This window comes from Leiobunum rupestre, chromosome 5 (assembly GCF_980474605.1).
Source record: "Leiobunum rupestre chromosome 5, qqLeiRupe1.1.hap1, whole genome shotgun sequence".
In the NCBI taxonomy this organism is placed as follows: Eukaryota; Metazoa; Arthropoda; class Arachnida; order Opiliones; family Sclerosomatidae; genus Leiobunum; species Leiobunum rupestre.
Window position 1 is genome coordinate 14,296,623 of NC_143388.1, and position 243,793 is coordinate 14,540,415.

Below are 243,793 nucleotides of genomic sequence, written 5' to 3' on the forward strand. Positions count from 1 at the left end.
TCGCCTTCACCGCGAATTTTCCCTCGTGAAAACCACCCTTTATGTACGATACATAGGCGACGAACGGATCTACACAAATCCCTCGACAAATCCCCATTTCGATTGTGTAGTGTGTATAAAAAAGGCAAATGAGGTAAATGAACTTTTATTTGAGCCAAGGCTTAAAATTGAACCGGCGCCGAGCTTGGAGTAACACGGCGGGAGAGCAAATCTTGATTGTAAACCACGCCCTTTACTATGAAATCGTCAGTGCCAAAACAGTTTTCTTTAGACTTTAATACATATACAAGCTTATACACTTTCCTCGTATAATATGTGTCTTTCGAGAGATACGCCCTAAAAGTGAAGCATCGCGTACCTGCTAGGGCTAGTTACAATTTCTAAAAAGCGACAATTTCCTTCGAAATTGCGGAAGCATATACCGTTTCTCAGCTCAAAATTTTACGCATTTGTTACTCCGCCCAAATATGTAAAAATTATTTATAATTTATATATACATTATAAAGCATTATTATAATACGAGTGGTTGACCAAAAAGCGAAAAATCATAATAAATATTTCTGGAAATCTATAAAACCGCAAGAAATATCGGAAATATAAGATATCAGTAGAAATATTAGAAATCTCGGGAAAAACGAAGAAATATTTTCAATATTAATAGTATTAAATTAATTATAATGCAATTATGAAAAATATTAATGAGACTGTATACCATAAGCATATCAACCCTAAGTTTGAATCGAAAGGCAGTGTTGGTTCAAGCAAACGACTGGCGAAAGTACAGCGCTAAATCCACCCGGTGGCGGAAAAGAGAAACGTAACGCGTCCCGCAATGCATGATGCCAGCTGCTTTGGTAGGTGTGTAGAGAGAGAAAGGGGGAAGGAAGAAGCTTCAATTTATCTCTACCAGGTGCCGATACTATCGCCTGATTTCTTCTTTTTCGCCCGTCCAGTGGTGGTACAAAGGGCGCTATGGGCGTTTCAAACTTAGAGGTTATATTCTTATGACCATAAGTAATTAAAACAAAGATTCACGATTTCGAAAATTCTCTTCAATTCTAAAGCCTGGTTCACACGATGCGATTTTGTCGTACGCGACCGGTCGCGCGCGACAAAATTTCAAAGATCGCGTCGTATGAAGGGGTTTTATGAAGTCGCATGCGACGGCGACCGAAAATAGGTTGGAACCTATTTTATCGCGCGCGACGGGCAGCTTTGGTAGTATTAAAAGTGGGAGTAAACGGGAGACATTCCTTTGGAAAATTACTAAGTTTCTTCCACGCGACGAAATTCTATTTTAGAATACGGACCGGCGCTTTTCCCTCTTATTTCGACGGGTTTATGCTACCATAAACATAAAATGTACAAAATAAATGGTCAAAATGGGAATTTCTATTTCATTTGGGAGCATGTTTCTGGTATAAGCAAATGGTTGAATCATAGAAACTACCACAGGAATAGAAGGCCCTGCCTTTGTACGTGCTTTACTAAGATGACACGGGGAAAAAGGTTCTCCCTTCATTTCCGGTTATCTCTGATCCAATCAAAAAAAGCTTTGGAAATGACGGCCAATTAGATTCAAGCGGAAATGAAGGGAGAACCTTTTGCCCGTACCGAGCCCGTAACACTTTTCGTCGACTCTTTCTATTCCTCTTGTAGTTTCTATGGTTGAATGATGCGATGGATTTTCTATTTGGAGGCTACGACTTGTTTCATTTATGGTCACTGCTTTCTTCTTTGTTATCGACGCGTTGTGTGAACGAAATTCTAGTGCGACCGCGTTCTGAATCGCGTACGACAAGGAGTCGCGTACGATAAAATCGCATCGTGTGAGCCAAGCTTAAGAATACTTGATTTTAAAAAATCCCTTTCTGATATCAAAAAAGAATTTGGCATCGTCTTGTTAAAAAATAAAGAATTATATAAAAAGTTCAGTTTTTGGAAGGTAAAGTAGCTGATTTGTAATTTAATCAAAATAAAGACTGTCTGGAAATATCAGAAGTTCAAGAAACTCAAAACGACGATTTATTATTAATTGCCCAAACTAACGAAATTGTAAAATGTTACCGCAGATAATTACCCCCTAGTCCCTACAGCTACAAATGCTAAAAGACTGCCAAGTCCTCTAGTTATAAAATTTCAAGATAATACCCAGCGGGATAATATTTTTGAAATCGCTAATACAAATAGAGATCAACTCTACTGTAATAATATTAATCCACGTCTTAAACATTTTATATCAATGAAATACTTCCGTCCACATTTAAAACACTTTTGTATGAAACTTTATATCCATATTTAAAATCAATGAGATATGTATGTTATAAAATGATAATTTTTAGTAAGTTTTTACAATCGAATTTATTGCGGATGGTATACTTTGCCTTAATTCAGTCTCAGCTCTAGTATGGCATTATTGCTTGGGGAAATACGCATTACTCTGTTTTGCGACCATTATTTGTCCTTGTTAATAAAATTCTACGTACATGTCAGCGCAAACCCTATGATTACCCCAGAAAATTACTCTATAAAGAATTCAAAATTATGTCGATCCCTCAACTATTATTGGATGGTTACTGTAAACGATTTCATAAGCCTAATGTAAATTGTAGTAGATTAACCCGTTTTTTAGATCTGGGTAATTTGTCTCTCCCTAGAATGTATACGTCCTTTGGTATTAAGTATTATAACAAGCTAATTGATGACATCGATATGAAAAAAATTAATAGTAATTATCAATTTAAAAATAAAACAAAAAAATTGGTTTTTGAAACTAACATAGAAGAACTTATGACTGACTAAATACATAACCTTGTTCGTATGTGAAAATCTATCTAATTGTATAATTTATTAGGTGTATCGTCGCGTGCGCACAAGTTTTGCTTATGCAGGCGATGTGGCTACAAGATAACCTATAATCAAATGTAAACTGTTGATTTCGGAGTATCAAAAAAGTAAAAAAAATATATTGATACAGAAATCTGCAATAAATATTTATCCAGGTCGAAAATTTTAAGAATATCAGAAATATTTGAGAAAATCGGAAATTTTAAGAAAATCGGATTTTTTAGGAAATCGGAAATTTTAAGAAAATCGGAAATTTTTAAGAATATTGGAAATTCTAAGAACATCTAAAATTTTAAGAATATTAGAAATTTTAAGAATATCGGAAATTTTAAGAATAGCGAAAATTTTAAGAATAGCGAAAATTTTAAGAATATCTAAAATTTTAAGAATATCGGAAATTTTCAAAATTTTTGAAATATTTGAGAAATTGCGGAAATATTTGAGAAATGTCAGGAAATCCAGAAGTACTGCGGAATTTGGAAATATTATAAATATTTGAATATCATAAAGTTGTTGTACATTTTTTACGAAGTAATAAAAAGTCTTGAAATTTACTTTAATGATGTACAATTTGTTTTTACGAACAAAGTTATTGGGAGCCTGCGAAGTTACTTATCTCCAGGCCCGTACATGGGGGGGCGCCAGGGGATGCTCAACGCCCCCAAACGAGTACTTGAGCATCCCCACTCCAACCGACCCAAAAAAATCGATTGCTCAGTTACCGAAAGATATGATCTAAAATATTTGTATATTAATCAAAAAGGAAAATTACTTTTACTAGCGAGCTAGTATCAGTAGATATTTGAAACCATTTTACTATAGTTTTTGAAAATTGCTTTCGCGCCTCTCACTTCACCAGAATAACACAATAAACCAAATGTTGGTATATTTACTAATTTCATAGGTGGGGAGATAAAAATTACACAAGGCATTGGCAGCCCCCAAAATAATTTGGGCGCCCCCGAGTTTTGGCGGCTGTGTACGGGCCTGCTTATCTCTAATAGATAGATTATATACTTATGCTTGAGTTTTATTCAAAGAACTGTATGATTGAATGCAAGAACAAAATATGTCTTCGCGAGTGCAAATGCATTCAGAAGTTCGAAAGCATTGTTAAGTGAAGTTACACTTTCCGTACATCAGTATTAAAGGGGAACGGTCAAGCTTTAACCAGTTAGATAGCCGTATAGCCCATTAAAAACTAAAATTTATGGCGAAAAATGCATCAAAAAATATTAAGAAATTTCAGGAAATCGAAAAGCGCGCGTCCTCCGCGACACCTGGTGAGAAGTCGGTGAGACAGAAAAACAACGTAAAAGCGCGCGCTGCTGAAGACGCAAAAAATATGTTTTGCACGCGCGGCGCGTTCCAGTTAGTTATAAGAGACCTAAGCCTAAATTGCGCGATTTTAAAAGTTAGGATAGTTCGCAAATCGCTCATACGGGGTTAGGGGCGCTGGCGGCGAAAATTCAAACCCAAGCACCTGGCGTTATTTTTCGTTTCACCTTTTTAGGCCAAAAGCTATTTTTTCAAGATAAGACAAAAAAAGGTACGTGTTAGTATATTGAACGTCTTGTTAATCTTTTGATTCGGAAATAAGGTCATATTTGGAAAAGCTTGGCCGTTCCCCTTTAAGTAGAAATTCTGATTTACTTCAGATTACTGCCCAGAGCATTATAAACTGTAGTACAAGCAGATGTTCATAATTAACGTCTTTTCGAGAAGCATCCAGCTAAACCATAAAATTGAAACATGTTTCGGGCTCAACGCAGTTTTCAATGAGAGATAATTTCCCTCCGAGCAGCGAAAGCATATACTTCATCACGGCTCAAAATTTGGCCGAATGTAATAAATTGGTTCAATATTTTAAATATAGGTACTGTAATATATATAAAAAATATTAGTTGGTGGAATAACACGGTGGAAATGAATTAAAAATAAAATAAAATTTAGTATTGTAAGGCTTACTGGTAGGGAAAAGATAGAGGTGGATCACGTGGTCACTAACGAGGAGACTACCCGAGGTGATAATCACCGATTTTGTTGAAACTAGGTGGGTATGTAGACCTTATGGTAACATGAAATTTAACCAAGGGAAAAGTTGCAATGGGCATTAGTTTCGCCATGGCAACCGAAAATGTTTTTGACAACACAGTACATATATTTTCTCATTGAAAATAACATGGGAACCTGAGCGCTTCTTAGGGTCCCCCCCCCCCGCTCTGAAAATTTTCAAACGAAAAAAAATTAATTTTATGATATTTTGATGAATTTGGGTCAATTTGTTCAAATATGATCAGAATCGGTAAAAATGGAGAAAAGCGAAATATAAAAAAGGTGTATTTACCAACTAATCGCCACATCGATGGTAATAAATTAATTTTTTCAAAATTAATAAAATAGAATTTAGTTGTTTGAATTTGATCAAAATTAATAATTTTAATTAAAATTATTATTATTAGTTTTTAGAAGTGCTCAGATTCCCATGTCATTTTCAATGAGAAAATATACATACTGTGTTGTCAAAAACATTTTCGGTTGCCATGGCAAAATTAATGCCCATCTAGTTTCAACAAAATCGGTAATTATCACCTCGGGTAGTCTCCTCGTTATTGACCACGTGATCCACCTCTACTAAGAAAAAATAGAAGAAGAAGGAAATATTCAGTGGCGCGATCGATTCTTATTATTATTATTTTATTAAATTAAATTATTGATGCAATTAATTTATAATATACATTATAAACAGTGTATGAGTTACATCGTCCATTTTCGTTCTTTTTAAAGTTATGAACACAGAAGCATTACAAGAAATAAATTGGAAATTAGTAGTTACAGGTTTATCGATTTCCTACTATTAAAACTTAAAAGTCAGTTATCAAGCATGTTGTACAGTTAATCTATAGTTCTATACCAACATTAATTAACCAATTAATAATATTGGATTTAAAACTATTTAGGGAGTTACTGTATTTTAAATTATTGTCTAATTTATTAAATAGTGTAGGCCCCAAATATGATATACATTTTTGGCCAATACTTTTGTTAGTTCTCTCACTATTTACATTACCGATTACAACGTTTCTGGTGTTATAAGGGTTGTGATACAATATTTGACTTTTAATTTTGTATATGTAGATAAGTATTTCTTTATATATCCTCCATGATTAACTGGAAAAGATTCCATCTGCACTAGTGTTTGATTCCCCAGGTGATTCCACAATTCTGGTATGATTCCAGATTCCTGAGATGATTCAATGATTCAAATTTGATACCCTGTAAGATTCCATGATTCCGTTATGATTCCGGAAAAATTTAAGATTCTGTGATTCGGAATAGGGGAATCAGGACCTGTACATGATTCCTTGAAGTGTCGGACCCCTCGTTATTGTTATAATCGCATGATTTTCTATTAATAAGCCTTTGTCACCTAACATCTTTACAATGCCTAAAGCCATCACAGTCTAAATTACAAAAAAAAAAAATTATATTAAGGCAGTTAGGAAGAGCGAAATACAGAAATGTTAATAAAATTCAACAATAAACATTTAATCAATAAATTCATCGTTAACGTTTGGATTCACTGTTTATTCGTGGATGTAACGAGTTCATTAATACATCCATGGTTTATTCAAGTTAATTTGCCAAGCCTTAGTTAGCTTAAACGTGTGGGATCTCCACGACCCACGTGAGTCGACAACGGAAATTGATGAGAGAGGAGAGAGGAGGAGGGTGGAGCGCGAACGCATCAGCAAACAAACTAGCAGCGCCTCTCGCGGCCCTAACAATTTTTCGCGGACAGAGCAGTGATGGGCACCGCTCCTCTCATTGTGAGCACTTTTGTTATTATGAGCGAAATTGAGCTGCAAAATGTTTTTTTTTTAAAAGCGCGAAACGAAAATGAGAGGAGTGCCAATTTCACCGCTCAATAAAGAGCGGAAAGAGAGGAGCGCTTATTTCACCGCTCAAAAAAGAGCGGAAAGAGAGGAGCGCTTATTTCACCGCTCAAAAAAGAGCGGGAAGAGAGGAGCGCTTATTTCACCGCTCAAAAAAGAGCGGAAAGAGAGGAGCGCTTATTTCACCGCTCAAAAAAGAGCGGAAAGAGAGGAGCGCTTATTTCACCGCTCAAAAAAGAGTGGAAAGAGAGGAGTGCTTATTTTACCGCTCAAAAATGCGTGAGCGTGAGCGAATATTATGCTAGTGAGTGCGAGGGGTGAGTCAGCTGAGCGGCTCTTTGACGAAAATTCCCAACACTGGGAGAGAGGTGTACGTCGCGTGTCCAGGGCTAACCCGTTCTTCATCTATGATCGTAACTAGTGACATCTGGAATCGTACCTAGTACATCGTACTTACGAGGAGACTACTACGTAGTTTACAAATCCATAACGAGGTCGGTGTGGGGATGGGGCGTTAGCCTTCCTAGGCCGGTGGGGCTGGTGGGGGGCGCGTATGTCTTCCGAGAGAGACGTGAAGTTTGACCCCACGTTTTATTTTAGGTAGTGTCATTTTACAGGGATGTGCAAGCTAATTTGCAGAAAATGGTAAAAGTTGGGTGTAGTGGGAATACGAAGTGAACGCTGATGCTGGTGGAGGAATACAAAACATCATTATCAGACTGATCATTTCAAATGCTGCAACGTAAGTTACGGATCCCTTGAAATGCCAAATATTGCATATCCTGTTCCCTTTAAATATAAACAAAGAAATAACCTTAATCAGAATCAACTAAGAGTATGAGAGATCAATTAGGAAATACAGAATTTTCGTAAAATTGCGATTATTTGGAATCTTAGCGAATCTTGAAAACGAACGTTTTTTGAAGGAATCCACGGAATCGAAGGTGAAATCAGAAAAACTAATTTGGATTACGAAAGAATCAAAATGGAATCAAGGCGGAATCACGAAATCAAATGATTCCGAATCTTGTATGCTTTTTTCTTAAGTGGCGGACCTCTCGAACAAGAAGCACTTTCTACAATCTACATAAAAACATACTTGAAATTATAAATTCACGATATTTTATTGCTTTAGGGAAAACACACCGGAAATTGTCGATTATTTCTAATAATATATTTACAAATAACACACTAAATGCAAGACTGATTCAAAGTCTATATAAGCTATTTCTGGCCCCTACCTGATCAAAGTCGGAGGTGGAGATAAGACCATTTTATCACGGCTAACATATCCGAGTGTGCCAACACCCTTATGGGTTACAAGAGCCGGACCTTGACTCCCCGGTAAAGCTACCAGTTATTGCACACCTTGACCGTTTAAGGGCCGGTTTCAAACGAATAACATTAGTAATATAGGACTATTTTTCTCGTAAGAAATAGATTATATATACTATCTGCTCTATCTATTTGGTCCGAGTTTCGAGTCTTTTGGTTTGCTCGAAGACCTATCGGTACGAGCTATTAGTAAGTTTTTAAATTTCTTCAAATTTGTTTAGGGTTTAGCTTTATTATCCCTTTTCATAATGGACTTATCTACTTATTCGCTAATCTTTTCATCCTTGCAGTCCATAGGTAGTTCCTTTTAACGTTACAAGTGAGCTTTCACCTTTTGAGCTGACAATGACAGTTTCGGTAAAGTTACTTTACTTCTAGTGCATGATTTAAATCATGATTACATGGATTGAATCATAATTAAATTGATTAAGTCGTCATTAAATGGATAAAAGCTCTATACAAATGATTAGATCACTATTCAAATAATTTAATCACGATGGAAATGATTAAGTCGAGATTCAATTTACTAAATTGTGATTAAAATTGTTAAATCGTGATTGAAATGATTAGATCCTGATTGAAATGGTTAGATCCTGATTGAAATGGTTAAGTCCAGATTAAAATGATTGAATCGTAACTGAAATGATTAAATCGTGATTGAAATGATTGAATCGTGATCGAAATGATTGAATCGTTATTGAAATGATTGAATCGTGATTGAAATGATTGAATCGTGATTGAAATGATTGAATCGTGATTGAAATGATTGAATCGTGATTGAAATGATTGAATCGTGATTGAAATGATTGAATCGTGATTGAAATGATTGAATCGTGATTGAAATGATTGAATCGTGATTGAAATGATTGAATCGTGATTGAAATGATTGAATCGTGATTGAAATGATTGAATCGTGATTGAAATGATTGAATCGTGATTGAAATGATTGAATCGTGATTGAAATGATTGAATCGTGATTGAAATGATTGAATCGTGATTGAAATGATTGAATCGTGATTGAAATGATTGAATCGTAACTGAAATGATTAAATCGTGATTGAAATGATTGAATCGTAACTGAAATGATTGAATCGTGATTGAAATGATTGAATCGTGATTGAAATGATTGAATCGTGATTGAAATGATTGAATCGTGATTGAAATGATTGAATCGTGATTGAAATGATTGAATCGTGATTGAAATGATTGAATCGTGATTGAAATGATTGAATCGTGATTGAAATGATTGAATCGTGATTGAAATGATTGAATCGTGATTGAAATGATTGAATCGTGATTGAAATGATTGAATCGTGATTGAAATGATTGAATCGTGATTGAAATGATTTAATCGTGATTGAAATGATTTAATCGTGATTGAAATGATTGAATCGTGATTGAAATGATTGAATCGTAACTGAAATGATTAAATCGTGATTGAAATGATTGAATCGTAACTGAAATGATTGAATCGTGATTGAAATGATTGAATCGTGATTGAAATGATTGAATCGTGATTGAAATGATTAAATCGTGATTGAAATGATTGAATCGTGATTGAAATGATTAAATCATGATTGAAATGATTAAATCATGATTGAAATGATTGAATCGTGATTGAAATGATTGAATCGTGATTGAATTGATTAAATCGTGATTGAAATGACTAAATCGGGATTGAATTGATTAAATCGTGATTGAAATGATTGAATCGTGATTGAATTGATTAAATCGTGATTGAAATGATTAAATCGCGATTATAATTAAATAATATGAAATTCAAATACAGTTTTTTCGAGCTTCTGCCAATAGGACAAAATGTCTGTTGTTGCGCAGGAGTGTGGAGAAGTTCCATCACCCGAAATTGCATTGGAACTTTGGAAGTTCATATAAGGCAAGCTAACTTGCGCTAGTGTTTAATGTACGCGACAACAATCCATAGAGGTCGGGGACGGTTAATCATTATCCTTGTTTAAATTGATTTTTTTCGGGAAAAAAATGTAAACAAAGAAATTTACCGGTTAATATTTCGGAAAATGATTAAAAAACATGTATTATTCGTAAAATTGTAGCTTTTTATCGAAAAAACGTCGTTTTTCCGATTAATTTTACAAATTTATCAAAAAATTAATCGGAAAATACAGAAATATAAATTATTTGATCAAAACGTTTTACGAATAATTTTGAGAGCTTTATCTATTGAATAAAAGTTAACCATCCCCGACCTCTAACAATCCAATATCCAGAATTTCTGAGCAGTACCAATGAACTCCCAAATAAACGAATTCTCGTTGGAATTTCCGACTACATTGATTGAATTCCGAAGTGAGAACCGCGATCACAATTGCAAAACAATATCAGTAGCTATAGTTTTGGACAATTCTCCGAAATTAAATAGAATATGTAAATGAGAGACTCTTCCGGGAAAAGATAAAGATGTGGAATTCGGAGCTATTCTCCGGAGAGAGTTAGAAGCGCATGCGTCAATGTGTCCTCTTCGTAAGCGGCTATCCGATGGATTTAACCTCGACAGTGTCAGTGCTTCCTGGAAGCCCGTATTGTGTAGTTGGCGGTTTAGCGCGAAAAGATCCCCGAGATCAGCAGAGAAGAGACGGTTCGCTCTTTTACGGGGCTTCTTCTCGAGAAGCATGGGCAACAAAGTTGTCACCTTCACCGAAGAACAAATTGAGGATTATCAGGTACGACTGCTTTTAGCTGATTTTTATTTTCTTGACTTCCAACCCGTTTGTCTATTATTTCATATTTTAATTAGTACTTCTAATTGTCTAATAACAGCTATATTTTTTCAATATATCAAAATAGAGTTGTTAATTTTCCGGAAACAATTCCAAAACATTTTCCGCAAATCGGAAAAATAAATTTTAAAACATAACTTTTTACGGGTTTTTAATGTTTTTATCTTTTTATCGATATAAAATGTCTAAAAACAGTAAAATTACTAAAAAACATTAATACTGTTACATTGTTAATCAGTTTAAAGCTAGTCTAGAGGTTTAGTTTTACTTTCAGATTCGAAAAAATGAGGCGAAAATGACGCTTTATATAAATTTGCAAACAATATATTAGACTAATCATGGAATGAAAACTTTTTTATTTTTTTCCGAAAAATACGGAAATTTTTCCAGAAAAAAGGCCTCGATCATTTTCCGCGAAACGTTTTCCGACTTACAACACTATTTCAAAATAATATTAACCCATTTTTTTAAGTCAGCTGCTGGTTTAAATGTAATCTGAATAAATAAATTTATAATCGGTTTGTTTTCCGAGATTTCAGATCAGAAAGTAAACTTACACAAATCGCTTTGGCCTAATTTCCAAAAATCTTTATCTAAATGTTCTTATTAGACAACATAATATTGTCTTCAAATCTGTAGTTGATAGCTGTTTGATTAATTGATTTTTTAACTTAAAAACCAGATAAGTTAAGAAATTCAGATCTGATCAGATAACATAAAAGGGATGCAGGTGTATTCTATGCTATGGTATCTGTATCAAACAAGAGTATGAGTTTCAAACATAGATATTTCTTAACATAAATGGGAATCACTAACAAGGAGAGTAGCCGAGGTGTTTATTGCCGATTTTGTTCAAAGTCGGCCGTGATGTAGACCTATATGAGATTTGAAATTTCCCAAAAGGAGACGTTGCACTACCCATTCGATTTGCCATGGCAACCGAAAATGTTTTTGAACACTTATAACCAAAAAATCTCCATTTAAAAAAGCATGGGATTTTCTCGGTTTCACAGGGTCCTAGCTACGAAAATTAAAAAAAAAATTAAAATCACGAAATGGGTAATTTGTACCACATTTAGGTAAATTTCATCATTTTTGGGTTAATTGGAACAATTTTGAGGTAAATTTGTAACAATTTTTGGGTAAAATAAGGAAAAAATCTTATTTTTGTTTGAAGTGATCAAAGACATTTTCGGCTGCCATGGCAAATCGAATGGGTAGTGCAACGTCTCCTTTTGAAAAATTTCATATCTCATATACGTCTACATTACGCCCGACTTTGAACAAAATCGGCAATAAACACCTCGGGTACTCTCCTTGTAAGTTAAATTATAACCATCAATATATGAATGATTATAATATTCTTATGGAAAACTGTTCTGGGGTCCCGTTTTAATATAAACAAAAATTTGGTATTGCCAGAAGTATATAATATCGTTCTCAACAGATAAGTATTCATCTATTTATTTCTTTGAAACAGGTAAATTGTTTTCACAATGATTTTCTAAAACTATTTTATAAAAAAATATATTTAATAAATAAGTAAGTTAAGTAATAAACCTAAGCAGTATAATATTTACATTTTATATCGGTAGGCGGAGTTATATACCTTGTACCCATTCAGTCGCGATGCTACACTAGGTTTTACAGGAAATTAACTCTTATTTAAAACTGGGTTGAGTCACACGTTTCATTTCTATTGCATAGAATTATACTTTTCTTAAAGGAAATATTATTAACTTTTGGTATTGATAATAACGTTCCATTTTGGTATTTGTTTTTATGCAAAGTAACTTAATATTATCATAGGTAACATAATAACAATAAGTATGACAATTAACGATATTTACAACCAAATTGATCTTCATAGTTATTGCGTAATCAAAATGTTTTCTCAGCACAGAGCCCTCTAGTGTCTAAAATACGCGAGACTTCCGCTAAGCCGAAATATCTGGTTTCCGATAGATAGGCGGAATATTAGGCTAAAATGATAAAAATTAAAAAGTTTTTCTCGGCGCCACGAGCTCATGTTATTTTTATCACGCGTGATACGTACGCGGGCTTCAAAACAAAGCCAAAGCCCCTCGCGACTCCAGAACGTGCTCTCCGATTTTAGACTTAAATTTTTATCAAAACGTAGTCATCCAAAACGGTAAGTCGCGAGTTCAAGTAGAGGTCGGGGACGGTTAATCATTATCCATGTTTAAATTGATTTTTTTCGGGGGAAAAATGTAAACAAAGAAATTTACCGGTTAATATTTCGGAAAATGATTAAAAAACATGTATTATTCGTAGAATTTGAGCTATTTATCGAAAAAAACGTCGTTTTTCCGGTAAATTTTACAGATTTATCAAAAAATTAATCGGAAAATACAGAAATATAAATTACTTGATCAAAACGTTTTACGAATAATTTTGTGAGCTTTATCTACTGAATAAAAGTTAACCATCCCCGACCTCTAAGTCCAAGTCACAGCTTGCAGAGAGTATCAGTGCCGAAAAAAGGTTCGGTTAGAAAATTAGCATTAAAGCAATAGGAAGTGTCATACTATTGTTATTATGTTACTTATGATATTATGTAATATTGTTTTTGTTTTTGTGTTCCAGGATTGCACGTTTTTCACAAAAAAAGAAATTCTCAGGTAAGAATTTGAAGTGATAAATATTAATACATCCTGTTAGAAATTATTCAAAAGTCTTTATTTTATTAACCATAAAACGCGTTTCCGGTTCTCGAACGAACTCAAAAGAGGCATTACAATAAAACCACTCATTTGCACACGCCTCGTAGCTTTCATCTCTGAATTTTTAATATATCTCTTACGAGAGAAAGGTCCTTCTAGGTCATAATAATGAACCACGTACCTTCGCAGTCTGGAGGTAGTTATCATTTACCACTTTGGGATGTAAAATGTATTAATATCACTGCGTTGGGATATTTATTAAATTTATAAACCAAATTTTATCAATGTAAGAGTTTTAAAAAATCATTATTTGATATATTTCGCCCTCGCACTATTTTTATTAAATAAGGGAAACTTGCGGATAATTTTAGCAATATAGAGAAATGCACACTTATCTTCAAAAGGTATATAATATACTTGTGTTCATGTTAAAAAAGCTCCATTAATAATATCGTAAAAACTGTTTTCCATCGTAGTAAAAATAGACAGGCTAATCCACCCTCTTGAAAACTTATAGGGGAAACTTGTAAGAGGTTTGATCTTAGACCAAGGACAAGTTTTCTCTACACGTTTTCGAGGAGTGCGGCTAAGCCTGTCTATTATATTTAAAATACCGCTATAGCGCAATAAAAACAGTTTATTTAAAACCACTACGACCGTTACGATGCTCTAAAAAAATGACCAAAAACTAGATCGCGACAAAACATCTTTTTGTTAAGTTAAAAGGAACCACCTATGGACTGCATTGTAAAGGATGTTAATAGTAGCGAATAAGTAGATAAGTCCATTATGAAAAGGGATACTAAAGCTAAACCCTAAACAAATTTGAAGAAATTTAAAAACTTACTAACGTTACTAATAGCTCGTACCAATAGGTCTTTGAGCAAACAAAAAGACGCGAAACTCGGACCAAATAGATCTTCGAGTGAATAATTAAATTAAATTAAATAAAATAGCCAGAAATTCCAACGGTAGACCGGTTTCGTCCTATTTGGGACTCGTCAGTACCGTGCGGGAAATCTGGCTCGCGACTATAACACCGAATAGAGAAACTAAGCCTAAATATTAAAAATTTCAAAACGAGTTGCGTAGCAACGGAAAGCCGAATAGGGGGAGAGTGGTGGAGATAAGTAAATACGCAATGTTAAGTTAAAAGGAACCACCTATGGACGAGCTATTAGTAAGTTTTTAATTTCTTCAAATTTGTTTAGGGTTTAGCTTTAGTATCCCTTTTCATAATGGACTAATCTACTTATTAGCTACTTTTAACGTCTTTTTATTTTACCATTTAGTAAAAATAGTGGTATTTTAAATTTATTTGTACTAATTTTACGATCAAGACTGTCCCTATACAATTTGTTTTCAACCGTACGAACAGTACTAAACTCATTAATGGCTCAAAATATGGCAAAATCATAAAATCTAAGAGTCAGTTCGTGAAAGTGAAAACGTGAAATCCCTTTAAGTCAATATATGCGGGTGCTCGTGGGGTCGCGTGGTAGGAAAGGATTATACTGGGATTCCTAACTCGTTCCATTTACAGAGTGACCGCGCTGGCAAAGTATCGAAGGTTTATTGAGGGGGAATCGGGTAGATGTTTCCTCGCGATCCGCGGAAATAGGCCGGCCTGAGAACAGGGAGGCAGCGGAGAAGTCGGATCTAACGTGGCACGCGATGCTCCCCGGAGAATTCCGCTCTCTCAAATACAACCACACCCTTACAAAACGACCCCCAACGCCTTTACACGATGCTAGCTCTGCTCGCGATGGAATTAGGTTTTTCAATTAGATTCCAAGGTTTTTACTTCATTTATTTAAACTTCGATTATTTTCAATTAAAACGAGTTCTAGCGATAGTACGCGATATTTAAAAAAAAACCCCTTTGAATATTTGAAAACTCAGAATATTTAAAAAAAAAACCCTTTGAATATTTGAAAACTCTGAATATTTAAAAAAAAAACCCTTTGAATATTTGAAAACTCTGAATATTTAAAAAAAACCTTTTGAATATTTGAAAAAAACCTTTTGAATATTTGAAAACTCTGAATATTTAAAAAAAAAACCCTTTGAATATTTGAAAACTCTGAATATTTAAAAAAAACTATTTGAATATTAAAAAAAACTATTTGAATATTAAAAAGAACTATTTGAATATTAAAAAAACTATTTGAATATTTAAAAAAAACTATTTGAATATTAAAAAAAAACTATTTGAATATTAAAAAAAACTATTTGAATATTAAAAAAACTGATCGAATATTAAAAACACTTTTTGTATATTAAAAACACTATTTGAATATTAAAAACAATGAAAAAAACTCTTTCAATATTTAAAAACTCTTTAAATGTTTAGAAAAACTCTTTGAATATTTAGAAAAACTCTTTGAATAATTAACACTATGAAAATTGTTTAGAATATTAAAAACATCATTAAAAATTCTTCGAATATTTAAAAGACCTTTCTAAAATTCTTCGATTATATAAAAGGCCACTCTAAAAACTCTTTGAATATTTAAAAGACCACTCTAAAAAACTCTTTGAATATTTAAAAGATCTCTCTAAGACTCTTCGATTATTCAAAAACCTTACTGAAAGCCTCTTTGAATATTTAATAGACCTCTCTAAAAAACTATAAATATTTCTTAAATTGCGTAATCAGCTAGACACCACCTTAGGCCCTATAGTCATCGAGCGACTTTTAATACCTTAAATGGGTGGCCGGGTTACAATGCGTAAGAGGATGGTGGAAAGCCCTTCATGCCACGCGAGCCAACAGCTCCCTAAATTAAAAACGCGAATTGGCGACATAACTAAAAGAGTTGTGAAGTTCTGAAATTTACTACATAAATGGAAAATATTCTATAATGAAATTTTTTAATTAATTAAATTCGGAAAGATATTCTATAATTAAATGGAAAATATTTCATAATTAATTTCCTTAATGAAAATTCCTGTTGTTAGGGTTCAAAAACGATTCCGGGAATTGGATCCCAAAACAGTGCCTCAGGTGATGACGGGAGACGAAGCTCACACGGTTGTTGTTCCTCTGGAGAGGGTGGAGAAGATGCCTGAATTGAGGGTATGTTGACATTTATTTCAACGCATTGTAAATCTAGCTCGCATTTCATTTATTCAAATTCCCGAACTGCAACTTTTACTTCCGAATCTATCATTAATCATTCATTTGAAGCGTAGGATGAATGAGATTTAGATTATATAGCTAGGAAACTCATTTAAATTGCTTTTACGAATTAACTTTCAGTGTTATATTCCTTTGAGATCGAACGTCAACAAGCTTATTTCAGTTTTATCAGACAAATTAAGCCCGCACTAGGGAACGCGTTGGACAAACAATCTATGCTTAGTAAAGCGACTCATATTGCTACGCGTTTTCTAGTCCTAATTTAATTACATCACGAGTAAGGAGAAAGTGTAGAAGTGTAGACGATGTAGCTTTCTTGCACTTCCCTTAAATACTAGTAAGTTTATTATAAACTTTTAGTGTTAGTAATAATTTTTCCTAATGCGGTAAGCCGGTAACGATCGCTAGAAATATTAACCATTGATATTAATTTATTCATTCAGCCATATGAATAATGTTTAGTATATTTCCTTTGATATTGTTGTCGAAATGAAATAAGACCTGTGATCTGCGCTTTTTGGGAAGAATAACAGGATAGGGAGATGAGATACTTATCTCCTAAGAGTATATTATATACTTTTGCTTATATGAACCCAGAAGCACTATATTATTAAAACCTTTTTAGTTATGAGGTCGAAATTTAAGGTGTAAAATAAATGACACAGCTTAGTTAGAGAAGTCACCGCTTATACATACTCTTTGGTTAGTAGATTCAAATAAATCCTGCTATATTTACATAATAATATAATTATTAAATTTAAAATTTAAAACAGAGTTGGAAAATATAAATATTTTGTTTATACTCAAGTAGCAAATTCCTAGTTCTTTAGAAATTCCAGAGCACGAAAACGTTTTAAAAAATAACTAAAATTTTCTAAAAAAAATTGCTCTGAAAATAAAATAAGAATACATATCATAGTTTCATGTCCAAAAATAGTAATTATTTTAACAAAAACCAAAAGCCAGGGAAACTGATCCAAAAATGTCATAAATCGTGACATTCTGAGGGTTTTTAATTAAAAGTAGTATGAAAAGTGTTTTTCTTATACAATTTCTAAAATCTGAATTGTTAAACAGGAGAATCCGTTCAGGAAACGCATCTGCAAAGTGTTTTCTCACGACGGCAGCGGAAACATGACGTTCGACGACTTTCTAGACATGTTTTCCGTTTTCAGCGAACAGGCACCGAGGGACATCAAAGTGGTCTACGCTTTTAGAATATACGGTAAGGATACAAGTACACGATGCAATCAGAAGAAACGTAATAAACATAAGTAGGACCTCTCACGGTCTCACCGCGAATTGTTTTAATAATAGTCTGTTTCGCCAATGACCTTAAATCATGACGTAGCTAGGGACTGACCACTATCCGAGAGTCGTTACTAGTCTTCCGAACTGCTGGGATAAGATGTCCGAGCAATTTCCACCCCAAACGCTTACTGAAAATTGGCAAGGTTTCAAAAGTAAAAATAACGCTTGCAATTTAAGAAAAATCTGATGAATTATTGAACGGGAATTTGCTCCGTGGGAATGGATAAACAAGTTTCACAACGTGTTGGCCACACAAACCCAGTTGTTGACCGCACAAGCCCAATTGTTGGCCACATAAGCCCAGTTGTTGGCCACACAAGCCCAGTTGTTGGCCACACAAGCCCAGTTGTTGGCCACACAAGAACAGTTGTTGGCCACACAAGAACAGTTGTTGGCCACACAAGAACAGTCGTTGGCCACAAGAACCGTTGTTGGCCACACAAGAACAGTCGTTGGCCACACAAGAAAAGTTGTTGGCCACACAAGAACAGTTGTTGGCCACACAAGCCCAGTTGTTGGTCACATAAGCCCAGTTGTTGGCCACACAAGAACAGTCGTTGGCCACAAGAACCGTTGTTGGCCACACAAGAACAGTCGTTGGCCACACAAGAACAGTTGTTGGCCACACAAGAACAGTTGTTGGCCACACAAGCCCAGTTGTTGGTCACACAAGCCCAGTTGTTGGTCACATAAGCCCAGTTGTTGGTCACATAAGCCCAGTTGTTGGCCACACAAGAACAGTTGTTGGCCACACAAGAACAGTTGTTGGCCACACAAGCCCAGTTGTTGGTCACATAAGCCCACTTGTTGGCCACACAAGCCCAGTTGTTGGCCACACAAGAACAGTTGTTGGCCACACAAGAACAGTTGTTGGCCACACAAGAACAGTCGTTGGCCACAAGAACCGTTGTTGGCCACACAAGAACAGTCGTTGGCCACACAAGAAAAGTTGTTGGCCACACAAGAACAGTTGTTGGCCACACAAGCCCAGTTGTTGGTCACACAAGCCCAGTTGTTGGTCACATAAGCCCAGTTGTTGGCCACACAAGAACAGTCGTTGGCCACAAGAACCGTTGTTGGCCACACAAGAACAGTCGTTGGCCACACAAGAACAGTCGTTGGCCACACAAGAACAGTTGTTGGCCACACAAGAACAGTTGTTGGCCACACAAGCCCAGTTGTTGGTCACACAAGCCCAGTTGTTGGTCACATAAGCCCAGTTGTTGGCCACACAAGAACAGTTGTTGGCCACACAAGAACAGTTGTTGGCCACACAAGAACAGTCGTTGGCCACAAGAACCGTTGTTGGACACACAAGAACAGTTGTTGGCCACATAAGAACAGTTGTTGGCCACACAAGCCCAGTTGTTGGCCACATAAGCCCAGTTGTTGGCCACACAAGAACAGTTGTTGGCCACACAAGAACATTTGTTGGCCACACAAGCCCAGTTGTTGGTCACATAAGCCCACTTGTTGGCCACACAAGCCCAGTTGTTGGCCACACAAGAACAGTTGTTGGCCACACAAGAACAGTTGTTGGCCACACAAGAACAGTTGTTGGCCACACAAGCCCAGTTGTTGGTCACACAAGCCCAGTTGTTGGCCACACAAGCCCAGTTGTTGGCCACACAAGCCCAGTTGTTGGCCACACAAGCCCAGTTGTTGGCCACACAAGCCCAGTTGTTGGCCACACAAGAACAGTTGTTGACCACACAAGAACAGTTGTTGGCCAAGTTTTAAAGAATGGACGGGTTTTTGTAACCAAGGCTTAGCTACAAATATTTTTATTATTATTTATGATTTTCGTACACATTTTTTCAATTGAACAAAATTAAATGGTAATATTAATATATAATACCTTAATTAATGCAAATTGATATATTTTGTAGTAGCAGGGGTATTGTTTTAAGATTTACGAGTCGGTTAACGCGCGAAATCTCGACAACTTTTCGTGGAGTGTGTGAACAACGCGTTTCGGGAAAACTGTGTGTTCAGGGCAAACACGGGGGTAGAAAGTAACGAATTTATTGTACCGAAACTTCCGATTACGCAATCGCTCTGAGACAGACTGTTATGAACGTAAATCATTCAGTGTCATACTTATTCGTATTATGTTACTTATAGTATAAGGTATATGGCTATAATGTTCAATATTGTTGGTTCGTGAACGGGAGCTTCTCTAAGTAATTTCTGAGTCTTATTCCATGTTCCCAATCAGATTATGACGGTGATCAATTTATCGGAACGCACGACATAGAGCAGGCTGTCATCGGTTTAACCGGTTCCGAACTAAGCCCCGAGGAAATTAAGCTGGTGGCCGAGAAAGTTCTGGAAGAGGCGGACGTTGACGACGATGGCAAATTGTCCTTCATGGAATTCGAACACGCTATTTCCAGAGCACCTGATTTCTTGGGGTAATCCATTCGGTGACCATTTCAAAGTGGACTAACTCGATCATTTTTTTCTCTTCCATTCGCAGATCTTTCCATATAAGAATATGAAGAGTACTTTACCATTCCTGAATTATCGTCCAATGAAATGTCCTTTATCAAATCATAACGCGTCCTTCGATCAATGGAAAGATTTACTACGTTCCTTGTTGTCGGTAAGCCAAACCGCGTGGTATGGAGACAATATTTTATCCCAGTGCGATGGTATAATTACGTTACAACTTCTAAATTACAACGTATTCTGATAAGGAAATTCCAATTATAAGATACAATAAAACATAGGAAAGTAGCGAAGTAACCTATTTGGAAGGGAAGGAATTTTTGTCCATTAGTTTTCAAAAAAATTGCCTAGTCAACGAAAACATTTTTATTTTTTTAAATAAATTCTTAAGGAAAAAAGGTCATCGAAATGTTCACTTTGCCAACTGTGGAATAATGTTTGTTTCCCCCTAAGACTCCGTATCATATTCCCATCATGTAGAAATAGAAGTAAATCTAAAAAATAATTGGAGCAAAATTAATTTTTTTTTGATAAACGAGTTAAAGGGAATATAACCTGCAAAGCAATCTTTACGGAAGACCCCTTCAATTTTTCAAATTTTCCTGTACAGGGGCGCCAAACATTTCTAAAGCCAAAGGCAAGAGCGGCCAGAGCCGCAAATGTTGGTGTTCCACACCAAATACCTGAGGTTATATTCCCTTTAATTGTTGAAAAATAAAATTTTTTTGGGAAGGGGTCTTGTAATTCACGTTATAGTGATTTTCGGGGAAATGCAAAGATGTTTTTCTAAATTAGATTAATTCAATTTTTATTTGGTTGTAAAGCTCTGCGTAACGGATAAATTAACTGACCGAATTTCGATTAATCGTAAATATTTTGGTTAACCGTTTATTTATGTATATTATCCATGGATAAGCAACGATTTAACATGCAAGAAATAATTTATATTTTCGGATAATTGTAGGTTGTGGATAAAAATAAAATAAGTGGTTAATTTTTATCCAAACGCCGAGCTCTATTTGGTTGTTCAATTATTATATCAGGGTAAAACAGATCCTCTTAGCATATTAAAGGACGATAAATATATGATTAAGACGTAATTGAAAGTACTTCAAATTCTTAACTGAGGAATCAGCAAATGCTAGACTGTCCAGCGTTTTTAGAAAAACCATAATCGCGTATACGTTAAAAAGACAAGTGTCCGACGTTTCGGTTTTGGCATTAAAGGGAGTATAAAGTAAGACTTTCGATATGGGGAAGGCATAGGGGTCACAAAAAAACTGGTTTTGAAGCACACTGCCAGTCTGGATTTTATGTTACCCCTTTGCCTCCCCCTGTTGTGAGTGATGGATCCCTTTAAGACCAGGGTTGGACATAAGGATATTTCATATCTTAATTTATTTTATAATTCACTGACTAGTGGGACTAAAAAGGGGTATAAAACTTATAAAAGTAAGAAGGGCAGCCAACATTTAGCTTTACCCGTCAGAATTAAAGTAGGAGTTTATTATCACTTGAGTTACGTGACTTTGGCGGATCTCAATTTTTTCACAACTTGTCTTTGACTAGTTTAAAATATTTTCATTGATAATATCATTAAATGACCTATTAATTTGAGATAGAGAATCTGAATCAGAACTTGTATGAGTTGCAGTCAGGGTTGGAAAGAACCACCCTGGTTTAAACCGGTTTTAACAGCCGAATTAAATCCATGGTTAAAACCACTTTTTTTTTATAAACAATTTGAGAAATGAATTAGAAATATTGAAAAAACTAAAACTTTACCTTCACTTTTTGTCGTAAGTAATGAGAGCTAGATATAAGCAATTCGGGGATTTGCCATGTTAGGGTATAAAAGCAGGTAAATAAGCCTGCTATACCTCACAAGGTAAAGGTACTGTCACTCGCAAAAACGTCATTTTGAAATCGGTCAATTTGAGCATTTTCGAAGTAATGAGGGCTAGATATAAGCAATCGGAGCATTTTTTATTAATGGTTTTAACCGGATTATGCCACCAGTTACATCAGGTTATAACCATACTGGATTTTTAAATTTTGAAAAAAGCCGGTTTTTGGCCAACCCTGGTTGCAGTTCTGCCGTGCAAAGCACAAAAGCATTAACGACCAAAACTAAAATATGGAGAAAACCCGCGAAATTCGAACTTTCTTTGCCTTAAGATACCCCAACTTACTTCTTTAAGTTTATATAGTAGACTTGGATTTTTCAACTCAAATTATATTCTGGTACTAAACAATTTTCAGGCCAAATGATATTTCCGAAATATCATTAAAACCATGTCTTAAAACGCGAAAAAAAAAATGCGTTTTGATTTGACTTTTAAAGAAAATAAACACATTAATGCGTTTTTGGTTTGAAAATAATGCAAAAATTTAAAATAATGCGTTTTGCAACAAGTCATTTCTCTAAGATCAAAATTTTAAATTCGAAAATTAGTTCAAAATTGAATTTAACGTATAAAATAAGGAGAAATAAAACCAAAATCTGTAAATCGAAAATTTGGTCGTTAATGCTTTTGTGCTTTGCACGGCAGAGTAGACTCTCTGGGCTCTTGATTTTCTACAAGATCTACAACGAGGGGTCGGACATTTGCCTGTTTGATGTACGGGATTTTGGATTTTTTAAAAATCCAAGATTTTTTATTTTGGATTTGTCATACAAAGTCTATGGGAGTAAAATTCTTGGATTTTGGATTTGTGGATTTTTTTCCAAATTTTGTACGGGATTTGGCCAAATGTCCGACCCCTCGATCTACAAGCATGTTGTGATTTGTTTTTAAATAAAATGGGATTGATGAACGATGAATATTTATGTAAATTTTTCACTAGTCAAATTGACTAGTGACCCCCAGATTTCGATTAATTTTAGTAGTCAGAGCATTTATTTTAGTAGTCAAATGCCGTGACTAGTGCCTTATGTCCAACCCTGATTAAGAGGCTTGCGCCTTTCTCGCGGGCGTTCCTTCAAGCCTAGTGGCCAAAATGATTCATTCGAAGAAGATTCTAATAATAATAATAATCGAAGATAGCTATACATTTTAGGGGAGTCGTATACCTCGTTTGTTCCAAATCGAGTCCCCGAAACTGCAGTTGCTGCCATTGAGTTGGGAATATTAATCTAGAGGTCCAATCAAAACGTCGGATTTCAGTATTTCGCGAAACAAGTTTTTAAAAATAAGAATACTGTCGTCTGCTCCCATCGGCGTCCCAAATGACGAGAAAACGTTATCATTCTACCCGTGGCGCCGTCTATCTCTCAATGGTTCGTTCAAATAAGACGCGTTTTCAAGCAAAAAGATTTTTTTTCTTCAAAATAATGGATGGCGCCACGGGTCATATGATAACGTTTGCTCGTCATTTTAGAGCAGACGGCACATTCGTATTTTTCAAAAACTTGTTTCGCGGGGAGCAGATTTGATTGGATCTCTAGATTAATATTCCCAACTCAATGGTTGCTGCACGGGCTCCTGTAATTTGTACCGGCTTCCCCCCTCTTTTATCGGGCCTGATCATAGTATACAGCAGTCCAGAATTGGCTAAGTATAAAATGAATTTTACTGCCTCCCCCATCCATATCACCCCAATTTTTAAAACACTTTATACTCCCTTTACAATACGAATTTCTCTTGGCGAAATTTTCATGTAAAGCCCATGGCTTATTCATAAGTACATATCTACAATCGTGCGTTAACAAATGTAATGGGTCATATTTGTAAAAAAAAATACAGCTATTATAATATCTCTGTGAATATGATAATAAAATATTATACACTGAACCGGATTTATTTTTGGCATAAACAGTGCATGTTGTTCCGTATTACATCAAATGGTCCCCGTTCGTAGTTGCAACGTAAAATATATACATTTTATCACCCGTCGAGAAGTTCAGACGATTTCTTAGAAATTTTTAACTTAAAAATACGCTTAATCCAAGGTGAAACCGGCGTATAAAACTACTTGTAACTCTTTAAATATACTTATTCAACTACAATCTCTGTGGATAAACATCATACCTTTTCATACTTTAATTTACTATGTCCCCTAGGACTGGTTTTACAATCACCGTGTCTGTCTGTCTGGGCTACGAACGCGTACGCATTTTCGGGACAAAGTGTAATCACTGCGTTCGCAGTTTCTTGGAATTAGGGAAAAGCTTTTTCCAAAAGAGGTGGAGTGGCGGAGTGGTTAGCACTTTCGCCTCGCAGCAAGAGGAGCCGGGTTCGATCCCAACTTGTGGCACTGGATGAAAACTCGGAACAACTCCTTCTGCGTTGAGTTTGCAAGTTCTCGCCCCACTGGTTTAAGGGGTTTTCCCCCGAGATCTTCGGTTTCCCGTTCCTTAAAAACTTGCAGGGCTTGCCACCACCCTCCTACCAAGGACAGTAGATACAGGGACGAGAAAGTATATTGGCGGCCTCTGTTGGAATATATCACCTAAAACGACCTAAACGCACCTAATTTTAGCGGTTCTTGACGAGGCTTAAGTGTTCAAAACTAATGGGCATTTTTTATTTACGCTCGTAGTTTTATAGTGGAACTTTTGCGCCTCTCGTTTTTCAAGAGAGACCGGGTTGCGTTAACCGTTTCCGGTTACTCAGATTTGCTTTGCCGGAAGTTTCTAACGCATCCAACACACGCGGCCAATAATATCAATCCTTCCATTCCTGGGGCTTCATATTCTTTGCTGGGTGTAGTACAATTTTTCTTCAATTTGCGTTAATATCGAGCGGGATTCGAACCCGAGCCCTCCTGCATGACAGGTGAGCGTTCTACTATAGAACCACGGATACATATAAAGCTTCATTGAAAATTAGAAACTCTTCCAAGGAGTGGAATATTTTGGCTTGCCAACTTGTTTTTTTTTTACAATTTGCGACTAAAATTTTACGCTAAGCCTCGGTCATACGACGGTGAACGTGTTCAGTTAGACTGACTAGGATTTGTATAGTTATGCCACATCTCTCCTTGCTCTTTAATCTCAAATAATCGGACCTTATACACCAAGTTGGAGAAGCTGCCGAAAACGACATCTATCCTACGATCCAGGTACTACACTAGAGCCCGCACTTCCTTTAAATCTAGTGTATATTCCTGGTAAGAGGACAAGAGTTTGAAGCAACATGTACAGAGATATTACACTCTTGAAAGGTTATCACCGAGGAGCAGGTCACTTCCATTTTGGGTGCGTCTTAATCATAGTAAAATTTTTAAATCAGGGTAATCGTGATTAAATCAGGGTAATCATGATTAAAAAATCTAATCAAGATTATAAAATCTAATCACGATTTAAACGATATTTAATCATTCTAATAATGATCTAATCTTTTTAATTAAATTTAATTATTTTAATTAAATTTAATCATTTTAATTAAATTTATTCATTTTAATTAAATGTAATAATTTTAATTAAATTTAATAATTTTAATTAAATTTAATCATTTTATTCACGATTTAATCAATATAATCGGTCGAATCGAGAATTTATCATTAAAATCAAAACTAAAGTACGATTTAATCATACTAATCACGATATAATTTTTTAATTAGGATTTAATCATTTTAAACAGATACAATCATTTAATCCTGATTAAATCAGATTTAAACATTCTAATCATGATTAAACGTGATTTAATCAACTTAATCGTGATTAAATTGAATTTAATCAAGATAATCACGATTAAATCGGATTTAGTCTTTTGAGGGGTGCGTCGTTAATCAAGGAAGTGACCTGCCCCTCGGTTATCACTAATTATATCAGTCATCAGCTTTCAAACGGCCAAGAGAAGATATCAAGGTGAGTAAGAAGCTATGGCCGCTATATAATTTTAAATTGTTAATTGCTTAGTTTCCAGACGTTTAGTCACTGTTGATAACCTATTTTGTGTAAAATCAATTTAATTTTAGTTTGGAAAATGGTTTTACATGTGTGGCCCATATTTTCCGCTAGCGCTGGTCGCTTGGGCACAGTAATTGGACCGTTATGTATTTTTGTATTTTCACCTTCCCCGCAAGACGTTGTAAAAGTGACAGTTCTAGGAAGGGGTGACTCCGTAGGCCTAGGGGCTGTTCTCCGTATAGAGTAGTTTCGCTCTGTAGCTTTGGGCTATGGCCGCCATTTTGAGGGCAGTTTTTTTTGTCTATAGGAATAACATGGGTGACGTCGACATACGTCACGCCGATATTACTCTATTGTGTCCTTCTCTTAGGTTTCACTTTTGTTTTGGTGGTAGCTGCTTTCATTTTCTTTATCCTTAAAAACATCTATTGTTAAAAAGTCTTACCCTTTCGTTAAAATTAACGGTATATTCTTTTTACCGCGTCCCTTTGTTATTTTAAATGAGTCTTTACAGCGCGCTCTAAGGATGTCTTTACCGCACGCATTGTATTTTAGAAAAGATGCCTTATGCGCTCGCGTTGTTTAAACTTTGGTTTATACCACGCAATTATAAAAATGTCTTTCCCGCGTAGAGCTCTGCGTAACAAATAAATTAACCGACAAAATTTCGATTAATCGTAAATATTTTGGTTAACTGTTTATTTGTGGATATTATCCATGGATAAACAACGATTTAACATGCAAAAAATTATTTATATTTTCGGATAATTGTAGGTTATGGATAAAAATAAAATAAGTGGTTAATTTTTATCCAAATGCCGAACGCTATTCCCGCGCGTATCGATTTTATTTCGTTTACCTAGGTATAGGTAACGGAATTATACTATAGGGCCATTCCGACGTCGCAGCTTATGATCAAGATCTTACGTTTCCTAAATTAAGTTTAAGAACGGGTCTACGCTGCCAGTTATTAAAAATAGACCAAGAGGTAAACGAAATAATATTATCGCCTTGGTGAACTTGTTAGTTTTACACGAGAATAACATAAACATTACTTGAAAAATACCAGGTCTCTGGGTGTTGAGATCCCAGAGAAATTATTTTTAATATATTTTCAATTATTAATTGCAACTGCGACAGTAGTGGCGCCAGCAAAAGGCCGGGGTAGGCCTGGGCCTACTTGAAATTTTGGTAGGGGCCTCCAAAAGTCGTCTCAAGGGGCCTCCAAAATTTAATATATGGGCCTCCAAATTATTTAATATCAGAAAATTCTGTAATTTGTTTGCGAAATAATTTATTTATTTATTAATTTTTCAATATTCAATGCGAGTGATTACTTTACTTAGTGTACCTATGTACATTCATTTTCGTAAAGTTGTAAGTTCTGATGTAAGGGATGTACATGTGAAGTACCGAAGGAATGAATGTAAATTGATAGACTTGAATTCAGTCGTAGAAATAAGTAAATAAAAACTCATTTGTTAAAGGAAAAGTCCAGGTTGGGTAAAACTTGGGTTTATTTGAAAGATCATGTTTAAATATACTAAAAAATATCAGTCGCAAAATTGTATCTTTTTTTAATGACGAGAAATTAATTTTTAAACGAGCGAAATTTACCGCCAAGCGAGCTGCCATTTTCTTTCACTTTCCCTCCGCAGACCGCACGCGGAGCAAGCGCGCGCGGGGAACAGAGCGCTGTTAAAGCCTGTTATAGCGCGAACAGCGCGTGATTAAAGTCCTAAAACCTCACCCCGAAACAAAAAATGGCAGATCGCTTGGCGGTAAATTTCGCTCGTTTAAAAATTAATTTCTCGTCATTAAAAAAAGATACAATTTTACGACTGATATCTTTGAGTTTATTTAAACATGATCTTTCAAATAGACCCAAGTTTTACCCAACCTGGACTTTTCCTTTAAGTGTTATATATAGTTCTAATTTTTTCGTCGCGTACCCATGTTACCCAAACATTGCACCACTTGCTTAAAAAAAATTAAATAATCCACGTGGACGGATTTGAAAAAATTGTGGTGGGGGGGGGGGCTCCAAATGGTTGGCCTACCTCCCCAAATATCCTGGCGCCGCTACTGAACTGCGACATTTTCTGTGAGCATTGTGAGGTCAATAACCTCCCTTCTGTTCGTAGTAGCAAAAGATGCTCGCCAATATATAAACTTCAATGTTATCTGGTTTAGTGTTCGGAATTGTTTATTCATTATCCACAAATTTTCCGATTTATTTAAAAAACGTTGGTAAAAAGAATATAATTTTAACTTATTTAATTATGTTTTCTACGCAACCAAGCATTTATTTGAATAAAAGTGGTATTTATTTAAATAATTGTTTGTTTTATTCAAATAATAGGCTTATTCACTTTCGATTATTTAAACATTTTACAATTTTTAATCAACTATAACCAATATATTGGTTATTTAAATAAATATTATTTAAATATAGCCGAGCTTATTTTATTCATGGATAAAAATTAATTGACTGCCGAGCACTAATTCTGGGTGTGTTCTACAAAGAGAAAGTTTAGAAAACTGGGAAGTATCTCGAAAACTGTTAAATTAAAAAAGACAACGTTTTATAGAATCTCTAGTTTGTGGGAGAGGTAAGAGGTTGGGAACCCCCAACCATAACCAGACGCCTTATAAGGAATTGCTATAAGTAAAGTCCCGAAATACAAGATTTTATACTTTCGCGAAACCATTTTCACATTTATTCTGGATGATAAGTGATTTAAATTTATTGCAACCTTTATCCAGCCTTATCCTTTGAGTCTAAATAATACCCCCCGAAATTTCCAGGTCGCGTAGAATGTGTAGGGGGAACAGAAAATGTCGATGACCTTGAACCACGTCTTCAAGGTCATCCAAAAATTATCTCGAGAACCGTAAGTGTTAGAAAGTTGGTTCCAATTAGAAAAGTATTCCCTTTCACGTTTTAGGTCTAAATAGCTTGGACCCCGATTGGATTTGACCAATAGGAAATCGAGAAAATGTTTTCTAAAATCACAAAGTTCGTAAAAGGGAAAATTGCAAGAAAGCGCTAATAACTCGAAAACAAGTCTTGTTACATTATTGAAATTTGCTAGACAAACTCATCATGAAAGGAAATCTTAAAGGTTTGTAAAATTGGATGACCTTGAAAATGCGGTTCAAGGTCGTGAAAAAAATATCTCGCGATCCATTGGGTTTAGAAACCCAGTTACAAATTTTGAGATATTCACCCTGGTTCATTTTTTAGTGGACAACCTGTATATGAAATAGCTACTTTCGAAATTTAATTTCTACATTTACATTGTGGAGTAATATTGGCGGTATATGTTAAGCCATGATGGGTGATATGTTTCAGTGGTTTGGTGCTTATTAGAAATATTTGAGCGTAGCTCTCTTAGCAGCGAGTTCAATGGGAAAGTTTTGTCCGTCCGTTAGTAAGTTTCAAAGGAGGGGGGACGCAAAAAAGCGAGAGGGCAGGGGGGTGCTCGGCGGGGATAGGAGCGAGTTGTACCATAGACAGTATATATCCCTAAGGGGACGAGAAATCGCCTACCTTCCACTGCATTAACGTCGCTGTTTCTCTCACTGACGCTCTGTTATTGAAAGAGGGGGGAACACACGTAAGCTTCTAAGCGCTTCAAATGACCTTGAAAGTTCCCGTTTTTAAAGTACGTCCGTCTTTATTCATTGGGGCCCTAGCATCGACACGAACTCTAGCAGCTGGCCGCAAAGCGACTGTGATGGGGTCTAAAAATCAGAGCGTATTCTCGTCCCCTTAGGGATATATACTGTCTATGGTTGTACGGGAACGTTTTGTAGAGAAGTGAAGGGGGATGGGGGCTCTGATAATTCGCAGAAATTTCGCAATATCTCGAAAACAGTAATTGATGAGGGGAATCCCTTCTAGGGTTTTTTATTGAGAGACAGGGAAACTGGCAATGGTACTATAGGCAAAGTCATTGACATTGTCTATATTTCCACCGATACTCGCGAGTATTTAAACGAGTTGCCACTTTGTGTGCTTGTTAATTTTCCAACATACTCAGGTCCGTCGTTATACAACAATCTGATACCGATCCCACCAGTCTCCGTTTCGTTTAGAAAGGGGGCGGCCACTTGTACTCGTAAGCAATTCCCACTGCAAATTGCTTACGCAATCAGCATTCATCGTTCCCAGGGCTTAACACTTGAGCAAGCAGTTGTTGATCTCGGACCCAACGAATTCGCTCTCGGCATGGCATACGTTGCCGTTTCGCGCGTAAAAACATTGGACGGCATAATTTTCGATCCCAGATTTAACGTAGAATGACTTTTGAAAGTCAATGGTAAGACCGGGCTTACTTTAAAAAAAAGAACTGGAGAAGCTGAAAGTACTATGATATGTATGTCATAAAAATAAAAGTTATTACCTTAATTTCTTTAAATGTGTGTTCAATATTTGAATTATTTATATTGTCGCTAGCTCGTTCTGCTCAGGTTTTTGTCAAAAATACCCGTTGGGGTTTTGTGACGCCCTAGTTATATACTTCTAGCCTAAGTAACGTAATTGAGCGTAGCAAGCGAAGCTCTCTTAGCAGCGAGTTCTATGGGAAAGTTTTGTCCGTCCGTCCGTTAGTAAGTTTCAAAGGAGGGGGGGGGGCGCAAGATAAAGAGGAATGGTATGAGCCACGGGTTGCGAGAGAGAGAGCGAGAGGGTAGGGGGCGCTAGACGGGGATAGGAGCGAGTTGAACGGAAACGTTTTGTAGAGAATTGGAGGGGGATGGTAGGGGCGCTAGAGGGGGTGTCAGAGGCGTTAGCAAGAGACATAGTGAGAGCTGGTGGAAATTTTGTCCGTTCGCGCTCCGAGGGGATGCTAGAGAAAAGGGGTAGATAGGTAAAGACTACATAAAACCATTTCGAATTTTTATATTTTTATTCTACGATTGGATTACACATTTATTTACACTCTTATTTCAACTTATAAAACTTCAATGGGTATACCACCACTGCCAGTTTCCTCCACCTCAACTACTCCTCTCCATAATTTCATCACAGTTTCCCCAGACATTAAAGTGAACGGTATCAAACTGGCCAATTTGTAGAATTCGTCGTCACTGTCGACGTTAAACTCCAGATCGTCCGAAAGGTTTCTCCTTTTAGAATAACGTTATTTAATAAAAAAATAGTTACTTTGCTGGAGGGGCGGCTGCCTTTTTATGGGCGTTTTGTGGGCCGGAGAAGTATTGAAATCAACGGCTGCCTTTTTGACGGGTGTTTTGCAAGCCGTCGACTAGAGATCAGTCGGGCCGGCTATTTCTAAAACCCGACCCGACCCCACAAAATTCTTTAAAACTGAAACCCGACCCGACCCGGCCCGCCAAAATTGAAACCCGCCCCGGCCCGGCCCGATAAAATTTGTAAAAATTTTAAACCCGACACGCCAAGGCCCGATAAAATTGAAACCCGACCCGACCTTATAAATTTGCACTTTTTATGGTTATAGTATAAGCTTGTACTATATGCTAGAGCGAGCTCCCGAATTCAAAATTTCAATTGCTATGACTAGTTGACTACCTAAAGGCTTTCAAAACTCATTAATTTCAGTTTTAACGAAAAATATAACGAAAATATATCGATTCTACGTACAGGTTATTTAACCAAATAGTTCTTGTGTACAAGTGTGAACCTCTCAGTCAGCGTTGCCAGAAGCCTTAAACAGAATTATCGTACGAACTTTGTAAAAAATATCGTACATAATTAAAAATTATCGTACACTAGGTATATCGTGTAGCTCGCAACCGAAACGGTTATAGGCGGCGCTGAAGGTTTCATATAACTTCTTGGGTGTGTAGCGTCTGCTAGAGTGGAAAATTCATACATCGGATAGTCAATGCTTTTCTTTATTGTATTGTAATAATAAAGTAAGTAATTTCAACGGATAAAAATATATTTTCATATATTTCCGCGAAAGTTTAAAACTTTGATTGTCAGTAACGTCTGCTTATACGCTACCTCTTACTGTAGCTAAAAGAGGGCGTATGCGTAGTAAAATCTTGCAGGCCAGGGTGAGAAATAAGGATTTTTTTTTAAAACTGGACCTGTGGCCAGTTACCCTAGGTAGTTTAATTAAAAAACTGTCCACTGGCCACTTACCACTTCTAACCCTCAAAATCAGGCTTTCATAATTTATGGTCAAATTTCCTATTCTTGACAATATGTGCTATAGACCCGAACCGAACAAGCCTACTGAGAGAGAGACTGTTTATATTTCTTTTTTCTAACTGCTAAATTCGCTTCTTCTATAATGTAGAGTAGACAGACTGCCCTAGTCACCCACCCATACACACAATTGACACAAGGCCAAGCACATAGCATAGAAGCAAAGACCAAACAATTTTAGGGATTAATTTAGAATTTTTTTAATGAACTAAAATCTTGAAGGGAAATTTTTTTGAATTAATTAAATTGTCACCAGGGCCATTAACACCCCAAGCATTTATTTTTTTAAATGGCCCAGGTATTTTTTAAACTGGCCCAGGTAATTTTTAAACTGGTGATTGGCCTGTGATAGTGCCTTATTTCTCACACTGGTGCAGGCACCCACCAGTGTTTGAAAAATTCATCCAGAAAATCAGGTAGCAGACGACGTGTTGAAGCTTTCCTTATGTCCGTAATTCGCGGGAAACTGACGAAATTCAAACGCCGGTGGAGCCCTTTAAGCTTGGCCTATTCGAAAGGTTATTTCTTTCGTCTATGGTTGTCAGTGATAATATTAGTCTAAAATAGAACTAGGCTGTTAGCAATTTTATTGTACACATTTAGATAACAAAACGACATATAATGAAAACTTGTAAACACTTAGAACATACTAATATCACTTAAGTCCAAGTCGCAACGTTCGTCAAAATCATCGTCACCGTGTTGCACTGTAATATCGGATTTACCTGGATATAATACGGCGGACGTCATGCGGTTTATCATTTGAGTGGTAGGTTTAAATGCAAAACAGCAATCTTTGGACTGTGTTTTGACACACTGAGCTGATAGGAGGGCTCCTTTTACGGTCTTTGTCGAGAGTTTGTTCCTTATTTTGGTTTTTGTTAAGTTATTTTTACTAAAAAGCCTCTCAGTGTCAGCATTGGAATGTGGGAGAGTTAGGACGGACAGCGCAAATTGTGGCAAAATATTATATATGCGATCGCCATGAGCAGTGACAGTTTGGGAAAGCTTGTGCCAAAATACATCAATTTCCTCTTCATTGGTGATATCTTGAGGTAGTTGGTCAAATGGAAGACGTCGCCATTCGTCATCAAGTTGCTGCAGTTTTTTGGGGTCTGACGGCTTTGCTCTAGGACACAAGTCACATAAAAACAAAACAGATGAAGTATCATTTCGGTATCTCGCCGACAAAGCATTCTTAGGATTTAAAACTGGCAATGCCACCAATAATTTATTTCCAAAGGGAAAACGTGCTTTAATTCCTATGCATAGTTTATAAAGATACTCGCGGCACTTTTCTCGGAAGTAAATAATAAGATCAGGTCTTGCCAACACTTCAGGATTTTTAAGGCCTTCAATGACGCCGACTCCCAAGTATATGTTTTCTAGGCGTATGAATTTGCTACTATCATCTGGTCGGATTTCGGATAGGTTAGTCTTTCCAACATATTCCTGATACATAAACGCGGAGAGAAGCTCTCGGTATGCTGTTTCCATTTTATCGTGTAATGCTGTGACAACAACTGATGTCGACTGAAAGAATGCATTCATATAGGTTAGTTTCGGAAGTACCCAAGCTAGGAAGGCGTAGTACAATTTCATAAATGGGTCTTGGAGGGCATTAAATATTTGTTCAGCAGCAAGCGTTCGCTCATTCATCCATATATCTGTGAAATAGAGCCGGAGGGCTTGCCATTGCTCCAGAACACGTTCAATTGCGGGCAGAAAGGAAAGCCATCGAGTGATAGCCAAGCCAAGCATCTGGTGCTCCTTCACGTTGACAAACTCTTGAAATTGTTGTAGCTGAGCCTTCCTCTTGGCACTTTGTCTGAAGTATAAGAAGACGTTTCTGGCTAAATCTTCACATCCTCGTGGCAAAACTTTGCACGCCTCACTCGAAGCTCGATGCAAAGAATGACACACGCATTTCATTAATATTATGCCTGGGCATTCTTGGCGCAGACGACTGATAATGGAGTTGTAGTCTCCAACATTGTTACTTGCAGAGTCACAACCGAAGCCCAGCACGTTTTCCATTGGTATGCCTTTAACTTTAAACGAGTTCATCATCAACTTGTAAAGACGTGCACCGGTGGCACCTTCTTCTGCAGCAGCTGCATCCCCCTTTGAGAATACATCATGAAGGTCAAACAGTCTACTGACTATTCTCCCTGCTGTGTAATCGTAATATCGAACCATAATGCACGACGTCTTGCTTGACATATCAGTTGACTCATCGGTCAAAATAGAGAACTTTACCTTTTTCAACATTTCACAAATTTCGTCTTCATGAGCTGCACCTATAACATTTGTTACAATTTTAGTGCATTTTGTTCTTTTCATATGCATTCCTTTGCATATATCAGAATCAGGAAAACATGATTTTAGTGTTGGTAGAAGGTGATCCATTATGTTAAACGCAAGATTGTATGTTGGAAAAAATGCGGATAACTTCAGCTCCGCTTCTGCGATTTGTTTATTTAACTGTGAAGAACCAGAACCAGTAGCGCCTTTTTCAAGAAATGTTTTCATCGTCGAAAAACTGGTCACTTCAAGACCCTTCTCAATTTTTTGGTGCCTCTTTGACTTATGGTGTAATTTTATAGTGGTTATATTTGCAGAAAAGGCCAAATCGCACCAAGAGCATTTAGATTTTACATTACTTGTAGGATGAGGCTTAAGCCACGATGATACGTGAGGTCCAAAATCTCCTGTGTTTTGCTCCGATTCGATTCTATATTTTTGACTACGATGCTTTGAACTACCCGTTTTCTTCTGGGGGGGCGTTTCATATCCCGTGACTTCAATGTCACTAGACATCATTGATTAAAATTCTTTGAATCTAAAATATTAATTGTTATACAGTATGTAAATAACCAAGAATAACATTGAAATATACACTTTGGGGTGCCTAGGTAAGATCAAAGCCTCCAGTGTCGGCCTTATATACGATTGCTTTGCGTACAATTAAGTGTCCCAATTAATTTTATAGTGTAAACTGGGCTTTAAATTAACCTATAATATTTGGTCGACGTTCAACATTTTTAAATGGAAAGGCACCACCAGGAGTTTCGATTGGTGCTCAAAGTGCTCAAAGAGGCTGGCCACGTTGACGTCACTCCGTAGGTTTGCCCATGCAGGACCATCATGACTGTATTCTTTTTCATTGAGAAAAAGTAATCACTACTTTCTCTGACGACCTCATGCCAAGTAAAAATTACGAAAAATATTTCTTAGAGGTTCCCTCTCGAAAATTAGATTTAATAGAACTGGAGTTTCGATTCCCTCTAGACCAGGTTTGTATGAAAGTTTCAAACTCGCGACCAGTGAAATTATACGAAAAAAAATTGTAAATAAGTAGGTGCTAAATTTTTGGTGTGACATTTGGGGTGAAATTTTTATATTTTTAATTCGCCCAACTAATCGGATCGTGTAAAAACGGTACAATTGTACATAGCTCAAAATGTCTATAGAAACAGATAAAGGGAAGTTACACGCTTTTAGACATTTCAAATGTATAATTAATTTCACGGTTAAAAACATTACACCAAAAATTCTATATGACTGTGACTTTGAAGGGGCGGTTTGGAAAGCTATTTTTTACAAGTTCTATTGAGTAAAAACAAGTACAACATAAATTTTAAAAACTTTGTATAAAATGTTTTATTTTTGATGTGATAAAATACACTGTATTTTATCACACAAAAATAAAACTTTCTACCTCTCAAGGTAGATTTGCACGTGGCCTCGTTAACACTAAAGCCAGCACTAAAAGCCTCATAAGTCCTAACGTTCTAGGCGTCGCCTCATCGAAATTTGCATTGCTAGTGTATTGTTGAAATAACTAATAATATACCATTTATCTTATTGGTATAATTATCTAAATAAATGTTTTACATCTTAAACGGCTTCTATGAAGTTTTATACGATTAATGTAAAATTGGTGCTTACCGTTGCTGAAATAAAATAGTCCGGGTAAAGATCCAAGCACGGAAGTGGGGAAATTTGGCGGGGCGATGTGTAAGCCAAAACATTACCCATAAGCCTTTGGTAGCCGGTAGGCGCGTGTAAGTGGCGCCACGTTTCGGAAATATCCGTACATTACCGTTTCATAGGGGTCAGCGAAAGCGCTAGATATTCTGAGAGTTCTTCGGCAGTCAGCTTCTAGATGGGGGAAAGAGCCCAGGAAAGAGTTCACGATAGAGGTATGGAATTTTCCCCTCCAGGCTCCATCCTTCACTGCGCGCGTAGAAAATAACGGCAACGGCAGAAGAAACACGATTAACTGCGCAAGCCTTTTCTAGTCCTATTTTTATCATATGTGGTGTTGTAACAGAGTAAAAATAATTTGGGAAATATAGACAAAATTATCGTACTTTCGCGTACGATAATACATTTTACATCGTACATCGTACCTGAAACGAAATTCGCGTACGTGTACGATAATTATCGTACGTCTGGCATCGCTGCTCTCAGTTTTCCACAACAACGCTTGTCACGAAGTGAAAAATAGAGTCACGTGGGAGATTCGGGAGAGGGGGGAATCATAGGTAAACCAAATTAAAATTTTGGTCCACTTCAGCACCGCCAAGTGAGGCGTTTTAGAACGAATGTCTCTCTACGGGCGAGTAAATCCAAGGAGGATAGGAAGGGAGGCGAAGTAGGAGGGATGAACGCGCCAGCATCCTTGTAAGAAGCTTAGCGCGCGCTCGGTGGGAAAATTTCGGAAAAATGGCGGCAACACGTTGCGTAGCGGTACTAGCGGCCACAATCTTGCCGCCATTTTTCCGAAATTTTCCCGCCGAGTTCGCGCTAAACTTCTTACAAGGATGCTGGCGCGTTCATCCCTCCTATTTCGCCTCCCTTCGTATCCTCCTTGGTAAATCTAAGAGTGAAAAGGCGCTAGGGTATATAGACCAAATATTAAGTATTTTTTTTCCAATTAGTAGGCTATGTAGTCTGTACTCTGTTGTGAAACTAGCTCTCAGTAAAAAAAATTGTGATGGCAAAGCTAGCGTTTAAACGTTTTTGAGTCTTATCATGTCGCTTTTATTAACAAGCAATAAAGAAATAATTCGCTTTCTGCATGAAGAGATTAGCGGTTGCGAATAGAATAGAAACTCGGAAGGCCCGATCATTAATATATAAAAGCCCGACCCGACCTACTCAGTTTCATGTAAAAATCCCGACCCGACCAGACCCGTTAAAAAAAGAGACCGACCCAGCCCGGCCCGGAAAAAAAAATATAAAATGAAACCCGACCCGACCCGCCAAAAACTTCAATATCCAAAACCCGGCCCGCCCCAAGGCGGGCTCGGGTCGGGTCGGGTCGGGTCGGGTCGGGTCGGGTAAGCCCACCTTTAGCGGGCCCAAGACTCATCTCTACCGTCGACTGAGTAGGAAAGCGGGTTTATTTGGTGGTTGTAAGCGGTCGCGCACCAGAATTGCAAAGGGAACGTCTAAGAATATATTACAAACGGAAGGGGAAGGCAGACGTAATTTTATGATGGAAATTTTATAATGGCAAACGGAAATTTTATAATGAAAATATTAAAATATATTGTCGCCCTCCAAATTTAGAACGACTTTTGAAAGTCAATAGTAAGTGAAATTTGCCAAGTAAAAAACAAAGTTTGTCAAGTCGTCTAAGTTTGGATTGTTACGGTAGATTTCAATTTAAATGTTTTATTAAAATTATTATATATTATATTTCGCGAAACCACGACTACCGAACGCACCTATGGCATTTTTTTTTAAATAATCAGCAGCCCTGCATGCCACGAAAATGAGCCAACAGCTCCCTACACTAACTATTACCGTTAGCCTCGACAAGTTTTTATGGAAGGGGAAACCGAAGAACTCGGGGGAAAAATTCCAAACTCAACGCAGAAGGAATTGTTCTGAGTTTTCACCCAGTGCCACAAACTGGGATCGAACCCGGCTCCTCTTGCTGCGAGGCGGAAGTGCTAACCACTCCGCCACCCCACATAGCGGTACTGTTACCTATTCAATGGCAAAAACGGTTCGGCGTCTAGTTATACATAGTTTGCATTCCTACGTCATCAATGACGCAGTTCCAAGTATAGATATAAGATTTCTTAGTAAAACGGGAGGGTTAACAGTTTCAATCGTCTGTTTGCGGATTTTAATTATTTTCAAATGATTAAGAAATTATTTTCACGTTAAAAATGGCTATCTGCCTGGTTAAAAATTGTTCGAGTAGTTCAATTACCAAGGAAGAGCGAAAATTGTTTATTTTATTCGATAGCGAAGGCAATTGTAAAAAGGATGACCGCAAAGGCCTAACTTTGATAAGCTTTGTTAACTTCTTTTCGTAGATATTTTTGTCGTAATTTGATATTTTATTTAAATAACCCGGCCTTAGAATCTTATCTGGCTTTGTTTAGGGCCGATTTAAAATTTTAAAGCATAAATCTAATACGTTTTGTAGCTTTGACGAGATTACCAACAAAATGGCTACCTATTTAGTAGCTACGCGCGAAATGGTTTGAATTTTTGATCACCCTCCCAGTTTCCTTGGAGACCATAGGCCCCCTCCCTTCAGGTGCAAACTATGTATAGTGAGTGTAGCATTTGCGTACTCTCTTTATATATATATAAAACGAGATACACGAAGAAGAAAAAAGAGATTGAACGATGCTACAGCAATTTAAAAATCCCATCAAACCCGCTTACTATTTTCTCGTCGTGTATCCCGCTGTAGTAAAATTTAAATACATTTCATTCTGACGAATACTAGTTGTTGTTTAACTGAACTGCTTTGAATAACTGGAATTATTCATACCCAAATATAACATAAACAATTCAAACACTTATTACTGAAATATTAAAGTAAGAACAACCAACACTGTATCACACGTTATCTTTACCCAACGCAACTTTAGGAATATTGGCTTGTAAAATTTTCACTTTCCTAAATAATATCACTATAATATTCACGACTTACCAAATTTACCCTAAGTAAAAAAAACTGTAACATCTCCTATAGAAATTAAAACTAGGTATTTTTATAAATTTTATAAAGATTGCCAAATTTAACGTAAAAAATGAACACTGAAATAGTAACGAACAACCGATATTCTCTATCACGCGTCTATCTGCCTTTGAATTTTATAAGGTGCTGTAGGAAAAATTACTATTTAAAAAGCTTTTACCACGAGGCTGAACTAAAGTTCCGACACACTAGCTGCCTAGCATAGAAATCAGGTCTACATAGAAATCTCAAACACAGTTAATGACTTTAGGGAAGTAAATTGCTGGGAAATTCTAAATGATTTGTTGCAACATCGTTTACAATCGATTTAGTAGTTTTTTAATTATCAAACTTGTTTCATAATTTTCATTTTGCCAAGTCCACCTTGATTTTCCAACTCTTCCCCCGGTCCCCCCCCCCCCCCCAAGGTACGTCCCTGCTTCTAGTAATATCGTGATATTAATATTGTGTTGCTATAGCGTTTGCAAACCAAATATTACGTAACAAAACAAAACAAGAAAACGTGACAGAAGCTTCGGTTCTATTGAGTCTAACCCAAATTGGTTAGGCTAATTACGCATATGATGAGAGCCAAGATAGTTTAAATCCTAGATTTGAAAACAGAGAGCTTTCCGATTGTTGGTTTTGTAAAGAAGCAGTTAGCCACTTCCGGCACGAGATCCCCGAGAAATCGAGCTCGATCGGTTGCAGTATTGCGTTACCTTTTGTTGATAACCAATGGTAACTGTGGAGGTCAATTTTCCACAGTTCCAATAGGAAATGTGTAAGCGCAATTGACTACGCGCGAGGCCATGGTTTCAAATCTAGGGTACTATTTCTGTATTATCTTTGATGAGAGGAAGAAGAGAATGAAGCAGATTGGTTTAGTTTTTGAAAACAGATTTAATATTTATTAGTACAAAATGATAAATAACATGTCCTTCAGACATGCTAAAGCAAAAAAGGTACGTTTGTATGCACATATTTTTTCAATTGTGTGTGCTTCTGCCCCTCCGCCCCGAACAAATATCTTACCTACGCCACTAAACTCGATTCCCATTAAAGTTCTCCCTCTTTAGACCAATGGTGGCTCTGGTTAGCATTAGAAATTCGATTTTTCGGTTTGTATACCCCAGTTTAGCAGTTCAAAACATTTCGTTTTAAAGAACATATCAGTAGAGTTAAGCATTATGATAATTTCAATTTCTAAAAACCCCGCACAGTTTTAGCATTCCGTTTTATTAGCAAGATCAAAAATATAAAACAGAATATACTTTTTTAATTAAGTAATTTTAGATGAACTTAAATAACGTACTAATATGATAAGTTTGGTAAAATTACAGAATAATTTGATGTACTAAATGTTTCAGTTTTCTTGTATAAGGATGTAAACAGTAAACTTAGCTTCATGTGCACCTACTATTGACCCTACACGTTGCCTAGAGCACGTTTAACCAGTGCCGGATTTAGACTACTGGAGGCCCTGTGCTTAACATACTTATAGAGGCCCCCATGGAGGTACTTGAACACAGGTTCCCAGCAAACAGGCTCTCTTTCGTGCTTCGAGCGTGGCGCCTAGCGCAGCTGCACAATCTGTACTGGCTCTTCCACTCCTCCAGGAGTCACCTACCCATTACATACTCCCCGCCATGGATGCCACCTGAGGCCACGATCATTCCGCGCTGGCTATCTACTCCCAAGGAGGAATTGAATTCTGTACAGTTACGTCAACTATTCTTTGAAGCCTTAGATCCTCACCTCACAGACGCAATGATGATATATACGGACGGTTCAACGGCTCCTGATTCAGATGTCGCTGGTGTGGCATTCTCGATTCCCTCTCTCAAGGTGGGTGCGACTTAGCTGGTTCATCCTATTAATAGGATAGAACTCTTCGCGATCCAAATGGTCCTCTCATACGCGTTCACGCATTTTAAAGGAGCTGTAGTGATTTTTTCAGACTCACAAAGTGCTCTCACGCAACTATATATGTCAGCGATCTCTTGACCCGGTGGTTACGCTTATTCATAATTTATGCGATCGGTACACTAGCCCAATTACCTTCTTGCGGTGTCCGGCTCACGTTCTAGTTCCTGGTAATGAGTCCGCCGATCGGCTCGCGTCTGTTACTCGGTTGATTCGTCCTTCGAAGGTAGACTTTCTTCTACCTTCTACTCTTGCGGAATTAAAGGGTTCCTGTGCGTAGTCGGTCCTCTTCGCGTGGACACAGCACTGGCAGTCTATTCCGGGCTACTGGCCCCTACGCGAAGCGAAGCCATTCCCCAGTTCTAGGGATGTCTTCACCGTTAAACTCTCGCGGCGTGACGACACTCTACTGGCGCGGCTTGAGTGTGGACGGCTACCCACCTATTCTACCCTCAGTCGATTTCGTTTAAGCCCCACCGACTCTTGCCCTCACTGTGGGGCACGGGAAGATACTCAGCATGTTTTATTTGACTGCCCCAAGCACCGTATGTGCCGACGTTCTCTTCTACAGACATTAAACCACTGTACATTTCCAGAAACTGTCGTTGGGGTTCTCACGGCGGTGCATAGGGGTTCTCCAGCAGTCATCACAGCTGCGTGTGCCTTATTGCGACAAGCTATTTAAACTTAATTTTCTGTTAAATTGTTTATTTTTCTGTGTCCTCTTCTGTATTTTTGTACGCCCAGGCTGAATATTGTGTACCGCGGCTCCATTTCCGGGTAAAAGTTTGCAAATTGCGCACCTGGTGTGAAGGCTTCTTGCTATATATACCAATCGCACTCTCCTACGTTATTCTGTCTGACAATATATGAAGGAAGGAAAGATTTTATTTATAATTTAGAAGGAAAAGTTTCATAGGAAATTAACTACCATTCTATATTCTCTGAAATTAATTTTCGTCCACAAAAATATCATAATGTTTATTTTCTTCAGCATCAAGTAAACTTATTAGAATATTATAGCGTTTTCCATTGGGAACCTCCGAGCACTCCCGGAGTGCTCCAAAATCAAAATCATATTCCATTGGGAAAAAAGGGGCAACTCCGAGAGGGAGTTTCCCCATCTCAAGAGTCGGAGGGAACCAAAAAAGTGCTCCGAAAACGTTTCGTATTTCATTGGGAGTTACCAGGGCGAATCCTCTGAGCGCCTCCTACAGAGAGCAGTGACGTCATTCAACAAATCCGGATCACACTCGAAGGCTCCCAATGGAAAACTCAATTAGCTGCCATTTTTATTTGTAATTTGACCGAGTGAGAATGCCTCCGAGAACTCGTGAGAAGAGATTACGTCACCTCCTGTGAGAAGAGATTACGTCACCTCCTGTGAGAAGAGATTACGTCACCTCCTGTGAGAAGAGATTACGTCACCTCCTGTGAGAAGGACCGTCAAAATTTTGAGAAGTGAGAATTCTCACTATCAAGGGAAGAATTCTTAGAATTTTGACGTGCCCCTGGCAGTGGCGTAGCTAGGGGGGCGGTGGGGGTGGCCCGCCCCGGATGCAACCCGTTTGGGGTGACACCCGACCACGAAAAAAATAAAAACTTACACAAACTAGAGGCAAGTAAATAGCACACCATGATATACACCCCGGGTGTCACCCCATGCTATGATATCCGCCCCGGGTGTCACCCATGCTAGCTACGCCACTGGACCCTGGCTGTCAGCCTGCCGGTTTCGTCACTTTCATTTGACTTTTGAATTGTGTCGCGGCTCGCGCCCGTAATGTTAGGTAGGCCTAACCGAACTTACCTAAGTAAACTAGTCTATATCAATCAAATCCTATTTGGGAAATTGGATTGAAACTTTGAAACGAAAAGAAAAGATCTGATTTAAAAAGGTTGGGGGGGACTCGAGGGAACCATGCGCTAACTGAACCTTGGTAGCGCAATAACTCAGAAAATCAGTTACCTTTCGGAGGAGAGTGGAAGCCTATTAGCAGCGAGGCCCTTCAAATCGCGAGGCCCTGTGCTGTAGCACACTTAGCACATAGGTAAATCCGGCACTGCGTTTAACATATTTATTTTGGCTTATGCCCTGGCTAGAAAACGTGGAGGATTGAGAAAAATCCACAAATCCACAAAATCCAAGAGAAAAATCCACAAATCCACAAAATCCAAGAGAAAAATTCACAAATCCAGCAAAAAAATACAAATACCGTTGGATTTTTCAAAAATCCACAAATCCAATACAAAATCCACAAATCCCGTGAAAAATACAAAAAATCCACTGGATTTGCAAATCCCGTACGTTTTTTAATGAATGTCCGACCCCTCGGTGGACATAGCTTTGTTACTTACAATATCTACACTCCTTTACGTGTTTTATGGCGTTTTCCATTGGAGTCCTCTGAGCGCTCCTGGAGCGCTCCTAAATATAAAACGTGTTCCATTGGGACAAAAAGGGCAACTCCAAAAAGGAGGCACGTCTTCCATTGGCACTCTTGCTCCCTCGCGGATTGATCCGAGCTGCCCCAACTCGAGGGACGGGGCAACCAAAAAAGAGCAATTTTTAAGCAAAGTGACTCCGAGAAAAATTCGTATTCCTTTGGGAGGGCTGGAAGTCTAGTCCTCCGAGCACCTAGCGGAGTTCTCCGTGGTAGAGCGATGACGTAGAAGGCAAATCCGGATCACGCTCGGAGCAGTCCCAATGGAAAACGCCATTAGAAGAACTTCGGTGTAAGTAAAGCTTTCCCGGATTATCTACCATTTTATTTTTTCGAAAGCAACGGAATTTGAAAAGAATATTTTACGTCTTAAATTTAACGTAGTTTAAGCTTTCTAAGGCCATGGAGTCTTAGACAATTCAAGGGTAGACAAATATAATTTACTGATATAATATAATTTTGGTAGAACTTCGACTCAGAATGTTAAATGATAATTTAAATAAAAAAAAACCATTGGGTTTAACAGCTTTTATTTTCAAATCAACCGTATAAAATTGTTACGAAAATGTATAATTATATAAACTTATAGCGCGGGTTTCAGTTAAGCTCTTTGAAACAAATACTGAGTCACCGAGGCGGTAACTGGAGAACCAACAGCGGCTGCAATGTCAATATGCGAATAGCGATAGGCTCTTTGCTGTTAATTCCATGCTAAGAAGTAAAAAAAAAATCAAATTACGAAGAAAATTAAAGGAATATCAAACCTTAAGTGATGGGTCAAAAACAAGAGGTCATTCCCTCAAACATTCTAAACTCCGGGTTATCACGGCTAGCCATTTAAATTATTTTCGCATAGCGTCATAAATGACTGGAGCTCTCTCCCTCATTCTGTAATTTCCCAGCCTTATTATTCTAAATTTAAAAGTATACGTGTGGTACTTCTTAATTATCAGGTTTCGTAATTTTGTTTATATTTTAATTGTATTTGTGGATTCCTTTGCCCCGTGCTTTACTTTTTTTAATTCTATTTTGCATTTTTGGTTGCAATCTTCTTGTATTAACAGTGGCGTAGACAAGGGGAGGGTTTTCGTGTTCAAACCTTGGGCGTAACTTTGGCTATACTAAATGTTCAACACCTTCTCGACCCCGTCTCAGGTATTTACATAACCCCTCCATTGAAGGATTTCTGGCTACGCCACTATGTATCAACATTATTTTTTCCTTCATTTTAATATAATTTATTTATGTTGTATCTTTTTGGTGTGTACTCAAGACGGAAATGGCTTAACAGCCGATTAACTATTCATTAAATAAATAAATAAAACCAAAGAAAATAGAAAAATGAATAGAAATTTCATTTCAAGACATGTTAGGGCTTTTCACTTCCAGCTAGGAGCAACAAACAAAAGGAGAACGCAGCTATAGCCTTTAAACACGCTAACGCAGTGTTGTGTACAAATTTCATTGGACGGGCCTTTACGCTGAACGTTTTACGGAAAGGGGGAAAAGACAATTTCGGAATATTTCCCTTCCGACGACAGCAGGCGATAATGCGTCTAACCAATGAAAATAGTACGCAAGATAATCTACGACTTTTGACGGGTTGCGTTCTCCTTGTGTGGGGTGCTGTGTTTGTTGCTCCTAGCTTCCAGTAACAATATGGTGTACGCCACGTCTATTGAAATATTTTTAATCGGAAGTTTATCAAGAAAAAGAAATAGCTTTCGAAGTCAACAATTTAAATACCTAATGGAACTTACAATTTCTATTTATCTTCAATAGTTTCTTTGTTCAAAATAAGCAGCAACTGACCAAATGTGTATACCTTTTTATGCAAGAGCTGACCGGCATTTTTACATAATTAACTAATAAACATAAGCAATCACGTGAAAGTATTTTGACCAAACTGAGTTATATAAATTAATTACAATTTTTGAACGTCTGAATCTCCTGGAGCCAAATGCGTTACGAATGTGTTCTACAGATATTTTTGGCCTAAAATAGGCGATACGGTACGTTATATTTAGTCAAATATAGCAAGCTGCTTTTCAAGATAATAATAATAATAATCAGCTAGGCTAATACCCAAGGCACCACTTTAGGACCCTAAAAGTCTGCGATTTCTCCATGCTAATTTCCATAGGGAAAGGTAGATTTTAAGTAATCAAAAACATTTTTGGTTGCCATAGCCAAACTAAAGCCCATCGAAACTTTTCCTTTTGGGAAATTTCCAGTTACATAAATTACATAAAGATCTACTTATCCCCCGAATTGAAACAAAATCGGTGAAAAACACCTCGGGTTGTCTCCTTGTTAGGGAAGTCGATTTTAAAAACACGCGCGTTTTTAAATTTAACAATCTTTAGTTTAGCTCGTGCTTCGCGATCACGTGATTTCGTTTCCATGGTTATATTTTCAATCGCTCAAGGATGATAAGAATTTGAACATTTTTGGGTCCGCTTACTGTAAGTTCCGTTAGAAACAATTAAGGTCTCATTGAATTTTTTTATTGAAATGTTATACAGTGGCATACTTAATATTAATAATGATAAACAAATTGTGTCTAAGTGTATACAGGTGAAAATCGCAATAGTTTATATCGGTTGCTAAAATTTTTTGTTTTGGTGTAACTATTTGTCAATAAATTTTCCCTTTGTTAGTATGTTATAACTCCAGAGGTAGAACACCATATTTTGATTCTGTCAAACCAGTGCCCCATTGGAGCATATTAATATTAACTCTAACGTTTTTGAAACTAATGAAACGAAACGAATATAATCAGTAAAAGACTTGTTAAAAACAAGAGCATATTGGTTTTTACATTAGTAACTTGCTAATTTTGAATAGTACGCGTGGTTTTATCTCTCCATGGGGGTTTTACGCGTTCGCAATACCGGGGCGAAGTGTAATGAAAACCCGAGGGGTCGGACACTTGCCATTATTTTGTACGGGATTTCGGGATTTCGTAGAGATTTTGGCGATTTTATCATTACTTTTTGAAGTGATTTTGGGATTTCAATGTTAATTTACCATAGAGAGAGTTAAAAGATTTTGCGATTTTAGACAAAGTGTACGGGATTTTGGTAAATGTCCTACCCCTCGTGAAAACCGTATTCGCAGTTTCTCGAATTTTGGAAAAGGGTTTATTGTTTATAAAACGCCTGAATTCAAATTCGTGTTGCGATGTGTATGGGTGTTGTGTTTGTGTTTGTACGATATTTCTACTCTCCATCTTCTATTTACTGACTTTTGGGACGGACCGAGCGCTTAAACGTCTTAACATCCAAATGGCAGGGTGTCCACCAATTGTTCACGGTATTTGCTATAGCGTTGGGTGGGTTTTGAACCCGGGACCACCTGCTTGGCAGGCGAGTGTTCTACCACAGAGCCACCGACGCATATTAATCGAAATTGAAAGTTAGAAATTGAGCTTAAGCGGACGCGTATATTAATAGTTAAAAGAGTTTTACATTTTGGTTCTTATTATATAACAGGATTTCGTGTTCAATTTAAATTATTTCGTAGAGGATTTCAAATGTTTCCACTTGTCTATTGAACAAAAAAATACGGCGACCGAAATTTGAACTCGTGCCTTTCTGCTTGTCAAGCTTTACCACCGAACCACCAACAGATATCATACAATAACGATATTTAGAGGAACAACTTTGGGGAAAGTCCGTATTTCTTTACGTTTTTATGAACTTATTACTTATTAATAAATTTACGTTAATAAGTTAATAAAAGTCAATTTATTCTATAAGATTTTTATTATCCATAGATTAAATTAAAATTAATTGATTTCATTCAAAATAAGTTTGTGGCCAGGATTCGCACCCAACTCTTATTTTACCGCTAAGCCTTTACGTCAGATGGTTGAAACAGGGAGTACAAAGAAATAAATAAAGAAATACGAAGAAACGCAGATACGTCAAACCCCATCTTGAATATTGCTCGAGTATTTGGAGCCCACGCTTTGTAAAATATGTAGAAGCGTTAGAACGGGTACAACGAAATGCCACTAATGTAATTCCGTGCTTTCGGGGGTTAAAGTATTCACGAGGAAAGTTTGAGGTGCCTTCGTACGCATTCTCTAGCATCCCCCCGTGTACGCTCTGACCTGGTTGACACGTTTGTATCTTGGTGTGGGCGAAATGCCCCCAAAGTTTTCCAAATCAAGTGCACGACTTGTAAGCAGCACAAAGTCTTCACTCAACGAGTAGTGAATCATTGGAATTCACTTCCTTCCTCAGTCAAGGCCAGGCTTTATTAATTGCTCGGACCAGTTTTTTAATTCAAAAACTAGAAAAAAAACATCTAATTATGAAAATTCAGCTTGTTTCCTACTAATTTCGATTCCTTCAAAGTTGCCCAAATTGCCCGACTCTCTTTCTCTCTTGTTCTAGTTACCGAAGTAAATTTACCGGTAATGGGTTACCGAGTGGTTTTAATGGTAAATTTACCAATTACTTTCATAAAGAAAAAAACATCCAAAATATTTTGTTAAACTTCAAATAAAAGAAGAAACAATTACATTTTACATTGGACCAGAAAACCAAATCATTTTCCTGTTAAAGACTCCGAATTCCCGGCACTGTGATTTTACGTTCCATACATTTAAATGTATTTCTAAGGGGCTATCCAGGAGGTTTCTCTAAGTTTAATTTAACCTAAGGCTATGGTTAAATTAAAATACTATTTTAATAATTATTGTGACATCAAACCATTATTTTGATTAAATAAAAAAGTTAATGGTAATTTTACCAGTAATTTTACCGGTAAAACACTTTTATCCTCCAAGGTTATAGTGTTAGGTGGAGCCTCTCAAGATCAAGATGCCTAAAGAGGGTGGGCATCATTTTTGTGGTAGAAAGATCGATCCAGTATGGATGGAAGTAGATAAAGTTTGTTGCCTGTTTTCTACTTATAGCTTCATTTGGACTAACCTTAGAAACCGTTTAGGTTACGAAAAAGCTGAGAAACTAGTTAAGATAAATAGGTATCTTAAGAAATAAAAATACTAAGAAGAAGTTGAAGAACTTAGAAGTAGCTATCAACTTAAATTGATTATAGATATTTTAATGATTAGAATAATAAATAATATGAAGATAAACCTCTGAACTTAAAAGTCTAACGATTAAAAGGTTATGTAGAGTAAATATTTTGCTGATTAAAGGAAGGTTCCCTGTTTTTGTCTTAGTAAAATCAAATAGGATAAATCAATTATTGACCCTACGAGCGTGCTCAATTACTTTAAAGGTCAAAAAACAGCGAAAGACTTCTTTTGGTAATGTAATTGTACCAACCAATTATTTCTTGAAATTTATAACATAAATAAATCAGATTTTCGACACAAGTTTTAATTTACTCTCTTATTTGACAAACGTTAAAGGGAATTGCAACGATTAATCAAGCGGCTAATTGATAAGGACTCTGTTTACATGATTATGAAACTGTCTTTGAAAACATGTTATATTTCTTTATTGGGTTTTGCATACCAAGTGCCCTCAAAAAACAAGATATAAACGACGATTCTACATTTAATCACAGAAAAGATTAAAAATACCAGGAAAAACCATAGATTAAAAGTAAAAAAATTGAATATGTTGCTCTTACGTCACAAAACACGGCTTTATTAGTATATTCTTCGCATAGAGATAGAAAATAAGTAGAGGCCCAATGAAATCTGAGGGTTTGTTCCGCGTTGCTATCCCCCTTCGTGAGCTATTAGTTATAGGGAAGAAAATACGTGGCGCCATCTAAGAAACTAAACTACCTTTATGGCAAACAGCTGGGCTCTACGACTTCATAGCATAATGTAAACGACGCCGATATTTCAAGAGAAAAAAGGTAAATTTACATCTAATTTTCAAGATTAAATACAACTATCAATCGTAATAATATATTTCTGATAGACTGGCATTGCATACAAAATTTTCATTGGAAAAGGATTATTGTGGTAAGTTTTCTTCGAACTGCTTCTTTCTTTTGACTATCATTGATGTATCTGCTGATTTTTCTTAATCTTATATATATATTTTTTTATACTTCAATTTTACTTTCAAAATGTTTATACAAATAACTAAATTTAATATTTTCAGCCCAATTGTTGTTTTTATTAAAAGTCTCGTTTAATGAATAGTGAGTAGACAGTCCACTATATTTACAAGTATCCTATGGGGACTTTCCAATGGCCGTTGATAGCCAAAACCCTAAGGGCTAATGTTGCAATTTCATCAGTGGCTTGAGTTTACGAATCCGGAAAATTCATTTCCTGTCCATTCGGTATCTTACTTGATTGTAGTTCATCAATAGATAATGCTATTAAAACTTGATGATCTGATTTGTCACTCTCATTTCTAATATAGTTAAAACTTTCAGCTGTGAAGCTAGGCTGGACCGATTTTGTTTATCCATTCTCAAGAGTATAAAAATGAACTGTCACGGCAAAGCTTCGTAGTAACTGAGGGTATTGCTGTTTTTTTAATTTTCCAATCCAGTTTGGTGTACAAATTTAAACAGTTCTATTGAAGTTGGACCAAAGCGTTCGTCAATATTCAATAAAAGCTTTCGTTTTCTCATTTCGCGAAGAGAGTTTTTTTAGAGATGAAAGCTTTAAATTATTGCTATTGATTCTGCGCTTGCTTAGTTACATGAAGTTGTTTTCACATAAATCTAACTTTGTTTCTGTCAGTTTCCAGAGCCTTTTGGAGTGCAACCCAGTGCATTGATGTTTGAGACGATTTATAATGAATAAATTTGAAATTCAAAATCCATCCATACTGACGACAAATTTTAAATAACATTAATCACGGAATATTAATTATTGGGCCAACTATTTTCTTCTGTATATTCTTTATCTGAGGATGACACTTCTAAACGTTTAATCTTGGACATCCGAAGACGTTTCCGTGCAACAGTAGGTGCTAGATGTATATTATTAACTAGCCAAGAAGCCCACCCTACGGACGGGCCCTCAGCTAGTTGTCTGTTTCGAGGCACTCCGCCCCAGCTGCCCCTTTTCCCCATGCCAGAATTACCGGGGTATCCTCTTTCCCCCCCCGCAAAAATTACATATAAACTCGTCTTGCTCTCTCGACCCCCCCAATAAGGCACCCCTCCTCCTTTTCCCCATGCCAGAATTACCGGGTATCCTCTTCCCCCCCGCAAAAATTACATAAAAACGCGTCTTGCTCTCTCGACCCCCCCCAGTAAGGCACCCCTCCCCCTTTTCCCCATGACAATATTACCGGGTATCCTCTCCCCCCCCCCCCGCAAAAATTACATAAAAACTCGTCTTGCTCTCTCGACCCCCCCCCAGTAAGGCACCTCTCCCCCTTTTCCCCATGCCAGAATTACCGGGTATCCTCTTCCCCCACCCGCAAAAATTACATAAAAACTCGTCTTGCTCTCTCGACCCCCCCCAGTAAGGCACCCCTCCCCCTTTTCCCCATGCCAGAATTACCGGGTATCCTCTTCCCCCCCCCCCCGCAAAAATTACATAAAAACTCGTCTTGCTCTCTCGACCCCGCCCAGTAAGGCACCGCTCCCCCTTTTCCCCATGACAGAATTACCGGGTATCCTCTTCCCCCCCCCCAAATTACATAAAAACTCGTCTTGCTCTCTCGACCCCCCCAGTAAGGCACCCCTCCCCTTTTCCCCATGTCAGAATTACCGGGTATCCTCTTCCCCCCCCGCAAAAATTACATAAAAACTCGTCTTGCTCTCTCGACCCCCCCAGTAAGGCACCCCTCCCCCTTTTCCCCATGACAGAATTACCGGGTATCCTCTTCCCCCCCTCCCCCGCAAAAATTACATAAAAACTCGTCTTGCTCTCTCGACCCCCCCCAGTAAGGCACCCCTCCCCCTTTTCCCCATGCCAGAATTACCGGGTATCCTCTTCCCCCCCCCGCAAAAATTACATAAAAACTCGTCTTGCTCTCTCGACTCCCCCAGTAAGGCACCCCTCCCCCTTTTCCCCATGACAGAATTACCGGGTATCCTCTTCCCCCCCCCCCGCAAAAATTACATAAAAACTCGTCTTGCTCTCTCGACCCCCCCCAGTAAGGCACCCCTCCCCCTTTTCCCCATGACAGAATTACCGGGGTATCCTCTTTCCCTCGCAAAAATAAATTAAAAACTCGCCTTTCTCTCTCGTCCCAAACCCCCCGGTAAGGCACCCTTCCCCCTTTTCCCCAGGCGATAATTACCGTGGTACCCTTTTCCCCACAAAAATTAAGCAAAAACTCGCCATTCTCTCTCTTCCAAAACCCCCTGTACCCCTGCAAACTCCCTATATCCAATGGCAGATTTGCTCCCCCCTCATGACGAACAGAAACAAATACGCTCGTCCCTGAGCCCCGATTCCCCTCGGCCCCGCGCTGTTAATAGTCGAACCACCTCAGTGACGAAGCGAAAGGCAGTCACGGTTTCCCTCTATTCCGCGAAAGCGTTTGGGGGGGAGACGTCGATGGTGCCTCGCTATCTCTGCCTAACAGGCTAGTTGAACCACCACTAGTAACAAAGCGAAAGGTAGTCCCGGTTTCTCTCTGTCCCGTGCCACCTGTGTCTTCGCCCGATTCGCCGCTCCCTTACTGACTAAGCAAAAACCGAAAAAAGTCTATAGTTGAGCCACTAACGAAGCGGAAGGCTGCAGCTTCTCTCGCCGTCCCACGCTGTCTTTCTCTTCGCCGCCCCCGCCTTTGGCTTCATGACAGACTAAGGGAAAACCCAAAAAAGGCTATAGTTGAGCCCCATACGAAGCAAAAAGCTGCAGCTTCTCTCGTCGTCCCACACTGTCTTTCTCTTCGCCGCCCCGCCTTTGGCTTCATGACAGACTAAGAAAAACCCAAAAAAGGCTATAGTTGAGCCACATACGAAGCGAAAAGCTGCAGCTTCTCTCGCCGTCCCGCGCTGTCTTTCTCTTCGCCGCCCCGCCTTTGGCTTCATGACAGACTAAGGGAAAACCCAAAAAAGGCTATAGTTGAGCCACATACGAAACGAAAAGCTGCAGCTTCTCTCGCCGTCCCGCGCTGTCTTTCTCTTCGCCGCCCCGCCTTTGGCTTCATGACAGACTAAGAAAAACCCAAAAAAGGCTATAGTTGAGCCACATACGAAGCGAAAAGCTGCAGCTTCTCTCACCGTCCCGCGCTGTCTTTCTCTTCGCCGCCCCGCCTTTGGCTTCATGACAGACTAAGAAAAACCCAAAAAAGGCTATAGTTGAGCCACATACGAAGCGAAAACCTGCAGCTTCTATCGCCGTCCCGCGCTGTCTTTCTCTTCGCCGCCCCGCCTTTGGCTTCATGACAGACTAAGAAAAACCCAAAAAAGGCTATAGTTGAGCCACATACGAAGCGAAAAGCTGCAGCTTCTCTCGCCGTCCCGCGCTGTCTTTCTCTTCGCCGCCCCGCCTTTGGCTTCATGACAGACTAAGAGAAACCCAAAAAAGGCTATAGTTGAGCCACATACGAAGCGAAAAGCTGCAGCTTCTCTCGCCGTCCCGCGCTGTCTTTCTCTTCGCCGCCCCGCCTTTGGCTTCATGACAGACTAAGAAAAACCCAAAAAAGGCTATAGTTGAGCCACATACGAAGCGAAAAGCTGCAGCTTCTCTCGCCGTCCCGCGCTGTCTTTCTCTTCGCCGCCCCGCCTTTGGCTTCATGACAGACTAAAAAAACCCCAAAAAAGGCTATAGTTGAGCCACATACGAAGCGAAAAGCTGCAGCTTCTCTCGCCGTCCCGCGCTGTCTTTCTCTTCGCCGCCCCGCCTTTGGCTTCATGACAGACTAAAAAAAACCCAAAAAAAGGCTATAGTTGAGCCACATACGAAGCGAAAAGCTGCAGCTTCTCTCGCCGTCCCGCGCTGTCTTTCTCTTCGCCGCACCGCCTTTGGCTTCATGACAGACTAAGAAAAACCCAAAAAAGGCTATAGTTGAGCCACATACGAAGCGAAAAGCTGCAGCTTCTCTCGCCGTCCCGCGCTGTCTTTCTCTTCGCCGCCCCGCCTTTGGCTTCATGACAGACTAAAAAAAACCCAAAAAAAGGCTATAGTTGAGCCACATACGAAGCGAAAAGCTGCAGCTTCTCTCGCCGTCCCGCGCTGTCTTTCTCTTCGCCGCCCCGCCTTTGGCTTCATGACAGACTAAGAAAAACCCAAAAAAGGCTATAGTTGAGCCACATACGAAGCGAAAAGCTGCAGCTTCTCTCGCCGTCCCGCGCTGTCTTTCTCTTCGCCGCCCCGCCTTTGGCTTCATGACAGACTAAGAAAAACCCAAAAAAGGCTATAGTTGAGCCACATACGAAGCGAAAAGCTGCAGCTTCTCTCGCCGTCCCGCGCTGTCTTTCTCTTCGCCGCCCCGCCTTTGGCTTCATGACAGACTAAAAAAACCCCAAAAAAGGCTATAGTTGAGCCACATACGAAGCGAAAAGCTGCAGCTTCTCTCGCCGTCCCGCGCTGTCTTTCTCTTCGCCGCCCCGCCTTTGGCTTCATGACAGACTAAGAAAAACCCAAAAAAGGCTATAGTTGAGCCACATACGAAGCGAAAAGCTGCAGCTTCTCTCGCCGTCCCGCGCTGTCTTTCTCTTCGCCGCCCCGCCTTTGGCTTCATGACAGACTAAGAAAAACCCAAAAAAGGCTATAGTTGAGCCACATACGAAGCGAAAAGCTGCAGCTTCTCTCGCCGTCCCGCGCTGTCTTTCTCTTCGCCGCCCCGCCTTTGGCTTCATGACAGACTAAGAAAAACCCAAAAAAGGCTATAGTTGAGCCACATACGAAGCGAAAAGCTGCAGCTTCTCTCGCCGTCCCGCGCTGTCTTTCTCTTCGCCGCCCCGCCTTTGGCTTCATGACAGACTAAAAAAAACCCAAAAAAAGGCTATAGTTGAGCCACATACGAAGCGAAAAGCTGCAGCTTCTCTCGCCGTCCCGCGCTGTCTTTCTCTTCGCCGCACCGCCTTTGGCTTCATGACAGACTAAGAAAAACCCAAAAAAGGCTATAGTTGAGCCACATACGAAGCGAAAAGCTGCAGCTTCTCTCGCCGTCCCGCGCTGTCTTTCTCTTCGCCGCCCCGCCTTTGGCTTCATGACAGACTAAAAAAAACCCAAAAAAAGGCTATAGTTGAGCCACATACGAAGCGAAAAGCTGCAGCTTCTCTCGCCGTCCCGCGCTGTCTTTCTCTTCGCCGCCCCGCCTTTGGCTTCATGACAGACTAAGAAAAACCCAAAAAAGGCTATAGTTGAGCCACATACGAAGCGAAAAGCTGCAGCTTCTCTCGCCGTCCCGCGCTGTCTTTCTCTTCGCCGCCCCGCCTTTGGCTTCATGACAGACTAAGAAAAACCCAAAAAAGGCTATAGTTGAGCCACATACGAAGCGAAAAGCTGCAGCTTCTCTCGCCGTCCCGCGCTGTCTTTCTCTTCGCCGCCCCGCCTTTGGCTTCATGACAGACTAAAAAAACCCCAAAAAAGGCTATAGTTGAGCCACATACGAAGCGAAAAGCTGCAGCTTCTCTCGCCGTCCCGCGCTGTCTTTCTCTTCGCCGCCCCGCCTTTGGCTTCATGACAGACTAAGAAAAACCCAAAAAAGGCTATAGTTGAGCCACATACGAAGCGAAAAGCTGCAGCTTCTCTCGCCGTCCCGCGCTGTCTTTCTCTTCGCCGCCCCGCCTTTGGCTTCATGACAGACTAAGAAAAACCCAAAAAAGGCTATAGTTGAGCCACATACGAAGCGAAAAGCTGCAGCTTCTCTCGCCGTCCCGCGCTGTCTTTCTCTTCGCCGCCCCGCCTTTGGCTTCATGACAGACTAAGAAAAACCCAAAAAAGGCTATAGTTGAGCCACATACGAAGCGAAAAGCTGCAGCTTCTCTCGCCGTCCCGCGCTGTCTTTCTCTTCGCCGCCCCGCCTTTGGCTTCATGACAGACTAAGAAAAACCCAAAAAAGGCTATAGTTGAGCCACATACGAAGCGAAAAGCTGCAGCTTCTCTCACCGTCCTGCGCTGTCTTTCTCTTCGCCGCCCCGCCTTTGGCTTCATGACAGACTAAGAAAATCCCAAAAAAGGCTATAGTTGAGCCACATACGAAGCGAAAAGCTGCAGCTTCTCTCGCCGTCCCGCGCTGTCTTTCTCTTCGCCGCCCCGCCTTTGGCTTCATGACAGACTAAGAAAAACCCAAAAAAGGCTATAGTTGAGCCACATACGAAGCGAAAAGCTGCAGCTTCTCTCGCCGTCCCGCGCTGTCTTTCTCTTCGCCGCCCCGCCTTTGGCTTCATGACAGACTAAGAAAAACCCAAAAAAAGGCTATAGTTGAGCCACATACGAAGCGAAAAGCTGCAGCTTCTCTCGCCGTCCCGCGCTGTCTTTCTCTTCGCCGCCCCGCCTTTGGCTTCATGACAGACTAAGAAAAACCCAAAAAAGGCTATAGTTGAGCCACATACGAAGCGAAAAGCTGCAGCTTCTCTCGCCGTCCCGCGCTGTCTTTCTCTTCGCCGCCCCGCCTTTGGCTTCATGACAGACTAAGAAAAACCCAAAAAAGGCTATAGTTGAGCCACATACGAAGCGAAAAGCTGCAGCTTCTCTCGCCGTCCCGCGCTGTCTTTCTCTTCGCCGCCCCGCCTTTGGCTTCATGACAGACTAAAAAAACCCCAAAAAAGGCTATAGTTGAGCCACATACGAAGCGAAAAGCTGCAGCTTCTCTCGCCGTCCCGCGCTGTCTTTCTCTTCGCCGCCCCGCCTTTGGCTTCATGACAGACTAAGAAAAACCCAAAAAAGGCTATAGTTGAGCCACATACGAAGCGAAAAGCTGCAGCTTCTCTCGCCGTCCCGCGCTGTCTTTCTCTTCGCCGCCCCGCCTTTGGCTTCATGACAGACTAAGAAAAACCCAAAAAAGGCTATAGTTGAGCCACATACGAAGCGAAAAGCTGCAGCTTCTCTCGCCGTCCCGCGCTGTCTTTCTCTTCGCCGCCCCGCCTTTGGCTTCATGACAGACTAAGAAAAACCCAAAAAAGGCTATAGTTGAGCCACATACGAAGCGAAAAGCTGCAGCTTCTCTCACCGTCCCGCGCTGTCTTTCTCTTCGCCGCCCCGCCTTTGGCTTCATGACAGACTAAGAAAAACCCAAAAAGGCTATAGTTTAACCACTAACGAAGGTAAAAGTTGCAGCTTCTCTCGCCGTCCCGCGCTGTCTTTCTCTTCGCCGCCCCGCCTTTGGCTTCATTACAGACTAAGCAAACATTCCAGAAAGTTCGGACGTACGACGACGACGACCGACGTACCAAGCGCACCTTATAATATAGATATCGAGTGTCTCCGAACTGACCAAATCCTTATGTTAGCTGTAAGTCCGCTATAAAGTTGTTTTTGTATATACCATTATCACAAATATTAATAAACAATTAAAATTATATACTTTTATCCCGGTTTTTTTTAATCTCAATTGAAAATCCAATTTGGAACTTCACAAGCTTCAACCATTTTCAGATTTATTTAAATTTACATAATTACTATAATTAAATTATTATAATTCATTCAAAATTGTATGTAAAAAAGTAATATTTCAAACTTTATTTATGATAATAAAGCCTATTACAAATCGTAGAAACTTTCTTAAAGCCTAAAACGATTGGTTTTCAAAAACTGTAGTTTGATGCTTACGTCTATTTCTAGTTCCTTCAGAACGAAGTGGCGCTACGAACTTCTTCCCTATAACGCATACCAATTTTAATTTATAGAAACATCTATTGTTATGCATTTGATATTTATATTGCATAATTTATTCCCCTCCAAATTGAATTTTTGTTTTACCTTCTCTACATCTGGTCTTAAGGCCTTGGTCTTTTAGGCTGTTTTCAATAAATTTCTTGAATGAATGAAATATAATTATTTTCAATATTGAAATATTAAAAACTAGTAAAATTTGTTGTACTTACTTCTTATATTTCCAATGAAATTTTACATTTAATAATTTATTAACAAAATTTAACATCCCAAAATCTTGGATTAAGAATATGTGTAACCTCAATGCGACACCGTTACTTTCGGAAGTTTCAGTAGAGGAAAATTTGAAAAGCAAAGAAATGACTTTGGGCAGAATCATTAAAGGGGGACCGTCAAGCTTTAACCAGTCTAAGAGCGGCAGCGCCGCAGCGGGTCGGTTCCGCGGTAGCCCCCATGGTGGGATGCTCGTTGCTCGGCGAAAACTAAGGCCGTACAAGTGACTCAGCGCTCTGGCCTTTCACTCGACCAGACCCACTGCAAGATGGAACGAGCTCTCTTCAAGAAGCGGATCAGGGAGACAAAAATAAACCGCTGGCGGACTTATGGCGATAAGCTTAATACGCACACGCCACTGACTCAGGTTCAGTAGGCGAAACGGTTACTCTCCCGCGCAAGCTAATAAGCTTTTTCCGCTAGCGGACCTGGGGCGCCACGGGATCTATGTCGGACAACATTTCCTGGCGAAACCACAGACTCGCTACAATGCTCCCTTCGCGGATGACGAGCCCCAGGTGTGGACAAAGTTTCGAACCTGATCATCAATAACACTACTCCGGCTTTCAAGAAGGCACTTCTGAGGCGAGAGTTATGCCCAAACGGTGGAAGCAAGCCATCCTGCATCCTATTTTAAAACCCGGAAAGCTTCTAACGTAGGCGGAATCGTACAGGGATATCTCTTTTCTTCCAAACATCGGAAAACTATATGACAAGATGGTCCTCAATCACCTAGTCTGCTTTTTGAAGACAAGCCACGTCCTACCCGACGAGCAGTCTAGCTTCAGGAGTGGTCGTTGGGAAACGGACAACAACCTTCGATTGGCTACGGTGACTTAATATGCTCTGGCCACCAACCAGCACTGCCTGGTAGTTTTCTTAGATCTCATAGACGCTTTTGGAAGCGTGAACCACCTGGCGCTTTTGTACAAGCTTCAACGCTAGTAGGGCTCGGTGTCGGTAAACTTTTAACCGTAACTAAGACACAAACGAATTTTTTCGAAAAATATTTCTTTGAATAAAAATGTTGTTAATATTTTTCGATCAATTTTATTCGTATAATTTGATTAATACGTATATTTTTTTAAATAAAGTTATCTTTTGATGTAATTATTAGCAAATATGTTCAATAGTTTTTTTCTTAGTTCAACTATTATCCAATAATCTAAAATTCACCTAAGGTTTTTTTTCAACCAAAAAATTAAATTATTCTATCACTCTTTGGCCAAAACTTTATTTGATTATCTTCCGTGAGTTTTTCTTTATTTATAGTTGGTAATATTTAAAAAATTCATATTTATCAATTACCGGAAAAAAAATCTTTAGACTTTTGGTTTCTTATCGTACTAAAAAAAACCGATTTTTAAAACTTATGCGCAAGGTAGTTGAAATAAATATGTCACGTTTAATTGTTGCGATTAACCATGGCTGAAACGTATGGGGCGCCAAACCGGAAAAAACTAAATAACATTTCTAGAAATATTTTAACACTTCTAGGAATATTTTAACACTTCTAGTATAGGAATATTTTCAAACTCTAGGAATATTTTCAAACTCTATCAATTTTAAGAATCCTATATATTTTAATAGACTTTCTATAGATATTTTAAAGCGTTTCCTAGTTATTTTAAGAGAGACGTTTCCTATATATTTTACGGACATAGAATATTTTTCGGCAAAACGCGGGACAGAAAGCAGCGCTTGTAGTTTCCAATCGGAGAGTTGAGTGTGAACACTGTAAAGGCGAACTATGATGGTACTTGTACCGTTGATGGGATGGTTCTTGTACCGTTAATGGGGTGGTTCTTGTACCATTGATGGGATGGTACTTGTACCATTGATGGGATGGTTCTTGTACCGTTAATGGGGTGGTTCTTGTACCATTGATGGGATGGTTCTTGTACCGTTGATGGGATGGTTCTTGTACCGTTAATGGATTGGTTCTTGTACCATTGATGGAATGGTACTTGTACCATTGATGGGATGGTTCTTGTACCGTTGATGGGATGGTTCTTGTACCGTTAATGGGGTGGTTCTTGTACCATTGATGGGATGGTACTTGTACCATTGATGGGATGGTTCATGTACCGTTGATGGGATGGTTCTTGTACCGTTAATGGGGTGGTTCTTGTACCATTGATGGGATGGTACTTGTACCATTGATGGGATGGTACTTGTACCATTGATGGGATGGTTCTTGTACCACTGATGGGATGGTTCTTGTACCGTTAATGGGGTGGTTCTTGTACCATTGATGGGATGGTACTTGTACCATTGATGGGATGGTACTTGTACCATTGATGGGATGGTTCTTGTACCACTGATGGGATGGTTCTTGTACCGTTAATGGGATGGTTCTTGTACCGTTAATGGGGTGGTTCTTGTACCATTGATGAGATGGTACTTGTACCATTGATGGGATGGTTCTTGTACCACTGATGGGATGGTTCTTGTACCGTTAATGGGGTGGTTCTTGTACCATTGATGGGATGGTACTTGTACCATTGATGGGATGGTTCTTGTACCACTGATGGGATGGTTCTTGTACCGTTAATGGGATGGTTCTTGTACCGTTAATGGGATGGTTCTTGTACCATTGATGGGATGGTTCTTGTACCACTGATGGGATGGTTCTTGTACCGTTAATGGGGTGGTTCTTGTACCATTGATGGGATGGTACTTGTACCATTGATGGGATGGTACTTGTACCATTGATGGGATGGTTCTTGTACCACTGATGGGATGGTTCTTGTACCGTTAATGGGATGGTTCTTGTACCGTTAATGGGGTGGTTCTTGTACCATTGATGAGATGGTACTTGTACCATTGATGGGATGGTTCTTGTACCACTGATGGGATGGTTCTTGTACCGTTAATGGGGTGGTTCTTGTACCATTGATGGGATGGTACTTGTACCATTGATGGGATGGTTCTTGTACCACTGATGGGATGGTTCTTGTACCGTTAATGGGATGGTTCTTGTACCGTTAATGGGATGGTTCTTGTACCATTGATGGGATGGTTCTTGTACCACTGATGGGATGGTTCTTGTACCGTTAATGGGGTGGTTCTTGTACCATTGATGGGATGGTACTTGTACCATTGATGGGATGGTACTTGTACCATTGATGGGATGGTTCTTGTACCACTGATGGGATGGTTCTTGTACCGTTAATGGGGTGGTTCTTGTACCATTGATGGGATGGTACTTGTACCATTGATGGGATGGTTCTTGTACCGTTGATGGGATGGTTCTTGTACCGTTAATGGGGTGGTTCTTGTACCATTGATGGGATGGTACTTGTACCATTGATGGGATGGTTCTTGTACCACTGATGGGATGGTTCTTGTACCGTTAATGGGGTGGTTCTGATACCATTGATGGGATGGTACTTGTACCAGTGATGGGATGGTTCTTGTACCACTGATGGGATGGTTCTTGTACCGTTGATGGGATGGTTCTTGTACCGTTAATGGGATAGTTCTTGTACCGTTAATGGGGTGGTTCTTGTACCATTGATGAGATGGTACTTGTACCATTGATGGGATGGTTCTTGTACCACTGATGGGATGGTTCTTGTACCGTTAATGGGGTGGTTCTTGTACCATTGATGGGATGGTACTTGTACCATTGATGGGATGGTTCTTGTACCACTGATGGGATGGTTCTTGTACCGTTGATGGGATGGTTCTTGTACCGTTAATGGGATAGTTCTTGTACCGTTAATGGGGTGGTTCTTGTACCATTGATGGGATGGTACTTGTACCATTGATGGGATGGTTCTTGTACCACTGATGGGATGGTTCTTGTACCGTTGATGGGATGGTTCTTGTACCGTTAATGGGATAGTTCTTGTACCGTTAATGGGGTGGTTCTTGTACCATTGATGAGATGGTACTTGTACCATTGATGGGATGGTTCTTGTACCACTGATGGGATGGTTCTTGTACCGTTAATGGGGTGGTTCTTGTACCATTGATGGGATGGTACTTGTACCATTGATGGGATGGTTCTTGTACCACTGATGGGATGGTTCTTGTACCGTTAATGGGATGGTTCTTGTACCGTTGATGGGATGGTTCTTGTACCGTTAATGGGATGGTTCTTGTACCGTTAATGGGGTGGTTCTTGTACCGTTAATGGGATTGTTCTTGTACCGTTAATGGGGTGGTTCTTGTACCGTTAATTGGGTGGTTCTTGTACCATTGATGGGATGGTACTTGTACCACTGATGGGATGGTTCTTGCACCGTTAATGGGGTGGTTCTTGTACCGTTAATGGGGTGGTTCTTGTACCATTGATGAGATGGTACTTGTACCATTGATGGGATGGTTCTTGTACCGTTAATGGGGTGGTTCTTGTACCATTGATGTGATGGTACTTGTACCATTGATGGGATGGTTCTTGTACCACTGATGGGATGGTTCTTGTACCGTTGATGGGATGGTTCTTGTACCGTTAATGGGATGGTTCTTGTACCGTTAATGGGGTGGTTATTGTACCGTTAATGGGGTGGTTCTTGTACCATTGATGGGATGGTACTTGTACCGTTGATGGGATGGTTCTTGTACCGTTAATGGGGTGGTTCTTGTACCGTTAATGGGGTGGTTCTTGTACCATTGATGAGATGGTACTTGTACCATTGATGGGATGGTACTTGTACCATTGATGGGATGGTTCTTGTACCACTGATGGGATGGTTCTTGTACCGTTAATGGGGTGGTTCTTGTACCGTTAATGGGGTGGTTCTTGTACCATTGATGGGATGGTTCTTGTACCACTGATGGGATGGTTCTTGTACCGTTGATGGGATGGTTCTTGTACCGTTAATGGGATGGTTCTTGTACCGTTAATGGGGTGGTTATTGTACCGTTAATGGGGTGGTTCTTGTACCATTGATGGGATGATACTTGTACCACTGATGGTGGGAACCTACTCCACTGGGTGGAAAACTTCTGACGGGACCACACGTTCCCGATCAGAGTAATTTAAGGTGGCTGCACACATGAGACGCGATATTAAATTAAAAAACTCCTAGTTTCGCACACGCTTCGCTTGCTCGTGCTCGAGCTTGCTGTTTGAACCACGCATGCGTGCGCGCTCAAAATTCGCTTGCCAGCTTTATGTGTGCATCCGCCTTTAATGGAGAACTCTCAGCTCCTTACACAGTCAAGAGGGGCGTTCCCCTGGGCAGCTCTATCAGCCCAATCATTTTCAGCGTAATGCTGGATGGAAATCCTCGGTTGTGTCCCCGAACGGTTGCCTAAGGTGAACACGCGGTAAGGATCTTAGATCGCTGTACCGTAATATGCAAGTCACTTTGGATAATATATCGGATTACGGCGTCACCTGGAGACTCGCGTCGCATGAAGGGCTTGCCACCACCCTCCTACGCATTGTAAACCGGCCACCTGTTTAAAGGCATTAAAAAGGTCGCTCGATGACTTGGGCCTAAAGGCGGATGCACACATAGCCTTCGCACGCGGAATTTTGCTAGCAAATCGCGTCGCGTCACGTGACTTAAATAGAATGGAAGTCATGGCGCATGGGCGCGTGCCCGAAAATTCGCAGGCGAAATCGCTTGCGAACCGTATGTGTGTTTGGGCCTTTAGGCTGTGTCTTAGGTATTAGCCTAGCTGATTATCCTATTATCCTGAATTGACGATAGACTAACATGGAAGGAACCACTGATGGGATGGTTCTTGTACCGTTAATGGGGTGGTTCTTGTACCATTGATGGGATGGTTCTTGTACCACTGATGGGATGGTTCTTGTACCGTTGATGGGATGGTTCTTGTACCGTTAATGGGGTGGTTCTTGTACCATTGATGGGATGGTTCTTGTACCGTTAATGGGGTGGTTCTTGTACCGTTAATGGGGTGGTTCTTGTACCGTTAATGGGGTGGTTCTTGTACCACTGATGGTGGGAACCTACTCCACTGGGTGGAAAACTTCTGACGAGACCACACGTTCCCGATCAGAGTAATTTAAGGTGGCTGCACACATGAGACGCGATATTAAATTAAAAAACTCCTAGTTTCGCACACGCTTCGCTTGCTCGTGCTCGAGCTTGCTGTTTGAACCACGCATGCGTGCGCGCTCAAAATTCGCTTGCCAGCTTTATGTGTGCATCCGCCTTTAATGGAGAACTCTCAGCTCCTTACACAGTCAAGAGGGGCGTTCCCCTGGGCAGCTCTATCAGCCCAATCATTTTCAGCGTAATGCTGGATGGAAATCCTCGGTTGTGTCCCCGAACGGTTGCCTAAGGTGAACACGCGGTAAGGATCTTAGATCGCTGTACCGTAATATGCAAGTCACTTTGGATAATATATCGGATTACGGCGTCACCTGGAGACTCGCGTCGCATGAAGGGCTTGCCACCACCCTCCTACGCATTGTAAACCGGCCACCTGTTTAAAGGCATTAAAAAGGTCGCTCGATGACTTGGGCCTAAAGGCGGATGCACACATAGCCTTCGCATGCGGAATTTTGCTAGCAAATCACGTCGCGTCACGTGACTTAAATAGAATGGAAGTCATGGCGCATGGGCGCGTGCCCGAAAATTCGCAGGCGAAATCGCTTGCGAACCGTATGTGTGTTTGGGCCTTTAGGCTGTGTCTTAGGTATTAGCCTAGCTGATTATCCTATTATCCTGAATTGACGATAGACTAACATGGAAGGAACACATCGATCTCCTCGTGTCCTCCTCAATGAAACGGATTAATCTGCTGAGGGCTGTCTCTGCGACTTCTTGGGGTGTGGGCCGTGTAGTCCTTAGGCTACTGTACACTCACCCGACTCGATTACTCATGTTCACTATATGCAACTCTCGCCCTCTACGCTCAGATGGCAACGGTAATCTACACGTACCACTCGCGGGCTCCGGATTCGGCTGTGGCTGGCGCCACTTTCACGATGCGGTTGATGCAAGAACGCTTGTAGATTCAGGGCATCTTATCAACAGAGTTGAGCTTTTTACGATCCAAATGGCTCTCTCCTACGCGGCGGCTCATCTCACTGGAGTTATCTGCTCGGACTCGAAAGGGCTCTTACCCAGCCCTGCTTGCGCACTTTCGATCCGGTGGTAGCCCTAATTCACGTACTCTGCGATGGGTATCCACATCACATAACTTTACTGTGGTGCCCCGCCCATGTGGGTGTCCCGGGAAATAAAAATGCGGATAAACTCGCAGCCGTCACCCTCGTACCGCGTCCACAAAAAGTCGACTTCTTTCTACCCTCCACTCTAGCGGAGATTAAAAGTGCGTGCCGCCAAGCAGTGTCCCAGACGTGGGCCCACCGCTGGCTCTCTCTCTTGATCCCTCCCCTCTTCGGGAGGTGAATCCTTTTCCAGGCTCTCGCGCGTCAGTAGTGGGGCCAGGATTTTTGGGGAGGTAGGCCAACCCCCTCACCACAATTTTTTCAAATCCGTCCACGTGGATTATTTAATTTTTTTTTTAAGCAAGTGGTGCAATTTTTGGGTAAAATGGGTACGCGACGAAAAAATTAGAACTAATAATACTTAGCATTTTCGGAACATCTACTTCTGCGTTGAGTTTAAGGGGTTTTCCCCCGAGATTTTCGGTTTCCCCTTCCATAAAAACTTGTGGAGGTTAACGGTAATAGTGAGTGTAGGGAGCTGTTGGCTCGAACGCGTGCCATGCAGGGCTTGCCACCACCCTCCTACGCATTGTAACCCAGCCACCTGAATTAATGGCTTCAAAAGTCGCTTTTAGACTTAGGCCTAAGGTGGTGCCTTGGGTATTAGCCTAGCCTAGCCTAGCTGACTTAACAAATGAGTTTTTATTTACTTATTTCTACGACTGAATTCAAGTCTATAAATTTACATTCATTCCTTCGGTACTTCGCATGTGCATCCCTTACATCAGAACTTACAACTTTACGAAAATGAATGTACATAGGTACACTAACAAGGAGACATCCCGAAGTGTAACCCACCGATTTTGTTCAAACTCGGGGGATTGGTAGACCTTCATGTATCATGAAAAATCCTAAAGGGAATTTATTCAATGGGCAACCGTTTTGCCATGGCAACGAAAAATGTTTTTGACAACACAAAATATTAAATTTTCCCATTGAAAATAACATGGGATTTTGACCTCAAATTGATCAAAAGTTGATCAATTTATGTTTTTTTGTCAATTTTTATCTATTTTTTCTATTTTTGGCATTTTCGAAATTTTGAAATTTGTTCAAATTTTTCACAGGGGGGTCCTAGGAATCGGTTAGAATCCCATGTTATTTTCAATTGGAAAATTTCCATTTGTTGTTGTCAAAAACATTTTTCGTTGCCATGGCAAAACGGTTCTATATTTGAATAAATTCCCTTTAAGATTTTTCAAGTTACATGAAGGTCTACCAATCCCCCGAGTTTGAACAAAATCGGTGGGTTACACTTCGGAATGTCTCCTTGTAAGTAAAGTAAGTTTAAAGTGTTGGTTGCACGAAAAATCGATAGTAATAAAAACGAATGAATGCGGGCTTGTTTTGAAGCCCAGGACGTTCTCTTTCCAAAAATGCCATTGTCGAAACAAATTTCCAAGCCTAAGTGTATTAACTTTGAGTCCGAAACTGACCTTTTTCGCTCCCCAAAATCCTGAAATTTTCGGGGAATTTTTCTCCTCCGTAGTACGAGCAATTTGGGGCAAATCAAAGCTGTAGTTTTATTCCTAAAATAGAAGGAAATGGAGTGGAGGGATTCTGTTTACTTGTAGAAGTTTTCAAACCAGAGGTTTTTAATCATAATATTAGGCTTATTATCGAAATAAAAAATATTTGTTTTTACGCGCGCTACGCGGCGCGCGCAACCCGACGTTTTAAGATGAATTTACAAGGAGCCTTCAGTTTCATATCTTTTTTCTACTACGTAGGCTTGTGTATGCCTATTTCAATTACTACTGCGTAGCACTTTTTCCTGGGTGTTAAATCAACCCACTTTTAATCCCAGATGTAAAGAAATGTATTACAGACAATTAGCCAATGATACGCTTCGCATTTTCTGACGTCATGGGGGCCGAGAAGTCTGGAAATTCGCCGAAAAACTCGATTTCCAACATTTCGACTTCTTTTTATAATAATTCAAAGACCACTTAACCGATTTTGATGAAATTTTCTGTACTTGCTATAAAATGTTTGCTCTTTCTAATGAATCCTTAATTAGCAATAGCTAAAATTTCGTGCAACCAACACTTTAAGAACCATTTATTTGTAAAGATAAATTAAAGATACAATTTGAATCTTTACTCGTACCTTTGAAAGGAATAAAAACAGGAATGTCGTAAGCGAATCACTCGCATTGAATATTGAAAAATTAATAAATAAATAAATAAATTATTTCGCAAACAAATTACAGAATTTTCTGATATTAAATTGGTGGCCCCTACCAAAATTTCAAGTAGGCCCAGGCCTATCCTGGCCTGTTGCTGGCGCCGCTACTGGCGATCATGGATATCACTCTCACGCGTTGGGATGACACGCTCCTTGCCCGGCTCGGTTGTGGCAGGCTTCCAACGAAAGCTATACTCTTAATCGGTTTCGACTGAGTCCTACCAAAAGTAAATCGAAGAGAGAAAATCGCGCCAGACTATAAACTAAATATAATGTTGCTAGTACTATTCCAACTAGTAGGTTATGTAGTCTATAGTGTGACTAGGTCTCACTAGAAATTTTAATAGGCACGAAGGTACAGCTGACACACTTTTGGATCTTATGCTACTTTTGGTCCTACGGCGTAGATTTGACTGCCCGGGTTATGCAGCTTCTCGGTGCTCTCTGCAAACGTCGCGTCCGCGGAGGGCGCTCCCGGAAACAACGGCGAGATTGATTACAGCGATTCATTCCGATGGCTCGATGTCATCACGGATATGTGTGCTATACTGGGACAGGCCTGGCCGAACTAGCTAACAATTTAATGAACTCATTGGATATCTCCTATTTGTATTGATTTTATTGCTGACATTTTGGGTTCTGCCATTCTTTGATGGTGTAGTGTGTGTGTGTGTGTTTGTGTGTTTATTTTTTTCTTACAACGCCACCGTCGCCTAAATTTTCTCGGTGTGCCGCTATTATTTTTGATCAAAGTTGGCCATCAACATTTTTCAGACATTAAATTACTTATAGCTAGTGGCATACTTATGAGTAATTGAGTAATTATGTTACATATGCTTATAGTTACACACCCCCATCCTCTCTCCGTTGCCCATGGAAAACCAAATAATTTTGTTTTATTGAATAAAAGTGTACTTTTCAAGTTACAAGTAAAATGAGTTTAATATAAATGCAACAAATCCCTTTTACATGTAATTCTTTGGGCTCCCCTTTGGCGCGCCCCTTCCCCACCTCGCTATGCCTCTGAATTTTACTTATATTTATCCAAATTTTCTGTAATATTTATAAATTTAAAGTTTATATTTTTTCCAAAAAAAATATAAATTTTCGAATATTTTTAAATCTGTGAAATTTCCATGCTATTTTAAATTGGAAAATTCTTAGTAGTTAAAACCATTTTTTATTGCCATGGCAAAATGAAAGCCCATTGTAACTTTTCCCTTTAGCGAATTTCAAGTTACATATGAACGACTACCAAACCCCGATATTGAACCAAATCGGAAATAAACACCTCGGATAGTTTCTTTGTTAGTAGTAACAAGGCTTCTAGCCTTGGTATTAGTGGCGTAGTCAGAAAATCGTCAAATGGGGGAGGTCAGACTATGTAAAAGTTCTGACGGGGTTCGCGGAGAGTTGAAAATTTAGTACAGTGAAAGCTTCAGCTAAGTGGGGTTCGGCTACATAACCACCTTGACAGCGCTTAGGCTTGGGATGCTGTAGAGTAGAGGGACCCAAAAGTAAAAGTTTCGTGGTAAGGAACTTTATTAAAGCTCAGCTTAGGTGCCCCGTTAGTAGTTAAAATGGTTCTGCCTATATCGCCAAAATGAGGAATAGCAGCTCGGTTGCGTCCTAGTTGCTATTCCTATTATATGTTTTCTATAGCTGGTTTCACCTTGGATTAATAATAGTAGTTCCTACCTGGATATATCAATTTGAAAAAACTGAAAATCAAATGACTTTTACGACAACAGCGTCGCTTGGGCGAAGTTAACGGAAAATTTCCGAAACTCCCGTAGCACGTAGCCTTCTACAAGCCAGAACCCGTAACAAACACTTAGGAAATGCACGTGGAACGCTAGAGCGATATATCCAGGTAGGAACTACTATTATTTATCCAAGGTTTCACCACGTCATGATCGTCATCCCTGGAACTCTGCCCCGGTGATTGAATTTAAGCACATTAAACCCTTTTAGGCCCATGGTAATGATGGTACAAGTAATATTAACTTAGTGGTGGTAATTTCAGGATTAATGGTGATATTTAATTGTCTAAATTAACATTACAAAAGTTAATTATTGAACACCGTTAAATAATTGTGTTTCAAAAAATTGCCTCTTAACGATAAGCCTTGGCTTGTTTCGAAATGTCTCAACAAAATCAACCAGATCCACTTTTTGACATCAAAAATGCATTTTACATTGGAAATTTTCAACATTGTATAAAGGAAGCTCAAAAGATTAAGGTATTTTTCATTCTATTTGAGGAGGTAATTATCTTTCTGCAGGTATTAGTATATAGTTTTTAACTTAATTTTTATAGAATGCAGCGCCAGAGAAACTGCAAGGGGATATTTTTATGTATAGAGCTTACATTGCTCAACGCAAATATGGAGTAGTTTTAGATGAAATCAGACCATCAGATTCCTCAGAGTTAAAAGACCTAAGAATACTAGCTGATTTTATGTCTGGTGACCGAAACAGAAAGTAATAGCACTAAGATGTTTTGAAATTATTGTTCTTACATTTTGGTTGTTACAGGGACAAAATCCTCGTAGAGGTTGATAAGCAAGTTGCCAAGAATGTTGACATTTCTAATATAACAAACCTAATCAGTGTAGGAAGTATTTATTTCCATGAGCAAAATTATGAAGCGGTTTTGAGAATTTTACAGCAAGCTGAAAGCTTAGAATGCTCGGCCTTAATGCTTCAAGCCTATCTTAAGCTTGACAGAGTTGATTTGGCCAAGAAAGAATTGAAAAGGATGCAAGAGAAGGATGAAGATGCGACATTGACCCAACTCTCGCAGGCTTGGGTTAATTTGGCAGTGGTAAAATTTCAATGATTACCTAATTTTTGGTATAATTATGGTTATTGATTAGCATATTGTTCTTGTTCAGGGTGGTGAGAAATACCAAGAAGGTTATTATATATTCCAAGAAATATCTGATAAATGTGCATCCACACCTCTACTTCTAAATGGCCAAGCTAACGCTCTCATGGCCCAAGGAAAATTTTTGGATGCCGAACCTCTTTTGCAAGAAGCTTTGGAGAAGGTATATCCTTTTCGTTAATAAATATTTACATTTTAAAGTGTCATTCAACTTCAGAAGTTTATTTTTAGGATTCAAATAGTGCCGAAACTTTGATAAACATGATTGTTTTATCGCAACATATGGGCAAAGCTCCAGAAGTATGAATTTTGTTATAATTGTTTTCTAGAAATACGATAGTTTAATTAATAATTTTTTTAATTAGGTAAGCAATCGATATCTCAGCCAGTTGCGGGATTCCAACAATAGTCATACGTTTATTAAAGATTATCAAAATAAGGTGATTTTTGTGCTGGATTCAAAATTTTTAATGATTATATTTCATTAAATAATCTTTGCTTTTTTTCTGTAGGAACAAGAATTTGAGAGGTTGACCAGGCAATATGCTCCCAGTGGTTGATATTATTTGTTTACTTCAAGAATTTATCCAATAATTTTGTCAGAAATAAAATATATTATTTGAAAACGATTTCTTGATTGCGCTAGGTATATACGTCTTTATTCGACTATTTTCGCTACCTTAATTTTTGTTTTTTGAGAACAAACTTATGGTGTCAGCCAAAGCCCTCGGACACCAAACGCTACCTTAATGACGTCTTGTCGCTCATTTAGTCTGAAAATTTCTTCCCCTTGTCGCCTTCTTCACCGTCAGACAAATTCCGCTTTCTCTTCTTTAGTCAGGAATTATGTATAGTTTACGTAAGCTATTTACGTGGTACAATAGCTCGTTTCTTAAATTGAAAAGGAAGCAACTTAATTTGTAAATTGAAAATGTATAAAAAAAGGCAAACATCTTTGAAGGTAACGTTATATTGTGCAGTAAAATAGAAGCCAAGGCTTTTATCTTGTGCCAAAAGCCCCTATATTTAGGCTTAGCCTCAGTACACTGTTTTCAAGGTTAATGTAGTGGCTATACTTCAAATCATAACAGCAATTTTAATTTTTTTTTTCTTCCCGTAGATTTCTTTTCTTTTTAACGTTTCTCGAATCTCAAAACTATGAGCCATCCTGTAGACTCCAAAGACAGTCTTCCATCGACGCCAACAGCCACAGCTGATGAAACCTTTACGAAACAAGCTACTTCCAAATCTGGTTTGCCCTACGTATTACTTTCACCATCAAATGTTTGCCGGGACTCTCCCGTTTCATCCACAACTGCTAATGGGTGTCCTCAACAACCCACCACAGCTTTAAAAGTACCTTGAGTCAATGTCTTTTACGTAATAAATTTAATTTTTTTAACCTGTACTTTTTTACACATAGCTAATTAACAAATTAAACCAAACAATATGCGAATATCGGCATTTAGTTCAGTCAGTGGGAAGTAGCGCAGATGGAATTGCTGCCAGGGAGGAGATGGCTGAACTTAGACAAAAAGCCCTTCAAGACATTGCTAGCTGTCAAAAACACCTATCCCAAGCTTTTAAAAGTGCAGAGTCTCTGTCCAAAAAAGAGTTGCAGAAGTTGGAACAAATGTGTCGTATTCTTATTGCCAGCATCCATACGCTGGATCGAGAACTCAGGCTAACGAGACACTTATTTCATACGTTTCCTCTCTTCTCAGATCTAGGTAGTCTATTTTACTTTCTATTCATTCTGATTTTGTAACTTTTACTAATTAGATATAATATTAGAGTACAACAAAGAAGATGACTTTGGTTTCGTTAAAACGGGTTTGTCCGAGCAGTGTTTGTTATCTCGGAAAGCTTCTCAAAAATCCTGGCAGTCTTCACCCATTTCCTTAACAGCCCTCTATTGGCAGGAAAGAGATAGTTGGCAGCTGTTAGAAAAGTTAGTTCACATTGAATTTCGTATCTCTTTTTCGCGCCAACTGTAAAGTCTTTTCTTTTTACAGTGAAATACTGACAGTACACGATTTGGATTTAGCCCTCCATCGTGACCCTGTTTTGGGCCCCGTTGTTGATTACTTGACTCTCTGTCCAACAGGTATTTTTCAATAATTGGAATGTTTTAGTAAGAGACATAGAAGAAAAAGAGTCTGCCTCGAGAGCCCTCCCCTAGCTTCTACCATAGGTTTCCGGAAAACTTTGAACTTCTCCAACCTCCCTCTTACCGCCTAAATGAGCGAGGCAATCATATTGTTCAAATTCAAATAGTGTTTTTTTTAAATAGTACCCGCGACACTAGCGACCGTAGTAGGAATTCCGGCGAATTCACGAATAATGCATTTTCGAAGTGCTACGGCTGTCAAATGTAATCATGCGCTAGGGGGAAAGAACATGACGGAGAAGTTGGAAATTTTCATGGCACACGGAGGCAGCGTCGAGGCAGACTCTTTTTCTTCTATGTCTCTTAGTTTTAGTAAGATATAAATGCTAAATAAATTTTTGATCCATCAAGGTGCTGTAACCGTGTCTGGTAGTTGTGATGATCTTCATCCTGTTTTAGAAACCACTTCATTAACTACTGGATTGCAGGTTTCATATATTTATATTTATTTTTCTTACCTTATTGTGTAGTTTTTATATGTGACTAAGATATTAACAAGAATGAAAATGAATTTTTATGGTTTGAATTCTTGAGTTGGGAATAGTACCGCTAGAATTACAAAGGCGCGTTCGGGAGTCGTGGTTACGCGAAAGTAATTCTGAAATTTTGAGTCGGGGCTCTCAGCTGTCAACTTTATCATTATACGGTGGTGCAATCTATCACTTTCAAGGTGGAATATCGGAAAAAGTCATTTTCATAGGATATAGTTCCCGCCGCTAACAGCAGATGGCGCCACTGACTGATGATAGTTCTCAATGTTGAAAAATTTGTTTAGTGGACGGCAGATTGAAACTGTTATACTAGCGGTACTATTCCCAATTTAATGTGTTTGAATAGTGTAGCGTTTGTGTCTATTCCAAAATTGTAATGGCAAATGTAGAAATTATCTTTTTTCTCCCTTGGCTACCATTGCTTTCCTATCACTATCTTGCCACAACTAGAGTCCAAACTATCCCAAGAGTTTTACACATGACTGTAAAATTAGCTGATCTCTTTAAATTTGATTATTTATAATGAAAATTAATCTGGAATAACTTAAAATGGTTAGAAAATCAAAATTTTTAAATGTCTGGAATCCTTTGGTTGGTTTAGTTTTCGGTAGAGTATATCTTAGAGGCAGTTACCAAATTAAGACTTAATATATTCTGTTGAAGTACTGCGACTTTTCATAGTAAAATTAATGGTCTTGTTACCATTGTTTTACTTTATTTTGAATTTATCTACAATGAGAAGTCTTTCTGCTCGGTCACTCTCTATGATCTAATGTAAAATGTGTCGCAAAATACTGAAGATACTTGAAAATCACCAGACCATAATAAATATTTACTTTTACGTTACACAATTCCTAAGAAGTGATTACAATCAGGGCTGTGCGAGTACTCGGACTCGAAAATCGTTTTTCTAGGACTTATTCGCGTACCCGGGTCTTATGTCAAAGCTTAAAAATTACTCGAAGTGGACTCAAGTTTATAAATATAATTAAAAATACCCGGCTTCCAAATATTTAGCAAATAATTTTAATTTAGTAGTCAATAGGCTTAGAGCTTAGGAAATATAGCGCCATCTGTCGTAATACCCAGAAACTACATATGTTCAGAAATAGCAGACGAACTTTCAGCTGTTGTGCAGACTGCAGAGATAATTTTGAACATGCAGACAGCTTTCAAATATTCAATTTTAAACTCAGTCGGTAGGCGGCGATACCCATGACCAAAATTTAAACTACGCACGAAGCCTATATTTATCACAAAAGTGATAAAATCCCTGATAAAAGGGGTATTGAAATTTAGTTTTTGAGAATTTTTGAAATGTTTTAATACCAATTTTAAATCTCTAATTAGTCATATAAATTTATTAATTAATTATATACATAATGAATAATTAGTAAAATATTTTTTTCTGATTTTAAATGGTTAGAATAAAATTTAGGGCTTGAATAAGACCCTATTAGAAAATTAGGACTCTAATTGGCCTCGAAAGAGTTAAAATCCATTTCTTATGGACTCAAAGACTCGAATGAGTATTACAAAATTGGACTTGTAGACTCGCAAGTCCAATTTTCCAAGACTCGGGATTCTACTCGAAGCCTTAAAAACAGGACTCAAACACCCCAAATTACAGTAGTGGTTTCTTTTTGCGTTTTTGGGCTAGTGGTACGTTCAATACCATTCTACCCTGGTAAAGTAATGTTGTGACTTAATGGGAAAAACTTATCCTCTCCTGATCTTTTGTCTAATCCGTACATTTTCTCATTTTAATATGAAAGATTTTTAAACGCATGGGCTTAAACCTAATTTTTGTGGAGCAGATGACAAAGTATTGTGAATGTTTTTACGTTTCTTGCAGGTGCTAGAAAGTGGTGAAAGTGGTCCACCCAGCACGACACACCATGCGTGCATTGTAATTTCTATTCTAATAATGCTCTTCATTGGCGGGGGTGTTTTAATTGGTGTTATTTTCATTATCGTGGGTTGAGAAGATTTTACAAACTGAAAAAATGAGAGGATATTGAAAGGCATGCAAAATATATAATCGCTGCCTAGTTATACGAATCTTCCTTAGTTTTATCATAAACAAAAGTTATAAGCAAACTAAATATCTAAAAACTACATTGCGAATATTTAAAAGTTATATAGAGGTACGAATAATTAATTTAAGCCCAGTGCAAATCTTCGAGCTCAAAATTTTTTTTCAAAAGATTTCCCGTGTTTTGAAGAATCTCAAGCGAATACATAAGAATTTCAACGATGAAACAATTGTATTATTTTTGTCAGGGTGAGGGGTATTTTCCAAATTTGGCGTGCGCTTTGGTTTTTTTTGAAGGTTAATATATATCTAACTTCAGTGACTGTCGCGGCCACTGACCAAGTGAAAAAAAAAACAACAAAACTGAATACTGGTACATAAAAATTAGAGAACTTTTTAAAACTACCCTTTTCACCACAGTCTACCCTACGTCTCACCTCCTGATATAAATATATAAATAATATCTATTAGTTAAATAGCGTGGCATTCTTGGTAGGTTTAGTTTTAAATTTTTTAAAAAGAGAATGGAGTTTTTTAAAAAAATGTATTAGGCTTTGCAAATTGTTTCTTGTGATATACGAAAACAATTCTGGGACCAGATTTTACTTCTTTGTTGAAAATTATGAAATTATTGTAGGTTTAGTTACTAGTAAGTTTCATATGGCATTATTTAAATTATAAAAGAAGTAAGTTTCAGCTTTTTAAAAAAAAAAAGGAAAGGAGAAATATTTAGGGGATAAAGTAATGTAAATTGTTATATATAATCTTGTACATAGGTTCCCATTTATCTTGTTAAAAATAATTCTTTTGTGAGATTAGAAAGTGCAATTTGAATCGGAACTTTTGAGTCTGCCATATATTTAATTTTCTTCCTGCTATTTATTTGATAAGGGAATTATATCCTAGCACCAAATAGAAAATTCAGGAGCATTCTCCATTGTTCTCTTGAATTATATACTGTCCCATATTCAATGTTATTTTTTCCTATTTAGTTTGAAAGACCAAAATAATGGTATTAAATTTAAAATAATTAAATATTAATTATTTAATGTTTTCATTATATAATACAGCATTACTTACCAATTATAGCAATATATTGTTTAAGTTACTTTTTGAGATGCCGTACTGGACAAAATTTTAAACTAATAGCATTTTGTCAAAAATATTAATAACGCCAAAAGTCTATAAAAGATTACAGACTTTTGGTAAAATATGATGTAAGAAAAAAATGTTTTTTTTTAAAAAATTAACGTGGAAAAATTCACATTTAATGCGAACAAATAAACCCACAACAAAAATTTGTTTATTTATACTTAAGGAGTAGGACTATGTTGAGACCATTTTTACCGTTTCTCTCAAACCATCTCTATCAAGGAGAGTACCCGAGCTGTTTATTGCCGATTTGGTTCAAAGTCGGGCGTAATGTAGACCTATATGAGGTATGAAATTTGACAAAAGGAGACGTTGCACTACCCATTCGATTTGCCACGGCAACCGTAAATGTTTTTGACCACTTAAAACAAAGAAATCTGCATTTAAAAAAGCATGGGATTTCCTTGGTTTACAATTTACCCAAATTTGATGAAATTTACCTAAATGTGGTCCAAATTACCCATTTTGTGATTTTCAAAAAAAAAAATATGAAATTTTTATTTTTTTTTGTGAGAAAATCCCATGCTTTTTTAAATGCAGATTTTTTTTCTTTTAAGTGGTCAAAAACATTTTCGGTTGCCATGGCAAATCGGATGGGTAGTGCAACATCTCCCTTTAGGAAATTTCATATCTCATTTAGGTCTACATTACGCCCGACTTTGAACCAAATTGGAAATAAACACCTCGGGTACTCCCTTGTAATTCTAAGTCTGCCAGTATGTCAAATTGCCCCAGAATCTCATTGGTTTGCAAAACTGACGTAGTAGATGATGGTGATAGTCATTCCTCCCATGTATAAATAAACACATTCTTGCTAGAAATAAACACTTATTTCCTTTAAAAAAACATTTTTTTCCTAAAAGAAAGCTTGAAATATTTTCCACTAATTTTATCCAGCACCATTTCGGTGAAGTCACTTGACATTTTTTTTTAATAGTTATTATTATTTGGGTAGTTTATGTAATGTAATTATTATTATTATTTGGGTAGTTTATGTAATGTAATTATTATTATTTTTAAGAACCTTAAGTATTATAGTTAAAACTCTAATGTTAGTCATTTTTGTTAAGGGTGTCTGCATTTATTACTGTATCAGAACATTTTTTTAACCCAACAAAATGAAGCAATTAAAATTTTGAGGATGTTTTTTAAATTAAGACGGAAAAATAATTTTTTTTGAATTTTTACTGAGTTTGAAACTTAAAATTCTAAATTTTATTACCCCCGGAATTTTTAAGATACCTTGAAACCTTCTGTGGTTTTTGGAAAAATGTTCTCATCAATGAAATATGGTCATCCTAAATTAGTATTTCATAGTTTGGAGTCAAATATCTCAAATTTTATTTTTATTTCTCATTTGAGGAAAGTTATTATTTTAATGGAGAATATGAAATGCGTAAAAAAGTTTCAATAAATGATAAATATTTGTTTATCTTTTAAAATTAACATACGCAACTGTTATACTTTTCCCTGATTTTATACATAGATAAAGATATATTACTGATACTATTAAGTTTTGTTCTATAGTTTTGTTATTACCAAAGTAATGGTATTAGATGAATACCCTTGTTATTTGCTCATTTATTGATACCTGATTTTTTTTGTAAAGGATTTGTGCAATAGAGAAAAAAAATGTTTTTGAATTATAGAAAAATTATACGGATAAGTCATTTGGTGCTTCCAAGCTTTTGCCTACTAATTGTCTTTTTAGACAATTATATAAAATTTTGTTAAAATGGGGCGCCAACTAGGCAATAACGCAGGATTTCCGCTATTCTTAATAAAACAATTTTACGTTAAAGAAATATTTAATATTTTATCGAACAAACCACGATATAAGTTATTAAATAATTGCTTCCATGAACCACTCCAATATGGATGTGGCTAAATTATTGACACCCAGGTTAATAGTGGCCAAATTGTCACTTGGCGCTCCGCCCCTTTTGAAATTTTTGTCTGCATATTTTAGTTGACAAGAACTGAAATTCCAGCATTTCAGTTCACTTCAAGTTGTGAAGAAATAAAACACAGCTCAAAAAAAACTTATAAATTTTATTCCAAAGAAAATTATTAACGAGAAAAAGTTGAAAATGACAATTATAATTGGCTTAGACTCGTGATTGAAAATAGTTTTTCAAAATTTAAGTCATATTTGGTGTTTGTACATGGTTTATAAGAACAAAATATAAATTTGTATAATTTTAGGACATAAACTCCCCCTTTGAAGTACTATAACATAGGCTTCCATGATTGTACATTTAACCAAAATTGAAAGAATACACCTAATATTTTCGATTTATCAAAAAAAAAAAACAACAAAATACACCCTACTTAAATAAAAACACTTCAAACTGAACAAACATAAATACTAATATCTGGAAGCCCTAAACAAAAATCTGTAAACAATGATGAAAAATAAAATTAAATTTGTTTTTAACACTTTGAACTAAAATTATTATAATTCTGAGTTATATCATTGCCAACCGATTTTGTTCTTTGGTATTTTCAGATAATATAGAACCCAGCCTTACGAATAAAAATAATAATAAAAAAAAAACGGATTTTGGCATAGAATTATTGGACTAGTTTGAATTTTCGCCTTTTCTATACATTCAGTTTCCCCTTATCGTGTGTAGGAGGGGTTTTTTCACAAAATTGATTGAAGCATTTGAAGCTTGAAATTAAGCTCTCGATTTCTTTGAAATTGAGAGATTTCGATCATACTTCGAAAAAACCCTTTTTAAAAATAAAAAATTTATACAACTTTTAAATTAGTTTGAAAAGCGACCAGATTCCTATTATATTTTTTCGTAGATTTCCAAAATCGTAGCTTCAACCACTGCCTTCTCTAATATTAGAGAAAGCAGTGCTTCACTCGTATTCGAATCCAGGCGCTTTCCTCCAAAAACACGGAAAAAAGGTTCAAATAAATCATTTTGCCTACGTACGAAAAAATAAATACGTATAGTTAGTTGGAAGTTTATACGACATGTATAACGGAATGTGTGTATGTGCTAACGAAAATAAACTACAGGGTGTTTCAAATTCATCGACCCAGGCATTTTCCTGAAAAGCTATTTATTTAATAATATAATTCAGAAATATTCAGTGTAATGTCAATTTATTAGTAATTAAACTTTTAAAAATCGTAATAAATTTCATGATTTTAATTGTGTTTTACACCGGTAGGCGGAAGACAAACAAGTTTCAATGATAAAGTGGTAGAGCATACTCTGAAATAGTCCTATTTTTCACTGAGATATTAGCATAAGTAACATAAGAACAATAAGTATGACACTTACTATTGCTTTAATGCTAATTTTCTAACCGGACCTTTTTTTGGCACTGATACTCTCTTCAAGCTGTGACTTACCTTTTTGGATGACTACGTTTTGATAAAAATTTAAGGAGAGCACGTTCTGGCGCACGTCAAAATTCTAAGAATTCTTCCCTTGATAGTGAGAATTCTCACTTCTCAAAATTTTGACGGTCCTTCTCACAGGAAGTGACGTCATCTCTTCTCACGAGTTCTCCTGAGAAGAGTGAGAATGCCTCCGAGCATTCTTACTCGGTCAAATTACAAATAAAAATGGCAGCTAATTTTCTAATAAGTTTACTTGAAAATAAACATTATGATATTTTTGTGGACGAAAATTAATTTCAGAGAATATAGAATGGTTAGTTAATTTCCTATGAAACCTTTCCTTTCAAATTATAAATAAAATCTTTCCTTACTTCATATATTGTCGTGAAATCGTCTAAAAATAATATTTATTGTCAAAGGCTTAGTTTACTAAGTTCGTGGGATTATCGTAACTTCGTAAGCCGCCATCTTTAGAAGAGTCTTTTTACATTTGACGCAATTTTAGCGAGTTCTTAAGGCGGCTGCACACATAAAGCTCGCAAGCGAATTTTGAGTGCGCGCGCATGCGAAGCGTGTGCGAAAGTAGGATTTTTTTCTAATTTCGCGTTGCGTCGCTCGCTTCGCGCCTCATGTGTGCAGCCGCCTTTAAGCTTGTTTTCCACTAGCGCGCGTCATAATGTTATTTTCTTTACGCGCGTAAAAACGTTTGAACGTGTCAAAGCTGAGAAACGCGTCGTTGCGCGCGCTAGTGGAAAACAAGCATTACGGGGAGAAAAATTCTCACGAAGAACTCTTCTCAAGAGAAGAACTCCTTCTCAGAATTTTGACGCGGCCCTGGAGTCGCGAGGGGCTTTGGCTTTGTTTAGAAGCGCGCGTGCGAATCATGCGTGATAAAAAAACATGAGCTCGTGGTGCCGAGAAAAACCTTTATAATTTTTATCATTTTAGCCTAATATTCCGCCTATCTATCGGAAACCAGATATTTCGGCTTAGCCAGGGTTGCCACGGTACCTGAAAAACCGGGAATTTCTGGAAAAGTCAGGGAATTTGAATATGGGTATAAAAATCAGGGAAAAGTCAGGGAATTTTAAAAATTAGTCTCAAAATCAGGGAAATGTCAGGGAATTTAATTTCGGTTGCAAATAGGAAACGTTTACTAAAATATAAGTTAAAAAATACAAAATCTTGGCACAAAATAAGTCAGGGAAAATATCCAGAGATGGTCAGGGAAAATATCCAGAGATGGTCAGGGAAAACCTGGAAAAGTCAGGGAATTTGATTGTGAAAAAACTGTGGCAACCCTGTTAGCGGAAGTCTCGCGTATTTTAGACACTAGAGGGCTCTGTGCTGAGAAAATATCTTGATTACGCAATAACTATGAAAATCAGTTTGGTTGTAAATCTCGTGAATTGTCATACTTATTGTTATTATGTTACTTATAATATTAGTCATGAAAAACCAAGTTGGTAAGCACGGCCAACTTCGATCGCGCTTTAGCGGCCCCGTCAATCGCGTGAATTTAACGTATATATATATTTTACCAGCAGGGTTCCGTTACGACCAAAATTTAACGTTAGTAATTAAAAAAAACATTTAATTGAACCGAATGTAGGTTAATATTTAAATAATAGTATAATATTTTTTCAAGATTCTAATTTTTTAACGGTGTTTATAAATTATAAAAGAGTTTAACAGAAACCAAGAACTTCCTCTATTATTGCGTAATACTTGAAACGCATGTAAATAAATAAATAAATAAAATAAAAATTTAAAATAAGCTTCACTGTAACTTCAGGGTAAATATATTATTTTAACATTTCAAATTAAATAATATTAAGTTAAAATATATTATAAGCGCAATAAATTATAATTTTAGGTTCAACAAGTTTTAAGCTTTCGTCTTTTTAAACCTAGAATAAAAATATTGTCTATTTAGTAAGGGCTCTGGTAAGGGTTTTTAATTTTATCTGACTGAAAATGTTTTCCATAGTAAAGGTACCTGAACAGAAATCATCCTCTTTGAAATGCAGGCTGCAGACCTGTGTATATTTTGGTACAAAATCATCCCGACTAATGTTTGTTAACCATAAACCCTTTAAGGCATTCTTCGCTAGGAAACTCGTGAAAAAATAGGTCTTTCCTATTGACATGGTTTGATGTATAATATGGTACGCAACACGAAGGCGTTGAGATGGATATTTCTATCTTTTGCCTATTTAGTATCTTTTATCTTCAATAAGATATCTAATTAGTTTTAAGATTCCTACTCTTAAAACTAATTATATATTCGGAAAATACTACCTAAGAACTGTTATATATATATATATATATATATATATATATATATATATATATACATATATATATATACATACAACAAAACGCTCTAAACACCTCTACAGCCTTCAAAACTTTGTGTTCGAATATGGCGGCTTCGCGTAAAAAAACGCGTCTCTTTTTATTCATTTAATTTTTATAAGGTAATATGTTTTTTAGACTATGAATTAGACATAAATATATTGAAAAAAGATAGATTAACTTACTGAACCTTGTTTTTTCTAAAGAGGAAAGTGGAAAACCGAAGAAAAAAACATTTTTCCGCGATTTCGCTTGTATTCCCCGCCTTTGGTGATAGTAGGTTTTTGGTCATACGTAGCGCCCCTGTCGGGATTATTCAGACACGAAAATTAACCTTAGATTCCCAGTGGTGTAGTCCTGAAATAAAAAAAAACCGGGGCGCTACCTGGGTACAGCCAACTTCGATTACGCGCGAAATTGAAGTTGGTGTACCGGTCGCTATAAATGTACGTCCAACTTCAATTTTTAGCGTGGTCGAAGCTGGCTGTAACTAGGTAACGATTTGAAATTGTTATGGTATTTTTCTGCGGGCAAAATTTATCATAAATTCACACACCCTTTATTCCAGAAAAATGATATATGAAATAGAAGCATGGCGCGCGCTGGCAAGTTGAAAAAAAGAGGCAGGGCCCGTCCTGGCAAAATGGAAAAACCAAGGCGGGGCGGGGCCCTGCCTTTGAAAAAAGCACCGGGGCGACGCCCTGCCCCGACTACACCACTGTAGATGCCAGGTGATTGACGGGGCCGCTAAAGCGCGGTAAGCGCGATCGAAGTTGGCCGTGCCTTAAGTACCGGTTTTTGGAGCAGTCTTGGAAATAAGGAATTTTTTAAAACTAGTCCTTAGGATTGGTGACCCCTATTGTCTACAAAAATAAACTGGTCTTTAGGACCAGTGACCCTTACCAAAAATTTATATAAAAACCATAAAGTGGACCTCTAAGGCCCTTACCGACAACATGAAAAATGAGGAACCCCCTCAATCACCCCAGAGCTGCGTCCCCCATTCGGGGAGAAGAGGAGGGGATGGTAGTTCGCCGCGGCGGAGGGTTAAATTCGCGCATTTTTACACAAGGTAAATGCGTTAGTTGGCAGAATTTAAATAGTTAATTTGAGTGCTCTTATTTTTAAGTTTTAGAGTCAAAAGAGCCAACTGCTCTTCTGTTCTTTTCCGTGGCATTTCAAGTGCAAAAGAAAAATATCCCTAAATTGAAATAAAGTGGATGATTGCATTGATGAAATTTGATTTATAACCTAATTCAAAATTAAATAAATAAATAAAATTCAAAACCAACCTAGAAAACGAAGTAGCTTATCGGGCCTTTGCATCAGAGGAAAATAAAATATTTCCAAAGCAAACGCTGCAGACGATTTTTTGAGATTTGTTCCCAACAGAGCTGCTAGTATCGCGATTCTCGTTTCATTAGTTTTGCCATGGCAACCGAAAATGTTTTTGACTACACAAAATGAAAATTCCTTACCGAAAAAAACATGGGATTTTTAAAATTCTAAGGGTGGCCACTTGGAAAATTTTCCAAAAAATTTAAATTTTTTAAAATGCAAAAACTAGAAAAATTTATCGAAATCAATTTTATGAAAATGGGTAAAAATGCAAATGATTTGATAGAAAATTAATAAAAAATGATTTTATCATAAGGAGTAATACCACTTATGATCAATTTATTTTTGTTATGATTTTATTGATAAAAAAACTTAAATGTGATAAAAATCAATTGCGTTTATCAAATCGATAGAATTATGAGATATATTTTATCAAATCATTTGCATTTTTACTTATTTTCATCAAATTGAATTTTTTTTATCAATTTTATTTTATTTCGTCAATTTTGATCAATTTTTTCTAGTTTTTGCATTTTAAAAAATTTAAATTTTTTGGAAAATATTCCAAGGGAATTTTTCAAAATCCCATGTTTTTTCGGGAAGGAATTTTCCATTTGGTGTTGTCAAAAACATTTTCGGTGGCCATGGCCCATTGAAACGTTTTCTTTTGGGAATTTTCATGATTCATTAAGGCATACTTAACCCCCGAGTTTGAACAAATCGGTGTGTTACACCCAATGAGGTAGAATAAATAGAGATCCAAACAAATCTGGGATTCGCGGGACATGTTTTATTTAAGTAGTAGAATTAGGTTTAAGTTTCAACTTTATCCAATCGTGTTGGCGCCATCGATTTCTATAAACAGACACTTTTGCAAAATATGTTAAGGTTTAGTTTTCCAATAACACTATAGATGGCGCCAACACGATTTGATTAAGTTCATTTACTAGGTCTAACTCTCCAACTCAACAAATACTGTGCCGCGAAACGGTAGGTCCTGGAAGGTGGATTTGGATCACTATTTATTCTACCTCATTGGTGCAACTAGGAGAACCTCCTTCAACTTTTGCAGACAACGGGGGAGACAAACGAGACTGCGAGCATGGCGCTATATAGCGTCCAAGCTCCGAGGCGAGCGCACGAAACACACAGACGGGTTAGAGAAAGGACAAGATTTTCGTTGAAAACTGCAAAAAGCGCGTGGCAGCATTTTAGACAGATTTAATCGGCGTCGCGCTGGAACAAAATCGGCGGCGGCGTTGAAAAACAATCGGCGTCGGCGTCGGCGGCGCACCGGCGCGCCGGCGCGTACTTCGGCGGCGTCGGGGTCTAAAACAAGTTCGGCAAGCGTAATGACGTTATAGAAAGGCTTAATTAAGAATTGATCCGTCGAGTGTCTTTTTTTTGGGGTGGCTATAACCCATCCAAATTCAAATTAGCTGTCCCAAAAATTCTCTAAGGATTCCGTCCTATGCTATGAAAATGTTTCCCATCCAAATGAATTTGCTACCAACGTCATCAGGTTTGGAGGTGCAAAACTAGAGAATTTCGATCCTATATGCTTTGATTTTATTTGTATAGCAGGTAAGGCCAAGCGCTCACTGCTCTTCGTAACGTCTCCGTCCTAGCCTCCACAAGCCTTTGCTTCGTAACGGAGACAATGCCTTGTGGAAGGCAGGACGGATCAGAAACGGAGAGCCAGTGGGGGGCGCCTAGCCTAAGTCAATATTTACGGAATGGGCCGTCAGGTTGGACGTATTACTTCACATAAATGTCACGAAGACAATTTCAATTTGTTTAAGAAGGATCTCGCAAGTTACGTACTTCAAAAATCAGTATGTTAATTGACGAAGGAAAAAAGCTGTTGGGAAAATAACGCCGCGCGGAGCTATCTCGGTGTCACGTATCAATAGGCACCTCCATAGCGTAGAAATAGAAATGAGACTAGAACCACTGCGCTTTCCGCTAATCCCAAAGGAAACTGGCAAGCTAGAAGGCTGCCAATTAGGGTGGAATCGGGCTACCCGCGCCATCTGACAAGCGCATTAAATTTAAACATTGCAGCCACGGTTACGGCGGAAATTTTTAAGGCGGCGAGCGACTGTGCATCGCGTCGTGCGCAGTGACGATACTTTGGCTTTCGCGTCTATAAGCCTAAAGCTTGTTTTCCACTTGCGCGCGCAACGACGCGTTTCTCAGCTTTGAAACGTTCAAACATTTTTACGCGCGTAAAGAAAATAACATTATGACGCGCGCTAGTGGAAAACAAGCTTAACCGCGGAAAATTAAAATTGGTAAAAAATTGCATTTTTTTTGCTCTGTAAAAACCGATTTCCGCTATAAATAAAATTATCATTTCATAAGTATGTAATATTATAGGAATTATTTTATAGTAATCTCGGAATAAAAGTGTTTTTATTTTTCAGCGAGCTTCAAGACTCGACTTTGAGTTGGGGATGGGACATCATCGCGATAGTTTAATTCGAGGGGCTAACCACTCTTAGAAAGTCTGTACACCGGACTACGCTTAGATTACCACTGCCAAAGGCAGGGACTTCAAAGATTACGCGTAGTCCCATTAGTACAGTCAAAGGTACGGCTCTGTACACCGATTACGCGGAGTGATCAGCCCCTCGGTTTAATTAGAAAACTAATTACGTTATATGCCAAAGTTCGCCCGAACAAAATTGCCAGAGACAAAAACCTGGAAATGGAAGGGAAAGCAATTAGACATAAGTTTTCTAAGCTTTTTTTATTTCAAGGCCAGAACATTTCAAACGTTTATAAAAGTGGCTTACCTATAATTTACGGTAATGTAGATTCTTGTGAACGTAATGATTTTCATATTTGTTTATATAATTTATATAATGTCGTTGAATACTTTTTTACAACTCTACAATGTCGAAAACCGATCGAAGAACATAAACAAACTAGACGACGTTGCATACGACGTTTTGCCACGTAATCATATTTAGTTTAAAAATTTTTAATTAGATGGCGCGGATATGCACGATTCCAGTCTAATGGCGCCCTTCTAGCTGGTACATCTCCCCCTAATCCGATCGTAATTCTAGTCTCATTTCTATTTCTATGTTCCATAGACATAGGAACTATATTTATACCTAGACGGAGTATCGCAGGCTAAACGGCACTCGTTTTTTGTGCCCGGTTTTCAATTCCCCGCGCGTCTCATTCGTGATATGGACCAAATTCCGTGGCGCCACCAAATCCTTTGGTGGAGAACGGAGAAACTATAAAAAGCAGAAAATTCGAACACTGGACCACGGCCAACTTCGATCGCGCTTACCGCGATTGAAGTTGGCCGTGACTGGACGCAAAAACGTATTAGGTTTACTGCGACTTTTAAAGATGGTTTAATTTACGAAAATAAAGAAAAAAGATTGCATTTTTGGGAAAATACAACGCGAAATTAAAAATTTTACTGAAATTTGAGCTTCAAAAACCTGAAAATGGTACAAACTTGTGTGGTTCCCAATAAACGCTTCAATACATCTTCGTTGTTATTTGTAAATTTCAGCAAAATCGTGACATTTTCTCTGTTTTGGAATTTTAATTTTTTAACGCTATCTGGTAGACGAAAACCTTCAATGAACAAGTTGTAGAGTATATACTCGAAAGCCTTAAAATGAATTGGTTTGGTCTGAATAGCTCAATTGGTCACTGAGATATTAGGTCATGAAAAATAACAAGTTGGTAGTAGGTGGCCAAAGCCTATTCACAACTAATTTAAAAAGAATGTTTGTATGACTGCTAAAAATACACGTTTTTAAACTTATATTTTCATTATTAATTAATTTTGAAAAAAAAAACAAGTTCCGAAAGTGTTACAAAATTTAAAAAAGGAGGTTGTAAGAAGTCTACAAAAATGTCTAATTTATTACAACTGATTTTCCCAAAGCTCTTTTTGCATGTGCACTTCGTTTAATTTTGGGTTTGCTTTTAAGTATTTAAAGTACCTCAACGTACTTCAGTAATTAATTATGCCTCATAATAGCCGTGAACAGCGGTCCAAGATGGTAGAGTTATACTACGGTGATGATCATCAAAACGCACGTCTAGTAAGTCAGTTATTTCAAATGTTCTATCCTGACAGTCGACCAGATCTCCACACTATTCTCCGTGCTGTTCGGGACCTTGAAGATGATGGCAACGTGAATCCCCGATTCCGTGGACGGGGACATCACAACATTAATATGGAAGACACAGTCATCGCCTACTTTGTCGCCTACCCTCGAGCAAGTATAAGAATGGCATGCTCCGATTTGGACTGGAGTGTCCTTGACTACCATTACTTTCATTCATACCATGCCACGCTCCACCAAGCACTTCACGATTGTGATAGGCGACTTAGATTGAACTTCTGCAACTGGTTCAGTATCATGGCCGATGCAAATGAAAATTTCCTCCTTTTGCTCCTCATGTCCGATGAGTGCTCATTCTCTAGAGACGGATAGCTTAACAGATAGAACAACCACATGTGGAGCGATGAAAATCCGCACTGGGGATTTTCTCACCACAATCAGCCCAGGTAGCAAAATGTGGTTAAAAAACCGTTTTAAAACCGTTGATAAATAGTAGGAAATCAAACGTTATAATAACGTAGATCATGTCCGGTGATTTATACTATAAAAAAACCGTTAGAAATACGTTTAGTTTACGTTAGAATTTTTCTAATAGAAACGTTACTTGTGCAACGTATATAAAACGTTATACAAAAAACTGTTTATTAAACGTTCAATAAACTACCATAAAACGTTTTTCTAACGTTAGTGCTCTAATTGAAACCAACTGTAAATCAACGTATTTTAGGCGTTAAAATAACGTCGTTCTTATATTAGAATGTATGCCTTTTACATACTAATTAAAGCAGGCGTGATCCCTGAAATAGCTCAATTTTTATTTAATGTATCTCTCACATAAAAATTTATTGATAGCCATAAAAATATAAACAGACACTGGAAAAAATTTAAGTTAAGAAAAGAAAGAACTGTCCTTTTTATAAAATTTTTGGTTTACAATGCAATAATAAAACATATCAGTTAATTAGATCAACACAAATCACTTTTTTGGACAATAAAAAATTGGATCTACTTAAAACTTGAATATACGTTATTTAAAAATACTTGAATCGTATTTCCAATAATCGAGAATATTTGAAACTAAACATTTAATTAACGAATTTTAAATATTAATTTCGATGTATACAGCGAATATAATATCTCACTTGTTTCTAAAATATCACAAATTGCTTTTGGCGGAAAATATACACGCTATTTATTGCAATACTTAATCTAAAATCTCCATCAGTTTGGTCAAACATCTTAAAAAAGTTTATTCTTACTTGTCGTTACTTCCTAAATATTTAAGTCTTTTTCAAATTAATCCCTATTTTGAAAAGCATAAACATATGGTACTACAAAATCTATTTCATTATTGAAGGTACACAAATCACCTTAACTCAATGACAACAGAAAACAAAATTCTAAATATAACAATAATGACATTCCTCAAAATTATTTAGTACTAACTAAGCAATATAAATTTGTCTATCAATATAAACAGAAACTGCAGATGAAGATTGATTTTTATTTATCACAGCTGACTATTACAAAACTTTTTCATTGTGAATTTGTGACGGCCTATAGTATTTAAGATTAGCAGTAAATATAGCCCTAATGAAAATAATCCCATATTTTAGGGTTAAGAAAAATGTAGAATGTTTCCAAATTTCAACTCTCAACATTGAATTAAAAAGCATTATTTCTAATTTTTTTACCTAAAATAACTGAATGCAAACATGGTGAACTAATGTAGAGACATCAATTTGAGAATGGAATTATATTTTCCCCCAGATTTTGAAATTTTTACTTTAAATACAGACCCAGCAAACCCAAGTTAGTCCCACGGATATCCACTAGATATCCAGTTTGGACATTTTGGATATCCGTATTATATCCAAAAACCTGCAGATTACGCCCAAGGGACGTACTAAAACCATCCAAATGTCCCAGGTTTCTACGTCCGTGAGACGTCCACCTACCCTGGTAAAAGACGTCCAGTGGATACCAAATGGATGAAATCTGTACATATTAAGGTATGCTTAAGGACGTCCAATGGATATGCCTGAGATGTCCACTGGACCTGGAAAAGGACGTCCAATGGATATCAAATGGATGAAAACTGTACCTAAATATGTACTTAAGGACGTCCAATAGATATGCCTGAGACGTCCACTGGACCTGGAAAAGGACGTCCAATGGATATCAAATGGATGAAAACTGTATACCTAAATATGTAGGAAAAAACATAGGTGACGTGTTGCAACGTCACAGTGTCATGTCCCTATTGGGTAATGGGTTTTTACAGACAAATGCCCAAGCCCGACATAGTTAAAACCGGTCCAAACCCAAGCCCACCCAATATGCAACTTTAAAAACCCGCCTATTTCCGGCCCGAAAACATTTGTCCCCAACCAGCCTAATCCAGTTTAACCGGATGCTCGACTCACCTCTAATTACATGTATTGATCAGCCCCTCGTCTCTAACTAGCAATTCATGGGATATATTGAAATCTGAAGCGCCCCTCATAACGAGGTGCACATAGGCGCGCTCGTTCTTCGCCTAATAACTAAAGAAGCCTCTGGGCATATCTGTTATAGAATCTAATTGTTTAATACAAAAATTATAACACTAAATTCTAGAATTTAAAACCCCTTTAAGGCAAATATTGAAGCAATATTAAATGTGTAGATAAAAATAATATTTAAAGTATTAAATTGTTATTATAAGGGTTTTTGTGTTGATCTTTCTATATAATCGCATTATTTTAAGACAGGGATAGCCAACCCGCGGAAAAAACGCATCTGTCGTCTGTGGAATTTCGGGAGACTCGTTTGCGCGGATTTTCAAGTTATGATGATATTTCATGAGAAAAATATAACTGTCAAGTTCTTGAGGTATTTAAAAAAGTAATTTAAACCTTCAAAGTAAGAAAAAAGCCATTAAATAATCGACATTTTTCTACCCCCCCTTGAAATTGTGAAGGGGCGCCAAATTGTTTTGAAAGGGGTGCTAAAAACCTGTCGATGAATGGGGTGCCTAATTCAACATTCAATTTTGTACCCCCCTTAATCCAAAACGTTCCTACGTGCCTGATAATTACTTCAAAATATCTATTGAGCAGTTAGATATGGTTTCAAATTTTTTTTATAGGTTTCAATTATCTTTTTAAATATATCTCAAGCATTTGACAATTATTTTTCTCTGAAAAATAGCACAATGACTTAAAAATACGCAACAACAAACCAGTTTCTCGACTTTCCTGAGTTATAGCAGACAACAGATGCGTTTTTTCCCCGTTTCTCCATCGGCCCATGATTAAGCCTAATTTCCGCCGATAGGGAATAAAATGGAATAACAGCGCGAAATCTACAATGCGGTTGGAAGTAGCAAAATAATAATTAATTTAAATTACATTATTTGGATTTACGTAATATGTCGTGAAGAACACCTTCTACCTTAGATCCACACTTAATAAATGTTTAATTATTAACAATATGCTTTCAAATAATAGAAATTCCCGCAAAAAGAAATGATGTAGAACCACGAGGCACGATGTCACTTAACCGTTGACTCCTTCTAGCAGACAACGTATCGACTTTGTTACTATTACAAGAGGGCTGTACAAAGGGGATCATTTTCTTCTTTAATTTTCGGTAGAAGACGTAAGGGCTAGTAGCAATAATCTGTCCCAGCTGCTTGAATTATTGTAACATAATATTTTTAATAAATATTTATTTTAAAAGTCATCTAAACCAAAATTAAATTGGCGTTGCACATTAATTTAGAATTAATTATTAATTTGCATACGCGTGCAAATGTAAATCCTGATATTTAAAAACTTACATCTCCTGGACATCCTACATACGTCATTCACATTTCTATGTAATCCGGCATTTTGGACATAAAAGGATGTTGTCCTAACGTCCATCAAATTCACCGATATTTAGATCTAAAATGGACATCCAGGAGATGTCTTAATTTGTTAGCGATATTTTGTATGTAATATGAATATAACTTTAAATGTATTTTTTTTGTCACATCCCAACGACATTTTAAGGATATTAATTTGGGCTTGGACATATAATGGTGACTTTGAGACATTCACAGGACGTGAAGTATACGTTCTACGGTAGAATTTATCCTTTTAAACACTACATGCATTCAAATAAAAGAAATTGCCGCGAAAAGAAAATATATACGTCGAACCATGCAATATAACTCATACCTCTGAGCTCCTTCTAGCACGCGCGCGCGGTGTTAACTGCTAGTAATAAAAAGAATTAGGCAGACCAAATGTGATCGTTTTCTTCTTAACTTTCCGGAAGACGATCGACGTAAGCGCTACCAGTAATCGGGCTTAAATAATTTAAAAAGTAATCTAAACCAAAATTAAAGTTGTGGCGCACATTAATTTAAAGTGTTAATTAATAATTTGTAAATGTCAGTCCTGACATTTACAAATGTACAGCTCTTGGACATAGACGTCATTCACAGTTCCATGAAATCCGGCATTCTGGACATCTAGTGGATGTTCTCCGAACATCCATCAAATTAATCGATATTTTAGATCTAAGAATGTACATCCAGGATATGTCCGAAATGTTTAGGAATATCTTTGATTTATAATGGACATCCGGGAGATGTCCCAAATGTTTAGCGATATTTTGAATCTAAAAATGTACATCCAGGATATTTCCCAAATGTTTAGCGATATTTTGGATCTGTAAAGGGCATCCAGGAGATGTCCCAAATGTTTAGCGATATTTTGAATCTAAAAATGTACATCCAGGATATTTCCCAAATTTTTAGCGATATTTGGGATCTGTAAAGGGCATCCAGGAGATGTCCCAAATGTTTAGCGATATTTTGGATCTATAATGGACATCCAGGAGATGTCCCAAATGTTTAGCGATATTTTAGATCTAAAAATGTATATCCAGGATGCCCATTATAGATCCAAAATATCGCTTACCAATTTCGACATCTCCTGGATGTCCAAATTGGTAAGCGATATTTTGGATGTACTTTAGATATTAATTCTAAAATATATTATTTTTGTCACGTCCCAACGACATTGTCTGGATATCCGTTTGGACTTGGACGTATAATGCACTTTGAGACATTCGTAGGACGTCCCAGGGACCACTTGTGTTTGCTGGGGACTGCGGTATTTTGCTCACCCGCTGTATCGCATACTAAGAATCATGTAATCAGAGCTAAATATTTGAATTTTTTATCAACTCTCTACTTCTAAACTTTTAAATTAATAATATGAATTTCTGGTGACCTATAGTATTAAAGATAAGCAGTAAATATAGCTCTAATGAAAATAATCCCATATTTTAAGGTTAAGAAAAATTTAGAATTTTTAAAAATTTCAACTCTCAACATTGAATTAAAAAGCATTATTTCTAATTTTTTTTCCTAAAATCACTTAATACAAACATTGTGAACTCATGTAGAGACATCAATTTGGGAATTGAATTATATTTTCTCCCAGTATTTAAAATTTTCACATTAAATACACTGAGACGAAATTTATTAAAAACAACGTTATTTTAACGTTAAGAAGTTTATTGTAAAATTTGGTTCGAAACAGTTAAATTTATAAACTACAATTCAACGTTAGTAGAACGTTGAAAAAATAACTCATAACGATATTTCAACCAGATAACCAAAATTTAACCAAATTGCAACGTTGCTTTGCTACCTGGGAGGTCCAATTTCGCTTCAACGTCTGGGCTGGTCTATTAGAAGATCACGCTATTGGACCATTTTTTCTACCGAATCGGCTTAATGGGGAGAACTACTTGGCCTTCCTACAGAATGAAGTTGTAGAAGCGTCGGAACATGTACCTTTGATCGACATCCCACACCTTTGGTTCCAGCATGACGGTGCGCCTCCTCACCAGCAAAGAGGTGTGGTACAATTCCTTAACAGCGAGTTCCCTGGGCGTTGGATTGGAAGGAACGGTCCAGTGCGATGGCCTCCTAGGTTGACACCGCCGGACTTTTTCTTGTGGGGATTCGTGAAGAAGGAATTTTTCGAGACGCCAGTCACTAGCGAAGAAGACTCGCTAGAAAATTATTGCAGCGTTTCGACTCGTAACTCCAGCTTCATTTAGTGTAAGACTGGTACATTGGTAAATTTTAGGGTGGGGTGTCCATCCTCTGTTTGAAAGAGTGTCACAAAAATAGAAACCTAACAATATTTATCTTCAAAGTATGCTAGGGTGGGGTGTCCATCCTCTGTATGAAAGAGTGCCACAAAAATAAAAAGCTAACCAACTTTCTCTGCAAAGTATGCTAGGGTGGGGTGTCCATCCTCTGTATGAAAGAGTGCCACAAAAATAAAAAGCTAACCAACTTTCTCTGCAAAGTATGCTAGGGTGGGGTGTCCATCCTCTGTATGAAAGAGTGCCACAAAAATAAAAAGCTAACCAACTTTCTCTGCAAAGTATGCTAGGGTGGGGTGTCCATCCTCTGTATGAAAGAGTGCCACAAAAATAAAAAGCTAACCAACTTTCTCTGCAAAGTATGCTAGGGTGGGGTGTCCATCCTCTGTATGAAAGAGTGCCACAAAAATAAAAAGCTAACCAACTTTCTCTGCAAAGTATGCTAGGGTGGGGTGTCCATCCTCTGTATGAAAGAGTGCCACAAAAATAAAAAGCTAACCAACTTTCTCTGCAAAGTATGCTAGGGTGGGGTGTCCATCCTCTGTATGAAAGAGTGCCACAAAAATAAAAAGCTAACCAACTTTCTCTGCAAAGTATGCTAGGGTGGGGTGTCCATCCTCTGTATGAAAGAGTGCCACAAAAATAAAAAGCTAACCAACTTTCTCTGCAAAGTATGCTAGGGTGGGGTGTCCATCCTCTGTATGAAAGAGTGCCACAAAAATAAAAAGCTAACCAACTTTATCTGCAAAGTATGCTAGGGTGGGGTGTCCATCCTCTGTATGAAAGAGTGCCACAAAAATAAAAAGCTAACCAACTTTCTCTGCAAAGTATGCTAGGGTGGGGTGTCCATCCTCTGTATGAAAGAGTGCCACAAAAATAAAAAGCTAACCAACTTTCTCTGCAAATTATGCTAGGGTGGGGTGTCCATCCTCTGTATGAAAGAGTGCCACAAAAATAAAAAGCTAACCAACTTTCTCTGCAAAGTATGCTAGGGTGGGGATCCATCCTCTGTATGAAAGAGTGCCACAAAAATAAAAAGCTAACCAACTTTCTCTGCAAAGTATGCCAGGGTGGGGTGTCCATCCTCTGTATGAAAGAGTGCCACAAAAATAAAAAGCTAACCAACTTTCTCTGCAAAGTATGCTAGGGTGGGGATCCATACTCTGTATGAAAGAGTGCCACAAAAATAAAAAGCTAACCAACTTTCTCTGCAAAGTATGCCAGGGTGGGGTGTCCATCCTCTGTATGAAAGAGTGCCACAAAAATAAAAAGCTAACCAACTTTCTCTGCAAAGTATGCTAGGGAGGGGTGTCCATCCTCTGTATGAAAGATTGCCACAAAAATAAAAAGCTAACCAACTTTCTCTGCAAAGTATGCTAGGGAGGGGTGTTCATCCTCTGTATGAAAGAGTGCCACAAAAATAAAAAGCTAACCAACTTTCTCTGCAAAGTATGCTAGGGTGGGGTGTCCATCCTCTGTATGAAAGAGTGCCACAAAAATAAAAAGCTAACCAACTTTCTCTGCAAAGTATGCCAGGGTGGGGTGTCCATTCTCTGTATGAAAGAGTGCCACAAAAATAAAAAGCTAACCAACTTTCTCTGCAAAGTATGCTAGGGTGGGGATCCATCCTCTGTATGAAAGAGTGCCACAAAAATAAAAAGCTAACCAACTTTCTCTGCAAAGTATGCCAGGGTGGGGTGTCCATCCTCTGTATGAAAGAGTGCCACAAAAATAAAAAGCTAACCAACTTTCTCTGCAAAGTATGCTAGGGTGGGGTGTCCATCCTCTGTATGAAAGAGTGCCACAAAAATAAAAAGCTAACCAACTTTCTCTGCAAAGTATGCCAGGGTGGGGTGTCCATCCTCTGTATGAAAGAGTGCCACAAAAATAAAAAGCTAACCAACTTTCTCTGCAAAGTATGCTAGGGTGGGGATCCATCCTCTGTATGAAAGAGTGCCACAAAAATAAAAAGCTAACCAACTTTCTCTGCAAAGTATGCCAGGGTGGGGTGTCCATCCTCTGTATGAAAGAGTGCCACAAAAATAAAAAGCTAACCAACTTTCTCTGCAAAGTATGCTAGGGTGGGGATCCATCCTCTGTATGAAAGAGTGCCACAAAAATAAAAAGCTAACCAACTTTCTCTGCAAAGTATGCTAGGGTGGGGTGTCCATCCTCTGTATGAAAGAGTGCCACAAAAATAAAAAGCTAACCAACTTTCTCTGCAAAGTATGCCAGGGTGGGGATCCATCCTCTGTATGAAAGAGTGCCACAAAAATAAAAAGCTAACCAACTTTCTCTGCAAAGTATGCTAGGGTGGGGATCCATCCTCTGTATGAAAGAGTGCCACAAAAATAAAAAGCTAACCAACTTTCTCTGCAAAGTATGCTAGGGAGGGGTGTCCATCCTCTGTATGAAAGAGTGCCACAAAAATAAAAAGCTAACCAACTTTCTCTGCAAAGTATGCTAGGGTGGGGTGTCCATCCTCTGTATGAAAGAGTGCCACAAAATAAAAAGCTAACCAACTTTCTCTGCAAAGTATGCCAGGGTGGGGTGTCCATCCTCTGTATGAAAGAGTGCCACAAAAATAAAAAGCTAACCAACTTTCTCTGCAAAGTATGCTAGGGAGGGGTGTCCATCCTCTGTATGAAAGAGTGCCACAAAAATAAAAAGCTAACCAACTTTCTCTGCAAAGTATGCTAGGGAGGGGTGTTCATCCTCTGTATGAAAGAGTGCCACAAAAATAAAAAGCTAACCAACTTTCTCTGCAAAGTATGCTAGGGTGGGGTGTCCATCCTCTGTATGAAAGAGTGCCACAAAAATAAAAAGCTAACCAACTTTCTCTGCAAAGTATGCTAGGGAGGGGTGTCCATCCTCTGTATGAAAGAGTGCCACAAAAATAAAAAGCTAACCAACTTTCTCTGCAAAGTATGCTAGGGTGGGGTGTCCATCCTCTGTATGAAAGAGTGCCACAAAAATAAAAAGCTAACCAACTTTCTCTGCAAAGTATGCTAGGGTGGGGTGTCCATCCTCTGTATGAAAGAGTGCCACAAAAATAAAAAGCTAACCAACTTTCTCTGCAAAGTATGCCAGGGTGGGGTGTCCATCCTCTGTATGAAAGAGTGCCACAAAAATAAAAAGCTAACCAACTTTCTCTGCAAAGTATGCTAGGGTGGGGATCCATCCTCTGTATGAAAGAGTGCCACAAAAATAAAAAGCTAACCAACTTTCTCTGCAAAGTATGCCAGGGTGGGGTGTCCATCCTCTGTATGAAAGAGTGCCACAAAAATAAAAAGCTAACCAACTTTCTCTGCAAAGTATGCCAGGGTGGGGTGTCCATCCTCTGTATGAAAGAGTGCCACAAAAATAAAAAGCTAACCAACTTTCTCTGCAAAGTATGCTAGGGTGGGGTGTCCATCCTCTGTATGAAAGAGTGCCACAAAAATAAAAAGCTAACCAACTTTCTCTGCAAAGTATGCTAGGGTGGGGTGTCCATCCTCTGTATGAAAGAGTGCCACAAAAATAAAAAGCTAACCAACTTTCTCTGCAAAGTATGCCAGGGTGGGGTGTCCATCCTCTGTATGAAAGAGTGCCACAAAAATAAAAAGCTAACCAACTTTCTCTGCAAAGTATGCCAGGGTGGGGTGTCCATCCTCTGTATGAAAGAGTGCCACAAAAATAAAAAGCTAACCAACTTTCTCTGCAAAGTATGCTAGGGTGGGGTGTCCATCCTCTGTATGAAAGAGTGCCACAAAAATAAAAAGCTAACCAACTTTCTCTGCAAAGTATGCCAGGGTGGGGTGTCCATCCTCTGTATGAAAGAGTGCCACAAAAATAAAAAGCTAACCAACTTTCTCTGCAAAGTATGCTAGGGAGGGGTGTCCATCCTCTGTATGAAAGAGTGCCACAAAAATAAAAAGCTAACCAACTTTCTCTGCAAAGTATGCTAGGGAGGGGTGTTCATCCTCTGTATGAAAGAGTGCCACAAAAATAAAAAGCTAACCAACTTTCTCTGCAAAGTATGCTAGGGTGGGGTGTCCATCCTCTGTATGAAAGAGTGCCACAAAAATAAAAAGCTAACCAACTTTCTCTGCAAAGTATGCTAGGGAGGGGTGTCCATCCTCTGTATGAAAGAGTGCCACAAAAATAAAAAGCTAACCAACTTTCTCTGCAAAGTATGCCAGGGTGGGGTGTCCATCCTCTGTATGAAAGAGTGCCACAAAAATAAAAAGCTAACCAACTTTCTCTGCAAAGTATGCCAGGGTGGGGTGTCCATCCTCTGTATGAAAGAGTGCCACAAAAATAAAAAGCTAACCAACTTTCTCTGCAAAGTATGCTAGGGTGGGGTGTCCATCCTCTGTATGAAAGAGTGCCACAAAAATAAAAAGCTAACCAACTTTCTCTGCAAAGTATGCCAGGGTGGGGTGTCCATCCTCTGTATGAAAGAGTGCCACAAAAATAAAAAGCTAACCAACTTTCTCTGCAAAGTATGCCAGGGTGGGGTGTCCATCCTCTGTATGAAAGAGTGCCACAAAAATAAAAAGCTAACCAACTTTCTCTGCAAAGTATGCTAGGGTGGGGTGTCCATCCTCTGTATGAAAGAGTGCCACAAAAATAAAAAGCTAACCAACTTTCTCTGCAAAGTATGCCAGGGTGGGGTGTCCATCCTCTGTATGAAAGAGTGCCACAAAAATAAAAAGCTAACCAACTTTCTCTGCAAAGTATGCTAGGGAGGGGTGTCCATCCTCTGTATGAAAGAGTGCCACAAAAATAAAAAGCTAACCAACTTTCTCTGCAAAGTATGCTAGGGAGGGGTGTTCATCCTCTGTATGAAAGAGTGCCACAAAAATAAAAAGCTAACCAACTTTCTCTGCAAAGTATGCTAGGGTGGGGTGTCCATCCTCTGTATGAAAGAGTGCCACAAAAATAAAAAGCTAACCAACTTTCTCTGCAAAGTATGCTAGGGAGGGGTGTCCATCCTCTGTATGAAAGAGTGCCACAAAAATAAAAAGCTAACCAACTTTCTCTGCAAAGTATGCTAGGGTGGGGTGTCCATCCTCTGTATGAAAGAGTGCCACAAAAATAAAAAGCTAACCAACTTTCTCTGCAAAGTATGCTAGGGAGGGGTGTCCATCCTCTGTATGAAAGAGTGCCACAAAAATAAAAAGCTAACCAACTTTCTCTGCAAAGTATGCTAGGGAGGGGTGTCCATCCTCTGTATGAAAGAGTGCCACAAAAATAAAAAGCTAACCAACTTTCTCTGCAAAGTATGCTAGGGAGGGGTGTTCATCCTCTGTATGAAAGAGTGCCACAAAAATAAAAAGCTAACCAACTTTCTCTGCAAAGTATGCTAGGGTGGGGTGTCCATCCTCTGTATGAAAGAGTGCCACAAAAATAAAAAGCTAACCAACTTTCTCTGCAAAGTATGCTAGGGAGGGGTGTCCATCCTCTGTATGAAAGAGTGCCACAAAAATAAAAAGCTAACCAACTTTCTCTGCAAAGTATGCCAGGGTGGGGTGTCCATCCTCTGTATGAAAGAGTGCCACAAAAATAAAAAGCTAACCAACTTTCTCTGCAAAGTATGCTAGGGTGGGGATCCATCCTCTGTATGAAAGAGTGCCACAAAAATAAAAAGCTAACCAACTTTTTCTGCAAAGTATGCCAGGGTGGGGTGTCCATCCTCTGTATGAAAGAGTGCCACAAAAATAAAAAGCTAACCAACTTTCTCTGCAAAGTATGCTAGGGAGGGGTGTCCATCCTCTGTATGAAAGAGTGCCACAAAAATAAAAAGCTAACCAACTTTCTCTGCAAAGTATGCTAGGGTGGGGTGTCCATCCTCTGTATGAAAGAGTGCCACAAAAATAAAAAGCTAACCAACTTTCTCTGCAAAGTATGCTAGGGTGGGTGTCCATCCTCTGTATGAAAGAGTGCCACAAAAATAAAAAGCTAACCAACTTTCTCTGCAAAGTATGCTAGGGTGGGGTATCCATACTCTGTATGAAAGAGTGCCACAAAAATAAAAAACTGACGAATTTTCTCTCCACAAAATGTGAGGGTGGGGTTTAAAAACTCTGTGTACCATATTTTTCGGTATCTGTATTTATGCTATGTATGGTCTAACAACTAGGTGGGCTGCTCTATCACGAAGTAAAAGGTTTATTTTTTCGACATACCACAAACACAAACACTTTTAAAGAAGTGGTGGGCTAATGGCCATTTGGTTACATCGCATGCTATGGAACAATACAGGGGTGACGTCGTGTAATGTCAGCCGTAAGTACTCCATTAGCTTTCAGTATAAAATATTGTTGAAATATTCCGCATTACAGATTCAATTTTTACCCTACTTTCGGAGAAGCGAGTGTGCAACCATTCTGGGTATAGTACCGGTCCTGCCGCCATCATTAATCATTAGGATTCGTATCCCCCTTTCTTTCTACTCTTGCTTAGTGCCGTCGCTAGATGGCGGGTTTTAGACGAAGCAGCGGGATAAGGCCCAAGAAAAAGAGTCTTCGAAAGAGCATCGAAAAAAAAAAGCGAATGGAAAAAAACGAGGGGTCATATTCTGAAAGGCTGAGACTCGGCGGAACGTTCCGGGCCATTTAGCAAGAATCTGCGAAATTACACCCCGAGAGTTGTCCTTCTTCTTTCATTTTATGCGTAAAAACCGTGGACCAGAAATCACTATAGAAAGGAGGGCGAAAATACGGTTATTGATCGTTTTATACTTTTCTTATATTCTTATAAAATGTTAGAGACAACGCAGGGTAAATGAACTAAATACATTTTAGAGATAATGTAGACTAGTGCTTCCAAAGACCAACTGATCAGGTTATTCGGGTCATAATTTTCATATAGCTGAAGATAATGACAATGTAGGTTAAATAAAATAAATATATTTTAGAGAGTATGAAGACTAGTGTTTCCAAAGACCAACTGATCAGATTTTTCAGGTCATAAGTTTCAGATAGCTGAAGATAATGACAACGTAGGTTAAATACAATAAATACATTTTAGATAATATGTTGACTAGTGTTTCAAAAGACCAAGTGATCAGATTATCCAGGTCATAATTTTCATATAGCTGAAGATAATGACAACGTAGGTTAAATAAAATAAATATATTTAGAGATAATGTAGACTAGTGCTTCCAAAGACCAACTGATCAGGTTATTAAAGTCAAATATTTTTCAGACACCTGAAGTTAATCTGTCAGATCAAGATCCATCAATCTAATTTCAAACTGTATCTCTGATACATTATCCCAATGAACCAATCGGAACTAATCTGCTTTTATTCATCACAACATATCCAGTTTTCCGAACAATTATCTGACTTATACGTTTTTACACACAACCCGTATGGATTTGTGTGTAAAAACGTATAAGTCAGTTTCACCTCTCGAACCGTATGTAGGAAAATGATATATGATACGTTAACCGATAGCCAGTATCAAACCCTCAATAGTTCAATTATGTATTTTAAATCGGAACGCAAGAAGTTGGTCATTTGCGTATTTTAGTGCTTTTGGTTCAGAAATTTGAATTTCGTACCGATTCAAGATCCAAAATTCAAGAGCCATCTGTTTCCCAATATTTGTTCTTCGACCTTGGAAATATCTACGATACTTTTGGCGTTCGCTTTGAACTTGGGCTCTACCGCCGGCCACCGCACGTTTGCTATACAGGGTGTTGGCTGTTCTACGTTCCTAATAAACAGGCTTATTGAAATATTGTTCCTAATAAATAGGGTGATTGAAATGTTGTTGCTAATAAACAGGGTGATGTTATAGAATAAAATTATATATTACGCAACGGATACTTCATGGTTTTACAATTTTTATTGTATGGTTAAAATATACTTTAACACGCTAGCTTTCGGGTCGGAACCCCTCTTCAGGCGTACAGTCTACAAAAATGTTGTTCTTAATTGATGGAAAGGGTGATTAATAAAGCATGGTCATAGGTCTATGAGTTAAAATTACTCTTTGGTTGTCAATGCTTAGTGGGTTAGTTATTTTAAGCAACAGGGTGATTGAGATAATGTTTTTAATATACAGGATGGTTAAGAAAACGACCAAATTCCGCTTGGGTTATTACAGTACGTTAATTAAGCTAATTTACAAGATGATTGAAAATTTGTTCAAGTTTAAATTTAATAATCAAAATATATTTAATACATCTGGGGGATTGGATGTACTTATATGTCCGTGACATCTAGGAGCAACAAACCTAAGGAGAACGTAGCTAGCCTTTAAACACGCTAACGTAGGGTTGTGTACGAATTTCATTGGACGAGCGTCACGAGCCTTTACGCTGAACGTTTTACGGGCGGGGGGGGGGGGGGGGAAGACAATTTCCGAATTTTCACCTTCCGACGGCAGCAGGCTCTAAAGCGTCTAGCCAATGAAAAATGTACACAAGAAAATCCACGACTTTTGACGGGTTGCGTTCTCCTTGTGTGGGGTGTTGTGTTTGTTGCTCCTAGGTGACATCTTGTTTAAACATAAAATTGTTGGAAACCAATTGAAATAAACAACAATTAAAATTCAGATAAGTAGTTAAGGGCTTAAACAATCTTGTTTGAATTTTGATACATACCAACGGATGTGATAATATCTGAAGCTAAATATAATAAAGATCTTAACTATCGTAATATTTTCTTCGGTTCAGAAAACGCAACTGGTATCTGAGAATCGGTTAGAAGCACTAATGTAGATTTAGAAGCGAAAAGAGTTCTAGTCGTTACTACGACGCAAAAAATTCATTCTGATCTCCACATTCGATGGTAAAATGAAAATTACCTTTTTTGGTCGGCTGAGAAACCTTTTGCCTGGCAGCGCGGTATCTCCACAGAGAAAATGGTGAACCGCAAATTTATCCTAAGCAAGATTATTATTTTGAATTATTGATTAAGAGCTAGTTTTAACTATGGCCAAAACACCGGTCTGGGTCCGATGGCCCGAAGACCAACCGATGGAATGGGGGTCCAACGGACCGAAGTCCATCCAATCGAAGGAAAGCACTAACCGACCGAAAATTAAAAAATTCCTTTTTTATGAGTTAATTGCAGAAAGTTTCAACGGACCGAAATATATTTTTTTAAAAAGCTGAAAAATAAAATACCCCAATTGTGCGGTTTACAGCCCAATTTTGCACCTTTATATATTTTTTAGTACATCGAATTAAGGTTTTTTTTATAGATATACCTAACCTAACCTAACCTAACCTAACCTAATCTAACCTAACCTAACCTAACCTAACCCAACCTAACCTAACCTAACCTAACCTAACTCAACCTATCCTAACCTAACCTAACCTAACCTAACCTAAAGTAACCTAACCTAACCTAACCTATCCTATTCTAACCTAACCTAACCTTTTTCGAATAAATGGGATTCGACGCAATGGGGTTGCAAAATTAGAATTCGATCAATTGGGAAAGTATATTTTTTGACGCGATGCATTGGGAATTCGACCCAATAGGATTCTATCCAACGGGAATATATCTTCAAGAACTATCCTTTCTTCGAAGTTGAGCACTTTATATAAGTACAAAGCTACCTGAAAAAGATTACAAAATCCTTGCTCTTCAAACATTCTGTGGACTAACAGTAGATGTAAAACCAACAAGAAACTCAAAAGCTCCTGAAAACGGTGGCGTAATATATAATTTGTATTTGGAAATGTCGATGGAAGATATCAGTATTCAACTCTCCAATCAACATGTTCTAAGTACCAATATACGCCGTCTTAATAGAACTTCCAAATACCATTCCTATTATACTTCTAAAAATTGTATTCATTAATTTAAAATGCTTCAAACTTGGACATCTTCTAAGGCGATGCCAGGGACGTCCAGTATGCTCTCATTGCGCTAAATCACATCTAGAAAAGTCACTATGTACAAATACTCCAATATGCATACATTTTAAAGGGACCGTGCAAAATTGTAAAGCAAAATGAGTTAAACTGCACGTACTACGTCTGCAAACAAAACATTAAACCATCTTCACAATCTACCTCGAGTTCAAACTCTTCTGTATTTTGTGATGTCCTATGCAAACTTGGGGGCTTTTCTCAACCAACGATACACAATGAAATGACCACCAGTGTCAAAGGCTGCATACAACTACAGCAAAGGCTTCCACCTTCTCGAGCACAGATCGTGACATTCTACAGGGAATTGTTGCTGATCTTGGTCTTATGATAAATGCCTAAGAACTCTAGCTCTAATTTTTACATTCTGCAATGCAATATCAGAAGCCTACCTGCCCATCTTTCCAAACTGGCCCTATTAATAAAAAGTACTTATCCAATGACCATAGCCCTACAAGAAACAAAGCTATATGAAAAAAATAGTGATACCTTAAATTTCAATTGCTATGACATTTTTCGCCAAGATCGCCCTCATTCTAAAGGGGGTGGAGTCACAATTCTACAGTGACACAAACCTCATCTTACCCCCCTCTGATGAACTGGAATGCATTGGAGTACAATTTTAGTGGGCCAATACAAAACAAAAATTACTTTTCAAATACGACTCCCAAGGAAATTCCACCCTACAAGAACTCGAAGCAATCACTCAGTTTCTTATATCTCCCTACATTATTTTAGGATACTTTAATGGCCATCATGTGCAATGGGGTAATACTACTTGCAATAGTCATGGTCAAAGCTTATCAAGATGGATCCTTGAAAGTGATAATTTAGTTTTATTAAATGACAACTCACCGACGAAAATCGACTGTAATGGGAAAACTTCTGCCATAGACCTATTTCTGGCAAGCAGCGATATTGCGGTTGACATATCTTGGAAAACTTCAATACAGGGAACAAGCAGTGGCGTAGCCAGGGGGGCACAAGGATCGCGTGGGCCCCCCGAAACGTAGGGTACAATTTTGTTTTATTTACTTTTTTTCTTTGTGTGCCCCCCCCCGAAAAACAATCCTGGCTACGCTACTGGGAACAAGTGACTATGCATCTGCCTATCCATCTCACCATTCAATCTCCGATTACAAGTTACCCTACTACTTCTAGTCGTCGAATCTGGTAGTGCCAAAATGCAGATTGGAATAAGTTAACAGAACTCAACCATAGGTTAGCTAACGCTCATCTTGAAGTTTTTCAGTCATTTCAAACAATACACTCAGAGCTTCTAAGAATAGCGGAAATATGTATTCTTAGCTCTATTAACCATTACCAAAAAAAAACCACCTTGCCCCAAGTCGTAAGATAAAAAACAGAAAGAAGTTAAAAGGCAACGTCGAGATTGTCAAAAACAACCCTCAATGTATAACAACATCATATTCAAGCGCCCAAGAACCCAAGTTCGCCACCTTATTCACGTAACCGAAAAGGAAAGGTGGAGACACTACTGCGATAATATAGGACCTTATACTAAAGCTAAGTTAAAAGGAACCACCTATGGACTGCATTGTAAAGGATGATAAAATTAGCGAATAAGTAGATTATTCCATTAAGAAAAGGGATAATAAAGCTTAACCCTAAACAAATTTGAAGAAATTGAGCGATTTCAAAATTAAGTTTTTGCGCGTGACAGTACCTTTACATCATGAGGTATAGCAGGCTTATTTACCTGCTTTTATACCCTAACATTTCACGTGCAAAATGAATTTTAAGATTCACCAATTTAAAAACTTACTAATATTCGGATTTCCGTTGCTATGCAACTCGTTTTGAAATTTTTAATGTTTAGGCTTAGTTTCTCTTTTCGGTGTTATAGTCGCGAGCCAGATTTCCCGCACGGTACTGGCGAGTTCCAAATAGGACGAAACCGGTCTACCGCTGGAATTGCTGGCTATTTAATTTAATTTAATTTAGTTTTTCACTCTATTTGATCCGAGTTTCGCGCCTATTGTTTGCTCGAAGACCTATCGATACGAGCAAATTTCTTCATTTTTTGTGTAGGGTTTAGCTTTATTGTCCCTTTTCTTAATGGACTAATCTACTTATTCGCTAATTTTATCATCCTATTATTATTATTATTATTAATGAAGGGGTGAAGGGCTAAGGAAATGCCCGTTCGCGCACGTCGACCAGAGGTCCATTGTGCAAACCCGAACCTTAAGACTTGAAATGTCCAATAGCCGACACAAAACGGAGAATCCTCTTGGCCACCATATTATAGAAATCAGAAGTTTCCAGTTGATGCATACCAAGATGCTCGAATCTTTTTGCCGCGTAGTAATCGTACCTACAAAGCACATGAGAGGCGGTTTCCTCCTCAGCCTGACATGCCCTACAGATTGGATCATCACTGATTCCAATCAGGTAAAGATGTCTGTTAAGGAGACAATGACCTGTAAGTAGGCCAACGACCAGCCTGATATTAGATTTGGAAAGCCAGAGCAACTCCTTAGCTCTCTGCCTAGAGGGGCCCGAGATAAACTCTTTAGCCTGCCTTTGGCCATCCATCTCAAGCCAAAGCTTGAGTTGACGGTCAGTCATGGAGTTAGAGATAAGGCCGCGAACTATGCTAGAGGGGATAGGAACGGCAGGTTCAGGACCAAAGAACCCAGCCTCTGCCCCCTTCTTGGCTAAGCCATCGGCCCTCTCATTACCATAGTACCCCCGATGGCCAGGAACCCAAATGAGCTGAACTTTATTGTTGGTGCCTAGTTCCGAGAGGAGGTTCAAACAGCTATAAACCAGTTTTGAAGAGACCTGAAACTGGTTAAGAGCCTTGAGGGCTGCTTGACTATCCGCATAAATTTGGATAACCTTGCCATGAAGCTTCTTTTTAAGGCAAAAGTCAACACAGAAGCAGATAGCGGCAATTTCCGCCTGAAAAACACTAGCATAGACACCAAGGCTTTCAAAGAAGCCGAGATTGCTAGTAAGACAATACATCCCCGAACCTCTGGAGCCAGAGCGGGTCTTAGACCCATCGGTAAACCAGACGATTTTTCCTCTGGCCCCGAGGGTACTATGATTGGCCCACTCTGTACGGCTTGGAAAATAAGTATTGAAAGACTTACTAAAATGTAGCTTCGTAGTCATCATATCAGAACCCGTTAGATAGACAGGTAATTGACATGAAATTCCCGAAAGATCTTGGTGTGGCTATTATCCCAAGTATTCGCCTCCCACCAACCATTCTGGTTGAGCCTATAGGCTCCCATAGCAGCAGCTTCCTCTATGAAAAGATGAAGAGGAAGAATGTTCAGGATAATTTCTAGAGAAGCACTTGGGGCGGTTCTCATAGCTCCTGTGACCATAAGGGATTCACCGAGCAGGGAGGATACCACCACACGATTCATCAGCATAGCTTTGATCCAGAGTGTCATTGATGCCAAAGCGTTTTGCAGCCTTCATGATGACTGCGCTGGACACCTTATCAAAAGTGCCCTCAATATCAAGGAACACTGCTAAAGCTATTTCCTTAAAGTTAATAGCCCTTTCAATGCAATTAGTTATGCCATGAAGGGCAGTCTCAGTAGATTTGCCTTTTTGGTAGGCATACTGAGCCGTCGAGAGAGGTATATGAGAAATAACCTCTGCCCTAATATAGTTGTCTACCAATTTCCCCAAAATCTTTAGAAAAAATGAAGTCAAACTGATTGGCCTAAAGGCCTTAGCCTCGAGATAGTTAGATTTCCCTGGCTTCGGAATAAATATCACCCTAGAAAGTTTCCAGGTGCTAGGAATATATCCAAGGGCAATACAGGCCCTATAGATTCTACTCAACATTGGGCAGATAATATCAATGCTCTCCTGCCACAAAATGGGAATTATCCCATCCGGCCCCGGAGACTTATAGGGCTTAAAAGACGTTATTGCCCAAATAAGTCTCGAGTGCGTGACAATTTTATTCGCCACCGCCCAGTCCTCCCTTTTGGTACGTGCAATCCTAATAGGAAGGGGGTCAGAATCAGTACTGTTCGTAATTCTGGAGTCAGGAAAGTGTACATCTAACATATGAGTTAGAGTCTCCTTACCCAACGAAGAATGACTGCCATCTTTCAACTTAATGGTATCAAGATGTTTAGTCTTGTCGTTGGCCATAATTTTCATTAACTTTGCCGTACTGGGAATATCAGAGATATTCTCACAGAAATTCCTCCACGAGTCCCTCTTGGCCTCGCGGATGGCCTTATGGTACGCAGTGAGGGTTTGCTTGTAGGCAACCCAGTCACCCGACCTCTTAGCTTTGTTAAAAAGCCTCCTAGACTCTTTGCGAAGCCTGCCAATCTCATGGCTCCACCAAGGAACTAGCCTTGGCTGGTTGGCAGACTTCACCGGACAGTTAGGGTGGTAGGAGTCGATAATGGCATGTTGCATGCGATCAACAGCCAATACAAAATCCAGCACCGATGACAGCCTGGGCTTATCATCCTTCAGATGAAAATTTAAATCATCCCTAAAACCAGGCCAATTAGTTCGCCTGGGATTACGAAGTTCGGTATAAACCTGAACCACTTTCATCCTGACTTTATAGCAAATGTGTCTGTGATCCGACAGTGATGGTTCACTGGACACATGCCAGTCATTAATTAGAGCTACGACATTTTCTGTGTACAGCGTGAGATCAATGACCTCACTTCTGTTACGAGTAACAAAAGTTGGTTCATTGTTTTTATTAAGAATATGAAGTTTCGTACTGACCACGTATTCCATTAGCTTATCACCACGATCGTTGCAGTTGCTGCTGCCCCAGATAATATGGTGAGCGTTCGCATCACAACCTATGATGAGTTTCTTTCCCGACCGCTCACAGTGGTTGACCAGATTGGTCACCTCCTGTGATGGTGGGGGCAGAGCATCATCGTAAGGAAAGTAAGCCGATGCCAGCGTGAGTTCATCGTTCCCATCAGCGGAAGGGGAAAGGATTTTAACCACGGCAGTGTCCCTAGAGTGATAGATTGAGAGTGGAAGGGCATGAATGTCCTTGCGTACCAATATACAAGCTCTAGGTGAAACGGAATTATGGTCATAATAGACATTACCTGCACTATTAAGACCAAGGATTTTACCCCTGGCAATCCAAGGCTCCTGAATAAGAGCAACATCAATTTGCTCCTTAGGAAGCCTTCGACAGAGTATACAGCGGAGGCTGCCTTGCAGTGATGAAGATTTATCTGCACCACCTTAATGCTCATGGCAACGGGCCTAGATTGGAGGTTGACCGGTGACACCGCCCCCCCCCCCCAGTGGGGGTTGTGGAGACCACACCACTCCCGCTGGTTAGGTTAGTACCACCAGTCTCCCCCACTACTGCTCCATCTGGCTGAGCCACCATGCCTTGGACCGACTCACCATCCATTAGAAAAATCCAACGGATGGCAGCCGGTTCCTCGTATTTGCCCAGCACCTTCCAGCAGCTGGTGTTCAGCGCACCGTTGAAGGTTTGAAGTCGTCTGAGGAGCACTTTAGGGTCCTACGTCCAGACGTCCCTTGTACGGAGAGGGACCTTAAAAGGTTTCGGCAGGTCACTGGCTTTTGTTACCAAAAGCTTCGTTCCCTGGAGAACCTGTTCGTTGCGGTCGAACTCCTGGCTTAACCATTTACCTGTGAAGTCATCCTTGCACAGGTAAACCAGGGCACCTCCTTTCAGCTGGAATTGAGGAAGAGGGTTACCCGAAGGTATCCCATCTATCCTCTCAAGAACTCCACGCTGGATGGTGCCCATTTCTGCCGTTCGAGGGAAAGCCTTCTTTGATGATGGCCAGTGGTTTGGACTTCTTGGCAGCCTGTTGTTGAGAGCTTGGAGAGTCTTGATCTGACTCCCTTGTTCTCTTGTTAGAAGAGGAGTTACCCTTTGGAGAGTCGTCTGCCACCTTCTTGTTTGTCTTACGACGCTTGTTCCTCTTGCGAGTACGAGCATTGGAAGCACTTACAACTTTGCCAACTCCGGCTACGAAGCTGCAGATGAGTTGGCCCAATTCTATGCAACCCAATACTATTCTTCGCCAGAGCTTACTATGCGTACTCTGGATAGGAACCTTACTCTTTCCAATGACTTCTCGACCCCGTCAACAGCTAAATGTAATAAACCTTTCACCAAACAAGAATTCCATATTGCCCGAAGTCTTTACAAAATACTTACAGAAAGGACGACATCTTTAACTATATTCAGCTACATTTCACCGAAGAGGTGCTACAGTTACTTCTCCAGTACATGAACAAATGTTGGATAACCAATAATTTTCTCTCAAACTGGGAGATCGGGCAAAAACCAACTGGATCGTATAGGCAGGGCCGTGCTTAGAGGTATCGCGGCCCCGGGCGAAATGCATGGGCGAAACTGACATTGTGAGTTTAGCGACCCTCCGGTATATACATCCCTATGGGAAAATTTTAGCGGCCCTGGGCGACCGCCCGGCTCGCCTCCCCCTAAGCACGGCCCTGCGTATAGGCCCATTGTTTTGCAATAATCTCTGAAGCAACTATTCGACAAGCTTGTATAAATAAGAGGTCGATACTTATTTGAATCAGTGAGGGAGCTAGCTTACACTCAAACCGGCTTTCGAAAAGGCCTTTCGGCTATCGAACACCCCTTACGAATTAAATAAACTGCGGAACGAACTATTGAATACCGGTAGTACTTGGGTGTCGTGTTCATAGATCTTCGTGATGCGTTTGGGAGAATTAAAACAGATAAATTACTTTTGAAACAAAGACAAAAAGGATTCAGAACCTGCTATCACAGCGTAACATACAGGTTACGTCAATGGATCATATTCGAAGAAAACCCTTTTCAATAGTGGTCTTCCCCAAGGCAGCCAGCTAAGCCCGGTTCCCTTAATGGTGAACGAAATTGGCAATGATACTCCGGTGGGAGCGCAGAAGGGGCTACATGTTAACGGTATATCAGTTTGGGCTTTGAGTGATACATTAGAGGAACTTAAAAAAATTCTTCAAGTAGCATTGAATACTATAACGCTTTTGTAGAGACGTGGAAGCTCAGTCTTCAGCATACCAAATGCAATTATCTTATAATCACACAGAAACGGCAAAGAAATCAGAATTGTATCTTACATTTTGATGGCACTGTAATCCAAGAGGTTCAAGAATACAAATATTTGGGAGTTTGGATTGACTACAAGATGTCGTGGTCTGCTCATATATTACAGATTTCTACGGAATGTAAACGTCGTCTTAACCTAATAAAAGCCATAGATGGTACCCAAAAAAAGTTCTATTGTCAGTACATAAAAGTGAAAATGATGATTCAAGCTTTGCAACGAATTCAAAACCACCACGTATAATTTTCGGCGTATCCAAATCTACGTCCATAATGTCCCTGCATAGCTCCCTCGGTATTTTGCCTCTGTGAGATTGCTTTCTGGAAAAGGAAGTTATTTACATGGCTAAGAAGAAGACATGTTCTATAACGTCACACACATCGATACTAAACGACCGACATTTACCAGAAATTCACCGACAATCACTTGGGAACAGACTACAATCTCACTCGTATCTTTTCTTAATAGTGGAACATGGCAAAGGCTCGTACTTATAACAAACGTATGGTGAGTCAACCACCATGGGAAACACTAATCAAAAGGCCATCTATAATTGATACGTGGCTTCAAGCTCCAAAAGCCATCACTTCTGATGTCGAAATGCGTCAAGCCTTCCATCTGACTCTTGAATTACACTCTTCACTGAAATACTCTCTCGAAGTTTACACGGATACTTCGCTCTACACGGAGATCCTAAAAGCAGAAATAGGCATTTACATTCCCTCTGTCAAGAAACAATATTACCTCAGAACCAATTTCTGACATAAAATCTCACAATTGGAATTGCTCGCCATACTTATCTCACTACATCTAATTTCTAACCATTTGACTAAGAACGTAGTCATATGCTCCGACTATAGAAGTGCACTTTTCAAGCTCAAAAATCATAAATACTCCGACCGACTAATCCCAGTTATTTGGCATCAAGCACAGGCATTCAGCATACGCGAGTGGTTACGTCCAGAAATTGTGCCACCTGCAACATAAAAGAGGACATTGCACATTTCTTCCTACATTGTCGCGACTACGCAAGGTTCCGGCACAAGGTCAAAGCTATTACAAGAAGTAAAGATGAATTGTCTATGACACTTAATTTTCATCGTACACTGTTAACAATAAAGGTTTATAAAACGACCAAAATTGGACTTTTAATTTATTTCAAACCATTTGGTTACTGAAAACGGTCTAATCAATTATTTTAGACCCATTTTACTCTTTTATGTTTAATACAATACCTTTTGGGGTATTGAAAGGGAACGAGCCCTAAGAATAAACCTTTTCGAGTCCTGGTGGTAAAGGTATTTAATTCCCTTAAACGAAGAAAAAAATGATATGGACCAATTTCGGGACTAGTATTTGAATACTACGTTATTTCTTTTTTAATATTTTCTTTAAAATAATATATTGCGAAGAAATTCCAATCACCAGGATTATTTAACTAAGGCTAAGTCTTTAAAAATTTGATAACAGATTTTAAATATAGGGGATATTGATTAAGGTGTCAAACTATGATAACCCAAATATCGGCACCCAAGATTCGTGCAATGTGTATAGCAGGTACTTTACGTGAGCAACTTCCTTCGTTCAACGACTTCAGGGACGCTCTTTCGGCTAATTCCCCCAAGCGAAAACCAGCCTAATCTGGCTATGTAAATGGTTAATATATTGAATAATAAAAAAAATAATCAAATAACGGCCTATGAAGGACTGAAAATAAAGTTAAAAAGGATTAACTTCTTACTGTTTATGAAGTAAAATGGATAAAAGAGTGTAAAATAAGTACTTAAACACTCCAAAAATGGACTTAATTTGGGGAGCAGAAGGTTTAAATGTGTTCTATGATAAAACCCTGAATGGTCTTAAATATTGGAAAAAGTTTTAAGCACTTAAAAGGTCTAAAATAAAACCTTTATTTTTAACAGTGTATAATACAAAATGACACACGATTTACAAATTGTGGATTTGCTATAAAACTATTGATGATCTTATGATCGTTACCCGTATTATAAATGACTATATATTTTCTAGAAGATCTACCCACGCTGGGGGCCATGATATTTACACTACACAAGAAGTAATACTACCTCCACACTCCAAGCAACTGCTCAATCTCTACCTAACACTTCAGTTTCCTCTAGGCACATCTGGGAGGATTTCTGCTAAACAAAGTTTTCTAGAGAAAGGCATTCTATAATAGGCACCGGAGTTATTGACGCTGACTACAGAGGCAATGTTGGGGTAGTCATGTTTAATGTAACATCCGCTACTTATGTTATTGATGCTAAAAGACCCATAGCCCAGTTAATATGCACGCCTATCGAGACTAATCAATACAAACTTGGAAGAAGTTCTATCATTACCCGAAACTGCCCGAAGAGCTGGCGGCTAAGATCCATCCGATGGGCTGATCACTCCGCGTAATCGGTGACTGTACTAATGGGATTACGCGTAATCTTTGAAGTCCCTGCCTTTGGCAGTGCTAATCTAAGCGTAATCTGGTGTACAGATTTTCTAAGAGTGGTTCCATCGTATGCAGTGCTACAGACACCGTAGAATACAAATAAACATTCGTAATCCATGTTACATAAACTGTGATACATCTTTTCTATAAAATTATTTGAATAAAAATATATATTTATGTATACTAATTTTGTAAGCAAATGATTAACAAATCAACTATTTATTTTTGTATGTATATTTATTTCCTATGAAATTACAGAAATTCAATGTCGATCGGTAAAGTTTTCAGTTGGCCGGTTAGTGGACTAATCTACTGAGTTTGTTAAACAAAAAAAATATCAATTTGAATTTTTAAACTGTTTTAAGAATAATTTGATGCTTAAATTCACACACATTTGATATAAATTGAAATCAGCGCTCCTTTTATTCTTTTAAGAAAAAAAAACGAATTCCCAGAGAACCCAGACTTTCCATTGTTTTTCTTCTAGTTCGGATTACTTTCCTCGCCTGGAGAACAATGCTTGGGGTGACTGATTTCTTACACTATAGATGGCGCCACAGTCTCCATTCGAATGCAAATTAAGAGTAAACTCTATTTTAACATGCTAATTATTAGCCGTGTTATTTACTTGGGCATGCAGCTTATAGACCCAGTGGCTCCAGGATTTTAGGATGTGTAGGCTAATATATCTTCTCAAAAGTGGGCACCGTTTTAAATTTACTTTTACTTTATAACAAAAATAAAATGGCCCTAAAATTTTACAAAAAGTAAAATGGCCTTAAAATTCTAAAAAAAAGTAAAATGGTTTTGAAATTCTCCAAAAAGTAAAATGGCCTTAAAATTCTACAAAAAAAGTAGAATGGCCTTATAATTCTACAAAAAAAGTAAAATGGTTTTGAAATTCTCCAAAAAGGAAAATGGCCTTGAAATTCTACAAAAAAGTAAAATGGCCTTGAAATTCTACAAAAAAGATCTATTTGATCCGAGTTTCGCGTTTTTTGCTCGAAGACCTATTGGTACGAGTTATTAGTAAGTTTTTTAATTTCTTCAAATTTGTTTAGGATTTAGCTATATTATCCCTTTTAATTATGGACTAATCTACTTTTTCGCGTATTTTATCATCCTTCTCACAGTCCATAGGTGGTTTCTTCTAACTTAACTTATCCTACAAAAAAAGTAAAATGGTTTTGAAATTCTTCAGAGAAAAAATGGCCATAAAATTTTATAGAAAGTAAAATGGCTCTGAAATTTTACTTTCTATAAAATGGCCTTGAAACTCAACAAAAAACTTTAGATGGCCATAAAATTTACAAAAAGGAAAATGACCATAAAATTTTACAAAGAGTAAATTACCTTAAGGAGGCTCTTCCGGAGACGCTTAAATTATTTTTGTAGGCCCGCAAATAAAACGAAAAGTAGAACTTTATTTTTCCAATAGGGGAAAAAACTTACATTTAAAGGTTTCCACACATTTTATTTAGCCTCGGATCACCAAATATATCAATCCAAGTCAATAGGCCGATCCCGAAAGTCGGTGAAAAAAAGGATTAGAAACTATACCTTATATTGCTTGTGAAAAAATTTATACCCCGCAAATTGCCCATCCAAAAATTTCATAAATACCAATATAATAATATAATATAATATAATATAATATATAATTTTCCAAAACCCCCAGAAATAATATTTCTAGCATACATAATATAATAATATATTCATATAATTATATAACTTAAAAAGGTGATTTCATTTAATACTGAATTAGACTCGCTATTTGCTAAACATCGCTCTATTGTCGTGAAAATCCATAGCAAATATCTCATACAAATACATAATTTTCTCCAACTTTTGTACCCCAACAAATATTTTCGTTCCGCCGCCATAGCACTTAAAAGTCGCTCGATGACTTAGGCCTAGGGTGGTGCCTTGGGTATTAGCCTAGCTGATTATTATATTATATTATAAATTCCAGAAACTCTAAAGAGTAATTTCCTTTCCATACACTCAATATATTAGTCGAATTTGAATCCCAAGAGTATACCCCCTGTCCAAAACGCTTAAGTATATTTTCGGAGGTTTATTTAGAACCACATACGTTTGAAAAAATATTGATTAGGAGAATCCCGTGTCTCTCTAAGAAGGGTGGGGTTTTTCTTGGGGGGGGGGGGGTGATTGGGCAGGGGGTAAGGGGGGAGCCACTCTGTCAATAGAGAACTAGATAGAAACCGAAAAGGTGAGGGGAGGAGGGAGGCAAGGGGGCTTTATCCCCCGTCTTTAACGGTTGAACCCCACGTCCTCTTTTCTTTCAAGTATGGCCGAACGTGACAGATTCGCCGACTTAGAGTTGACTCTCTCTCTCGTCTGCTTATATTCCGTCTCTCTCCCCTAAAAAGGTTTTAAGCTTAATACACTGAGCGAAAGCTTTTCCCTCGCTGCACATGGCCTTCCATTTAAGTATATTTTAGGCGGGCTTGCCTGTTAGGCTAGGAAAATTTAACAATCGATTTGTTCGGAGGATGATTGAAGAGTGAACAAATATTTGTAACCTTTTTGGTAGCCACCGTTCTCCCCACCCAAGCTAGCTCTTAACGTTTCGGTTTTACCCTAAGTAACTTAGTAAAAATAAGTATGGGACTTGTTACGGTGGAGCGGATAGCACTTTCTCCTCGCAGCGAAATTAGCCGGGTTCGATCCCAACGTGAGGCACTGAGTTACTCCTTCCGCGTTGATTTTGCAAGTTATCTCCCCACTGGTTAAAAGGGGTTTTACCCAGAGTTTTCGGTTTCTCCTTTCTATAAAAATTTGTTAAGGTTAATGGTAATATAGTAAGTGTAGTTTTCCACAACATTGTAACCCGCCCGGCCACCTGAGTTAAAGGCATTAAATGTTGCTGGTTGACTTGGGCCTAAGGTGGTGCCTTGGCTATTAGAATAGCTATAGTTGGTTATAATTATAGTATATTTCCCCTTGCGAATATTACGAACTAGGCGCTTTGTGCTAATACTTGATTGCACAATAACTCTAAAACTAACAATTGTAAGTTTGGTGATAATTTTTACTTATTGTCATACTTATTGTTATTATGTTTTTCTTATTGTCATTCTTATTGTTATTATTTTTTTCTTTTTGTCATACTTATTGTTATTGTGGTTTTTTATTGTCATTCTTATTGTTATTATGTTTTTCTTATTGCCATTCTTATCGTTATTATGTTTTTCTTATTGCCATACTTATTGATATTATGTTTTCTTATTATCATTCTTATTGTTATTATGTTTTTCGTATTGTCATACTTATTGTTATTATGGTTTTCGTATTGTCATTCTTATTGTTATTATGTTTTTTTATTGCCATACTTATTGTTATTATGTTTTTCTTATTGTCATTATTATTGTTATTATGTTTTTATTATTGTCATACTTATTTTTATTACGTTTTTCTTATTGTCATACTTAAGTATGACAAAAAGAAAAACATGTTATTGTTATTATGATTTTTCTTATTGTCATACTTTTTGTTATTATGGTTTTCTTATTGTTATACTTATTGTCATTATGATACTTTTGGTTTCATAAATAGGGTCTAATTGTAATACTTATTGTTATTATGTTTTCATATGGTCATACTTATTGTTATTATGTTTTCATATGGTCATACTTATTGTTATTATGTTTTCATATGGTCATACTTATTGTTATTATGTTTTCATATGGTCATACTTATTGTTATTATGTTTTCATATGGTCATACTTATTGTTATTATGTTTTCATATGGTCATACTTATTGTTATTATGTTTTCATATGGTCATACTTATTGTTATTATGTTTTCATATGGTCATACTTATTGTTATTATGTTTTCATATGGTCATACTTATTGTTATTATGTTTTCATATGGTCATACTTATTGTTATTATGTTTTCATATGGTCATACTTATTGTTATTATGTTTTCATATGGTCATACTTATTGTTATTATGTTTTCATATGGTCATACTTATTGTTATTATGTTTTCATATGGTCATACTTATTGTTATTATGTTTTCATATGGTCATACTTATTGTTATTATGTTTTCATATGGTCATACTTATTGTTATTATGTTTTCATATGGTCATACTTATTGTTATTATGTTTTCATATGGTCATACTTATTGTTATTATGTTTTCATATGGTCATACTTATTGTTATTATGTTTTCATATGGTCATACTTATTGTTATTATGTTTTCATATGGTCATACTTATTGTTATTATGTTTTCATATGGTCATACTTATTGTTATTATGTTTTCATATGGTCATACTTATTGTTATTATGTTTTCATATGGTCATACTTATTGTTATTATGTTTTCATATGGTCATACTTATTGTTATTATGTTTTCATATGGTCATACTTATTGTTATTATGTTTTCATATGGTCATACTTATTGTTATTATGTTTTCATATGGTCATACTTATTGTTATTATGTTTTCATATGGTCATACTTATTGTTATTATGTTTTCATATGGTCATACTTATTGTTATTATGTTTTCATATGGTCATACTTATTGTTATTATGTTTTCATATGGTCATACTTATTGTTATTATGTTTTCATATGGTCATACTTATTGTTATTATGTTTTCATATGGTCATACTTATTGTTATTATGTTTTCATATGGTCATACTTATTGTTATTATGTTTTCATATGGTCATACTTATTGTTATTATGTTTTCATATGGTCATACTTATTGTTATTATGTTTTCATATGGTCATACTTATTGTTATTATGTTTTCATATGGTCATACTTATTGTTATTATGTTTTCATATGGTCATACTTATTGTTATTATGTTTTCATATGGTCATACTTATTGTTATTATGTTTTCATATGGTCATACTTATTGTTATTATGTTTTCATATGGTCATACTTATTGTTATTATGTTTTCATATGGTCATACTTATTGTTATTATGTTTTCATATGGTCATACTTATTGTTATTATGTTTTCATATGGTCATACTTATTGTTATTATGTTTTCATATGGTCATACTTATTGTTATTATGTTTTCATATGGTCATACTTATTGTTATTATGTTTTCATATGGTCATACTTATTGTTATTATGTTTTCATATGGTCATACTTATTGTTATTATGTTTTCATATGGTCATACTTATGGTTATTATGTTTTCATATGGTCATACTTATGGTTATTATGTTTTCATATGGTCATACTTATGGTTATTATGTTTTCATATGGTCATACTTATGGTTATTATGTTTTCATATGGTCATACTTATGGTTATTATGTTTTCATATGGTCATACTTATGGTTATTATGTTTTCATATGGTCATACTTATGGTTATTATGTTTTCATATGGTCATACTTATGGTTATTATGTTTTCATATGGTCATACTTATGGTTATTATGTTTTCATATGGTCATACTTATGGTTATTATGTTTTCATATGGTCATACTTATGGTTATTATGTTTTCATATGGTCATACTTATGGTTATTATGTTTTCATATGGTCATACTTATGGTTATTATGTTTTCATATGGTCATACTTATGGTTATTATGTTTTCATATGGTCATACTTATGGTTATTATGTTTTCATATGGTCATACTTATGGTTATTATGTTTTCATATGGTCATACTTATGGTTATTATGTTTTCATATGGTCATACTTATGGTTATTATGTTTTCATATGGTCATACTTATGGTTATTATGTTTTCATATGGTCATACTTATGGTTATTATGTTTTCATATGGTCATACTTATGGTTATTATGTTTTCATATGGTCATACTTATGGTTATTATGTTTTCATATGGTCATACTTATGGTTATTATGTTTTCATATGGTCATACTTATGGTTATTATGTTTTCATATGGTCATACTTATGGTTATTATGTTTTCATATGGTCATACTTATGGTTATTATGTTTTCATATGGTCATACTTATGGTTATTATGTTTTCATATGGTCATACTTATGGTTATTATGTTTTCATATGGTCATACTTATGGTTATTATGTTTTCATATGGTCATACTTATGGTTATTATGTTTTCATATGGTCATACTTATGGTTATTATGTTTTCATATGGTCATACTTATGGTTATTATGTTTTCATATGGTCATACTTATGGTTATTATGTTTTCATATGGTCATACTTATGGTTATTATGTTTTCATATGGTCATACTTATGGTTATTATGTTTTCATATGGTCATACTTATGGTTATTATGTTTTCATATGGTCATACTTATGGTTATTATGTTTTCATATGGTCATACTTATGGTTATTATGTTTTCATATGGTCATACTTATGGTTATTATGTTTTCATATGGTCATACTTATGGTTATTATGTTTTCATATGGTCATACTTATGGTTATTATGTTTTCATATGGTCATACTTATGGTTATTATGTTTTCATATGGTCATACTTATGGTTATTATGTTTTCATATGGTCATACTTATGGTTATTATGTTTTCATATGGTCATACTTATGGTTATTATGTTTTCATATGGTCATACTTATGGTTATTATGTTTTCATATGGTCATACTTATGGTTATTATGTTTTCATATGGTCATACTTATGGTTATTATGTTTTCATATGGTCATACTTATGGTTATTATGTTTTCATATGGTCATACTTATGGTTATTATGTTTTCATATGGTCATACTTATGGTTATTATGTTTTCATATGGTCATACTTATGGTTATTATGTTTTCATATGGTCATACTTATGGTTATTATGTTTTCATATGGTCATACTTATGGTTATTATGTTTTCATATGGTCATACTTATGGTTATTATGTTTTCATATGGTCATACTTATGGTTATTATGTTTTCATATGGTCATACTTATGGTTATTATGTTTTCATATGGTCATACTTATGGTTATTATGTTTTCATATGGTCATACTTATGGTTATTATGTTTTCATATGGTCATACTTATGGTTATTATGTTTTCATATGGTCATACTTATGGTTATTATGTTTTCATATGGTCATACTTATGGTTATTATGTTTTCATATGGTCATACTTATGGTTATTATGTTTTCATATGGTCATACTTATGGTTATTATGTTTTCATATGGTCATACTTATGGTTATTATGTTTTCATATGGTCATACTTATTGTTATTATGTTTTCATATGGTCATACTTATTATGTTTTTCTTTTTGTCATACTTATTGTCATATAATTGTTATGTTTTCTTATTGTCATATAATTGTTATGTTTTCTTATTGTCATATAATTGTTATGTTTTCTTATTGTCATATAATTGTTATGTTTTCTTATTGTCATATAATTGTTATGTTTTCTTATTGTCATATAATTGTTATGTTTTCTTATTGTCATATAATTGTTATGTTTTCTTATTGTCATATAATTGTTATGTTTTCTTATTGTCATATAATTGTTATGTTTTCTTATTGTCATATAATTGTTATGTTTTCTTATTGTCATATAATTGTTATGTTTTCTTATTGTCATATAATTGTTATGTTTTCTTATTGTCATATAATTGTTATGTTTTCTTATTGTCATATAATTGTTATGTTTTCTTATTGTCATACTTATTGTTATGTTTTTCTTATAATTATTGTCATTATGATACTTTTGGTTTTAATAAGGAGGGTCATACGTGTATATGCTCTACCTGCAAAGGTATACAAATAAAACAAGTTGGCAAGCCAAAATATACCTCTCCTCGGAAGAATTGTCCCTAGTGGTATTAATTTCTCGAGATAACCCTTCAAGATATATCTCCGCAATTTAGAGTTATTTGTTAAAAATATTAACCCATTTCTATCCCGCCCGGTATAAAATTTTAATTATAATTAAAATAATTGAGACGAAACGACCAATTTTAATTTATTCAGAATATCATAAGTTAAGTAGTTACAACAATAAGTTAGACGTACTATAACAATGCACAATTGAATTAAACCCTTTTACAGAACAAGTTTATCAGTTAAATATAATACGAAGCAAATTTTAATGAAATATCTACAGAGGCTTTTTGGAATTACTCGCTTACGAAATACTTGCCGCATCTTTAACGCTCATTTTATTTCAACACTCGCCCTTGATGAAGATACCGTAGATATCTGGTAGTGGACGACTCGTTCACTTCCTGTTGACGTTGTGACGCATACCACATGAAAAAGACCAATGCCGTCCAATTTCCAATATCATATAATGACTCGCACACAGTGCCGTCTTTACCATTGGGCAAATAGGGCACTGCCCTAGGGCCCCAAGATTCTGGAGGGCCCCATTTTCAACTTTTGTAAGGTGAAAAAGATGAATCTTACAAATATTGTTTTTCACATTTTTTAAATTGTAGTATTGTCTATTTACATTTTACAAATTTTTAAACTATCTAAAACATGTCTTTTCGTGATATAGACGGTGTAGACCGTCGCATTTTTTATTTGAACCAATATTTGAAGATTAGGGCGACGATGGACTTTGCATTGGAGGTTAAAAGCCTAGTTTTTCTTCTGCCTTTAAATTAGGCCACCGGGGTATTTGTGCTCCAATAAGTTAATTTAAAGGGGGACAGGCAGAAAAAAACCTAGGCCTTTAAGAAATTGTCTGGAATTATTAGGGGCCCCGCGTATCGCTTTGCCCAGGGGCCCCCAATCACGTAAAGACGGCCCTGCTCGCACACCCAAGAAATCATTGACTGCGTTAGAAATCGTAGATATCCAAATATCCACACCAAATGTATTTACAAGAAGCAAAAACCTTACCATCAACAAAGCACAGAGAGCCACTTGACTAACCGCCAGCTTTTAAAGCAATTAACGTTAAATTATCTCCTTTGAATTAACAGAACTATATATAGGTCGTTAAGAAAGTGGACCACCCACAGGGTCTACCCTTTAACCCTCTAATCTCGGCTGACTGCGCTAAAACAAGATTTAACCTTTAAAAAATACCAGATTAGGCCTTCATAAATTCATTAATAAAAAAAGACTTTATTACCTATTATGCTTACGATGCCTGTCTTAATTTCAGTGAATCTAAGCAGCTATCGGTGGTTCTGTGGTAGAGCGCTCGACTGCCAAGCCGAATGGTCTGGGTTCGAAACCTGGGTGGCGCATTTGTTTTTAATCAATAGAGAAACGCTAAATTAGAATTTCTTCGATGCAATAATTTCAATTTCAATTCTATTTCAATTAAACCAAAATTTCGTACTCTATTAAATACGCTTCCGATAAAGCTGAAGGTCTAATTTTCAATAAGGCGTAACAAGTGTCGGTGGTTCTGTGGTAGAACGTCCGCCTGTCAATCAGGAGGTCTCGGGTTCAAATCCCGCCCGATGCGATCGCAAATTGATACTAAGACGAATACCGTGTACAACTGGTGGAAACCCTGCCATTGGACGTTGAGAGGTAGCATTACACTCAGCACTCGGTCCGTCCCAAAGTCATTAAGAAGAAGTTGGAGAGAAAACGCCCATATAAACACAACAGACTCAACATGCACATCCATCAGAACACAAACACAACAAATTCAACACTCACAACCTACGCATAAACATTACAAAAACCGTAATACATCAAACCGTCACGACGGTGAGCGAAAAAACACCATCCAAACCAAACCGCAAATGCATCCGTTAACGCTCACCGTCACACGGTGGTTTTGCCAACCCTTTGAGAAACTGCGTACGCAGTGATTACACTTTGCACCGAAAATGCGAACGCGTTCGCAGTCCTGACAGACAGACACACCCACAGACCCACCCACAGACAGACACGGTCGTTGTATAACCCCTCCTAGGGGACTTTGTCCCCTCGGAGAGGTAAAAATTAATGAACCTAAATATGGATAGGTTTGGTGAGGGGAAAACTACTTAGGAAAAACAAATGTACTCTAGATGTTCGATTGCCAAATATTTCTAACATTTTCTTCGTATTGTTCGCGTTAATCCCTAGATCCATTTCATAGTTTCTCAATATTACCGAAGTTTCCAATATTTTTCAAATATTTCCGATGTATATCTGAAGATATTTTTTTATTTATTTAGATTTCCGAGAAATTTCAAAGATCCATCCGGATTTACGGATATTTATTAAATTTTCATTTTCCGAGATTTTCAATATTATCCGTATTTTCTGATATTTCCTTTATTTGTTGTGTATTTCTTGATTCTAGAAATAATTATTTCAAATTCTGGTATAATGATTTAGATTTGTGGTTAGTTGTACATAAACCTTTTCTTAAGTGCTTTTTATCAAATATTTAGATTTTGTCGAACCATGGTGAATATTCCTTAGTAGATTGATAAATAAATTAGGGAGTCAACTACCCTGTACTAATACATAAATAAAAAAGATAGTCAACAAAGTACCTGATCATTAAATTGTACCTTTCCTAAAAGTTGAGTGGTGGTCGATGTCCAGTATATTGACTTTTGAGCAGAGGCTGCACTGTCAAGGGGTAGGTCAGCCCCCCCCCCCCCAAAATCTACAAAAAAGCGTCCCAAAAAATTGAAATTGAAAACCTTTTGAATTTTGAAAACCAACGCCATATTTTTGTTACTTTAGGAAATCAAAAAGGGCGCCCAAATTCCTCTATGGGGTCCCATAAAAATAATTACCCCACCTACTTCGTCTACCATAGCAAAATAAAATCACCACCAACACAGTAATAGGTGTAAAATAAAGTCTTGGATTACCGACATATTTTATTTCGACAGCGTTTGACATGTTTCAAAACACGCGACTCAAAGAGCCAACAGAATCGTTGCAAAATTCTTGCCCTTTAATTTAAGAAAGGTGCTTTTCTAGAGGCTTCTAGGTAAGAATTTCAGGACAAATAATGAAATATTGCACTTTAATTAACCCTAATTAAAATCTGATATTTCAACAATATAATTTACTATTTTATTTTGGCCTTATTATTAATTTATTATCTAAAAGAAGTTATCATAGCACGACGAAATACATGTTGTTGTAATATATCGGTTGATAGTTTTGCGGCATTCAACATAAATATTGAAAAATAGTTTGTCCTTCAAATATCTCACCACACTTGCTGAGCCAAGTCCCTCTATTTACTTTTGCGTAAATCAAAAATGTATTTATTTATATTTAAGGATAATTTAACTGAACCAATGGGATAACACATCGATTTTATCGAATAGGTGTTTCTATAAAATAGGGGAGGTCACGTGTAAAGGTTTTCTTCTACGTCAATAGCTAGAGCTATTGTCAGGAATCCATATCTCTACTTGGAATGCTTATCCTGTCGTATCGCGTATGGTAAGATCACTCTGACGGCTTTGGCCCCGCCTACGAGAGAAAAAATCCCTTCTGCGCACGCTCCCCTCTCACGTTGTTGTTTGTTAAGTTAAAGAGATAGTGCCAACTCAGATAAATTTAAAATTTTGTTCTTTGGCTTACACGTTATGATAGATTTTTAAGTCCTGAATCAGAATATATATATATTAGCACTTTCAATTAGTATTTAGTTTTATATTTTAATGTAAAATAATGGTATTTCAATAGCCGCGCAAAACTTCACAGATTGTTGACGTCATGAGTTGGGTCGATTTCGGCGCGCTCGAGCAGCGGGGAATTTCCAGTAGTCTTTTTCTACTATCGCGTAGAGGATTAATTTTAGCGCGTTTTTACACACAATCCTAATGATTTGTGTGTATTAGTCTCACGTACAGTGTAACCGATGCCGATGCCGATGCCGCCGTGTCGCGCATACCTTTTCAACGGTTAGGGCTAGAAGAGTCAATGATATTTCCTTCGAATGTACATGCATCGCCATTGATAGCCTTTCATAAAGTTTTCAAATCGGAGCCCTAAAAGTTGGGCATTTGCCCAATTTACTATTTTCGGTGGTTTCGCTTTATGTGGTAGATATTTTATTTAAAATTAAGTCCGATAACGTTAAAAAAATATTATTGGATAGGTTAGGATTCAGTTGAACTACAACTTCGGTTATATCAGTAAATATTAAATTTAAGTACAGTTTTCAGGGTAATTTACGGGACCCCAATTTTCGTGGTTTTATATTTCCGCCCGAAAGTCGACATAACTTTCCTTAAAATAAGTCCGATTTTAATGAAAGTTATATTTTTAAATAGCTGCGGTTTACATATAACCTAGAATTGCAAATACGTTCCTTAAATTTATTTCCAAGTAAGGTTTTTTGGGCAGGGTATACGGACCCCCGCAATTTCCAACATTGTAAATCCGCGTGTTTATAGAGGTCTACGCGCCCATTTCCCTCTGGCGTTTTTCAAGGCCGTTCAGAGTGTTCCGCACTTTCAACGCAAGGTTCCTACAAGCGCTCGAACGCACTATTCAACGTATGACCAGAAGTAACAATTAAGTACGACCAGAAGTAACAATTAAGTATGACACTGATCAACCTAGTCTTGGGCGTATGACCAGAAGTAATAAGTGTGATCAGAAGTAACAAATAAGTGTGATCAAAGTAACTAATAAGTGTGACAATCAACGTAACAAATAAGTGTGATCAGAAGTAACAAATAAGTTGGAACAGAAGTTACTAATAAGTGTGACCAGAAGTAACAAATAAGTGTGATCAGAAGGAACAAATAAGTGTGATCGGAAGTAACAAATAAGTGTGATCAGAAGTAACAAATAAGTTTGATCAGAAGTAACAAATAAGTATGAAACTGATCGAACTAGACTTTGTCGTATAACCAGAAGAAATAAGTGAGACACTCAACGGCTGACTAGTAGTAACAAATAAGTGTGATCAGAAGTAAAAAATAAGAATGACACTGATCGAAGGAATCTTCGATGCTTTCAAAGTATGACGAGAAATAACAAATAAGTGTAAATTTGTATATATGTGTGACCGTGGATATATTTTGGATGTGATACCGGCGTTGCAGGTTGCTGTGATTAGCTCAAACAAACTTAACACATTAGAAGGATTGTGTGTATTCTGACCGTCGTACCTCTTGTTTGACTTTCTTCTCGCGGACCACGCGGTTCGAGATTCTCGAATCACGAGCCGGCTACGTGTAAAAATATTATTTTCAAAGTAGAAATTGAAGAATATATCGATAACAACTTACAAGGTATTTTTTATAAATTATATCATTATTTCTTATACGTAGTCATTATAACAATATTTATATTCTACGGAAAAATGCCACCGAAAGCACCGAAGACCGTGGGCGCCACAGTGTATTGTGCAGTTCCTTCCTGCAGTAATAATAACAACAAAAGTGGCTTATCTTTCCACTACTTTCCATCGAATGAGGGTCTTAAAGCGTGCGGAAGCGGGAAACTCGGATGGGAGTAAAATTTCCTCCTGTAATCCCCTAAAAATTATATTTCCAGCTCGCTCTAGTAGCAACCAATAAACATCAACCTATCTATGACGTAGACAGTATGTGATAAAAAAAAGTTACACTATCTTGCTATTTTAAAATTTGAAATTAATCGTGAATATTTATATTTATACCAAATGTTTTATACCTATATTTTTCTTTACTATATTTTTAAATAATTGATGAAAATCTCTTTAACATAGTGACGTCAAAAAAACCGTCAGCCACATCGAGACAAAAATCTGCCGCGATAAGCATTCCAAGTAGAGGTATGGATTCCTGCTATTTTAGATAGAGAGCACGTTCTGCAGTCGATAAAGATTTTGGAATTTGAAGTCCACGTGCGAAACGCGCGTGCCAATTAAGTAATAAAAAGCTTAAGTTCGTGACGAGGAGAAATACATTTCCTACTTTTAATTTTGTATTGTTTTATTGTAGGGAAACACCTTTTGTAAAAGGGGATGAGCATACTGTTAGTGCATGAAGGAGATTGGGAGAAAATCTAGACCTAAACACTTTTTTCGTGGTTTTATAGGGTTAGGTTACGCTAAATTGTCACTAGCTAAAAAGCGACTTAACCAGAGCAAAGGCGACTTCGGAAATGTCTCGGCTAAGAGCTGTCAAAGATCGAAACAACTTAAACATTTGATGACATTCCTGGGATAAAACTTTTAAAAGTGTCCTTGAGAAAAACAAACATTCGTGGATCGTTTAATATCGCAGCTCGTGGAAGAGCTGTCACGCAATTTCGTTAATAAATTAATCATCTTCGTCCCTCAGAGACAGTTTTGTTTAATATTTCATTCTTCCATTATTTTTTACTCGTCTCCTAGGCTGTCAACCACTAAAGCGGGTTTTAGGGAGCTCTCGCTCCGGTTATTTGAGGCTGAGAGGGTTTTTGGGGTCGTTTAAACCCCCGCAAAAAACTCGTGTCTGGAAAGCTCCCCACCGGCCCCGTAAAAGAAGCCTTTAGAGACAAGAAATGACATAAACCTAAAAAAAAAGAACTCATTTAAAAAAAAAAAGAATCGATATAAGTGTATTTCTTACATACATATTTCTATAGGTCTGTCCAGTTGAAAGAGGTTTTTCTAAATTGCGAATGGGTTATTCTGGGATGTAAATAGATCTTATATCTTACTCGGTATCGAGTTAGATTTATTCGAAGCTTACTAATTAAGGGGAATGACCAGCGTAACCTCGTATTGGAGCGAGATAGGGGTCCAGCCTTAGGACGTACTGCCAACGCTGGTTTGACGAGGTCACAATGGTTTCCGCGTGAACAAGTCGAAGCGTACCGAGAAAGGGACGTCAAAAGTGTCAGGGACTTCGTCGAATATAGAAGGGACTTTCTTTGTCATTAAAAAAAGGAGAAGACCGCCTAGGAGGGGTGCTAGTAGTCTCTGCTATGGCGAAAGAGATAGCGTCAAAAAATAGGCAGGGAGGGGTGGCCATATACTTGGGTGGTCGGCCAGCGGCTCTCGACTCCTAGTCAGTGTCTTGAGTGTACGTACACACGAATGACTGCCTATTTTATAAGGCGAAAAGAAATTGCTCTCAACATCCCTTCAGGGGTTCCGTAGCTTTTTCCCTTCGCACATATAATAGGGTGTAATTTTTGAACCCGTTTATTTCGCCATCTTCCCATACTTTATCAACTTTAATTTAAAAATATACAGAGTGTCCACTAAAAAATGATCCAGAGCTAATAATCCTAGGAATTTGATACTTTCATATCGCATAGGACGCGCAGGCGGTCATTAGATGATATAAAACTCAATGACCTTGAACCTTGTCCTCAAGGTCATTCAAAAACTATATTGAGAACCGTTGGGTTTAGAGACTTCGTTTCAATAAGAAAGGTGTGCGCCATCGCAGTTAATGCACAAGTGGCTCTGAACCGATGAATACTGGCCAATAGGAAGCCAAGAAAATAACTAAAAAAACCAAAAGGTCATAAATCAAAATGTTCAAGAGATCATGCTTAGGTGTTAATAATTTAGAAAGTACTTGTGCTACGGCATCGAAATTTCAGGTAAAATTCCCTCTGGTAAGATATCTTACGATATTAAAATTCGGTGGACCTTGAACCATGTTTTCAAGGTCATTCAAAATGTTTTGGAAGGTCGGTTCCAATTTGAAGAGTGTGCGCCATCACCTTTTAGGTCCAAATTGATTGCAACCGACATAATTTGAGCTTAATTGAAATACATTTTTATGTTGATAATAAGTTATTGAAACTTCTTATTTATGACCTTGTTTTTCGTATTTATTTTATTGGCGTTCTATTGGCCACTTGGACATAAAATGCGATGGCGCACATCTTTCTAATTGAAACGGAGTCTCTAGACCCAACGGTTCTCGAAAAAGGTTTTGAATGACCTTCAGGACATGGTTCAAGGTCATTGAGTTTGTTATCATCTAATGACCCCCTGCGCATGCTATGCGATCTGAAAATATCAAATTCCCAGGGAAAATGGTTTTAAATATTATTAGCTCTGGATCGTTTTTCGTGGATTTTATTTAATATCGAAATAAAATAAAATATTTTGCTTTTTTTGACTTACCGGCAACAGTACATCAATAGCTGGTTCTCGCACTAAAAGTGTACTATTTTTACCCTAAAACATTTTATTCGCCTGATCCGGAAATGAGATTTACTCTGGCCATGAATCTATATTTAACTCATGAATATTCAACTGGAATGCCGTAGGACGGGTCACCTTCGGCGACGCGTGGGGCGGAGCCAATTTATAGTGACGTAGACGAAGTAGAACTCAGCTGAGCGTTAGTTCCTAAAATGACTCTTTATGGTTATAGTTATGTTTCCTTTTTACAATATTTATAATTTAATTAAATAGATTCACGTATTTATTTAATATTATTATTAGAATAGTTATTATTATAACAAAATTTTAGCAGAGCATTTATTATTTAATAAAAATATGGCAAACACTGACTCAAGTTTTCTTCCAAAGTATCACCTCGGCTTAGCTTTTCAGAGATAGTTTGTATATATAAATTGTTAAAACCCTCACAGGCACTCGATAAGATCAAAAGATCGGAGTGAAATTCCTTCATTTTGTATTTTTATTCTAGAAGTATTTATAACTGTAAACCTTATTTTTAACAAAATAACGCGAACCGTCCGTGAGAAGTCATTTCGCGGCTATTCTGCTCTCGTAAACTATCTTGCGCTAAAATGACATCATTTCCAAATTCGTAATTCTTATTGGCTTAAAAAAGTCAATCACTCGAATGGTGTACGTTCTCTCGGAGTATACAGTGGCTAATGATAGAGTTGAATACTCATGGGTTAAATAGACTCATGGTATGGGTGAGGTGCTATGACATACTAGTGCAAGTGTCAGCTCGACGTGAAGTAGCTCTTTTTTCAACAGATGTCGCTAGTGTCGAAATCAAAACAAGATGCTAATGCTACATTTTGACCCCATAAAAAGTACCCCTCGTTTGTTAACTAAAATTATAGTAATTTTTTACAATATATTTTATATGGGATGTATAATTTGGGTTAAACTCCACTATAAGAAGAGTATAAATTGCCTAATTGTAATACTCTACAATGGTTCTCTGTGGAAGTTATCGTTTCGCTTTTTTGAATCTTAGCTTCCTTTACCATTAATAGATGGCACCACGATCTCCAGTCAAGTCCAGATTAAAGTCCACTAAGTAGAGTATAAGTTGTCTAATTATAATACTCTACAATGGTTCTCTGACGACGTTATCGTTTCGCTATTTTGAATCTTATTTGCCATTAATATATGGCACCACGATCTCCAGTAAAGTCGTTTTTGCGAAGAATTGGATAGATTCGTTGCCATCTCTGATAACAAGGGCCTTATCATAATACAGGTGGCAATGATAGATCCGACTGTTGCTTTAAATCCCCAAATGAACCTTTAGAAAAAGGCGCACTCGACCATAAAAATATATATATCTAAAATATACTAAAATCTATAATAAAAAGTTACTAGTATAAACAAGTCGATCTCGATCCTGACCTTCAAAATGGCGAACTTTTAATTTAGCCAGAACGGCCTTAAATGGATTGTTGAAACGGTAGAGAATGGAAGCCGGATTATCCAGACGGTCAATAGTGGGAACAACATTGTCCATACGGTCAGTAAAGGGAAGAGCATTGTCCAGACGGTCTATGGTAAGAAATATAAATTTTATTTTGAGGTGGCTGTTGAAAACACCCTACGGGTAGGTACAAGATTTGTCGTATACTATTTAATTAGTTTCTGCTCAAGCCTTGTTCACACGGAGAGTATTTTATCTCTTCTCTAACAGTGCAGTCGGAAATGAGGAAAATACTCTTTCGCGAACAGGGCTACAGACTTGATATTATTGCGCGCAATAGAGTTTGAACTCCAGACAGAAAATTGATTATTTTCTTTTGCGGATATATCAAGTCACTCTCTTGCTATAAAAAAACTTCCCTCGTAAAAGTAACAATACAGCGATATTAAGCTTTGGTCCTAAATGTTTATTACATTTTGTATTAGCCCGTTTGTATATTACGTAAACCCTCGTGTCACTAGCCTTGTGAATTCCCTTCTTCAATAAATATAAATAGCATACGGGAGAGCTATCCATTTAGGCTATAAAATGTAGGCTCTACGCTGATGCACATCACGGTTGAATAATTAAACTGCATAGAGATATTCACTTATTTATAAACCAGGGGTACCGAAATGAACGATCTTTAGGAAATGTCGACCTCGACCTTGAAAATGACGATCTTGACCTTCAAAATTTTTATTTCGATAAAAAAACCCTAAAAATATTACAATGACAATTGACTACTATAAGCAAGACAATCTTGGCCTTCAAAAGGACGATCTTGGCCTTGAAAATGGTAATTTATATTTTAAAAATTCTGAGCTAGATTTTCAAAACGGTGATCTCGACCTTCAAAATGTCTTTCTGAAAATATATTAAAACTCTACAATGAAAAATAACTACTACAAACAGGTTTACAATGAAAAATAACTACTACAAACAGGTTTACAATGAAAAATAACTACTACAAACAGGTTTAAAATGAAAAATATATACTACAAACAGGTTTACAATTAAAAATGACTACTACAAACAGGTTTACAATGAAAAATAACTACTACAAACAGGTTTACAATGAAAAATTACTACTACAAACAGGTTTACAATGAAAAATAACTACTACAAACAGGTTTACAATGAAAAATAACTACTACAAACAGGTTTACAATGAAAAATAACTACTACAAACAGGTTTACAATGAAAAATAACTACTACAAACAGGTTTACAATGAAAAATAACTACTACAAACAGGTTTACAATGAAAAATAACTACTACAAACAGGACAATCTTGACCTTGAAAATGGTAATGCAAATTTTTAAAATGGTGACCTTTTAAATAGGAAATTTGATGACCCCTATTACAAACAATATTTATTTCAGATGTACTAGTATTATTAGTAAGTTTTTATGCAACGTATTTCGTCTACTAACGAACAGGTTTCAAGATAATCCCGTTAGTAGTATAGTAAGATGGGACACTTATTTAACAAAGATATATAAAATACTTCTGGTCCAAGCGTACATTCCGAAAATTCTTTAGGCGCCATAGATCTACTTTATGTTTCCCTACGCCATATTACGTTTCTTTACGCTACATTAAAATCTGAGGGACGAGAGGAAAAAAATGGATATTTTACAAGGGGGGAATTGAACGTGGGTTATCTGGCTCTAGTTGCACCTCCTTCCAGCTTCTCTTTTATTGATTTTGAGGGAGGGGATTTGACTTATTGGATATTGTCGCGAATCGCGATCTCGCGTATCTAATAACTCCTTCGGGGGATATCAAAATGAAACCAAATTTCGAATAATTTTTTTTACTTAATTGAAGACTTCTAACCGGCACGGTGGGAAAAGAAAAGAAATAATGCACGGATATGGCTATTAACCAAAGTTTAGTTTATAATTAAAATGTTTTACTAACCAATTAGTATCTGCCTAGGGCAGTACTCAATAAGTGTGATTTTCTTGACCAAATCACGGATGTGAATACCAAGATGTAGGCTACTATCATGATTATTAGGTCACATTTAAATGGTTAAATCATATCATAAGGTGAATAAATCGATTAAGTCATGATTGAAATGTGATTGATATGATTAAATCGTTAAATTGAAATGAGTAAATCGTTATTGAAATGTGATTGATATGATTAAATCGTTAAATTGAAATGAGTAAATCGTTATTGAAATGTGATTGATATGATTAAATCGTTAAATTGAAATGAGTAAATCGTTATTGAAATGTGATTGATATGATTAAATCGTTAAATTGAAATGAGTAAATCGTTATTGAAATGTGATTGATATGATTAAATCGTTAAATTGAAATGAGTAAATCGTTATTGAAATGTGATTGATATTATTAAATCGTTAAATTGAAATGAGTAAATCGTTATTGAAATGTGATTGATATGATTAAATCGTTAAATTGAAATGAGTAAATCGTTATTGAAATGTGATTGATATGATTAAATCGTTAAATTGAAATGAGTAAATCGTTATTAAAATGAGTAAATTGTGCTAAATGATTAAATTGAGATTGAAATAATAAAATCGTGATTGAAATTATTCAATCATGATTGAAATAATAAAATCGTATTGAAATGATTAAATCATGATTGAAATAATAAAATCGTGATTGAAATGATTAAATCATGATTGAAATGATTAAGTCATGTTTGAAATGATTAAATCATGATTGAAATGATTAAATCATGAATGAAATGATTTAAATCATGATTGAAATGATTAAATCATGATTGAAATGATTAAATCATTTCAATCATGATTTAATCATTTCAATCATGACTTAATCATTTCAATCATGATTTAATCGTGAATCAAATGAGTAAATCGTTATTGAAATGAGTAAATTGTGCTAAATGATTAAATTGAGATTGAAATAATAAAATCATGAATGAAATGATTAAGTCATGATTGAAATGATTAAATCATGAATGAAATGATTAAGTCATGATTGCAATGATCAAATCATGATTGAAATGATTAAATCATGAATGAAATGATTAAGTCATGATTGAAATGATTAAATCATGAATGAAATGATTAAGTCATGATTGAAATGATTAAATCGTGATTGAAATGATCAAATCATGATTGAAATGATTAAATCGTGAATCAAATGATCAAATCATGATTGAAATGATTAAATCGTGAATCAAATGACTAAATCGTGATTGAAATGAAAATCATGATTGAAATAATAAAATCGTGATTGAAATGATTAAATCATGATTGAAATAATAAAATCGTGATTGAAATGATTAAATCATGATTGAAATAATAAAATCGTGATTGAAATGATTAAATCACGATTGAAATGATTAAATCACGATTGAAATGATTAAATCATGATTGAAATGATCAAATCATGAATGAAATGATTAAATCATGAATGAAATGATTAAATCATGAATGAAATGATTAAGTCATGATTGAAATGATTAAATCATGAATGAAATGATTAAATCATTATTGAAATGATTAAATCATGAATGAAATGATTAAATCATGATTGAAATGATTAAATCACGATTGAAATGATTAAATCATGAATGAAATGATTAAATCATGAATGAAATGATCAAATCATGATTGAAATCATCAAATCATGATTGAAATGATTAAATCATGATTAAAATAATAAAATCGTGATTGAAATGATTAAATCACGATTGAAATGATTAAATCACGATTGAAATGATTAAATCACGATTGAAATGATTAAATCATGATTGAAATGATTAAATCATGAATGAAATGATTAAATCATGAATGAAATGATCAAATCATGAAATCATGATTGAAATGATTAAATCATGATTGAAATGATCAAATCATGATTGAAATGATTAAATCATGAATGAAATGATTAAGTCATGATTGAAATGATTAAATCATGAATGAAATGATTAAGTCATGATTGAAATGATTAAATCATGAATGAAATGATTAAGTCATGATTGCAATGATCAAATCATGATTGAAATGATTAAATCATGAATGAAATGATTAAGTCATGATTGAAATGATTAAATCATGAATGAAATGATTAAGTCATGATTGAAATGATTAAATCGTGATTGAAATGATCAAATCATGATTGAAATGATTAAATCGTGAATCAAATGATCAAATCATGATTGAAATGATTAAATCGTGAATCAAATGACTAAATCGTGATTGAAATGAAAATCATGATTGAAATGATTAAATCGTGATTCAAATGACTAAATCGTGATTTAAATGATTAAATCGTGATTCAAATGACTAAATCGTGATTTAAATGATTAAATGGTGATTGAAATGATGAAATAATGATTGAAATGATTAAATGGTGATTTAAAAGACTAAATCGTGATTGAAATTATTAAATGGTGATTAAATTGAGTAAATGGTGATTAATTTTAATTTTTTATTCTAATAATTTTTACACCGATTAAAGGCATATTAAATTGAGTACAGTTAAATGTGTAATCAGTTACTTTACGTAATTACAGTGATCAGCCCCACTTGTAAAATGTAAAATTTACAATTCATAGGGATCTTGCCTTATTTATAAAACACATTTGCTCAGTAATAGTTTTAGATAATCACTGTATCATGTCATTTCTTAATAATATTTGAATTATATGTTATTAACATTGCCTGACTTAGGTTTTGTCTCATTCTTTTACCGAACAACCTGAAATAAAAGAATATTATACACCATTTCGGAAAAACTAAAATACGTCAAAACAGCCGCTTAATTGTTCAGTGTTTCGCAGAAAAATATGAAACTATTTCGTAGCCTGAAAACAAAATCCAAGTAACATTTTTGGAACGCGTTTTAAAAAAAGAGTAGGGCATAATGGAAGCACTTCTTTGATGTACATATTTGTGATTTCTCCGTATTCTACAAAAGCCTTCGACTGATAGGGTTGGAAGAGTAACTAATACATCAATCGATAGGAAATTCCCCCACCTTTGCTGCCTTTATATCAATTTTGGTGCTCGAATAGTTGGGGTGTCTTGTCCTCTACAGCGGCAAGAAGAGCCGCTTTCGATCTCATCTTGTAGCACTGGGTAAAAACTAGGAGTTACTCCTTCTGTGTTGAGTTTGCAAGTTAATTTTCTCACCACTGGTTCCAACTGAGTTCTTTCCTTAAATACTTCTTGGCGTTAATGGTAATAGTAAGTGTAGGGAGCTGTTAGCTCGCTTGGCCACCAACTAGCTCCTACGCATTGTAAACCGGCCTCCTGCTAAAAGGCATTAAAAGTCGGTAGATGACTTGGGCCTAGGGTGGTGCCTAGCTGATTATTATTAATATTTGATTTCGCACCGATGTCGCCATAATCAGTCGATTGATAAAGACGGTATGCCTATTATCTACCAAACTAATTTTCTGAGCTATAACGCAATCAAGGTTTAGTTCTCAGCCCAGAGCCCCTTAGTGTCTCAATATGCTCAAGGATGATAGCATGCTACTACCATATGTAACATAATTACTCATAAATATGCCACTAGCTCTATTTCTTCACTAACGGTTTGTTTCACAGATATTGCATCATCCATATCCTACGTAATATTTGACGTCATATTTGATGTAATATTTGACGTCATCGAATCTCAAATACCGATAATGCCGTCGCTCACTTACCTCTTCTTGTGAAAAACCGACGGCCATTATTTTAGTAAACAAACCGGTTTGAACAACCAAGGCTTAGGAACTTAAATGAACTACAATATACTGTCAAGTGCTGTTAATGCAATTAATAAAGTTTTTGGAGACTCAGGTTCTAAAATAAATTTGCATTGTCAAATAAAAGAATAAGGTTTATTGAAAAAATATTTCAATAAACCGGTTTGAACAACCAAGGCTTAGGAACTTAAATGAACTACAATATACTGTCAAGTGCTGTTAATGCAATTAATAAAGTTTTTGGAGACTCAGGTTCTAAAATAAATTTGCATTTCAAATTCAGGTTGAGCTTTTCTGGGGCATCTACAAAGTCTTTGCAGATTCTTTTGACCCTAGGCCTAACTCTTCTAGGCTTGGTATGGGTTTTAAAAACGCTGGTGGAATATCCCACTTCGACGACTTGTTCCATTTTCAGAAAGTTATCTCTGAACCGAACCGTATTAGTCATTTTCCCCAAGTTTTCTTTTTCTAAACTACTCATTATTTAACTTCATCCGTACAAACCGAGCGAGTTTATATTTCAATAAAGCTACATTGGGCTGACTAAAATTCCGACGCCAAAAATTCCTTCTCAATTTAGAGGTTTTCCAATGGCTTAAATTAATATGTAAGTAGCCAATAGTGTGACTCCCAATATTACTAGGATGAATAAAAAGGTTAAAATCTAACGTAGTCCACCTTTTTACTGGTTCGTGGTGAAACAAACCGTTAGTGAAGATTTTTGTATGGAGTAAAGGTACAGTGGCATACTTATGAGTAATTATGTTACATATGCTACTACCAAAAACGATAATACGCTACCCAGTTCAAGTCGAAAAAAGGCTCAATTAGGAAATTAAAATTAAGGCAAAAGGAAATGTTATACTTATTGTTAATTATGTTAATATTTATTTTCATTTTCTGAGATTTCCTATATTTCTTGTGTTTTTACCTCTCCGAGGGGACAAAGTCCCCTAGGAGGGGTTATCCGTGCAAAGGTTAATCAATGTACGCAATGTCTCGAAATCTCTGCGTTCGCAGTTTTTCGTAGTGTTGGCAAAACCACCGTGTGACGGTGAGCGTTAACGGATTATTTTGCGGATGGGTTTGGTTTAGATGGTGTTTTTTCGTTAACGCTCACCGTCGTGACGTTTTTAAGTCAGTTTGATTGGGTCTGTTGGGTTGATATGGGCGTTTTCTCTCCAACTTCTTCTTAATGACTTTGGGACGGACCCCTCAACGTCCAATGGCAGGGTTTCCACCAATTGTACACGGTATTCGTCTTAGTATCAATTTGCGATTTATTAGCGCCGGCCGGGAATCGAACCCGGGTCTGCCTTGTGCAAGGGATTTACTCTAACCACTCAGCCACCAACGCTAGTTAATTTTAGGTGTTTTTCTAAAAAACAGCTTTGGCGAATGTTAGGTACTATAATTTATTCTACATCATTTTAAATATTAATAAATTATATTAATCTTATATTTAATGAAATATTTATAAATTATATTAATCTTATATTTAATGAAATATTTATAAATTATATTAATCTTATATTTAATGAAATATTTATAAATTATATTTATCTTGTATTTAATGAAATATTTATAAATTATATTAATCTTATATTTAATGAAATATTTATAAATTATATTAATCTTATATTTAATTAAATATTTATAAATTATATTTATCTTGTATTAAATGAAATATTTATAGATTATATTAATCTTATATTTAATTAAATATTTTAGTATTTTAATGTAAAATTTGATCGTGATCAGGAATTGAACTTGGGTCACATTGTAACAATGCGGATAGTTTCATCGCCGAGCCATTGACTTCCTTAGGGAAAATATTAAAACCATTATAATAAGGCAGGTTTTTTTACTAAACGGATTAATACAATATCTGTATATATTGTTTATTGAACTTTGTTTGTTTATTCTTTGGTACGGTTTTTTGTTTTGTTAAATTCTTAAAAAAAATTCGTTAAAACACAAAAAGTAGTTCATTATTACCTTTTAATAACGCTTAGAAAAATGATAATTATTCAAAACTCCCGCGGGCATTAAATCAAAGTAATAATATAGCGCCACCATGTGGAGAACTATCAATCAAACCGGGTAAAAAATATAATATCTTCAATTTTTTTAACTTTAGTCAAATCTCGACGGGTAAAAAACAAACGCAAAATAAAGGTATATAACGCCGTTGCCGTCAATATAGAAGATCTATTCTTTCTTAGTTCTTGGCTGTCAGACGAACTAATACAGGACGGGGTCCTGGTGTTGGTCAAAAGTTATGACGAACTTTGCGGTTGTAATTAGTATGTTCGGTCTTCGGTCAAGAGAAGAGTTAAATTGTGTTTCGCGTTTGGAACGTGAGTGAATGGACTTAAGTGTATGAACAGTGCGTGTTTAAGACTGAAAGTGTTAAAGTAATTGTGAACTAACTTAAGTCAGATGTAAGATAAAATTGATTGTTATTATTTTTTGAATTGGAATAACCTAATTATACCCTTGAAATTATCAACTCAACCTGTGAGGCTCATTAAGTAGATTCGAAGTAATTAGTAGCGAACATATGTCAGCTGTTAATTAAGACAGAGTTTAAAATTACTCAGTATAATTTATGATAATTACTTTTAGTAAGTGTGTTTTGGTTTATGTTTCAATCACGATGAACTAAGACAAATCTAATATAGTCTTAGACACTTGAGTACCAGTTCTGTATAATTACGTAGAAGGGATATATATTGTTGGATTATTGATGAAAGTTAAATCTAGAACGTTCCAGAGACTGTTCTGAATAAAAATAAACATTTATAATTTTACATAATTCAGGTTGCAATTTTATTTTCTAATTACTCGCCCACGACATTACAGTTCTGGCAATCCCGAACCAAATAAATTTTCGATATAACAGCGACGGAAAATTAATCTCGTAAATTTATCGCGCTGCCCTAGGGAATATTATTTTAACAACATTTCGATAAGCTATCGTTTAATTAAAATCGGCCCGATTCCGTTAAAATTATAAACCAAAAAGCGAACGGTCGTTATAATACCCTCTGTAGATATTTCTTTCATTAAAATTTGCTTCGTATTATATTCAACTGATAAACTTGTACTGTAAAAAGGGTGTAATTCAATTGTGCATTGTTATGGTACGTCTAACTCACTGCTGTAACTATTTAACTTATGATATTCTGAATAAATTAAAATTGGTCGTTTCGTCTCAATTATTTTAATTATAATTAAAATTTTATACCGGGCGGGATAGAACTGGGATAGCATTTTTAACAAATAACTCTAAATTGCGGAAATATATCTTTAAGGGTTATCTCGAGAAATTAATACCACTAGGGACAATTCTTCCAAGGAGAGGTATATTTTGGCTTGCCAACTTGTTCTTGATTACAGAAATAATTATTTGTATTTCTGGTATAATAATTTCGATTTATTCAAAATTATAACCGAATTGATTTTCAGAGCTATTACGCAAATAAGGTTTAGTTCTTACCGCAGAACCCCCTAGTGTCTAAATAGGCCCAAGGCGAAATATACTACTACCCAGGATGATAACACGCTCTACTCACAAGGAGAGTACCCGAGGTGTTTATTGCCGATTTTGTTCAAAGTCGGACGTAATGTAGACCTATATGATATATTAAATTTCCCAAAGGGAGACGTTAATTGCACTACCCATTAGATTTGCCATGGCAACCGAAAATGTTTTTTACCACTTCAAACAAATAAATCTCAATTTAAAAAAGCATGGGATTTCTCGGTTTCACAGCTACGAAAAGTTTTGAAAAAAATTTAAAATCACGAAATGGGTAATTTGGACCACATTTAAGTAAATTTCATCAAGTTTGGGTATATTGGAACATTTTTGGGGTAAAATTGTAACAATTTTTGGTAAAATAAGAAAAAAATCTTATTATTGTTTTAAGTGGTCAAAAACATTTTCGGTTACCATGACAAATCGAATGGGTAGTGCAACGTCTCATTTTGGGAAATTTCATATCTCATATACATTACGTCCGACTTTGAACAAAATCGGCTATAAACACCTCGGGTACTCTCCTTTGTCATTTCTAGTGCGAGTCCAAGTCAGAGCGTGGTGAGAGTGACATGGTCGAAAACGTTTCGGTCAGGAAATTAGCCTTAGCACAATAGGAGGTGTCATACCTATTGGTATCAGCTAGGCTAATACCCAAGACACCACCCTAGGCCCTAGTCTACTAGCGACTTTTATTGCCTTTAATACGGGTGGCTGGGTTAAATTGAGTAGGAGGGTGGGGGCAAGGCAAGCCCTTCATGCCACGCGTGCCAACAGCTCCCTATACACTTACTATTACCGTTATTACGTTACTTATGGTATAGCTATGAGTACGCGAAAGACTACAATTTTTTTCAAAGAGAAGCAAAGGGTGTAGAGCAAAGGCTAAAAGCCCCGTCTAAAATCCTCAATAATTGTCACTGATCAAAAATGAATGAAGATCTGTTAATGAGCTAAAATATAAAAAAAAAGACTCTTATGAAAATTGAGATTTCCTTTGAGCCGCGAACTTCAATAGAACGCTTTTGACTTTACGAACATGTTATTTCTCTTATATCAAAAAAGGAAAAAAGCTCTCGAACGTTTTCTGATTAATTATAATCATTCTGATTCTCGGTAGCCGGCGCGATTTGATTCTACGCCGAGCTAATAATCTTAAAAGAGCAAGAGGTCGACGAAGCCCCCTTTGCCCACCCCTCCCTCTTTCATTCATTTAGAAAAGCTCGCGAGAAGAAAAATAAAACATATTCAAAACTTTGTCTAATTAATCTTTTCTGGAGGGAAAAAACGGCTAAAAATCGATGGACTTATTAAGTTGCGTTTGAAGATTGGGGCCATATGAATGATAGACGCCTTGAAAGCGCCCAAAACTATTTTTGGAGAAGGGAAATAAGGAAGCCGACGTCCACTAGGTATTCGATCAAGTTTTAATTATGAAATTAGCCGAAGAAAAATGGTGGCATTAATTTCTGATCACCCTCCCGCTCGCTACTATTCACGGAATGAGCCTGCTTTTTTTTCAACTCTAGAATTTTTTTTAAGATGGTGAAAATTAATTTTATTCCGTTGATTAATGTTTTCCTTAATATAATATTTATAATAATATATTTCGCAGTTTTAAGTTTTATTTATTTCCACTCTCTCTCTTGATAGAAGATGAAAACCAAAGAATTAAATCAGCAATAATTTAATTACTTTTCTCAATTAGCACTTTCTTTTTGACACCCTTAAACGACACAGTATTGGGTTTTTCTTTAGTGCTATGAGTGACGTAACTTAAAGAATCACACTTTTTAAACGGAAACATAATTAAGTTTAAAAAAGGGATGAAGTAATACAATGAAAATATTCATTTAAGGCTTATATTCTGCTTGTACACTGTAGCGTGGCGCCATCAAGTGGCTAACCACTCAACTAAATTAGGAAAATACGCACATCTCCCGATGTCTTTAAGCTAATTTCATAATCTTTGAGAATTTGAACTAATTTTATATTCCAGATCACGTATTTTGAATTATTATTTCACTCCAATTAAGATTTGAGTTATTTTTTTTTCCAGCACAAGATTTTGAATTAATTTATTATTTCAACAAAGAATTGTGAATTATTTTTACTCCACACCAAGTTTTTGAACTAAATTTATTTTCCACCCCCAGATTTTGAACTACCTTTTACTCCATTCCACTATTTTGGGCTAATTATATTCCACATCACAATTTTGAACCAGTTTTTATTTCTTTCCAAGATTCCGAGCTTTGTTTTATTAAATTATAAGATTTTAAACTAACAATTTGTAAGTTTATACTCTACACCAAGATTTTGAACTAATTTTATATTCCAGCCCATTATTATTTTGATCTAAATTTATTTTCCACTCCAAGATTCGGAGCTTTTTTATTACATTCCAAGATTTTGAACTAATTTTATATTCCAATCCAAGATTCGGAGCTTTTTTATACATTCCAAGATTTTGATCTAATTTCATATTCTATTCCAAGATTTGGAAATAATTTCATATTCTATTCCATGATTTTGAATTAATTTCATATTCTATTCCAAGATTTTCAACTAATTTCATATTTCATTCCCAGAATTTGAACTTATTTCATATTCCGTTCCAAGATTTTGAAATAATCTCATATTCCATTCCAAGATTTTGAAATAATTTCATATTCCATTGAAAGATTTTGAACTAATTCCAGCCTATGATTTGATATTCCACTCCAAGTGTGTTCACTATTTTTATTGAATCCCAAAATGTCGAACGGCTTTCATAATTCACTCGCAGTTTTTGACCTATTTCACACTTCGAACGGATATTTGGTACTACTTCTATTCTCCGCTGAGAAATTGTGAACTATTTTTCCATTCTGTTGTTTCTTTCCGGTGGCGAAATGGAGCCAAAGGATGGCCTTACATAGTTACCGTATCCTTTTTCCTATCTGCTAAAAAATGACCCGCACCGGGTCCACCCATTATTCCCAACAGCGGCCGAAGGAAAAGAGGCTCGCAATCACCACGTAAGCACCCAAAAATCTCTCGCCGTGGAAAAAGTAACGGAAAATAAAAAAAGGAGAAATTTGGGGTTTTTTCCGGGAAACGGCACTAGTATTTTTCCATATTTCCCTGGCTCGATTTTCCCCCGCCTTGTTATTATTTTTTCGTGTGTGCCTGTGGTAGTGATGCCTTCCGCGTGCCATTAGGGGAAGCTATTTGGCACCCCCTCACGGAAAAAAGGGTCCAGGCTAGCTTCCGTTATCGTCGGCCAACCCGCGCGGCGAGATTGAAACGTATCGTCCCTATTTTCCTATATCCTTATTTAGGATTTTTTTCTCCTTTTCTCGGTTACGGCAGCGATAGAATGAATGGATAGATGACGTTGCAATGTGGGATGGGTTTTTTTGTTCGTTGCTCTGATGAGCGCAGAGACCGAACTATCTACAAAAACTTAAGCTTCTCACCATTGCAATCGTTAAATTGAAATAACTCTGTATTACTTAATTGTTGGATTAATATATTTATGCGCTTCGAATAAATCTAAATAAAATATTATTTCAATTACAAATTAATTACTTAGGCCAACAAGTCAGTGATTCCAGATCGCGGAGATTAAATTCATCTTTCAGCGCGTTGAAATTTCCCTTTTAGACGATAAATAGCAATCAAATTTTCAATTAATATTCGTGACCGAAAACTATCGCTACGCCCCCTTTGGTTCGCCATTGTAACCTAGATAGGTAGCGGCTAAAGCCAACGCTATTAGTTTTTCCGTATCGTTATTCGTTAATTTGACTTTATAAATAATTATACTTGCATTTTAGTATAATTTTTGAATCGTTTTCTTATATTTTGGTAAGTTTATTCAAGAAAAAACGCGCTTATGACTTTTTATTTTGTCTGTAGCAGACGCTAGATCATAGGCGCTACCCCGGAGAAGCTAGCGCCGTTGCGCCCCCTAAACTCGTAAATGTAACATTACCCCTTGTATCAATTTTGGCTACATTTTAAGTAATCATTTAAGACAATCAGAAAACATACTTTTATCGTTTAATCAATCAACAAAACGAATTGGGGATTTTAACCGTCGAAGAAATTGCTTGTAATTCCTAGAAAATTACCTCTACTGCTACAAAATCCGTTGATAATCATAAATAAAGCTAATTTCTGATAATAGTTTTACCTATTGTGGTTCAATCCAAAAGATGAGTTAAGCCTAGGCCCATTAAAACAATTTTGAGCTGGGGTGCGTGACCAACGTCATAATAACGAAACCCCCCCCATCCCTGCGACTGAGGTCAAACTAACTAAATGCAATAGGCCTTTCCATAAAATATTTCTACGGGCTTTAACTGTTTTTTCTACGTCACCCACGACCAATTTCGATAAAACTAAACAAAAAGTTGGCTGTACTTTTTGCTTTTTCCGGTAAGATTTCCCCAAACATTTTACACGGAGTTCGGGTTAGGCTTAGTGACTTCGGAGTTCAAACTGATTTTAATTTATTTTCAATTCTAATTAAATGAATTATTATTGCAATTCTCATATCAACTCTGTCAAAGTATTGTTAATACTTAGATATTTATGATACACAACAATCTTCACCTGATACCCTATACTGTATAAAGTATAAAGGCTATAAACAATAACTGTTAAACATCATCGAAACCATACAAAATCTTTCGTTATTTTAAATATTTAAATCCTCTTCTTTTATGACTAGTTAAGTAAACGAAATACTTTTATAGTTTAAACATTTGATATAACAAATTTATTGTATTTATTTTAATCCACCGTGTTTTTTAAATACTTACACTCGGTAGCAGACGACATACCGAGCTCAAGAGTCGAGCAAGGAGTAACATTTATAACGTTGATCTAAATAATCCTTGCAAAAACAGTTTTCCTTCCCCCTCTTACCGTAACGAACATTTTATGGAAAGGTCTATTCAATATTCATGGTAGAATTTTATACATTCATGTATTCACATAATCATTTACTACTATAAAAAATATATCTACATTCTCAATTTCAAACTAAACACTATTAATTCATCTCAAATATTCTTGGTTTTCAGTTATTTTAACTTTTAACGGTAGTAGGAACTGCCATATTGCTGGTGGATCAGCTAATGTTCACATTGGCTTTCTCTTTTTTCAGAGGTTTGAATATATCAACTCTTGTGCCATTTGATGGGCTCGGAAAATTTATCACGTACTTTTGTTTGAGTTGACAGGTTGCCGAATATCGCCACCACAGCGCTGGCGTCAACCGTGATTTTCTAAGCTAACATAGCTCCCTCATGAGTGTACCGTCCCTTTTAAATTGTCTAAATTTTAATATAATCTTTATAAATAGAGTTATTTCACTTTAATATTTAAATTCAAAACATATCTTTGCTACATTGAAAATGGTATTATTTTTAAGAAAGATAAGTAATTTAAATTTGCCAAAATATAAGCACTGGTATTAGGTTTTTATTATTGATTAATAACAAGAACGTTTTTATGTACGGAGAACGCGAGTGTCCACCCGTTAAAATTAGTTGTAATTGGTAATGCAAATTCAAAACGGTTTTAAAAAGCTTTTCTTGACACAATCTAGATCATGCTTGGAAGGCAGTACCAAAATACGTTTTTGAGAATACATAATTCTCTTGACACAATCTAGATCATGCTTCGAAGTGTAACGACCATATTTTAGGCTTACGTTAGCCTGTTAATTTTAGCATTCTTGATCGGCTTTCTAGTTTCAGTTTAATTGTATCGTTCTTTAAGTTTTTGTAACTTCCCATCGGGCGTTCTCTCTCTACCCCTTGGCGCGGGTCGTCTTGGGTTGTGTGGGATCGCGTGAACCAGCTGTTCTTAGCCGAGCTTCCCTCTCTTCCATGGGGTCCATAGTGGCTTTAGTGGCCACGGGCCGCTGTGCCCCCAGTAGCTTTTCTCGTTCCATATAACGATGCGTTTGGAGTAAAGGAATGCCCTCTTGTCTTTGTAATGCCGCACTATCTTTTCACCCCCATCTCCCCATTTGGCATTTCTCCGAAATAAGAAACAAGGACTGCCAATATGTCATGTTATTTTATATTTTTGTTATTTCTGTGTGACGTTTTTATGACTTAAGTTCTGAGAGTTTGTATTGATACAATTTTAAGGAAATGAATAGAAAGCGAGCTTTCCTCGCTTTGGGGTCATAAAGTGACTCAGATGGAAACGTTTAACGCCTAAGTGCGAAAAGTAAAAGTTTCAACGTGATTGTGTTTGGCTCGGCAGAACCCCCTTCATGTTAAACGAGCGTCCCTTCAACTAATAACTATTTTCGGGGGTTTGAATTTAAAGACTTTCGCTCCCACGCTCGACGATTGGATGTCCCCAGTGATGACCGTTCAGGAACTGAACTAGTGATTGGGCAGATCCCAAGACCATCAAAACCAAAGATTTTGGCGGATTTTAACAGGACGAACTGGAGAACCGCTCTGGGGACTCGAACCAGAACAAGGGTCACCCTCTCCGCTACTCCTGGAGCAGACCCGACCTTTGGGTAACTTTGGCCACTGACGCGAAGTCGGAAGCATCCCTAAGCTAACGGCGACTATAAGTCGTGATGAATCAAGCTAACCTGGCGGTTTAAGTTAGAAAGGCGTAAGTGCCGTTAGGGCAGTAGAAACCAGGGTGTGCGCGTGTGTGTATCTGTGCAGCATAAAACTAGCGGTCACCGTTCCGAAACCGCAAACTGGGTGCCGAGCCGAAACAGCAATGGTATGACGCGTGTTTATTTTCGTAACTAAGACTTTAAAACTGTTGTCAATTCCCTCGGAATTGTTTCTGTGTTGTGTTTGTTATAAGATGTATGTCATGCATCAGTTAGTCTCTGCAGAGTATTTGGTAGAGTGAAATCTAATTTGTGTTAATAATTAAAAGTAACTATTCTAATGACAATTTGGCAGTCCGTCCTTTTATCCCTATGAGTAGTTTAAAGGGAATATAACCTACAAAGCAATCTTTATGGAAGACCCCTTCAATTTTTCAAATTTCCCTGTACAGTGGCGCCAAACATTTTTAGAGCGAAAGGCAAGAGCGGCCAGAGCTGCAAGCTTTGGTGTTCCACACCAAATACCTGAGGTTATATTCCCTTTAAGCATACCCCTAGACTTCAACTCGTTAACTCCAATCGTGTACGTTATACGAGTTTCCCAGTAACAATCCTTCCCTGTAGGCTATTGTCTCTTGCGCTGTCGTCCTTTTGGCTAGGAGCAGTTGTTAAAGGTAAGGAAATAGGCTTACAGAAGGCAGTACCAAAATACGTTCTTGAGAATACATAATTTATCTTTAGTTAGCTAGCCAATTTACTTCCGTGTGAAAATGATAGATTTTATTCCTAAACACACAGCAAACCTGTCATTTGGGATAGTAAGTTTATTTTCGGATTAGTCGCTTTCACCCCGAAATAAGACACTTAATCCTGTAAACGCAAACTGTATTTCCAAATGAAAATGTACATCAATGGGAACCACCTTAATAAATCTTCGAATCACTGTAAATAGGCGGATATTTTAAAACCAACTCATCTGTAGTAATTAACAATACGAAGCGCGCTGGGTGCGGAATTTGACTTTATTAGGTGAGTCACGGCCGCTTCCCTTCATTTCGCGTACACGGAACTGGCAGGCTTAAATTGTCGCGGCGGAATAATACCGTATAGAGCACCACCTATCAGAGGCGCTCTCAATCTTAATCAAAGTGGAAAGAATTAAATTGGCTAGGCCTTCTTCCCTTTGCGGAAATCGACGAAATACCAGATAAAAGAGAGATAGAGAGAGAAAAGAGCGGAAGCCGATCCTAGAGGAGAAATAAACGAACTCAGTCGGTGCCAGTTCCGACTGGAACCTCGAATAAAGGCGGGAGAAAACACGGCTTTTCCACTTGGATACGAGACATAAAAGGGGTCGAAATTACACTCCTTCTTTTAAATTAACAAAATGTTTCCTATTTTACTGGGATAATAGCGAGCCAAAGACTAATTAATCCAATTCAGAGTCGTATTTTATCTGGCAATTAAGAAGACTTATAGAACCTTCGTTCAGGTCAACAGCCGCACTGACATTGCGCTAATAGTATTTGTTTTTAATATATTCCAACATTTATTTGTAATTACATTGTAAGTGACGTTTAAAATGTTGGGTGGCCACCATAGATAAGATATAGGAAACGCATATAAAGGTCTAGATAAAATATTTCAAAGGGAGTGAATACGGAGGTGACAGCTAGCAGAAACGCGTAAATTTCTGCAGGCTATCCGTATAAGGCGCTATCTTTCGGTAAGAAAGCTTATGCTATCGTCGCGAGAGCCAATGTCTCCTGCTTAAAAATTATACTAAAAGTCACCAACAGATGGTGTCTAAAGACTACGGCCTACGGAAAGGTCAAGCACTTTGTACTAAAATGCTAAGAGAGCTCGCGCTCTTGGTCACGTGCCTTCCTCGGTGTCTGCTAGGTGTCAATTCCGTATTTTATGTTAGGCTTAGATGCCCCAAAATTTATCTAGACCTTTATATACATTTCTTATATCTATGGTGGCCACTGCTAAAGAGGCAGGTTTAATTACTTTATATTACTCTCCCTTGAGTTATATTTCACTAGACATTATATTTAAGTTGATTCTACCAAACATCTTTTGGGTCGAGTAGTGTTGTTAATTTTCCGGAAAAATAAAATGCGGAAAAAATTTCCAGAAAATTTTCCGCAAATCGGAAAAATAAAAGATTGAAACATAAATGACTTCTTAAGGGTTTTTAATGTTTTTAACTTTTTATCGATATAAAATGTCTAATATCAGTAAACATACTACAAATCAGTTTAAACTAGTCTAGAGGTTTAGTTTTATTTTCAGATTCGAAAAAATGAGGCGAAAATGCCGCTTTATTTAAATTTGCAAACCATGTATTAGACTAATCATGGAATTTAAACCTTTTTTTCGGAAAAATACGGAAAATATTCCGACTTACAAAACTAGTGTCGAGTGGGTACAGATAAATACAATTTAAATGGTACTACACTTTGATCTTATCCAAACGATTAAGAGGCTTAGTATTAAATTATAAAAATATTTTTTATGAAAAGGGACCGAAATCGCACTCGTTTCAAACTAACACGCGAAAAGGTTTCCTGCTTTACAAACAAAGACTCTAATTAACAAAATTCCCCTTTTGCAATTAGAAGACTTACAAAGATACGACTCTTTGATCTTAGCCAAGCTAACCATTATTAAGTTTCCAAAATAATGTTTATACGAAGTAATTTATTTTGTACAATAGAAAATATTTTAAAGGTGTTTTCTCTATACTCAGTTGCAGGTTCAGAAAGGCAAAATATTTTACTCATTTGCAGGTTAAGAAAGGCAAATATCTGGTTCATTTAGCGAAAAGATACTGGTACCTAGGAGCACAGCACCCCACACAAGGAGAACGCAACCCGCAAAAGTCGTGGATTTTATTGTGTACAGTTTTCATTGGTTAGACGCTTCAGCGCCTGCTGCCGTCGGAAGGGGAAAATTCAGAAATTGTCTCCCCCCCCATCAAATGTTCAGCGTAAAGGCTCGTCCAATGAAATTTGTACACAACACTGCGTTAGCGTGTTTAAAGGCTAGCTGCGTTCTCCTTGCGTTTGTTGCTCCTAGTTGGCACAAATTACCGGTATATCGGAGGCGACAATTTCGCGCGTTATATTGAAAAATACCGTCTATCGCTTTATATTTTAAAGTGATAATTAATTAATGGATAAGATTTAAAAACAGTTGTAATAATTTATTTTTAGTATTACAAGTGAGGCATACCTCAGGATAAGTACAGAACGGGTAATGCCGAGTTTACCACGTTGACGTACATAAACGTGCGATTTGATGATTGTTTAGAATCATAATACTTTAATGAAGTTTAAAAATAATAATATATATTATATATTTATAAATCACTTTGAAATTAACGATATAGATATTTCTAAAATGGATTAATATAACACGCGTAGCATCTAATCGCCCGAAGGAACTCTTTATCCTCACCAGCATCTTAAAATTAAGTGTCGTACTGCGAATTCGGTAAATCTCGAGGCCGTTTATCATTTCTCGATGACAACTGAAACTCGTAACACTGCTGCAATTTGTTTACAGAGGCTTGTTTATTCTCCAAAGGGACATTCGTGGGCTTTGGGAACTTTCCGTACTCGGTTATATGTCGTAAGTAGAAAATGCTGTAATCCTTTTGAAAGACACGCGCATGCGTTGTTTTTGAAAAATGTCTCCCTTTCCTCGCTTTTGACTATAAAAGGAAAATTAATATTCAAGCTGGTGTTGTCGTAACAAGCCGCGGGGGTCTACTGCTAAAAGCCCGACATGTCACAGAGGCCCAGCCACACACACACACTACGCTCGCCCCCGAAAGGCCCATAATAGAAGAATATGGTAATGACAAACTTCGATAAAAATGCGGTTAAAGGATGTCACTGCCTTCGCGTCATGAATTTTACATGTTGTCACCGCTGGGGTCTCGTATTCCCCGGGAGCGCAGGTGCGGGAGCCCACCCATTACTCCCACCACCTCAGCGCCCCCTTTTACAATTCAGACGAAATAGACTCGGTAGCGCGTTCAGCTACCGTACCTTTACCATACCATACACGTAGCCTTTGGGCGTTCATCGTGTTACCAGCGTCAACCACTATATCCCAGAGGGGAGAAAAACAAGAATAATTCATGGCGAATTTTGGGGAGCGTCGACTTCCTTTATATCTATTGTATTATTATTTTCCCATTCTTGCGAGCGTCGCGTTCGTGTATTCTAAAAATATACGCGGGTCATAGAAGGCGATGTTGCTCCATACTATAATTACCTTTGAAATATTTTTAATAGGCCTTACTGACGCCACCTGATACTCGCTTTACGTGTCTAAGAAGTTTCTACTTGGTTCTGATGGGAATACATTTGAATTATTCACATTCACGAGCTCTTGAATGTAAAATTGAAATCTACTTAAAATGGAAAATAAAGATTGCGTAGTGTGAGCTCGAGGTTTCAACTTAATCAGTGATTACATCAGGATCTTTTTATGAGGAGGTCAGAGCACTGCTGCGTTGTCTGGAACCTCGTTCGTCAGATTTAGACCGCGAAGTTATCTCACTTCATTGTTTTGCACCATATATACTGCTATCAAAAATTACTAATTATTTTAAGGTACTAATATAAATATTTTGACAATTTGTCGCGCGAACTATCTTGATCACGCAAAACCTCTCTTCAAATCCATGGAAATTTTAACCATATATCAATTATATGATTTCTGTCACTTAATGTTTATTTATAAATCGTTGACTATTTATAAAAACAATAACTTTATATTAAATAAACCTAAAACTACATTCACAAGGCAAAATAATGTCCTAAGCTTACCAAAGGTAAAAACCACCAAAAAATTAAAATCTATTTTCTATAAAGGTGTTAATTTATATAATAAATGCATAACGAATGATGTAAAAAATCTAACGCAGTTTAAAAATAAGACGAAAAAATTCATAATAGATAACCCCGTCTACTTAAATATCTAACTAATGTAACTAATATTATATCATTATTCTTTTGTGATTAATTTTTAATTATTTTTGGTATTTTGTATTCTTTACACCTATATCTGCCTGTGGTTACAGGGTCTTAAAGTCATATCTGACTTGGCCTATAACATCAATTGAATATATATTTCTTCTAAACGAAGTCAAATAAAAACCAATTGTTATTATTATTATTATTATTATTATTATTACTTGTAATAAATTTCTAATAATATCCTGAAATATAAAAAATTTATATTATATAATAAAATATTAAGATTCAATCGCAGTGTAAAGCTTTTATTAGGTCTACTAAAGCATTTTCGCAAAAAGTCATATTAGTTTCACTAGCTGTCGTTAGATGGCATGTAGCCACACAGTGATGTTTCCCCTCTTATGTACTGTTTACCATCACTCGGGAACAGATTACGCTTGTGTCGAACTGGTTGCAATAGGCGTTTCCATAAATTAAAAAAATTTATAATTATCAAAGTAGAAAAGTTTTTTTTCTCGGCGTCAAGAGCCCAAGTTTATAACTTTATTTCAGACGACAGAGGTGCATCTAGGGACGTAGAAAAACAATTATAAGGAAGAACTGATATTTTATGGAAATACAAATTCTTTACACTGCAGAAATAGATGTGTGCGTTGACCTCTCCGTAAAAAGATCCTGATGACATAACCCTTTAACCACGATAAAATTTGGTACCATTTTTTTTTCGCGGGCTATCTAGCAAAACATTAAATTTCTCGAAAATGGAATTATTTACAACAACGAAATTAACCTAGCAAATTTAGGCTATAAATTTCTGGACGAAAGTGCGTATGATATTACGATTATTCTTTCGTTAAAAAAGAAACGAAACGGTTTGGAAGAGTCGCTTAACCCTTCCTCTAATGGCCGCGAGGACACTTCGTTTTCTTTTTATTAGAGCGAAATCAAGATATTTAAGTGCAATAAACGATATAGCACAACCCAATAAATTTATCAGAAAGTGGCGGTCGTAGTATAGTGCCGCCGGCACCCGCCTCCTTTACGAAAAGTAATCAGTACTTAGAAGAAGAGAGCGTGGCGGCGTTAGGGCAACCGTTACTTCGTCATAACGAGTCTTACCGCGCCATCTAGTTGTTTGTCTCACTTTGCGCGCGACCTCCCATTCCCCGCTAGTGGCGCGGCCCATCATACCCTTTCGTTGGCAGCGCCTCACTTCGCAACTAGGACCTCCACGGAAGAGCGCAGACTGGGACGTATCTCTAAGTTTAGTGACGAATGTTCGGTAGCTCTTTATTGGGACGGTATATATATGGGCATGATAGCCAGCGAAAATAGTTATTTCTCGAGATGGCCGTTATGACGGGTGCTCGGTCGTACATCAAACTAACCCATCGCTTTCCCGGGACTCCCCTTTTCCCACATTTGGCCCCATCTCTCCTCATACTTTGGGGCAATTTTTTTACCCCCGGAAAACGATAACCTGGAAGAAATATTCCAGGAATATTATACCATCCAAAGTATTTTTTGAATTATTTCTCGATTTCAAAAAATTATTTTATTTATTGCGAATTAATGTTATTGCGAATGGAAGTTCTTGACGTAAAAACAGTTGAAGTATAAGTAACATAATTATTTTATTTATTGAGAATTAACGTTATTGCGAATGGAAGTTCTTGACGTAAAAACAGTTGAAGTATAAGTAACATAATTATTTTATTTATTGAGAATTAACGTTATTGCGAATGGAATTTCTTGACGTAAAAACAGTTGAAGTATAAGTAACACAATTATTTTATTTATTGAGAATTAACGTTATTGCGAATGGAAGTTCTTGTCGTAAAAACAGTTGAAGTATAAGTAACATAATTATTTTATTTATTGAGAATTAACGTTATTGCGAATGGAAGTTCTTGTCGTAAAAACAGTTGAAGTATAAGTAACACAATTATTTTATTTATTGAGAATTAACGTTATTGCGAATGGAATTTCTTGACGTAAAAACAGTTGAAGTATAAGTAACATAATTATTTTATTTATTGAGAATTAACGTTATTGCGAATGGAATTTCTTGACGTAAAAACAGTTGAAGTATTAGTAACATTAGCAACGTACAAGACTAACTAAATATGGTTTTATTGTTAACAGTGGCGTAGCTAGGGCGCGGCCCACGTGATTTGGGGGTGACACCCGACCGTGAAAAAAATTAAAACTTACACCAACTGGAGACTAGTAAGTAGCACACCATGATATCCGCCCAGGGTGTCACCCATGCTAGCTACGCCACTGGTTGTTAATATTCTCACCGAATCTTTTTCAGCTACAACCTGGACGCGCAATAGAACTGATAATTGTGAGTAGTATATTATCCTCCTTGGTAGACACTAGGGGGCTCTGTACTGAACTAAACCTAGATAGCTCAATGCCTCTAAGAATCATTTCGGTGTTAAATTTTGTTAATGGGCGTTATTCCTATTTCGCTCAAGCGGCGGTTTTCGGAAGCTTGCGTGTGGAACACGATGAAGCAGACGCTATTTTAACAGGGTTGCCATGCAATTTTCCGTTCTAAATTAATAATAAGATAATATTTATTTCACATCGAAAATGTATGTTAACCCTGTTATACAGCAACTGTTTATCAGGATTGCCATACATTTTCAATGGGAAATAAATATTTTGGAACGAAAAAATGCATGGCAGCCCTGTTAAAATAGCGTCTGCTTAACTATGGTCCACATAAAAGCTTCCGAAACCCGCCGCTTGAGGGAATAGGAATAACGCCCATTGTCATAATAAATTGTTATAATGTTATTTATGGTTGAAAGAATGGTGATATATTCAAAAAGACTGTACTCTAAATAGAAATCTCGTCTGCTAAGTGCTAACATGTGGTACAATTATTTTTAACGTAACTAGTGCCACCAGGAATCCATATCTCTACTAGGAATGCTTATCGCGGCAGATTTTCGTCTCGATGTGGCTGACGGTTTTTTGATGTCACTATGTTAACTTAACAAACAACAACGTGAGAGAGGAGCGCGCGCAGAGGGGATTTTTTATCTCGTAGGCGGGGCCAAAGCCGTCAGAGTGATCTTACCATAGGCGATACAGCAGGATAAGCATTCCAAGTACAAGTATGGATTTCTGGTGCCAGTTACCCTTGGGTTCTGTTTAACCTGATGGCTAAATTGATAAATTAGGATATTCACCATAAATATGGAACTTTATACTCCAGTTTTCTTGGGAACAGACTGTAATCCCTACACGTTCCTCCTACGCTTTCTACAAATCGGGCTTAATAAATAATATCCTAATATTTAAACATAAATAGTTCTTTCTATAAAATATTTACGCTTGCCCAACTTGTTTGAGATGGGTCCCACTACGTCATGAAAACGTCATTTTCTAGGGGAGTGGGGGGATATTTTTTGGCCTAGGGAAACACGTGTTAGCAGTCTCTAGTGGCTCGAGTAAGAGAGCTACACGTCGTATCTGATTGCCATAATATTAATTAAAAATAAGTCAGTCGGTTATTTAATTAGAATTTTACCACTTAAAATAATGTGTTAATCTTAAAGATTTAACTTGATTATTTACATAAAAAAATGTCATACAGCATACAAAGAACGTCTACAGCGAAATAAAAATAAAATACCCCGCTAACCCCCTCAGAAAATTCTTAAGAATTTCATTCTAAACTTTGTAGTAAAAGCCCCAATGACGTCGTTCGTGACGCGGCGGGTACATGCTTTCACTCACCCCATTTTCTTGCCCCCCGATTTTATAGAAAGAACTATTATATATAGGATAAAATCTTAAAATTCAGTAAATGGTCCATCGTAGTGTATAGCCTTTGTTCAGTCTAGTAGTCTACTATGATAAAATAAAACTAGTTCCCTTAGCGGTCGTTAGATGGGGTTTATACTGTCTAATAAATGTTTGATGCACTGAGGGAGATTATAATTCAGACCGAAGATGGCGCTACGAAACACTAGGAAGGCTTTCCAGATTCTATTTAATCACGGCGCGCCGCGTATTATCAGTGCCTCGTTCTAATTAACATGTGAGCGTGCGTCGCGCTCCGTGATTAAATAGAAGCGATAAAGCCTTCTTACTGTTGCGTAGCGCCATCTTCCGCATTGACAGAATTTCAAGTGAAAAACCAATTTTAAAAAAACGTAAATTTCATAAAAAAATATATTAGTGGAGATTTATAATCTCGGGGTTTTTTAGACCATATAACTTCGGGTTATGTTATAACTTAAGCGTGATCTATTGACATATATATGAACCCGGGATTAGTCCATGCCAACCTGTAGAGCTGCTCTTCAATATTTTCTAAGACTTAAGATTATGCTTTTTATAAGTACTATGTTTTGGAATAATAAATTGTAATAATCGATAAAAAAATTAATATATTGCATATTTAATTCATCTTGTCGAAATTGATTTTAGAAAGCATTCATTTATTTCACTTACAGACTTTAAAGTTACAATAAAAATGAAATAAACGAATGCTTTCTAAAATCAATTTCGACGCTCCCCGCCATGAACTATGAATTAATTCAAAGTTCATAAACCTTTAAACGTTTAGTTTATTTCAAGAGGGTAGAGCAGGTTTATAGAGCGTCTCACAACGGTGCCATTTGGCAATCTTACTGCGGATGACCGTATTTTACTATCTCTACCCATAAAAACATCTTCAATACGAGCTAATTTCCAAAGTTGCGTAGGTAACTGACTATCGCTCAAAATTACTACAGTACCCTCTTTAAAGTCGACATTTGATTTTGTAGGGCAATTTTGTGATCCGTTTTTAATTCAACCAAGTATTCTCTACGACATCGGTTCCAAAATTGATTTTGAACTGCTTGGTAGTGCTTATACCTTATGACGGCCTGTTTTCTATTTTTAATTTCGGCGACTTTTGTCTTAGAATTAGACGTCGGGGGGAGTGCTGTTATTCGGTCACCGATCAAGAAATGAGAGGGGGTCAGTGATGTGGGCTCTCCTACTTCGCTATTTTGATAAGTCAATGGCCTTGAATTAATTACGGCTTCTATTTCCGTTAACATAGTCGATAATTCTTCAAAATTTAAAAGGGCACTACCTAAAGTTTTCTTCAATGCCATTTTTGGAACTGATGGCGTAGAGAATACTTGGTTGAATTAAGAACGGCTCACAAAATTGACCCTACAAAATCAAATGTCGACTTTAAAGAGAGTATACAGTAGTAATTTTGAGCGATAGTCAGTTACCTAGATAACTTTGGAAATTAGCTCGTATTGAAGATGTTTTTATGGGTAGAGATAGTAAAATACGGTCATGCGCAGTAAGATTGCCAAATGGCACCGTTGTGAGACGCTCTATAAACCTGCTCTACCCTCTTGAAATAAACTAAACGTTTAAAGGTGTATGAACTTTGAATTAATTCATAGTTCATGGCGGGGAGTGTCGAAATTGATTTTAGAAAGCATTCATTTATTTTATTGTAACTTTAAAGTCTGTAAGTGAAAAATATTCCCGTTAAAGAAAAAATATGTTCCTATCCCTTTAAAGCCCCCAATTTTACGTTTGTTTTTCGCTCGGACCACTCCCAGGGAGTCCCAGCTCGGGTCCACAGTTCAGAATATCGGGTTGTTAAAATCGTTAGCGTTGTGAAAGGCAGGAAGCCCCGATCTACTGGGTCTGAGAGGTTCCTTTTTTGTTAGAGAGAGAGGAAAGTTTTTACGCAGTAGAAATTGTAGAACGAGAGAAGCAAGCGAGAGTGTAATATTTGTATCGTCTTTTTCCTTAAAATAAAGTGTAATGTTTATGTGTTTTAACTAATATCGACTAACTCACTTTAGTCTATAAGCCCAGAGAAAACAGCGTTAAGAACAAAAACTCGCAGATAAAATAACAATTAATGTTCAAAACATTAAACATCTGATGATTGATCCAAAAGTCTGTCAGATTATTTTAAATATTAATTATATCCCATTAAATATTCTATAACGAGGTCTATTATATTTTATATTTTTGAATATTCATTAAATCAAAACATTACCAAAACAAGACAACGATTTCCCCCGATTTGGCCATTAAATATCGTCGAAAAAACGCCCAAGCGATTCCTTTGCGTGTTTTAAAAATGTTAACAATATTTTTCACGTATAAATCGATTGAAAGCATGTGCTTTATAATAATCCCGTCATCCCTTTAATCAAAGACGTTTTTTTTATAGAATATGAATTTTGATGGAATATGCAAATGAATTTACTATAGCTGCCGTCGGTTTTTTACTACAAATTATTTAAAGTTTCAGTATATCCGTATAACCAGAAGTAAATAATAGATATCTATCGACAGAAGTTTTCAAAACAATGAACTGTGTATTTTTGCATGTTCGAAACAGTTTTCAACCGGTGCTAATTTCTTATGAAACCATGGATGTATATACCGCATCACGGCTTAATATTTATTGCCAGTATTACTCCGCCCAAAGCGTGGAACACACATACATAAAATTGTTATGGAAAAGTAAACATAATTTTTTTCTCGTAAAGTACAACGGAATCACAACGGAAAAGCGAACTGAAAAGTTTTTAACTTTTTCCGCCGTAAAATATTTTACGCTCTCAATCAGCCAATAGGTGTCGCGCGCGTCTTTGAAAATCGCTAGTGACACGCATTTTTGGACGCCATTTTTTAAAGGGAATATAACCTCAGGTATTTGGTGTGGAACACCAACGCTTGCAGCTTTGGCCGCTCTTGCCTTTGGCATTAGAAATGTTTGGCGCCACTGTGCAGGGAAATTTGAAATATTGAAGGGGTCTTCCATAAAGATGGCTTTGCAGGTTATATTCCCTTTAAGATTTGACTCCAGGATATTTACGTTTCGAACTTTCGATGTATGGGTCGAAACAGAAACGTATACGTCCCATAATATTATTTTTAGTTTAAGTTTCCGTGTTATTTTTAGGTATGTGTGTTCCACGTTTAACAAAGAAATTTGTCACAATTAAATTGCGTAACAATAATAACTTATTAAACCCAGTAGCGGCGCCAGGATTTTTGGGGAGGTAGGCCAACCATTTGGAGGCCCTACCAAAATTTTGGAGGCCCCCCCACCACAATTTTTTCAAATCCGTCCACGTAGATTATTTAATTTTTTTTGAGCAAGTGGTGACATTTTTGGGTAAAATTGGTACGTGACGAAACAATTAGAATTTATTATGAATTTAAACATTACTAAAAACCGAGTGTTTGTTGATCCTTTTTTGTGTAGCGATAACACTTAACAAATGAGTGGTTATTTACTTATTTCTACGACTGAATTCCAGTCTATCAATTTACATTCATTCCTTCGGTACCTAGCGTGTACATCCCTTACATCAGAACTTACAACTTTACGAAAATGAATGTACGTAGGTACACTAAGTATAGTAAGTTTAAGAACCATTTATTTGTAAAGATAAGGTTTACCCCCATTTCGCCCAAAATAGTTCTCCCAATTCCAATTTCTCCCAATCCCATTTCTCCCAATTCCCATTTCTCCCAATCCCATTTCCCCCAATCCTATTTGTCCCAAAATAGTTATCCCAAATCCCATTTGTCCCAAAATAGTTATCCCAAATCCCATTTGTCCCAAAATAGTTATCCCAAATCCCATTTGTCCCAAAATAGTTATCTCAAATCCCATTTGTCCCAAAATTACACTTGGTATAAACATGAATCTAACGTAATCTAACCTAACCTAACCTACCCTAACCTAACCTAACCTAACGCCAAGTCAATTGAGTAGAAAACGGGTAATAATTAAATGCGGTGAGAATATAAAAAGTCTTGAGTAAACACACCCGTAAATTTCTCGTTTTGGGCCCCTTCCTATTTTATTAGACAATGTCGTCAAAAAATATAATGCCGTCAAAATGTTACGCTGTATTTTTTTCGAAATATCGACTCGTACCGATGAGATCTAAAACCGCGCAATTACCATATATTTGGAAAATAATGATTGGGAGATAGGGGAATCCATATTTTTTGGAATATTGATCGTTGGGAGAAATGGGAATCATTTTTTTTTGGGAAACTTGATCGTTGGGAGAAATGGGAATACATATTTTTGGGTTAAATGAACTCCGGAGAAATGGAATTGGGACAAATGGGACACCATGTTTTTGGGAGAACTGATAACTTTGGGAGAAGGTAAAATTGGGACAAATGGGAACATACCAAAGATAAAATTAGAGATACAATTAGGATATAGTAGCGCTCGCGAAAAATTAAAAAAAAAAACTACTGTCAAAAAGTGACTCGTACCTTTGAAAGGAATAAAAACAGCAGTATCGTTAAGCCAATCACCCGCGTTGAATATTGGAAAATTAATAAATAAATAAATAAATTAGTTCGCAAACAAATTACAGAATTTTCTGATATTAAATAATTGGGAGGCCCATATACGAGGGGCTAACCACTCTTAGAAAGTCTGTACACCGGATTACGCTTAGATTAGCACTGCCAAAGGCAGGGACTTCAAAGATTACGCGTAATCCCATTAGTACAGTCAAAGGTACGGCTCTGTACACCGATTACGCGGAGTGATCAGCCCCTCGCCCATATATTAAATTTTGGAGGCCCCTTATGACGACTTTTGGAGGCCCCTACCAAAATTTCAAGTAGGCCCTGGCCTACCCCGGCCTGTTGCTGGCACCGCTACTGAATTAAACCATATAAACCATGTAATAGTTTTAGAAAATTACTGTATGACAAGCTTGTTTTTCCTAAACGTATTTTTAAAAATCAGAGGTCAAGCGATTAACTGTAGCAGTATACATGTAGGAATATTATATTTCTTTCTGGTATAATTAATGAAATATTATCCATGATTAAGAAAGTAATTTCTGGCAAGATATACAAGAGATAAGGTATTTTTTCTGGAGAATTGCTCCATAAAGTAGACCTAGATATGGGAGGGGAGGAAAAGTTACGGGAGAGGGCGCGCAAGAGGTTCGATGGTACGAGGCTTGGCGGCGAACGGTGGGACATTACCCGTGACTCCATATAATTCGGGGAAAAAAGCTCGCCGCTTCTCCAAAGTGCCGGTGTAAATTTCTTCTTGATGTCTTCTTTTCGTCCTGTCTCGTTGCCATGGAAATGAAATTTACGATCCCCCGCATAGAGCATCTTCTATCGGGAGCATTTTCCCTTTTGGGAATTCTGTACGTCGGAGACACCATTTTACAAGTCTCGCCACCTTCGCGGTTTAGCACTTTCTCTTATCGGCCGAAAAGTCCCAGATTTAAGGGCTCATAATGTTGTATTCGCCACGGTTCTGGTATAAACCTGGCCAGATATCTAGACGAAAAGAAAAATCTTTACTAACCAAAACCACCTACCGTTGCTGTACTATGTCTTTACGTTTCTTACACTTATCAGCTTTTTTTTATTTCGCTATAAATTCGCGGTATCGGTAGACAGTTTGAAACAAGTTTTAAAACCAAAGTAGGGACTATTTCGAAAGTGGAACGGAACAGAAACTCTACCTTAATATGTAAATTTTGGGTTTAAATTTACAAAATATTAGATTATTTTTCCATTTCAAATTACAGTGGTGTATTGAGGGTACGTTTTGAGCGCTGACTTGAATGGTACTTGTTTTGGTCTAAAATATAAATTTACCATCATTTGTACGTTGATAATGGCGCAATAGTTAATTTTATAGGGTAGGAGCTTAGCTTCAAAATTTTGCTATCTACGTCACTGTCTAGATTTAAAACTTAGAGGTTAACGGTAATAGTAAATTAAGTGTATGAAGGTGTTGGCTCGCGTGGCATGATGGACTTGCCATCACCCTCCTACGCATTGTAACCAGGGTTGGAAATAAGGCACTAGTGCAGGCATTTGACTACTAAAATAAATGCTCTGACTATTAAAATTAATCGAAATTTGGGGGCTCACTAGTCAATTTGTCCAGTGAAAAGTTTACCTAAATATTCATAAATAATGGCGAATATGGCGTATCGTAAATTCACCATTCATCAATTCCATTTTATTTAAAAAAAATTGTGATCAAACAAACTCAAATTATAATAAATTCCTATTTTAATTCTGACGTGTAAAGCAAAATGTTGGCTGTCCTTCTGCTTTTATACCCCCCTTTTTAACCCCACTAGTCAGTGATTATTAAAATAAATTAAGAGAGGAGGCTCACTACTAAAAAAAATATCCAACAATGATTATAATCGGGCCACCGGTTTAAGAAAGGCATTATAAGTCTCTAGATGACTCTGGCCTAAGGTGGTGCCTTGGGTATTAGCCTAGCTGATTATTATTTAAAAAAGTCTACGAGCGCGAGCTTGAATCGCGAGAGACTTCGAACTTTACAGTGCTTATGCAAATCGCCAAGAATATTCTAAGAACGCTCTGTCTTTTGACGTAAGAGTAACATTTGAACAAGTTGGCTAAGACCACAAGTTATTTATAAAATGAAATACTGAAGCACACACCGGTGACGTTTTTCCTTTCCCATTTCGTGCACGAGTACGTCTCAACATGCTCATTATCCCGACGGGGTAGTCACTTAAGAAATCCGGTATACAAATATAGTGAGAAATCGAAATAATTATTTCTGGAAATCTAGAAACACAGGAGAAATATTAGAAATCTAAAGAAATCCAAAGAAATACTAGAAATCTAGAGAAATCCAAAGAAATATTAGAAATCTAAAGAAATCCAAAGAAATATTAGATATCTAGAGAAATCGAAAGAAATATTAGAAATCTAAAGAAATCCAAAGAAATATTAGATATCTAGAGAAACCCAAAGAAATACTAGAAATGTCGAGAAATTCAAAGAAATATTGTTTAGAAATCTAGAGAAATAAACGGAAATATTTTCTATATTTCTGGAAATCTAGAAATGCATTAAAAATATTAGAAATCTAGAGAAATCCAAAGAAATATTAGATATCTAGAGAAACCCGAAGAAATATTAGATATCTAGAGAAACCCAAAGAAATATTAGATATCTAGAGAAATCCAAAGAAATATTAGATATCTAGAGAAACCCGAAGAAATATTAGAAATCTAGAGAAACCCAAAGAAATACTATAAATCTAGAGAAATCCAAAGAAATATTAGAAATCTAAAGAAATCAAAAGAAATATTAGATTTATAGAGAAATCCAAAGAAATATTAGAAATCTAGAGAAATCCAAAGAAATATTAGAAATCTAAAGAAATCAAAAGAAATATTAGATTTCTAGAGAAATCCAAAGAAATATTAGAAATCTAGAGAAATCCAAAGAAATATTAGATATCTAGAGAAACCCAAAGAAATACTAGAAATGTCGAGAAATTCAAAGAAATATTGTCCATTAATCTAGAGAAATAAACGTTAATATTTCCTATATTTCTGGAAATCTAGAAATACCTTAAAAATATTAGAAATCTCGAAAAATCCAAAGAAATATAAAAAATCTCGAGAAATCTAGAGAAATAAACGGAAATATTTTCGATATTTCTGGAAATCGGGAAATCCAAAGAAATTTAAGGAAATCTCGAGATATCGAAAGAAATATTGGAAATCTAGAGAAAAAAACGGAAATATTTTTGATATTTCTGGAAATCTGGAAATAATTTTGTTATTTCTGGAAATCTGGAAATATTTAAGAAATATCAGAAATATTTGGAAATAAGAAATCTGGTGTACAATTTTTTTCTAAGTGGCATTATCCTTATAGTACAAATAATTATATTCCTGGTTTGACTATAAAATATCAGTAGTGTGAAGAAGGTTTTGGCCTTCGCGAGAAGAAATTAAAAAACCTCTGTTTATCGATATCGTGTGGCAAACCAAATATGTATCTTTCACATCCTCTTAACCACAGGCACTATTTTTATTTTGAAATTGTTTAAAGCATTTCGAGCCTGCAATAAGGGACGATTCTGGGCGGTTCGGAACAATTGTCCTTCGCGTAGCTAAGCGGGGCATTTGACGCCATTAAAACGCGGGCTCCACCATCTCCGAGAGCGATAAGCGAAAGTAAAAAGAGACTCTTTTTCACAAATGATTTGGGAGCTCTCATTAGAGAAAGAACGGAGCCTGCATTTTCTCAGATCTCACTGAACACGCGATTCTTAATGCTGTCCAAACGTCCACCGATTCCGCGTTGCTCACAGGCAAGAAATACTTTAGCGAACCTTCTTTACAAATGCTTTAGACCTTTTTCTTTACATTTATTACGTCTATTATTCTAGAGAAAAAATTAATTTCAATTAAAAAATATTGGCTTTGATTCTAGGCTGGTTTTCACTACAGCAAAAACGCCTCGACGGTGAACGTTGACGCAAAATAAAATTGTATTATGCCTAAAACCGCATTTCCACGCTCACTAATAGCATATGTCACATAATTAGTCATAAGTGTGCCTCTGTTTAACATCTCTGAATTAAAAATTTAAATGAGACCTTGTTTCACAGCCACCAAAGAAAATACGGATTAACGTCGCGTAAAACTGGTTTTAACTTCCTTCCCTCCCCGCCAGAACAGCTTTTGATGACGATAAAACCGGCATCGACTGGGAAGTGACGTCAATTACGTCATATCCTCGCAACAAGGTCTCATTGAGAAAAAGTTCTTTCTGGCACACTTATGAGTAATTATGTTACATATGCTAATAGCGGGTAAACAAACTTAAAATACACTTAAGGTACTAGCTAATGTGAAATTTTAAAGCAAGGCTTAGTAGCGGACAATTTCAAATTTAACGGGAAAATATCTGTTTGAAACAGATCGAAGTGGAAAATGAAAATTGTTTCAGCGGAAGCGGATTTTAACTATTTTAACCCGCTACTAGCGAGCGTGAAAATTCGTCTTAAAGCTTGTCGGAAGGGAAAAATTCGGAAATTGTCTTCCCCCTTTCCGTCCAACGTTGAATGAAATTTGTATACAACACTGCATTAGCGTGTATAAAGGCTAGCTGCGTTCTCCTTGTGTTTGTTGCTCCTGGCTGTCAGTAAAAATCTTATTTTCAGTAGGCCTATACTTTTGAAATTAAAAGTTTTGGTTTGATTATTGTGTAGTTGAATTTAGACAACGGACATACAAAGGCTGACCGTTGGGGATCACAAAGGTCTTAAGAAATAATTTAGCTCAGGGCCCCAAAAGGTCTTAAGACGGGCCTGAGTTGAATGACGTGCTCTTACCTGCCTAACGGCGATTTTAACTGTTGACGCTCACCGTTGCGGCGCTTTGCTTTGGTGAAAATCGGTCCTAAAGAGAGTATAATAGATATACGGCCCATTTTCAAGAGCCAAAATTTTAGCAAAACAGTGTTGGTCAACAGTAGTCGCATGTCGAGTTGCTCCGTATGAATGGATAAAATATTTCCACAACCTATTAGCCACACAATCGCTTCTGTTGGCCACGTTTTGAAGACCGGCCGGTTTTTACGACAGAGGCTAAACTGCAATATTTTTATCTGAAAACTTTGGTTCACACAGTTAGAAAAAAGGGTTTGATTATAAACCCCCAAGGTTCTTAAAAACAATTCCACAAATTCAAACCCTCCAAAACCCTTTAACGGAAATTTTCAAACCCACAAGGCTTCAAAATGAGCACTTTTATGATTATAAATTGAACCATTAGAAACCCTTTAAAAACTTCCTAGGGTTTGCAACAAAACCCCGTAAATATAGACTATCGACACAACACGGTTTATATTTAAACTCTTTTCAAACCCTTTAAACACTTCCTAGGGTTTGTGTTTATAGATTAAATTAAAATTAATTAATTTAATTTACGACTTTATAACAAACTTTGGCGATTGCAACGGGTGCGTTTCGAACCCAAGCCCTCTAGCAGGACAGGCGGGCGTTTTACCACAGAACCACCGAAAGATGTATGTTTGTAACGATGTTTAGAGAAACCATTTTGGGGAAAGTCCGTCTTCCTTTACGTTTTATGAAATTATTATACGGCTTGATATCAAATTTTAGCGTAGATGGCGTGAGATAGTTTAAAACGTGCAGGGTTTGAAAAGGGTTTTAAAAAGTGATAAATTATAATTTTTTTCTATAGGTTCTTAAATTGGAATCCTAATGGTTTTTCCATTGACCTATAGGGGTTTCCTTTAAACATTTAAACCCTTTTCAAACCATGCAAGTTGCCAAAACAAACCTTAAGCGTTTATAATTTTTTCCTAAACCTTTTTTAAACCCAAAGCAAACCCTAATAAAACACATGGAAACCCTTTATTCTAACTGTGCACATTCTATTGATTTAATATTAATGTTAAATACCTTTATTAACATAAATTGACATATTTTGTAGTAGAATAGGTATTTATTTTGAGAATAAAGAGTAGTTTACATCACCAGTTAACACGCAAAGTCTTGGAAATTTTACGTGGAGCGAGTGAACGAAAACTTAATCACTCTATTGTATATGGTCATGAATCCATACCTCTACTTGGAATGCTTATCGCGGGAGATTTTCGTCTCGATGTGGCTGACGGTTTTTTTGACGTCACAATGTGAACTTAACAAACAACAACGTGAGAGGGGAGCGCACGCAGAGGGGATTTTTTTCTCTCGTAGGCGGGGCCAAAGCCGTCAGAGTGATCTTACCATACGCGATACGGCAGGATAAGCATTCCAAGTAGAGGTATGGATACATGATATGGTTTAATGGTTAAACACTGTTTGTTTATGGTTTTCTTCCTTCCTGGCGATAGTGTGCAGCCTATTAATTAAAAAAATCGGGCTCACAATTTGGTCCTTGGGACCAGATTATTCGTTAAAAAAATAGGATAACTCATGGATTCTTGGTATTAAAAAATACGGCTCCCTAGTTGGTCTCTGGGATCCATTTATTAATTCAGATTTTCCAAAAAATGTAATGTAAAAAATAGTTCCAAGAACCATTTGGATAACTGGAGACGTCTGTGGTCACTCGACCTTATGAGCAGTTAAAAAAAATGCATTTCGACGTTTCTTTCATATATTTTCTTAAAAGCCGCTTTGGATTCTAGGAATCAAAACAATATCCCGAGCTCTGCTACCATAATATTTTATTTTCTCGAAAAAACGCTAGGTTTCATACATTGGTTTTTCTTACCCCACCGGGCAATTGACAAAAAACCTTAAAGTAAGCCTTAGTTTTGCTTAGAATAGAAATACTCTCCGGGTTCCCACCCACCCGAAAGTAGCAGTTACGTTTATGCATTATGAATGGAGATGGATTCTCCGTTCTACGCTATATACTTGGCCAGACGAATCAAGCTCATTTATTATTGATACGGAGGCCGATATGTATTTTGAGGGGCTCCTTTCTCGTACATTGAGCGTCCAGGAAGTTGCATTCAAAAGAGAACAGCCGGAAAAAATCCATAAAAGTGTAATTCATAATGGAAATAGTATTTTTCTCTTTCTGTGAGCGGTCTACTCGCAACGCGCTTCTCGGAGACATAATGTGGCTTTTCCGCGTAATTATTTTCCATTTCTTGATCGGGGAATTCGTCTTTTGACATTTGCGTGACAAGCTTCGAAGTTAAAGACACGATTACCAGACCGCTCTGCCGTTCTCGATGCTGCTTTATTGAATTTTATTATTTTTTGCCGTCGATTTTTTGTTGGTAAGTTTGTTTTTCCCCTAATTTCACGTAAGGTTTGCTTCTTACGGTATATAAACTTTAGTGCACAAACACTTAAAACTGTGCCTTAATTTTTATTCGTAATGAGTTCGTTTCTGGCGATGAATGAAGGGCTTCCCACCACCCTCCTACGCATTGTAACCCGGCCACCTGAATTAATGGCTTTAAAAGTCGCATGATGACTTAGGCCTAAGGTGGTACCTTGGGTATTAGCCTAGCTGATTATTATTATATACCTACTTCAAATATTAACAAAATGTGTTTAATATATGTGATTTTGTACAGACCAGGAACACTGTTATAATGGTTGTTTTTAAGAATAAATGGTGCAGTAACAAAAGCACAATTTATCGCAAATTGTCGAATTTTTGTATATAGCTAAGGTAATCTATGTAAATAGAATACTTTACAAAATATAGAAAATTTACAAATGGAACAATAACATATCAAGTGACATAATTGAGATATCGTTATATCACTCATACAATGGTTTGTATTCGAAAAGACAACAGATAAATGAGTAGGGTTTGTATATTTAAAATCTGGAAAGAATCTTCGCCTCTTCAGACTCAAAAGCGAAAGACCTGTAGAATGATTGTGGGAACATGGGTGAAACTTCTCCAAATTACCGCATACAAGGACGACGAATGGTGGATAAGGTGAGCACGGTGATGTCCATATTTCGGAGTGTTATTAAAGGCCATAAATGCGAAATTTCTAATGAGTGCCATTTTTCCAAATGCAACGCATCACTTTTCAAAATTTACCACGTGTATTTTTGCGATTGTTAAGGGGGAAGACTACTGTGGCCATTGTCTACTTTCGCGCTATTTCAAGCTAAACTCTTTTAATTTTGTATTTTAACTTATAAAATTAATATTTAAGTGTAGAACAGCCTCTTGTTTAGTGCTTAAAATAATTTTTACAATTTTAAATTTAAAAGTAATTAAGTTATTACGTTTTAATTCGGACCCCCGGAGCTAAACATGTTGGGCAAGCACCCAAACTACCCTTTAGTTAGAACCTTATATCTCGTTAACTATTAATATTATAATTATCAAAATTATTTTAAGCACTAGAGGAAGGTTCAGCCTAATAAGAAAAATATAATTCAATTATGTAATTGTTAAAACAGAAACGCTCTGCTTGAACGAAAAAGAGGCTTTTACTATATTCTTCCCCCTTAAATGTAAAAGTTACACTGCATAAGAAAATTACTTATTTAAAAAACATATGTTACCGACCTAGTATTTTTAACAAGAATGTAATTATTTATGGTTAGGGATAATGCGCGTTGCTAACAATTAATTCCGAGCATGAGAACTTGAGAAATTCCGAAAATTTCTGGGAAACTATTCGACTACTGAGAGTATGATAAAATTTAGTTTTCTATTTATCGCAAGCTAAATCGAAAAAATTAACATGCTTAACCAAAATTTCGTCTAACCTTATCTAACCTCATCTTAAACTTCACTCAACCGAACCTAACTTCACATAAGCTCACCTTTTCACAAATCATTTCAGTTCATTTGCCTCACTAAATTAAATCTAGTATAACCAAACTTGACTTAACTAAAATTATTCCACAAGCGACCATTACCAAAGTTAGGTATTTTTTACTTTATATAGTTCGTTAGATCATATAAAATTTGATTAGAGTTTATAGTCGTTCTCAAGTGCTGATAAATGGTAGACTATGGCTTAGTGTCGTTCTCAAGTGCTGATAAATGGTAGACTATGGTTTAGTGTCGTTCTCAAGTGCTGATAAATGGTAGACTATTCTTACTAGTTTAAATATTTTCAGAATTATAAGGAGAAAGTGTTAGTTTCGTGGGCCCTGGCAACTTCAGGTGGGCGTTAGTTCACGTTATATATTTTCAAGGGCTTTAACGTATAATTAATTAATCGTTTAAGACTATCGTTAAATGTTTAACACCCTTCCTATTCGCAATTTTATAACAATTGTTTACATCGTGGTGGGTATCAACGTAAAGTTTTTTGTACAGACTAAACTATTTTTAATGTCAATTTTGAAATAATGAGCCGCTAAATAAAATTAAGACGACTCATATGACCAGTTAACGAAGCTCGGTCAATTTTTATTAAAGAGATACATGTAGTGACAGCTTGGAGCACTGTTAAATTGACTTACTTAGATAGAGTTTAATACCGTGAATCCGAAGATATATATGTTATACCACTTTAAATTAGTATTTAATTATGGAAATTTACTTCAATTTATTTGTGAAATGTTCTCTACTCCGCAAACTCACCCATATTCTACGTCGTATTTGGTTGGGAAGTAGCTATTTTATCTCTGTTTTCACTCTAAATATTATCTCTCGGCCAAGGCAGCGGCCGATAATACCCGCGAATGACGTCAGCAATATGAGACCCGGAGCTTGAGGGGAAGTTGACCCTTCCATTTAAAATCTAAAATTTAATAGTGAATAATTATTTTTTAACTAAAATCGTTATTACCACTATACTTATCATGGTCTTTTTATATGTTTAATATAAAAATATTATATATGAAAAAACATCTGTCACTATCTCTTTAATGACTAATGCGTAAATAGGTGCTTGCAAATCGTTGATTTTCGTTGTTTTGGCAAAGTGGTTAGCCCCTCGCCTCGCAGCATGGGAAACCTGGTTCGATCCCAGCATGTGGCAATAGTTGAAAACTCTGAACCACTAATTCCGGTTGAGTTTGTAAGTTTTCTCCTTGCTGATTAGAGAGATATTCCCTGAACTCTTCGGTTTCCCCTTTCCATAAAAACGTGCTGAGTGTTAACGGTAATAGTGAGTGTAGGGAGCTGTTGACTCGAGTGGCATGAAGGGCTTGCCACCACCATCCTACGCGTTGTAACCCGGCTTGACAAGTTACTAGTTGACTTAGGCCTGTGTGGTTTTTTGATGGGTATTAGCTTAGCTGATTATTATTATTATTATCATTACCACTCGTGTATGATAAACAGTTTTATTTTCGACATAATCTTAGCATTATTTTAATTCTTCCTTAAAGGGAGTATAAACTGATAACACGCGCTGCGACTTGTTTATTAACGTTAATAGCGCCAATCAATCCTAGCAGCTGTTAAACCTAGAGGCAAAAAATGGAATTTCATAATCCTTTAAAGGCATACTACTAAATATTATAAAATCGGTCGAATAAACCATAAATTCATAACTTTACGTACTTTAAGGATCATTCATAACTGACAATTTCCCGTTAAACGAAGTATCCAATAATTTAAAATTCAAAGTTTAGTCATTTATGATGAGCTTTCGGACCAGAAAGGTCGTAAACCCAACGAAAAAAAAAGCTATCTTATAATTTATTCCGGTAACAACGTGAGTAATACTTGCATTACGGAAGGGGCGAATTTCTTCGGGTCAGCGACGGAGAACACGGTCGCTCGCGTCCGCTTAAAGCCGCTTTCAATTCTTATCCCCGATAATGTATCAAACTATCCGATTAGATCCAATTGATCAGGTCGGCCGCGGACGGCGAAGAGAATATTGGTCACGCCGAACGAGGCAGAGAGCGTTACCTTCACCCGGCTCGGATAAAGCCCGAATTTGGCGAAACGAATTTTGAAAGATAGGCTAATACGAGCGGGGGACCTTCATATTTCCATATTCACCGGGCGCGTTTTAACTAAGCCTTAAGAGCAATGGTCCCCTCATGACTCCTCGAAATTTGCCTATGAATAGGTCGGAGAGGAAAGGACGTACCCTTTCCGACCGCTGCCGTATTAGAATGACACTACTCCCCACCTGCGCCTTTACCAGAAACCCACGGCCAAGGTACAGTCTGCGACCGCGGCGTGTCGGCTCCGAGTTGAAAAGACGGACATGATGGGATATGGGAACCATTCCTAACCGAGACTAATACCAGTTGATCCGTAATAAGATGGATAATGGGGGTTGATTCATATCAAGAGGGGCTGTTATAAGGGGGGTCACTTTATGGGCGTTTTGGGGGTCCTTTCCGCGTAATTCTTAATACGAATATGGCGAATTTCTGGGATATTTGGACCCCTTCTTTGGCGAATGTGGTGGACTGCGCGGAGGAGGCGAGCGCGATGTTGGGAATTGCTGTTCTCCATCATGTTTTACAAGGCCGGGTGAATACTTAGGAGCTCTGGTTAACGGATAACCTTTGCGAGACCTCTCTTATTGGGACTCGTATCTAATTCTCGAAGGTTGAAGTGCTGAATCATGTCTGCATAAACGTTGCGGGGAATTTGGCCAATGATATATCATACCTAGCTGTTTGAGATGCGCGAATTATTACGATGCTATAGATAAAACTTGACTGTTGATATATCTTAAAGGGGAACGGTCAAGCCTTAACCAGTTAGATAGCCCTATAGCCCGTTAAAAACTAAAATGTATGGCGAAAACCGCGTAAAAAATATTAAGCGGTTAATTTTTAAGAAAATAACGAAATTTCGAAAAATTGAAAACGGCGCGTCCGCCGCGAAACCTGGTCAGAAATCGGTGAGACAGAAAAACAACGTAAAAGCGCGCGCTGCTGAAGACGCGAAAGACTTGTTTTGCACGTGCGGCGCTTTCCAGTTATACGAGACCTAAGCCTAAACTGCGCGATTTTAAAAGTTAGGCTAGTTCGCAAATCGCTCACTAAGGTGCTGCGGGCGCTGGCGATACACCTTAAGATGGCGGCGAAAATTCAAACCCAAATACTGGGCGTCATTTTGCATTTCAACTTTTTAGGTCAAAAACAATTTTTTCAAGACAAAATAAGGTACGCGTTAGGATATTGAACGTCTTGTTGGTCTTGGTTATTTGCAAATAAGGCGATATTTAGAAAAGCTTGGCCGTTCCCCTTTAAGCTTTCTAGTCGCGGTAAAAATGGATAATTAAATCATTTCTCTAAGGAAAATGGCATCTTTCCATGCCAATAGACTTTGTTGTGTGACGACAACATTTAGATCGAATAAAGCAATGGCCGGAAACACCGCTACAATGGTTGGCTGTTGGCTAGTAGACAGTAGGTGGATTCTTTTTGCTTGTTCCGGGACTTCGGAGTAGCGTAAGAAGAGTAAGGCTATGACGTCATTTTACTCCGATTCTGTGGTGGTGATTAGTTTGAGTCGGAGTAAAAACATTTTTCCAAAATGGCTGCCTGTGTCCTTTTTAGCAGAATGTTAAATTCTGGCTACGACAAAATCCGATTTACACCTTTACACCTCCATTTCAGAAGGAGTTAAAAGTGTAGCCCTAATACTCTGGAACAAGCGAATAGTTTATGGGGCGGAGTAATTATCATTCCCGGATGAGGCGAATAAAACGTTTTAGGGTAAAAAGAGTACACTTTTACTCCAAGAACAGGCGAAAAGAAACCACCTACTTAGTTGGAATTGGGTGGTTATTTTACATTATGCAATAGTTTGTTTAAAAATTTTACAGATAAATGAGTATGGATTTATTAGGGAATTCATATTTTTATTTAATTTCTTTTTATCGACTTTTTATCATCTAGATAAAAAAGAAGATTAGTTATTTTGAAAACGTGGTCAGAATCGACCATTTCTAAATGAATAAATTAAGCCTTACATGGAAAACCAATAAGTGAAAGTCAATATTTAAATAGTTTCAGTAACTTGTAAAAGGTTTGTTCGGTCAAACTTTAATGGGAAAGTTTTAAAGTGGATGTAATAGACGTTATAAATATCGCTATTTTCCAAAGGAATATATTAAGCTAAAAGTTGCGCCTTTAGAATTTCGGCTAGTTCAATGTATTTTTAAAAGCATTGTATTATTTAGAAGCAATATCATTTTTCTTAATAAAGGTATAATCATCGCCTGAAATGGTCACGACAGTAAGGGATGGACCCACGATTTTTGGGTTAAAGGGGAACGTTAAAGCTTTTCCAAATACGGCCTTATTTCCGTATTAAAATATTAACAAGACGTTCAATATACTAACACGTACCCTTTTTTGTCTTGAAAAAATAGCTTTTGTCCCAAAACGTTGAAACGAAAAATAACGCCAGGTGTTTGGGTTTGAATTTTCACCGCCATCTTAGGGGCTGCCGTCAGCGCCCCTAACCCCGTATGAGCGATTTGCGAACTATCCTAACTTTTAAAATAGCGCAATTTAGGCTTAGGTCTCTTATAACCGGAACGCGCCGCGCGTGCAAAACAAATTTTTCGCGTCTTCAGCAGCGCGCGCTCTTACGTTGTTTTTCTGTCTCACCGACTTCTCACCAGGTGTCGCGGCGGACGCGCGCTTTTCGATTTCCCGAAATTTCTTTATTTTATTAAAAATTAACCACTCAATATTTTTTGATGCGGTTTTCGCCATAAATTTTAGTTTTTAATAGGCTATAGGGCTATCTAACTGGTTAAAGCTTGACGCGTTTCCCTTTAAGTATAAGAACCTTTTATTTTTTGGACTATTTTGCTCAAAAAAATTATCTCAAATTCCGCTCAAAATTGTCCCTCTTTTGCAACATCGATTTTTAAAATATGTTCTTTATTGTATTCTTTTTATTTTATCTATATTATTTGGTTATATTGATTATTTGTCTTTCTGCATATAAGCCAGCCTTAGGCTTCGCAGTTGTTGTTCAATAAATAAATAAATATATAAATAATTTCAATATAGGCCGTAACATAACTTGCCTATCTGGCACCGCCGCTAACGACAATTGTTTTACTGCGGTTAAAAGTTCTGAAACATTTTCTCCAAGCTTTTATCTAAACTTGTAGCGAAATATTTATATTATTAATTAGTATTGAAAAGCAACGCAATTTAAAATCTTTTTAATACGGTGACCGCGCGCCGTACCTGTTCGAGCTATTGGACTAAGAATCTCGCGTACCCTTTTATTTTTATATTCCGAAAGAATCTTTTATAAATTGGTATAGCCGTTTATTTCGTAAATTGAAAATCGTGGTTACGGGTTCGCGAATACTTTGAACCTCAGGCTTCTCGTACTATTATGTATTTTTCTGCCGGTCCCTTCGCTTTCCGAAGCACTTTATATCTTTTAGAAAAGTGGTAAAGCCAAGAGCCGAGGGTCGAAGATATATAGCTCCAGCGCAGCGCGAAGTATTTCAATTATTTGGGGCGGAATAAATAAGGCGGCCAGCCAAGTTAATCACAGTCAAAGTCTCAAGCTGGAAAATCATTCTCTCTTTCCAAATAACCTCGCTTTCGAAAATAAGAAAACGTTCGGCCGAAAAGCACGATGGGAAGGGAAATTTAGTATTTTCTTGAAAATCCGCGTTGCCACCTCTTTGTTTAAAACAGTAAAGTGTTGGAAAATGGGGTGGGTGGGAGTTCAGAGACGCCTAAGAGAGAAAACACTCCGCCGCTGTAACCAGGTGAATGTGATTATAGAAAACTTTAGCGGGTAATTCCGCTTTATCCCTAATTACGGCAAGGCGGACTGCGGAGAGAGAACGAGCGAACGCGGACTGAAGAGAAACGCAGCGCGAACCGAAGAGAGAGGCACAGCGCGAACCGAAGAGAGAGAGAGAGAAAGGTGCAGTGCGAACCGAATAGAGAGAGATAGCGCGCGAGAGGAATTGGAGGCTTCAGACACGTGCGTCTGATTGCGAGTATAGAAGACAGCTGGCTATGCCATTAATGAGGAGGGCGTGAGAGGAAGCGAAGGTACGGAGAATGGAGTGAGAGGAGCTAGAGAGAGAGAGAGAGAGAGAGAGAAAGGGAGAAAATATGGGCCGGCTCTAGAGGATCTGCATGAATTAACCGGTGAAATATTAATGTGACAACAGCATCGCGTTCAATGGCGAGACAGGGACATTGCTAAGTAGAACGAAACGGTCCGTCTCTCTCACTCTTTATACCCGGTAGCGGAATCCCGTTTCGAAATTGGTGAATAGAAACGGATTAGTTTAACGATTTACTTCTATCTCGTAGGCTCCCGTTTTTGGACATCCCCGGGACACGCTGTTTCGAAAAGGGTTGTACGGAAGGACAAGGATATTGGGAAAGGATCAGGGGGAGAGCGGCCCGCTGTTTTTAAAGGCCAGGGTGTCTTTCTAATTTATCACGAAGGAACGAACCGTGAAACAGAATCGAAAACGAATACTTTTAACTCTCAGTTGTCGATCATAAATTTCCATAATTAACTATGGCGTGGCGTAAAAGCTGTCTTAAATGGTAAAGCGACAGCTCAGTCGGAGGTACGCGCCGAAAGCAAAAGCGAGCCACGATGAAGCGTTGTTTAAAGGCATTATCTCCGCTAGATGGCGGTTTCTCTGTTTGGTTTAGGGCACGTGCCGTTTGATTGACACTCTAGCGTTCTCGGTTAAGACTGTTGTAATTCGTTTTATAGTTGGAAAGTATATAGGGAACTCCGGCTGTCATGGTATGTCGCCGTGAGTCAACCGGCGTCACCGAATTATAATTAAAGGAATTTCTGTACCAGTTCCCGCGTGAAAAGCGATGTGTTGCGACATAAGTTAGGGTTCCTGTCGCGCTGGAGCTAGTGGGGAAATAAAAATGTAACTTTTCGGAAATTTTATGGGCTACATTTATTAAACTAATTATTTGATCCAATTGAATTATTGCGCGTTAATTTGCGAGCCGAACTGTGAATTCATTTCTCAAAGAATTTGAACGCGTCATTTGCCTAATTAGTTTTATCGTACCGTTAATTAACTATTGATGTTAATTAGAAAATAAGTTCCTGGAGTACATTGATTTTAGCGACCTCTTAAGTAATTGTAATTTAGATTCGAATGATGAAATGGTTTACCCCCATTTCGCCCAAAATAGTTCTCCCAATTCCAATTTATCCCAATCCCATTTCTCCGAATCCTATTTGTCCCAATCCCATTTGTCCCAAAATAGTTATCCCAAATCCCATTTGTCCCAAAATAGTTATCCCAAATCCCATTTGTCCCAAAATAGTTATTTCTTTATATTACTACAATTAGGATATGCCTCCAAACCTAATCTAACCTAACCTAACGCCAAGTCAATTCACATATTCACAAAACGGTAATTTTTTTCGACATATCGACTCGTACCGATGAGATCTAAAACCGCGCAATTACCATATATTTGGAAAATAATGATTGGGAGAAAGGGGAATCCATATTTTTGGGAATATTGATCGTTGGGAGAAATGGGAATCAATTTTTTTGAGAAACTTGATCGTTGGGAAAAATGGGAATACATATTTTTGGGTTAAATGAACTCCGGTTCGGAGAAATGGAATTGGGACAAATGGGACACCATGTTTTTGGGAGAACTGATAACTTTGGGAGAAGGTAAAATTGGAATAAATGGGAACATACCGATGAAATTAGTCAAGTTTAAACCGGTCCTGGCTCTAGCTTCTTAGTAAATTAATAACTAACGTTTTAGTTATTGCTTTGATATTTGCTGGAAACGGTTGGGACTGACCTAGACTCAGTCGGGGAACGTATTGGCGGTGGTGACTCGTCCAGTGCGGTAGTTTCAAGATAATAAATAGCTTGGTCTTAGGCACGCTTGAGGTCACTAGAGTTCATTCCAGCGTGTCGTAGTTTAAGGTCTTACGACGCGAAAATTGAAAATCCAAATGGCTGTTGTCTGACTAAATTTGTTATGACAGATCAAGGATTAAATATTATAGGTTGACTTACTTATATATTTTGAAATAAAATACTTTCTAAAAACCAAAACTATTATCTTTAATAGTTACAATAATAACGAATTGTTTCTAGAGGAAACGTTTGTAAATATCTAACACTTGTAATACTGTATGAATATAATAATAACCAGCTAGGCTAATACCCAGGGGCGTACCGAATAGAGTACGTTGGGTTCTCGCGTTAGTTTTTGGATGACCTTGAAGACATGGTTCTAGGTCATTGAAATTTTTAAACTAAAGACCCTCAATCCTGATGAGGATGTGTAGCAAATTTCAGTACTCTAACACGAGTATCTTTAGAGTTATCAGCTCCCAAACTTCGCTTTCGACACGTTATCAACTTAACGAACCTCTTATTTTTCATCTAGCATTTCTCGACTTCCTATTGGTCAAATCCGATCAATTCAAAGCTATTTGTACTTAGAAAGTCACGTGAAACACTTTTCTAATTGGAACCAACTTTGCAACACTTACGGTTCTCGAGTTAGTTTTTGGATGACCTTGAAGACATGGTTCAAGGTCATCGACATTTTCGCGGTACGTTTCCCCCTACGACTTGGAAAATTTCAAAATCGTACCTAAAACAGATTTTGAGATATTCGCCTGGGTTCATTTTTTAGTAGACACCCTGTATATAAAGAAGAAGAAAAAAGAGATTGAACGATGCTACAGCAATTTAAAAATCCCATCAAACCCGCTTACTATTTTCTCGTCGTGTATCCCGCTGTAGTAAAAAATAGATACATTTCATCCTGACGAATACTAGTTGTTGTTTAACTGAACTGCTTTGAATAACTGGAATTATTCATACCCAAATATAACATTGAAATATAACAATTCAAAAACTTATTACTGAAATATTAACGTAAGAACAACCGACACTGTATCACACGTTATCTTTACCCAACGAAACTTTAGGAATATTGGCTTGTAAAATTTTCACTTTCCTAAAGAATATCACTTACCCTACGTCACCCAAAACTAGTATTGGGGTAGATGTAAACTACTTCCAAAAAAAACTGTAACATCTATAGAAATTAAAACTAGGTATTTTTATAAATTTTATACAGATTGCCAAATTTAACGTAGAAAATGAACACTGAAATAATAACGAACAACCGATATTCTCTATCACGCGTCTATCTGCCTTTAAATTTTATAAGATGCTGTAGGAAAAATGACTATTTAAAAAGCTTTTACCACAAGGCTGAACTAAAGTTCCGACACACTAGCTGCCTAGCATAGAAATCAGGTCTAATGCTAACCACTCCGCCCCCCCCCCCCAAATAAAAACGCGAACCTTTTTAGGCCTTGGAATTTACGAGTGATCTGTAATACATTATTCCGTTAAAAATCGCGATGTTGCCAGGTCAGGAAATGATAAATTTCCTCAACTGGGACTTATTTCAATGAGGCGAGGGGCCAATTTTGGAATCGAATTTTTATTAAAAGACGTAGCGTTCCCGTTTTCCCTTAACCTTCAACAGATGTCGCTTCTCTTCCATCCTACGTAAAAAAAGCGAGAGCCTATCAGCTTTGGTAATAAGAAAGTTCGAAAGGTTGGCGACCTTCTTCGGCACGTCGGGGCATTATAAATATCGATAGGTTGAACGTTATAGATTGGTCGGATACGCGAAGAGTCCACTTCGAGTGGCAGAAGAAAAAAAAACGAAGCCATTTATCATCGATAGTACCTTTTCTCTGGTCCCGCCAGGACTGCGGTGTTGAATTGTTTCTACCGCCCTCTAGCTCCGGGTTTTAGAACGACAGTGAATATGAAACAACTTTCCGTTTTCTTCGAAAGATATAGGTCCGTCTAAATCCTAAATCAAGACTAGGTATCGTTACGAAAGCTCCAAATAAATAAAAAGAACTACTCGAAAAGGGACGAGGCCGAGAAACGCTGTAAATCAGGCTAGCTCCGAAGAAAATTGCCAACCTTTATCGATCACAACCGTTCTGCATTGATAAAATGGAACCCCCGCTTCTTTACTCGCTAACGGGGTAGTCTGATATTTACGACGCTGGGAAACGGTTTGTCACTATTTTACTCGTCAGTGTGTTGTACGCCGTCACGTGCCTTTCTTTCCGTGGTGCAAAGTGACGCGGTAACCTCGCGTGCGACGGAAGCTTCGAACCAAATATTTACATTCGTTGCCGAAATAGCCATTTAAATGTAAAACTGTCAACGTGGATCGTTGGGTGGACTGAGTTTTGTTCTCTGAGCTTTCTAGTTTCTACACATAATGTAATGTTCTCCGAATTTATTATACTCCAATTTTATTTTAGAGGAAGAAATGGTTTTGGCTAATATTGTTTTATTTCATGCTTAGAATTTGGTTAGATCAGTGGCGTAGGAACGGGTGGTACAGGGGTACAATGAACCCCTCTTATAATTGGGCGCCTAATTGGTCCGTAAGGGGCGCTAAAAGCCCGTTGAAATTCAATATCAAACCAGTTAGATTGCGGTGAGGTAATTAAAGAAGAAATCGAATTATTCTCAAAAAATAATTGATAATGTGAGGAGGAGTGGGTAAATGGGTTTTGCCTCGAGTTCTTTGGTTTCTCCTTTCCGTAAAAACAGGTTAAGGTTTTGGGTTGTGCCTCGTGTGGCATTATGAATTGCAATCAATCTTTTTCGCAATATAAGCCGCGGGCACCAGTAATAACGGCATTACAAGTTGGCAGGAATCCATACCTCTACTTGGAATGCTTATCGCGACAGATTTTCGTCTCGATGTGGCTGACGGGTTTTTTGGCATCACAATGTTAACTTAACAAACAATAACGTGAGAGGGGAGCGTGCGCTGAGGGGATTTTTTATCTCGTAGGCGGTGCCAAAGCCGTCAGATTGATCTTACCATACGAGATACGCCAGGATAAGCATTCCAAGTAGGTCGATGACTTAGGCCTTAGGTGGTACCTTGTAAGGGAAATATTACTCCCTTGATTATTAGGACACACTCCTACGATTTAATCATCATTAATAATATTAAACAAACCTGTAGCTTTGGCTGTATTAAAAAATTATGTTTAAATTTTTAATATCGATTTTTAGGACACCATGCCCCTCGGTACCTTGGATATTAATAATAAATTTTACTATTAACAATTAAGTTAATTATTGGTTCTCGAGTTTTGAACGCAGCTAGAAAAAATAATTAAAATTATTATAGTGATACTTAAATTTTATGAACAGTTGCTTCAATATTTGTACTTCACCATTTCTTACGAAATTTCCATTCCACCATTTCTTTCGATTTAGGGTCACTATCTCTCAATTATCTTTTTTCGATCACAAATTCTTAGTTGCAAATACATTTAGTTGAATTAAAAATCACACTTCTTTATAGAATTATTTTATTTTGATAATGATCAGCTAGGTTAATACCCAAAGCAGCTTAGGCCAGAGTTATCTAGCGACTTATAATGCCTTAAATTCGGTTGGCCGGGTTACAATGCATAAGAAGGTGGTGGAATGTCCTCAAGTTTTTATGTTGAGGAGAAACCGAAGTAAAACCCCCTTAAAGTCAGTAAGGAGAGAACTTGCAAACTCAACGCAGCAGAAGTGGTTCCAAGCTACGATCGAACCCGGCTCCTCTTGCTACGAGCCAAGTGATAACCACTCCGCCACCCCACTCAAACGTATTTATTATTGTGTAATGAGAAACATTTCAAATTTTATTAAATCATATATTAAATGAGCTCGTTCGATATTTTAATTTTGAAAATGATACTTTAGCCTACTAATGCGATATTTCAGTTTTGCTAATTCGATATTTTAATTTCGCAGCTTCTTTCGATATGTTAGTTTCACAGTTTCTTTCGATATGTTTGTTTCGCAGTTTCTTTCGATATGTTTGTTTTGCAGTTTCTTTCAATATCTTAGTTACTGTTTCACAGTTTCTTTCAATGTCTTAGTTTCACAGTTTCTTTCGATATGTTTGTTTTGCAGTTTCTTTCCAATGTTAGTTTCGGAGATTCTTTGGATATGTTAGTTTCGCAGTTTCTTTCGATATTTTTGTTTCGCAGTTTCTTTCGATATATGTTTGTTTCGAAGTTTCTTTCGATATGTTAGTTTCGCAGTTTCTTTCGATATGTTTGTTTCGCAGTTTCTTTCGATATATGTTTGTTTCGATATGTTTGTTTCGCAGTTTCTTTCGATATATGTTTGTTTCGAAGTTTCTTTCGATATGTTAGTTTCGCAGTTTCTTTGGATATGTTTGTTTCGCAGTTTCGATATATTAGTTTCGCAGTTTCGATATATTAGTTTCGCAGTTTCTTTCGATATGTTTCTTTCACAGTTTCTTTCGATATGTTTGTTTCACAGTTTCTTTCAATATGTTTGTTTTGCTGCAGTTTCTTTCGATATGTTTGTTTCGCAGTTTCTTTCGATATATGTTTGTTTCGAAGTTTCTTTCGATATGTTAGTTTCGCAGTTTCTTTCGATATGTTTGTTTCGCAGTTTCTTTCGATATATGTTTGTTTCGAAGTTTCTTTCGATATGTTAGTTTCGCAGTTTCTTTCGATATGTTTTGTTTCGCAGTTTCTTTCGATATATGTTTGTTTCGAAGTTTCTTTCGATATGTTAGTTTCGCAGTTTCTTTCAATATCTTAGTTACTGTTTCACAGTTTCTTTCAATGTCTTAGTTTCACAGTTTCTTTCGATATGTTAGTTTCACAGTTTCTTTTAATATTTTTGTTTCGCAGTTTCTTTCGATATGTTTGTTTTGCAGTTTCTTTCCAATGTTAGTTTCGGAGATTCTTTGGATATGTTAGTTTCGCAGTTTCTTTCGATATTTTTGTTTAACAGTTTCTTTCGATATGTTTGTTTCGCAGTTTCTTTCGATATGTTTGTTTTGCAGTTTCTTTCAATATCTTAGTTACTGTTTCACAGTTTCTTTCAATGTCTTAATTTCACAGTTTCTTTCGATATGTTAGTTTCACAGTTTCTTTCAATATATGTTTGTTTCGAAGTTTCTTTCGATATGTTTGTTTCGCAGTTTCTTTCGATATATGTTTGTTTCGAAGTTTCTTTCGATATGTTTGTTTCGCAGTTTCTTTCGATATATGTTTGTTTCGAAGTTTCTTTCGATATGTTAGTTTCGCAGTTTCTTTCGATATGTTTGTTTCGCAGTTTCGATATATTAGTTTCGCAGTTTCTTTCGATATGTTTCTTTCACAGTTTCTTTCGATATGTTTGTTTCACAGTTTCTTTCAATATGTTTGTTTTGCTGCAGTTTCTTTCGATATGTTTGTTTCGCAGTTTCTTTCGATATGTTAGTTTCGCAGTTTTATTCGATATGTTAGTTTCGCAGTTTCTTTCGATATGTTTGTTTCGCAGTTTCATTCGATATGTTAGTTTCGCAGTTTCTTTCGATATGTTAGTTTCGCCAATTATCGAAGAACTTCAATTTCACCATTTTTCGCGATAATTTCACAAAATTTTATCATATTTAATTTTTTCTAGTGATATATTAGTTTTGGCCAGTTTTGTAATAAGAGAATGATTTTGATTCGTAAAGCGGCGAACAAGTATTTTTGTAAAACGTTTTATTTTTGTCTTACAGTAATTTTTGCTTTGACTGCTAAAATATACTAAGGTAAATTGAGGCATTTAAAGTTTTTTGCAAATAGGGCGCGTACGTTGACCAACCTTTTTCTGATGTATTTACCCGAATTGTATCGCCGATCATTATGAGCAAATATATTTGGCTTAAATATCGGCTTTTTCTCGGAAATTTAGACCAAATATTTTTGTGTTACTCGAACGAATAGCTTTCGCAATTGTTTCTAATGGTTTCGCGGCTTATTTAAAAAAGGAATCAATGAAATCGGTTTGAAAAATATGTGGGGCGCGTCTGAAACAGCTGATTACTAATGGCTGGTGCCTTTTTTTCCTGCCAACGCTGAACGGTATTGACCGAAATGACCGCTCCACCGTTTCGTAGTCGATATCATTCGACCGTATAAATCGGATAAAATTGTAGTTCAAACAAAATGTTATATAGGAATAACACGCGAATGCCCGTAAAAATAACGTTTCAAAACGCGCGATCCTAAATATCGAATTTATATTTATCTTTGTCGATAGGGTTTCCATGACGACTAATCTAAAAAAACTTAAAATTTTCGAGGATCGTATATTTATAAATCTACTTCAATCTCGAGTTGTTTTCTTATGACAAATAAATTAGTTTTCTTTTTTGCAACGCTCTGGCAACGCGATATCGATGTTTCCAAGGCTTCTTCTTAGAAAGAATAAAAGCGACCCTTTTCCCGTTGGTCTGGGTGGCGGCCAGATCCCGCGCTGCCGGAAGCTCCTTAGATGACTGAATTTCCGATCGGGACCAGCTTTTTTTGTGTCGAAAAGGAACCGCTATTTCTCGACGAGCTCAAAACACCGTATCGAATATTCTCAGAAAGAGGTCAATATCAAAAAAGAGCTTTCCCTTCGTACGGAACAATGTATATGATCAAATATAATTTCTTTCACTTCGATATTTCTTTAAAAAGGTTGAAATTTTAGATACGCGACAATTGATTTAACTTTTTTTATTCGAGTAGATTTTTGGTATAAAAATTATCTAAAATATTTTTTGAAAAACATAAATAATTAGCCATGGCACCACCCAGTCAGCTTGTGACTTTAATTTCTTTATTTCAGGTGGCCTGGTTACAATGCGTAGGAAGTTAGTGGCCAGCTCTTCGTGGCACGTGAGCCAATAACTTGAAAATATTATTAAATTTACCCTCTGCAAGATTTTTTGGAAAGGAGAAACCGACGAATTCGTGGGAAAACCTTGAGACTTAGATAGGAACAGTGAGCTTCTACCTAGTTTTTCTAAGATAAAAGTGTAGCTCAAAATATATACCTTCGTATAAAATCCTTTTTTTAAATGTAACAGTGAGCTTCTAACTAGTAAATAGTAAGTAATGTACTATAGAGACAGATACTTGATGGTTTAAGATAAACTTTTATAATAAACCATGACGTATCTGTCTCTATAGTACATTACTTACTATTTACTAGTTTAAATTAACCATGGTTAAATTTTGCGTTTATGAGCTTCTACCTAGTTTTGCTAAGATCAAAGTGTAGCACAAAATATATACCTTCGTATAAAATAATTTTTTTAAACATAACAGTGAGCTTCTACGTAGTTTTGCTAAGATCAAAGTGTAGCACAAACTATTTATCTTCATATATTATTATATTTTTTAAAGTAACAGTAAGCTGTTACGTAGTTTTGCTAAGATCAAAGTGTAGCAAAAAATACATACCTTCGTATAAAATCCTTTTTTTAAATGTAACAGTGAGCTAGTTTGTACCTAGTTTTGCTAAGATCAAAGTGTAGCAAAAAATATATACCTTCGTATAAAATCCTTTTTTTAAATGTAACAGTGAGCTAGTTTGTACCTAGTTTTGCTAAGATCAAAGTGTAGCACAAAATATATACCTTCGTATAAAATCCTTTTTTTAAATGTAACAGTGAGCTAGTTTGTACCTAGTTTTGCTAAGATCAAAGTGTAGCAAAAAATATATACCTTCGTATAAAATCCTTTTTTTAAATGTAACAGTGAGCTAGTTTGTACCTAGTTTTGCTAAGATCAAAGTGTAGCACAAAATATATACCTTCGTATAAAATAATTTTTTTTTAAACATAACAGTGAGCTTCTACGTAGTTTTGCTAAGATCAAAGTGTAGCACAAACTATTTATCTTCATATATTATTATATTTTTTAAAGTAACAGTAAGCTTTTACGTAGTTTTGCTAAGATCAAAGTGTAGCAAAAAATATATACCTTCGTATAAAATCCTTTTTTTAAATGTAACAGTGAGCTAGTTTGTACCTAGTTTTGCTAAGATCAAAGTGTAGCAAAAAATATATACCTTCGTATAAAATCTTTTTTTTAAATGTAACAGTGAACTAGTTTGTACCTAGTTTTGCTAAGATCAAAGTGTAGCAAAAAATATATACCTTCGTATAAAATCCTTTTTTTAAATGTAACAGTGAGCTAGTTTGTACCTAGTTTTGCTAAGATCAAAGTTTAGCACAAAATATAAGCCTTCGTATAAAATAATTTTTTTAAACGTAACAGTGAGCTTCTACGTAGTTTTGCTAAGATAAAAGTGTAGAGTTTTCGATCTACCTCAACAAAATAACTGAACTCGTAACATAGAAATATAATTTTTTAAGTTTAATAAGCTTATTTAGCTTTAAGTTAACATAAAAATATATATATTTTTAAGTTTAATAAGCTTATTTCGCTTTAAGTTAACATAAAAATACATATATTTTTAAGTTTAATAAGCTTATTTCGCTTTAAGTTTACATAAAAATTTATATTTTTTAAGTTTAATAAGCTTATTTCGTTTTAAGTTAACATAAAAATTTATATTTTTAAAGTTTAATAAGCTTATTTCGCTTTAAGTTAACATAAAAATTTATATTTTTTAAGTTTAATAAGCTTATTTCGCTTTAAGTTAACATAAAAATTTAAATTTTTAAGTTTAATAAGCTTATTTCGCTTTAAGTTAACATAATATATATATATATATTTAAGTTTAATAAGCTTATTTCGCTTTAAGTTAACATAAAAATTTATATTTTTTAAGTTTAATAAGCTTATTTCGCTTTAAGTTAACATAATATATATATATATATATATTTAAGTTTAATAAGCTTATTTCGCTTTAAGTTAACATAAAAATTTATATTTTTAAGTTTAATAAGCTTATTTCGCTTTAAGTTAACATAAAAATTTATATTTTTTAAGTTTAATAAGCTTATTTCGCTTTAAGTTAACAGAATATATATATATATATTTAAGTTTAATAAGCTTATTTCGCTTTAAGTTAACATAAAAATTTATATTTTTAAGTTTAATAAGCTTATTTCGCTTTAAGTTAACATTAAAATTTATATATTTTAAGTTTAATAAGCTTATTTCGCTTTAAGTTAACATAAAAATATATATTTTTTTAAGTTTAATAAGCTTATTTCGCTTTAAGTTTACATCAAGGGGTAATATCTATTGACATCAGCTGTTAAACATATCTTAGTAATTCCATCAATAAAATTGGTTCGCGTTATTTATGACACAAAATGGCATTGCCAATCTGTATTTTAAAATTTTGTTTCGATGGTATCCTTATCAATAGCGCGATAAATGTAAGATTTGATATTTTAAGGTATATTAATTGTATGCTCAGTGCGAAACAATTTAACACTATATGGAAATATTATACTTATGAGTAAATTTGTAAATTAAAGATTGAAATTAATAAATCAACGAAATTTTCTTGTGAATATTTTAATTTCTTTTAATGTCCGTTTTCCTATAAATTCTTTGGGTCAGTGAGTCGGGTGGAGCGTTAATATCCCTGTCGTTTGTCTCTGTCTTGTTTATATGCGTTAATATTAGAAAAGAGCCTGAAGATATGAATCAACTCTTTTCGGCCGTCCAATTTGCATTATCCGCAATTTTCACTTTAAAAGTAAACTTTTAAGCGAACTCGAAACGAGCTTATATTAATAGCCGTACACACTCCGAATTTTAGAAACAGTCTCTTCTTATATTTTGGACCGTTCTCACTTTCGGGCTAAAAGTCATTTTTGAAATACGGCCACTTTATTAAGCTTAATTTTTTTTCAGCCTCTGCTCGAAATAGGGCGCCTGCTTGTTAATGATTAAAACTCTGTAATAACTGTGTTTCTAAAGTACCCTCATTAATTAATAAAACTTTTCTTAGTTTTGATTTTCAACAGTCTTAAGCAGGCTACTACGTCTTTTAACTTCAGTCTTTAAGAGACTTTCCATTTTTAGGATCTACCCTTATATTTCAATTATAATTTTAAATTTATGTCGCTATTGCAAAGTTTTGCGTAAGATATACACCGTTTTGTAAGTTTTGTTTTAATAAGAAGCTATTTAGTTACTAAATGGTTTTTTATTTAATATCCAAATTCTTAGAATTTAAAATTGAAATACTGTTTCAATTTGAAATTATTTAGTTAGGATAGTTTTATTTTATTTTATTTTAATTTAATATCCAACAGTGTTTCTTTTTCATTTAAAATTAATATTTTATTCAAGTTTTACCATAATGAGCGGCAGATTTTACAAAAATGAATAAAGAAATTAGCATTTTCATTTACATAACACTTTGTGTTCGTAGCATGAGAATCATATAAGCTTAAGCTGGAGCGTGATAATTTCAACAGCTTAGAGGTTAAATCAAATCACTAACGTCTGGGTTACAATCCTAACTACCATAAGACTACCAAAACCATGAATTAGCCAATCTTGTAGGACTCGATTTGTGTGGTATTTTTTAAACTAATGTGTTAAAAGCCTAGGATTTCTTCTGCTTGTTTTCCCTTAAGTTTACTTCCCGCCACGCAAATATCCTGGTGGTAGGCCAACCGCAGAACATAACATTGAAGCGTATCACCCAGATTTTTCAAACGTCAACGTGGTCTTTAAAATGAGAAGGTCAAAACATTAAAACTAAGATTAATTTTAAATAATAAAGGAGATATAATTTACATCACAAATTGAAAACTTGAAAAGTGTTAGCCATCAAACTGCCAAGACTAAGAAATTCTTACAATTAAACTGTTTCTGAGATTTTTGACAAAGAATGCGACTTAATACAAATGAAAGAATTGGAAAGACTGTTTAAACTCACTACATTAAAAACTAAGTTGTTAAAACCAATCTAATTTCTAAATTAAAGTGACCGTCATTGTAATTAGAATTTTCCAAGTTCCAATGTTTGTACGAAGATTCTAATAAATAAAATAAACATTTCTATATATTTTAACGGTATCTATGGTAACGATAGTCTGTCGTAACCATATATACTTTAACGGTATCTATGCTAACGATAGTCTGTCGTAACCGTATATACTTTAACGGTATCTATGGTAACGATAGTCTGTCGTAACCGTATATACTTTAACGGTATCTATGGTAACGATAATCTGTCGTATACAAATGGACGAATTGAAAATACTGTTGAAACTATACATTAAAATACAAAGTTGTTAAAACCAATCTAATTTCTAAATTAAAGTGACCGTCATTGTAATTAGAATTTTCCAAGTTCCAATGTTTGTACGAAGATTCTAATAAATAAAATAAACATTTCTATATATTTTAACGGTATCTATGGTAACGATAGTCTGTCGTAACCGTATATACTTTAACGGTATCTATGGTAACGATAGTCTGTCGTAACCGTATATACTTTAACGGTATCTATGGTAACGATAGTCTGTCGTAACCGTATATACTTTAACGGTATCTATGGTAACGATAATCTGTCGTATACAAATGGACGAATTGAAAATACTGTTGAAACTATACATTAAAATACAAAGTTGTTAAAACCAATCTAATTTCTAAATTAAAGTGACCGTCATTGTAATTAGAATTTTCCAAGTTCCAATGTTTGTACGAAGATTCTAATAAATAAAATAAACATTTCTATATATTTTAACGGTATCTATGGTAACGATAGTCTGTCGTAACCGTATATACTTTAACGGTATCTATGGTAACGATAGTCTGTCGTAACCGTATATACTTTAACGGTATCTATGGTAACGATAGTCTGTCGTAACCGTATATACTTTAACGGTATCTATGGTAACGATAATCTGTCGTATACAAATGGACGAATTGAAAATACTGTTGAAACTATACATTAAAATACAAAGTTGTTAAAACCAATCTAATTTCTAAATTAAAGTGACCGTCATTGTAATTAGAATTTTCCAAGTTCCAATGTTTGTACGAAGATTCTAATAAATAAAATAAACATTTCTATATATTTTAACGGTATCTATGGTAACGATAGTCTGTCGTAACCGTATATACTTTAACGGTATCTATGGTAACGATAGTCTGTCGTAACCGTATATACTTTAACGGTATCTATGGTAACGATAGTCTGTCGTAACCGTATATACTTTAACGGTATCTATGGTAACGATAATCTGTCGTATACAAATGGACGAATTGAAAATACTGTTGAAACTATACATTAAAATACAAAGTTGTTAAAACCAATCTAATTTCTAAATTAAAGTGACCGTCATTGTAATTAGAATTTTCCAAGTTCCAATGTTTGTACGAAGATTCTAATAAATAAAATAAACATTTCTATATATTTTAACGGTATCTATGGTAACGATAGTCTGTCGTAACCGTATATACTTTAACGGTATCTATGGTAACGATAGTCTGTCGTAACCGTATATACTTTAACGGTATCTATGGTAACGATAGTCTGTCGTAACCGTATATACTTTAACGGTATCTATGGTAACGATAGTCTGTCGTAACCGTATATACTTTAACGGTATCTATGGTAACGATAATCTGTCGTATACAAATGGACGAATTGAAAATACTGTTGAAACTATACATTAAAATACAAAGTTGTTAAAACCAATCTAATTTCTAAATTAAAGTGACCGTCATTGTAATTAGAATTTTCCAAGTTCCAATGTTTGTACGAAGATTCTAATAAATAAAATAAACATTTCTATATATTTTAACGGTATCTATGGTAACGATAGTCTGTCGTAACCGTATATACTTTAACGGTATCTATGGTAACGATAGTCTGTCGTAACCGTATATACTTTAACGGTATCTATGGTAACGATAGTCTGTCGTAACCGTATATACTTTAACGGTATCTATGGTAACGATAATCTGTCGTATACAAATGGACGAATTGAAAATACTGTTGAAACTATACATTAAAATACAAAGTTGTTAAAACCAATCTAATTTCTAAATTAAAGTGACCGTCATTGTAATTAGAATTTTCCAAGTTCCAATGTTTGTACGAAGATTCTAATAAATAAAATAAACATTTCTATATATTTTAACGGTATCTATGGTAACGATAGTCTGTCGTAACCGTATATACTTTAACGGTATCTATGGTAACGATAGTCTGTCGTAACCGTATATACTTTAACGGTATCTATGGTAACGATAGTCTGTCGTAACCGTATATACTTTAACGGTATCTATGGTAACGATAATCTGTCGTATACAAATGGACGAATTGAAAATACTGTTGAAACTATACATTAAAATACAAAGTTGTTAAAACCAATCTAATTTCTAAATTAAAGTGACCGTCATTGTAATTAGAATTTTCCAAGTTCCAATGTTTGTACGAAGATTCTAATAAATAAAATAAACATTTCTATATATTTTAACGGTATCTATGGTAACGATAGTCTGTCGTAACCGTATATACTTTAACGGTATCTATGGTAACGATAGTCTGTCGTAACCGTATATACTTTAACGGTATCTATGGTAACGATAGTCTGTCGTAACCGTATATACTTTAACGGTATCTATGGTAACGATAATCTGTCGTATACAAATGGACGAATTGAAAATACTGTTGAAACTATACATTAAAATACAAAGTTGTTAAAACCAATCTAATTTCTAAATTAAAGTGACCGTCATTGTAATTAGAATTTTCCAAGTTCCAATGTTTGTACGAAGATTCTAATAAATAAAATAAACATTTCTATATATTTTAACGGTATCTATGGTAACGATAGTCTGTCGTAACCGTATATACTTTAACGGTATCTATGGTAACGATAATCTGTCGTATACAAATGGACGAATTGAAAATACTGTTGAAACTATACATTAAAATACAAAGTTGTTAAAACCAATCTAATTTCTAAATTAAAGTGACCGTCATTGTAATTAGAATTTTCCAAGTTCCAATGTTTGTACGAAGATTCTAATAAATAAAATAAACATTTCTATATATTTTAACGGTATCTATGGTAACGATAGTCTGTCGTAACCGTATATACTTTAACGGTATCTATGGTAACGATAGTCTGTCGTAACCGTATATACTTTAACGGTATCTATGGTAACGATAGTCTGTCGTAACCGTATATACTTTAACGGTATCTATGGTAACGATAATCTGTCGTATACAAATGGACGAATTGAAAATACTGTTGAAACTATACATTAAAATACAAAGTTGTTAAAACCAATCTAATTTCTAAATTAAAGTGACCGTCATTGTAATTAGAATTTTCCAAGTTCCAATGTTTGTACGAAGATTCTAATAAATAAAATAAACATTTCTATATATTTTAACGGTATCTATGGTAACGATAGTCTGTCGTAACCGTATATACTTTAACGGTATCTATGGTAACGATAGTCTGTCGTAACCGTATATACTTTAACGGTATCTATGGTAACGATAGTCTGTCGTAACCGTATATACTTTAACGGTATCTATGGTAACGATAATCTGTCGTATACAAATGGACGAATTGAAAATACTGTTGAAACTATACATTAAAATACAAAGTTGTTAAAACCAATCTAATTTCTAAATTAAAGTGACCGTCATTGTAATTAGAATTTTCCAAGTTCCAATGTTTGTACGAAGATTCTAATAAATAAAATAAACATTTCTATATATTTTAACGGTATCTATGGTAACGATAGTCTGTCGTAACCGTATATACTTTAACGGTATCTATGGTAACGATAGTCTGTCGTAACCGTATATACTTTAACGGTATCTATGGTAACGATAGTCTGTCGTAACCGTATATACTTTAACGGTATCTATGGTAACGATAATCTGTCGTATACAAATGGACGAATTGAAAATACTGTTGAAACTATACATTAAAATACAAAGTTGTTAAAACCAATCTAATTTCTAAATTAAAGTGACCGTCATTGTAATTAGAATTTTCCAAGTTCCAATGTTTGTACGAAGATTCTAATAAATAAAATAAACATTTCTATATATTTTAACGGTATCTATGGTAACGATAGTCTGTCGTAACCGTATATACTTTAACGGTATCTATGGTAACGATAGTCTGTCGTAACCGTATATACTTTAACGGTATCTATGGTAACGATAGTCTGTCGTAACCGTATATACTTTAACGGTATCTATGGTAACGATAATCTGTCGTATACAAATGGACGAATTGAAAATACTGTTGAAACTATACATTAAAATACAAAGTTGTTAAAACCAATCTAATTTCTAAATTAAAGTGACCGTCATTGTAATTAGAATTTTCCAAGTTCCAATGTTTGTACGAAGATTCTAATAAATAAAATAAACATTTCTATATATTTTAACGGTATCTATGGTAACGATAGTCTGTCGTAACCGTATATACTTTAACGGTATCTATGGTAACGATAGTCTGTCGTAACCGTATATACTTTAACGGTATCTATGGTAACGATAGTCTGTCGTAACCGTATATACTTTAACGGTATCTATGGTAACGATAATCTGTCGTATACAAATGGACGAATTGAAAATACTGTTGAAACTATACATTAAAATACAAAGTTGTTAAAACCAATCTAATTTCTAAATTAAAGTGACCGTCATTGTAATTAGAATTTTCCAAGTTCCAATGTTTGTACGAAGATTCTAATAAATAAAATAAACATTTCTATATATTTTAACGGTATCTATGGTAACGATAGTCTGTCGTAACCGTATATACTTTAACGGTATCTATGGTAACGATAGTCTGTCGTAACCGTATATACTTTAACGGTATCTATGGTAACGATAGTCTGTCGTAACCGTATATACTTTAACGGTATCTATGGTAACGATAATCTGTCGTATACAAATGGACGAATTGAAAATACTGTTGAAACTATACATTAAAATACAAAGTTGTTAAAACCAATCTAATTTCTAAATTAAAGTGACCGTCATTGTAATTAGAATTTTCCAAGTTCCAATGTTTGTACGAAGATTCTAATAAATAAAATAAACATTTCTATATATTTTAACGGTATCTATGGTAACGATAGTCTGTCGTAACCGTATATACTTTAACGGTATCTATGGTAACGATAGTCTGTCGTAACCGTATATACTTTAACGGTATCTATGGTAACGATAGTCTGTCGTAACCGTATATACTTTAACGGTATCTATGGTAACGATAATCTGTCGTATACAAATGGACGAATTGAAAATACTGTTGAAACTATACATTAAAATACAAAGTTGTTAAAACCAATCTAATTTCTAAATTAAAGTGACCGTCATTGTAATTAGAATTTTCCAAGTTCCAATGTTTGTACGAAGATTCTAATAAATAAAATAAACATTTCTATATATTTTAACGGTATCTATGGTAACGATAGTCTGTCGTAACCGTATATACTTTAACGGTATCTATGGTAACGATAGTCTGTCGTAACCGTATATACTTTAACGGTATCTATGGTAACGATAGTCTGTCGTAACCGTATATACTTTAACGGTATCTATGGTAACGATAATCTGTCGTATACAAATGGACGAATTGAAAATACTGTTGAAACTATACATTAAAATACAAAGTTGTTAAAACCAATCTAATTTCTAAATTAAAGTGACCGTCATTGTAATTAGAATTTTCCAAGTTCCAATGTTTGTACGAAGATTCTAATAAATAAAATAAACATTTCTATATATTTTAACGGTATCTATGGTAACGATAGTCTGTCGTAACCGTATATACTTTAACGGTATCTATGGTAACGATAGTCTGTCGTAACCGTATATACTTTAACGGTATCTATGGTAACGATAGTCTGTCGTAACCGTATATACTTTAACGGTATCTATGGTAACGATAATCTGTCGTATACAAATGGACGAATTGAAAATACTGTTGAAACTATACATTAAAATACAAAGTTGTTAAAACCAATCTAATTTCTAAATTAAAGTGACCGTCATTGTAATTAGAATTTTCCAAGTTCCAATGTTTGTACGAAGATTCTAATAAATAAAATAAACATTTCTATATATTTTAACGGTATCTATGGTAACGATAGTCTGTCGTAACCGTATATACTTTAACGGTATCTATGGTAACGATAGTCTGTCGTAACCGTATATACTTTAACGGTATCTATGGTAACGATAGTCTGTCGTAACCGTATATACTTTAACGGTATCTATGGTAACGATAATCTGTCGTATACAAATGGACGAATTGAAAATACTGTTGAAACTATACATTAAAATACAAAGTTGTTAAAACCAATCTAATTTCTAAATTAAAGTGACCGTCATTGTAATTAGAATTTTCCAAGTTCCAATGTTTGTACGAAGATTCTAATAAATAAAATAAACATTTCTATATATTTTAACGGTATCTATGGTAACGATAGTCTGTCGTAACCGTATATACTTTAACGGTATCTATGGTAACGATAGTCTGTCGTAACCGTATATACTTTAACGGTATCTATGGTAACGATAGTCTGTCGTAACCGTATATACTTTAACGGTATCTATGGTAACGATAATCTGTCGTATACAAATGGACGAATTGAAAATACTGTTGAAACTATACATTAAAATACAAAGTTGTTAAAACCAATCTAATTTCTAAATTAAAGTGACCGTCATTGTAATTAGAATTTTCCAAGTTCCAATGTTTGTACGAAGATTCTAATAAATAAAATAAACATTTCTATATATTTTAACGGTATCTATGGTAACGATAGTCTGTCGTAACCGTATATACTTTAACGGTATCTATGGTAACGATAGTCTGTCGTAACCGTATATACTTTAACGGTATCTATGGTAACGATAGTCTGTCGTAACCGTATATACTTTAACGGTATCTATGGTAACGATAATCTGTCGTATACAAATGGACGAATTGAAAATACTGTTGAAACTATACATTAAAATACAAAGTTGTTAAAACCAATCTAATTTCTAAATTAAAGTGACCGTCATTGTAATTAGAATTTTCCAAGTTCCAATGTTTGTACGAAGATTCTAATAAATAAAATAAACATTTCTATATATTTTAACGGTATCTATGGTAACGATAGTCTGTCGTAACCGTATATACTTTAACGGTATCTATGGTAACGATAGTCTGTCGTAACCGTATATACTTTAACGGTATCTATGGTAACGATAGTCTGTCGTAACCGTATATACTTTAACGGTATCTATGGTAACGATAATCTGTCGTATACAAATGGACGAATTGAAAATACTGTTGAAACTATACATTAAAATACAAAGTTGTTAAAACCAATCTAATTTCTAAATTAAAGTGACCGTCATTGTAATTAGAATTTTCCAAGTTCCAATGTTTGTACGAAGATTCTAATAAATAAAATAAACATTTCTATATATTTTAACGGTATCTATGGTAACGATAGTCTGTCGTAACCGTATATACTTTAACGGTATCTATGGTAACGATAGTCTGTCGTAACCGTATATACTTTAACGGTATCTATGGTAACGATAGTCTGTCGTAACCGTATATACTTTAACGGTATCTATGGTAACGATAATCTGTCGTATACAAATGGACGAATTGAAAATACTGTTGAAACTATACATTAAAATACAAAGTTGTTAAAACCAATCTAATTTCTAAATTAAATTGACCGTCATTGTAATTAGAATTTTCCAAGTTCCAATGTTTGTACGAAGATTCTAATAAATAAAATAAACATTTCTATATATTTTAACGGTATCTATGGTAACGATAGTCTGTCGTAACCGTATATACTTTAACGGTATCTATGGTAACGATAGTCTGTCGTAACCGTATATACTTTAACGGTATCTATGGTAACGATAATCTGTCGTATACAAATGGACGAATTGAAAATACTGTTGAAACTATACATTAAAATACAAAGTTGTTAAAACCAATCTAATTTCTAAATTAAAGTGACCGTCATTGTAATTAGAATTTTCCAAGTTCCAATGTTTGTACGAAGATTCTAATAAATAAAATAAACATTTCTATATATTTTAACGGTATCTATGGTAACGATAGTCTGTCGTAACCATATATGCTTTAACGGTATCTATGCTAACGATAGTCTGTCGTAACCATATATACTTTAACGGTATCTATGCTAACGATACTCTCTCGTAACCATATATACTTTAACGGTATCTATGCTAACGATAGTTTGTCGTAACCATATATACTTTAACGGTATCTATGCTAACGATAGTTTGTCGTAACCATATATACTTTAACGGTATCTATGCTAACGATAGTTTGTCATAACTATATATACTTTAACGGTATCTATGCTAACGATAGTTTGTCGTAACCATATATACTTTAACGGTATCTATGCTAACGATAGTTTGTCGTAACCATATATACTTTAACGGTATCTATGCTAACGATAGTTTGTCGTAACCATATATACTTTAACGGTATCTATGCTAACGATAGTCTGTCGTAAACATATATACTTTAACGGTATCTATGCTAACGATAGTTTGTCGTAACCATATATACTTTAACGGTATCTATGCTAACGATAGTCTGTCGTGACTATATATACTTTAACGGTATCTATGCTAACGATAGTTTGTCGTAACAAAGATAATTTAAACTCGTACCATAGATTCGAAATCACTCTCTCGCGCGTTGCCGATGGCGTTTACCCACTTCCCGCTGGAACTCAGAAAAAATTCGCTCCATGGTTTGCGCCTTACCGCAACCGATGGAGCCCGATTTTTCTGAGGTCACGTGCCGGAAAAGGGTAAACGCTTCGTAACAAAACCGTCAATGGGAAAGCTCTCAGTATTCGAATCTAGGGTACGAGTTTAAATTATCTTTGGTCGTAACCCTATATACTTTAACGGTATCATGGTAACGATAATCTGTCGTATACCAATGGACGATTCTGAAAAGACTGTTGAAACTCACTACCTTAAAAACAAAGTTGTTAAAACCAATATAATTTCTAAATTAAAGTGACGGTCATTGAAATTAGAAATTTCCGAGTTCCAAAGTTTGTACGAAGATTCTAATAAATAAAATAAACATTTCTTTATATTTTAACTGTATCTATGGTAACGATAGTCTGTCGTAACCGTATATACTTTAACGGTATCTATGGTAACGATAGTCTGTCGTAACCGTATATACTTTAACGGTATCTATGGTAACGATAGTCTGTCGTAACCGTATATACTTTAACGGTATCTATGGTAACGATAGTCTGTCGTAACCGTATATACTTTAACGGTATCTATGGTAACGATAATCTGTCGTATAGAAATGGACGAATTGAAAATACTGTTGAAACTATACATTAAAATACAAAGTTGTTAAAACCAATCTAATTTCTAAATTAAAGTGACGGTCATTGAAATTAGAATTTTCCAAGTTCTAATAAATAAAATAAACATTTCTATATCTTATAAGACGTTAACGGTATCTATGGTAACGATAGTCTGTCGTATACAAATGGACGAATTGAAAATACTGTTGAAACTATACATTAAAATACAAAGTTGTTAAAACCAATCTAATTTCTAAATTAAAGTGACGGTCATTGAAATTAGAATTTTCCAAGTTCTAATAAATATAATAAACATTTATATATCTTGTAAGACGTTAACGGTATCTATGGTAACGATAGTCTGTCGTATACAAATGGACGAATTGAAAATACTGTTGAAACTATACATTAAAATACAAAGTTGTTAAAACCAATCTAATTTCTAAATTAAAGTGACGGTCATTGAAATTAGAATTTTCCAAGTTCTAATAAATAAAATAAACATTTATATATCTTGTAAGACGTTAACGGTATCTATGGTAACGATAGTCTGTCGTATACAAATGGACGAATTGAAAATACTGTTGAAACTATACATTAAAATACAAAGTTGTTAAAACCAATCTAATTTCTAAATTAAAGTGACGGTCATTGAAATTAGAATTTTCCAAGTTCTAATAAATAAAATAAACATTTCTATATCTTGTAAGACGTTAACGGTATCTATGGTAACGATAGTCTGTCGTATACAAATGGACGAATTGAAAATACTGTTGAAACTATACATTAAAATACAAAGTTGTTAAAACCAATCTAATTTCTAAATTAAAGTGACGGTCATTGAAATTAGAATTTTCCAAGTTCTAATAAATAAAATAAACATTTCTATATCTTGTAAGACGTTAACGGTATCTATGGTAACGATAGTCTGTCGTATACAAATGGACGAATTGAAAATACTGTTGAAACTATACATTAAAATACAAAGTTGTTAAAACCAATCTAATTTCTAAATTAAAGTGACGGTCATTGAAATTAGAATTTTCCAAGTTCTAATAAATAAAATAAACATTTCTATATCTTGTAAGACGTTAACGGTATCTATGGTAACGATAGTCTGTCGTATACAAATGGACGAATTGAAAATACTGTTGAAACTATACATTAAAATACAAAGTTGTTAAAACCAATCTAATTTCTAAATTAAAGTGACGGTCATTGAAATTAGAATTTTCCAAGTTCTAATAAATAAAATAAACATTTCTATATCTTGTAAGACGTTAACGGTATCTATGGTAACGATAGTCTGTCGTAACCACAGCGTCATCTCGATGGAATGTTTTTTGTTCTATAACCACGTCTAGGAATTTCGTGTGATGACACGCTAAGAAAGTGAGGGACTGGAATTTTGGGGACATCCTCATTCCCTTCAGCCATCCTTTCCGCTTTCTCCATCTTCGAAGAGGCGCCAGCATCTCTCGGGACACTTTCTCCTCGTCAAAAGACTCTAAGCGTTTCTCCTCAAAACACTCAGCGTATAGTAAATCTGAGGGCCCACCCCTCTTGGCGTATTCGGGAGTCCCAGACTTGATCTATTTGCCCCCTCCCGCGTGGCGAGGAAGCGGCGGTCTTGTTTGCCCGGGGACGCTCCCCGGAGGATATCCAACCAGGAGATAGAAAGGAGAGCGTCAGTTGCGGTCGAATTCTGTGGCTAAATCCTTCGACGCCACTGATTCCGGGGGATAAGGCAACAGGATTATTGAGACATTTTTTTACCCACTTTTTATCTCTCACGTTCTCTACCGTATCTGGCATGTTGTACTCTTGGGGCTTTGCTTTAAATTATGGTTGCATTTTGAATAGGACGGAAAATATGATTTAAATTGGGTTTTTTGGCGTTGTTGGAGAAAATGTTTTAATACACATGTGGCTTTTTCACGGATATTTTACTTAGACGTTATACGAAGTAGTATATATTTTACTATTTTAGGTTGGTCTTTCAACTCAGGGAATTTAATTTAAAATATCGTGTTATATATTATTTCTTATTTAGAATACCGTGTTATATATTCTTTCTTATTTAGAATACCGTGTTATATAACCTTTCTTATTTATAATACCATATTGTATAATCTTGCTTATTTAGAATACCGTGTTATATAATCTTTCTTATTTAGAATACCATATTGTATAATCTTGCTTATTTAGAATACCGTGTTATATAATCTTTCTTATTTATAATACCATATTGTATAATCTTGCTTATTTAGAATACCGTGTTATATATTCTTTCTTATTTAGAATACCGTGTTATATAATCTTTCTTATGTAGAATACCGTGTTATATAATCTTTCTTATTTAGAATAACGTGTTATATAATCTTGTTTATTTAGAATACCGTGTTCTATAATCTTGCTTATTTAGAATACCGTGTTATATAATCTTGCTTATTTCGAATACCATGTTGTATAATCTTGCTTATTTAGAATACCGTGTTATATAATCTTTCTTATTTAGAAAACCGTGTTATATATTCTTTCTTATTTAGAATACCGTGTTATCAAAAACCCATAGACGTACCAAGAACAGAGGAAAGGAAATTTTGCTGGATCGCCTCCTAATCGATTTAAAAAAAAAAGGCGGAGCTATTGAGTCGTCTTCGACTATTGTTACTTCTAAGAAGAAGGCGCGAACCCTTACATATACAGAAAATTACATGTTGTTTTTAAGTTGCTTTCAAGTTGGCTTTAAGTTGTCGTTATTAAGTTTCAAGTTGGCTGTAAGTGTCCTCCATTAAGCGAAATTAGAGTTGATTTTAAGTGGTTTTTAAGTAGGTTTTTAGTTAGTTTAAGTAGTTCTTATTTTTTTGGTTTCGTAAGTTACTACAGGTGGAAAATATAAAAAGGCGGGTCTTATTTTGAAAATATAGATTAGGAGGCTCCACGATGGGCTAAAGCTATGATTACGTGTTCTTAGTACGTCTATGGGTTCTTGGTGTTATATATTCTTTCTTATTTAGAATACCGTGTTATATAATCTTGCTTATTTAGAATACCGTGTTATATATTCTTGCTTATTTAGCATACCATATTTCAGCTCATTTGTAATTTAGCATACCTTATAATTTATATAATAATAATAATAATAATACAAATTTACTAGTAATTCATAATGTACTATTATATTACTGCTAATTTGTAACATTTATTATGTTTATAATTTTATGCTTTTTTCTATTAAAACTTGAGAAATCAATTTGAATATATGAAACGATTATCTACTAATTATAATGATAATGATAAACCAAATTATTTTCATTTTATATATGGAAGATTTATAATAGTAATTTGTTACTCATTTATAATATCGTATATTAATTTTTTTAATTATTATAATATTATTAATATAAAACCATGAATTTAGGAGTTATCCTTTTGTTTATCGAGATATCAAGAAATAAAGATTTTAAAAATTAAAATTTAATTTTAGTGATTTTATATAAGTGTCCAAGATTTTGATTTCGAATATCGTAATTCAAAATTCACCTGTTTGTAATAAAATAATTACTTTTTTATATTTAGCAAAGTAGATTTTGAAATTAATTCCAAATCAATTCGTAAACACTTGTGAAATATCTTTTCAATTTGTGAAAGTGCCTACTTAGAGGTTACCGAACTTTTATTTTTCCGCGAAAATAATAAAGGTCGAAAAGTAACCCTCAAATCCCTGGTCATTTCGGACGGATCATTGGCATGGTAAGGCATATTGTACACGTAGTACTAACAAGGGGGTCAGGCCGTGTCCCAAATAATAGTTTCACACGAGCGTACCCGAAGAGTAGAGACACATTTGGCCATTGTGTATATCCACAAAGGTGTATAGAATTATAGGTCTAAATGTTTTAAAATTTTTAAAAGCTTTTTTTCAAGTATTGACGTCGATCGCGTCGGTGTTTACAATTTACCTGCCGGATGAGTTAAAATTATACAACTGTATTTTGAATCAACAATTCTACTGGTTTGGTCAAAGGCCTATCATTTAATTGGAATGCCTCAGCTACTGCAATGGCCGTTTTCACTTTTTTTACTAAAAAACTGATCGCTGCAACAGTAAAAAATATTGTCGTCATTAATTATTGAAAATAATATTTTTAGCTTCCTCTGATTTTTGGACCACGTAACATTTATCGACGCCATCTTTAAAAACAGTGCTCACTAGAAATAACACCGTTCAGTAACTTCCTACTTATAGGTCCAGCAAACCTCATGTAAAAACCGATTTTCCCCAGATTTGCGTTACTGCAGCTAATCACCCGGTGATAGGGGATTTCCTACCACCACACGGCGCTACTAGGATTTTTACCTCTCCAAGGGTACTATTTACCCTTGGAAGGGTTATACAATCACCGTGTCTGTGGGTGGGGTGTGTGTGTGTGTCTGTCTGGGCTGCGAACGCGTACTCATTTTCGGGACAAAATGAAATAACTGCGTACGCAGTTTCTTGGAATTAGGGAAAAGGTTTTTCCAAAAGAGCCCTCTTTAAGTCATTGGGTGTTGTATAATTACTTTTAAATTTGCGTTAGTAACGGGCGGGATACGAACCCGAGCCTTCCTGCATGACAGGTGAGCGTTCTACCCCAGAACCGCGGATACATGTTACGCTTGACTGAAAATTAGAAACTCATCCGAGGAGAGGAATATTTTGGCTTTCCAACTTGTATTTAGTGTCTCTCTGCGAACGGCGGCGACGGCGGCGGGGAAAATAGCAAATACAGGAGTTTCATACTAGGCTGGTGTTAAATTAAAACCACCGCAGCTATATGACAGAGGGTCTAATGCCGTCTTTAGTGTAAGGAAATGGAGCATCAGGGTTCCCGCTTGTGTGGAATGGTCCCTCTGAGAAGTCAACTAAATGATGTAGCGTTTGCTGAACGATAATGCCAAGGCATATTTAGTCACTATTTCCTCCCTTTAGAGTGAGTGTAAGGTTCCGTTCGTCTCAGACTGTCTGATTGAACGTTGCTATTATCAGGGCAGCTGGACTGTCTCCGTCACGATTAAGGAGACAGATCAGAAAAGGATAACACTATATATCAGAAGCAAATTTATATTTTATACGAAATAAATTGCTACTTGAAAGCAAGTCGAGGTACGTGACTTTTGTAAGAAATTAGATATAAAGGTTTTACTTAAAACCTTTTATTAGCTTATTTCCATTATTAGATCATTATTTTTATTATTCTAGATATGAAATAAAAATTTAGCTTTTTCTTAAATCGCAATTTTTAGAATTACTTGACTTTTGCTCTCAGGTAGCGAAATAACACAGTAATAAAGAATATATACAATTTTTTTTCCCATTGGTCAAAATATAACTTTACGGAAACGAGCAAGGTGGAAATTGTAAAATTAAGTTTTCAATCAAATTTTCGAAGAGTATTTAAAAAAAAATTATTTGTTTATTTATTATTTATACATCAAAGAGCTCTTAAACCTTATTGAATGTTACTTTTATACTTTAAAATTACTCATTTTGTCAATTTTATTTAAATTTATATTTATATTAAAAATTTATATTTCAATTAAATGTTTCGAAGTCAATAAGGCTTGATCGATTTTATTATTACCTTTTTCATTTTTTAATCTAAAAAAATGCAATAAAATTTTTCGAAGGTAATAAATTTCAAAAATCTTTCAACGCTTTTATTTTATCAAAGAGGTAATAAACCTTACTTTTAACGTTTATTTTGGAGTTTTATTGGTTTATATTACCTTGGGTAAAAAGTAATTGGACTTAAAAAACCTTGGCGGGAATTTTTCTAATTGGAACCATTCTCCTAATCCTAATTGTTCTCAAGATAAATTTTTATTGACTTTGATCTAATGTTCCAAGGTCATCATAAGTTACAAATTTCGAACCCCCCCACTCAGTTTAGAGTGTCACGACAATTTTGATCCATTAGATCTGGTTGTTTTCGATTTATAAGCCCTTAAATGTAGTGTCTTGATTAGAATACCACACACAACCTTATGGTTTTTGGTCTAACATTTCTCGGCTTTGCATTGGTCAAATTAGATTGGGTCAAAGCTGCTTAGACTTAAAATTAAACGTAGAACACTTTTCTAATTGGAACCATTCTTCTAATCCTAATGGTTCTCGAGATAAAATTTTAATGACCTTGAAGACCTGGTTCAAGGTCATTGAAATTTTCATAATCATTTGTCCCCCTGCACCCTCTATGTAATTTGCAAATTTCAAATTCTTACATAAAACACATTTTGAGTAATTGGCTCGGTATCGTTTTTTAGTTAACACCCAGTAGAGTATTTTCCGTTAAATAATTAATCGAAATTTTCAAAAGTTTGTGGTCAAATAAAATTATATAAATATACCTGTGCTTGAATAAAATTTTAGAAATATACCTGTGCTTGAATAAAATTTTAGAAATATACCTGTGCTTGAATAAAAATTTTGAAATATACTTGTGCTCGAATAAAACTATATAAATATACCTGTGGTCGAATAATTTTTTTTTAAATATACCTGTGGTTGAATAAAATTTTAGAAATATACCTGTGCTCGAATAAAATTTTATAAATATACCTGTGGTCGAATAAAATTTGACAAATATACCTGTGCTCGAATAAAACTATATAAATATACCTGTGCTCGAATAAAATTTTATAAATATACCTGTGGTCGAATATAATTTTTGAAATATACTTGTGCTCGAATAAAACTATATAAATATACCTGTGCTCGAATAAAATTTTATAAATATACCTGTCGTCGAATGAAATTTGACAAATATACCTGTGGTCGAATAATTTTTTTTTAAATATACCTGTGGTCGAATAAAATTTTAGAAATATACCTGTGCTCGAATAATATTTTATAAATATACCTGTCGTCGAATGAAATTTGACAAATATACCTGTGCTCGAATAAAACTATATAAATATACCTGTGCTCGAATAAAATTTTATAAATATACCTGTGGTCGAATATAATTTTTGAAATATACTTGTGCTCGAATAAAACTATATAAATATACCTGTGTTCGAATAAAATTTTATAAATATACCTGTGGTCGAATGAAATTTGACAAATATACCTGTGCTCGAATAAAATTTTATGAATATACCTGTGCTCGAATAAAGTTTTATAAATATACCTGTGCACGAATAAAATTTTAGAAATATACCTGTGCTCGAATAAAACTATATAAATATACCTGTGCTCGAATAAAATTTTAGAAATATACCTGTGCTCGAATAAAATTTTTTAAATATACCTGTGCTCGAATAAAATTTTAGAAATATACCTGTGCTCGAATAAAACTATATAAATATACCTGTGCTCAAATAAAATTTTATAAATATACATGTGCTCGAATAAAGTTTTATAAATATACCTGCGCTCGAATAAATTTTAGAAATATACCTGTGCGCGAATAAAACTTTATAAATATACCTGTGCGCGAATAAAGTTTGATAAATATACCTGTGCTCGAATAAAATTTTATGAATATACCTGTGCTCGAATAAAACTATATAAATATACCTGTGATCGAATAAAGTTTTATAAATATACCTGTGCTCGAATAAAATTTTATAAATATACCTGTGCTCGAATAAAATTTTATAAATATACCTGAGCTCGAATAATTTTTTTTAAATATACCTGTGGTCGAATAAAGTTTTATAAATATACCTGGTCTCGAATAAAGTTTTATAAATATACCTGCGCTCGAATAAAACTTTATAAATATACCTATGCGCGAATAAAGTTTGATAAATATACGAACCACAAAAAGTAACTTCAAGCTGAAAATAAAGAGACGAAACTCGAGACCTCAATTTCTTTTCATTTGTTGATCTCCGATAAATGGATCAAGAGCCTCGGCAAGGTCGCTTTTTACTCGGAACTCGAGAATAAAAATGTTAAGAAAACTTCCTCAGAAACTTCTCAGGAAGCGAGAAACATTCCGTCGTTGGAACACAAACTTCGAAGAACTTGAGAGTTTCTGTACCAACAGAATCGGAGTTTTTGACATGACGGCTTAGACGTGTCGCCTAGTTGGGCAAACAAAGACCACACATGACATTTTTTTTCGCTTCCAATTTTTCTTCCTCGGCTCGTCTCCGAACAAGGTTTTTTTTGAGATAGTCGTAGCAACACCTTATTTTTAATTTCCGGTAACGTCGATCTTCAAAGTTTGTGGCGCCGCTTGTTGGCGCGACACGCTCACCTCAGGCCGATCCTTCTTAGCCTAGTTATTAGTGTCGTCCTCCCTTTGGATAACAATGTCAAGATGACCAGCGCTCGGGAGGATTGAAAGAGGCGTTTTACGGGAAAAAAGATGAAAGTTAGGTAAACACGGGGACTCTTTGACTTTTGCATCCTTACTTGCTTAGGGAAAATGTTCGAAATAGCTGATTTTAGGGATTATTTATAGGCCGATTTACAAATTACTTACAGGGAAACATGGACCAAGAATCTAAGGGGACTCACTGTTCCCGATATTTTGACACGGTAGGCGTGGCCTAAATCGGAAGGCTTACTGACGTACATCAGCCGCTTTGAAGATCCTCAAGAATTCTGTTCAACTACACTACGAGAGGCTTAGTCGGGGCGTAGGCGACAGTGCGTGCGAGAAAGTTACGTTAGACTAAGTTTATTACATTTGAAATTGATTAAAAAACATCAGCCATACGAGGCTTACTGGTTATTTTTACTTAAAACACACTGTTAAAAATAAAGATTTATAAAACGACTAAAATTGGACTTTTAATTAATTTCGAATCATTTAGATACTAAAAAAGGTCTAATAATTTATTTTAGACCCATTTTACTCTTTCACGTTTAATACAATACATTTTGGGGTATTGTAAAGGAAGTATAGCCTTGCAGTCCTTGTTGTACAGCTATAAGAAAGTTAAGTTTTTACTTTTATTTCTTTTGAATACTATTTCATTCCCTTAAATGAAGAAAACATTTTATAGACCAATTTTGAGACTAGTTTTTGAATACTACGTTATTTGCTTTTTGAATATCTTCGTTAAAATAACACAATTCGAAGAAATTCCAATCACCTGGAATATTTAACAACAGTTAAATCTTTAAATGTTTGATTACAGATTTTAAATAAGGGCGCCGAGGATTTATTATATTATTTACGTCAAATTCCAAAAAACTTAAATGATATTTTACGTTTTGCAACTTTCTTTGTTCCGCTCATTCGGCTATTGCCCTCAGCCGAAAACTAGCTTAATCCGGCCATCTAACTTCATACGGTTTATGTAGTAAAATGGATAAGGAAGTGTAAATTAAGTGCGTAAACACCCCACAAAAGGACTGAACATAGAAAAAACACCACATGGGACTGAATTAGGAGAGTAGAAGGTTTAAGGTCGCAATACCTTGAATGGTCTTAACTATTGCAAAAGTGTTAACCACTTTAGAGGTCTACAATAAAACCTTTTTTTAACAGTGCAATGGTTAATTACCATTTCTTAAACTTTTAAAGAAACAATTTCAAAAATAAAAGATCTAAAACTTACTAAGCTTCATCGTTTTACCGACAACAACGGCGCCATTTGGTCAAAATTGAACGTGAACGCTCTAGCTTCTCTACGAAACTACGCCCGTGTATTCACGCGTTCTTTTTAAAGCCTGAACAGTGAGTTCCCTTTGATTCTTGGTACACGAAGGAAACAAATGCATATAGGGAAGCCATTAGGGGTTTGATTTTAGCGCAGTTGTTTGCACTAGATGGCGCTAATTTAAGCCGTTTTTTTTGGAAATTCTATAAATGAAATTGATACCCAGGAAACATTTGCCATAAAAAGAAAGAAGAACATAAAAATATTTGGTGGGATTTCACACTGTTAGCACTTTAGCCTCGTAGAAAGTGGAGCCGGGTTCGATCCCAGCTTGTGGCACTCGGAACAACTCTTTTTGATTTAGGTTTGCAAGCTATGTCCCTTCTTGCTAAAGGGTATATAACGGTAATAGTGAGTGTAGAGAGCTGTTGGCTCGCGTTGCATGAAGGGCTTACCACCACCCTCATACGCAATTTCACCCGGCCACCTGATTTAAAGGCATTGAAATCTCTAGATGACTCGGATGCTGATTATTATTCATATTTTATTATTAAACTAATTCGAACTAATAGGGATAAATCTATGAAAGTATCTACTCAAAAAAAATATTCGTTATCAGAAACAAACATAATATACAAACATAAGGATAATATTGTAAAGATAAATTTAGTTAAATTCCAACGTATTATTAAAAGGAGTAGGTACATTTGTTCGAATTTCAATCGTCCGAACGGTGGAACAAATGTTCGAATTTCATTCGTCCGAACCGCCGAAATAACAAATGTTTCAATTGTTCAAATTGGACAACTTGTGTGTTTCATTCGTTCAAATCGGTAGCATCACTTGTCCGAATTATGTCGCTAAATTAGTATTTCTTATTGCTGTTTTTTTTGGTCCGGATTTTTTTTAGTGCAAGAATAAAAAATAAAAAACTACATTTGAAATATCGTTGTTTGTTAGTAAGTGGGAATTGCGTTGAATGTTGTGGATATTTTAGGTTAGGTTAGGTTCACGTTAATGTTATTATTTTCTTATATTAACAATATTTAAAAAAAAACAATCAATTCCTAATGTTTGAAAAAATGGACAAACGATTATTCGAACAAATGAAATTCGCCAGTAAAGTTAACATAAATTGAACGACTAAATCACCAACAAAAGTTGTTATAAACCTTTCGGGCAAATGAAATAAGTTTTCAGACATACGATCCTGTTTTCCGGCATTCGGACAAATGATCATTCGGACATTTGTACCTTCGTTCGGACGAATGAAATTCGAACAAATGTACCCAAATCTATTAAAATGTATGCTTAATTGTCAACATATAAAACTTAAATCAGCTCTAAAATAATAAAATATTTTAAATAATTTCGCAGTTAATGGCGATTTAATGCTGATAGAATACGACCATTCATACAAAACTACCTAAGATATAAATAGATGTATTTCCAATGAATGAATTAATGAATGAATGTAAAACCATTCAGTATTCGCAACCCCCGAGAGAGTCTCTATAGATCAACTTCAATCGGAAATTTATCTCGTAAATAGGTTGTTTATTGAAGTGCTAAAATAAGCTATTCAAAAGAGAGGCCGTCGAACGGGTATAAATAGGCGACGCTGCAGTAGAGATATATAAAACTGTATGAGAGTGAAATGTCCCTTGTCTCGGGCAAAACATCGTCGAGTTTGTATCAGGTCACTCTATCTCTCGGCTGAAATCGCTGAAACGGAATTGACTGTATTATTTGTTTTCAATTTCCCTTCAGTCCGACAAGAAACAGACACGCTGTAGAGCCAGGATTTGTGTCTTTGAGAAAATGTTTCGGCGCTTTCGCGTCCGAAAAATATCCAACTCGATCAAAAACGGAGAACGTATTTGTTTCGGAAATGAAATGACTTAGTGTAGATGAAAACGCGTTTGCTATCATGGCTAACTTAGATTGCTTTTTAGCACGTGGCTTATCGAGCGATTGACTCGAAGCTGATTTCAGACATTTACCAAAGTAGATCGGATATTATTACGTCAGTTGCTATACTTTTACATTAACCATAAGCCTATCAAAAGGTCCCCATAAGACTATCATAAGGTCCCCATAAGCCTATCATAGGGCCCCATAAGCCTATCATAAGGTCCCCATAAGCCTATCAAAAGGTCCCCATAAGCCTATCATAAGGGCCCCATAAGCCTATCATAGGGCCCCATAAGCCTATCATAAGGTCCCCATAAGCAAAGGTCTAGGCCAATTTTTGACGATCACATACCCGTTATTAAGAGGTAGGTATACAAAATATGCACCTCCTAGTGGCTACGTCCTCAACTATGCATTTCTGAAATAAATTTCGCGAAATGCATTATGAATGCACGCAAGCCGTGCGCGAACGTTTTTAAACTTAGAACCACGCGGGATAAATCTTAGCCGTGAGCCCTTAGCACCATAGAGATAGAAAAGAAATAGAGGCACTGTTGTATCTGGTGAAGTTGACCGCGAGTGCCAACCCCCTTTTCGCCAATGTAGGAATGAGATGGGCAGATTACGTGGCGCCATCGACGCGCGGTGAAATGAAATACACCTTTTTGAAAATCAACTGTCATTTGATGTAAACAAAAGAAGGATAGATGGCGTTCAAATTCTGCCCATCTCCGCTTTCATACATGCGTGGGGGGTGAATTTTCCTGGTCAAAAACAGGGGTGCCTTAACGCGGTAATCTTCCCTCTATTTCTTTTCTATCTCTATGCTTAGCACCGTAACCAAGGCTTATTTGCAAATTCATCTTTGCAAATTGATTCATCAGAACCTAAAACTGACTATTGGAATTAAGAATTGTGTTTTTATTTTTCAAATTTGAGATTTAGACGTGTTTTGTGCGCATTTATCAAACCGAGTGTGGCTGCTCTACCAAGTAAGATAATATTTTATAAAGAAGAAATTTTTCAAAAGAACACAACGCCGTTACCATGGGCCCCTATGGCAGTCTTTTACTTATGGGGACCGTATGATAGGCCTATGCTAAAACTGCTAAAACACGTGAAAAGGTAGAAAAGACCATTATAAAAGGGGTCAAAATAAAGCTAAACCCTAAACAAATTTAAAGTAATAACAAAACTTACGAAATATTCGTACATATAGGCCTTCGAGAATAAAATAAATGCGAAACTTTTACCAAATAGAATTTGTTTAGGGCTTATCTTTATTTTGCCCCTTTTATTATAGACTTTTCTACCTTTCCGCGTATTTTAGCAGTTTTTATAGATGGTTTCTACTATCTTTATACTTTTACTAGGTGGAGTTTCCAAAAATTAAACCAATAGAATGTAGCAAATAAACGACGTATATTAGTTTTAATTTTTTTCATAAAATGAAATCAATCGATTATTTGATGAGGAAGATTTCAACTCTATTCTAAAGATGGCGCTGAGCAACACTATGGGGGTTTTTCCGCTTCCATTTAATAACGGCCCGCGGCGCATGCTCCGTGGGTCGATCTTATTAACACGTGGTAGAAATCTTCTTCACTAAATCGTTTTTATTTTATTGAATTTATTAATGATTTTGACCTTCGAATTGGGATTTTGACCTTCTAAATAACTCCTGGGTGGAATAATCTAAGAAGAAATTAAATTTTGATTTCAATTTTTAGTTGGAATGGTTTTTGAACGTATTTTGGTCCTTTTCCTAAAAATAAATACATTATGTGAATTTTTGATAAATCACTCGCTTTAAATATTGATTTAAATCAAATTCGTTTAAATCAGCCAATCGTGAATTTCGCTTTGAAATTTTGATCAACAGATTTAATTTTTGACACCCTTTAAAGGGTGTGCATGAAAGAAAAGATATCAAAAATTTTTAGATCTAAAACTGTTTGTAGCAATACAATACTTACGTAATTTTGTTTGCGCAAGTATATAACGCACCATCTATTATTTGAAAAAATAATAATAATAATAATCAGCTAGGCTAATACCTAATTCATCACCTTAGGCCCAAGTCACAGAGTGACCTTTAATGCCTTTAAACAGATGGCCGGTTTACAATGCGTAGGAGGTGTTGGCAAGCCACGCGAGCCAGCAGATAACTGCTTGGTATTTCATAACTTTATCCGCATGTAGAATTACGATGTGGTATACCATTGAAACAAAGTGGAAATTGGCGCTTACCAAAATGAACTTTTTTTGAGAAAACGCCTTACTTTTCATGTTGCTAAAAATCTGGAAAGTCTACCATGTATATTATTACCTCATATTTAATTAAACTATACCCATTAGTAACCCTTACCAAAATGGGAGTCCTAATTTAGTCGCCAATTAGTCTCAATGTAGGATCAAGGATTTTTAAGTATTATGTAAGCATAAACAAACTGAGACCAGAATTGTGGGTCCTAAATATTATCTATTTTAGTCTCAATAAAGTCACAGTTAGGAAGACTCATTTCTGGAGACTTGAAAGAAGCTTAATTGAGAGTCGATTATGAGTTACAATATTATATTAAAATAAGAGTTATTTAAGACTTCACTTTAGTCGCATACCTGAAAACTCATTTTTGGGACTTGAAAGAGACTTAATTGAGAGTTGATTATGGGTTAGAATTTTAGATAAAAAAAAGAGTCATTTAAGACTTCACTTAAGTCTCATATGGGGAGATTCATTTCTGGGGACTTGAAAGAGAGTTAATTGCGAGTTGCTTAGAGGTAACAATTTGAAGTTAAACTAAAAGTAATCGTAAATTTAATGTTAAACTTTCGACTGGATCCTCTTATCTAGCTATTTTGGTAGTGTTATCTAAAATGAGTTTCGCTCACGTGCCGCGCAATTTATATAAATATATGTACATTTGTCCAAACAATACACCAAATATTTCATATGATCTACTGTACTATACTTTTAAATTATACTTTTAAAATTATATTGTAGTAAAGTCCAAACAACTGAACTGATCATGAGTTCAACTATAATGACCTCTTAAGATTAATATTAAACAGGTAATGGATTTGCAAACTTGAATCTTGAAGCTGGGTTACAAAATGGTCGTACGGGATTGGCTGGCTATATTTGGTTAAGCTAAACTTACTTGAAACCCTCACATACTTGAAATTAAAAATTTAGTAATAAAACAACAGTTTAAAAATTTTAAGTCTATTTACTAAATAATATACTTGAAATTCTTAAAATAGGATATTTCATTTCAAGTATAATTACGAGTATATAAGTACGAGTGTGTAAAACAACTGAACTGGGTCAAAAATAGCCTAGGAGATTATAAAATTTGCAATCCAGCATGGCAGCTGAACAAAGTAGTCTTTTTTGATTCAGTATTGAGTATCCAGCTAGAGAGTCATTATAAAATTAGATATTTAGAATATAATTTTGTTTTTTCAAAGGACGCTCGAGCCTTAAAACTACCCGACACTGAGAGGAAAAACTGTAGAATTTAAAGAAATATTTTACAGCACCGGTTCTGTATTTTTTTAATACGGTACTGTACTGTTTAAATTACTATATTCAAGAAATATTTACAGTATAAATTACAGGATGTTTTTAGGTATTTAAAATGCAGGAGCTTCGTGTAGTATTTATCGTTGAATAGTAATATATACATACATTTTCAGTATATATTACAATTTGTTTTACAGTATAAATTACAGGATGTTTTTAGGTATTTAAAATACAGGGGCTCATGTAGTATTTATCGTTGAATTGTAATATATACATACATTTTCAGTACATATTACTATTTGTTTATAGTAAATATTAGAGGCTTGTTTCAGATAATTGTACTAAAGGACAGCCATGTAGTTTCTATGGTAGAAATGTTATATATGTACATATTTGTTCAATACATATTACTATGCATTATAGTAAAAAATGAAGACGTTTTAAGTTATTTAAAATACAGGTAGTTCCTGTAGTTATTGTGGTCGAAGTTGAATTGCTACCAAACAGTAATAATCCATAAAAATTCATTATTTGTTGTAAATCAACCAATATTAAGAAAAGATTTTTAATGACTTGTTGAGGTTAACGGTAATAGTTAGTGTAGGGAGCTGTTGGCTCGAACGCGTGGCATGCAGGGCTTGTCACCACCCTCCTACGCATTGTAACCCGGCCACCTGAACTAATGGCTTCAAAAGTCGCATGATGACTTAGGCCTAAGGTGGTGCCTTGGGTATTAGCTTAGCTGATGATTATTATTATTATTAAAAGCACCAATGGAGTCATATTTTTAATTACCCATCAAATGAAAACAAATTAATTTTTATACATTTAAATGCAAATTCATCGCGTTAGTGTTTGTGGTTTGAACTAAGTTTAATACGTGTCTGGATTCCGAGCCAATGAGTTGCAATACTATGTTGTGCGCGTGTTTATGTCTCTTGCTTTGGACTCTAGTTCTGCTGGAGCTTATTGGTATTTATTTAGCAAATTTGTTGAATATTCTTTACAATTAAAGTACCTTATTGGTTAAAATTTAATTACGGAAATGTTTAGTGTACATAAGCTTAATTTAAAAAGGGTAGTAAGAATAAATCAAATATATAATATTTCCTGGCTATATTACCACAGTTTTTAAATGTAAATTCCGTAAAATTTACAGGCGTGTTAGAAGTTTTAATTATTATTTCAGTTGTATACAATACAATAATTCTGGTTGAAACTTTTACTATAAATTACAGGAATCTCAAGTAAAAGATATTAACGAAACTTTCTGTAAAAAATACAGAACATTCCTGGCTACTGTGCGTCCAGGAGTTCCATGTAATTTCTACGCAATATTTTTATCTCAGTGTAAATAGCGATCACCATGCAATAATTGGTGAAGAATTTCACTTTAGATTGCAGTGGACTGCTGTCACTGCTCACATACAGGGCACCATGGATGTATATTAGTTTTACTGATATCGGCAGATTTCCAATTATTGCTCGAGTTCCCTTACCAAAATCGTGACTGTCACTTTTAAACTTAAAAAGGTTTTATTTAAAGCTGCTACAGTTCCAAATACAGCCTCAAATCAGATTTAATTCAAACTTATTCTGAGACTAATGAGAGTCTTAATTACGGTTGCAAAAATCTTGTATAATCAAGTTTTAAGTATGCAAGAATCAACACATTTAAGACTTAATTTAATCTGCTACAGTTCCAAATACATCCTTATTTATTACTTATTTCATACTTGTTTTGAGTCTAAATCAAGTCTTAAAGCCACAATTCCAAATACATCGATCCTTATACATTACTTATTTCACACTTGTTTTGAGTTTAAATCAAGTCATAAAAGACTTGATTTAGGGCCCGGTGCAGAGACGATTTAAAAATTATCGTAACTTTACGAGGATTGTAAAGTTACGAGAGCGGATTTACGATGTCGTAAAGTTACGATTTTGTAAATCGAAATCGCGGTGCAGAGACAATTTTTCGGGCTCTCGTAAATGACGAGTCTGGTATTTGGGAATCTGTTTTTGTTTAGGCTCCGCCCACTTATTGACCAATGAGAAAGCGTTATTTTGACGCAAAAATTTAAACATTTTAAAAGTTACTTATTTTTTTGTGATTTTACACATTTTAAGAAAACAAGTTAGCTGAAAGTATTTTTTTGAGAAAGAATATGGGGAAAATGAAACCAGGTGAAGAGAGACAACCAAACTTTAGTACAAGAGAACTTCAAGCAATTATTAATTGTTTGGAAGCTAGGCCTGATTTATTGAAAACCTACAAAAGTAGTGAAGATGTGGAGAAGGCCTGGGCAGAAATTGCCCACGAAATTGCCTGTATATATGGGTATGGGCCTCATAAGAGCGACAGTAAAAATAAGAGCTAAGTGGACTGATTACAAAAGCACCGTTAAAAAAAGGAGGTGTCCGTTTGCCGTTTAATAAGTGAAGCTGCGTTGCACGGGATTAGAGGAGTTGATAGTTCACAAGTCAGGCACCAGGTTGGTTGTTTGTGCAAAGCTAGTGTTTTGAAATGAAACCACAATAGTCTAATTAAATTTTAATGAAAAGCTAGAAAATCCTCCATTGTAACAAGTGAAAATATTTCAGTGTAGCACGACTCATTGGCACTCCTAACTCTGGACTATTTCGGGTTACTCAGCTCAATATGCCAGCAAGTGTGGGTGGTGACGCTATAGATTTTTCACTGAAGAGACATGGTAAAATGGGCTTAGAAGTAGAATCACAGTTTCATTGGTTAAACATAATCTTTTTAGCTTCCCAAATTGATGAGCTTGCATGAGAAAAGAAGTTTAGAAATATGGAAGAGTTGGTCGCAGATATTGGTACATTTCAATAAGGTCACGTAAAAACTAACCAGTCCTTTACCTTATTTGTACTCTCATAAACAGATGCAAGAGCAATGGGTAGTGAAAACCCATTTCCTCCACCTAGGCCTACAATGAAACCTATAGGGCACAGTTTCTTGTTTCAAAGGCAGATCTGATACTGATATCGTTGTTCACATTTTGCCAGAACAATCTGAGTACATGATTTTCACAGGTTTAAAGCTTGGTTCACATACGTTAGCAGCTTTTCCATTTTCTCTGTGTTCTTGCGTTCCACAGCACTACAGAAGGCCGAGTGGGAAATGAGAAAATACAGAAAATTTATCCCAGTGAACCAAGTTTAACAATTTGAAAATTTAAAAAAAAACTTAAATTGGGTATTAAATTTTAGTGGGAAAGACTTTTAAGTTAAAATGTAAGTACATTATAAAGTAATTTTGGGTCAAATATTCAGGGGAAAAATCTACAAAACTCAAGTTAATTTGAACGATAATAATTGTGGCTATACCGTGGAATGTGGTTGATAAAGACTTTTGAAAATATTGATAAACTCACTTGACAGTTCAAAAAGAAGTCACAAAAGGCAAACTACCAGACACCCAGCACCTAAGCCTTCTTTAACAGCTGCTAACACCTTAGAAAAAACAGCTCAGTCAGTTGTGAATTATCAAGAAAGGTTAAATGCAATTTTGGGTTCAATACTTTCCAAAATGGTAGCCAAACGGTCACAAGATGCCTAACTTGGCATTGCATTTTCCAATCATTTAGAAAATGCAAATAGAATTCTTATTGGCATTCACAACACTCAAGTACCTGTTGAAAATCTTTACCTTGGTGTTACATCAATTCCACTTCCTAACCCTAAAACAAAAAATCATTGATATGTCTAATCTTTCAAAATAAAACTGGTGCAAATTATTAATTACTTATCTTTAGCACTAAGATTGATGTTTTCAAATATATTATCATCCTTTCATATGCATTATTTCCATCTATTTATATTTTGTAAACCACTCTATAAACTCATTGTTCATTATGTACCTCTTTCATTTTTCACAGCTGTTATTTTTTTTACTCTGATCAGCTAGTTTTTTTTCTAATAAGAAGCCTCCATCTACCCACCAGATTTTTTTCCCAAAATAAAAGGCGCCCTTTTTGAATTTTTAATTATTCAAATAAATTACCATGTTTTCTTTTAATATATTTTTTTATTGGCGAAGAGCAATTAATTTACATTGAAAAAATATTTGAAAGTAATCGACGAATAACATATTATTGAACCAGTAATAAATAACAAAGAATAATATCACAAGAGAACAAAATCATTGGAGTTATTAGAGAAACTAGAGTTTTTAGTTCCAAAATTAGAATCCTTGACCACGTGATTACATTATAAGAAAATTTGTTCTACAAGTATGTCCCCAAATTAAATTTAATAATGGGAGAGGGCGGTTTTAATTTTAAAAATCAAATCATATCGTAGAAAACTGAAATTATTCTTGATGTAAATTTCTTTGTCCATTCAAGTTTTCCACCAATTGATTTAAAATTTGATTAGCCCGAGCATGTAATTGAGCATTAGTGAGTTGACATGGGGGATCCTGTTCGCTTGTGCCATCTCGTTCTTCTACCATTGCCTCGGGCATTTCCACACCCTTGTCAAGGTAGAAATTGTACAAGATGACACAAGCGAATACAAATTTTCAAACCTTAAATCTGGGGCATACAGCAAATTGCCTCCTTAATCACTCCATGATCCTTGATACTGTGTATCTCTCGCCCATGTGGCCGTCACCCACTGTATACTTCCAGTCACGTAAAAATTGAAGCAAATAAGTATCTATAGAAAATAACAATGATTAGAAGTGGCAACATATGAGCATTAAAGAGCAACAAAAGGTAGGAAAATGTTAAAAGACCAAATTATTTTACAATGTTTTACACTCGGTTATTTTCCCTATGCAAATTTTTTATCCTCCGATGGTACATCTCCTAAAAACTGACCCTATACCACAAATTTTCTCTGGTTTTGTTTTGCACCCCTAGCTCACGAAAGGGGTGAGGTATCTTCCTTCCCAGATATTTTCTTCAAACTTTGCCCAATCGCTTTTCTTACTCATTTACTACTCAAAATCTAAGCCTAGATAAATATCAGTTTTGAGTATGAAAGAGTAGGATTAAAATATGTATTCCAAAAGGTTGTACAAAGAGTTAACAGAAGTGTTTGTCATATAACCGGTGTTAAAGCACATAATAGTAGTAAAAAAAAATTACATAGTGATAAAAAATATATTCCTACCTGGGAAGCTGCAGATAGTGGTCTCAATGCTTCATGGTCAAGGTCGGGCCTTGGCTCTTTCAAAAGTTTAACGAATACCCTTTTTGGAAGTCGATAATTTGCTAAAAACTCTGTCTGACCAAAGGGTCTGGTCTCGTGATAAATACACTCATTTCCAACTGGTTCAACAACGGTTATTCCTCGATTAATCTCCTCAACTCTTCGCATCGCGAGCAGAGTGACAAACTCCGCCATTTTTGTTATCAATATTTCGCGTCGTTTACGTCTTTACGAGACCTCCAGAGCACTCGTAACTTTACGAGCGGAAGTCACTCGTAAAGTTACGAGCCTATTGTCTCTGCACACCATTTTCGCGAAAAAAATCGTAAGTTCTTTGGCCACGCCCACTTCCTCGTAAATTTACGAGGATTGTAAAGTTACGAGAGTGAAAAAACGTCTCTGCACCGGGCCCTTAGACTCCAAACAAGTATGAAATAAGTAATAAATAAGGATCGATGTATTTGGAATTGTGGCTATAATCTACGAGTCTATAGAGTGCTTTCAACTCGAAACTCACGACGTCACCAATTATATGTATATATAAATCGAGGGGAAATTAGAACTATAGTTTATCGTATTTTTCTCCTGGTAGACGAACCAAGTCTCTAACAAAATAAATTTTAATTTTAAAATTTTCTTTCTTGCGTGGTGGATTAGTTCGTGGAAGAAAGCGACATCGAAAAAAGTCGAAACAAAAGCAGAAGCGGAACAATAGGTTGGTCCCCGTCCGGTGGGACGCTCGTAAAGAATGACCCTCACTGTTATCAGAGCGAATTTAAACCAATTTGTCAGAGAGGCAGTCTCTAGACTAGATATCCCTTAACCCTCTTTCCACTCGGCCCTCGCCCTGCACTATTCACCAACCATAACTCTCCGAGACCGTCTCTATCTGGTCGGTCGCGCGCAGTCGCCGGTACAAACAAAGATAGCGAGAAACTAGTCGAATCGGAGACAAAAAAAAGATGCGGAGACAATCGAAAAATCAGGCGACAGAGAGTGATTCCGCCAGCGCCATCTACCTTCGAACCACTCAACCGGAAACGCTGATATCCGAAACACCAATTTCTCAACTAAGCAGAAAGAATAAACGAATTGTTTTTCTTTCCCGACTCGCAGGCAGCGGCGGGGAGGTAAGGCGGGCTTAATAGTAAAGACCAAACAGAGCTCAACATCCTTTTCTTGTTTGTACAACTTTCAAACTTTGTTGTTGGTACTCTCCGATGCGAAAGTTAATGCAAATTATCGATTCAGGGACCATTTTCGACGTTCGAAAATAATGATATATTTCGTGTTTGTAACTGCTATAAAGACAAGGTAAACTTAACGTTAGCGCAAAATTGTCCTTGACTATTGACTGTACGTTTCGATAGAAAACGATTGAAGGTTTGATTCTTAATTGTTATCTCCTGGTGGTTTACTTCTCCCTGAACATCGGTGCTCGGCGTGTTGCGCACTTCTACAGGCGTCTGACCTATTTTGGTCTATTTTCAATTCCGTTGCTAAGAAGGTTGTATTTCGTTTCGGTATCTGTATTATATTTCAGTCATTCTATTCGACTATTAGCATAAGTACCATAATAACAATAAGTATGTTAATTAAGAAAAATTGTAACCGAATTGATTTTTAAAATTAATGCGCAATCTAGATTTAGTTATAAGCACAGAGCCCCTAGTGTAGTGTCTAAATGTGCCTAAGGCCAAATATACTACTACCAAGGACGATAGCACGCTACTCAGTTCAAGTCACAGTCCAAGTCAGTTCTAGACGAGAATGTCAGTGTCGAAAAAGGTTAGGTCAGGAATTTAGCATTAAAACCATAGGAAAATAAAAAAATAATAATCAGCTAGGCTAATACCCAAGGCACCACCTTAGGCCTAAGTCATCGAGCGACTTTTAAAGCCTTTAATTCAGGTGGCCGGGTTACAATGCGTAGGAGGGTGGTGGCAAGCCCTGCAAGCCACGCGAGCCAACAGCTCCCTACACTAACTATTACCGTTAACCTTAACAAGTTTTTATTGAAGGGGAAACCGAAGATATCGGGGAAAACCCCTTAAACCAATGAGGAGAGAACTTGCAAACTCAACGCAGAAGGAGTGTCATACCTATTATTTTATGTTACTTATGCTATTATTAATAGTCTGTTTAGGAAAGTTGATTTTCTGTAAATGATTTAGAATTAATTTACATAATATTATTCGATTTCTGTAAAAATAAATAATATTAAATGTGAGTAAATGAACTCTTTAAGAAATAAACAATGAGTATTAGATTAAATAAATAAATTAATAATCGAATAGAAAATGAATATATTTGATAGATAATTATTTTTTCTTTCGTTAAATAATTTAAATGGCTCGACAGGTCCCGTGTTTCGTTAAAATAAATGATTCTTTAATGCGGTGCTCGAATGTGTAGTTTTATTTATACGAATATTTTCCCGTTGTTAATAGTCTTCAAAGTCATTAGGGGCTGTTCAGAGTTACCATCAGCGGAATGATTAGAGTTTTGGACCCTCTCTACTGAAAAATAAACTAAACCAATTTTGTGGATAGCGAAATTTTTACCAAAAAGTTTTCAGAAACGAAATTTAAAATATAAAACAACTCGATGTGCGGTTACCATAGCAACGGCACGCTAGATTCCATACACACTTAGTTTTTCTTCCCGGCGCTAGCTTATTTATTTTGTTATTTTACTTTTATTTTTTCCATGTCTCATTTGTTTGCTAGCTCTTTTGATCCCTGATAAATTTCAATAAACTGCAACACCGCCACATCTTTTACGCGTAGGGACAAGATAAACTGGTTTGGTCAATGATTCTTAAAGGCGCTGTCACTTTGAACTTGTCCGCGCGTACGGAAGGCGGAGTCATCTTAAGCTTTATGAAATTTCCAAGATGAAACAAATGGAAAAAGGCATTACCTTACTCGCTAGTTTTTTTTTATATACATTTTTTTCAGCGTCGGTTTTTTTTCTTTTATTATTTCCTCGCGAAGTTTCTTTTATTCTTGGCAAGGGAGAGGGAACGTTAAAAAACAATTTTTAAAGGTGGTCGTTAAGCTTTGACTGCATAGGGGCCGGCTGATAAGAAATAAAATTGCGCCAAACCCGTTTTTTCTTATTTTGTTTTTTCCTGTTTATGGCCACGAATTGAGCGCGATTTTTATACTCACCCATAAAACTTGATTTAAAACCCGGGATATATTCAAAATTTCTTTATTTTTTCCCACCGTTATTTCGTACTCCTTTCTTTAGGGTGCCTTCGCTGCGCTCAATTGCTTCCGTAAATTTCCATCGGCGAATACACGAAATTAGATGCAGAACGGAAGATCTTTCAAAATTGTAATTCTGTTGCCGAGTGCATTGTATTTAATTGATCAAATAAAATAGTTACGAAAAATGTATGGTGTATTCGTGGAATAAACAGGCAAGGGCGTTTTAATTGGATCAAAACGGGGGTGCTTAACTTAATATTACTTGTTAACATCATGGTCGAAGGGGGTGCAAATCGTAAGTTAGTTTGATGGATCGGTGGCTCCGGCCGCCAATCTCCAGTCTCCCGCCTCCGAGACTAGAGACCTACTATTTTTATGGCTAATAAAGGCCTCCAGCCGGGATGGTGATTGGAGACCCAACCTTCCATTGGAAACTGGAGGACCACATGTGGTCAGAAATTTATATACCGGTGCTCCAAGCGAATCAAAAAGCCTACTACACCGGTGGTCTCATCAGAATGCCCTACGTCAGCGTCCACAAGCCCGGACAGGTGACAAAGCCAGCATGGGTAGCAGTACCCTAGACTGGAGGCCCAACCTTTCAGTGGAGACTAGACGACCGGAGGCTGGGGACCAAAAGTGTTGCCAACCATACATCGGTGGCTCTGGCCTTCAGTTTTAGTCTCCCAGACCGCAGACCTGCGATTTCTTTGGAGACTGGAGGCCTCTAGTCGGGTTGGTAGGGTCGAGGAGTGGTTAGCACTTACGCCTCGCAGCAAGAAAAGCCGGGTTCGATCCCAGCTTGTGGCACTGGGTGAAAACTCGGAACAGCTCCTTCTGCGTTGAGTTTGCAAGTTCTCTGCCCTTCCATAAAAACTTGTGGAGTTTAACGGTAATAGTTAGTGTAGGGAGTTGTTGGCTCGCGTGGCTTGCAGGGCTTGCAGGGCTTGCCACCACCCTCCTACGCATTGTAACCCAGCCACCTGAATTATTAGCTTTAAAAGTCGCTTGATGACTTAGGCTTTTAAGGTGATGCCTTGGGTATTAGCCTAGCTGATACGCCTGGGCCTTGTACCGTTCATAGAAATAGAAATAAGACTAGAACCACTGCGCAATCCGGTAATCACAAAGAGAATGGGCAACTTAGAAGGCTTCCATGAGAGTGGAATCGCTACTAATCCACGCAGGAGTGCGCCATCTATTAAAACAAACTGAAGCTTTAATTTTTTTTTTAAATAGATGGCCTGCTGCCACAAAGAATACTGGCGATTCCACTCTCATGGCAGCCTTCTAACTCGTACGTCTCTGCACAATCTAATCGTGTTTCTAGTCTCATTTCTATTTCTATGGTACAATTATGACGAATTGGTCGAAATAAGTACGAGTATACAAAGAGAGACATTTGCGGTACATCCGGGCTCACGAAGAAACAAATAATTGTATTTAGACAATACTCATACCCATACATAACGCTTGTTTTAGTATTGTTTAATAGCCTTTTTTAATTTTAGCTTAGCGAAAGGTGTGCAAACGAATTTGATTGCGGTAGCCGACAACTGAAAACGCGATTTTAAAGAAAGTTTATCCTCGAACATCAAGGTACCGTCCCGATCAAAAGTTTCTGGCCGTTTTCTATTGACAGCCATTTTGTTTATATTTTAGGTAGCGATCCAAATTCTATGAAAGCAAACCCCCACGAAAATAATATAGTTGAAAATTAATGCCCTACCACAATTAGGGCTCGAGCAAAGCCGGAAATAGTCAAACCCCTCCAAAAGGACGTAATGAAAAAATGAATACAACATGTCGTAGTATTTAAAATAATATCGCTCGAGCCAATGATATTTTTTTGCTTCAGCCCAAATAGCGTTATTATTTTAAATACTACTTTCACGCTTGCTTTGTTTCACTTGATAATTAAATTACGGTTAATTTTCATGTTTTCCGACATCACTATTTCTTCAATAACTTTACAACCACTTATCCGATTTGAAAACTGAAACCAGATTATGTTTCCGAATATTATGACGCTTCAAACAAGCGCAGACACGACGTATTTTATGACGTCATTTGGTAGGGGTTTAGCTATTTCCGGCTTTGCTCGCGCCCTAATTGTGGTAGGGCATTAATTTTCACCTATATTATTTTCGTGAGGGTATTCTTTCATAGAAGTCCTCATTTGGCTCTCTACCTAAAATAGAAACAAAATGACTGCCAAGAGAAAACGGCCAGAAACTTTTGATCAGGACTGTACATTGTACTCTCGACGTTGTTGTTAAATCTTTAAGAACGCTTTGCTTAACCTCTCTATTTATATATAATTTTATAAATGTCATCTTGACAACTTATCTCTTTCGCTAAACTGAACGTCTAGGTTCCAAGTAAAGGTCGTCTGTATCATTTGTGAAATCGTTTTTTCCTTCTCATCTGGCGCGATTGCTAAATTTATAACGCAAACAATTCTCTCCCGTCCCGATGCATACGTATACATCTGTTGGCGAAAGTTTCTTTCGTCCGTCATTTATTTCTTCAAAGTGTGTGATAAGCCTCCGTTGGCCGCTCGCAAAAACCCGCCCCGAAATAAAATCCATTTGTGAAACACGTATAGCGGCGGAGACGAACTTTACGATTTGCGCTTTCTTCGATAATACACTACAAACACGATCGACTACGAACCCGCAATAAAGAAACGGGGAAGCGAAATCGTCCCTTTTCTCTATCTATAGTCGGACGCGGCACTGTGTCGACTGTTGACTCAAAGACTACAGTCTTTAGGGATACCCTGACTTTGCTCCCGGGCTGCGTGGTGATCGAAACGTGGACTATAGTGGCGAAAAGGTAGAACCAAAAAGATCGAAAACTGCGTACGGTGTTTGGGACCAGTAAAAGGAATTCTTTATAATTCAATCGCCAGAACTCCATTTCCGGTACAATCGGAAAGTAAAAATAAAAATAAACTATATTGAAAAAAAAAAAGAATTGCTAGTTTCAGCTAAATAAACGTGTAACGTAAAAATTATATATTTTAGCACGGTAATAGATACAATTCATCTTTATGATTTTTGACGTAAGTCAAAATCGTGTTCTACAATTCGTACCATTTGTTTAAGAGTAATGGGAATTAGAATAAATATATTTTAAAATAGTAATGATAAGTTTTACATATTTTTAAAAGTGCTTTTTACACCAGACATATTTGGAAATAAATGATTACCTAGGAACTAATTAATTGTTCTCTAACAAAATAGAAATTATTAATTTCCAATTAAAACTGTTAATAATTAATTTAAGCTAACTAAAAACCTAATATTTCTGATATTTTTTTATTATAACAGAATTAAATAACGAATTCAAATTATAAAGTTAATTATATACAGTTAATTTATTTCCTTCGAACATTAAAATATTATCATTTAAGTTCAATTTGAGTTCATGCGTATCGCAAATTCAATGTTTACAAACACAAACAGTTTTATGTACTCAGTTATATTGAAACTTAATATTGATCTCGAAAATAACGTATACGGATTATCGATTTGTTTACAAACTGTTCGTAAAACATTCGGTCCGGAATATCAGTTTATATATTCTAAAAATAATTTTATTTTTCTTTAAAAAAGTCATTTAGCTAAGTTTATTACAGACGTTTCCATTAGTAGTTAATTAGATTTAAATTCGGAATCAGATTCATCGACCTCATTGTGTTCGATCTGTAGTTGGTATCTCGGGAATTGGATATAGATGATCGTCCTAATTGGATGTTGATGATTGTCCGCTGATTGCCGTTCGCCAGACATGGGACTATGGGAGTTCGGCCGCATGCTTATAATCACGTTGCACTGCCACCGTCCATGGATCGCCAGACATTGAATAGTTACTTAGATACACACCACTAATCCCGCCTCAAATTATTGTACAGGCTGTTCACTTGAACATACAAAAATACATAAATTACCAAATTTAATATTTATATTTATTTAAATGTCTATGTTTATTTAGATATCGATATTTATTTAGATTTTGATATTTATTCAGATGTCGATATTTATTTAGATTTCAATATTTATTTAGATGTCAATATTTATTTAGATGTCTATATTTACTTAGATGTCTATATTTACTTAGATGTCTATATTTACTCAGATGTCAATATTTATTCAGATGTCGATATTTATTTAGATTTAAATATTTATTTAGATTTAAATATTTATTTAGATTTAAATATTTATTTAGATTTAAATATTTATTTAGATTTAAATATTTATTTAGATTTAAATATTTATTTAGATTTAAATATTTATTTAGATTTAAATATTTATTTAGATTTAAATATTTATTTAGATGTCAATATTTATTTAGATTTAAATATTTATTTAGATTTAAATATTTATTTAGATGTCTATATTTACTTAGATGTCTATATTTACTTAGATGTCGATATTTATTCAGATGTCGATATTTATTTAGATGTCTATATTTATTTAGATGTCAATATTTATTTAGATGTCTATATTTATTTAGATGTCTTTATTTATTTAGATGTCTATATTTATTTAGATGTCTATATTTATTTAGATGTCTATATTTATTTAGATGTCTATATTTATTTAGATGTCTATATTTATTTAGATGTCGATATTTATTTAGATGTCGATATTTATTTAGATGTCGATATTTATTTAGATGTCGATATTTATTTAGATGTCGATATTTATTTAGATGTCGATATTTATTTAGATGTCCACATTTATTTAGATTTCCACATTTATTTAGATGTCTTTATTTATTTAGATGTCTATATTTATTTAGATGTCTATATTTATTTAGATGTCTATATTTATTTAGATGTCGATATTTATTTAGATGTCGATATTTATTTAGATGTCGATATTTATTTAGATGTCGATATTTATTTAGATGTCGATATTTATTTAGATGTCCACATTTATTTAGATTTCCACATTTATTTAGATGTGTATACTTGTTTAGAGGTTGATATTTATTTAGATATTAGATGTCGATATTTAATTAGATATTTAGATTACTATATTGGTTTAGATGTCGATATTTAGATGTCTATATTTGTTTAGATGTCGATATTTATAAAGATGTCGAAATTTATTAAGATTTCGATATTTATTTAGATATTTAGATGTCTATATTTGTTTAGATGTCAATATTTATAAAGATGTCGAAATTTATTAAGATTTCGATATTTATTTAGATATTTAGATGTCGATATTTATTTAGATATTTAGATGTCGATATTTATTTAGATATTTAGATGTCGATATTTATTTAGATATTTAGATGTCGAAATTTATTTAGATATTAGATGTCGATATTTATTTAGATATTTAGATGTCGATATTTATTTAGATATTTAGATGTCGATATTTATTTAGATATTTAGATGTCGATATTTATTTAGATATTTAGATGTCAATATTTATTTAGATATTTAGATGTCGATATTTATTTAGATATTTAGATGTCAAATGTGAATTTATTACCCGTATGTTTTTGAGATGTAGAACCTCCATGATTGAAATTTAAAACATTTTGGGTCCTGGCAATAAGGGATAAAATTGTGTTGGCTGGGTTTTTTCTCATTAAGTCGTTTATTGTAGTTAGTAACAAATTATGTATTTGTAACATGGATGTTACATAGTTGGTAAATCAAACATTTTGTTCTGGGACTTCTGCGAGCGATAAATTGGGTTTGCTTGTTTTATTTCTAAATTTGAAATCATTACTGAAGAAAGAGGCTAAAATATATCCTACCAAAACATAACAATATAGATAAATTATTCATTTTAATGGGTAGCATTAGGACGAGGAAAAATGAGCTTTTTCGAAAAAGTTTTTTGTTAAGAGTTTTGGCCGCGTAAAGTCATTCGCGACATTCAAAGTATTCGTTTGAAAAATATTCTTTTTCTAATATTTCAAAGGCTTTTTCAAGGTCCGTTTATTTTGTAGGTCAGTTATCTAAGAGCAGTCTTTTGTTTTAAAGAGATGTTTCGGGAGGCTTTCTTATTAATGGCACTTCTATGGTCCCGACACTTAATTTTATTTCTTGACCATCAAACGGCCACTACATTCTCACTTTGGTTACGTTCCTTTACCGTTTTCCTCGGGGCTCATTCGCCGTCCTTACACCCAAGGACCTTTTCTATTTTATTTAGCGCGAGGCTAAAACGTTTTTTCGCTTCGTTTTTCTCTCCAAGGCGATATAATAAAAAAAGAATTCGGGTTTTTTTTTTCCTTTCACCGTTACTCGCGAGGGGTCGCTAGTGGTTTGTTTACAGGGCTTTGAGAATTTCCAGAAACGAAATTACTTTTTTGAAAGTTCTACAAAGTGTCAAAAGCCCCATTTGAACGTCTCTGGGGTCGTGATTTATCAAAAGAGAGAAGCACCCTTAAATCCGCCTTCTCGGCACTGCGCGGCGCTATAAAAGAGAAGCCCTCCTCTGATTGGTAACTTGTCCCGGAACTTCAATAGCGGGCCTGTTGACGTTTCTATCAACTTCATTTAACTTTTTATAAGTCGACTTTGTAGTTAAACCCTCATATTGCTTTCGATACGGCTACTTTATATCTCATACCCCCCTTTTTCCTAGAAAAATTTAATAAATTTGGAATATTGCATTGAAAATATTTTTACTAACGTCTTGCCATTGAAATTTAAGTGACTTTTAATATTTTTTTCCACCTCTTTGAAACTAGAAATCGTATTAACAAATCCAGAGCGTTGGAAAGTTTTTAAAGTGGTTGTGTTTTAGAGTTTGTACAAAATTGAATTTTTTTTAAACTGTGAAACACGTTTATTGATTTTTTCGTCATGTGGACTTGTTGGAATTGGAATGGAAACAAAAAGCAAATGAAGTTGAAAATATTAGTAAAATATTTTTCAACTTTTAGAAAACGTGCCTAAAGAAAATACCATCACCATCATCTGCTGTACCTAAGAGTTTTAATTAAATATTTATCTAAATTATTATTCTTAAAATTATTTTGAATTGCTAAAAATATTATTACGGTTTATAAGATTTTATGATAGCTTATGAAGGAAGACCGTTTTCATAATGGCAGCCTGGCAGCGCATATTTTATATTATATTGAGCTGCTGAATTATATTTATCATTGTTTTATAAGATTATTAGGGCTGTGCGAGTAGTAGTTTTAGGAAATCGAGTCGGGTAATCGATTGATTGATTAAGGGGAAATTTCTCTTATTCGATTCAAGTAATTCAGAAAAAACCTCGAGTATTATTTTTAACGAGTTGGGTTATCGAGTACATACTTGATCAGGCGCTGGTTTCATTCGAGTAATTACGAAATTAAATTTAAATGAGTATAAACTAACTGTCAATTTCATGATTACAATTTCTCGTTATGTCCGCCCACTAAGCTTAGATTGTTTTGAACGGACAGGTAAGTATATATATATATATATATATATATATATATATATATATATATATATATATATATATATATATATATATATATATATATATGTGTGTTTTTTTAATTATTAACACAACAAATTTAGTAGTTATATATTTTATCTAATAAAGTTATTATGTCCATTTGCTTGATCTTCTTCTTTAGTTGAAATTTTAGTTTTGGCAGCGTTTTTACATTTTTTGGTAGTAAGTGTAATTTATTAAATAATTTTGGACCTATATAATTAATTTGTTTTTCCCAAGTTGTTTCTTTTTGTGGAATTTGCAGATTATATACATAGTTTGCACCGAAGGGAGGGGCCTATGGTCTCCATGGAAACCGAGAGGGAAGATCAAAAAGTCAGACCATTTCGCGCGTAGCTACTAAATAGGTAAAAATTTTGTTGGTCATCGCAACAAAGCGACAAAACGTACGAAAATTAAATTTATGCTTTAATTTTTTTTAAATTAATATTGCAATGGGCCCTAAACCAAACCAGAGAAGATTTTAAACCCCGGGTTATTTAAACAAAATAGCAAATGACGACTGAAATATCTACGAAAAGAAGTGGGCAAAGTTTATCAAATTAGGCCTTGGTGGTGATCGAATAAATTTACAATTTTCGATCTCCCTTTCTAATTGAACTACTCGAACAATTTGTAACAAGGCAGTTAACCAATTTTATCGTGAATCTAAATTCTTAATCATTTTAAAATAATTAAAATCCGCAAACAGACGATTGAAACTGTTAACCCTCGCGTTTTACTGTATATCTACACCAGCAAAATGGCGGCATTGTACGGTTCATTCTTGCTCAAATAACATATTTATTCTTGGTGCATATATCTATACTTGCAGCTGCGTCATTAGTGACGTATAGGGATGCAAACTATGTATTTAGATACAGAACGGGTGTTATATACATTACTAATTGGGTTTAAAATAGTAAATATTCAAGGTCGAATTCGAGTACTCGACCTCAAAAAAAGCCGAGTAATCGATGATGTTCGAGTACTCGCACAGCCCTAAAGATTATCGATTCCCTTCAAACCAATTTATACGATAGCTTAAAATATTTTGTTTTGCTAGAAAGATTGTTTGCAGAGATTTCGCCATGATAACGGAGCAGATTTTAGAGGGGGTTTATTTTGGCCATCCGATTTATAGCTTGTAGCATTTAGGATCCCAGACGAGTCTGGCGATTCTAATGTCCAACAAATCAAAAAGGCAGTCAGCGGGAGATGAGGTGCGGGCACGGAGGTCGAAGGCGTACGACCGTAACCGTGAACGGCCACTGGGGCACAATCGGAAGAAAAACAGAAGCGAGCCCGGGGTGGACGCGGGAGAGGGGGCATCGGCGAAAAACCTTTCAAACGAATGGGACTGAAATCGGCGCTTCACGGATCCACGCGCCGAAACCCGGGGCGGGGGCATTCATTGAGAGCGAATTAGCGGAGAGGTAAAGAAGAAATCTAGTTCTTTTCCCGTTCCGGCTTCGGGAGGAAACCGAGGGGTGCTAGATACTATCGGGCTTCGATATGTTCCATCGACTACGAAAAATATCGAACTCATTTAGAGAATGGAAACCGCTCGCTAGACCACTCCGGTCCCCGTAATCGGTGGTCCGTGTCTAGCGCCTAAATTGGTCCCCGCAACACGTGGTGTTTCGACTCCCACTTTCCAGTGGCCGGGGCTCGGACACCCCCCGAACGAAACAACCGCAACTACACACCTGGCCATGTATACGCGGGCATCGAGCCCCCGCGTAGGTGCTTCCGCGTCCGTCGGGGCTGCTAATAGTCGCGAGAGTGTACCGCCTGTCTTGTAAGATACAATTGTAAAATCAATACTAATTACGATCGTTCAATCGTAGACCAAACCTTTATTCCCTGGCCTACACTCGAGACTCGAGTGCCTAAGTAGATCGGTCGCTTCGCTCGGTTTGTTTAGCGAAGATTAATCAGTTTATTAAACTTTTATCTCACGAACTTAATAATTTTTTCAAGTGCTTGTGAGGTAACGCGTGAACGAGAACGTGTAATTTTAGAATAATCTTTTTTATCGTTGACTGAAAAGTATGATACTTTTTTTTTAATATTTAGGTTCGATAATTACTTGAAAATTTGCGATTCTGATCATTTTTGTTCAGTCTGATATTTTTTAAAAGAACACGAGTCTAACAATTTTTTTGAAATGTTCCAACCTGCAGTTTTTTCAGGAACAGGAGTCTGATAAATTATTTTTCAAATTATCCTGTCTGACAATTTGTTTTAAGAACACGAATCTAATTAGTTATTTTACAAACTTTCCAGTATTGTACTTTTTTCAATACACGAACCTGATAATTTATTTTAACTACACGAGTCTGGTTAGTTATTTAAAAAAATTCCTGTCTGATTAGTTATTTTACAAAATATCCTGTCTGATTAGTCATTTTACAAAATTTCCTGTCTGATTAGTCATTTTACAAATTTTCATGTCTGATTAGTTATTTTACAAAATTTCCTGTCTGATTAGGTATTTTACAAAATTTCCTGTCTGATTAGTTTTTTTTACAAAATTTCCTGTCTGATTAGTTATTTTACAAAATATCCTGTCTGATTAGTTATTTTAAAAACATGAATCTGATCAAATATTTTACAAATTTTCAAGTTCTGGTAAAATATTTTACAAATTTAGTAGTCTGATAAGGTTTTTACAAGTTTCACTATTTTTAAATAAATTTCTGAGCGTTAGATTACGAAAAAATATGATATTTAAAATAATAATCAACTAGGCTAATACCCAAGGCACCACCTTAGACCCAAGGGGTTACTCGGCACTCTGTCTTTCGAAATGTTTATTCAGCTGTACCTAATATATACCTCGAGGCGACACTATACGTCGTTAATTACGCGGTATTATAATTTTAGATGAACACGGCTTCAATTATTTTTTAATTTTTGCTCCAACGTACCGGCTAAGTACCCTTAATCGAAGACTAAAAAAAATTATGTCCTTAAAAAAACTGCTATAATTAGCAACTTCATTGAGCGTTAACTAAAATGTTCTACAGTAAACTGTTGATAGTCCGAAGCTAGAACAATTACTCGATCAAGACTGGTTGAAGCGATGAGTAACTGTCGGCTGGCTGGAGTTCGTACAAATACAAAGAGCGTCCATACCTTATTATCGGCCTTGTCTACAGCGGGCACTTTATCTCCAATAACGTTGGCTAAATATAGCGGTATAGCGGAGGGCTCAGGATGGCGCCGTTCTCACAGACAATATTGGGTATCCGACTGAAAACGTCATAGGATATTTCGACATGAAACGATTTTGATTGATTGGTTTTGGGTCCCCGACTATTATCTCCGTACGCTTGACCTCTCCGCCGTAGAGCCGAGTATCAAATGCGCCCTGTAAAAGTCCAGGAACCCTGCCATTTGGAGCCCCCTCCTCGTACTTCGAATTGACGCCTTTTAAATAAATAACGACAAACGGAATTACTATCCCTTGTATTATTTGTCATGATACGGCTAACGGACGGAACTGTTGCGTATTTAAATTTTAAAACAACGGTTATTTTCCAAAAACAAATGTTACAAGAATCTCGCTGTTAATCGAAACCACGGTCGGATTTTAATATAAACTTTTTACGCTTTTGCACGAGAAAAATTCGTTTTCAATTAATTTTTTAAATATATATTTTGCGCACGTCAATCGCTAAACCTCTAAATAATATGGAGAAAGTATTTTGCATTTTACATTTTGAATTATGGAGAAAGTATTTGGATTTTTGCATTTTGAATTTTAAAATATAAGCATTTTGAACTTTGAAATATAAGCATTTTGAACAACCCTGAGTGTCTTAGATTTTATTTCTGGGGCTATAATCAGATGCGATTATTTGAAATTCAGAATGCAAATTTTTAAGAAATAAAGTGGTAGTGTGGGCAAGTGTGGGTCTATTAAAAGTATTTGTTTTGAGGAAAAAGATATGCTTCCACTAAAATATATTTGGTGTTGTCGTTGGTCGCTTTGAAATAGCGAAATTGATTTGAAGGGATCAAGTGTGAAAATCGTAGGTGTTCAGTATTTAAGAAAATTAATGGAAATCAAGGAGAAACTGTGATAAATCAGTGTAAGTCATCGAAAAATTTTGATAAATAAATGGAAATCTTCGGAAAATTGTGAAGAATAATCGTAAATCACAGGAAATTACAGACATTTTTTAAATATCATTGGGAGCCACTGAAAAACTTGAGAAATCATAAGAAATCACAGAACATTTGTGAAAAATCACTGGAAATTACTGGATATTACAGACAAATTTTATCAATCACTGATAGCCACAAAAATAAATTATAAATCACTGGAAGTGAGAAGTCATTGTAAATCACAAGAAAATTGTGAGAAGGCATTGTAAATTACAAGAAAATTGTGAGAAATCATTGTAAATCAAAAGAAAATTGTGAGACATCATTGTAAAACACAAGAAAATCGTGAGAAATAATTGTAAATCACAAGAAAATTGTGAGAAATCATTGTAAAACACAAGAAAATCGTGAGAAATCATTGTAAAACACAAGAAAATTGTGATAAATAATTATAAAATTCAAGAAAATTGTGAGAAATAATTGTAAATCACAAGAAAATTGTGAGAAATCATTGTAAAACACAAGAAAATCGTGAGAAATCATTGTAAAACACAATAAAATTGTGATAAATAATTATAAAACACAAGAAAATTGTGAGAAATAATTGTAAATCACAAGAAAATTGTGAGAAATCATTATAAATCACAAGAAAATGGTGAGAAAATCATTGTAAAACACAAGAAAATCGTGTGAAATCATTGTAAAACACAAGAAAATTGTGATAAATAATTATAAAACACAAGAAAATCGTGAGAAATCATTGTAAAACACAAGAAAATTGTGATAAATAATTATAAAATTCAAGAAAATTGTGAGAAATAATTGTAAATCACAAGAAAATTGTGAGAAATCATTGTAAAACACAAGAAAATCGTGAGAAATCATTGTAAAACACAATAAAATTGTGATAAATAATTATAAAACACAAGAAAATTGTGAGAAATAATTGTAAATCACAAGAAAATTGTGAGAAATCATTGTAAATCAAAAGAAAATTGTGAGACATCATTGTAAAACACAAGAAAATCGTGAGAAATAATTGTAAATCACAAGAAAATTGTGAGAAATCATTGTAAAACACAAGAAAATCGTGAGAAATCATTGTAAAACACAAGAAAATTGTGATAAATAATTATAAAATTCAAGAAAATTGTGAGAAATAATTGTAAATCACAAGAAAATTGTGAGAAATCATTGTAAAACACAAGAAAATCGTGAGAAATCATTGTAAAACACAATAAAATTGTGATAAATAATTATAAAACACAAGAAAATTGTGAGAAATAATTGTAAATCACAAGAAAATTGTGAGAAATCATTATAAATCACAAGAAAATGGTGAGAAAATCATTGTAAAACACAAGAAAATCGTGTGAAATCATTGTAAAACACAAGAAAATTGTGATAAATAATTATAAAACACAAGAAAATTGTGAGAAATAATTATAAATCACAAGAAAATTGTGAGAAAATCATTGTAAAACACAAGAAAATCGTGAGAAATCATTGTAAAACACAAGAAAATTGTGAGAAATAATTATAAAACACAAGAAAATTGTGAGAAATAATTGTTAAACACAAGAAAATTGTGAGAAATCATTGTAAAACACAAGAAAATCGTGAGAAATAATTGAAAATTACAAGAAAATTGTGAGAAATCATTGTAAAACACAAGAAAATCGTGATAAATCATTGTAAAACACAAGAAAATTGTGAGAAATAATTATAAAACACAAGAAAATTGTGAGAAATAATTGTTAAACACAAGAAAATTGTGAGAAATCATTGTAAAACACAAGAAAATCGTGAGAAATCATTGTAAATTCCAAGAAAATTGTGAGAAATCATTGTAAAACACAAGAAAATCGTGAGAAATCATTGTAAAACACAAAAAATTGTGATAAATAATTATAAAACACAAGAAAATTGTGAGAAATAATTGTTAAACACAAGAAAATTGTGAGAAATCATTGTAAAACACAAGAAAATCGTAAGAAATCATTGTAAAACACAAGAAAATCGTAAGAAATCATTGTAAAACACAAGAAAATCGTAAGAAATCATTGTAAAACACAAGAAAATCGTGAGAAATCATTGTAAATTCCAAGAAAATTGTGAGAAATCATTGTAAAACACAAGAAAATCGTGAGAAATCATTGTAAATTCCAAGAAAATTGTGAGAAATCATTGTAAAACACAAGAAAATCGTAAGAAATCATTGTAAAACACAAGAAAATCGTGAGAAATCATTGTAAAACACAAGAAAATCGTAAGAAATCATTGTAAAACACAAGAAAATTGTGAGAAATAATTGTTAAACACAAGAAAATTGTGAGAAATCATTGTAAAACACAAGAAAATCGTAAGAAATCATTGTAAAACACAAGAAAATTGTGATAAATAATTATAAAACACAAGAAAATTGTGAGAAATAATTGTTAAACACAAGAAAATTGTGAGAAATCATTGTAAAACACAAGAAAATCGTGAGAAATCATTGTAAATCACTAGAAAATTGTGAGAAATCATTGTAAATTACACGAAAATTTGTAATCACAACGGTAAATAATTGAAATATCATTTCAAAAATCAGAAATCAGCTGTACACAAGTTTTTCCAAGATACTAACCTCTCTTGCACGAATGTCTTGAGTTGAATAGTTTTAGGTCCGGTGCTTCACAATAATATTGTCTCGAGGTCAAATGTGATCATTCTTCCCCTCGGTAGGTGGCACTTAAGAGGTGGCTCTTTATATGTCGCCTTAAAGGGTTGATGTTTGTCGGGGGCGCGTCGTTGGACCCTCTCTCCGATGGCCGCTTATGTATGTAGCGGTTGGGGCGGTTGGGGCGCTATGTTGTAACAACGGTTTCGATCGGAAATAGAGATAGCCGTTTGGCGCCAATAAGAGGCTCGACAACATTTGCTCGTAATAGCCCCTCACCCATAAAAAAGAGCTTAGATTTCTTTTTTCCACTCCTCCGCGACCCATTCAAGAATAGTATCGTGCCAGAACCGTTATACGCGTCTGGGTCAATTGACAAATTAGCGTCCAAGAAGGTCCACTTTACTTCGCCACCTAACGGGCTGCGTTCGCATTTCTCTTAGTTAAGGTTAGGTTACTCGCGATTAGGGCTAATGGTGGATTAACTAGTGCTCGGAATTGTTTATTCAATATCCACAAATTTTCCGATTTATTTAAAAAACGTTGGTAAAAAGAATATCATTTTAACTTATTTAGTTATGTTTTTTAAGCATTTATTTGAATAAAAGTGGTATTTATTTAAATAATTGTTTGTTTTATTTAAATAATAGGCTTATTCACTTTCGGTTATTTAAACATTTTACAATTTTTATTCAACTATTGGTTATTTAAATAATTATTATTTAAAAATAGCTGAGCTTATTTTATTCATTTATAAAAATTAATCGAATGCCGAGCACTAGGATTAACTAATAATCGGACCTCTAATCTGGTTCTGTAGCATCGTCAGCGGCGTAGCTAGGGGTGGAGTGCCCCGGGTGCCACCCGCTTGGGGCTGTTTTGGGTGTGACACCTGACCGTGAAAAAAAACTTACAACTAGGAGCAACAAACCCAAGGAGAACGCAGCTAGCCTTTAAACACGCTAAGGCAGTGTTGTGTACAAATTTCATGGGATGAGCCTTTTAGAGCTCGAGGAAACGGATAAATTAACCGCCAAAATTTCAATTAATCATAAAAAATTCGATTAACTCTTTAATCATGGATATTATTCACGTCTATTATTCGATTTAATATGCTCCGACGGCAGCAGGCGCTTAAGCGTCTAACCAATGAAAACTGTACACAAGAAAATGCACGACTTTTGACGGGTTGCTTCTCCTTGTGTGGGGTGCTGTGTTTGTTGCTTACACAAACTAGAGAAATTCTAAAAAAAAATGTACACATTTTGACTAGAAAAGTATAGAACACGATGATATCCGCCCCTGGTTCCACCCGTGCTAGCTACGCCACTGAGCCTCGTCTCGGGCCCAGTCCTTTTTAGGCAAGTTCCGGGCACCTAGGCTTAAAATTACTCAGCCTAATGTTTAATTTGGTACTGGTTACGGTTGTATTTACTAACCTAAGCCTAACGAAACAAAGTGTAATGCTGTAGCTGAAACCAGATGCACGTATCACCACAAAACGTTTGGTTGTATGAACAAATTGTTTTGGTTTTTTATTATTTTCAATTGTGTGATTTCCCCCTCCCCACCCCCGAACCAAATTCTTGGAGCAAAGCTATATACTTTTTAGTTAAGAACAAATTAGACCACCCGAGGTGGTTATCACCGATGTTGTTGAAACTCGGGGTTTAGGTAGACCTTATGGTAGTATCAAAATTGCCAAAGGGAAAAGTTGCAATGGGCTTTAGTTTTCCTATGGCAACTGAAAATGTTTTTGATCTCTCAAAACTAAAAATCTCCATTTAAAAAAGCATGGGATTTTCTCGGTTTCACAGGGTAGTTACTTACTTCAAAAATTTAAAAAAAATAAACTTTCAAAACTTACCCAAAAATATGAATTTGACCTATTTTGGGTAAAATTTATCAATTTTGGTAAAATTTTAACAAAATTTGGGTAACCGATAAAATCCCATGCTTTTTTAAATGGAGGGATCAAAAACATTTTCGTTTGCCATAGGAAAACTAAAGCCCATTGCAACTTTACCCTTTGGGAATTTTCATACTACCATAAGGTTTACCTAATCCCCGAGTTTCAACAAAATCGGTGATAACCACCTCGGGAAGTATTGGAAGGGATTGGTTAGAATTATTTTTTTTTGCAAAATTAAAACCATTATTTAAAACCAATTACCCCTTAACATTTTACAATAATGTAGGAAAACCTAAATTAAAATATAAAATGTCAATTAAAAAATTCCGAAAATTTTGAAATAAAGTTTCATTGTTCGCTTGAATGTGAATAGGACCCAGTCGCTATCTTTGCTTGGGGGAAATGTTGCCGAATATCTTGTCAGTGTTATAAAGGGTTCCTCGTCGGATAAAATGAAAGTACGCTTGAAGGGGGGGGGGGGGGTGACTCTATTGTCGATAAGAGGGCTATAGTTGGCCCTTTTGGGACCGTTAAGATATTTAGGCTGATTTGTGTTTTATAGCTTTCTCTCGGTTGCAGTATCGATAACTAGGAGCCTATCTTAATTACGGGGATTTCGATTACACCACCGAGCGGCGCCACGTGAGTTGCCGTCTTTCTTAACACGCGCGGACCAACCGAAGTTCGCTCGTCACTTTACGATTATAGGCCTTTATCGTTAGTTGTATTGCCAGATATGGTTTTGGCCGAGATATTCACCATCAAAATGTACGACACCTATCACATATTTTGTCCATTCCTGTCTTATCTGGCCGTTTGGGTTCTCTAATAATATTGTTTGATTTCAAATGACTCAAATATACGATTTAAAAGTGATACAGATATAAAATAAACTACGCTTGCCGGACTTGTTTTTGTGTAGCTCATTCGTCACGAAATACGTAGAAGCTCAGTTCAGTTTACACTTAAAAACCAAGCTCCCCGTCGAATTCACCACTTCAGTAAAATACGATCTGCACAGATGCAGTGACTGACGCGCCATCTACAAATTAGAGAAGAGAACTGCTTAGTTTGTAATTTCCTTTCTTCCGTTTCTACCATAGACATAATAAAGAAATAGACACCTTACGCGGAGTTTGATTTGCCAAAAAATATACGGGAGCGATAACTAGCAGACAGCCGGTATTTGTTCCGTATTCCTGTGGTACCACGTTTAAGCGACGCCTGTCGATTAGGCGATAAAATACAAAATCATCACGTGACACGTCACACATGTTCGTTTTTGTAATCTTTTAGGTACTCTGACGTGATTGAAATAAAATTAGGTTTGACAATTTAAGTCTGATGGCTTGACCCTTCATTTCTAGATTTTTGTCCTTCGCTAATTTGTGGAGTCTTGAGCTTGCAATATAAATTAATAACTTTCTTAATGATGATGTTCGATTCCAACTTCAGCATCAAACATGTTCGTGGTGATCTGGTAAGATGTCCATGCCAAAACTATTTCGTAATACAGCAAGTTCTAGTTCTTAGACTACATATCTTTTATAGAGAGAGGAATATTTCTTCATAACAACTAAACAAAATTGGCTAAAAACCAAGGAGATCTTACTCAAATTATAATAACATAATTAAACCTACACGAAATGATCCTTGGTCAAAATTTAAAGGTGAGAAGTTAGCATCACCGGTTTTTTCTATTTCACTTTCAACTGGATGTAATTTCTTTAAATTAAATAAAAAAATTATTTTGACTATTTTTACTTGTTTTAATTCTATGGAAACAAAACCAGAGTTGGAATGGCTTTTGGTGTGACCCACCTTTTGCCATTTACAATTTGTATATCCCGTTCTAAAAAGTGATCATTACAAATTAAATTATGATTTGAATGTGTCGCGATTTACAGCAATTGTCCATTGAGAAAGTATTGTAGGTTTCGTTATAAAAAGATTTTAAATAAGAATATTCATCGAAATAATATGATAATTTAATCCTACTTATGGAATGAAACCTTTTCCGGTATTGTTTTACTTGTTATTGCAATGCGTAAAAACACTAAAATTAACCTTTTTTTACCAAATAAAACAAGATTTTTAGTAGAAAACACTTTTTCTATAACCTTTTAATAAAAAAAATCACCAAAACGAATTATGAAACATGTTAGCTAACATAAAAGTACTACCCGTTTATCAAATTTTTGCGTCTGATTTTAAACCGGATAAATATTCCTAAGCGTTAGGTACTACATGGCCTAGGCCAAGCGCTCACTACTCCTCGTAACGTCTCTGTCCTGGCTTCCACAAGCCTTTGCTTCGTAACGGAGACAATGCCTTGTGGAAGGCAGGACGGATACGAAACAGAGAGCCAGTGGGCGCCTAGTCCAAAGCGCCACTTGAGTTTAGTGGCGCTTTATAAGTAGGATTAAACTATCATATTATTTCAATGAATATTCATTCTTATTTAAAATCTTTTTATAACTATAGGTTTCCCTTATCTAAACCAACAATTCTTTCTCAAGGGACAATTGCTGTAAATCGCGACACATTCAAATCATGATTTAATTTGTAATGATCACTTTTTAGAACAGGATATACAAATTGTAAATGGCAAAAGGTGGGTCACACCAAAAGCCATTCCAACTCTGGTTTGGTTTCCATATAATTAAAACAAGTAAAAATAGTCAAAATATTTTTTTTATTTAATTTAAAGAAATTACATCCAGTTGAAAGTGAAATAGAAAAAACCGGTGATGCTAACTTCTCACCTTTAAATTTTGACCAAGGATCATTTCGTGTAGGTTTAATTATGTTATTATAATTTGAGTAGGATCTCCTTGGTTTTTAGCCAATTTTGTTTAGTTGTTATGAAGAAATATTCCTCTCTCTATAAAAGATATGTAGTCTGAGAACTAGAACTTGCTGTATTACGAAATATTGTTGGCATGGACATCTTACCAGATCACCACGAACATGTTTGATGCTGAAGTTGGAATCGAACATCATCATTAAGAAAGTTATTAATTTATATTGCTAGCTCAGACTCAACAAATTAGCGAAGGACAAAAATCTAGAAATGAAGGGTCAAGCCATCAGACTTAAATTGTCAAACCTAATTTTATTTCAAGGACAATAGCTACATACCTTTAGTAGAATCATTATTAATCCAAGGTAGAATCATCCTTTTCATCAAAATTCCATTTACTTTTGTTTACAATTTAGAATCTCAGAATATTCCCATAACAAGCCATAACCACAACAAACCGGATAGTTACTTAAGCCTTTGACAAAATATCATTTCGCAATTAGAATTTTTTGTTTTTAATTATAAGATCATCTGCTGCTTTTTATTTGGGTTTTGAAAGAATTAATTGACTTATTTAAAAATTATAATAAAAATTTACCTTATTTTAAATTCTCACAGCCAAAATATTCGCGAATCACGTCAGAGTACCTAAAAGATTACAAACACGAACGTGTGTGACGTGTCACGTGATGATTTTGTATTTTCTCGCCTAATCGACAGGCGTCGCTTAAACGTGGTACCACAGGAATACGGAACAAATACCGGTTGTCTGCTAGTTATCGCTCCCGTATTTACCCCCGTAGAATCTTGGGTCTATTTCTTTATTATGTCTATGGTTTCTACAAAACTTAAATAGTGTATGATTTCGGAAAACTGCCCGTAGATGGCACCATAATAAAAACTGAAGTGGTGAATTTACTCTTATGTTCAGGACTTTTCGTAGTGAAACGTCATCAATACGTAACCCGTGACCCAGCAGCAATATCAAAACAAGAAGGCCAATGTTACTTTATACAAAAGCCTATTGAAATCAGAAGTTATAAATAGACGCTTAAATAAAACCTGTTCAGCGATTTGCCTAGGAATAGTAATACAGGGAGCCAGGACGTACTTGTAAAAGCGTCTTCTATTAGAGCACGCGCTGCTTAATATTTTTCAATATAAGCTAGGCTAATACCCAAGGCACCATAACTCGGGGGAAAACCCCTTTAACTTGCAAAGTTAACGCGAAAGGAGTAGTTCCGATTTTTCACCCAATGCCTCAAGATGAGATCGAACCCGGCTCCTCTGCGAGGCGAAAGCGCTAACCACTCCGCCACCCCACCTCAGGGTTCGTTCAATTTCGCACGCGCCCCTTGAAAGAAAAAAATGCGCGCGTGCTATCAACTTTAACCTATTTTATTCAGTGACTCGCGCGCATGCGCGTAGGGGGGATAAAAGTGAGTGAAAGGCCTAATACGTACATTCAATATTTTATTTAAAAGGCATTATAAACTGCTTATGAAAGTTTTGTAAAAAAATAAAATATTGTGATGTCTGCATTTTATATAATTTGTTTTTCTGTAAATAGACTACGTAATGAATATTGTTTTCTCGTCTATGGAATATTAAATTTTGAACTGAGATTATGTATTAACATTTGGAATATTTTAAAGGAAAAAGTTAAATCATCTTTGGGGTACTGTATTTTATATTTTTTACTGCAAATACGTAATTATTTTTCCAGAATTACCTCACTTGGCCTAAACCTCATCGAAATTGTAAGTTTTAGAGCAAAGACTAAAATTAACTGTTTATTATTAAAAGTGTGCGGAAATTTATTTAGGGCTAAATTAAATTTTATCATTAAATTTGATCAGTACATTCGTGTACCCAGTTAATTAGAAAATAATACGAAACGTATTTAATAAGAATTTCATTTGAATAAGTCGGAAGTTGTACAGCTGTCGTTTGTGAAAAGTTGTAACTTGGAAGAAAAAATTGGTCGTTGTCTGCCTTTATTATAATCTGGTACAGGATTAAATTGCGCTTTTGGGAGGCGAAAAAAATGAACGAAGTGAAAGAACTACTAAACATCGCGGCTAAGTCTAATAATTCTGTCGAATCAAAGAGAAAGGGTGCCGTTTGGGCTTCAGTCTCACTCGAAGCGTCCCGATAAGAACACGGCGCTCACGGCGCTCATGGCGTTTCGCTTTTAGGCGCGATGGCAACGAATGATGCTTTTTCGCTGGCTACGAGTGAGATAGTCACCTTTTTTCGGTTAAGTGCTTTGGCTCGGCCCCGCGGATAAAGAATGCCAAGATGGAGAAGAAGAAAAATATCAAGATAGCGAGAGAGAGTAGCGAGCTAGAAAATGATATTAGATTTGGGAGCCATACATTGATGCGACGCAGGCAACGTCAGCCGACAGAAAACACCGACTCCGAACGGGCATTTACCCAAAATGCCGACTGCATCCGATTCCTAGCGACGCGCGAACTGTCCGGTTATGGTGGGTAGCATCCTTCTGGACTCCGCGCCACTATAGGCTTATTTAACTGGCCTCTTTGGCTGACTTTTTTGGCTCGCGTTGGTCCTTCAGACGAGCGTGCGCTGGCCATCTGTTCGCGTCCAGGGGGCGCTGGCGTTTTACCGCTGCCCCATTAGCCCTAATGGTCACTCTCAAAGGCTCCCGGCTTTCTCTCTACACGTACCTTGGCTCCACTCTCGCCTTTCGTTATTTTACATGAGACCCAAAATTCGGCGCCTTTCGACTTATCCTCGATGTGGCCCCAAATTTGGTTTCCTATAAGTCCCCCCTCTTTGACACCCGGGATATTTTTAAATTGATTTTCCTTTTTCTTTCCCCGCTGCGCTCGTTGATACCGTGTCTGGCCATTATGATTGAATTTTATGGGAATTGATTTGATTTGGGGCGAGAGTGTATGAACTAGACTTTTGATAAAATTAATTAATTTATTATTAAGTTAAGTGTTTTTGCTTATGTTAAAGTAATATTACAAGCATTAATGAAATTTCTGGATTAATTTTATAAAAACTCGGATAAGTAGCTCATAAGCTATCTAAAACATGAGTGAAGCTTAAAGGGGAACGGTCAAGCTTTAACCAGTTAGATAGCCCTATAGCCCGTTAAAAACTAAAATTTATGGCGAAAACCGCATCAAAAAATATTAAGTTGTTAATTTTTAATTAAATGAAGAAATTTCGGGAAATCGAAAAGCGCGCGTCCGCTGTGCACCTTTTGAAAACCGGTGAGACACTCCCTGCTTGTTTAAAATTAAAGAAAAATATAAAAGCGCGCGCTGCTGGAGACGCGAAACATTGTAGGTTTTTTTTTCATTTTGCACGAGCGGCGCGTTCCAGTTATTAGAGACCTAAGCCTAAATGGCGCGATTCCAAAAGTTAGGCTAGTTCGCAAATCACTCACTGTTGTCGTGCTGGCGGTAAAAATTAAAACACAATTATTTAGCGTTATTTTGCGTTTCAACTTTTTGGGCCAAAAACTATTTTTTCAAGGCCAAATAAGGTTCGTGTAAGTATATTGAACGTCTTGTTGATCTTTTGATATGCAAATAAAGGCGATATTTGGAAAAGCTTGGCCGTTCCCCTTTAAGATTAAAAAAAAACTCACTGTAGTCTTAACTTGAATTTTCAAAATTACGATAGTCAGGAGCAATGTGGAATTTAAAATTATTTAATTTTGAATAAATACTGAATTTTCTGTGAATTATGTTTTAAATTTAAATCTCGATTTCCTGGAAATTTCTTTTGAAGCCTTAGAAAATTGTAATTATTTTGATGCTCTGTTGAAAGGGACTATGGTTTAAGCGTCTCCAAACTTGAAACCGTGATTTTGCGATTTCTAAATTATTTAAGAGTTTAGCACGGTAAATCGCAATTTTCTTTGCTGTTGCTTTATCCCTAATATAAATCCGAAATGAATTGTCATGCTATATTACTTTAATCATAAGTAACATAATAACAATAAGTATGACACTTCCTATTGCTTTAATGCTAATTTTCTAACCGAACCTTTTTTCGGCACTGACACTCTCTTCAAGCTGTGACTTGGACTCGCGACTTACCGTTTTGGATGACTAATTTTTGATCAAAATTTAAGCCTAATATCGGAGAGCACGTTCTGGAGTCGCGAGGGGCTTTGGCTTTGTTTTGAAGCCCGCGTGCGAATCATGAGTGATAAAAAAACGTGAGCTCGTGGCGCCTAGAAAAATCTTTTTTAATTTTTATCATTTTAGCCTAATATTCCGCCTATCTATCGGAAACCAGATATTTCGGCTTGGCGGAAGTCTCGCGTATTTTAGACACTAGAGGGCTCTGTGCTGAGAAAACATCTTGATTACGCAATAACTATGAAAATCAGTTTGGTTGTAAATCTCGTTAATTGTCATACTTATAATTATTATGTTACTTATGCTTTAATCACATTGAAATTACTTTATTTTCATAATTTTACATACCTAAGTTGTTTACTAAATTTAGGATAAAATTGTTCTTAATAGTTCATTTAATAATTTTAAATACCTAAGAAAGTTATTTATTATATTGGTCTTTAAATAAAAAATCTAAAAGCTTTCTTTAAGTTCGAATTTAACGTACGATCCAAGTTTTACAAACATCCTTTTTTAAAAACGAAAGAATTAAAAAACGGCCCGTGGCGCTTTCGTCGAAAGACATCGATAAAAAAAACGAAACGCGAACCCAATCGAAATATGAGGCTCGTCCATATTTTCTGAGAAGAATAAATTTTGCATCCTGATTAAAAATAAGTCTAGTATTTCTCGGAGTTGACTGGCGCTCGATAATAACGGCGGAAAGCGAGCCGGCGAGTGAATTTTAAATAATGCCCTTCGGCCATCTCCTCCATGGAGGGCTCCCACTGTTTGCCCTTATTTCCTAGTTTTTCCCGTCGTTCATGAATTATAAAAGATTTGATTTGTAGTTGTATAGGTGCGCCTCCTGGG

General features: G+C 36.0%; 3 protein-coding genes and 1 long non-coding RNA gene across 9 annotated transcripts; 3 read left to right on the forward strand and 1 right to left on the reverse strand.

The window, feature by feature from the left end:
• The first annotated feature begins 10,663 nt into the window (after window positions 1-10,663).
• Window positions 10,664-20,856, forward strand: Cib2 (Calcium and integrin binding family member 2). Its single transcript, XM_090175302.1, has 6 exons — window positions 10,664-10,777; window positions 13,442-13,476; window positions 16,480-16,597; window positions 17,738-17,885; window positions 20,190-20,385; window positions 20,451-20,856. Exons 1-6 carry the CDS (start codon window positions 10,727-10,729, stop codon window positions 20,470-20,472), a joined length of 570 nt encoding a protein of 189 aa, XP_090031428.1. The 5' UTR covers window positions 10,664-10,726; the 3' UTR covers window positions 20,473-20,856.
• Window positions 20,857-69,075: 48,219 nt separating this feature from the next.
• Window positions 69,076-70,676, forward strand: epsilonCOP (coatomer subunit epsilon). The gene is made up of 7 exons (XM_090174508.1): window positions 69,076-69,403; window positions 69,481-69,644; window positions 69,699-69,987; window positions 70,058-70,213; window positions 70,282-70,350; window positions 70,416-70,490; window positions 70,563-70,676. The coding sequence occupies exons 1-7, from the start codon at window positions 69,305-69,307 to the stop codon at window positions 70,608-70,610; spliced, it is 900 nt and encodes a 299-aa protein (XP_090030634.1). The 5' UTR covers window positions 69,076-69,304; the 3' UTR covers window positions 70,611-70,676.
• Window positions 70,677-70,850: 174 nt separating this feature from the next.
• LOC149943618 (uncharacterized) lies at window positions 70,851-235,354 on the forward strand. Of its 5 annotated transcripts, XM_090175232.1 has the most exons (9): window positions 70,851-71,011; window positions 71,171-71,406; window positions 71,474-71,780; window positions 71,845-72,001; window positions 72,066-72,157; window positions 72,572-72,648; window positions 74,567-74,995; window positions 75,066-76,884; window positions 76,920-78,335. In XM_090175232.1, the coding sequence occupies exons 2-7, from the start codon at window positions 71,209-71,211 to the stop codon at window positions 74,693-74,695; spliced, it is 960 nt and encodes a 319-aa protein (XP_090031358.1). In that variant the 5' UTR covers window positions 70,851-71,011; window positions 71,171-71,208; the 3' UTR covers window positions 74,696-74,995; window positions 75,066-76,884; window positions 76,920-78,335. The 5 variants fall into 5 exon arrangements, with proteins under 5 accessions (XP_090031358.1, XP_090031360.1, XP_090031357.1 ...); XM_090175234.1 differs by lacking the exon at window positions 76,920-78,335 and adding an exon at window positions 235,336-235,354 and having other exon boundaries at window positions 74,567-75,275; XM_090175231.1 differs by having other exon boundaries at window positions 74,567-76,884.
• Window positions 213,993-215,290, reverse strand: LOC149943619 (uncharacterized). Of its 2 annotated transcripts, XR_016480951.1 has the most exons (4): window positions 215,107-215,281; window positions 214,849-214,927; window positions 214,334-214,574; window positions 213,993-214,238 (listed from the first exon to the last, which is right to left on the reverse strand). It is a non-coding gene; the product is annotated as an uncharacterized LOC149943619 (long non-coding RNA). The 2 variants fall into 2 exon arrangements; XR_016480950.1 differs by lacking the exon at window positions 213,993-214,238 and having other exon boundaries at window positions 214,251-214,574; window positions 215,107-215,290.
• Window positions 235,355-243,793: the final 8,439 nt, after the last annotated feature.

Bases quoted from the DNA above. Each gene is read 5' to 3' on its own strand.
- epsilonCOP (XM_090174508.1), top strand. From the start codon at position 69,305: ATGTCTCAACAAAATCAACCAGATCCACTTTTTGACATCAAAAATGCA. The intron at 69,404-69,480 runs GTATTTTTCATT...TAATTTTTATAG, and splicing joins AGGAAGCTCAAAAGATTAAG to AATGCAGCGCCAGAGAAACT. The intron at 70,491-70,562 runs GTGATTTTTGTG...TTTTTTCTGTAG, and splicing joins TTAAAGATTATCAAAATAAG to GAACAAGAATTTGAGAGGTT.
- Cib2 (XM_090175302.1), top strand. From the start codon at position 10,727: ATGGGCAACAAAGTTGTCACCTTCACCGAAGAACAAATTGAGGATTAT. The intron at 13,477-16,479 runs GTAAGAATTTGA...TCCTGTTGTTAG, and splicing joins ACAAAAAAAGAAATTCTCAG to GGTTCAAAAACGATTCCGGG. The intron at 16,598-17,737 runs GTATGTTGACAT...ATTGTTAAACAG, and splicing joins AGAAGATGCCTGAATTGAGG to GAGAATCCGTTCAGGAAACG.
- LOC149943618 (XM_090175234.1), top strand. From the start codon at position 71,209: ATGAGCCATCCTGTAGACTCCAAAGACAGTCTTCCATCGACGCCAACA. The intron at 71,781-71,844 runs GTAGTCTATTTT...ATATAATATTAG, and splicing joins TCCTCTCTTCTCAGATCTAG to AGTACAACAAAGAAGATGAC. The intron at 72,649-74,566 runs GTTTCATATATT...CGTTTCTTGCAG, and splicing joins CATTAACTACTGGATTGCAG to GTGCTAGAAAGTGGTGAAAG.